General features: G+C 38.0%; 2 protein-coding genes across 5 annotated transcripts; one reads left to right on the top strand and one right to left on the bottom strand.

The window, feature by feature from the left end:
* The first annotated feature begins 2320 nt into the window (after positions 1 to 2320).
* On the top strand, positions 2321 to 60944 carry plppr1 (phospholipid phosphatase related 1). 3 transcript variants are annotated; one of them, XM_005451418.4, is made up of 8 exons: positions 2321 to 2533; positions 22529 to 22639; positions 34154 to 34342; positions 46222 to 46354; positions 48400 to 48650; positions 49850 to 50026; positions 54946 to 55077; positions 55436 to 55649. In XM_005451418.4, the coding sequence occupies exons 2-8, from the start codon at positions 22580 to 22582 to the stop codon at positions 55439 to 55441; spliced, it is 948 nt and encodes a 315-aa protein (XP_005451475.1). In that variant the 5' UTR covers positions 2321 to 2533; positions 22529 to 22579; the 3' UTR covers positions 55442 to 55649. The 3 variants fall into 3 exon arrangements, with proteins under 3 accessions (XP_005451475.1, XP_005451473.1, XP_005451474.1); XM_005451416.4 differs by lacking the exon at positions 55436 to 55649 and adding an exon at positions 55656 to 60944 and having other exon boundaries at positions 2324 to 2533; XM_005451417.4 differs by lacking the exons at positions 2321 to 2533; positions 55436 to 55649 and adding exons at positions 2996 to 3145; positions 55656 to 60944.
* On the bottom strand, positions 60190 to 112752 carry grin3a (glutamate receptor, ionotropic, N-methyl-D-aspartate 3A). 2 transcript variants are annotated; one of them, XM_005451419.4, is made up of 11 exons: positions 110157 to 112752; positions 101944 to 102196; positions 101481 to 101868; positions 81867 to 82536; positions 80708 to 81091; positions 79993 to 80138; positions 75893 to 76008; positions 75014 to 75165; positions 70353 to 70514; positions 70005 to 70075; positions 60190 to 61699 (listed from the first exon to the last, which is right to left on the bottom strand). In XM_005451419.4, the coding sequence occupies exons 1-11, from the start codon at positions 110910 to 110912 to the stop codon at positions 61135 to 61137; spliced, it is 3663 nt and encodes a 1220-aa protein (XP_005451476.1). In that variant the 5' UTR covers positions 110913 to 112752; the 3' UTR covers positions 60190 to 61134. The 2 variants fall into 2 exon arrangements, with proteins under 2 accessions (XP_005451476.1, XP_013126240.1); XM_013270786.3 differs by having other exon boundaries at positions 101481 to 102196.
* Positions 112753 to 239993: the final 127241 nt, after the last annotated feature.

Consider the following 239993-nt stretch of genomic DNA (forward strand, 5'->3'; position numbering starts at 1 on the left):
GCTTAAATGCATCCGTCCCAGTTATGGTAGCAGTGCTTTCACAGTGCTAATGCTACAAGTTACTGGGTTGGAGAGGTGGGAATTTAGTCTCTCCTTTGAGACAAGATAAATTATTCAATAAGCTACACTTTGGGGAAAAAACATGGATAAGAAGTAGAAATGGTCTTCCCTCGGGAAGGGAAACCAGAAAATTCTGTTAGAAATAAATACCCAACCAAATCAATGTAAAATGCAACCTAAAATTAAGCACAAGATTCAACCATGAGGTAATGGAGCTATCAAAATGAACTGTGGTTCTATCCATGAATATGTTTTATTCTAATTAGTCGTAGAAGTAAAATCTTAGCCCAAACCCTCCCTAGCATAACCATGCCCCTGTACTGAGGAAGTGATCATGTATGTATGAGTATGCCTAATACAAAAAGGGACAACGTTTTAACAATTGCTCTTGGCAATTAATTAAGCATAAAATACCCTTCAGAATGCTTCTTATTATCAGAATATTTCTTTGGTTTATCATTGGGTTTATTATACTTCAGAAGGAATTTTGCCTCTGGAAATTGAGGCATGTCCTAAAATTGAACTCTTCGATATAAATTTCACAGCTATTTTAAAAACTGGTGATTGGTGACTAGACAGCTGAGAAAATGAGCCTTATTAATCAATGGAAAAATAGCTGTGAAATTTACTGTGCTTTCAGAAATTACAGATTTATCTAGTGGCAACTGTTGGATAAATACAACCATAACCATAAAAATAACAGCTACATGCTTTCACAGCAAGAAAGTGCTTCAGTAAAATCAGCTCAAAATTAAAACGCAACTATATGCAAATACCCCCCACCCCATACTATATTACCTGTATTTAAGGAAATAGACCAAAAATGCAAGAAGATGGGGACCCCAGCATGGACTGTTGAACTGGATTTGTTCAACCGTGTTAAAATACAAGGTAGAAAAGATCTCTGGGCATGAGACGTTTGAAAAAGTGGATCTGTACCTTCGTCCTACTAACAGATTCACCATCGAGAGGGTGCAATATGTCACTGAGGATCTCTCAAACCTCAAACTCACAAAGTTGTGTTCTACTGTCCTGTTGCTCATCTGCACTCATACTGCCCATATGTGCAATTTTATTGAATTCGTATTAAACAGACACTTAAAAACATTGGCCATACTACAAAAAGTAGAAAAAATCCTTCACAAATAAGCAATCAAAAACTACCAGTGTGCTTCTATACACATCAAACTGTCTCCCAATTATTTGTACTCATTCAAAACCTCAACACAGCCACTGCTAACAGTGACCTGTAGGTATGTCTAAAACTAGCATAACACCAGGTAACAAATCTATTCAGATAGGCACATTATATCATTAAGAAAATTACTATTAAAAACATTAGCTAAGATGGTACAGAAAAGGAATGGGGCCACCCATATGCTTTGAATTAACTCTTTTCAGAAATTGTAACCTGTAATTTGACTTTAATCCCAGAATTGTCACTTTTTTCAGAATTCTGTAATATTTATAATTTTCCCCTTAGAATCCTGAATATAAAAAAAGTCTCAAAACTTCTGGAAAAAAGTCAGAATTAGGCGTTAGCCCTACATTGTTTAGAGTAAGAGCACTCCCCTATGAATGCGGCTGAAAAATCCAGAAGCATAGCGTACTTCAAGGACTGAGGCTATTGGATAAACTCGGTTTCTGTGGAGGCGGGTCTAACAACAACGAGGAAGTAAAGTGTGCCCATACTACTTCTGGAGGAGCTCCACATCTAGATGAAGCGTACAGGCAACGTGGAGGGGTGTGTGATTTGCATAGAAAACTTTTTGAAAGTGCCCTTTTAAAGGAGCTGTTAGTAATTTCAGGCATATGTAAGTGATCACACATTTGGAATTAATGTGTGTACATTTCATCATCAAATCCACCTGTGTCGAGATTTCTGTGATATAAGCAAAAATGAATCTGAATTACTTACAGTATCGCAAAAATCTTCTTTTTTTTTTTTTTTTTACTAAACACGAGCGCCGGCATGAATCTTCAGAATTCAATCAGCAGCACCCACATCTCAGAAAACCATTCACCTGTGAACGTGTGGAGCTCCATGAATATATCAGGCAGACCTGAACAGACATCGTGCTGTCTTTCTGGGATAAGGTGAATAAATCCAGGATTTTTTTTCCCCTAACCTGGAGGTCTGCAGGGCAGGGTGGCTGGATAAAAGTGGGCTACACAGCCTACTTGATTGTAACACAAGGTCCCTACACAGAATTAAATACGCTCCATTGGAGATGAGTACGCGTCTTGTCCCCGCCCCCCGAAAAGGCACAGCATCCATCCTCATGGGCTCACACGCTGCGTGATCCACATCACAAACCGAGAGCGGACGCTTTGCCCAGCCGATGGAGTAGTAGTAGCGATAGTAGCGTGGGTGCAGTTCACGGCTTCCCCCCCTTTCCCCCCCACCCACATTCTCCACCTTCTTCTTTAATGGAGTCACATTTTATGTGGAATATTTCTCCATCTCATCGCGGTAAGTGTTTGCGTTGCTCGCAGATGCTGTGGGGAAGAAATGAGAGGAAACGGGACTGTGGCAGCTATTGTCTGTTGCTGGGGCAAGTTCGGACCTTAATCAAGTCAAAGCGCTGGAGTCCTCTTCAATGAAAAGTCTTTCTGTGTGGGTTCAATGAGAATGCGTGGAAAATAATGGCTTTAAAGCTCGCACAGAATCGATATCGGTATTTAGACACCTGTCTCTACCAGCAGCAACAGTGACCTCCCTGTGGCGCTTTACGCTCACACAAATATGATTTTTATTTATTTTTTGACGATTATTGAAGACCATGTACGATCATTTTCATCTGCTTCTGTATCGCGTATCTGTTAACAACAAGAGGAGGTTTGTGCAAACGTGTCGCCTCTGTTGCTGAGCAAAATTGTGTTTTCGGTCCAGCTAAAAAAAAAAATAAAAAATTGGTCCATCTCCCCGCCCCCCAAAATCAGAGACTGCCTAGTCCACAGCCCTCCCAGACACGCACGGCGCAGTAGATGCCTTTCTGATGAATGACTGAAATCCCGTGGTTGGTAGAAGATGTGTGATGGTGTATAGGGGGTAACCTCGAAATCAGCGTGTGTGTGTCCGCAGGTATCGTTTCTCTTTATATTCTGAAATGGATGTTTAGCCTCGGCCTCAGATTCAGAAAGAATTGTGTACAACAATACTTAGATTAACCTATTTTTCTAAAGTGATGACATAGTAAGAATGCAAACGTTTATGGTGGTAAGGCGTCTTTAACCCTTATAAATTTGTTAGCGTTTATCTACTGTCCTTTTTATGAAGCTTTTTTTTAGTTTCATTGGGTCTAAATGCTCGAGGATTGTTTTTTAATATGAGGCACAGTTTGTGTGTAAAGTATTGTGATCAGTTAATACAAAGTATTAAAAAAATCTGGCGTCATTAACTATAAAATGATACATTTCCCAGCCCAGGAGCACAGTCGGTAAATAGTGCCCAGGTGCTCAGAAGTCATTTCTTTCCTCATATGCTGTTGAAGAAGTGCTGTTTGTGTTGAGTCGTGCACATTAATTGCATTTGCTGTCTGCTTCCATTTCTAGTAATGGGCAAATATTGCCTTTACAGAAGTTGTATGCATGTTGCCATGTGTGTTAAATCCTCCACAACACTTGGATGGGATAACGTGACGCGCCCAGAGAGGCAGATTTCTAGTTATTATTTGTAGCTGGAACCTGTGAATTTCCTCTGCCTTCCTCTTTGTGTGTGCGTATCTCTGTGTGTGTATTTTACAGGTGTGTTCATGCTCGTCCTTGTTGCATAGTGAGGATTTATATCATGCAGCAGACAGATGGCATGTGGCTGGGCATCAGGGGAGCATTTCTTTGGCTTTCAGCAGAATACAAGACTCCTCTTGGCACATGCAATTCCTTATTGGCACAAGTATTCATTTACATGAGTGTGTCGGTATATCACACTACATAGTACATGTAAACATCGCCTGCACTCAGGAATGCTTGTGTAGGAGGTCCCACTCTACATAGCAAAGGCCATATTTTTGGGTTTGTGCGTGTCTGCGTGTGTGTTTTGCCTTTCCATGAAATGTAATATTATGACAGGCTGAGGTCACAATGACGTCATATGCCTGGCAATGACATACTGTAACTATACTTCATGACTACTGGGTCGTGAAGTTGAAACCTCATTAGGGTGTGTGCTTGTTGTCACAAAAATGTGCAGTTAAGGTCACAGTTCTTTAATGATATGATCATTTTAGTTTTAACAGCACAGTGACACATTCTGTGGGCCTCTGCAGTTAACATATTCAGCATATACTAGCTCTATTTGCTTTACAGTAAATGATTTGTCCCATTTTCTTGAACATTGTTCTTAGATTTAAAGAAAAGACAGCAATGAGTATTACACCGAGCTATTTATAGACTTTGTGCCTTTTATATGGTTTACTCTTGGCTATATCTGTGACATTATACATTGCAGGAAGCACTGCAGCCCTCCTTAAACCTTATAATAAAAATGCACTCGTCAAGACTTTGCAGTCATTTGCCACTTCATTAGGTACAGCTTTCCAGTACTTGCCTTAAGAGCTGCCTTAGTTCTTTTTGGACAGATTCAGTGAGATGGTGGAAACATTCCTTTGAGAGTTTGGTCTGTACTGATGTGATAGCGTCACAGAGTTGCTGCGGATTTGTTTGCTGCACATCCATAATGTGAATCTCCTGTTCCACCACATCTCAAAGGTGCTCTGTTGGATTGAGATCTTTCTTTTTCCTAGCTGTGAGGACAGCCACACAGTGTGGTCTTCTGCTCCCTATCTGCTGTGCATTCAGAGATGCTCTTCTGCATCTGATAGGAAGGCAACTTCCCATTGTTGTGAGGGAAAATCCCTGTTCTGAGATTCTTAGACCAGCCGGTCTGGCAGGACCAGCCATGCTGTGTTTAAAGTCACTTAAATTGTCTTTCTTCCCGATTGCGATGCTGATTTTCAGCAGGTCACCTTGCACATGTGTACATGACCAAATGCACTGAGTTGTTGCCATGCTATTGGCTGATATATTAGAGATGTTTGCTTTAACATGCAGTTGAACAGGTGCACCTAACAAAGTAGTCGTTGAGATATACTAGCAGGGAAGCACTGCAGCCCTGCTTCTGCATGACCCAAGATTCTATAGCTAAAATGTGCTTGTCTTATCATCCTTAATCTCCAGATGAAATACTCAGAGATCTGCCTGGAGCAGAGTAAAGCATCCCGTGAGATTTATGAAAATTAAATTATGCTCTAGTGCATCATTTCGTCCTCACATAAGTAAGTGATAAATCAAAATAAAAATGTGAAATTCAATATGCATCCTTACCCGTGAGCTGTCTCAGCAACACTGGATATCTAAGTTAACACTTTTGCCTCTTTTATTCCTTTTTATGAAGTCATGTAAATTCAGGCTGAACTTGAATAAAATTGTATTTTTACTGCTCTTTGTGGAAACAAATACCCTAAGCTGTAATAAGGCACTTAATAAATATAGTGTCAGCGTGACAGGCTTGGTCCTGATGTGTTACAAATAGAAATAATTGCAAGGAAACTCCAGCAAATGTCTTGTTTAAAAAAGAAATGCAGTAATAAAAATCACCAGACGGGCGTATTGCAGTGAAGCTGCTGAAACCAGTGACCTCTGAACTCATGTCTGATATCCAGCACCACTTTTACTCCCACACTAGAGACTCATTATTGATCACATGCAGTCACACACACACACATGTATACATGCAGGCTGCCTCACACACATACTCATCCTGAGCTTTGCTGTCTGCTCTTTGATTACCACTACATGTGGGGGCTGGTGTTATTAGTGCAGTGAGGGTATTTTCATTGGGCAGTATATCTGTCACTGTGATGTCTCTGGGGAATGAGTTGCCCCAAGGGTGAGATAAGGTCTGCTGCTGGAGCTCAGAGTGCTTTCCCATATCTAAGAAGACTGATGTATGCAGCTGATAAGGTTTTGAGCTGGACAAGGTGTGCATTTGTGAGAATTTCCACATCTAGCACAGCCAGATCAAAAATTAGCTTGTCTTTAAACTTCTAGCTCCTTAGCACAGCGTTAGCGTGATTATCAAACTACACCGATGTGCAGCTTATTTTTCTGTTGCATTCACAGCTAGCAAAAAGGCGTCACGTGTTGTCTCCCGGGCATCTCTCACCTCAGTCGCGTGGATTATGTCCTGCTGTGTGCTGTGTGTAAGGAAGGAAAGCAGTGAAAAATATCTCGACCCGATTCTCCTTAAACTGTCGTTCATGCATGAAAGCAGCTTCAGTGAGGGATAGTTAGCAATAACACTGGCAACACTACATGAATATTTCCCCTTGTTTTGCCACAAGCTAGACAGTTGTGCGCCAGATAATGTGGTTAAATATATATTTGCAAGAGAAATTATTAAAAATTACCCAAAAAGTGAGAAGGTGAATATGAGCTAATAGAAAAATGCTTGATGATGCAGCATGGTACTTCACAATATTAGGAAGAAATCTGTTACAAAAGGGCTCACTTAGATGAAACTACATCTGTAGCTAAGATGCATGTGTGTTAGTTCAAATGATTTAAACTTGAATGAAAAATGCATTTTAAATGGGCCTACATGAGTCAGCAATACCTCATAAGTACAGATAATAGAAATTCGGAGGGAACAACTGCGTAATACCAGTGTTGCAAATAAACTGTAAGATTATAATTATACTAATGTTATTCCAGAATTGGAAGCATTATAATTTATGTAAGTAAATATTTAGAGAAAAAATAGTTTAATAACATTATGACACGTTAATTAGGTGTTAAATGGAACAGGCAAAATGTTTAGTTAAACATTGGAGGGTCATTGTTTAGTCATTATATTTTGGATATAAAGGTATTTGAGTTTGTTGGGAGCCACAGTGTAGAAGTAGTTACAACAATTTCAGAGACAGTTATTTGTTTGGAAAAGTCAATGTCAAACTCTCTAAATAGAGAGATGCTACTAGAAATATTAGAGGAGAAAGAGAATGATGTGATCCTTTAAATGGACCTCCAGAGTTCATTAATGAATCAATAGCAGAGCTAGTTTGTTCGGCATTTTTGTAACCAGAACTGTCAATATGAGGATGGTGACCTACTCAGTTAATCGATTTTAAGATATTATTTATTACTTTTAAAGCACTTCATGGCCTGGTTTCAAAATTATACTCAAATTGCTGTTTCTGCGCTAATCACAGTGCAGCCTGAGATCCTCAGCCAGGAACCTGGTGACCCACCTCATGCTTAAAGACAAATCATTTGAGCGTTTGCTGTGTGGAATGATGGTGTGGAATGACCTGCGTTAGGAATTCTGACTCACCTCATCAGTGTTTTGTTTTTTTTTTCCAAATTAGTTTAGTTACATTTCCAGTATCGATTTGCTCATTTTAGTTTAGATTTTGTGTTTGAAATTTTTTCATTGTAGTATCACAGTAAGTATGACAAAACAAGATTTTCTTTTTTAAGGTAGTTGGCAGTCGTGCAGACATCCTACGTATCAATAAACATTTCCATCAGAGCCTTAGGTGTATTTATTTCCAAAAGTAGTTTTAGTTAACTTGACACATACTGTAACAGGGCACATACACATACAGGTGATTCTGTCTGTTTTTTCTGTCTATCTGCAGACAGATGTTGTATCATCACAAATACAAAAGATTTAGATATGAAATTAAAGGCTGACTTTGAAAACGGGTGTTGTCTGACCCATGCATACCAAATAAAGAGTGCCTAAAATAACCCCAGAGGTCCCAAATATACTTTTTGATGTATTTTGTCTGCCATATAAATGTATAACTGTATTTTTTTTGTACATGCATGAAACGGACTGGCTCATAATCGGACATGTACAAGCCTGACTAGTCTCAGCCAAGAATGCTGAAAATGCTGGCTGACTCAGTTCTCTAGACGGTCAATCCGCACATCTCTCTGTGCATCTTATTTTGGTGTTTTTATTGAATTCAAAATTATCGGTAGGAAGATTTTCACTAACACAGCCATATTTTAGGCCACTGGTGTACTTGAGCCCAACCAAAATGGACAAATATTACCTGATGAATTGAAAGATCACTTTTAAAGTTTCAAACAGGAAAGAGTTTTTCCTCTTGATCAAAAACAGTGACTCAAAATGCTGCAGTTTGTGGACTTTTGAACTGTTTTATCTTTTAGTGTTGATTGGAGGTTTGGAAAGTCCTCAGCAAAGGTCTGAATTATAAATGGTTAAACTGGATATATATTACTGAATATTTACCACCTACTCTAAAACCAGCTCTACCTATTCACATGCTCTATTTGATGTATGACCAAAGTTAATTGCAGACAATCCAATGCTGTTTTAGCACTCATAATCTTTTCAGAATGTAGTTTTCGAACAAAATGATGCAAGGATAATGAGAAGCCACTGTAGCATGATCGTGTTGAAATATTAAGAAATCTCAGAGGGGAAAGACTCCCTTATCTCCAGCTGGGTCAAGGGGACATTGCTGTGATGATTCTGGTGGCTGTTATGGAAAAATAGCTCAACACTCAGGGATCAAGAGCTTGTTTGATCTAAATATAGATGTAAATCTGGAGATGTTACAAGGAAGTGCGAGAAACACTTGCACAATGCCACTGAGCACATGGCTTTAGAAAACATGGAAACCTGGGGGGAAATGCATTCCCCAAGTTAAATATGCAAATTACATTGAAGCATTTGCATTTGTTTACTAACGAAATTAGCCGATATTTACTCCATACAGTTCTGGAAATTTTAAATATACAAGAAAATCTGGTTTAGCCTCAAGTTAGTCAAATGTGATTATATTAAGAGGGAATCTCAAACTTAAAACTCAATATATTATCTTGGCATTTATTTAGATTGTTCTCATAATAAATTAGTAGGAGATAATTAAACCTTTAATTATAATTTTCATTTTTTTTTCCAGTGCAGAAATGAGAATTCAGACATGTGACATTGTCACATAATAGCTGCAGCAATAAACTAAAATGAGCTACAGAAACAAGTGCCACTTTGCTTAATGAGAAAAAAGACGTGGGGGTGACGCTCAGGTCAGCAGTTGAATAAATGTACAGAAATGTTTTTAAAGACTTTTTAAAAACTGTTTCTTGAGTGTGTTGCCAGTTAGTGACATCTGAGGGAAACGACCTTAGTATTTTCCCTGCTGCTTGTTCATGCCTAGCTTCGCTTCCTCGCTTTCTTTAAAGTCTCTCTCTAGGGGAATATTTTGAGTATTACATTACCAAGAAATGTTCCTGATCTTTTTTTTTTCTTCTTGTCTAATCTTCTGGCATGCAGTTCTTTTTACATTTATGAATTAAAATGTGAGCTTGGTTATCTAATAGGAAGAGCTGCACATTTGACAAATTATTTTGTAATAGTTTTCAGATTTTTTCATCTAATTAGACAAGTAAAAAGTTTAGTTTCATTAGAAAATTAATGAGGTTTAATAATTACAGTCAATTTTAATCAAGAGAATTTTATTACAATAATATCACAAACAATATGTATCTTTAACACTTGTGCATATGCTGTGCTATGCTATATTGAACACTAAAAATAACTTTCCATATGTGCAAGTGGTAGGCGTGATATCGGAGGCCTGGGGAACTGTGGCTGATAGCAAGAGGAGGAAGCATTTAAAAAGACAAGCTAACACCCAGAAGAGGTAGCAAAAGTTCTCTCTTCCCAAATGACCCACCTACAACATGCTTATCTTCTTTTTGGTCCTCTGTGTGCCCTTTCTCATGTCTCATGTGTCTCTTTCTATTTATCAGTCTCCTGTCCTGTTCACGCTATCTGCTCTGAGTCAGTGCCCTGTTTGACGTTTTGGTCTGGGGGGAGACGGGAGAGGGAAGGTGATGACGTTATTTTAGTTTAACACTCTTACATGTGTATGTGGAAAAAATGTGTAATGACAAGACTCCATTAGTGTGAAGAGGTTGGCTCAATAGAAGATTGAGGATCTTCCATCCAGGAATGATCTTTGGACTTTAAATGACAAATCAATAAATATTTTTCAATCCTCGAGCAGCAGAGTATTAAATAATGTACCCTACTATCTGAAAAAAGGGATAGATTTCCCAGGAAGCACTTTTAAAGAAGCTACAAGGGAAGATTGAAAACTGACTATTTATAGCCACAAAGATGCTCTGTTGGCAGGAGTGTTAGCCATGGGACATCTCTGTTTCTTTGGCCGCACACTGTTTTGGAGTCAGAAGAAGAGGCAAAAGAAGAAAAAGCAAAATGAGCTCTGCATCAACCATGAACACTTTCTGTGGTGATCATTTCGGGAAAACATTTTGTTGAAAAAAGCTATCCGTAGTTTGTGCTGTGAATAATAACCGTGAGCCTCATTGGGCCATTATTCTGAAGTCCTGTTATTAAGTCACAACGGTGTAGGGTGGAGACGGACTAAATGCTCAGTTGGCTTGTTACCATCCAAAACATATTTTCCAGTTTTATGCAAAACTGCTAAATATGAAAACATTTAGACGATTTGAACGGGGGCGCTCGTAGTCATGAGCCTAAAGAGAACTGTCACCCATATCTGCAGCTTCCTGTTTCCCAAGCTCTGTGCCAAGTTTAGCTGGCTGGCCTGCAGCATTACTAAAACGTTTCACTCTCAATACTCTGTGTGTTGCATAAGAATGTGAAGTCACTGTAAAGGATAGACTTCCCCTCATTGGTTCATGGATTCTTGATTTTAAGGCTGAAGTTGAGCATTTTGGCTGTTAATTATTTTGCTTTTTTAAAACCAGATGTAGGAGGGGGAGGAGGGGGACTAAAACCTCAATGCATGGAGCTGATTGCTGCCACTTAAAGAAATGCTTGCGATTCCACTAGAGGTGCCAGAGTGCATCCCAGAAGCAGCGTTCCGCTCTGCATCCCTAAAAACAACACGTCTGTTTTTTTTTTGTTGTTTTTTTTTTTTTATGGAAATCACATCAAACAATGAGTAAATGTAGAGGGCAAGAAGACAGATACAAGGTTGGCATAGAAAATCCAGTCAGTTTTAAAAATAAAATTCCCCATGCACACAAAACGCTCCAATACTGGAATGCTACTACTGGTGATTTTAAACAGTGTGAGAAACAATGTGTGAACGACACTCACCCAGTGTATTCCCAGGGTAAAGCCCTGTTAACTAATGATTTAGATCATGAGCTTATCAGTAAAGTTTTTATTGAGGTCTTAAATAATTTGAGACGTGGATGAATATTTTTAAACTTCTACACGCAAATACACAGTTGGACTTGCAACCAATGGAAGTCCCCGGGTCCAGTGAGCATCAGTTCTCTGGGTCAAAATTGCTTGTTGATGCAAGAGGTCAAAGGAAAATGGCCAGACTGGTGGAGCTGGTAAAGGAAAACAACACCAACTGAAATAACCACCTGATAGCCAACCAAGGTATGCAGAAGAGCGACTCTGAAAGCAGAAGCAGCATACCAGGTGCATACAGGGTGCCACTCCTGTCAGCTAAGAACCGGAAACTGAAGCTGTAATTCACCAAAATTGGACAATTTCGGTGATTTTGGCTGTAAGGTCAGAATTTGGCATAAACTTCATGAAAGCATGGATCCATCCTGCCTCGTATCAAAGGTTCAGGCTGGTGGTGATGGTGTAATGCTGTGGGGGATTTTTTTCTTGGCACACTTTGGGTAGCAAGTGAACATTTTTCAAACATCACAGTCTATATGAGCATTGTTCCTGACCTCACCATAACACAAATGAAACATAAACTCTGGGGCAGACTCCAAGCCTTCTTATATTGGTTGCTGCTGCACTAGGTGAGCTATAGTGGCAGTTCTGAAGGTAAAAGGGGATCTGACTCACTAATGAAGTAGCTGGTGTTTTTAGCAATTTAGACTGGATGAATGGACCACTAGTATTCTGTTGCCCTGTTATTATATTTCTTTGGTAGTATATTTCTGAACATCGTGTACTGAAGCAGCCAGGGTGCTTTAAAAATTCTGCCATTTTCTTTTCTTTTCTTTTTTTTGTTGTGGATTCAGTAACAGATGTAGCTCTGTTCAAGTAGAGTAGAAAGAGGACACATCAAGGCTACAGCAACAACAGGCCAGAAGTGATAACGGGAGGTAATATTTCATTTTTCCATGCCCAGCCACTCGCTCTATCACAAACTCTGTCATTGTGACATTCAGACAGTCATCACACTCCAGCAGAACAACTCAGCTGGAGACCAGGAGATGGTCAATCAGGTACAATATTTCTGTGCTCAATATTTCACAGTCAGCTCTTGCTGTCTCTGAGAGAAAAGCAGTCACATCCAGACAAAGTCATCACAGCTGAGTAGCTGAGAGGAGCAGATGCTGATGAATCGTGACGAGGCCTGTAGGCTGCTCGTTTGATGATCTACCCTCTGGTGAGATGATCTGATCACCTTTCATCTGACTCACTGTAATTAAGTGTCTCTTGGTATTGGAAGAAAAGTGTTCCTTTGTTGAAATTCTCTTCAGACTCTGGGTTTTTAGGCACCAGAAAAAGAGAAATCATGTTGACTTTACCACGACTAGGTGCAGTTTGGGCTGTCGTAGTGTCTGAGCAACAAATGAATGTGGTGTCAATTCTTTGGATGCTGAGTGCAGCCCCCTTCAATTTTCTGATTTGAATCGTCTGTCAAAGAGCCCCCTAGTAAAATCATTGAGTTTGCGGTTCAACTGCTGCTTTTTTTTTTCCCATCCATGTCTGCAGTATTATCCATGGAGTAAGTAAAAGTGTAGGCAGAACAGTTTCAAGCCTTTCACTAATAGATATTCAACAGATTTAGTTTTGGAAACACTCAAGGGGACAATTTTCCTACTTTACAGAGGGTCACTAGTTTAAAGCTTTTTGGAGTAAATTACTGTTATGGTCCCTAAATTTAAGGTTCAAAGGAACCCAACATTTGAGATACCACAACACTGCTGCCATTCAACAGAAATTGCAGTTGGAAACAAAAGGAAATGGGAGTTCCAGCTAAAACAAGCAAAAGATGGAGAAAACCCTGAACCAACCACACAATGGATGATCAGATTCAGGCTTCTCCCCTAAACTAGTTTTGGAAAACTAATAGAAACCCAAACTAAAAACAGTAGAGCTGGTAACTCCCACTCAGCCTATACTTGAACCAGATTTATGATGAAATGAACTGCCAGGGTGCTTGGATGGGAAACACAAACCCAAAACATCTCCTTCATATTTTGTTATTGGTCTGACAAAAATCGAATCACTTCCTGTGTACATGTAAAAGGATCCTACTGTTGACTAGATTGTCTGGAGGTTGACGCTGTACTTGCTGCGTCTTCCGTTTGACTTTGATTCCCTGTCTGCTACAGAATGAGGCCATATTAGGGCTGGGCGATATGGCCTAAAATCCATATCGCTGTATAATTTGAAGCATGTGCGGTAACGATATATATCGCAATATATTTTTTCCTTATTTTCGCACTATAAAGGCGCACTTATAATCCTTTAATTTTCTCAAAAATCGACAGTGTGTCTTATAATTCGGTGCGCCTTATGTATGAATTCTGGTTGTGCTTACTGACCTCGAACCGATTTTATGTGGTACACCAGCGGTCCCCAACCTTTTTTGCGCCACGGACCGGTTTACGCCCGACAATATTTTCACGGACCGGCCTTTAAGGTGTCGCGGATAAATACAACAAAATAAAACTAGTGCCGGTACCAAAAAAAAAGAAGATTTATTCATAACACACGTGAAAAGACCCAGGAAAACCGAGTTAACGATAAAAACGATAACAAAATAACGCTAAAAATCGATAAAAACCCTGAAAACCATACATTTCACACCTGAGCCTCAACTCTCGCGGCCCGGTACCAAACGACTCATGGACCGGTCCGGTCCGAGGTCCGGGGGTTGGGGACCGCTGTGGTACACGGTGCTCAAAAATCTGTCAAAAATGTTTTAGAACGACTTTGGTAAGCTACGAAGCCGCACCGCTTGATGGATTGTCGGAGCATTACTGCTACCGTAGTCAGGAGCCTTGTGGAGTAATCTGGGTCCAAAACTCCGTCCACTTCAGGTCCCAAAGTCAAACGAACACTGAACGTTAAAAACTGTCTAAATTCTTTCATCTTTAATAAAATGGTCAGCGTCGCTGCTTTACGAGGTGTAACAATTAAGTTTAACATCCAGGCATCCATGAAAACTGAGCAGAATTAGAAGTTAGCAGGAAGTTAGCTCACTAGTTTCCGCCTAAACATAGCATGTTCTGACAGAGAGGTTTTTGGAAAAAAAATAAAACGTACAGCTCTGCTATCACTTCCAACATAAATGAAAACAGAAAACCAAACAGCAGAGACTTTTGTACGGTTACTGAAGTTGGGCTACCTGGTATATAATGATGTGTTACGTGATTGCTAGCGACACAGCTATGTTAGGATAACATAAACAGTGAAGCTGGAGGATGAATGCTAACTTTTTTCCACTCAATAAAAGTTAATGTGAGCGTCTGATGGTTAGGGACAAATGCAATCGCATGGCAGGACGCTGTAAACGGACCAAACTTCAGTCAGGAGACTAAGGAGCTTCCTCATATTCCAAAACGTGCTTCGTGTCTTTGCTATTACTGTCGCCGAATTTGCAGATGATATTGCTTGGAGCTGCTGCGATGCTTTCGACCAAAACAGGCGCAGCTTGATGACACCATCAACATGCACTATTGCGGTAGAGCGGTATAGTCAAAATCTCTACCGTTGGCAAAATTCATTTCGTTTCTACTGTATACCATTTATACCGCTTACCCCTAGGCCACATTACTGATTTCTTCATAGTGTTTTACACAAATACACATATTTTGCCCAAACATCATCATTGGCTGGGTTCTACTGACTGTTTTTGTTGACAATCATCAGCCGTGCTTTGACTTAAATCCCAAAGGTAACAAATTTTTAATGCACCAGTCTAGAAAAACAAATGTACCCTGTTGTTCATACATACTAAATACACTGGGAGTTATTTAGTAGTACATAAAAACTCAAACGAGTATCTCTGATCAGATTTACCGCAGAGATGATAAACACAAAACAACAACAAAAAAAACCATAGCAGGATACATGAAGTCTTTCCATTTGACTGCCTTGATAAAATCATGGTTGAATGCAGTAAGATGTAGAAATTATAAATAATTGCTCTTGAGTTTTTTTTTTTTTAAACATATCATACCTTGGAGCCTGTTAATGTGATTAGTATGGTCACTGACTTTGGGAGGCTTTTTTATGACTATGACTATTCAATTTCTTCTCTGCTGTTGATGCCATAATCTGAAAAGTTACTGAGTCACCGGAGGCTGATGATACTGTTAATGTGTACAGAGATGGATTGCAAGGATGACTAGCATAGGGTTCCATTAATAGATTTTTTTCATGACATTCAAGGCTTTTGATGTGGGTGCTGGCAATTTTAGTGAACTGAGAGTCGATCCTTAAACCGGAACACCTCAGTTCACCCTCAGCAGACAGCTATCCACTCTGCTCATGTGACCTTGAGCAGCAGAGCAAGTCTCTTCCACGTCTGTAGTGATGCTGTGTTACAGCAACACGTGCACTGATCTTTCTTCAAGGGTAGACGAAGATAGACTGGGACATTTTCTTTTATGGGTATATAAGATGTAGCAGCTTGATATCCTGCAGCCACAGTCTCACAGGTGTAAAAATGTGCTCATGTGTTGTTGGTGTTTCAGATACAGGCACCAGCAGCAATTTGTTTTTCTGAACCTCAGGTGAAGTGCTGTAAGTGCTATAAAACTGATGGGTGGATTGTTGCTATCTAATACTGACTTGAGTAGCCTGGATTGAGTGTTAAATGAGATGGGACGGGCACTTAGGGACTGATTAGACATGCCAACATTGCTGTCTGTCTTTGTCTAATGACTCAGTGAAACTGAAGTGTTTGGTTTCAAATCAGGGTGAGTGTTGGGATCAGTAAATCTTTGTGTGAGGCTTTAACTTAGCAGAGAGACCGTCTTATTGTGTATTTCCAGTATAGACTGCCTTAATTCTTTGTGGTAAAGACTCAGTGAGGTGCTGGAAACATTCCTGAGATAATTTTTTCCATATTGACTCAATGTCATCACACAATTGTTGCAGATTTGTCGGCTGCACATCCATGATGTGAATCTACCCGTTCCCATCTCCCATCCTGATCTGACTGAAATCTGTGGAGGCCATTTATGTACAGTGAGGCGGTGTTCAAGAACACAAGGAACTAAGGGGAACTAACAGTGTGTCAAATATGTACCAGATATACCTAATAAAGTGTCTAGTGATTGTAGATCTTAATTAACTTTTTGTGACATGGGTAAATATGTATTTGAATTTCAAATTTAATATTAGTAGGTTCACATTGAATCACTCTCAATTTAGTTGAAGTAAGTGCAGCATCACTATTAAATCTTGTGTTGTTGGAGTCCGTCCCTTGTAATCTAATACCACACAGGGACAAATGCAGTTACAAAACAGTTAGGAGTATGGTGGGTATGTTGACATCTTGGGCAAAGTCTGGTAGTGTGTTCCAGTAAAGGCATTAAACAAAACATTTACTGTATCCTTTCAGCATATAGACAACTTGAGGCAATGTAATAAAATGAGAAAAAAAGTCTTTGAGCTAACTGCTGAACTGCTATGTCCCTTTAACAAGCTAGTAGTTATTTTAATAATTTGTAGTTAATATATTTATCTAATAAATTGTTAATGGATAGTAATTATCTATACATTAACAACTATAAATATCATAAATCAAATCAAATATCAATTCATTGTGTACAATTTACTTACTTTATTCATTACCTTTAAGGTAAAAGCTTGAAATTCTGGGTGTTTCATCTGTTTGTTTCCCTGCGTTTAAAAATTGATGCACCTTCCTGTTTGTTCTTTTAATATAAAGCTACTGCTGGGAGGCACTTCTTTTAGTACAGAAAGTGGGAGGAAGAAATGCAGAGACCTTTTTATTTTTGTGTACTTGTTTTGGCATCATTTGGGAAAAAATCCCCCCAAAAAGCATTTTGGCGTATATTGTACTTACGATGTTCTCCCGCACTTCCTCTGGGCTCTGTTTTCAGAAAATCTAGTCCTTGATGGGAGATTTTAGGATATAGCTTTTCAGGACCAGATCTGACGAAGTCTTTCATCTGGAAAAGGAAAGTTCATGAAGCACTTGCATATATGTGCATCTCTGGGCTTTGAAGAGGGAGGGGAGAGAGAACTGCTGCAGGAGGATGTGTATAGATTCCTGCCTACTGTAGCTTTAAACACATATAGGATGCATGGTCATGTGATCATTATCCGCAGTGGCTGCTAGCCGGTTGGGAGCACTGGGACATTTCCCAGTGGCCTGATGGTTGTTTTAGCCTGCTGTGAAACATCTAGTTTCACTAGTGATACTATAGCAAACTGGAATGAGTTAACAGAGCACCCAGTATCCTTGCATTAGCTGTGACTCTTGTCACCAGCCTGTACGATTTCCCTGCAGTCTCTGGATGCGCAGAGATACATGCAAGCTGCCTCTATCTACCCTTCTCTGCTTTTCTAGAAGTAACATTTACTCACCTGGTGAACTGGTCAGAAAAATGAAAGGCTGAGGAGAGAGAAAGAGTGAGAGGTCCTCAAATGCATATAAATACTTAATAAGTGCTATTTTACATAGGTGTAGCTAATGCTCAGTGAGGGTTTTTTTTTTTTTTTTGCTTGATTATCAGATTATCATCTGAAAAATTGCATCTCATTCTGAATTGCATACTTAAAGAAATTATGATTTTCTTAATGGATGCAAGTTAATGGCTTTGTGTTTTTGGCCTTATGCGTTGGTATGTTCTCTAAAGTTTACATTAATGCACCCGCCGCCATGCATTTGTAATTTGAGTAACACTTCTCTCAGAGGAACCTAGTGAAACAGTTTTAGCCTTTAGCCAGTATTGATGTTGGCTATAATGTTCAAAAATGAAATTTTTAAACATTATATCAATAGCACACATATTTGTTTGGTTGTGTTAGTGTCTAATTGTTTTTTAATTGAGCAGCTTTTTTGCAGTTATGTTTCCAGACCCTTACCTTGTTACGCTAAGTCTCATATAAATTGCTTTTGAATTAATGATGAATTTGATGAATTCTTTTAGTTCAGGTTTTGTGTAGTGAAAAACACGCATAGTGACAGCCTGAAACAACTTGTAGGTTGCTATGTTTGTTGGAAGTGATGTCACATGGTCTCTCTTTTTTTTTTTCTTGTCTCACCTGTTCTCATCTGTGCTTTGGTAGAGAAATGTGACTGATTTAGTGTGAATCGAAACTTGGTCATTTGGTCAGTACCTTTAAAAGAACCCATTTTGATAAACAACCCTACAACAAAATGTGAAAGTAGTAATTTATACTAATTCTTTACTTGTAGCAGCTTTTTAGGAATATTATTATAAAAATAGCTGAAACAGGAAAGCACACAGCCTCAAATATTAAATTGTTGAGGAGCTCATAAGATATGTATATGTATGAATATATATGAGGTATAAAGCAGAAGTAGTATAATTCTACCATCTAATCTTTCTGTAGCAGGTGTTCATTTATGATGAATAGTTCAGATAGAAGAGAGGAAGAGGAAGAAACTAAGAAAGCACAAATCAAATAACTGCTATTTTTCTCTCCAACTTTGCTCTGTAACAGACCCCCTTGTTCACGCTCCTCCAGCCTTTCATGATTCAGAATTGTGCTGTAGATAGAGAGAAGCTCAAATTAGTGAGGTTACCCTTTAATGAGGAATTAGGAGCGATTACAAGCCAATAAGACGCATTAAATATCTGCGTGAGGTCAGAGCTTTGTTGATTAACACGAATAAATCAACAATTACTCCAGCAGATACTGACATTTCTGGATTTCCTTAACCACTTTTTAATCCTGCCTAATCTACACCCACTGAAACTGCAAGGCACCTCTTGCGCTGCCAGTGCTCAGCAATTGGAAACTGAAAGCCATATCAGACTGGTTTGGATGCAGAAAATCAAATGACACTGCTGTTTTTGTTTTTCCAGTATTCTGTTGTTCACTACATATTTGTTTCTCACGCTCACTAGTGAGCTTGCTGTTCTCTGTGGGGAATAGCTATGTTATTGTTTTTCGACAATTAGAAGCCATAATGAAATGCAGTTAAAGAACACGACAGATTGACAGAAGGAGAACGGAAGCAGCGGCAGTTCGAGTGCAGAAGATTGGCTCCATCAGCGCGGCTTCAGAAGTTAAATTGAATTTTATTAATAAGGTTAATACTGCTGTGTTGTTTCATTAAGAATTTGCTTTTGTTCTCAACTGAACAAAGCTGACAGGATTAGTAAATGCTTTCTGAAGATGTATTTTGTATTGGGCTTTGTGCTGTTAAAAATACAGTTAAAGAGCTTTACCCAGACTGAGAAATTAGCTAAAAACCAGCTAAGAAAATGAACAAAAACTGAAGACTGTGCAAAAGTCTTGAGTCAACACTGATTTTGCTTCAAAGGAACCAGACGTGTTCATGAGCAGTAGTTCTTCAAGCTTTTTGACGGTTTTTCAAACTTTTGCTTTGGACATTGGCTGCTTTTTCGCCCTTTTTTAGTCTAAAAAGAGTATTTCTTTTTTCTCGGTTAAGTTAGGTCAAGTTAAGTGGCTTAGCTTGAATCGTTTAAGGCAACTAACTTGAGGGATTGACCTGTTTAGTCTACACAGAACAGAGAACTTAGCAAAGAAGCTATTTTAAACGGTATCTTTAGGCACTTTTGTTGCTAACAGCCTATCACACAAACAAATAATTTGTTGGTGGCATAAACAATATTTAAATAATAACAAAAAATAACAATTTGTTGTGGAGGGCAAAAGTGACAGACATAAAAAAAAAATCTACAGCACATGAGCAGTATCTTAAAGTCATGGCTTTAAAAGTAGGAAGAAATCCAGCAATGACCTGACACAGGACCGGAGATATGCATTTAGCCCTTCAGACGATCTGTTGGTATTCACCAAGGCTTCATCAGAAATGTCAGTGGAACGGTGGCTGTCGAGAAGCCATTCATCAGGAAGAGAAACTGAGAGAAAAGGCCACATTAGATGAGAGCTGAAGTGAAAATCAGTGGCAGCAGGTTTTATGGAGTGATGAATACAAATTTGAAACATTTGTTTTAAATCATTATCAATATGTATGGAGAAGGTCAGGGGAGATATACAACAACGAGTATCTACAGCCATGTGTAAAATATGGTGGAGGAGAATACCCTTAAAGAAGCCTGGAGAACTTTTCCTGAAAGCAGGGGACTTCTTATGAAAATGACCACAACTTTGCGGTGACTCGATTGGGGTGAATATAAAGTGATGGCAACCAATGTTCCCTCTAATTTTTCATGTGTCTGAGCAAACACACAAACTCCCTGAGCGTCCCTTGGACCACTGTGAGCGACAGCAGACATGTGCACTGTGGTCACGCCAGCATCTAATCCATCCAAGTTGGTTTATTAAAATAATCAAATTACAGCATTTACATTTATGTTAGACTACTTTTACTCAACTGCTTTAGCCCACTTCCAATGAAAATTTTAAAAAATCTTGTTCATGACCTGTGTAGTATGTTAACACTATTGGAAGTAAAAATAACTTGAACTCCAATTTTGAAAACACAACTTTCTTTTTTTCTTTTTTATATAAAGCTCTGACTTGTATTATGAGTATGAGTCTGTGGTCTGGGAGAGAGTCCTGTAACTCTCTGTCTGCAAAATACAGTATATAATGACCAATGTTGGGCAATTAATTATATAGTTACCTCTTCAAAAAAGTAACCGAGTTGTGCAAACAAAGTTTTTTGCAGCCGTTTACCTAAAAATGCAGCCAAGGCGTTTTTTAAATAAACATTTCAAACTATTTACAGAACAATCAGCTGTTCTGCATCAAATCTGATGCCACACAAATTATTTGTGCCACTCCAAAAAATAATTTCTGTCCACTATGAGATAAAGGAGAACAACAGCCTGATACCTGCAGGTGTGACAACAGAAGATGTATCACTGCTGTAACACCTGTAACATTCAGCAGCCGCCTCATTGTTCTGACACACACAACAAAACTACTAACTACACAAGATTTGCGCTAAACGTCGCAAATCTCTCACATCTCAAAACACCGCCGTCACTCCTAAAACTTACCCCCAATGCCACGTTGCCATATCATTTTTTGATTGGTCGACACGGTACTTTTTTCGACCAATAGGAAAGGGTGGGGGTTTTTTGGTTTTGTTTTTGCTCACAGGCGGAGAGTGCTGTCGAACGTTTTCCTTATAAAACGCAGTTTTTACCGTTTCTTCCCGCAGTAAATATAAACAACGACAGTATTCAGGAAGAAAACCAAACATTGCAGATATTTTTATCATAACTCTGGTTTTACGTGGCCTATCAACACAATTTAAAAACTGCTATAAAGTCCACACTTTTTCCGTCAGTCGTTCCGTCTGTCCTGCTCACATCTCCAATGGTTGTACACGTTGTCATTAACGTGGCTTCACTCTACATCAGCCACGCCGCTTTGCTAGCTAAAAACCGGTGTTGGCACATAAGGACGCTGTCATAGCCTGTCAACGAAGTTGATTGGCTGCGTATATACGAATGTGAATCGCGTGATTGGCTGGACTATAGGATAAGGTGGCATCGTTCTAATCTCATATGGGAGCAGCCAGTCACTTACTGACTAACAGTGCAAAACAGAATTGTTAAAGTATTAATTTTAATTTCAATTCAGGTTAGATTTTTTTTTTTTTGTGCGCAATGCAGATTTTCGGTGCGCAGAGACCGTGCCAGCAGTGCGCAATTGCGCACTCGCGCAGCTTAGAGGGAACATGATGGCAACTCTTCTTTTCTCACTCAGAAACATTTGAAACACAAGACCGGATGCTTAAATGACCTCTAGTGACATACAGCTACATAGTAGAGGGGATCAGTTTTTCCCCATGGTGTTTGAGGCCTTAGGAGATTATTAGATATGGAAAACTGCACCTGCCTACAAGCCAATTCTTACCGTTTCTCTTGCAGTCATTAAGGCCAAACAGCTTTCTTAGGTGCCTTATGTTGATTGACAAAAATAGACAAGAAGCACAGCTGGCTGGGAAAAGACCCAAGGGCTGACCTTGGCAACAACACAGGGATAGAATTTCCTAAGAGATCTGGGAATTGTGGGGATCCCTCGGAAGGAGCTGGCAAACCACAATCTTTGTGTGCAGTGCTTTTTTTTTTGACAAGTAAAACTCTAATTTTGTTTCTGCAATGTAACAAAGCAATCTCTTATCTGCTTTTTAAATTATTTATTATTTTTTTGTTATGAGGCGACTAACGAGGCATTAGAAAGCCTCATAAATGTAAAATAGCCAATCTCACTGAGCACTTCTTTCTATCATTATCAGATGATGGCAGCTGACACTTGATGTTTCTGTCTTTGCAGAGTGACCCTGCTGTGAATCCTGAGAACGTTAGTCTCCCGACAGGAGGCAAGATGGCGTCTAACAACACCCTGCGCAGCTACTCCATCATCCCATGTTTCATCTTTGTAGAGGTGAGGGAGTGTGCGTGCATGCATTGTTTTTGTGTGATAATCTGGGCTTCTGCATAAAGTGGTAGATTCATGCATATGACCCTGGTTTGGCAAATGAACATGATGGAAATGTGGTTTTGAGTGTTAATTTACCATAAGTGAACGACCAATCTTCTGATAAACTGTACACAGCTAACCAGAGCGTAAAGTGTTGACATGAGTGTGGAGCTGCATGCATGCGTGTTTGTAATGCATACAAGTCTGTGTGTGTGTAAGAGTTGTGCAGCTCCTGAATTTTTAATTACTGTGTCAGCTCAAAGTCCTTAATCAGAGAGATGTCTCAGGACACTTTGTGTTATTCTCCTCCATCTCTCTTTGTGTTTTAGTCATTCTCCCTCTCACACAGAGACACGCATCTCAGAGGAAATATCCTGCATCACAGTCTCAGATGGGTTTACACTCATGTTCTTTCTGCCTTTATCTCATGCTTTCTTCTTGCCCGACCTTTTTGTCTCACTCATTTTTCCTGACACTCATCCATAATGGGACTGTTACCTTCTGTTAATTAGTGTTACTGCCTGCTAGTGTGATCCTGGGCGTGTCCTCCAAGATAAGTGAAATGTGACCGTCGCATGCATGTGTAGTGAGTTTAAGACTACGCTGATAAGATGTGCAATAGGAAATGTCACTGAACACTTTATTTCCACCCACAGCCAGAGTGAAAACCATTCTGGGGATCAGAACTGCTGCACATGCTCTCAGCATCTGCAATGGTGATGAAACAGACATCACGTGGGTTCTCTGTGAACACGTGCCTCCTCAAGAAAAGTGCAGTAAATGACAAAAAAACAAACAAAACAAAAACCGATGAATTCAACATACTCTCTTTTACATCTGAAAGAGAGAAATGGAGCCTTTCCTCAGATTGGCGGCCTGTCCAGGGTGTACCCTGCCTCTCATCTCTCATCCAAAATAGGTCTATGCTTCAGTCCAAGTACATTGTTTGCAATATAGCATTCCACTAGCACTTCCTCTAGATGATAATTTCCTTTATAATATTATGTGGTTTCATAACCGTCACTTATGAGATTGTGTTGTCTAATTTTGCTCCAATATTATCTATACCAGCCTAGAGCTAAAAATACTAGATGGAAAACGAATAAAAGAAAACAAAAACAGGAGACAGTGGCCACGGATGTGCAGCAATTGTATGTTTTTACCTCATAGATCACATGTAGTCAGTTACTATGTCACTTTCAGTCCCACTGAGCCAAACTACTTATTTTATGCGAGAAGATTGCCGTAAACAGAAAGTATAAACAACAAAACATCATCAAAAATACTGCAGCTGTCAAACATAATCTCAGTATACATTATTTTTAGATGTGAGACGTGACTCATCATTAAAAAAGCTCTTTTAGACAGTTCCTTCTCTTTGACTATGTGTTAGGATTGTACAGTTATTTGCTCATTTAGAGTTTTGAAGTGTCAGTGCTGGAACTCTGTGTGAAATGCTGAGATGGCCTCTTAAAAAAACAAAAAACAAAAAACATTAGGACATATAACGAGGGGCGGGTTTAATGTAACCACTGATTAAGCTGGTGACACATTAAACATCCAGGTGGTAAGTACTGATAACTCAGTGTTTTAAATGTAAGTACAACAATAGGTTGGAAATATTTTCCATCAGACTGGATTTTATATTCAATGAGTCTAACAGTGGGTTTGATACATTACCTTAGCATTATGGGTAATATACAATAGGCCTAGCAACCATCTGGCAACCACCAGGGAATACACGTTTTTCCCTATCTGGTTTCGAGTGGATGCTAGATGCCGGCAGCTGCTGTGAAATAAATTGCTAAAGCCCCAGTCATGTAGGACTAAAGTTAGCTGGTGTCCCCTTGGTAATTACCGGTGGCTAGGCAAAAATATACTGAGTGATTACTGGAGGTTGCTGGAAGTCCCCAGTTTGACATTGGTTGTAAAAAGCTGTGCGGTACTGCACTGCTTTGTTCGCTAGCATGTTGCTGTGACCAAGCAGCAGATTGTTGCATATAGTTTGCACCGAAGATTCTGCCTTTTTGTTTGTTTTCCAAAGTTTCACCTATCGAAATATGTCGACTGCAGCACTGAAGAAAAACCTTTATTTTGAAGGCAATTGTTTCTGGTTTGCGTCACACGTTTTCCAAGTATCACTACAGCTACAGCAAGTGTTCGCTGACAAGATGACAACTTCCATGTAAACTACAGCACTCTGTGAGCAACCAAAGGACTCACAAGGAGGTTTTCGGTGCAGCGCCCTCTTTGCAACTGATTTCACCTGCCAATAGCAACTTCCAGCAACCATTAGCCAATCAGAGGGGAGTGTAGATTTTCCGTAGTGACCGTAGGATGCTTCAGGGTTACCCACCGGCCTCTAGGCCAGTTCTTATTGATGGACATGTGTCATTCACCAATGCCAGTGGCAAATGAACATCAACTTTTCACTGCTCAATGCTAGTGTGATGATGAACAAAGTGACTTTTAAAAAACTTCATCTGTAAGTAATGATGGCGTCTTTGTGTGAGTGTTCTTTGCACAATATTGGCCAAATTGTGTTGTAATTTATTGTTCCGGAATATCAAAATGAATTTTCCCTGGATCGAAGTATTAATAAATGCTATCATGCGACCTATTTTGAACTTGTTTATTTGCTCAGTGGTCAGATTTTGCTTCCGAATGCATTTGCTCCCCATTTCTCATACAAATACGACACCGCCAACTTTAGCTTGGTCCCAACAGTTCTTATTACATATTGGGGTGGCTCTATCAGCGTTCAGCTATCTGACATATTTATTCCGAAGAGAATCTCAACTTGGCCTCTCACGCTTCGATATTGACCTTTTTTTTTATTATACGTCTCTCTCAAAGCAGCCGGTTTTATAGAACTGCAAGGCTAAAGTGATGAGGTGCAGCTATATATTGAGTCTTTAAATGGTATTATAAATGTAGTTGTAAACAGCGAGAACATTCAAGGTGTAATGTGTGGTATTTCTCATCAGTTAGAACCCTATAAGGGCATATTTAGCATTTTTCAAAGTGGGCTTTACTACGTTCTTATTCATCATCTTGTCTCTATGTATCAGTGCCCAATAAATGGGAAGGGTTTGCTTTCAGATTCATCATTTGGTTTATTGGCTTTTGCATCACAATCTCAGCTTAAAAATTCATTGGCAGAGTGCTCCTAAGAGAGACGCTGTAATACCCTGATGAGTAGCAAGCTTCTTCTCTAATTTTCATTACCCTGTTTTCACTTACTCCCCCTTTTTTCTTCAGCGACACTTGTCAAAGGCATCCTATCCATCTCCCTGTTTCATTCTGCTCATCCTCGATTTCTCTTTCTCCCCCTCTTTGATGTCTCCGTCACGTCCTCGCAGCCTCATTTCTCTCCTGCCCCTCCTTCCTCGGCTGAACTTGCTTCCTCCCTCAATCTCTTCTCTCTTCTCTTCCTATTTCACGTGGTGCCACAGGAGCTCTTTCTCCCCTTCACCCAGTTTCCCATCCTCTAAATCACTACGTCTTGGTTCATCTCGCTCCTTTTTCCTGCTCCTTTTGTTTCTTTTCTCCCTCCTTTCCTTCTCTTACTCACCCTGCCTGTCACGAACACAGCAAGGCAGAGGAACACTGCCGTCATGTGATCAAGACGGAGGGGCCTGATTGGAGCAGCTGGGCCATGTAGTTCAGTGCCAGAAGCAGTCTGACAGGGAGGATGTTTATTTGTGGTGATTTGTTTATTTATTCGTGTAACTTGTTGCCTTTATTTCATCTGTTACTCGATGTCAGGATGTTCATTTGTTGCTGCCATTTGTCCCTCTGAGTGTGCAGAGGAAAATTGGGAGATGAAAGGGGTTGCAAAAAAAAGAAGATGGGGCACGAGGGAGGAGGAATACAGATAGGATGAAACAAGCAAAAAAGGGGGAAGGAAGTAGAAGGAAAAAGTGAAAAGTTATGAGAAATTAATTAAAGGCTGAGCTGCGGAGACAAGCTGGGAAGAGCGAAGAGAGGACCGATATATCCTGTACCTATCCTGCATGGGATTATGTAATGTATAGAGCTGCGGGCTCTCATTAATCTAGCTACAGCTATCTAGCTTTTTCAGGTTTTGCATCGTTGAAGAAAGAGCTGGATGCACTCAGTGTTAGCAGCCTGCTAAAGCAGCACAGGTTGCCAGACTATTTGGAAGTACACCAATCTCTTGAGAAAATGTCTTTCTTTTATCTTCTTTGTTTTCCTTATCTCCTAGAAGCTTTAATTAAAGCTTCTAGTTAGGTATACACAATTTAGACAGTAAACTTTCCAACGTGCAGTCATTACTGCAGGGAGCGGCTTTGTTATTTAGCTCAGAAGAAGTCAGATTTTGTGTGAACTAAATTCCAGTGCTTGACGTAATTTGTACTGGAAAATGAAGCTAATATGAATATGTGTGTGCTGTTATGTCTCACAAGCAGTCAAGGCAAACAGCTGTCTGTCTGAAATATCCATTAAAATAAGTGGCTCTAATGGTTTTAGGTTTAGAGTATGAATATTATTAGTTGTTTCTAAAAACTGCTAAACTAACAAAACAAGTAAAAATGGGAAGGCCCAGGTGTATACAATGTGCCTGAGGTGATATTTTTTGTACAAAAACAGCTGAAATGCACTTCATACTCTAAACCCAGTTCAGCTGTAGAGGTGCTATAAAATGAAGAGTGGATTCTAATGAGTTTGAAAGGCATTATGTGGTATGACCGCCTTTATTCTCCAACACAGCTTGAACCCTCTTAGGCTAGCTTTCTTTACTCATTTCTTTAAGCAGTCTCCAGGAATAGTTCTCCAGGCTTCTTGAAGGACATTCAAAGCTGTTCTTTGGATGTTTGCTACCTTTTTGTTCTGTTCTCTGTCAAGATCATCACACAATGCTTCAATTTTTAGGTTTAACATTCTTAATTCCATCAATTTTGAAAAATTCCTGAGCACCACTGACTGAAATGAGACCTAAACATCGCTCTATATGACCCGTTGCCTTTGAATTAAAGTCCAGTTCTTATATATTTTGTCATACCTCAGTCTTCTTCTCCTCTTTTGCTTTTTTAAGAATAGCTTCTTGACAGCAACCCTTCCACTGAGACCATTTCTGGTGAGGCTTTAGTAAACAGTAGATGGATCAACTGAAGAACCAGATCATTTCTCAGTTCTTGGATTTTTTCCCCTTATGGATATGACTTTCAAACACTGTTAATCTGTTGTATATCATTTTTTTTTGGCCTGTCGCTTCTTCTTTTGTCCTCTGCTTGTCCAATTTCCTCAGATTCTTTGAAGACACACTGCATATCATGCTTAAATATGCCAAGTTTTCAGCTAATAGCACTTTGGGAATCCCCTTGTTGGTGCAAAAATACAATTTCATGCCTGTCAAACTGTGTTGTCTTTGGCATTTTTCACAGAGTCAACTAAAGAAAGAAATTGTGTGTTTTTGCGACAGACTGCTAGTGCCTAAAGATACAATTTGAAATTCCTTCTTTGCTAAGTTCTCACTGTAGTGCAGATACAACACTGGTTCATCCCTTGAGTCAGGTGGCTTGGAATGATTCATAAAATTCACAAAATTAATAGGTTACTATTAAGTGGGTTAACAGACACAAAAACACTTCTGTGAAAATGGTTGTGTATGAGGTCTGGGGTGAAAAAGTCTGACTCCTTTGAAGCAAAATACAAAGCAGTGAGAGTTGGATCAAGACTTTAGCACAGTACTGTTTGCTGAAATTGAGCAGGAGCAATTGTTACAGCCTGTACAAAGATTTAATCATCTTTCTTGAAACTCCATGTGGCAAAGGACACTCTGCCTAACACATGAATGGACCTGAATCAAAATTTGACTCTGTTATGACTCTCATCTTTTTTTAATTTCTAAAGTTATATAAAGCAGCAGCTTGGCAGAGCGTTTCTCAGCCAATGAGGTTAATTAGTAACATGATGAGGTATAAAACGAGTGCCCCAGAGAGGCTAAGGCTTTCAGAAGTTAAGATGGGGATGAAATTTGATAAATAGATCAAACACTTATGGAATGTTGGGAAATAAGTTAATGAAACACAATCGTAAACATGCTGCTGACTCAGCTTTTTTGAAAGGTATTGCTGACCAAAGTACAGTAGATGAACCTGCATTTTCCCCAAAAATCTCTGATATGTCTTTGCACTATTAAGAATTAAATAAATGCATAAAACCTTTTGAAAATAACTGCATGCCCATTTTCATTTATACTTTAAGTAGCCAACTTGGAAGCCTGTTTGTAGAAAAAACAAAACAACCAGAAAACAGTAGCTGTCTTCTATGTCACTTACAGACAAGTCTGACAACAGAAGTGTAATATCACGGTCTAAAGCCTGGCAAGTCGGGCTTAGATGCCCATTTCTGTCAGTCTTTTTTTTTTCCAGTCTACTAACACAACATGACAGTGAAATGAAAATCTAGGACTTTGTGTTGGATTTATATAACATTTTCCTGGTTGTTTTCATGATGTGAGGGAGGAGATGCGCAGTGGTACTGACAGTAAAAAGATTTTGGAGTGAAGGGAGAGCAGATAAAAAAAATCCTTCGGGAGGGGTGGATAAAGATTTAATTAATTTTGGATGGCTATTATGATCAAACTGACTTTGTAGGATGTAATTAAAAATACATAAAAAAGACAGACTGAATCAAAACGGTGAAGTGAAGGTGATGATTCTCTTTGTGTGTGTCACAACGCCCTGTCCCTTTCACATTAGATATAGATACTGGATTCATATGAAAATATCGATTAAAGAGGTTATGATGTTGATAAAGCAGATTTACATATTTTATGGGCAAGTTATTTCTACTGAGAGCCAAAAGCTTTGAGAAACACTACATTAAGAATAGAGCTTCACCAAAAAACATAAATAAAAAGCCTTCCTTGACACCTCAGTGGTAAATCAGGTGAATTTTACACTCCAGTGGAGAAGGATAATAGAATACTGCAGTAACTTTGTATAACCATTTTATTACAGCCAGACTTCTGTCAGTCTCCCCTCCACATAGCTAATGCAGCATGACGCTGGCTCTGGAGTGAATATAATGCAGCCACAAGTTAATGCTTTATGCAGAGAGAAGGACTTTTGTCCAGGTCGGAAGGTGTCACAGAAAAGCCAGCTTATGAAAGTCACAAAAGTGGAGAGCGGCCTCCAGGAACTAGACTGCACCACAATTTTCTTTTCAGGTGAGTGAGATTTGGTACACTTAAACATCAAAAGGTAATTATAGGTGTGACTCACAACCGTGCAGGTTCTACTATAGATTGCTGAGAGAGCGGAGTCATGCTAAAGAAGCTGAAATTACACGTTTCTTTTGGACGGTTTTGAAAATTTGAAACAACGTGATGACTCTTGTCGTTTGTAATGGCTTATTGATTGTTTATGACCCTCCATGATTTATAGTTTGGAGCGATAGAAGAATAATGTGGGGTAAAGAGGAAATATGTGTGCTTTGTAAAGATGTAAAATGCTGCTTAATTATTTGTTCCAACAACTGTAAGTCTTTTTTTTTTTTTTTTTGGGCGAGCAAATACAAATGTGGTTGTGACTAAGCTTCAGGCAAGCTTAAGCCTGTTTTAAATAAATGCAAATAAGTAGAAGGTCACACTGAATGAAATCATGGTAATAGTAATAAATAAATAGCATCCCTCCGTCCAAGCCCGTTTATATGCAGTTTCCCGTATACCTGACATTCTTCAGTACGTGATCCCACAGGGTATTACATGGCATTTCTGCGAGCTCAGGAATTTACATATTTTCAGAAGAGACCTGAATAATGTTTTAGCCGATTACCCTGCTGGAGCTTGTTTGCTGAACATCATAAAATCATGAAATGGATCCAGTATCTGTGTCTGTAATTTGGATGCTCTCGAGCAGCTTTAAGATGGAGGATTTCTGCTGATGTGAGCGGCTCTGTTTTGCTTGTTATTGTTAGTTATGAGGTATGAACTGTGACAAGGCTACATACGGTGCGCATCAGAGTGTTATGGTTCACCGTAGCAGTAGATGAGATTGCGTGTGAGCTGCACAAAAATGTTCTCCACGGCAGGGTATCCTGGTAACAACAGCAGAGGGCAAAAAATAATATAAACTAGCTTGGTGTTATTCAGAGAGTAGGCTTAAAACAGACAAAGCGCACATAAACACACAGGTGCGCTCACCTGGACGTCTTCACAGAGCCATCTGTCACATGACTGCCCGTGCCAACATTTCTCTGTCGACACAGCGGCTTTCTTGCCTTCGCTGTCTGGACCCTGCAGGCAAGATTGTCCAGTCTGGTTCACCCACTTATGTATTATAGTTCATATAATGCATATATATGTCATGTGCTTTCTATTGGAAAAATGATCACTTTTGATCAAATAATTTGATTGAAAAGGACATACTATTGAATTTCTGTAAAGCACCAGTTGTGTATATAGTTTTTTTTTTTTTTTTTTTTAACTCAGGACACAGAAAAGGTGTGCAAACATTGCAATCTCTCACTTTACTCCAGTACTGGGTACCCACCATTCTTCATGGAATAGATTCCATAAGGTGGTGGACACATTCCTCACAGGTTTCGGTCCTCATTGACATGATAACATCACACAGTTGCTGCAGATTTGAGGGCTGCACGTTTGTGAGTCTCCCGCTCCACAACATCCGAAAGGTGCTCTATCGGATTGGGATCTGAAGACTATGGAGGTCATTTGAGTACACTGCTATGTTCACGAAACTAACCTCGTCCAGTCTTTTGTTGTCCATTTTTCCAGAGCCTGTGTCACTTGTAGCCTGGGTCTCCTGTTTTTAGCTTAAATGAGTGGCAACCGTGTAAGTCTGCTGGCGCTGTAGCATTCAGACATAGAATAGAATAGAATAGAATAGAATAGAATAGAATGCCTTTATTGTCACTATACAGTTGTAGAATGAGATACAGAGCATCTCTCATTCAGTGCAAACATGCGGGGGGGTGGGTGCACAGCTCTGCAGCACAGTATACATATGAACAGTATTAACAGAGGAAAAAATATAATGTACAAATGTACAAACCAGTGTAAAAAAAGTAAATATGTAATAAATAGTGTTATGTATATACAGTTGGGTTATTGCACATAGAATATGGTATTCCACAGTGGTGGTTCATATAGGGAAATGGGAAGATGAGGGGGTTGGGGGGGCTGTGTTATCGGTGCATGTGTGAGTTATAGGTGGTTATGGCCTTTGGGAAGAAACTGTTTTTGAGTCTGTGATGCTCTTCTGCTCTTCTGCATATGTTCTAACAAGTGTATATTTAAGTTACTGTTGCCTTCTTATCACTTCAAAGCAGTCTGGCCAATCTCCTCTGACCTCTGACCTCTGGCTTCTGGCGTCAACAATTTTCAAAATATTTAAACCAGCCCACTTAACACAATGCCATGTTCAAAGTCACTTAAGTCACCTTTCTTCGCCATTGTGGTGCTCAGTTTGAGCTTCAGCAGATCATCTTGAATGTTACATTAAATTTCTCCTATTTGATTGGCTGAGTAAAGACTTGTTAACCAGCAGTTAAACAGGTGATTGGCTGTTTAACTGCTTAACAGGTATTTATGGGAAATGTTGCCTTTAGCACAACCAAAAGGATGACTCTATAATGAGGCAGCCAGCTTTCATAGAAACTTTTCTCTTTCTTAAGTTGTCAGTGTCAGTGATGCCGTGTTGTCTCATCAATGAGATAATAAACCCTAACACCAAGCTGAACATTGTTGTAACATTTTGGAGTGAGCCAAAGGAGATGATTAATAATTAAAGGGACAGTTCAACCCCAAATCAAATATGAATGTTTTTGTCTTGGCCTATTTTGAAGATATCTGCTATAGAAATGTCGGTCTTCCCTTGAATGTAGTGAAACGACATGCTGTTCACCTGGTACTCAAATTGCATATGAAAAACTGTTTCACAGAAGTCCGGACTTATTTCACAAACCAAGCAGCGTGAGCAGTAAAGGAATGCTTCTACTGGTGACGCGAGAGGCCTGTGCTCATGACAGCATGACAGGATGTAAACATTAATGTGTTGTTATGAAACTGCTCATAACAAGAATTGCGAAGTAATGGAAGGAGACATGCTGACTTTGTCAAATGTATTTCTTTAGCGCTCGGAGCAACAAAAAAGGCAAACACCACTTAGTTCCATTATCTGTAAGAGAAGGCAGACATTTCTACCAGAGGCACCTACAAAACCAGGAATCCAAAAGAATCCAGAGTAAAAAATAGATGTTTAACTTTGGGTCAGACTGACCTTTTTAATGATAACTATGCCTTCTAAAATGTCCTTTAGACACACAGACTGTGATTACTGTGACGCTGTAGTATCTAATTGCAGAACTGTGTGAAGGATTACTGACTCTGTGGTCACTTAGTGACACCCAGTGTTGGATGGCAGAATTACAAGCATTTGATTGTTTTATATGAACCACTCATAATACCAACACTTAAAATAAAAAAACTATCTCCGCATAACTTTAAACATTTGACAGGTTTTGAGCCAAGAAGAAGTTTGCTAAAGCGTATGAGTGCTTATACAACGAGTCTTTGCCAGTCTGTGTAATGTTCTGTTACTTTATCAATTCTTCCTCTGATCAATAAAACATCTTCTGTTGCTTACTGGTAGTCATAGGTGAGCCGCAGACTGGTGCGACTGATTTACCCATTTACTAAACAACTCTTTTCATTTAATCTAGTATTTTGGTAGTATTTGACTGATTTTGATGAACTATTCCTTCCACTTCCTGTGACGTTTTTGTTCTTTTTTGACACGTCAAAGAATAAAAAATGTGTCATCACTTTCCTTTGATATTTAACCCCAGCCGATTTGCTAAATTGACACTGTTATTGGGACATTGGTGGGTGAGTGACACAAATGCAGCTGCTTTTTCGTAAACAGTATTAAAAGCCTTGCGGTGCAGCGTGGTGCAATTTCTATTTCTGTGTTGGTTCATTATCATTGACGAAAGATTCTATATTTATATATATTTATACGTATGAAAAAAAATTGCCTGCAGAGAAAGACAGCGAAAGGAGGCCAGAGACAAAAGATGATAGTGGGATAAAAGGATGAGGGGGTGAGGGAGGAAGGGAGGTGGTAAGTGATGGTGGTGCCAGTAGTGGTGGTGGTGGTGGAGGGGGCTGTATGTGCACGACCAGAGTTAGCACGAGACAGAGGAAAAACAGAGGGAGAGAGAGAGAAGGAAAGAGATGGGATTTTAGAGGATTTAGGTGGTGGTTTTGTATTAAAACCTGTTAGACACATCATAGTCAAGTACAGCGATGTTCAGGAATCAACTCAGATACAACTCATTGGATGAAATCTACTTTTTTTTAACACCTGGGAACTGAATCAGGACAGCCTTCGGTGAACTGGATACACAACTAACATCTCCCTTCTTTCCCTCCTCTTTTTTTCTCTTCTTCCTTTCCAACTCCCTCCGAACATGTTCTTCTTCCAGCTTGTCATCATGTCCGGCACGGTCTTGTTGGCCTACTACATGGAGTGCACGGACCTGTTCAGCGTCCACGTGCAGGGTTTCTTCTGTAATGATGCTGACCTGATGAAGCCGTATCCTGGCACGGAGGAGTCCAGCTTCGTCCCTCCTCTCATCCTGTACTGCGTGGTGGCCGCTGCTCCGACGGCTATAGTAAGTAAACAGCAGTGTTTAAAACCGGGTCTTCTCTGTGGATTGCTCAAATTGTTTTACGATTTTCTCGTAAACAGCCGTCATTAAATGCAGCTTGGGTTTGTTTATTCAGGGTCTCCTCATCTTTGACTTTGCTTCGAATGCTTCACATCCATTTATTTTGAGAAGTGAATAATTTAAAAATGCAATTATCAATACTCTGCTGGGTGTCCTAGTATATGCAGGCTAATTTAAAGTTATAATTTAGCGTGACATGACCCAGTTTTGTGGCAGCATTTTTAAGTAAAACTGACTTGCAAATAATATACCTATCATTAGATATCATCCATTCAGCCTTCTGTCTGTACGCTACAGCAGCTGCATACCTATCTCTGGTAAAATATGGAAAAATATGCAAGAAAGATTTCACGGCAAGCAGTTTATGCCTGCAGGCCATACTCTTTCAATATCTTTTTATGGGTCAGCTAATAATATGTATGTCCCTGATTTCCTGTCTGTAGAATCTCTTTGACTTGTTTATCATACTCTACAAAACATCCTGCTAAAGGAGTGGAAGGTATGAAATGTGAGGCTGTGCTATACAGGGAGCAGTGCATGCTGGTTACATCTCAGGAATAAATGGTTTTTGTGGATTATAGTTGGATTTTGGTGGCAGTAGGAAGGTTTCTGGTTTGAACCTCATGGTCCGCTGGTGGCCTTTCTGTGTGGAGTCTGCATATTCTCCATGAGCCTGCATGGGTTTTCTCAAGGTGTGCCACACCGAGACATGAATCTCAGGTTAATTGTTCATTTTAAATTGGCTATAGTGGTTTCTTGTTATACTGGCAATATGCTGTAACAAATGATATGAATTTGAAGTACACAGGTTTTCTCGTGAAAGGTGTCTTGTGAACTACATTCACTGACATGACTTTTATTTGTTTGCAGACATTTTAACAAGGGCATGTTATGCAAAATCCATTGGCTAGTAATGGCATTATTAGCATATTAGGTTAATTTGTCACAGGATGTAAAGCACACGCGTGTAATCAATACCATGAGTCATATTTAGCCATATCTGTTGAGGGTGGCACGGTCCTGATGCACCAAAGCCATAAATGTCACACTTGCGTTACTACTCTGGTGTTTAAAAAATTCCAGCTGCAATGATAATAAATCATTCTCTGAAAACAGTCATTTCCAAGCTGACTTGTATGCTCATACTGTGCAAGCGCTGCTGATTTAAATGCCTCAAACAGGAGCGACTTTCAGCCACCAGGTGTCAGTTTTGCTCCATGCTTATTAATTTCAGCCCGTTCACAACAGGCACCATCTGTCTCTGAGCCCTTGGGTCAGCTCATTATTAAACCCATGTCAAATATTTTCTGAACACCTCCTGAAGCGTGTTTGCATTTGCTTGTTTGATATTAAAATGTATTTTTTTCTCCATTCGGCCATATGTGAAGGAAAAAAACAAGTTAGTCTGAGAATACAGGGAACGTTTGGTTTTTGAGTAGCTGCTGTCTGAAGGTCAAATGGCCACGTACATATATATGTATTTGAAGATGTATTATAGATACACTGATAGCAGCTATTTTACCAGCATTTATTTGTTATCAAATTCAAAATATCTCACCAGCGCTGGAGATTGTATAGAACTGAGATCTGGATCAGTGGGTTTGGCCGGTTGATGTGCTGCTGTGATTCTGCAGTGTAGTGTAATCACTTATTTTTTCTGTAGGACAATTAATTTTCATTCATCAAATGTTTTTTTTTGTGCCCTGGTTTTCTTGTTCAAAAAGAGAGACTTGTTGTAAAGACCATAAACAAGATCGTGGATCATCAGCTTTAATGTCCAATCAGCATCAACTTCCCAGCTTTTTTGCACTTACTTGGTATTATTTTATCTACTGTGCTAATGGAGTTACTGAGTGGTTGAAAAGCCTGCACACATGCTACATGTTCCATTGATTGTAATCTAAATTTTGCTCCCTAAATGAATATAGAAAACCCTTTTCAGTTGTGTCACATGTCCAATTCCCTCATAACCTTGTTTTTATTGCAATTTTAAAAGGCATCTAATCATGGATGTGATCGTTACACCAGTCGGTTAACACATAAAGTACCACCCATTTATTTATGATCATTCAGCTGCCTCCTTTGGTCCCTTGTTTTTATGCGCTTCTACTTTAGTTGTTTGCATAGAGGCTTTGAACACCGACTGTTGTCACCAGCATGTTTCCTGAAGTAAATTCTGAATTATTGTCACTTTTATTGAGGAAATAAAAGACATCCCATAGCTTGCATTTACCCCCACGCAGGTGTTTGGTCTCTTGATGTGTCAGCAGAACGGAGAGAAACACACCTCTCTGCATTCACACACATATGTGCACATGCAGATTTGACATGCGTGATACAATAACACAAGCTGGTTTAAAATCTGGAAGGGTGCTCTGATTGGCCAGGAAATGTGACAGACGTTATTATTTACACTTCATGGGGTGAGAGTGCATCTGTGTGCAATTTTGACTCACCTTTCTGCAGTGATTACTTCAGTAAGTGGGTGTGCTCACTGACCACTTCATTAGGTACACCTTACTACTACTGGGTTGGACCTCCTTTTGCCTTTAGGGCTCCCTTAGTTCTTCATGGGATCAATTCAATAGAGTGCTCGAAACACTCATCTGGGATTTTGGTCCATATTGACATGATAGCAGCAGCTGGTTGAAGACTCAAGAATCTCAAGTTCCATCACATCCAAAAGGTGCTCTAGTGGATTGAGATCTTGTGATAATGGAGCCTGAGTTTGAGTATAATGAACTCATTGTCATGTTTAAGAAACCAGTTTGGGATGATCTGGGCTTTGTCAAATGACACATTAACTTGCTGGAAGCAGCCATCAGAAGACGGGTACAGTGTGGTCGTAAAGGGTTAGACATGGTCAGAAACAATATTGAGGTAGACTATATCATTTAAAGAATGCTCAAAGTGTGCCTAGAAAATATCCCCCAAACCATTATAAGGCCACCAGCAGCCTGAACATTTGGTACAAGGCAGGATAGATCCTTGTGTTCATGTTGTTTATGCTACATTCTGACCCAACCATGTGAATGTTGCAGCAGAAAGCGAGACTCGTCAAACCATGCGAGATTTTTCTAACCTTTTATTGTACTGTAGCTTCAGCTCTCTATTCTTACCCGACAGAAATGACACTTATGCGGGTCTTATGCTGCTGTGGCACAACTGCTTCAAGGTTCTATGTTTTGTCTGTTTGGAGATGCTCTTTTGCATACATGAATTGTAAAAAGTGCATACTTAAGTTAAAATAGCAGTCAATAGCAGTGTGCTCATTCCCCTTTGGCTTCTGACATCACTGAGGCTGGATATTTTCTGTTGTTTGGACCATTCTCTGTAGACCCTAGAGATGGCTTGGTGGGGAAATCCCAGTAGATAGGCTGGTCCAAGTATTTCAGAAACTGCTCATCTTCCACCAACAACCATTTTCAAAGTCACTTAAATGACCTTTCTTCCCCATTCTGATGCATGTCATCTCGACTATGTCTGCATGCCTAAATGCTTTGACTGCTGTCATGTGATTGGTTAATTAGAATCTTCAATACGGAGCCACTGATGAGGTGTACCTTATGAAAAGGTCAGTGAGTGCATGTGTGTATACTTGGTCATGGTATGTAGTCAGTAGATAAGTATAATTATTTATTTTGTTGCTATCTTTTGTTTATAAACACCACTCTGTCACCGGAACATTTGTTAGTGGATGATTTTTGCATTATACCTGTAGATGAAATCTTTCTTCCTTTCTCCAAGTGTCACTTATTCATTCAACCTTTATCTTGACTTGTAAATTGCACTGAACCCACTTGCAAGCTTTATTTACTACAGTAGCTGACTAAAAGGCCAGATGTTCTTTAACGCATTGTTTGTGTAATTTAATACTCCGTCTTAGTCCCATCCCCTCCTCAGAGAGTGCTGTGTCAGCTGTTAAAGCTTTTTTGTAATCCTGCCACTTCTTTCCACTGTTTTTTTTTTATTCTGCCCCCTTTTTTTGTGACTTTCTCTTTGGAATATGCTCTATATGGCCTTTCTTTTACAAATTGCCTTTAGCCATTGGTACGCCATCCCATACCTTATAATTGTGCCCTTTGAGAGTGCTGTGTCAGGTGCTTGACACTGTGTGTCATTCCATCTCCACGTGTCATAAAACAGAGGGGCATTCAGTCAGAATTAATGATGGCAGGGCTGGGACGTGGGCCAATTAGTACAGAGTCAGTAAATTATGCAGTTTTCCACATGGCCGAACCAATGGGATGCTGTGAAGGTTAGATGGGTTGTGTTCATGCAACAGTCTATAAACCCGTTCAACCATGGCATAAGGCAAAATAGAGCCTGTTTTATCATTTTCAGTGCCAAGATGATGAAATATTGCTTTTGCCAGGTGTACATCCCACAGAAACAAAAGATAATGTTTCCCAAAATGGGCAACATCTGTGCATTTTATCACACACCATTTTAGCTCCTTGTAGCTTATTCCACTTCCTCAATTGTGTGTCTTGGTAGCAATACTGAAAATTATGGGCTCATTAAGAAGAGATCTAAAGCTTAAAGCAGCATTGATTGTTTTTTGTTGTTGTTTTTTTTCTGTTTTTCCCTTTTTCCCCCTCTTGGCAGAGTAGCAAGCCTTAAGCTCGACATCTTTACATATTATCACCCTCTGAAATGAATATGCAAACCGTATCCTATTCGCACATCCACAGAGACACAAAGCAGTATCAGCATTCATTTGGTGTAACGTTTCAGGAGTCATATTCTGTTTTAGTTTTGTTTATTTTCTGCATTGAATCATGAGAGAAGTATTTGTTTCATTAGCTGCTAATTGGTCTAACAGCTCCTCAAAGCTCCTGTAAACAACGCTGATGAGCTTAAAGACGTGAATATCCTCTAAAGAGTTGAAGGGAAGTGCACAGTTGGGAAAAGTTATGTCACTGTATCGTTATACAGTTAAGTCAAAACAAGCTCTATTTTGACTTAACGAAGTGTTTATTTTACACTTTGTTCCATTATTACACAAAAACTGTGTATGTGTGTCTGTTTTTTTTCTTTCTTTTTCTGCAACCAAACCTGGCACACAGACGCATCTCAGGCCCCTAGAGGTTCTGATCAGTATTCGATATTATGGCGTTGCCATATTGCCAAGCAACCACCTAGCATTGGTTTAAAATGATGCATTTTGATTCAGTTGCATTAATATGTAAGATCTTTAGATTCACAAAAATTAAATTGTATTTTATGATGCTGCCATGTTCCTCCTACCGACAGGCTAAAATGACCCATTTTTAGCATTTAAATACCAATCATCACCCTGATATTTGTATTTTTTTTTTTAATTTTCTCAATGTTATTTAGTATATCAGTTTGCCAACAATATCAGCAGGCCAAATAATACTTCATACTGTTTCTTCTCATATAAAATATGAGGAGAAACAGTAACAGGCTTGATTGTTCCATTAGTTGCTAATGAAGAATCTCATTAGTTATCAGCTGTTGCCCCGTTTTCATTTTCTGTCCTTATTAACTAAAGGAACATGTTTTTCATGTTTCTACCATCGACTCATTGGTTTCAATTGTAATACAATTGCTCTTTAATGCATAGCCCAAAGACATTTCTATTTCTCAGTAAATACTACACTTTTTTTTTCTCCTTATGAAAAATGTTGTAATTTAAGTTCAGAGAAAGGCTAGTACTCACATTATAATGTGGAAGCTGGAAAAGGTAAAACTAAGATGTAGATGCATAAAGGAGGATGGTCCTAACACTAAACTTTTAGGAGTATCATTTCTTATGTGTCCCTTTTTTTTAAACATTTGAGCAGCTTGATATCAGTTTTATGTCACAGATATTTCAGAGACTTCAGATTTTACATGTTTTGATGTCTCAAAGCTATTGGGATACACAAACTGGAAGTCTGTTCTTTTCTCTCATGTCAGGTCACTTACTGAAAAAAAGCCCTCTCAGAAAGGTTTGCATGTTCTTTTTAATGTCTCTTGTTTAACCTTTTCATTTTCTGCTCCAACATCATTGTGTCAGTTGAATGCCAAGTTGTTTCTCAGTTTTCTGGCATATACATAGAGATGGCTATTTTCAGTCAGTTTTTACTGACATTTGTATAAAGGAAAGTGGGGGGTTGCATGAGTTGAAATAACACAATCAGTCAGTAGTACCTAACCTTTTCAGCGGTGAAATAGACTCTAGTGAGACAAATGCTTCTAGGCAAGTGCTAGCTGCTAGAAAATGTAAATGCCATCATTTAGAAAAAAAAAAACAGAAACAAAACAAAATTAACTGATTTTAATCATTTAAAAAAACTGCTTGGAAACACACTGATCCTATACTAGTTAAAAGAGTTATTTTAACCAGTGTTCACCTGTATGGTAATAGTTAAAGTCACTGTAATAAGTGTAAGTTAATAGGTAATGAGATCCTTATAAATCCTTATAAAATACACATAAATGATCTGTTAATAAAACTTTTGAATTGTCAGTAATATTTAAAGCACTTATTAGTTATGCGTAAACAATTTATAGAATGTCTAATACAATTCACTGATAGTAGGACCAAGAGTCTGTAACACAGAACTGTTTTGATTATTTAGATTAGGAGATGTAATGCACCACATCTGATTAGGTGGTGTGTACTAACTTCACAAAAAAACAAACAGAGGTGATGACACCCCATGTCACACTTACATTCTACAGACATCATCAGACAATTTTTAATATTAGAAAAACCCAAGTAAATACAAAACGCAGTTTTTAAGTGATTATGTTTTTCATTAAGGAAAAAAATAAAGGTGTCCAAACCTGCCTGGCCCTATATGAAAAAATAATTGCCCACCTGAACGTAATAAGTGGTTGCCAACCTTGGCAGAAAGAACTGCAATCAAGCGTTTGTGATAACTGGCAATAAGTCTTTCAGGAGGATTGGAGGATTTTTTTTTGCAGAATTGTTTTCATTAAGCCTCATTGGAAGGTTTTTGAACATAAAACACGATGGGAACACCACACTGCACGTAAAACTGTGTTATTGGAAAATTGTACATAAACTCATAAATCTCACCAGTGTTATATGGTTCAGCTCATTATAAATACTTTATGTTCTATTTAATCTCCAGCAATGCGTCATGTACCTCATCTTAGATATGTGGACTTCACAGCATCATATATCTCTAAAACAACAGCAGACAAATGCAGCCTGACATCTTGATTTTAAAAAGTTACTTACAGTAATAACATTTTCAGCTGAATTAAACAAAACTATGCGACTCGTTAACATTCAGTATCTACAAAGGGGTTGAAACATTAATGAGAAATTAAAGTGGTCTAGTCTAAAAACAGCTGTTGGCCAAGGTTTATAAGAGGAAATGTATCTGTTATGATGATAAGAGAAGTGTGCTTCTTTGCTAATGCTAGCTCTGTTTCCACACAAAGCACATGCTAACAAATCTCACAGCAGTGAAAGCAGAGCCATCAGTCACAAGACTGATGTGTTCTGTCAAATCAGAGCGTTACCTACAACCTGAAAAAAAGCTACTGACCTATACTCTCAAGTCTTTGTTAATGGGACACTAATGCCTTCAAAATACTTGCTCCTTACAGATTGCATGCTCCGTAGACAAGCAGAGTTAAGGCTGTTTACGAAGACCCAACTACAGCCACACAATTCATTTAAAGGATGGGTGCAAGCAGACAGGAACTTGATGGGACACCAGTGCCTCTAACATTAACATCAACATATACACAGAGACACTCAGGTGTACAGGAAACTCGATGCTCAGGATGAACATCTAACTAGAACCTAACTAGAAACAGTGAACGAACAACAATGCTGCACCACCCTAAAATGGTGTATTTGCCTTTGAAAACAAGGAGAATTCAAAAGATCCCGATATGACCTATGTTGCGCTATGAGGGCAGCCAAGCGGAATTAGAGAGACAAGGTACAGACACGGCTCAGCAGTAACAACTCTCAGAGCATGTGGAAGGAGCACTTTACACTTTGTAGGTAAGCCCAGGTGCACAGTCAATGTCACCGTCTTGCTCCACGATGAGGTACATAAGTTTTCTGCCCATTTTGAGAGTCAGAACGCCACTCTCCCTGAGGGGCCTTCCAAAAACGTCAAGGCTGGCACTCTGATCATTAAAGAGGATGACGCACAAAGTTTTTTCCAGCATGTCAACACCTGTAAAGCAGCCAGACCCAGCAGTATCCCCATCAGAGGATGCAGCTCACAGGAGTCTTTTAAACTTCTTTCTCTCCCTGCCTGTTGTCCCCTCCTGTTTTAAATCATCAGTCATTGTGTGTGTTCCAAGAAGGAGTAAGGTAATATGCTTAAATGACTGCCACCCTGTTCTCCATCTATCATAGGAAAATCCATTTGAGATGCAGATGAAGTATTTTATTCCTGACATTTTGTCACCCAATCTGGACCTGATACATTTGCCAAGAGGTATAGCTCCACTGATGATGCTTCAGGCACAACACTTCACAACACTCTCAGTGATGTGCCAATAAATCGTATATTTGAACTGAGCATGCATTACCATAATTCCCTAAAGAATCAACACTTAAATGCCTGGGACTTAACCTCTGCAGGAGGATTGTGAACTTGTTCTCAAGCCAACACAAAGTGGTGAGGATTGCCCCTGTGACTATGTCCTGATCTTCCTCCTATCCTCCCAGAATTCACATTATCACACAGATCCAGATTAGAAGTTATGATTGCCGATGGCACATCAGTGATTGGCTTTATTATCAGCAGCTTCTCAAGCTAAAAGTCAAAACAAAGAACTTTAAGAGGAAAGGGAACAATCACATGTGTCTTAGTAAGTATGTCCTTTGAAGCTTATATACCCATTGACATCACATGGGACCTATTTTCCTAAAGGAAAAATACACATAAAACATAAAATCCTGTAATGTGATTGTAATATAATTGCTATTGTTATCTGCGTTTGTTCAGACTGTAATTTCTTTTTGACTGGGGACAAACACATTGACTTTACCTTTAAAAACTGCTTTTTTTTCTTTTTGAGTCTCAGACAGGTCAAAGAAATTGGTCTGCACCTTTTTATGTTATAAGTCTTCTGTCTGGGTCTGCAGAAGGTGGTGTTAGTAGCCCAGCAGATTAGTCACTTTAAGCTTTTGCTGCTACATAATGACATGAGGCATTTCACCTTGTTGGCTGATGGATCGTTTCTTTCACTTGGCCATTACAGTTTAAGTATGTGAATTTTGACTCTCTCATATGCGCGCACACACACACACACACGCACATGCATACTGCTCAAAAAATTAAAGGAACACTTGGGTCAGTGTCACTACTGGTAGCATGAGGTAGAGGTTGTCTAAAGACAGTACAGAGGTTGCATGCTCGCCTGACCTAAATCCAGTAGGACACCTCTGGGACGTTATGTTTCAGAACATCCCAGTGCTGCCAGGTTGCACCTTAGACTCTCCAGGAGCTCAGTGATGCCCAGTCCAGATCTGGGAGGAGATCCACAAGGACATCATCCATTGTCTCATTGGGAGCATGCCCCGACGTTGTCAGGCATTTTAATCTATTCATTATTTTCACATAAATTGTAGCCACAAGGAGATTCTATAAACATACCCTTAAAGCAGATTTTTGGAAAAAAAAATCAGTTAGCATTGCATTAAAGAGTGCATTAAAATATGTTTAGAAATTGTTTTTAAAACATTGCAATAACAAAGTATAAAATAGTATAAAAACATGTAGGCCTAATTGAATTTAATTTATTAATAATGCATTGCATCCTTATGATAAGAACCTTATTAAAAAGCATTGCTGCTATTACTGCTACTTTCCAATTGTAGCATAGGTTTTGGCTGTATTTTTGTTGACTGTATATACAAACTTCAGTCATAAATTTTAAACATTGGTTGACTTTTAATTTGTATTATTGGTACTTTAGAAAAGGAGGCTCCTTAAAAATAAATCCATGTGGTCAAATTAAGCCAGTTAGGCTTAATAATTCATTATGCCAGCTACTTTTTATTTAATGCAAAATGTATTTTGGTTCACTGCAACTGCTGCTAGTCTGACTGTTGCAAGTGGTCTTCCTTTTACAGTTTTTAAAGCTTGCAAAAGCTTGTTTTGGTCACTCTGCAAAGATAGACATTTTTGGATCATTAGCCATCAGAAGATTGATTTTTCTGCCGTGATGCATTTGATCCTTGTTTCGCTATGTGCAATGCCTCATCCTGTGACACAAATGTTTATTTGAAAATATTAATCCACCTTTAGTCATGCTGACAGTTGCAGACAGGACTGAATCAAATGCATAGATTTAGAAGGTTCACACTGATTTTTATGGGAATGCTTTCAGTGCTCATTTATTCCTTTTAAAAAAAATTTTTTACTTTGCATTTCCTGACATCAAAACACGAGCTGCTCTCGCTGCTCACTGCCACACAGAAAGAGACGGACTGGAGGTGCATTCACAAGAACATGTTGATGAGAAAGCATTCATGAGGGATGGAGGAAAATTCACCTGTCCTAAGGCCCCAAACAAACACACATCAAAGGCCAAAGCCACATGGGTGCACACATATGCACTAAGTGTATGCACACACTGTCTCTGATAAACACACACATATATTTGAAGCAGTCTTTATCACCCAAGGCGACTGGCAACGAGATCCATTTTGTGTGTCCAGCAGCAGTTTTTCCATTAGACCTGATGTAATGTCCAAACTATAATGGACCTGAAGAAAGGCTGCATTAAGGCACAGTGGTTTATGTACACAGGCCAGACTGGATAAAAATGTTTCTCTGCTCCATAACAGGATGCCAAAAGTTAATGTTTCCCCTTTTCCTTCTGTGTGTTCGCTGGGTGTAAGTTTTGTTAAAACGTTAAGTGCGGGTTCTGGAGGGTCCTCTTTTTTTGATAGTCAGACATTTAATTTCCTGCATTTTAATGCGTCAATTTAATGCATTTATTTATAGAGTAAAGGTATTTATTTATGGGTTAAAACACAACTTTTAAGCCCCAGTATAATAGAATATTATGCAGTACAACTTTCAGACAATCTGTATTGCTTTCAAATATTTATTCTTGTGTAAACAAACCTTTCTCATTTAATATTATCCCTGCTGAGCCAATACAACACATACAGGCATGGTGCACTGCTCTGCTGTATTTCGTGTCTTTTGTTTTGGAAAATGATTCATGTTTGCACATGGCATCAGATCACATCCCTGTGATGTGTGTTCTATTAAAAAAAGTTGCACTGGGTTTTTAATAACTCATATTCATATACTTTTTTTTTTTTTTTTTAAGTTTTTTAAAAAGTAACCATAATCTAGGCTTCCTTGGTTCTCAAATCTTTTCGCGAGGGAAAAATTCCTCTTGCCTTCTGGCTTCTCCATGATTATTAATCTGGCAGCATGTGCACAGCACCAGAGGTGAGGAGTAGATGCTGCATGTTTCTGACTGAGATCACAACACTGTGTTTCTGTGCGTCTGTCTGTGGCTTAATTGTGTTTGCCACAGCATTTTTATTTTTTATTTATTTTTCTAAAATATTAATATTTTTGGAGTGAAAATAGACTGTGCAGAGAAGAAAAACATCCAACCCTGTCGGGCAGATATTTGATGTAACATAGTAGCAGGTTTTTCAGAATAAAAGTTAATTTATTTAGGTTGACAAATACAAGTTTAAATATTTAAGGAGGAGACATCACATCTGCCCTCTTTGAAATTTCTGCCTTTGTTCTGTGCGTTCCTTTTGCTTCTTCTGTGTGCATATTCACCTATTCATATTCTCTTTTATTTTTTGTGCCTGTGTGTGTTTGTGTATGTAGATTTTCATCGGAGAGGTGTCCATGTACATGATGAAATCAACGAGGGAAGCTCTGTTGGCCCAGGAGAAAACAATAGTGACAGGAGACTGTTGTTACCTCAACCCCCTCATCCGCCGCATCATACGCTTCATAGGTAAGAACCTTGTATCGCAATGTACTCTAAACTGCCCTAAGGCCGCTTGTGCTAATGGTACCAGACAGTGACTGAAAACTCTGAAATACACATGAAAAGTACTTTGGGCTTCAGCATGTGTAAGGTCCCACCAGTATTTGCCTGGCGCATCACCTCAGTGCAGCTGCGATGAACTGAAAGACCGGAAAATTATGGATCACTGATCTGATTGAAATAATTTCATTCAGTTCTCAACAAAGACTGTGTGTAGAATAAGGGATCAGATTAGTATTCAAAAGCGCATTAGCATGCAATTCTGTGATCCGTCACCATCACATTAAGACACTGCTTGTGACTTCAGCCTTGTTTTGTTTAATTTAATACAAAACTATATAAGCATTGTTTATTAGTGTAATAGCTTGCATCTGCAACATCAGCCAAGCCTTAACCACGCCACAGCATGCTGTATATATCACAACTAAACTCAGTGTTGGTGCTGTCAGTCACCTGTGAGGGGAGCTCCAATGCAGACAGCCATGGATTTAGCGACCCTGGTGATTTACACCTTGAAAAAACAAACTTTTAACAGTTCTGATTTATCCTGTACTTCAGTAAAGGGCTCTCAACAAACATGGCCATCAAGTAGCAAAACAACTGTGACATGTGTGTCTGGTACTGACTTTGTTGTTGTAATGTTGTTGAGTCACAGCGATGTAGTGTGTTGAACAGCTGTAGATTAAATGGAAAAACTTGAAAAAAATGACATGGTAGTTGAATGATGAATTTTCTGTTTTTGCAGTGAAGTGAATGTTTTTGGCTCAAGTATCAAGTAAATATAATTTGAACCAATGCGTTTAAATTATGTTGACTGCTTAAGCATCAGATGTCACATTTTAATTAAATTTAAATATGCTGCTAAACTCAGTGAGGCTCAACTGTTGTGGGCAAAGATATGTGATATTAGCTTTTTTCACCAGAGTGCTGCCCAGTGCAGACCAGTGACCAAAGGCCAGACAAACACTGGGATAGAGAAACCTCTCATATAAAATAATGTTTGTGGAGAAGCCTTTGCTTTTACTGGTGTATTCCAAATATTGCTTACATGTTTTTGTATGGTAAGCTAACAGCTAAACAGCTGTTATCATGGAAAAGAAAGGAAATGAAATATATTTTAAAGACAAGGACAAGTCCGTGTGTCAATTTTCTATAAAAGCTCTATAAAACCTTTAAATTTTGATTATTTTATAACAACGCTTTACCAGAATTGGGCAGACAGACAGACTCTGTTCCAGTAGAGAGAGTCTGCTGGACTTTCCTGTCATAGTTGAAGAAAAAAAACTTTACAAAACACATTAGAAATTCAATCAGCAATTCACCTGATTTATATTTTGAGACCCGTTAAATTTGTGAAATTGTCAAGGCATTTCCTGCTCACTTGTTCCCTCCCCTCTGCTCTTCTCTCACTCTAACCCCCTCCTCCCCCCAGTTCCCTCATTGCCCTTCACACAATCATGTCCCCGTGCCCCTCAAAACCTCCCTCTGCGACTCCCTCACCCCACCCGCCTGGATGACAACACAAAGCACAGTAATTTCATGGCTAAGCAAGCTAGATAATCAGCAGTCATATTTCACAGCAAAAGGAATGCAGACGTAGACACTGGTCAGTGTTGGTGGGCTAAAAGTGTCAGCACCATCATTTATATTAAACGCTATCTTATTTTTATGGTCTGTATTTGGCTTGCTGTTGTCCATTTTTCCTCACCTTCCATTTCAACATTAGTTAACTTGCACTTTGTTTTCATTCAGACTGGGTGGTCTGCATCACTCAGACAGACCACCCATTCTGTCTGAGTGATGCAGACCACACTTTGACATCTTGTCTGCACACACACACGATAGTCACGATTTAATGTGGTGGAACTGGGAGCTAGATAAACACCCACACTGGAAGGTGATAACTTACATAAACCCTTCTGTGTTTATTTGTGATCGTTTCATTGCTCTGTGTTTGTGGCTTTTCACGTGCTCTTCTCTCCTCTCCCGTCTGTGTGTCTGTGGTGCCGCAGGTGTGTTTGCATTCGGTCTGTTTGCTACAGACATCTTCGTCAATGCAGGCCAGGTGGTGACTGGAGGTCTCTCGCCCTACTTCCTGTCTGTTTGCAAACCCAACTACACTGGCACCGAGTGTCGCTTTAATCACCAGTTTATCGTCAACGGCAACATCTGCACCGGGAACCACGTGGTTGTGGAGAAGGCTCGGCGGTCGTTCCCATCTAAGGACGCTTCGCTGAGCGTTTACTCTGCTGTTTACCTGACGGTGAGAGGACCGCACCTTATCCTTTATTTCAGAGACAAAAAAAGGCTTGAAAAAAACATTTTATAAAACATATATCTATTGTAATGACACAGCATATGTTTAATTAAATAGCATGAGATATATTTTAAGGCATGAATGTGTGTAACGATATTTGCATTTAGGTGTATATTTAATTTCCTTTCAGTCTCCCTTTGTAGCACATGTGAACACTCACGTTTGTGTTTGCTTATCCCATTTTAAATGAGAAACCACCCAATAATGTGTAGACAAAAGAAAATTCTCCAGAGATTCAACCTGAGCACAGTTAATTAAAAGCAATGTCAAGTTCTAGTTTAGAATAGAAGGTAATTGGTTTACTCGTCTGTGGGAAAAAAAAACAGACAGAAAATATATAATTTGAGCCAGTCTGCATAAAGTTGTACTGCACATACCTGTACCGTATGTGGAGTTTAAAACTACTGAATAAGAAGGAGTATTTGTTATAAACACAGCGCCTTCGGTTCTTTGATGGAGAAATTGGCAAGGAGGGACTTCATGCTATTTGAAATTGTGGTGAGGAATATTTCACACTAGCACAGCGACGGTTTAGGCATTTTTAGAAAATTGGCTGGAGGTCGCATGGAAAATTACTTTTTGAAGCAATAATTGAAGAGCAGCTGTTTGACATCTGAGTGACAGAGTGAGGGCCTCATCTTTGGAAAAAAGAGAGTGGAAGTGCAGATTTTATCAACAGGAGCAGGAGGAATACAAGAACAGATTGTTGTTGATGAAAATGAATTCGATACCTTCGCTACTTGATTGGAATAGAGGTAGGTGAAAGTTCAAGAGGTGAAAATATATGCAGGTAGACCTTTTTGTTTTTAAATGCTGACAGTCCTCTTACTTATTAATGGGTTCTCTTGTTAGGTTCAATTTTTTATTCTCTGTGGGGAAATGAGATCTCTCTGTTTTGCAGAAATCTTGCACTCCTATGATGTAACTTTTTCACAGCCTTCCCTGACTGATTTGCTATGCCATGGGGGCTTTGCACTATTTTGAAATGGTAAAATATTTGACTTTATTTTTGTGGGAAAACCTCCAGTTGCTCTGCGTGGGACCTCTGTTCCTAATCCACCTAAACAGAAGAGCAGGAGCCTGTGGTTTTTTTTAAGACATTTGGGACAAAGAACCGTCTAATCTTTCCACCTTTCTCCTTCTAGATGTACATCACCAGTACAATCAAGACCAAGTCCAGCCGCTTGGCCAAACCAGTGCTCTGTTTGGGCACACTCTGCTCCGCCTTCCTCACCGGCCTCAACAGAGTTTCAGAGTATCGAAACCACTGTTCAGATGTAGTGGCTGGATTTATACTGGGATCAGCTATTGCATTGTTTCTGGTGAGGACTACTAGAACTTGCATTAGGTTTGGGAAGGTGGTGGAGAAGGGGTAGGAGAAGAAGAGAGAAAAGAGAAGGTGGATTCTGGTCATGAGCTACTATCAAATTATAATATTCATTTTGAGCTTCATTTTGGAACAAACCCAAACTGGTAATTGGATGATTAATTCAAGCTGCAGCTTCCCAAAGCCTTGAACGTGGGTTTGTTTTCATTTCAAAGTCAACCATGTGAAAATTTATGCCTTAAAATTCTTATATACAGCAAATATTTTTATATATATCTATGATGAAATTTATTTTAGTGACAGTACAAGTGTTGGAGAGGGCACCAAGTATATAAAAAGGTGAAAAAAGAATGAGGTGTGATTTATGTTATGCTCAATAAAGGTTTAGATAAAGGTAATTTAAGCTACGTTGATCAAGTTAAGAATACTTGGGGTATTGGAGAAGATGAAGAGAAGAAGGAAGTGAACAACCCTAGATTCAACCTGAAATCTGTAAGCACTAGGACAAAAAAGAGAAGAAAAATGAGGTAAACACTACTTTTAATTAATTTTTAGATCTTGGAGGTAACCAGTGATGTGATTAATTCAAATTCCGTACTCCAGAGGTTAGGCATCCTGTTATTTACCTTCGTAAAATAACTGCCGTAGCAGAGGATAAGATGTGCAAAGTGGGCTTGTCTTTCCAAGCAAGACAGCAGTTTCGCTGGGCTGCTGTCCATAATGTAAAATCAACATCAGTGTCCTGCGAGATTTAGTCAAACTGCTTGGCTTCTGCTGTAAGTTAATGTGTTTTTTTCCCCCAGACTATTCATCATATTTTATGCTGTGATTAAATGCAGGGTAATAATTGCAACTTAAACTGATCACGTTGTTTTGTGCTGAATGGGAAAGCTCACTCAGGAGAAAGGAAGGTGAAGGGGACCCCCCACCCCCTGCCCCCACCATCCAAAAAGATTTATTTAATAACCTCAGAGGCTTCATTACTTCTAATTGCCGCTGAGTCCTGAGTGCCAATGCAGGAGACACATGGAGGAGAGACTCAGATAAGAAGAAGAAGCTAGAGGTTTGTTATTTGCATATTGGTTGCTATGAGGGGAAAATCAGAAGTCCTTTTACAGCTGTCGTCTGTCTATGGTGATGGTATTAAAGTGCTAATGTTTAATATATGTCATGTTTCAGTAGAGTGTATGCTAAATGTGTATGCTAAACTAATTAGAACTAAATACCAAGGGCAGCAGAGATTAGTGAAAATGCCAGAACCTTGATTTGGTCATGACTCAAAAAGTGAAAAAAAAAAGGTCACAAATTTAGAGTCTGACTCAACATTGCACCAAAGAAAGTGAGCAGCATTGGAATAGTGTGATTTACAGAATTGGTATGGAGGGTTCCAGTTGATGTGCAGGTGAAGCTTGGTCTTGGTTATTCTGTAAATAATTCCTGCTGTTGTGCAAAACAGTGAGGTTCAGTGTGGTCACATCTTTTTCATGCTGCATGAGGAGGTGGACCCACTGCACCTGTTTCTTTGATACTAGATGGGATTGTCTGTGCAGGTTCTCACCCATCCAGGTCATGGTAGTGTTAAGGGCCTTGAAGTTTAAGTCTAGTTGCCTTCAACTCAAGTGCTTAAAGAAAAGGGAATCTGTCATTACTTCATTGAACATTATTTCCAGTTTATTATCAGCATACCATGAGTGAAGGTTGACCATATTCCCCTGTATTTGCCTTATATTTACAACGAAGCTTATCAAACTCGTTTCACGTGAGAACTGAGCCAAGTTGATGGACTGCTATCTTGCAGGAAATTAATTGATAAAGAGAGAGCTGAAAGCAGGTATAGTTTAAATCCTGCTGCTATCAGTGCTCACAGAGAGGAGATCTGAATGGACTCACCAAACAGCAAATGCCTTTGGTCTTTCAAGAGATTTGTCCGCTGCCAGCAGATTGAGGGATCATTGTTAAGCACTTGGTTTTAGAATTGGCTCCGGGATGATGTTGGTAACATAAGATATAAAGCTGTCCACTTGATTCAAGGGAAGGCACATGCTGACTTGCTGAGTCTAATAGAAGCTAAATCCCCTGAAATTTGAAAGTGGTTCCAAACTAATTCACAGCATGTAGAAATGACACATAAAAGGCATGCATGACTCATATAGGTTGCAACCACTGTAAGAGGTAATATTACAATTAATCTGCTATCAAAGATGAGTTGATAACATAGGGTCTTCAGTTTTCTGCATAATGGGCAATGTGAAGATAGAAAATAACTTTGTAAGGGTGGAGATACAAACCATATCACTTTGCTGCTTAGAAGTACAAGAGTGTGACTGGATTGGGATGGAGATTTATGCTGATATATGAAATTATTTAAAGCACAAGATCATATGGTTACATTCAGTTCAATTCAATTCAGTTTTATTTATCTAGAGCCAAATCCCAAGAGCAGTCACCTGGAGGCGCTTTATATTGTAAGGTAAAGACCTGACAATAATACAGAGAAACCTAAAACAATCAAACAACCCCCTTTGACTGAGCACTTGGCAACAGTGGGAAGGAAAAACTTCCTTTTAACAGGAAGAAACGTCCTGCCACAACCGGTTGACGGTGAGGGGAGGGGACAAAAAACACAATTAAATAACAGTTACTGAACTGTGCATCTCAGGTGATGGTGCAGAGTAATCCAAAGTAATTTCATAACCACCTCAACAAACTACTTTCCACTGAGGGAAAATAAAATAAATAATACATTGCATTGAGTACTGAACCGCCAACACAGTTTCAAGTTTCTTTTAATCACAAGTCTGGCAAAAAGCACCATTTTTGTGTTGCAAAAATCTGAGACCAGGAAAGTTTCTAAATGATTTTTCAATTTAGCGTTTCAATGGCAATCTGCAGGTTCACTTTGTCTTCATCTGAAACAATAGGCGGCAGTTCACACACGTCTGTTTTTGCATGAATGACAGGGCACGAAATGGGGAATGAAAAAGCAGGAGGTGCTTCAGTTTAGTAGAAATGTGTTTACAACAGCCACATCAACATGCAATTTAGACTTGTTGTGATAAAAATGTAAAGAATTGTCAAACAGGATAGTTATTTGTAAATTCTGCCCCAGGAGCTATAATTCACTCATTTACTTGGTCTGGGAGCACTAGAAATTCACTGCCCATGAACAGCCACAAACAAGAAAACCTTGAGCTTCCCCCTGCTTTATTTTCTCCTTTGCTGCTGCCTGAGGGCACGGTTGGTGTCTGGTGGGGTGGGATCTCCCTCGGGCTGCCTTCTTTGATTAACTAGTCTGCGGAGGAGTGTCTCTACCATTAAAAATTCTGACTAGTGGACAAAATGGAAAAAATACAATTACCTGTAATTTATAAACGTACAAATGAAGAAACACAGCATCTGTTTTCTGCACCTGTTAGCCCACAAAGATGAGCACCCTGAAGCATTTCTGCTGGCTAGATGAAATGATATTCAGCTTTAAGGGACTCATGCAATGTTTGATTGCTCTTTTATACCCATATAAACTTTATATCACGGCAATAAAAGGTCTAATGTGGAAAATGTAGCCACGTCACACCAAAAAAATAAAAATAAAATAAGAGCCCACCAGAGAATTTTTTAAGGTAGCAAAAAAAACCCTATAACATTTGTCCCAAAAAGCAATTGAGAAAGGAAACAGCTGCCTCTTGCTGCGCCGTTTAAAGCTGAAAGGGAACAGGATGTTAGTTTTCTGCAACGTTTGTAGGTACATGACACTGTACGGGGGAGGGCACTGTAAGATCAAACCAGCAATCCTGAAAATGAAAATAACAACCAAAAGGGAGACAGCCTGCTCCAGAATGCCCTTTGATCAGCAGACTCACACTGGGCTTCAGACCTCCATTAGCTGTTTTATTTAAAAAAATCCACCAGATGTGGCCCTGGATTTCTTTTAAAATTTAAAAAAACAAATACTAATTGTCAGATCAGTGGCTAGAGGAACCTGTACCTTAACAACATCACAACTCATGCCTCCAAACAAAATGACCAAGGTCATTCAAGCTCCTTGCGACTGGTCTCTATGAAGCAAGACTGTAACATGAAGATGCATCAAAATTGACTGCATAATATCCCCTTGAACAAAACAAATTTTTGGGCGCTCATCCAGTAGTTCAGTCCAGCCCTTAAGGATTAAAATGACATTCATAAACAGAGGGACGTGTTTTCCTTTCCCTGAAATTCAGATGCATTTTTGGGAACAAATGTTATTTGGGAGAGGGGATCTCTCTCTTTTTCTCTCTCTCTCTAACAAATGCATGCACGCACGCGCGCGCGCGCACACACACACACACACACACACACACACACACACGCTGCGTAGAGTTTAATGTGGGGGGAACAGTTAATGAGGACTGAAGGACTTTCAGAAACCTTATACAGACTGTCATTCTCCTATCCTCACCTGTACCTTTCCAAATGAGCCATATCAATTCATACAATGACCAAAATCAGCTGAGCTGCCCTTTCCTTGAAATTTGTATAACTTGAGTGAAATCTCAACAGCTGTTGTTGTGGATTATCATACTATTTATAACATATATTCATAACCCTTTGGATGAATTGTAGACACTTGATCTTCAAATCAACATTTCAGTTTGCCCATTTATTTGCAAAACGTATCAGTGATCAACCTCGACTATACCTCCTTAAATCGAGCATACTGATGATAGCATTAACCTCAAAGCACCACTGTGCAGCCTCACCAAGATGTGAGCATGGCTGTAACATCAAGCTACACTACAAAGTCTCTTCACTTGTTTTATACAGTTTAAACAACTTTTTATGACTTTTTGTGTTTGAGTTTCTTATGTTCGTGTGATTTGGTGTGTCTTTCTGCCTGTCTCACTATTAATGGTAAACTGTCATCATACCTTACAGGGTATATGTGTGGTGAATAACTTCAAAGGTGTCCACAGTGCAGCGGCAAAACAGAAGACTGAGGACTACCGCGGTCTGCCTCTGATGACTTTCCCCCGTGTGGAGAGCCCACTGGAGACCCTGAGCGCACAGGTAGCTAAAAACACTTAACCTGGAATCCCATAAACTTTAATCTCTATGATGCACATTATCTTTCTTCATTAATTGGCAGAACTCCCTCAAGGCCTACAGCTAAAAGCAAATTCCTCCCTTCAGATAAGGAATTCTGTGCAATGGAATTTGGCTTGTACTGGAACTTGGTGTCACTGTAATTTATTGCCATGTACTTTTTTTCTACTTTTTCATGCCCTTTTTAGAAGGTCCAAGTGAGGGTGGTGCATAAATCCAAAGATAATTTTCTGTTATCAATAAGTTATTTGGTTAAAAATGTACTCTCTTTCTTTCTCTTTCTTTCTATCTTCTTTCATTCTTTCTTTCTTTATTCACTAAGCAATGACACGTGGCAGGCTTGACGTTTGCACTTCACCCCTTTCCTCCTAACCAAATGCACAGAAACTTAACACAGAGCACTCTTGGCACCAGCTGACACGTGATTTTCTCTACCTTTTCATTTCCACGCTTTCTGTTTCCATCCACTTCATTTCTTTCTTTGTCTTTCTCTACTCCTGTCCCTTTTTTCCCCCCATACTCCCTCCAACATCCATTTTCAGAACCACTCGGCATCGATGACAGAGGTCACATGACTAAGGGGGCAGCACCGGGTCACGTTTGCGTCTCCACAGCACTTCCAGACACAATGACGAGGACGCATGTCACGTGGCTCCGAATGCTTACAAAAACCACTCCTGATATATCTGTTTAAATCACCTGGGGGACAAAATACACCATGTTTGCAGTGGTTTTCATTTAGTTGGGCTATGCTCAGTTCAACCTCCCAAGGCACACAGATCAGGCAACAATATCACAAATCGCAACATAAGCACAGATTGTTTTTCCAGGTTATTTGAGATCATTGAAACATGGGACATTTTTTTCCTCCAAGGTGTGCTGTTTGTAGTTAGAGGACGGTGTTTTGTACATTTTGTATGAGCGAGTGCCGTAGCCTATCCTGACGATGTTAAAACCTGCACACTTCCTGTCAGCTGACTCACTCTGTTTTACATCACATCCTGCCGGGTGAAATGCCTTGTCAATCACCACATGTACCCCACTCGGTAAGAAAAATCTGCTATGGAAAAAAAATATTGATGTTGTTGTTCTGTGGTGTTTGTCATTTGTACAGAAAAAAGACAGAATCCTTCTTTTTATTATCTCTGTACATTAACTGACCATGTCAGGTCATATTTTTTATGGATTTTTGTTAATATGTATGACTATTATGATCCATTTGGACCTGTTTGCCTGCTGTAAACCTGGATATTTTTTGGTATCAGTTGTTTGGGGAACAACTCCTCTCCCCTTAGGAGGAAATGGCAAGGATGAGTCACTGAAATCCTCAGAAAATGTGTTTTTGCACCTGTAGTGACATGTCATCAGGCTAAATATATGAAAATCTGATTGGCTTAAATGCACAGTATCAGTGTACTTCACCCCAATTTGCAGATTTACTTTGGAAGCTCTCTATGGAGAGATCCAGAGGAGCTAGCCCATGCCAGATCAGCGTAAAGATTATATGCTGGTATGGTTTTCCAATTATATTTACTGAAATTCCAATGGAAGACATCCTTAATAAGTACATGGCGAAAAACATAAGAGATTCTTTTTAACTGAAACTGAGTAATTTACTCAAGGCCTGGTTAGCCCTTTCACTGAAAACCAGGCTAATGACTCCTGCTTCACTTTTCCTCCTCGAGGTACCCCTCCCTCTCCCCAACCCACCAGTGGATTGTGATGCAATGTTGTGACTCCATTTCCTATTGGAAGATATGCCCAGCATGAAGAGAGAAGTCAAGATGTTTTATAGATATTACTCATTATCATTGTGATTACAATTGTCTTTTACTTTGAGAACAAAAAAAGGCATTTCAGCTGAAATGCTACATATATTTTCTTTCTTCGTTTGTCCAAAAAAATTAAATAGTCAGTAGCAACAGTGTGTCCTCTTGTGTTTCTTTTTATGTACCCAAATGCTTCAATGAGAATGGTAACTTTTCATTTACTTAGAAAATATGTGACTAACGACAAGGACAATCCATCTTGACAGTCAGTACTTGTAAGTTACCTTGATGCAAGAAGTGTGAAACGTGTCTGTCCTTGTGTTTGTCTGAATATCCAGAGATTTGTTTTCATTATTTGCTATTTTTTTCCCTGATTTGAGCCTTGCAATGTCACTTCAGCTGCATACAAATCCTACCTCCTTTGCTGTGTCATCTGCATACTAAAAATGCAGTCACATTATCCTTCCAGTCAACAAGTTTCTGATTATAGGGCAATGGATAAATGTTGATCTGAGCGATCACAGACTGTTGGACTATCCGCTGTGATGTGACGTAATGTAATGTATGAAACTGGATGGGTACCCATTAGATTAATTAATTCTCCAATACCTAAACACTGTGCATCATCATTTCTATGAGTGTTACATACTCCTGAATGTTAAAAGTTGAGCCAATGTTAACTCTTGATTTCATTTGAATAGTAAATAGATGGATTTTTATTTGCAAGATGGAAGTGTAATGCAGTTGGTCCTTAATCACTGAATGTCACTGGATTATTAGAGGAACAGCCCAAGGACATATTGCATTCCTAGGTTGAAGAAAACCAAAACAGGTTTGTTATTCAAGCACGATGTTTGAGTCACAGGACAATTTCACTCAACAAACGTTCAGTTCAACCAAAATTATTGCAACCATATGCAACAGACTTGCAATCTCATTGCCTTTGAAATGGTTGCTTTCTAGTTAAGCACTAGATCTGCAGCCACTTGCAGACAGTTGCCATCTTCAAGGTGACTTTGGTATGTTAGGATGGCAATAAAACGACAATAAGACAGAGTCAGTCTACTATCGAAGCTGTCTGTGTTAATACAGTTAATAAACTGTGATAAATTGATGTAAATTGCAAATCTTTTGGTTTCTGCATGCACAGAAATTCACATTAACAACTTAAAATCATAGACTTGAAATGTAGAAAATCACACAGGCTGTAACCAAAATATAACCTGTTGGTTATAGCCGAACAGTCTACTGCAGATGAGTTGTGCTCATAGACATAGACAGACTGACTAAGATTGATTGATTGATTGATTGATTGATTGATAGGTTGATAAGCTTCTGATGACAAAAGGCCACATATTTCCAGACAATGTTCACTCAAAGCCTAACATGTTAAACATAAAACCAGTCAATTATTCTAAAACAGAGTTGTAAGATTACTGCTTTTAGGGGATATGCATCCCTGGAAATTGAACTGTGAGCTGTTGCAATGATATTTTTTTTAGACCATCTGTTTTAACAGAGTGCAGCTACACCAATGACTTCATTGGCATGGTGTCAGTCAGCCTAGAGTTGACTGTGAGTGTATGCTCAGTAAATGTAAACATTAATTAATCTGGCAGTCAGTGTTTGAATCGACCAGTCAACCCTGAGACCATGGCCCTAAATTTTGTGTTTAATAAAGAACGTTTGCAGAGGCAGAGTACACCTTAAGGGTTGTTTTTGAACGAAAAGTTAAGTAAAACGAATGCAGATGACTGAAATTTGAGCCTGATCCTTCATATTGTTGCTTTGGGGGTGAAGTCGGAAGAAAAACGGGATGTTTAAGTGAACCTGTGTTTACACAGGCACTCAAAAAAACACCATAATTATGGCTTTATTCTTCTCTCATGTCATAACTTGTGACAGGCAGCCCTTCTTTTCCCTCACACCACACCCCTGTCCAGCTGCTACCTGTGCTACCTAGAAAAGTGATTAAAATGAGCATAGTTGTGCTAAAACCGCGTTATTTAGCTTCTCTAGTGATTCATCCTGTTACAGCCGCGTCGACTTCACTGATGTTTATGTCATAGCTAAGCAAGGCGTACACGCACAGAGACACAAAGAAAGCTGACGGCTCAGTCTGTGCACTTGCTCTTTTGCTCTGTCAGGTATTCATTTCAGCTGTGACAGCCTGCGCTTACCCTGCAGACACACTGGCTAAATAGATAGGAACTGTTTGTGTTTGTGTGTGCGGCGGTATTTTACCATGCCGTCTTCATAAAATGTCATCGTTAGCTGTTCTGAGTATGCCTTCCTGTCCAAATTGCTGTCCCCTAGCAATATGAGTGAAGAATAGCGACAACCAAATGTAGTTTTCAAGGTAGGGAACAAACCTCTGAGTGGTTTGACTTTTTTTTAATATATAGCTGTTGTACATTTTTATAAAAGAATCTATTAAAATGAGCTAAAATAAGTGACTACAGATGAATCTAAATGGTGAAGCTTTTATAAATACAAAAAAAGGTCTGGTTTGCGGTGGCTGTCAGCCATTGTTCTCAAGTGTCGATTCACACTTGTCTCTCTTACCGAAGCTGGGGACTCGTAAGTGCAAGGAAATACCTTAAATCCTCTTAAAATCATTGAGCTTTTGGTCTTCCTTTGAGTCACTTGGCAGTAAATCCACTTTGCTGCCAGATATAAATGAGATTAAGGATTCTAAAAAAAACAGTTTGAAGTATGTTGTTTTGCAACTAGCAGCATCAAGGTTTTGGAGGCATAATAACTTAAAACCAAGGTTGAGCTATGAGCAAGCCTCAGAGTCTTAGCATGCCACACTCTGCTTTCTAATTTGTACAGGAAATAATTTACAGACCTGTAAAATTGAACATTTTAAGACACTGGGGGAAAAAAGAAATGCTGCAAGTAAGATAAGTGCAAAGAAGATATTTAATAACAGAACATGTCCAAACCCAAAGAGAAACGATGCAAGGAAACAGAGCCCCAGAGAGGGAGCTGTTTTGTTGTGTTCATTTTTGAATGCAAATCACATTTAATAACGTGTCAGAGTTAAACTAGTGGTCTGTGTTCATACAGTTACTATTTAACAGCTGGCTTATATGAGGAACTGAAAAGTGTGTATTGTTGTGTCACAATGTTACAAGAGCACCAGTATGACCTCAAGAGCCTGGACAGAAAGGTTTTGTTTTGGGTCCCTGACCGAGGAAAAAGCTGGAGACTGTTCAATTTAATCCTGTTTTAGGTTTTATGTTGCCAGCTTGCCATTGTTGTGATCTCACTGTGAAATACTTCTAGACCCTAACTCAAACTCTGACAAGTTAAGGTGACTTTGTTTATTCAGTGTGCATCAGTGAAGTGCAGGACATTGTACAGTGAACCATAAATAAGATTGTGTGTACGCTTATAATCCACCATAAGATGTCAACCTGGTGTTCATTACGGATGTAAATGTGTCTTGCGAAAGCTTTATCTTTTTAAAAAATGATTACATCTAACCACCCCACCGACCCTTTCAAAGGCTTATTAGAGAAATAAATACCCCTAACCAACACAAACACGCTACCAAAGGCAAGAAACATCAGTGGTAATAGCTGAAAGATACAAGGTTTCAGCAAGACACACAAACATAAAGACTTAGATGACTGGGTTCAACCTCAGGTCATTTGACACTCTCAGCGAGTCTTAAAAGACTCAGGTGAATTAGTCTATTAAGCTTAAATACCAAAGAGTCCTCATATCTGTGATCAGGCTTAACGTCATAGCAAGCAAATCTGTACCCTTGGAAAAATCAGGTTTTAGGGGGGAAGGCATGGCAGGGACAAAAGGAAGAAATAAACAGGAAAAAAGGTAAAAGAACCAGATAGGCATGAAAAGGAGTTAAAGAAAATGGTAATATAAGGGAAGTTGAGAGGGGAAAGGAATTGCAAAGCTCTTTAGTGATACAACAGAACAGATTTGGTTCAAGATCCCTGGTTCACCCTTATCCAGCACCTCTCATCTAATTCAATCTCATGTTCCAGGAGTGAGAAAATGTCCTACTTGGAATTGCAGAGCAGGATCTGATCACTGCCGAACATGTCAGTGCAGTGTTCAGGGGAGCTCCAGAGCCATAAGGAGGATCCTGCCATTGGAAATCGGTGAGGGTTCTAACTTCAGAACTCAGGCAAGGATTTATTTCCGGGACCCAGCTGAGGTTTTGAAAACTAGTCCAGTGTGTTAACCAGGTTTTTCTTTCCTGGAGAAATTGGGACTGGCTTCAGAACTCCGGACATGTGTTTTTGTGTTGGTTAGTCTGCTGGTGGGTCTGGGTATACTGAACAAACTGGTTAGATTGGTGTGAAGTGGGCTGACTGGGTGCAGTCTGGTTTGCTTGCTGGTTTTCTGATTGGTACTGTTCAAGCTCTCTCTTCCTCCTCATGGCTGACTGCAGCTGCTGCTTGATTACAAGGATTTGACTCTCCAGTTCTGACAGTTCTTGAACCAGTGGGTTCCGTCCCACACCCAGACCTGGACCGCAGTCGCCCACTCCCAAAGCACGGCACTGCCCAGAACCGCCCTGCCCTGGCCCCAGTCCTTGGTCCAAACCCCTCCCTAACAGGTCAGAGCGACCATTAGAGGTAGTTACTATAGGCAGGGGTTTCTCCAGCAGAGGGAGAGAGTGAGGATGAGGGAGGGGAGAAGGGGGCGGTGGAGGAGGGAGATCCTGGGATGATGGGCGTTCCAGGTCATTCTGCATCTCTTGTGGAAGGATCCTTCGCCTGTTGCAGTGGGACGACTCTGCAGGATTCCAAGGCGCAGACTGGTTGTTTCCCTCATTGCACCTGGAAATAGGAGAACCCTTCATCAGTTCATCTGACTGCATGTTTCCAGTCTGAATCCAATATAAAATCAAGGCGTCAGCTATGGCTAAACCATGAGTTGCCACAGCACACACAATTCTGAACATGTTATATGACAAACAGCAATTTACACAGAGCTGGACTGAAAGAGATGAACAATTTCTAGAAGATTGCTTACGGGGGTAAAGACTGGAAATGATTGCTATGGGAGTTACATTGACAGTCTTGGAAGAATAGCAGTGCGACTGCTTACCAAGAAATAGTTTTTCGCTTTTCCTTAAATATGTCATCACATGAAAAGGGTGTTCTTTGGGTATTGTCCTGTTTATTGTTTATTTTGTCTACACAAGCACCACGTTCTTAGGGATGACTTATGGCTCTGCTGGCTGATCAGTACACAACATTTAAATGTCATTTTTGAATTATCATGAAAATTTGGACATTTGTTTAACATAGCTGAATCCTACTGACTGTGGAATTCCTCTAACTTTTGAGTAAGAGACATTGCTTTTATTCTCGAGATAGCACCTTTCTGCTCTAGAAGCGTTTTACACAACTTGTCTCATCCATTCATAGCACTTTTTTTCCTATGAATTTTTCTACGTAAGTGCTTTTTACCTAGCATTCAAACACATCTTTCCTCTGATGAATGCATCGGAGAGCAACTTGGGGTTAGTATCTTGCTCAAGGATCCTTGGCATGCAGTACTACAAGAGTGTGAGTATGGTAATATGCTGATCTTTTTTCTAACAGGCAGACAAAATCTTCTCATTTGGTGTATAAAAGATAATAGATTTTTATAGTGATTCTGTTGTATTTCAGGTCATTCCAGGTAATGAGGACCAAACCCTCCTCATTTAATTGCTTTTTGCCTCCCTAAGGAAATGCCGCTATATCTTTCCTGTTAAGCCCATGTAAATTTCTTGGTAAAATGAAACAAAACGAAACATTTTTTTTTTTTTTTTAAAGAAAAGCTGTGGGTGGATATTAGCTTGACTTACAGCCTTGCCAGTATATAAAGACACCTTGACTAACTAGCATCCAGATGGTGCTGATCAAATGCACTTGGTTATCTGACCAATAGCAAGTGTGACCACCACTAGTTTGATTCAGTGGAGCATTCAGGTGTGTTGCCACAGTCTTCCTAGGACTGGACGCCACAGCAAATTCACCCCAAGTCATACCTTCAAATGTTCATGTTCATGTACATCTTAATGTCAGTACGACAGTACAATAAGAATAAAAAACAAGTAAGTAAGAGGCTGATTGAAAGTGTTGCTGGGAAGAAACCTCTTCTCGCCGTGTGTAAACAAGAACCTGCAAACCTCAATGAACTGAAGAGACTCTGTCAAGAAGAGTGGGCCAAAAGTCCCCTATGTGATAGACTGATAAAGTCATACAGAAAATGAAAGCTTCAAGTTACTGCTGCTAAAGGTGGCTCTACGAGGTCATGCGGTGGACTTTTTCCACATAACTGTACTAACAAAGATCCTCTAGCAGGTAATCCACCAAACGGATGATCTGAGTAATAAGTACTGGACCATTTCCCAGTTATATTTATGTTCTGCTTGTAGTCCAAGTTCTATGGACCATTTAAGAAGCTGTTGAATGCAAGTAAAACATCCATGTGGAGAGCATAAAAAGGGAATGCATTTGCCAAACTGCAATCTCAAAAGCATTGGTTATCTCCCCACAATGACAGTTTGTTATTAGCTTTTTTTAAAAGCCCTACATCTATACATTCATTGTTGTCCCCAAAGGCTAGGCCATCAAAAAACAGCCGGTGGGTCTCCAGACTGCTTTGTTTTTGGAATTTTCCTAAAGTACATCTCATTATCTGACTGACTGGCTGAATGGTCATATTGCCAATTCAGTTTTGTTAGAACTTGGAACCTGGGATTAAGGTTTGAAAAACCACAGGAGTAGCAGCAACTCACCAAATAATATTCGGCAGATGCTTGGATTCAGTCTTATGCACACATGTTTTTAATGAATAGGCTGTCGCCACATGTAGGTACTGAACACAAAAAAGAAGACATTGCCAGAGCTCAATGTAGAAATCAAATTCATGTCCAATTAATTTCCTCTGCCACCAGCCCTCATCCCCAAAACCTTTCCTATCCAACCCCAGGTCCACTGTGATCTTTGCGCTAACAAGCACTAGCAGCAGTAATGTGGACTGAAGGTCCACAGAGACATTACTGTGACACAACACCACTGATTTCATGTTCATTTGCACCTTTAACATGTATTACCTTACAAATCCTCTCTTTTTCTCCCTCTCCCTTTTGCTGTCCTCCATTCTTAGTAGCACTATGATCCTTAATCATTGTCCAATGTACATCATTCCTCTTGCCTTTTTTCAACTTAAAAAAATAATTTAATATCACGTAACATGCAACGTAGAAGGATAACAAACAAGAAAATATCAATTCAAAGAGGTTTGACTAGCACTTTAAAGCTACACAACCTCTGAAAAACATGCAGCTGTAGTTCACCTTGGTGATATGTCAATTTCTTTGATTGTACTGACTATGAAAATAAACCAGGGTTAAAAAAGATTAAAAAGGCATGTAAAAAAACACAGCAAGAACTTAATAGGAAGAAGACAGAAATAAAGGCATTTACACTACATAAATGAGAAGTTAGATGAGTGTTCTGTTATCACTGGAGAAAATACCACTGTGTCCTTGCTTTTATGCTTCACCAACCATGGAAATGTTTGCTAGAGGCTGATGTTGCCCTTATCATTTAAACTGATTTTGTATATTTAGCTATTATTCCATTGTTTAGTTCGGTTAGTATATAATAAGCTTCATTTATTTCTTCATTGTCTACAATTGATTTATTTAAGATTATGAGCTGTTCGGTTAAGTTAGAGAATTAAAAGCCAAGGGAAATATTCAGTGTTACAATTTAAAGAAACACACAATTTTTGTAAAATATGCATCCTTGTGTTGTCCTCGGGATTCCCATACACTTGTTTGCCATACACCTACGGGTCACTTTTGATCCGAGGACAACACAAGGGTTAACAAAATTATATTTATGATGCAAAGTATGAAAAGTCAAGTTAAGAAAACATATTTTATGTATACAAACTGTAGACCATAATAAAAATACCTCAGATTGCCTTAACTGTCTGCTCTTTATTACTGAAGATGAAAATACAACTTTAAAGTATATAAAGTACCAATATACCATAAAACATATTCCCTCTCAACTCCAATGTTTGCTGTAGGCCTTATTGAACTTGAAGTCTAACAAAGGAGCAAATTTCTTTTCTTTTCCTTTCCAAAAAGAAACTTTTTAAAATCTACTGGACCACCTCTGCAAGCTGAAAAAAATAACCATGATTTTATTAAAGCAGTGAAGATGAGATACTCTCATCACACAAAGTGAAGCCTAACAGATGAGCTCTTTGAATCAAAGGTATTTTCACTTGGCGATAAAAAAGTAACAAGGAGAATTTAATGAGATACTCCAGACATCAAAAGAGACTTTAAGCTAAAGCTGACACACAACATGAAAAGAGTTGTTTTTAATTTTATTAAATTCATATGTGCATCTTTTTGACAGGAGGACACCTGCACTTGTGTCTGCAGTAAAAGAGGGAACATTTTGAAGTCTTGAGATAATAATGGAAATTTCAGCATTTATAAATGTAACCAGTAGGTGTAGGAAGTTCTTCAACTATTCTATAACTATTACATTCTATACTGGTCAAATTTCACTAATTTTGACATTTGAAATAAGTAAAAATAAAATAAATTTCATCCTTTAAACCAGTCTTTTTCCAAAGTGACCCAAAATACACAAAAAATTAAATATTTTAATTTTTTATACTGTTTTACAGATGTTAAAAATTTGTGTACACTGCTCAAAAAAAGAACACCTTGACAACAATGAAAATTATGCTGCATATTCTGATATTGACTAATGCATTAATGTTATATTAATCTTGATTTGATATTTAAAATTAGCTTTTTTTTAATCTTATAGCATTAAGCACAGTGTTTAACAGTTGTAATGGTTATACATGGGTATATGATAAACCCCATAAAAAGTAGATAAAATATATTTGAATCGTCACGGCTGTTATCTTTTTATCTTTTAGGTAAAACAGGAAATTATGTTATGTGAAAATAGATGTATGCATAGCAATTGATATATATTTCAAAATTCGGTTTAAACACTTATTATGAAGGAATTCTTGGCCCAGATCAAAATGGAACTGGACCATGTGAAGGTAGGTAATATGACCAGTATGTAAGGCTGAATGAAGTGAGATATTCACAGGTAGGTCCCCGGTGTGTTTGAGAACATTTAGATTTAAAGAAATAGAGGTATGAGGTCTTTGCACTGTCAGCACTAAAGCATTTGTGGAAAATTAAGGCTTTTAAATCACAGCCAAAGGAGAAAAAGAAAGGAATCAGTTTATAGACTTGTATACTTTAAAGTTAACTGACATATATTATCCTTCTTTTCAACCATTTTCTGCTTTTATTATTTAGTATTTATTGTTTTTTTTTTAAAGCAATTCCGCTGCTCTGAAAAGTGTGAGATAAATAAAGATGATTCTTTTTCATTAGTATTCTACAGCATTTCCTCTTTTCACATTAACTAAAAAGCTGGATTCCTTCATTGTTTATCCATCCATCTAAGCAATTTTCTTGATTTGGTATTCAGGGTGTTAACTCCGAGAGCAGCTCCTTCATCTTTTATGAATTGGTACAATGATTGAAACAGTGTTCACACCATTTCAATGGAAAATATATGAACACAGACTTTACTTTTTTTGCCCTTGTAGAAATTACCACCGTGCAGTGACCCACAAAATATAATGCTTATCAAGGTCAGAAAGAAAAATGTGCAACATAATGTTTGCAACTTTGTCACATTCAAGTCATGCCAAAATTCGAATGATTATTTTTCTGCAACATTAGAACGTGTAGCACACATTTTTATTTATTTTCTCCAGCCTGAGACAACTGTTCCTCTATAATAAATGTACTGGATCTATGTTTTAAATTCAAGATATATGTATAGAAAGACTGTTGTTTCCATGTGTAGTTATTTAAGTTTTTGGAAAGTTGCTCACCTTTGGTTTTGGAGTGTTATGTTCTGGTTCAAGTCATTTCCTGTTATATTTTGTAATCATTAGTCTTTGTGTATTCTAATCAGTTTTACTTCCTCCCTTTAGTAGTTTTCCCATCCTTGATAATTATAATCTATGACCTGATTAATCCAACCTATGTTGTTTTCTACATCCATTCCCAAACTACCAATTACTCTTCTGTGTCCAATTACTTAATCACTCACCCATTTGTTCTCCCATATTGTCTTGTTACTACTAGTCCAGTTTTCTAGTGATTTTTTTTCCTGTACCTTTTTTCTGGAGTTCCTAGTGTTTTTATTTGTTTCGGCCCACGTTTTTAGTCTCTGGTTTCCTTGTGTACAATATTTTGTCATGTTTTTGAATTTTGCATTTTGCCTGCCCTATGTCTGCATTGCTTGTGCTTCAATGCTGCCTTTCTGTGTATTACCAGTGGTTGGATTAAAGGTTAGATTTTTGGTCCTCCTACAGTGAAATTCTTACAACCCTTCCAACATATATGGAAAGCCAAAAGCAGAAATATTCAAAGAATCATCAATGATAACCTACATTAAGTGACACATTACATAAAAAAGAAGCTGGGGTAGAGGTTGGTTGCAAAGCAGCTTGAAGTGTGAAGTTAAAATTACCTAAACAGCACGCCCTGCAAGAGATTTGCCAAATGCATATGACTGAAACATTGGCTTGATTGTGTTTCCTGCCTGAACTAAAGATGGACTCGATTTGAATTATATTCTTTATATGAGAGGTCAAAACAAAACTTGGACACACCAAACAGCATCAGATAGTATTGTAAATCACAACTTCCAGTACTTGCAGTTATTTTTCTATCTTATGTCAATCAGTGAAGTTTTCTCTCCCTACTTACACTTACCTGCAGCAGTTCTTTAAGCTAAAAAGATTTTTTTTTTTAAATTGCATTTTATTTTATTTTATTCACCAGTAACTTATTTTCCCAGCCCGTATATCAGTACAGATGTTGCTATTGGCAGTCAAAACAAGACACACAACTTGCTATGCCGAGGACAGAGGGTGTCTTTTATTAAGCAAAATGTAGAATCACTGCATTGGACTATAGCGTAGAACACCAGTCTCAAGTAAATTACTTTAAAACTAGCTTACAATGTTTTTGTCTTTTATTTTGACCTGTGTCAGCAGGTTTTTAAAAACATGCAACAAATTCCATCTAAGCACATGTCAGCCATGGCATGAATAATATCTACATTTTACTTTTCCTAAATGAGACAGTGGGATTGGAATTAGAAAATGAAAACCCTACTCAGATAAAAACAAAACAAAATAAAATAATGCATATTAAATGGAAGGCCACAAAAAAAGAAAACTGTAAATAAAATAATATGAAATACAATGTTAAATAAGTGTACTGCTTATTAAAAAACAAAAACTAATTTATGTAATCTTAGTATTAGGTATTACGTATTTAGTACTTAGTATTAGCTATTAAAGAGACCATTCAGGCAATTTCTCCACTACTGAAACAGAGTATTGTAGCTGAATTGAAACTGATATCATTGGTGTATTCAAAGCGACAGATAATCCTGTTTTAGCCTGGCTGTCAGTCACTGCCAGAGCTTCATGACCTTAACACCGTGCTTGATACCAAAGCATGCAATCTTAACTGGCCATCCGAGAATATTTCACGGTATTACAGACACTGCTGCTAATTATCTCACACAGACAGTGTTCTCTGCTGTCTGTGGGTTTTCCTACATCCCAGTTAACACACTTAGGAAATGAAATGTGCTATAGCTTCATCCTAAGTAGTAGTGATTGCCAATTTAATTTCCATCCATGTGTTCCATTTGGTCATCCTGTATAGTGGGTTTCAGTACCACACAGTACAGACTAGGACTGATAATGATGCATTTTGGCATCGTTCCGCACAGTTTAATTCAAGCTGAAACTGTCTGCAGTATAAAATCCTGCATGGGAAGATCTGATTTCAGTGCTCTGATTGCACAAAAGACACTTTTGACACACAAGTTTTTCGGCAGAGCACTGACAATGAGACGGTAATAATTTCTGACTCTTAGACAGCATGCAGAATAACTTGATTGAATGAGTATAATTATGCAAGAGTAGGCAATCCATCCTCATTACCACAGGCATCCCTCACATGCCCTCGGCTCCATAATTATTAAGTGTATTTAATCCTTACTTTAAGTGCTCCACCTGAGTGTGCTCTCAGTGTGGCGTGAGTAGTAGATGTGAATGTGCAGGACAATCTTTCAAGTTGAATGTAATACTATAAAATGGAACTTTATTTTGCTTCTAAGGGGAGACCAAGTAAATCCAAATCAAGACAAAGGGTGGTGGTATGATTAGATGCTTGATGGTTAAATGTGAAGAGGGCAGGGCTACGCTATGGCACAGAGTATCAAAGTGTATGCAACTAATATGTACTTATATGTGCAATTAAATGGCCCCATGCAAAGGACACCGCAAGTGCCTACATAAAGACGCTTTCATGATTTACTGATTCTCCCTTTCTCACCCACTGTTTCCAACAATACCACGTGACGTCAGCGTGAGATTATTTTCTCAATTTCCCTCACTGATAATTGGCTTCCAACAGATTGACCTTTCTATTTAGTTTTTGATTAAAAATGGGTCCCTTAACTTCCATTTGGATGTTAATTGATGTCACTTACTGTTCAGCGTATAATTTGGCCAATGCACCATTTAACTTTCAAATATTGGCTTCTTACAGGAACACCTTGTTTGCATTTTTAGTCTCAGTCAGTGTGATCTATTTAAGCATGCATCACATTTAGGAGCATTTTTCATCTTCGTTTGTAATATGTAACTATGTTATTGTGTTTAAAAATCCAAAGTGATGGAAAATAAGCAGCATTTAATAAACAATTCTTACATCACACCTGCGAAGAACAGCAAAAACAACAAAAACTGTTGTAAAGTGTTCGTTAGAGTGGTTTAAAATGGATCTGTTGCACCATATACTGAATTTTTGTAATGTGCCAATGAAGGTAACAAAAAAATGTTCCAAACAATTCATAAATAATTGCAACACATATGTGCTCAGATCAGATTCAGTTCAGTCACTTAGGGATGGATGTTTCATCAAGTATAGATGATGAAAGACCAAACTGAAATGATACAATGCCCACACTTTAAAGACAATAACAGTACCTCTTTTCAGGCTTTGTAATAGTCGGTAGTTTGTCATCTGTGAAGACTGAGTTGAGGGCCCGGTGTAATCTCTGGAAAACAAGCAACAAGTTAGCTGTTATGTGCTTACTGTAAATGATCTGTCTGATTCTTAAGTGTCTGAAAGACTTTAGCATAAGCAGCAACAACAAAGCAAGAACAAAAAACAAATGCACAAAATTTGCAAAACCAGAAACTGTAGATAAAAACAATTCATTTTATAAATCTTAGTAGATTTTTCATAATTGCTTGCACAAACTATTTTTAAATTATAGTGTGACCACAGTCACGGTCACCACATGTGTGTTTGAGTGTGAGTCTGGTCCGTACCTGGCTTGTGTGTAGCCAGTATTTGAAGCGTGGCTCCTTGACCCTTGGGATCACCAGCTTGTACACAATGTGTTCTGCTATGGTGGTCAGCAAAGATAAAGCCACACCCACACACAACATCACAAACAGACCAGAAAAATGCTTTATACCCATCTGCAGCGTCTGGAGAGAAAGAAAATGAGACAATCAGTATATGATAGAGAAGATTGAGAAAGTGAAAAGGTGGGAAGGATAAAGGAGGTTATACAGGGAGTGTGTATACAGATATGCATATGGAGAAGCAGATGTTTAAAAACAATCCATGAACAGTCAAGTGAAACAGATTGTTTTCGCAGGATGCTATGCAACTGACTATAAAAATAAAGGCTTTGGCAATTTACTGGTCTGGAGCATTCAGTTGTTTGTTAACACAATGCCACAATCTTCCCATGAGTGGATGCCCCAGCAGAATTACCCAGAGGTCAGACCTTGCAAGCTCAGAGAAACTGCAAAAAACCCAGGAGCAATACCTCAAATGTTACAGCCTCCAGTTAGCACATTAAATATTAAAGTTCATGACAGTATGATTTTTTTTAAAAATGAACAAGTGTGGCTTTTTTCGAAGTGCTGCAAGCCTCTTCTCTCTAAAAAGAACATGGTAGCACTGTTTATGTTTGCAAAGTTGAATCTGAAGAAAACACAAGATGTCTGGATCAATGTCCTTTGAACAGATGAGACCAAAACAAAGATGTTTGGCAAAAAACAAACAAATCATATCAGCACAAACACCTCATACTATCTGTCAAGCACAACACTTTAGTGATGATGATTTGGTGGTTGGTGGTGGGTTTTGCAGCCACAGGACCCCTGCACCAAACTATTCTAGAGCCAAATGGTAGGCCAACTGATGAGCTGCTGAAGCTTCACTTTGGTCATGCAACAGGGCATTGATCTCAGGACAATGAAGCATAGAACATTTACAACAGAACGGCTGAAAAGGAAAAGAATCAAGGTGTTGCAATGACCCAGTATAAGTCACACAACAGTGTGAGGGCATTACAAAGTCATATAGAAAATAAGTACTTTAAGTTATTCCTGCTAAAGATGGTTTTATAAGTAACTGAATCTGTAATTTAGGGTGTACTTAGATTTTCACAGGACTGCATAGACTCCTCTTATTTACATGACAGTAAATGACTTTAAGCTTTATACTTATTTCTTGAAATTCTCATTGTCTGATTATTTGAGACACACAATGCAATAAATAATATATTAAATGTATTGCTTACATGTGATTTATATGGATTATTAGCTTATTTTGTTCATAAAAAGAAACTGAGGGCAAAATTAAGGGCGATAGCCTCTAAATATCATTATGAAGTCAGTCACAAGTAAAAATTGCTTGTTTCATTTAAATAAAAACAGAATAATTTTTCAGAGGATTGGAAATCTGAAGTAAGACCACCTTGCATTTACAAACTCAGGGCAAACACGTTATGAAATTAATTTCAAATCTCTTGGAACAAGTTTTCTCATTCTTCTGAAATATAAGAGAATCCCTCTGGGATATCACACTTACGATCGAGATTGTGATTGCCTCCTTCACATCTTAATTTACACTCGTTCTGTTCTAAATGTGTCCATATTATTGTGCGAGTCTGTACATGTAGCCATCTACAGGGTGGGCCATTTATATGGATACACCGTAATAAAATGGGAATGGTTGGTGATATTAAAGTCCTGTTTGTGGCACATTAGTATATGTGAGGGGGCAAACTCCTCAGGATGATTGGTGACCATGGTGGCCATGGTGGCCAAGCACACCATTGTTTTTCTTGTGACATTACCAATAAGTGTGATGTGTCACATGGCCCTCTTCCTATTGAAAAAACAAAAGTTGTATCCAAGATGGCTGACTTCTAAATGGCCACCATGGTCACCACCCATCTTGAGGAGTTTGCCCCCTCACATATACTAATGTGCCACAAACAGGACTTTAATATCACCAACCATTCCCATTTTATTACGGTGTATCCATATAAATAGCCCACCCTGTACAAATGTGATATCACACTTTGCTTAACTGACCACTTGTTGCAGTTACTGCAGTTACGTATATTCTCATAAGACTGTTTTTAGTGCTGAGTGTGCAATAGCTTTTTGATACCGGGGCAGCTGCAGTGATTACATTATAAAGTCATGTTGGTGAAGAATACATGATGGATTAAATTTGTCAATGCATTTTTGTGACTTGGCACGCTAGCCGTAATGAAATTTTGGAGGGTGGACGATCATGATTCCTGAGAAGTTGTCGAATAAAGAGAATAGTAACCTTTGGCTGTGCTGGAATACATTTTAAACTCCATAGAAATCCATTGGGATAGGGGAAAAAACTACTGTGGTATCCTTCAAAGTCAAGATGAGCTTACTGTATATATGTGACATTAATCTGATCTAAGGCTACGTTCACACTGCAGGTCTTAATGCTCTATTCCGATTTTTTGATCAAATCCGATTTTTTTGTCTGGTTGTTCACACTACAAATAAAATGTGACAGGAAACGGGCTCTAGTGTGAACGGTTCACGGCCCTTGTGTTCTGTTGTGTGTCGGCAAACAGAACACACAACGCGTTCTGGTTGCGGAAGTAAAAATGGCGGCTACAGAGCTAGTAGGTGTTGTTGCAGCAGTCTATCAATTTCTGCACAGTCGTAACCGAAAGAATTTTGACAAATTAATTAGAGAAAGAAGGACACTGAGAAAAAAGAAAGCCCGTGCTTTAACAATGGCCGCCATGCTTTCTCGTTTGTTTTCTCCGGCGCTGATAATTGGTGTTTGTCTTGTGTCAGTGACGTAAAAGACGGATTTAATGCGACATGACCATCGCTTTCTAAAACATCAGATATGTATCGGATTCAGTACCACATACGAAAGTGACCTAGGTCGGATTTGAAAATATCGGATTTGTGCTGTTCAAACTGTCGTACCATGATCGGATATGGGTCGCAAAGTCGGATTTGATGTACTTTCACCTGCAGTGTGAACGTAGCCTAACACTCCAGCTTCAGTGAATAAAGAACACATTTGAATCTGTGTCCAATAGTACACTCCAACATTCCTCATTAGAAGGCTCATCACATGAAAACACATACTATATGCTACAGGTTTTGGTAACACACGCTTCTAGTCTCATACCACTATATACAACAATCATTTCTAATGGTCCTGTTATATTTCACCATTTGACTGCATAAATTAGCAGAAAAAAAATCGATAAAAAAGCACATCACTTTCATCATCTTCACTTCTTTTATCACCATTTATTTCTCGGTAATGCTAAGTTTGGCCCTCCTAATGTTAGGTAATTGAATAATATGCAATTTATTGGTATTGATTTTTATTACTTCAAATGGGATCAGATTCTTTGGGGTGACAGAGAACTGGGTGAATGCCAGAGAGCTTGGCTACTGTACCTCAGTGAAGCCAATCCATCAGATTTTTTCATCTTTTCAGAATCCTTAGGCTTACTGCTGGTGGTAGTCACTCATCGGTATAAATGATTGCTAAAAAAAAGTGCTGAGCAGAGCTAAACTGGGCCAACCTTGTCAGTAACTCATATCGCTTATATGACATGAGGTCCCTGCTGATGCTGCCCGATGTATGCAAGTGAACAACAAAGTTTAGAAATCAGTTTAGATCATTTTAAGTTAATGATACATACTTGATATTTAAAATCATTACCAATAATATGAGAACCCTAAGTGTGCACATGATCACCGTACTGCGGTTTCTGTGAGGCAAAAATTGAAATACACACCCTGATGAAGCTAAATATCAGTTGAGCAGCTTTCTCCTCCATAACGTTAGGCAGACTGAGGTATGATGGTGCAAAATGAATTGTACCCGGAGCAATTTAAATGTCTGCAGCTCTAGATAGCATCTATAACACGTCTAGCTGCTACACACCGGGAAATGATTCACTTAGGTGACATTGAATCTGTGGCAATGCAACGTACCACATTGCCACAACCACAACTACTGCTTCTGAGCTCATAAAATGGCAATTTGCATTTAAGTATTTAGTAGACGCTGCCATTCAAAGGTACAAATCACGAGTGCTTATTTAGGCGACATCCTTGTGATCGACAGACATTATGTTACCATCCACACAGCAGCTAAGAAAATAAATAAAAAGAACAAAGTACAAAAGGATCCAGCGCAGTATGCTGTGTGCTGTCTGCACTGAGCTATAGGAGCCTCTTTTATAGTGTTTGAAGTCACAGTCGGGGAGAAATATGGCCAGAAACAACAAGTATTGTATTTCTAATAAAACATATATTTCTCATACTATGAGTTATTCGAGAAAATGGCCTCTTTTGCATTGACATCTTGTAGCATAATTACTGAAGTAGACTTTATGTGTAGTGACCAAAATATGAAAGATTACTTTTATGAGTAAGTCACTGTGTGAGGTACATAAGACTTTTCAGAGCTTTCAAATAGAGTTTCCACATAAATATTTGACAGCAAAGAAACTTGAGTAAGATTTGAGTAAGAGATAAAAATGAGACAAATGCGTTATATTATATTGTTCTGATTTTGAAATTGTAGAAATGATCATTTATGATATAATGAAATGATAAATACGCTCTATTTTCCCTACACTGCCTCGCTTTAATCTTACCTCAGTCACAGCGAAACTGCGCTTCCCGCAGGGAACGACCTTGTACCATTTGTCATGCAGCATGTCCATGAAGCCATCTGACTTGTACTGACTAATAAGCTCTGAGATGTTGGACGTGAGTGGAGAGTTCTGAGGGAGGCCAATGCCATAGCCTGCCATTGGACACACACAAACACACACAGAGACTCTTTAGCGATTATTCTTCTGTCATAACGGCAAAAACACCTTTTTTCATGTCACCTTCATGCTGCTGTTGTATTCTTTCCCTGGTTTACAGCTATGGGAAAAACAAGCTGAGCTGATACACTTGGAGGTCTGGAGAATTTAGCTTTTTTACTTTAAAAAGTCATAATTTTTCCAAAGCAAAGCTTGACGATATCATTATATCTCTGAACGTCTTAGCAGGCCAGGAAGGTGTGACAAATTCAGCAACAGCCAATTACAAAAGTACCTTTCCTTGGTAGGAAGCATGCTGATTGATGTGTATTGTATCCTGAAGGCTTAAGGGTGCATTAAGTAATTAACAACACCGCTGGAATCTGGGACTACGATGACTTGTAATGGAAGCAACTGCCACGGGAACATTTTCACAGCGGGAGGAAGAGGCTTTCTAAATGGACCACAGATTAACAGTAGACACCGGAGAGTGTAAGCTTTTGAAAGCCAAAAGATTAACCACTGTGTAAACGTTGAGTGATTGATATTGTTAAATTTAGGCTTGTTCTAAAATTGCTCATGGTCAGTTAGTCTGCAGTGATGCAGAAAGACCTCTTAAAATCAGGTGATGATTAAAAACCAGAGCTGGTGAATGCTATTCACATGTCAGAGTAATGATAGATTTAATCTAAAATGTTCATAATTAATATGCTTGCACATTACCTTCAATTGCAAAAGGTTTTCCTACTGTTAGTGTTTTACAGTCTGCATCTATGGAGACCTCATAGTCCAACAGTGCTTTGTCCATGATGAATGCATCCAGTTTCTGAGGGTCGGCCCTGTAAGCAAAACAAAATACTGTAAGTACGCTGCAGCTTAAACATTTGTGTTCACTCAAATTTTGCCATCATTCCTCAAGCTAAACAGTAAGAGATTATGCATATATTGTGTTGCATAATTTTGCAAACATAATATGAATTCAAATATAATTGTAATAAATGTAATTTATATTGTGTGGGTCATTTTTAGGCAGTTGAACTTTGTAATACTATCAAATAATCAAATAAACAAACAAACTGGCATTTGCAGTGTGATAGATGATAATTTGCAAGACTCATTGAGTGATTCTCCCAATATCAGGTGACCAACAGCAAATCTTTTACACTATTTTAAGTCGCCCTCTGAATTTGACATGAAAAATTCATCTTCACCACCTCACGAGACAGTAACTTAAATGAACCTTAGCTCATTGTCTGACTCTTCGTCTGCGACTCTGAGGCTTATTTTCCCTGCATCTGTCCTCGTGTCACTTCTCTGACTTCACAGGAGGGTGAGTAGAAAGAATGAAGTTCACCTTCAGTCATTCTGTTTTAACAGGTCCTGCAAATTTTTTTTTATGCCCTACCTAAATTCATGTGTAGGGCAGAGCTGAATATATAGACCCTATGAAAACTGTTTGCATTTTTCTTCTCTGGAAATCAAAACAAGCAAAGTTTAATTAACGGTAAAGCACGAGGACTAACTGCAGACATGATGCTACTTAATGCACAATACAAACTGAAAATGAAACTGAAAGCAGCGAATAAAGCATAAAAGCATGCAAGAGTGAATTGTTTTTCTTGTGGGCGTTTTACAAAGCCTTTTAAATGGCAGCACACCCTGAAATTATCACTGAAAATGAAATGTAAGTGATTCAACAAATATTTTTGCCTTGTTTGAACTTCATAATTGTGACGCCAGCCTTGCCTTTATTTTTCCCCAATCCTTTCATTGGCTACCTTCCAGGAAAATTACTGCCTGCCTACAGGTTTTTGCCAATTTATTTGTATTCCTCACAAGTCTGTTATATAGAGGTGAGATATTAAGTCACAACACTCTGAGAGGCTTTTACAAATCAACTTTAAAACGTCTTTACTGACAGCTAGAGTCTACCGGGATACAAACGCTACAAAGACTTTTTCAAGATATACTGTGTTTTGCTTGTTATCAAGGACAGCGTTTGAAATCTTGCACTATCTTCTTCCTGCGAGCTGCCTTTTCATTATTACCGGCTGAATTATGCTGCAGCTTGCATCCTTGGTCTTTTACCACAGCATGTCATTTATGGCCAAAGCACTATCTTGACATCAGCCATCTAACAAACCAATATGATTAAATCATGATGCATCCCTTTTTACATCATCTATCTATAAATCACATATTTGCATGAATGGAAAACACCACTACTGACATCAAAATGTCTGTGGTATACTTTTACTTAAAGCCAGAGTTTCCATTACTGTGGGGTTATAGGGATAAGTCTTTGCATTATGAAGTACACTCGCAGGTTGAAATTGCTCTCTAATAAATTGTCTTCTCTGTCGTATTAGAGTAGCATTCCCTATATATCCATTAATAGGCCAGCCGTAATGGTACATGACAGCTGTCTGATGGCTTGTAATGCTTCAGCCAGTGAACTTTTTCCAAATGCTCTAATTATAAAGAAGACAGGCTGCAGTCAGTGGTGTTGTTAGTTTGTTTCAGCCGCACTGGTGAGACATGGTCATTAAAGTTGAAACATTATTGAAAAAACAAAACAAAAAAATTGCCCTGATAAGAATCAGTGCTTGCTGTAATCGGTGCCTAGTGTGCAGGGATGACAACTCCAAGTAGTCATCTAAATTACTGTATTTTCTCAAGCATTTCACAATGTGTGCTACATATACAGCAACATTTTGTTTAGCTGTCTTGTGTTTTTTTGTTAATTATCCATTTGATAAATAAGAGTGTGCCCCAATGGCCTGTGTGGCACACTCTTATTTACCATTCCCATGATCACTGTCAGCGTCATCAGCATGTTCTTATAAGATCCCTTAAAACCTGGTTTTGATTGTTAATGTTTACCTCCTTGTGAAAATACACTCAATATTCAGCTGAACTGCTTGCTCTTTGTTTGGTACACCTCTAGTACTGGGTTGGGCTCCCTTTTGCCTTTAAAATTGCCTTAATTTTTCATGGCATATATTCAACAAGGTGCTGGAAACATTGCTTAGAGATTCTCCTGGAAGCAGCCATCAGAATATAGGAGCACTATGGTCAAACAAGCTCACAATATTCATGTAGGCTGGGGCTTTTTATTTGTGCCAAGAGAAAAACAAAACAACCTCCCCCCCAAAAGAACAACCATTACATTACACCACCAGCCCGAACCACTGATACAAGGCAGAATGGATCTATGCTATTCTTTATGGCAAATTCAGACCCTACCTGATGTTGCAGTAGTAATAGCAACTCATTTGAAAAAGGCAATGTTTTTCCAATCATCTATCATCCGATTTTGGTGAGTCTTAGTGAACTGAAGCCTCAGTGTCCTGTTCTTAGCTGACAGGAGTGCTCCCTCCATGCTCTTCTGCATACCATAATTGCAGTAAGTGGTTAATTGAGTTATTGTTGCCTTCCATCAGCTCAGTCTTGCCATAGTCTCATCATATTCCTCTGACATCAGCATAGCATTTTCACTGGATATTTTCTCTTCTTTAGAGGGTTTCCCTGAGATGATTCTGTGGGAAACTTCCAGTAGATCATCAGAAATACTTATACCAGCCCGTCTGGCAACAACAACCATGCAACATTCAAAGTCACTTAAGATACATTTCTTCCCCATTCTGATGCTTAGTTTGAATCTCATCAGGCTGACCTGACTATGTCAAAGTGCATTAAATTGCTTACAGAGTGGTCAGCATGGAGTTTAGTCTGTTTGTCAACACTAGCAAGGCATTGGAGGGGGAGGACATTACAACTATAAATACTCCCCCCCCCCCCAAACAGCAGTCTGGCATTAAAAAAATAGATAAAAATTATTTCTACATAGCACTGTGTACTTTGGAAAGTTGGTCTGTTCTTATTAGGAAGAAAAAAAGAAAAGAAAACATTGCTCACTAGAGCCGACCTCACTCTAATTACCCCTCAAATAAACATTGAAGCTGAAAAGACTACATTCCTCCACTCCACAGGCAGTACATTGAATTAATTATCAAAATATGACAAAAGATATGATCCAAAGTAAAATCCAAGAAAAGCAAGTATACTTACACTTCTATGAAAAAGTTTAGTGCAATTAGTGCAGTATGTATTAGAGATATACTATCAATCTGTTAGTACACAAGTGTCTTGCATATGCATATACATAATGCTTAGTCCCTAGTGAAGTAAATCCCAATGCAGAGGATTGTACATTTGTATACTGTCTTGTTGCCAAGTTGTAATTTTCTAAAGATGACATTTTTGCTTTCCCTCTAATCAGCATTTTACAAGCTCAGTAAAAAAGAAATCTTGTTTCATCCTTTCAAATTGTGTTCCATGCAGACCTGCTGTCTTTTAAAAAAAAACCCAAAACTATATTCTGTTATGCACCGTGGGGATGCTAGTTGAATGTTGAAAGGGCTGAGGATGACAGCAGTGGCAGGAAAAAGAGGAGGGTAAGATCTGAATGAGAACAGGCAGGCTTGTGGTGGGGAATGACAGCAGCAGGGATGCAATTTTCTTCTCATTTTTTTTTTCAAATCTGGCTTTCATTCGGCATGCGCACTCTCTTATTTTTTTTATTTTTTTATCAACGATGATACAGTTTCTTTTTTTTTAACTTGTGTAACCAAACAGAAGTTGATTTTCAGGGGCAATGACTAGAGAAGTTACCTAACTGAGCGGATATTAGGAAAGCTGACAGCAGTACCTGGATCAGTAAAGACTGAGCATAAATCAATAAAGATTTGCTTATGGTCCTCCAAAGAAATGTATGTCTGCCTGTATGCTATATGTGGCCTGTATGCATCTTATAGTCCTACTTGAGATGATGTATGCCATCTGGCGTTGCCGGGACATTGTATCTTCTCATGTACTCGTGCATCTCGGGGAAACTCTTCTTGACGTAGTCCTCTGCACTGCTTTCTCTCACTGTAGCAAATCTGAATCCCTGAGAGGGATGGTGCAACTGCAAGAAAGAAGAATTAAAACAAGATACCTTTAGAACTCAAATCAAAAAAGTTTGTTGCTTTACATTTTCTTTGTTTCTTTACACTAATTTGTTTCTTTTTTTTTTTCTTGAACATGCCGACTCTAAACATTCCTGCATTCTTGTAATTCAGTGACTTAATGAGCTGCCAAAAATCAATTATTCACCTTAATTCCCACGCGCCCCTACAAGGGTGTTTAATTAAAGAATACATTTGCTGAGTTACAATTTTAAGACAATGAAACATCAGTGTAAATACAAAAGCAAACAAATAACCTCTAGACATTTTAAATATTTGTTTAAATGAAATTCATTTAGAAAAAAAACATCTCAGAACCAAAATGTTATCATTATAATTTGTTATTATAATTTAATAATATCAATATAAAGACAGGAAGAAGACGTACTCATATCACACTGAATATTTCTCCTTATATATTCCACTGTAGTTGATGTTTCAACAATGTGTATATTTTCCCTTTGGCTCACAAATATAAAGATATGAGTGGTGACTAAAGACTTTTCTCCTATACTATACTGTTTTTTACCTTTGGATCATGGATTCCCGACAACTGCTCATAAGTTTTCTCCCCAACCATTACAGCAGCCAGGTTAGCAGTATAGGTGGACAGACAGAATAGACAGAAGATGGCCCAAAGGTTCATCAGCAGACGCCCAGTCCAGCATTTTGGTGGCTTGATGGCCACTGTTCTTCCAAAGAGAATGGCATAGCACACATTAAGTGCTGAGGAGAAGGAGAACACTCGGTTGCGGTTGCGTCCACGTGGCGTCATACCAAATGGACTGTGCCACTCATACAGAGTGAGGAAGATGGCGGTGACATGGAGGGAAACAAAGATGCCGAGCCACATGGACCAGTGTAGAGGCCACATAAAGGCACCGATGGGTGCAGCTGTATCACGAGTACGCACCTGGGCAGGTGGGGATACAGGGTTGAAGAAAAAAAAGCACTGCATAAGGAATATTGCAAAACTGAAAAGATGTTGTAATTATCAAAAGTTAGTGTTCTGAATGTTTCATAAATCAGAGGAAATGTGGAGTTTTTGGAAGACATTAATTAGGACTATTATGGAAAGATCCTATCAGCCCCCCTCCCCATCCTCCCTCTCCCTTCACTACAAATAAACTCTATAATAATAAAAACAGATCACAGTGGGATGGTGCAAATTCATTATAGTACCATTGCCTCAATTGGCAAAAATTGGTTTCACAGTCCAGTGATTGTGAAGCAAATGCTGTTTCTGACGCTGCTGTTTGTAAGAGAGATACTTATAGTGGAATGGGAAAAAGAAAAAATACAGATAATAGAAAATACATCCACTGTAAATAAAGCAGAACGTCTACATCTGTAGCAGCATACTAGGAAAAAGAAACAATAGTGATTACCACCATCCCTATGCCTGTCAGCTGTTGAGACTAGCTTCAGTAATTGTAATAATAAGTTCTTTCTGCAAAGCTGTATAACCCCCAGTACAGCCCTGCATTGCACTGGAATCCAATAATGTATGGCTGGCAGTGGTAAAACATATTGATACTGACCGCCTGCATACCAAGAGGAGAGAGTTGAGGTGAGGTCAATGACACACATCAAAGAGAGATGGGCTAAAGAGTAACAGAAATTAGGAGAAGAAGTGGAGAGGAAAAGAAGAGGAAAAAAGAAGCCAGAGAGTGAAGAGCAACACTGACCAGAATTCCTAGGCTCGTGGAGAAGAAAGGTGAGGTGAAGTCAATCACCTGGCTCCTAGCTGAATTAATGCTAAAAGATGTCACTGCCAGGTGGGCAGCACCACTCAGAAGATCACCCACCAATCCTGTCCAACGACCATTCTTAAACCCTCCGTATTTCCCATCACCAACAATATAGAGATCGAAAGTAAAGCCCATGTCCTCCCCCAGCTTCTCCAATAGATCAATGCAGTAGCCATAGCAGCATTTCTTTAGATCTGTGGGAACAGATCCATTGGTTCCTCTGAGATTCTGGAAAAGTCCTTCCAAAACTGAAGATTCATTGGTAAGCGGGTCTAGGCACAGCTGCCCGGCAGGACATAACCCATCCGAATCCACTTCACGGGTAAATACAAATGGGTGCTCCACCAGTGTCACTACTCGCATGTGCAACCGTGGAGGTCGGCGCCAATCGCCACCTCCTCCAGAACCTGGATGGTTTGGCCAGGCTGCTGGGTCCATCAGAATTCTCCCCCTGCGCCAGCGTCCCAGGCGGGTCCAGGTTGGCTGGCCTAAGGGATCCAGCTGGAGGGACCAGATGTAGTGATGGGCTTCTGAGATGACATTCTGGCTCTGACTGTTGCTGGATATGAAACCACTCTGGCCCTCAAATGATGTGTTGGCTACAAATCTGAGGAGAATGAAGAGAAAGAGAAAACAAGAAGTGTCAGGGGGAAAAAAGGAGCGAGGAACATTGTGAAGAAGCTTGGAAGAGAAAAAGGGCGAGCAGAAGGGTACACACAGTTTGACTGGACACATGCTTAATTTCACACATCATTAAAAGTTTGGGAAATCTTTTTAACAATATACTTATTATGTTTGCAAAGAGCGATACCCAGTCAAAAGTCAATCAAAAATCAAACTCTGGGCTCAGTGTATACAGATGTTCAGTATAATAGCACATTTTATCCCCTGTAGACAATATTCTTACAGGAAGTCTCAAGAGAAAAGGTTTGTAATCTAATTTAATTTGATTTGTTTGCCTAAACTGAACACAATCAAGTCTATCTCTGATGCCCACTAGTACTAATGCAGGTAAATGCTAGATCTTAAAGGTTTTATGCTTCTCTGAGAAATCAACCCTCTTAATTGACTTAGAATTATACTAAAAAGTCAATATTTTCTGTGCATTTAATTCCATTTCTTGTTTTTTGTGATCAAAGACATTTGAAGTATCAAAAAGAGAGATATAGGTTAATTTTTTATATACATTTTTTGGAGCACTGTTTGCAGGTTGGCACTATCTCCTCATGGGAAGCATGTCCTGGTTTTAAGTCCACTGGCTGGATGGGGTCTTTCTGTATGGAATTTGCATATTCACAGCATGGTTGTGTGGGTTCTCTGAAAGTTAGGTTAACACAGTGGTTCCCAAACTTTTTTTGCCAGGCCCCCCTTTTTTTACAAGAAAAATGTTCGCGCCCCCCCCCCAGCACAAACACATCCTCCAAACACACACACCCATATTTTGTTTACAAACTCCATTGCGGTTTATTTCACACCTCAAACATTTAGTAAACAGTTAAGCAAATACAAGTAAACGGCAATAAATTACAGGTAGTAATAAAATATACTACTAACTCTTTTACGCTACGTCCACACCTACACGGGTATTTTTGAAAACTCAGCTGTTTCTATGCGTTTGGGCTTTTTGTCAACACGTAAACGGAGTTGCGATTCACCGAAAACGGAGATTATTTAAAACTCCTTTTTTGCGTTTACGTGTGGACGAGGATTACAGAGTTCGTCACGCAACGTCAAAGGTATGTGCCTGTTTTCACGTCATGCTGTGCGCCATGTTATTGTTTACATGAGATGAATTGCAGAATAGCAGATAGAGACAAAATACTGTTACTGTTAATCTGACTATCTTCAGGTTTTACACGCTTACATATACACACGCAGTTACTGTCCCTCCATTTAGAAAGGCAGAGGCGTCACGATGTAATTATTTTACGTGTAGTTGTTTTTTTTCCTGTGTAATAATATTCAACATTGCTATCAATACATTTTTCAAAAAATGTCTGTCTGTGCAAAATGGGTTTAAACACATAAACAGCTGTGGGATACTGTTTGTCCGTGATTTGAACAAGGGGAACAAATTACGGTAGGATCAGCCTGATATTATTTGTATCCCACTGTAACTTTACTGCATAAAGAGCTAACATGTCCAAAATGTCAGGAGTAGTTAGTCATTACAAGAAGTGTTTGTGAACTAAAAATCAAGAATGTGGGATACCGTTTGTCCGTGATTTGGAGAGCCCAGCGCGTGCTCCCGACGCAGGGAAACTAATTTTGCAGGGGAGACCTACCTTGGCACTTGTGCAGGTGAAGCCAAAGGGAAGATATGCTTCACCATATTTTCTAGTCTTTGGCTTGGAAGGAAGTTGGTTTGGAAACATATTCAGCTATGCTTCATCTCCTGCTTTGCGTTTGTGTGGGAGCCCCGTCAAAAACCTGTCCACAGTGTCCAAGCGCTCTTTTTTTTTTTTTTTCTTTTCATACCGCGCCCCCCCTGCAATGGTTCTGCGCCCCCCTAGGGGCGGGCCCCACACTTTGGGAACCTCTGGGTTAACAGGTATGAATGGTTGTCTGTCTCTGTGTATTAGCTCTACAACAGACTGGTTAACTGTCCAGGGTGTACACCCCCTATGGGAGCTGGGAAAGGCTCCATCCCCACCACAACCCTGAACTGTTTGAGTGGAAGAAAATGGTTGGATGGATGAGTTTGAGGATTTTTCCAAACTGTTTGGGATTATAACTAATGAAAAGATCCACTCAACCGTATGTAATTACACACTACTCCTGTGTGTGAATATGTGTGAATCATATGTCATTCACTCAACTCTTTTCACTCACTATTTGTTTATAAACCATTTTGCATTTAATCATTAGTTATTAATAATCTCTGGCTCTCTCCCACCGTGTGTCTTCTGTCCTGTCTCTCTCCTTCTTGTCATTTGATTACTAGGGTTTCCTCTCTGTTATTATAGGATCTTCACAATATAAAACAGCTTGAGAGAACTGTTGTGACTATTTCATGCTAAATATATAGGATATAGAAGGTTCAAGAAAACTTAGGTCTTGTTAGACTGAATACTTCAGTACAATCAAAACACAAGGAACACCAAATCCCAGTAACATAAATTACAACTGTATGTTCTCAAGATGCTCAGTAAGTATCATTTAGGGCGTCCTTCCAATGTTACATTTTAAAGTTCCATTCACTTCTCTTCACTTTAGTGGGTATTCGCTAAGGACAGTAAAATGATGCTAACTGAAAATGATGAAAGATTGTTTGGATTAAAAATGAAATTAGTAAAAAAAAAAAAAATCTTCTCCTATCCTATGAGATTGTTCACTTGGTGAAAGCGGCTGAAATATTGTGGTAATCTTAAAAAACATAAACGCAACAAAATCCCAAAAGACAAGAAATAATCATCAGTCTGTCTTGTCAACACTACATGCTTTGTTTACTCACTGATCCAATCCAGCCTGATCCTGGAGAACACAACAACACTGTGCTGACTACTTCTGACTTTGACACACATTAATAGCTGTTGTTTGAACAAATGACCAGTGCTGCATTTTTTTTATGATGAGCTCAGCCTGGAGAGGAATCATTTCAGATCAAATTTATGATGCTACCCTGGCAGTATGTTTGATAAATATGAATATGCATGGCATATGTATATGTCATCTTTATGACTCAGAAAGCTGAAACCCATTTTCTTTTACATCTTAAATACAACAGAGAGACTGAGAGTGCACTGACCACAGTTCATATTGTACAATAAAGTAAATTGCAGGATGCACAGCTGTAAAAAAAAGTTTTCTGCTGCCTTGCTTTTTTATTCTTTATCACCTCTATCCAGACATGTTTGGACCTCTGTTCTTGGGATTTATGGGCTTAAATGTACAATTATGTTTTACTCTTGGTTAGTTCATAAATAATTTCCACTTTATTGGTGTAAAAGCAACACCAGAGAGGTGTATTATCTTGGCGGCCTTAGTGGCTGTCTATCTGTGAGTGTGTGTATGTGTGACAGCATAAGACAAACCACGGTCCAGTGATCACGCCATCTCCCTCACTGAGCCATGCTACTGGCTGTCTGAGAGTGTCAGATACCAGAACAGACACACACACTCACACCCCCACACAAGAAGGACACACACTGGATTGGATATGTTTGAATTTAAGAAAACATGCAGGCATCCAGGTAGATGCACACCTCTTTGATATGCCTTGAGGAGGTAATGATGTACCTGAAGTGACCTTTTTCAAAATATCTCCATCGTGTCACCTTGCTCACTGAAAAATTTCCCGTCCCACCACCTTGTCAACTTTCCTACATCTTTTACAGGTTTTTAGCCAACCTGACAACTCAAGCAAGCTGTCTGAAGGTCAGTGTTTTCACAGTAGCTTGTAGATGTTAAACTACCTGGGGAGTGTGTCTCTCTCCTGATGGCAGCCAGTGTCATGCTCTCGCAGTTTCCTGACATTGCAGAAAGTGTTCCATGCTAAATGTGAAATGTCACTTTTTTACTAAAAGGTCACGTATTATAGAAGGTAATGTGTTTAGGCAAGACATCTGTATTATTTGAGTATGTTTCAAGTTCAAGTCTGAATTTACTGTCAGATTAATATCGGCGAAGTGTGTCAGAAGAGTAGCTGTGAAAAGGGAAGCACAGTTTTGTAGCAAAAATTGATATAAATGTCCAAGTTAAACCAGTATCCATGTGTTTCATCCACATAAGGACTCAGTTAAAAAAAAGGGTCAGACCGCTGCAACACCAATCACGTAATCAGAACTCCAAGGATAGTTATTACAACTGGGATTGATACTAAGTGGCTCCACTCATTATGAACTATTGAACTCTTCTAATCAGACAAGCTCAGGATAGTTAAACTGGCACACCCACAGGACTGCTCTGTCTCTGCTGACTTTGGATGTCTTTGAACAGAGAATCGAGTTCAGAGACACACAAAAGCACTGGGCCACCTACACATTACTCCTAGTGGAGCTGCTCAGCCATGGAAAACCATGCCATGAAGCTCTTAGGACATAATATTTGTGCTGATGTTAATACTAAAGGAGGGTTAGAATCTGCGGTTATCAAATCAGCAGAGCTTTGGCAGATTTCACTACATGCCTCAGCACTTTGCAACCCTGCTTTTTATCTGGTCTGCCACTTTGTGGCTAAATTGCTGTGGTTCCTAACCGCTTCCACTTTTGCAATTTGCAAACTTACTTGTTGCACTGGGGACAACCTATAACAGTACTGTGCTCGAATTCAGTGAATTATTTTGAAAAACCTATTCTCTCACAAATGTTTGTAAAAGCAGACTGTATGACTCAAATGCAGAGTCAAAGGCAAGCATCGATTACATTTTTTTTTTTTAAAGGCAAACCAAAGTCCATGAGAGAAAGCAGGGAAACAGAACCACGGGGAACTAGAGAACAGTACACACAGGCAACAGTATTACAACAAGGCACTTAGGGAGATGCTAAACAGCAGGGAACATAGCTCCAAGTCATCAGAAAAATTAGACAAGGAAGTTAAAAGTAAATACAAAATGCACGAGGCTAAATTTATCAAAATAAAACTGGAAAAAACATTTTGACTGATTACACGAGGGGTAGGAAAGACATTAAATAATGTAATCCCTAAGAAAACCAAGAATCACATTGATTATTTAAATAAAGAACACTTGAAATTCCAGAAAACATTTAGAGATGTCGTTAATGCTCTCAACAACTAATTACCATTTCAACACTATTTTAAGCAAACTAACCTAATTAAAATACCACCATTGCCTGTTTGTCTGCCAGTTCACACTACATAATTTTAAGTTTGTTTTCAGTTTGTCCTGCCTGTTCCTGCGAAAAAAGCACATCTCCAAGCATAAATGTAGCTAAAATATTTAAACCAAGCCCCAATATACTTATCTTAAGCTCCATATTTGTCACCACTCAACTTATCATACCAAACAATTATTTGACCTTCAAAACTGCTTGCTGACTTGCTGTAGTTCACTACATGCAGAGCTGCTACATTACCTCCTATGCTCGAAATAAAAACTATGGTTGAACTTTTTATTCAACGTGACGTGATTCACTTCCACCTCATGAAAAGGTAAAATGATGGTATTTGAAGCCAAAGAATGACGTCTGGGTGAATCATATATTTTACAGACCAAGACTAACTCAGTGTCAAGGCTGCCTTGTGTTCTCGCCTCATGCATCACCCCCAAAAAATAAAAAAATAAAAAAGATTTTTAACTTAACATAACCACAAGGCTGCTGTAGTGTGTACATCACTGACCAAGCAAGTTAAATGAAAAGGAATGGGAGTGCACTTAAATCCATCTTATTCATTAGTCTCACAACATTAATCAGCAACAATGAATGTTTTTTTAAGCAAGAAAACATTTTGCTCTTAAAAATAAAATATAGAAAAAAGGAAATGCTGCTGCCTTTGTAGCAGCATAGAAATCTCTGCCAAGAGTATTCCTCCTTGTTAAACCAATCCTCGCCTGAAGCAAACAGAAAGTGTTTCACTGACATTGGTTCAGGGAATACAAGCCTCAGAGGGGACATTTATCATATACCATTTTCTATCTTTATGGTTCATCTAGCTGGCACATGTGGGTACTAACCTTTACTTTGACGGGCATGGATCAGTTTAAAATGATTTCTATCAAGACGGATTGTCTATGGTGGGGAAAAAATAAATAAGATAACCTGTGGAAATTTGTCTCGGAACAATATCTGGTTATAAAGGACTTTTGCTCACTGAACTCTCAGAAGGGTGTATAGCGTATCTCTGTGAAAATACACATATTCTGTCTTAGGTTTAGGTCTTTATCTTTATTTTTTCCCCACCTTTATCTTCTTAGGCTTTGCTACCCCGTCATATGTGATTTTTTCACTTTTGCACACTGGCTTTAAACCCCCTGGAAAACCCTCAATCCCAACTAGATGTGATTCGACATAGGATAAAAGTGAAAAAACAAGTTTTTCTTTTTTCAGTGACCCCTACCTCACATCCAAATTATTTGAATGGCCAAATAAATATATAAAGAGCCACTATATCAGATTGTTTACTCAGTCAACCATCTATGCCAGGGATGCCAAACTCAGTTCACACATTCAGCCACATATTGACTACTGTAATCTCAAGTGAAACTACATGATAAACATGTACAATTACAGAAAAAGTTCTGGTAGTGCATTGCCCTGTACTGTAATGACAAAATATCGTTTTTGTTCATTCAAAGAAAATTTCTTTTTTTCTTGTTTTTCTGTGAATCGACCGTAAAATCATAAATGTATAAAGTAGTGAAAAAACAGGAACTTTCTGTTATTTAATTGTTTATCTATTACCAGTAATAGTAATAGTGTAGTATGAATGACGGTCATTCTTTATTGACAGGAAAAACTGTAAAACTTATGAAAATGCAGTTAAAAGTTCAAAATCTGCAACTCCTTCACAGTGTTTGCTGGGGAGATTCTGTCCCCTGGACCTTATGTTTGACATCCCTGGTCCCCTGAATCAGATTTAAATATTATCTTTGATGACTGATTGTTAAAAAGTTTTGAAAAAACCCAAATATGTTTACAATATTTTTGCACAGTTCCCACACATGCTAGTATTTTGTTTTAAACTAATCCTATCAACTGGATTAAAGAACAAAAGTATTACAATCAGGATTTCTCCAATTGTTTAATGTCTATATGTTGCAATATGTAACAAGTGAAACAAGATTGAAAATCATAATAACTTAAAAAAAAATAGAAGTGAAATAACATTGATTTATGTGCGAGTGTAACAAGCATGTATGCATGTCCTGCAGCTACTTTACTATGCATCTTACTTTTGACTTGCCCCAGTCAAGCTTTCTACTATACCAGAGAGTGTGGTAATCTTGTTTTATATTTATGGAAATTTGCACTCCTGCAAACCACAGCTAGATTTATTATGCAAGACAGAATTACATTTGTGAAACACAGAGGTTGGTCATCATCATTTATTCTCTTGCAATTAACATTAAAATTGACAGACTATTACAGTACATATTACTGATAAGCTAAAGAGCAAGTGTTACTTCTTTCTTGCTTATAATATGCACCTCATGTGAGCATTACTCATCCTTGTTTTCTAAACTATACATAAGTTGGGGACAATGCCAACTTTTTTCCCCAGGACATGCATTTTTTTTTATTAAAGTATAATCTGTAGAACCATCACATATTAAATGGCTTTGGTTTCTAAATGATTTGCAGTTGGAGTAAAGCAGGGGTGTCCAACTCCAGGCCTTGAGGGTCGGTGTGCTGCAGGTTTTAGATGTGTCCTTGATCCAACACAGCTGATTTAAATGGCTGGTAATGAACTAATCATTTGATTCAGGTGTGTTGACCCAGGGTGATATCTAAGACCTGTGGGACACCGGCCCTTGAGGCCTGAAGTTGGACACCCCTGCAGTAAAGGGTTCAATGAAATAATAAGCAAGCAAGGTACCATCCCTACACACTGCTCCTCGGGCGCTGCATTGGTGGCTGCCCACTGCTTCACTGGGTGAATGGGTTAAATGCAGAGGAGTAATTTCCCTACGGGGACTAACACATACACATTATTATTATATTATAAAAGTGTTTCATCAGGCTCTAGCAGATACAAAATGTAACATATTATGTGCAATAGAAAACATTTGATTTTTACAATTCCTTACATGTAACAAATTTGAGCATTTTTCTAGAAAACTACTTTTTTGCCAGCTGATTGCAGTACAGTTTGCAGAACACTGACTTCCCGCACAAGCACTCCATCGCTTTGTGATGCTATGCAGTATACTCTCTTTTAGGCTATTCATTTCTCATAATACAAAGTGGTCTGCCTTGAAAGAATTTTCCCACAGGACCAAATGAATGAATCACAAAAAGTCCAGCTTTTAGAGTGCTCGGCGAATGGAACGCAGTGATAAATAGAAAAAAAGAAAAGAAAAAAGATCTCGGATGTAAATGTCAGAATGAAGGGTTTATGCACAGCCTGATCCTTTACTGATCTTTCTTGGTTCAAAGCCCGATGGAGAGAGAGATGGAAATTAAAGCTAAACTGAATATATGAACCGCAGAGTCAAGCAGAATATTCAGCAGTAACTGTAAATCATATTTAAGATGAAGATGAATTAATTATATAAACTCTCATAATGTAATATTAATCTTTATGTATTTAAAAGTATGTCAGTCTATTTAGTCTGCATATTACATTGAATATTTTTGAATTTCATACAACTAAATTTGAATTTGAGACAATTAAATTTTACCCGGTAGAAATAAACTGCAAGATTTCCTGAGAACCATTTTCACTTGAAAATGGACTAAACCCAACTTCCATACAATCAGGCTATTTTACCCACCAGCCACGCATTACAGCATGACTGGCTTATTAGTTCTCTATCCCTGGAGCAATTTCAGTGAACAGCTGCCTGTCTACAGTTGTGTGAAAAAAAATAAGTAAAGCCCATGAAAAATGTTGTCTTTTTCAATACATTTAAACAAGCAAGCACTCGATCCTCTTTGAAACAGCGCCTGCAGATAAATGTGATATACTCAAATCAGTGATACATAAAATTCTAATTTTCCACTCCATCCAGCTTCTGAACTGCATATCCAGATCAGGGTCAAGGTGGGGCTTGAGCCTAAAACCCAGCTGACATGGGGCGAGGCGATGGGGTGGAGGGTAACCTGATAACCTAAACAGTTGGTTATCCATTCACACCTATGGACAATTAATGTTGGGATGTATTACACATTACAATTCTTTTAAGTAATGTGTTATTTTACTCAAATACTCCACATAGAGTCCAGTCCTGCACACTGACACAAGTTAGTATTCTAATGTGTCATGAACTGCGGAGTATGCAGATTATATATTGTGGAGTTGTAGGACCCAGATGGAGGCTAACTGGAGTAAACGAAAGCGAGCCATTTATTTATATTGGTGGTCATGGTACGCAATCTCTAAGAGTTTTTGTTTTAATTTTCAACATGTCAAAAGCAGACTTCAAACTATTTCCCAGTTTTTAATCCTAACAGTGCAGTTATGTGGATTTTATTGATAGATTTGTCCAATCCATAAAATTAGGATTAGGAATTCTAACTTAAGTGCCAACGATTAGTATCTTATTAGGAAGTGACATAGGGAACATGTCTTATTTCAAATGTGTGACACCTGGGGTCTGCTGTTCTCTTTGTAGCTAATTAAGCCATCATAGCAGGACCTGAACAGCTGTTTTGGGTTTTAAAAAATGAAACTACAACTTCCATAATCAGCATAAACTGATTGTGGAAGTTTTTAGCTATCAGACAACAAGATAGCAGGATGATACTGATTAATGAGTACCATGTACACAGCTACCTCCTATTACTTTCACTTTATATTCCTCAAATTCCTTCCATTTTATGCAGTATTTACAGCCCCTGTGTAAGTCTCACATCCACTTTGCTAGTTTTATTACAGAACCTAGAAGGAAACATCTTGGTAAATATTTTAAAAAGTTATTCGTGTTTTGGTCTTGTGACCTGTGAAAGTGTGGCTATGATGCTAACTAATCTGTTTCATTGTTTCACAGATTAGCTAGACCTTGCATTTCTGACTCCCTTTTTAAATGATTTATGTGGCTCTTTAAAGTGTAGCATCACAAAAATCATTTTTATACGAAACATAGTCATTCCCAGTTTGCACAAATCTGCATTTCATATGTTATTCTGATGTTTTTGTCATTACTCTTTTATACAGTAGGCATATTACCGACATTCAGCTAGAATAAGGTAAAACTGCTTCTGGCAGCCCTTATTTGCTATGAATTCTAGGTTTTTCCCATCATGCTAAAAATATCTATGCACCACATATGCACTGGGTTAGCATAAAGCTGGTGATTTCTATAGTGTCCCAGCCGCAAGTTCGATGACACTGCAGCTGTCTGGTGACAAACACCTCTATATGTCAGCTGCTTTCTCCCATTGAGTGAGGTTGATGGCATTCCCAGCAACACTGCTGCAACCAGGTCCATAATAATCATGAAACAGATGCCCCGAAGGGTTCAGTGTTCAACTGAGAACAGCTACAATCTTTCCGTTGCTCATCTGTCACATGGTCTTTGGCTTCAACACTGCTGTGGTGACAACTGCTCCCGCCAGGTCAACTCATCCACCAAGCACCTGTTATTCAGACTCAACAAAATTCTCACTGAATCTGAAATGTATGAAATGAGTGAAAATGACCACAATCTTCACTCTAAAAAGCCGCTGGGTGTGAATGGTGTAAACCATGGGGGAAATATGTTCCCACAGATTTGTAATAGACATTTGGAGAATAACTAGAGAGTAAAAGTAAATACACTTTAATTATTTTGAAAACGGAGAGATACTTGTTTGACTAGCTGCTTGCTGTAAGAAAAGGGTCAAAAAGAGACATTATTGTATATTTAGGAGGCTGAATGTAAAATGATGGAGCACTTGTGTATTGTTCTTGTAGATTAGATACTATTAGATACTACACTGCTATCAGCTCAGTTTTAGTAATGTCATGCAGTTAAAGAACTACAAAACAGATTCTTTCTTTTTGTTTTGTTTGTTCGTTTTGTGGATTCCGGTATCTACTTAACTTCGTGATTAGCTGCAATTATGTCATTTTACTGACATAGTTGAAGTCATAGCTTAATGGATTGATTCCCAGTCAGTGTTGGGAAGGTTACTTTTAAAATGTATTCCACTACAGATTACAGAATACATGCCCCAAAATGTATTTTGTAACATATTCCGTTACGTTACTCAATGAAAGTAACGTATTCTGAATACTTTGGATTACTTAATATTATCATGCTTTTTACAACTACATGAATGTACTATTGCTGTGTGATTTATTACTATTACTGAAGGATACTTGCATACCAATACCAACTGGATTTTAAAATCTTAATATAAAATAGTAACAGAAGGGTGGACATTAGGTAAGGCTGCACTTTTTGCAGCGATCTCGTATAGAAAACTATTCCGCGCGTATATGAAACAGGTCCGCGACTCCGAACTGTAGTAAAGGGACCTCTGGCTAATACGTCGGGTTCCGTGTCAGGCTCGTAGCCGAAAACTAGCTTTACTTTGTTGTCTGGGTCAACTTTGCTAGTGAGAAACAGAGAGAGGCGTTGAAAGGCTGCTCCAACGGAACTTATTGTTTCGGAGGAAAACACAAACACAGAGTACAGTCGAGTCTTAATTTACTTACAACTGGACTACACTGCCCATGAGGCTACATTCTCTGGGGCTATGCCTGTAACACTCTGCCTATTGCCTTCATATTGAATAATTTTTTTGAACAATAATTTTTAAAAATATTTCTCCACGTCATTATGCGGGCCGCAAGTAGAGGTGACATGGGCCGCGAGATTGAGACACAGGCATTAGAGCCTCTTAATGCGTGTTTTGTTTGGGTTTCTACCGGCGTGGAATTACCACAAATAGAGAGGGCATAGCCTAACATATGAAACAGGAAAAGACCACCATGTAATCCATTTATTTCAACAAAGTAACTATATTCTGAATACCACCCTTTTAAATGGTAACTGTAACGGAATACAGTACTCATATTTTGTATTTTAAATACGTAATGCCGGTACATGTATTCCATTATTCCCCAACACTGTTCCCAGTTGGGTATCGATGCTCCTGTGGGAGTATATGGAGATTTGCAAAGTACCTCTATCTTTCAGAAGAGAAAAAATGAGATTAAGATGTATTAGATGATGCGGCAACTGCATCAATTTAAATTATGTCCCGTACACATAAGGAATTGTCAGCACTCACAGCTCGCCATAAAGTGACGTGAGGATGCTAAGAGAACTGTCAGAATGGACAGCTAAAAGTGATGAATAGCTGGTATAAATAATATGCTTCTGCAGTTTCAGCTCACAGTAATCTTAATGTTAACCTTAAACCAATTTAACAATGAAAAAAAGATATAGTTGAAACCCAGGTCAAGAAAGTTCCAACAGTAAGAGATGAAAAGTGAAGATGTATGCTTTCTAACATTTACTCATACTCCAGTCGATGCATCGAGGCCAACTCAGCATACGGATGCCAAGGATACCTTGGCATGCGGACCGGAGGAGTCAGGGATCGACGCACTGACCTTCTGACTGATAGACGACCCACACAACCACCTGTGCCACGGCTGCCCTGTGCTAACCTTCTGCTAGCATTTACACAGCATCTGTACAAACTCAGCAGTAACCTGAGACCCTTATTTCAGTAACAGTGAGACCAATGTCACAAAACTGGTCAATTGTAACTAGCAACAGCTGATCAAGACTGCAGGAAAAACTGATGGATTTGTCCTAAATATAAGACATTCAGGAAAAACAACTCAACTCGAGTGTGATGGTAAGAAAGAAAATCTTTATACAATCAATAAACATTTAAGCTTTTTATATACCTACTCATGTGTAATGATTTTCTTAGCATCTAACCAAATCAAAACTAAACAGAAGGAGTAGACTTCATGTGGGAAACAGCCTGATTACAGTTGTGGCCACTAACGCCTCCAGAAGTGTCAAAACTCTGAAAAGGCAGGTGGACTCAGGTGTCTCATTAGAAGCACAAGGAGCTTGTTAATGAGTCCTTTTGTCATTCTGTGTATGCAGATTCATTTTGCTTTGGCGACGATTGTATTACCGGAATAAAACTCATTAATTTTATTATTATTGCTTTTTTCTCTCTTTTAAAGTTTTCATCATATATGCTGAACACGTTATTGAAGGTTTACTTGAGCCCATCTGATATTTTCTTAGGGTATAAAAAAGAAGCAGCAACTAAGTAAGCTGCAAAGAGCACAAAAACTACAAGACTCTTTCTGACATCTGATGAGCTGGCCAGCCTATAGCCCAGCCTTAAAGCTTAAAGATGTCCCCTGCACCCTCCTAGCATGATCAGAGGTACAAACACTGCAGAGATCTAAGAGTGCTGGAAAATATGAAGACCACAAGCAGGCTAAGGTACACTCATAAACTTGTAAAACATATGATCTGCTCTATCTTCCGTCCATGATCATGTGCTGTTATCTGACATAAACCTTCTGTGCAATTAAAATCTACCTGTTGTAAAGGCTTCTTTACCACTAAGCTAGGTAGTGATATGGCCTCTCTATTTCAGTTAAGCTAATATTATAGACATGTTCTGCTGTGGTTTTGTTCAGAAAAAATGAAAGATACTTCTGTTAAATGTGTCTGAGATTTTCTCTCATTTGCATTTTCTGACTGGCTGCAGGGTCCAGGGAGAGAAGTCTGCCACTGTCTGTATTAACGGCCCCCTTAGAGGTGTGGCTGAGGTCATGCTGAATTGATTTGTAGAATTTTTGTGTATTTTTATGGTTGGGCCTTACTGAATGACCAGTCTAACAACAGGAAACTAAGCCCCTTATCTAAAGAGAACGTTTGCTTTTCCTCTGGTGAGAGGAAGCTAGAGCATGAGACATTTGGTGAAGACATTACATTTATGCTTTACCTACTAACTAAGCATCTTGTTTTAGTACTGTAAGAGCACTGATCCTATTCATGTTTATTTATAGTCTGTTTGGAGCATGGCCTTGCTATAAGTATTTTGATAGACACAAACAAAACTGGACAGGTTTTGTTTTTAAGGTTTGGAGAGAGTTTGCCTCTGTGTGTATATCAATTGTGCCCTGAAAACTCTTATCGAAAATAAATATATTTCGATTAGTTTAGTACCTGATGTTCTTCAGCTTGCGAAAATACAGCTACTACATATAGTCTAATATAGATCTGTGTTCTCAATATTAGTTTAGTATGTTTTTTTCTTATGCTGATTTCTGTAAGTGGTCATACAAGGGGCAGAAGGTAGAGTGGGTCATCTACTAACAGGAAGGTCAATGGTTCAAGCCTCAGCTACTCCAGCAGGCACTACCTTGGGTTAGTGTCTGTTGTTTAAATGTGCTATAAGCTAAAAAAAAAAAAAAAGCATAACAAAAAATGTACATAATTAAACATAGCGCATTTCATTTCGTTTCAGATATATTCTTTTCACTTTCAAGAAAAAATTATGTTTAACTCAATTCAGTGGGCTACATACAGAGTTAACTCTGATTGGTCAATTAGATTATAAAATAGTATACAAGTACTAGTCTGTTTACCATATACAAAGATGTAATGACATTTGCACACATCTGCACAGGGACTCAGGGGACCAACACCCTTAAGATTGCTGATTGGCTGCTCTAACCTCTTTGTGCCTTCTAGGTTTCTCGTCTATTATTTCCAGCTACCACAGCCAGTATTGTTTTTTAAAAAACAAAAAAAAAGATTAGATGGGTCAGTTTATCTGACCACTAAAGCACTCTGCCTCCACAATAAGATTACAAATGATTTCAAAAAGAAAAGAAAAGTGAAACTAATGTAATTGTTAGACTCCACACAGTAATATGTTTCATAGTGTGGAAAAAAAATGTAATGGTAACAGATGATGATGACCCTGACTCAATTTAAGTCCACTCTCTGTATCTTTTAATCCCTTTAGCATGAATGTGATCAGACAGCCCAAACAGTCTCAGAGCTTTAGAAATACTGAAACGAATGATTTTGGGAGAAAAACTCTTTTTTTTTCATCTTTGGTTGCTTACAAACATTCATCTTTGCTTTTTTTCTTTTTTCTCTAGCCTCTCCATATAAGTCTTTCCAATACTTTCAGATTTCCCCGAGGCAGGTGTGCAACTGACTTTTCCAAATCACCCATGTGTGAAACAGCTTGAATTAGAACCACTATCACACACAAAGGAAACTAAACCTCATCAAGTTTCTCCCTGTTTTCACGGGGTCAAAGACTGCACGAGGACTCTCACTGGACAAAAGATCCTGTTTGGCAAGTGTTTCTGCAATATGTAAAACACTTACAAATGAATCAACACCCTTTTTTAAATAAAGTAAAGCAATGGAAGGACCTTCAGGACCTCCAAGCTCACCATGTTTAATAATTACCTTCACTGGATATTCATTCTGCTGATTCGAGTGTTTTGAGGAGAATCTTAGCAGGAAAGGTCAAACAGTACTTGTAATGCAGCGGTGGGTGATCACACATCCACTGTCACTTACATCTCTAGAGTGGAGCAGCTACAGATTACAGTGCTGTTAAATGCAATTCATTATACATTATCATTTTACCACAGTGCTGCAGTTATTGACTGTACTACAGTGTGCATCCCAATAAACTACATGCTTTGCAAATGCAAGGCGGTGTAGGTGTGTATGAATTATTTGTTACTGCTTGAGTAAACATTTGAAAGATATGAAAGAAGTAGAATGATGTATACACTGTACATTTGGATATTATTGATTAATTGTTGGGTGGAGAGAACCCAGATTTGGTACTGTGTAAGTCTTACTGTTTAAAATGTATATTTAATTTAATGAAGCCTAAGCTCCACTAAATTGGTGCATTAAATAATAACAGAAAGAAGAGCCCTGAAACACTAACACATATTTACTGTAATACAAAGAATGCAAAATATTCTGCTGAATATATAATATAACCTATTTTGCACAATATGGTCTAAAATATGTATAACCACTCCTTTATATGTAACTCTATTGCTATGTAGTAAGAGGAAGGACACATTGTTTACATATTTGAAAAAAGTGCAAATAGTACTACTTTTATTTACTAGTACCATGAATTGCCTACCTATTTAACAGAATAAGTGAGTCAGCAGAGTTGTACCTGCATGATTAAGATGTAAGGCATGTAAACTGTATCTTGTAGTTTAATCCATTGATGACTGCTGTTAATATATGAGACAAAGATAAGAAAAACACACCCCTACCTTGCAACAGATGAGCAAAATAGCATCAGACTTTATTGATGCGACTTCAGTGGACTTTCTTCTGTCCATCCTAGAATAGATGCTAGGATGATGGGAAAGCTGGCTGGAGGAGGGGATGTGAGTGTTGAAAGTGTTGAACAAAGACTAGACTACGACTAGTAGTGATATTACACTGTGAAAAGGAAACAAAACTAACTGAAAATGTCTAGAACTGTGGGCCATATGGATAGATGGTCATCTTTTGTTTAAAAAGTTGGGCACTAAAACTTCCAACTTGCCCTGCTAGCAAACTGGCTTACAAAACTTTTGATGAGATCTCAGACATAGTAAAGAGGCTTTTAAATCTAACACCTCTGGCGATAGCTGAATGGTTCAGGTTTTACAAAAGGAATAAGTCAAATATTGAATTCATATTGGAGTATATGGCAGAGCTTCATAGATTAGGAGAGCATTGCCGTGTTGGGGAGTACGCACTAAGGAACAGGCTTGTGTGTGGACTGAGCAATGAGGCCATTCTGAAATGGCTTTTGACAGAATATAGACTAACATTGACTTGCAATTTGGAAATTTCCATATTTATGGAAAACACAGGACACATAAAGTAGCACACAAAACATAGCCTTGGTTAAGAAGTGTTAAAATGTTGCACCATCCTGCAGATTACTGGTTTAAGGATAAAAGTTGCAGGATGGGCAATAAAAGAGGGTACATAGAGAAAATATGTAAATTAAAGACAGACAAAGAAAACAAGAATCAAGGACAAGAAGGTACACAAGTAACATGAGAGACTCAAATGAGGATGATTTGTCAGTGACAGAAGTTATATGGCTGACGTCTAATGTTTACAGAGTGCCATGAAAGATGAAACTAGGCACTGGGTCAGTGCTGTCTCTCACATCCAGGAAAATGTTCCTAAACTCAACCTGAAATATACAAATGTGAGATTGATAACTTACACAGGAGCGAGAATCACAATACTGCAAAAGCTGAAGTTAAAGGTGAAACATGGGCACATATATGTCTCTTTGGCATGAGATAAAGGCCATGCACCAAACAGAATTGAAGGTGTGTCAGAAACACTGTATAGAGATTCAGTGTTGATTGACTGAGCTTGAAGAGAGTGCAAGACCAAGGTTTCACAGGCAAGTCATGTTGTATACGGCTTAAAATCTAAGCAGTTCTTCAGTATTCAGTACACCAAGGAATATTAGCTGTAAAGAACTGATGTGAGTGGGCAATGCTAACAGTATCTTTTAGAAGAAAAGACAACAGGCAAAGAATTTATTTGTCATTGAATCCCATAATACGTATAGACCAATATCCAATCCCACGCAAAGATGACACTTGTGATTCTTTAGCACAGTGAGAGTTTTTTAGAGATTACCTTGCTTGGGCCCTATCTATATCTATAAAGGAAAATATGACAACCATCATACTCACAAGAGTCTATATGAATACAGTAAGTTGATCTTTGGCATCGCCACTGCTCCAGTAATTTGGCAAACTGCCCTGGGCCAGCAGCTGCAAGCTATATCAGTCGCTCAGTCATACTGAGAGAGCATAATCATTACTGGTCCAGATGATACCGTGCATTTTGCAAGCATAGTTGCTGTTCTGACGAGATTAGTGGAGCACTAGCTGTCAATCATGGACTCCATAAGAACTCAGCCATCCTGAATGACTGAGTTTAGTTAACTGGATTATCACAAAGGTTCTAGCAACCCCTCAAGCGTGTTATATTCACTGAATGTGGTGCTGCAGTGGTAACCCAAATGGAAGCAGATCAGTGTATGTGCATATTTTGTCTTCTGTGTCACATTTAATATGTCTGGCTGGTACTGGGTAACTTTTAATTTTTGCCAGTGAATTCATTTTTTGCATGCTCGAAAAAGGCAAGAGACAATATTTTTTGTTTACTAGTACTATGGTCAGAATACCTTTGTATGTTGGTAAGATAGTAAAGTGGTACCTGCGTGATTTTACTTGAACATTGAACTGACACACATCATTTTTTTCTGTTATTGCAAGGGAAGAAACAGAGACAAAAAAGCCATCTATACCAAAATCTGTCACGTAAGTTAAGCTGCTGAAATAATCATTTTGTGGGGCATAATTATCACAACATTTCTAGGTTTGTCTGGTTTGCAAACTGCATGTATACAGTAAGCCTTACACTGACCCACTATGCTGGTGGCAATCTCTTTCCCACTATCCTCTAACCATTTTCAAAATTTCCTTTATTACAGAACACAACATGTGTCCTCACAGCCTACACACTGAAAGTGGCAAGTTCTGATCCAGATTTGGATGCAGTACGGCAGGCCTGCTAGGTTCTTTCAAATGGCTATAAGACCTACAAAGACCTGATCTTACACAGCCAGACATTTCTCCACAGAGCTGTCATTATGATGAATGCTTGCTTCTCCATGTGCAAATCTTCCAACAAAACGTGCTCTCACCCACTTTTTAGAAGACTCACCCTCACCATCATTTTATAAACGTTGCACAACCAAAAATGCTTGTGATTGGCCTAAGCAAATATAAAAAAACAAAACAAAACGGAGTGTTCTTCCCCCCTATACAGTAGCAGAATAATAATTGCACCCTATGGAAGTGAGTCGTGCTTATAGAATGCATTATTAGAGTTTGAGGACATTGCATGAAACTTTGTATCTGTATATTCCCTACCTTGCCAAGTATTCCCCCGAGCTTCCATTGCTCTGTTGTTTATCCATACAATTGGTAGTCCCTGGTATGAGTGCCAAGGCAGGATTATCCTGGGCAGCACTGCCCACGGCACGTGCCACGAGTTCTAATGAGTCATGGACGTAGTGATCCAGAGAAGGGGATCCCATGACCCCATGGGCCAGTAACCCCATGGGTAACCCTTCTGTTCTCAGCTCAGCCACATTCTGGCTGTCCCCCAAGACCCAGTGAAACTCTGGACGCGTCATCCGCGTGACCAGCGTCCACAAACGTCGCACCTCGCGAATGTCGCACCCAAATGTCACCAATCCTGTTGTGGATGAGTGTTCTCTAAGGGCCTCCAGCTGTCGCAGGAGAGTTTGCTGCTGGTCTGATTTAGAAGAAGTGGATGAAGAAGAAGAAGAAGAAGAGGCAGCAGAGGAAAAATAGGGTAAGGTTGCAATACCTGATGCCACCGCTGAGGTTGATAGTGCAGATGAAGATACTGAAGAGGTTAAGGCAATAGTTGTCAGGTTGACAAGAGTGCCCAGGTGAAAGCGGGTGTTGTTCTTGATGAGGAAAAGGAAGTCACTAATATTCCATTCCTGGCAGAGCAGAATGCTGATGTCCCACCAGCCATTCATCATCAGCAGGGTGTAGAGCAGCTGGGATTGTGGAGCCTCCACAGTTCGCATCGCCATTTGGAAATGTAGAGGATTCTGTGAAAAGTTGGTAAAAGGAGGACAGGTGTAATGGGAGTTGAATTGGCAAATGGAGTGGAAGATAAAAAAAAAAAAGTTGTAAGGGTAAAAGTTGAAGTAACACAAAAAAAACAGGAAAAATGTGATTTTGAAAAGTGGAGGAGTGCATTTAAAAAGGAACGAGGGGAATAGGTGTGACAGGAGGAGAAGATTTAAGGGATTAAAATAAATGGATGAGAAAATGGCAAAGGCAGTGGAATTAAATAATATGAGATAGAGAGGAGGGACAGTTAAACATAAACGGAAGGAAATAAAAGAGGGAATAAAAATGTTGTGATCGGAGGACAAAGTGTCGATGGGAATCAGTTGGATTTTATACGTGTCAGATAGATAGCAAGAGAGATACAGCATCAGATGATTGGTTTTGGAATTGATGATATTGTGAGAAAAAGGAACATGAGGATAGTGGAGAAATGATGTTGGTGAAAAAGAAAGGAATAGGATGGGCATAAGGAAGTGAAATAAAACAGAAGAGCAGAAGAAGAAACAGGAGAAAGAGAAAGGTTCATAAATCCAAATGTAGTTACTTTTCGTCTTCAGTTAACATAGTTTGCTGGGTATAATGGAGGTCAACCTCCACTTACCTGTTTCCGCAAATATAACTAATCACATTTTCTTAATGTGTAGTCACTTGTGTATCAAGAACTAAAACTTTAAGAACTGCAGTTCATTTCAAAAGAGCCTTTCACCTACTCAGCACCACAACATTTAATTTAATTTACACCTCTGTTGAATTAATGTGATTCATAATTTCAGCAGTTGATTAATGACCTAGACAGATCAATGAGTAAATGGTGGCTGATTACCACTAGGACCTCATCTGATACAATAAAATTTTGCAGTCTCATAGTGTTGTTGCTGTGAGCAAAACCTTTCACCAATTTTAGCATCTTTCTAGAAAGACAGTAAAATGAGAAGCATGAAATAGATTTATTCCAAAATGTACGGCCTAACTGGCTTGAAGTTTTAAATCTGCTGTACCACCTGCAGAGGTAAAAACAATATAGCACTTTATGCAAGTAATGCAGCATTGCATGTATTACACCATTGGTGACACATTTTGCATTACTCTTCTTCTAATCGACATTTTTCATTCTAAATAGTACATTTAAGATTCATTTTGCTGCCTTTTAGGTCAGAGCTGGTTTAACTGTCTTCATACACTTGACATGTTTGAATTTGGTTCCTTTGTTCTGTTATTCTGTAATCAGCTAACAAATCCTTGCGCGCTACAAACAAAACTGATTTCAAAGCTGATTTTTTGGAACTTTGCCCCTAATAAACAGCCCCCTGTTATTTACATCGACTTGCCACTTTATTATGTACCCCTGTTCAACTGCTCATTAAACACAGATATCTAATCAGCCAGTCATGTGGCAGCAACTCAATGCATTTAGGCCTGTAGACATGGTAAAGTCAACGTGCTGAAGTTCAAAACAAGCATCAGAATAAGGAAAAAATGTGATTTAAGTGACTTTGACTGTGGGATAGTTTTTGGTGCCAGACAGCCTGGTCTGATCGTTTTAGAATCTACTGAAATTTCCCCTCTCAATCATCACTAGGGTTTACAGAGAATGACCCAAAAAAGAGAAACTATTCAATAAGTGGAAGTTCTTAAAATAAAAATGCCATATTTCTGATGAGAATGGCCATGCTCCTTAGAGCTGCAAAAGGAAAGAAACTGTAACTCCAATAACTATGCATTACAACCATGGTATGCTGAATATCATCTCTCCATGCAAACATTTTGCACCTTGAAGATGACAGGCTATATCAGCAGAATACCACACCTGGTACACCTGCTGTCAGCTAAGAACAGGAAGCTGAGGCTAAGATTAACACAGGCTCGCTGGTCTGATGAGTTTCAAAAACTGGTGTAAACAACAGGAAAAACATGGATCCATCCTGCCTTCTACCAACACTTAGTGGTAGTTATGGTGTAATGGAGTGGAGAATATTTTCTTGGCACAACAATGATCCAGTTTGAGCAAAGCACCTTTGGGATGTGGTGGAACAGGAGATTCACATCATAGATTTGATGCCCACAAATGTGCAGCACCTGTGTGATACCATCATACCAATTTTGACCAAAACCTGAGAGGAATTTTTTAGATATGAAAAATTAAGGTACTTCCAAAGACAGAAAGGCTTGGACTTAGCACTAGCATGGTGTATCCAATGAAGTGTCCAGTGAGTTTCAGTTGCCACTATTCCAGTACATTAAAACCATGGTTGCTCTTTAAAAAATTTCAAACTTTATGAGTTCACGTTAGTTTGTGACCACCTATGAAACAGCAATGTCGGTCTTTATATTGAATCCAGTCTTCACTGCCCATCTCTTTGATTTGAGATATCATGCCAAATCAAGTGAAATGCCTACAACTCTTGAACTTTAAGTTTTATCAGTAGTCTGGTTAGTCTTTACACCCGTGCCAAATTTAAGCTTTGCCAAAGTACAATAACAAATATTGCTTGATGCAAATTTCTGCTACTCGAATTCACTAAAGGCTAAAGAACACAGTCCCATTCTTAACAGTTAACTCTTTAATGCTGTAATACATGCACTTTCCAATCCAATCCAACCCACTTTTAACACAGCACCACCTTGAGGTCGCTTACAGGACTACTATTATGTAAAACTTCCGTCTGTGCTTTTAGCTGACTCCTGAAAGCAAGTCGCAGCTTACAGCAGTAACACGGCAATTTCACCAGAAACTGCAAATTTCCAGTTTATATTTCTCATTCTAGTTTCAGTTTTATTTAATTTTATGTTCATGAAAGGACATAAAAGTCTTTTTTATTCTTACGCTGATGTATTCAAATTATGAATGAAAGATCATGTTGGTTTTAATAGCAGTTGAAATATTTTCTTCAAGAGTCTCAGAATAGATTGGAGTTAAAATAGAAACACGATAAAAGGAGAGTCAATATTGAACTCAGCAGGTGTCCAAAGACATTACTGCCAGAGAATAAATAATCAAATTCACTATTAAGGTGAATAATTTATGTTGGGTTTCAAGTTGTTCTACACTGGTTGGTTCCAAAAGACATACCTTGTTAACAAAACACTCAGCTCCATAGTGTTGAGCTATAGTCTGAAACTTTTTCATCGGCATAGTTATTTCCTGTTTGGTGGTAATGAATTTGCTAATTTGTTTGCAATAATCAGTTAAATGCAGACTACACATATAATGCACTCCACCCACAGGATTATAGTGAGGCGCAAGATCAGAGCAGATACATTTGAAAGGTGACACTCTCATCCCTGCAATACTGGAAAAAACAATAAATAGGTCAGAGGGCTGCATGAGCTGCCAGATCTGCGTCAGTATACCTCGCCATACTGTACCCAGTATACAATATGCCACTTAATCAGTCGCACACTTGTTTGCTTGCCTGAATCCACAACTCCAAACACAGAATTAAACATATTTAAGGGGCCTGAACGACTCACTTTAATTGACTTTACAACTTTTACACAAGCTTTGCACAAAAAAGTTCATTAGATTAATCTGTTGTTTAATTTGATTTATCCCGTTAATCACTCTGTCTAATAGACATGCAAATAAGATATTTATTAATCAGCTTATTGCATATACATGGATAGATTATTGCTGGAACAAAAGCACCTACAAAAGCAATTGCAAATGTTTTATTTCAGATTTAAAAGTCCTCTATCAGGGAGGAAAATGGTAGTCCACAGGGCATCAGAGTCTCACCTGCTCTCATTCTCCAGGAGGATTGGATGGATTATTTTCAACTGCGGCACTTCTGCACTGTGATCTCCATAAATCCGTAACCCTCTCTTTGTTCTCCATGTAAATAAACAGGAAAAAAATTTGTACAGCGTGTGGCTCCTTGCTCTCCTACATAAATACAGAGATCTGCTGCTTTCAGTGTGCTATGAAATCCCGGCTCTGTTGTCACTGTGCTCTCTTTTTTTAATCCCTCCTTGCTTCAAAAAATGATTTTCCCCTGTGATTTCCACATCTAAAACACATTAGCTGCGACTTGTTGTGCTAAGAAACTTGCAGAGGTTGCTGTATGGTAAAAAAGTGCATGGACTGACAGACTCATGAGCCAGTGGACAAATCCAGTAAAATGGTAATGACTTAGTTATTGTTCTTAATACAATTAATCATCTAATCAAAGAAAAATCAATAACCATCTACCATTTGTTATTGTAATACAGTTGTTAGTTAACCAATTTAGTTAAACTAATGCATTGCAGAACAACTGAATTGTTATGGAAGACCTATTACGCTCAGTACCAGTTTCATATTTGTTATTTTTGTACTCCACTAGAAAAGCTGTGGAGGATCCACAGTTCAAAATAATCCTTATCTATCTGCACCCTCAGTTCATCCTCTGTCTCCTTTCAAGGCCAGCCTCCCCTTGAAGCCAAGTCTCTTCTGATTGGATGACCCTCGCAAACAGGTTTGAACACTACGTGGGAGATACTGCACTGATCACAGCTAGAGCTGTGTGGCTGAGATGATCGCATTAATGATATCCACTCTCTTGACATCATAATGGAAACTAAGGATTAAGAGCAGTCTAAAACTCAAACCTTTGGCTCCAAAGGCATTCTCCCACATATATTAAACTTAGTATTTAACATGGGCCTATTATACTTTTTTATACCACATATACTATTACAATGCTGGATGTTTTAAAGATTGCAAATCGACTGCTCAAACTGAATGACCAGTTGTATGACACTATGTGGAAAGGCTGCTCAGTACAGACAGAATTTATTGCATGTTTTCTGTAGGTCTGATTACATTGGAGCAGTATACCTAATAAAGCATTTATATGGTATATATTGCACATACATCATGATAATGGTGCATACCCTATGATAGCAAAGTTGATTTTTCGCATACAGTTAGTGCTGACACATAACTGGAATAAGTAGCAATGGATATTTGCATATATCCTATAAGTTGTCAGTGACGATGCTCTGTCTTTCTGTATATATGTGTGTATGTAGCTATCTTTCCACAGTCTCTGGGTCAGGATGGGATATATTTCCACTTTAAAACTAAGTCCCCCTATCAGAGATGACTGGTCTTTCCCAGAGAGCTTCCTTTTGCCAAGAGTTCCTCAGTTCTTTGGCTTTTATATGCTAAATTCCGTTCCCTTTCCTGCTATCAAAACCACTCACCACAACTCCCAGCCCAGTTCCTTTACTCTGAGGTCACTTTATCCTTTGCTCCATAATCTCCATATTCTCATGCAGCTTCATCATTCTGACACTTACATAACATACTGTGGGCAGATCACGTTATCAAAAGGGTTTTTCTTTTTTGATGATTCATTGTATTACACAAATGTTCAGCTGTGAACCTTGTCTTTAAACTTTGACTTTAAACTTTGCCAGGATAAAAAAAAACTCAAGGTCAAACAAAGTGAGGAAATAAACACTAATGAGATCATCTCAAGACATCCAAAAAGTTTTCGCACTTTTCACACACAAAAAAAATGTTTTGGAGAAATTGCTGTCAGCCTGCAGTTGGGATTTGCCAGTGAAACTAGATTGAGTCAGAAGGGAGTTAAGCCATTTCTCTAAAAGTCTCACACAAGCACTGCACACACTATTTCCTAGTCAGGTTTTTTTTTTGCACATGTTCATCCTTCCATTCAACAGTCTTCCCATCTACTCCTCCATCAATCAATCATCCTTAACTTTTGGTTTGTCAGCTGTATCCATTACTGTTATTTCACTTCTAGGAATCAGTTTTGACTTTAAACACCTGCTGACTCCTTACAGAGAAACCCTTCCTTGTGCACAGAGCAGGAAATTAGATATTATCCTAGAAACACACACACATTCTTACTCACACACATACACCAACACATAAACAGACACAAACTGACAAAGCCACACACACACAAGTTACTATACCCTAGTAGGTGGCAAGTATCCCAGAACCCTTCAGTCCAGCTAATGGGTTTGGATGTGTGCATGAAAAAAACACATTCTTTGGCCCTCCTTTGGATGTTTGTGTGTAGAATATTAAGAATACAGAAACACACGCAGATTGTTGGCTTTCACTCACCGATGTGCAATATCTCTTCTTTGTAGCATCACCCAATTAAAGAGGTTTACAGTGTATTACACCAAATCATTTTTGGGAATGTGCGTGTGCCTATTCCTTCTTGTGCTCGATAGCACAAATAAATATGGGGGCAAACTCACAACAGGTGTTTTCTCCACAGAATTATTACTGATGCCCCTCCACGCTAATGAATATAGTGTTTACATTACTAACTAGTTTCCCCTTTGCTCTCATATTAGCTGCAAACTCCACCAGCAAGCTTCGCACTGGTGTGTTGTGCAAGAGATGATTTTTCAACCATCTCTAAATTAAGAACTGCTGCTGCTTTTGCCTTAACTGTTAAAAATTGACATAAATCAGAAAAAAACCCCATATCATTTTATACTGGTTTCAGGGTATTGTTTTATTTTCCAAAAGCCCTGACAAGAATCTATATCGTGTTTATATATATATATATATATATGTAAGTCTGAGTAAATAAAGAGATACAATTACAAAATAATCTATGTTTGTGCCAAAAGAAATGTTTACTTGTACTGAAGGATTAAAGTGCCTTGTTATTTATAATAATAATAAGGAGTGTATATTGGTATATGGAAAAAAAATCAGAACATCACTGCAAACTTTAGTATATATAGTGATGTAATGGTTTCCTGCCAAGTCTGGACTCCATATGGTATACACAAGGAACTGCACTCAAGGTATTTCCAGTGGTATCATGTTAAAAAAAAAAAAAGTGAAGGAAAGTTTTAGCCTCATTGTAAAACCACCAAAATACACTCAAAATCTCCTCCATGGTTTATTATGTGGATTCACCTCTTGAACTGGTCCAATGAGAGAAGTGTTATGCAGCTTAAAACGGTTCTGCATGAATGAGTTTTTCTTGTATGCTACAGTTTTCTGACACTAATTTCATTATTAGATATGGGCCTGCTAAATATTAGTAGTTGGGTGGCTAAAGGGCCAACCTTTTACTTCTTTGTTAAAAGGAAAGGTGTTAGGTCATAAAAGTACATGCCAACACAGTGATTTAACTAAAGAGTGTTGTCTGCCTTCATCTCCGTTGTCCAGCAAATGAGATGTCAAAATATAGCACCACACTGACTTATGACTAAGAGTTTTGACTGCACTATACTGCCGTAACCTCCTTCACCACAGTGCTGAACGTCTGTTTATGTAGATTCAGAATATCAACAAAGTATTTGTTTATGTATCTATACCGCAGGGCATGTGCTGCTAGGTGCACACTGTTGTTGACTGCACACTGTCAATCAAAACACTTTTAAACATTTTATTCTGCAAAAGAGAAGCACTGTTCTGTTTTCTGCTGAAACACCCTCTAAATTCAGTAGATTTCAGCACCATGGACAGAGGGGCTTTTCCCCATGCACCTTTTGTCTCTGACTGTTTAATGTAACTTTTTTTCAGAGTTTCAGAGTTATGAAAGCCAGCTTGTGCCATTTCTTCACCTTAAATTGTGCCATTTAAGGTTGATTGACTGGGTAAACGCTGAACAAGAACAGGAAGATCTGTGCTCTTATTGAAAGGACATCAACAATCAGCCACTGAAGGAGGCGTTTCTAGCTCCTGTCCCTAGCTTAAATGATGGCCACTGATGGCTCGCGGTGCACTGTAGTCTGTATCCACACGTATTTAAATTAGTTAAATAAATTACATGCATTCGGTGCATGGTGTACACGCACTTTAAAGAGGTTGTCAGACTGCGATGTAAAGTTTCTTGCGTTGTATTACTATAACACGTCACACCAGTGCAGACACAGCCCATTGCAGTTGTATGCCGAAGTGAAGCAATCAACAGTTAACAGTTCAAATTTAGCAAGGAAATAACTTTTTACCTTACTGTGGCGCGAGAACTCCCTCTGCACAACGCTGACTACAGGTACCTGAAGCGCGAGTGAGACGAATTCCAACTTGACGAACTCGTCCCTGTTCCGTGGAAAGGCGATCATGGCAGAAACCCCCTGCACAACCACAGTGTGACATACACTCTCCACGAAGGACAGCGGGTCCTCGTTTTCGGGGTTGCCCGTAGAGGAAAAGGAGAACGCGGGCAGTTCTCCGAGTGTGGATCCAACAGCCATGACGATCTCCAAGGATAAATTGTAGGGTAGCAACCCAGCCCGGTTCAGAGCCTCGACGGCGAGCAGAACCGAGTCTCGGGGTGCGAACACGCGATTTTCCGTCGAGGTGTTCTCCTCCCGTTGGCGTGCCTGGCTTTTACTCCTGTTTGCGCCCCGCTGACTGTTAACGGACGCTCTAGTCCTAAGGCTTCCATACCCAGGCGCACTGGCACTTGTTTTAAACGGTCTTTCCAACTCCAACTGCTGCTCTTCTGTCAACTCTCTTTCGTTGCCCCAGTCCTCAGAGCCGCTGACAGCCCTAGCAGAGAGCAAGCGAGGCTGAACGTGCAGAGCCCCTATCCGAACCGTGTGGCCGATTCGTTTGAGCACTTGGCACGGTTGCGGGTGCGAGTGAGCGCAAATAGGGAGAAAGATGAGAGCGCACAACACTAAACATATTAGTGGCAAGACCCTGGTGCCTGGTCGCGCTGCCGGGCCACTCATCATCACCATCCCCACCGACTTCATCATCCCCGCTCCACAGCTCCACCGGATGCCCGGTCCAACCACACAGCGGCTGAACACCGGGACCGCTCCGTTGGTCTGCGTCTTGGCCCCCTGCCTGTGGCCCTGGTGTGCCGCACAGACCAGCTGTAGCCCCCGCAACAGGACCGGTTCCAGCTCGTGGTAAAGTTGTGCGTTTTCTCTCGGACACAGACAACAGGCTGCTGAGGCGCGAGATTAGGCACGAGCCGCGCACAAGCAAAAAATGATCCCCAAAAGTGCTGTTTTTCATCTCAAAAGATTTTCATCATTCAAGCCTCGGATTACTAAACATGTCGTGGAAACAAACGGCAACATTTCCACATATTCCACAGGCAGAAAAGAAAATGCAGTAGAGTGTGTTGGCAAGCCCTGCCTAGGTCGAAAAAGGTTAATGCGCATCAAACACATTCCAAAGCAGTGAAATCCACCTCTGGAAAAGTCTGATAGCTTAATGGCCTCAAAGGAAAATCATCCCATTATCATCCACAAGGCAGGGGCCAAGGCAGCTGTTTTTTTTTTTTAAACGTTTCCCCCTTCTTAAAAAAACACCCAGAAAAACAAAAAACACCCAAGTAGAAGCTTTCCAGAGCGCACGCGCTGCTTGGCTCGAGTCAGCCTCTGTGCTGGTGAGACCACTGGCACCAGAGCGTGGTCTTTCTGCGCACATTCCAAGGAGATTTAACCCCATGTTTACTTTACAACCCAGCCACCCCTCACTTTTCACAGTGTCAGTGCGAAAGAAATGCGGAAATGGTCATGGGCATGGTACTTGTGTCATTTATTCATAATCCCGACATGTCAAAAAAAAAAAAGAAAGAAAAAAAAGACATAGAGCTCATTGATTATGTGTCACGTGGGAAGATTTGTGAGATTTTACTGGACACAAAACCAGACAGCTACCTGTTTTATGTATGAGGACACCCGATCATACATTGTTTAACGGATGTGTTTCTTTGGTAACTCACATGTCAGAGGTCACCGGGGACCCAATCAGCAGGCCGAGTTTAAACAGGATCCAGATTAACGATTGGTTAATGGTCTGATGGTCTGATCTAGATTAATGATTGGCTAATGATCACTTTTGAAATAGGAGGCACGCCCACTGAGATAGTGGAAGATAGATGACCCTGATCGATCCAATATGGGCTGACCTTACAGGAAAGAACTGAAACAGGGAGAGTCGGGGAAGAGAAATTTTGACAGGAGAGGAGCGGGAGGTGGTGACTAATGGTAGGTAGGAGGAGAGAGAAGCAGAGGTTATGGTGAGGGGGGAAAAAAGCTTAGGAGGGAATCGTGGATAAGAGATGAAAAGTAAGGAGAGGAGAATGGTAAGTGGGGAAGAAGAGCAGAGGAGTGAGAGAGGAGGAGAACAGGTAAATGAAAATAGAATGTGAGGTGATATAAGATGGTGCTTCAGCTGCTGCCTCTTTAAAGAATCAAGGCTATTGAAGAAGATGAAAAAACAGATGGAGGGAAAACAGAAAGAAAATTACATCAAGAGACATATTCAAGGTGAGAATTAAGCCTGTCTTGCACTGTGCTTGCACTGTGTGTTGAAGTGGGATACCAGGCCACCATATGCTGCATAGCTCTTTTCAAAAGGGCTTCACAGTTTTCATTCTTATTCCAGGTCTTGATGAAAAAATAGTTCAATCACATAAATATTGAAGATTACCTCCACATGCCATTTAAATTTGGCTTAGTGGTGGAAATTCCCACTTTTATATAAATACTGAAAATATGTTTTCAGCACTTTCATATTGTAGCCTGGTATCCTCACCTGACTCGAGGAAATCCCTCATTTTTAGAGACAGTATGATCATTCTGTTTGGAAGGAATATTTCCAAAATATTAAACAACTGCCACACATCAAAAGACTATTGTGTGGTCAGGGTTGGCTTGGTCATATGCAAACAACAACACACTTTTCTTTATTAGTCTCCAGAGGCCCACACTTTCACAGTGAACTATTACTTTTAATTCTATTTTTTAAAATCTCATACTTTTATTAATCCAATCTGTTAGAAAGATAATAGGAAATGTGGTCAAGTCACAGACAGGATAGAAATGACAACTTTTATTTAAAATAACCATTTTGTAGCCCAAACTTTGCTTTCATCCAAGAATGGTCCATTTGCGGTATCCACTGCCTTTTATACATTTACACCGTAGCTGTCAATTTGATGAGATAATGTGGATGCATGCTTCCTGAAGACCCTCCCACAGTGTTAATTGTTTTAATGGGCACTTATATACCCTTTAATCAAACTGTTCCCACAACAACTTAAATACCCTGAGGTCTGATTTCTGTGCCACTGTACACAGGAAACCAGATGACAAATTCTTGGCTAAATAAGTCTTGCATAGTTTCGAGCTGTACTTTAGATCATTGTTATAGGAGGAAATTTGCTTCAGTAATGCAACAGCCACAGGGTGTGGATTCACATTTTGAAATGGAATAGTAGCTTTCCTCAAGATCATGCTTTATTATAATGCTTTTCTGTATTATGCTGTTTTTGTGTGATTAAGATATTTTCCTTCAACTGTATTTTTAACATGTTTGTAAAGCACTTTGTAATAGATTACTGTTTTGAAAAGCGCTATATAAGAAAAATTACTTACTTTACTACTGCCTACTGAAGATCAAAAATGAAAGTGTTACATTACAATATATGTTGCACTCAATTAGTCATATTGATCATGACTTTTATTATTATACTATCATTTATATTAAAGTTACCTGACACCAGACCAAAATGTAACCTAAAACACGTGAAAAGGTAAAATTGCTTCCAATACACTGTTTTGACTTCGCTCTTTTGTTCCACTTTGGATTTCTTTATCTTACATCCGATTTCTGTCTTTTTATTTGTACCTGCCAGCCACCTTTCTGTCTTTCTGCTTGCAAACACATCTGATTTCATATGCCTCTCCTCTCGTCTAGTTGGTACACCTTAAAGCCTGCCCTCTCTTTTGTCCCTGTCTGAATATCCGTCTGACCCCCTGCCTGGTTGAATATTCATCCATGTTCCTCTGTCCGCTTTGCTTGTCTGCTTTTGTGACCATTTCCTTCACCTGTCCTGCTGTTCTGCCCACCTGTCTGTCTTCTTTCTCTGTCAGCATCACTGCGCAACCGTCGGCCTGTCTATCGCTCTGCCAACCTGTCCATCTGCCTTCCTATGACAATCAGCCAAAGCAGTGCTGAAAACTTCACTGACCCCTTCACCTGCCAGCCAAATTCACCTATGGTTTATTTCTCTCTCACACACAAACAGACACTGATTACACCTCACATGGGAAGATTTGTGAGATTTTATTGGACACAAAACCTGACAGCAACCTGTTTTTTGTCTAAGGACACACACACAGCTTGCACCAGCCTCGATGCACATAGGCAAAATCCTTTCATTTATACATGTTCATTGATTTACAAGAACAATGACATCTGCATTCTCACTTTTACAAAGTAAAGAAATGACATTTAAAGAACGGAATAGCTTACAATCAAAACCATTTAGGTTTCAATGCATTCTCATCCCAGGGTGCCTATTATTGCCATTTTCAGTAGCTGCTGGCATCACAGCAGTTCCTAAATCACATTATTGTCTGCTTTAGCACCCTGCCTTAATGTCTATCTTATGTTCAGATGTCTTAAAGTTACTGAAGGGAAAAAAATACAAAAAAGTAATTTTTAAGGTGTTAGAATACTCTGTTACAAGGATGTCTGACATAGTTTATTTATTTTTTGGGGGAAAACTGGACTTCGTTACTGATACATCAAAATCTGTGTTCAAGTGAAGTGTTTTCAGCATTGTCTGTAAGGGGGCATAAAATAATAATTTGCCTTTGAGTTTAACACACAAATAGCTGCTTTACCTGGGTACAGAAGCCGGGATTCAGTTGAGACAGGATGAGCAAGTGCCTCTTTTTAATTATTTAATCCCCTCATCAGTCTGCTGTCGCAGCTCAAAACTTGCCATAACCTTTAAACTGACTTCTTGTGTATATCAAATACTCCCATTGTTCATAGGAATTAATTTTTGTCTGTCTTATTGTCTTGTTGCACACACATGCACGTACGAACACAGTCAAACAAAGCATTTGGAGTTACAAAGCTAAACTTCTGGTGTTTGCTAAATTATTCATGATATGTAGACATGCATGTATGGTACATAAACCCAGACTGTAAATATTCAGACTATTTTTCCACAGGTATCCAGTTTTTCGGGGGGGTTGTTCTCAAATATACGCAAACATCAAATTTAGATTCATCTTTCCAAACCACATTTTTTAAATATGTTTCTGTCTGTTTTCTTTTGCTCATCTTTATTGTTTCATTAAGTTTAAAAAATATGTATATGTTATTTTCTTCCTTGGTTAGTCTCAGATATGGCATTTTATCTGAAACATTGTTTAGAAAGCAGGCATCCAAGATTCAGCTCTCCACCGTTGATGTAGGGACTGGTGTTTATTATTTTACTCACTTTCACCATATTTGTAATAAAGTCCCCTGGTCTATATAGGCCAGGGGTACCAAACATAAGTCCTGGGGACTATGATCTCTGCTGCAAAGACTTCAGTTTGGAAATAATATTTGTAATATTAATATAATATTAACAATATTTGGAAGAATATTAGAAGAAGAGCTGAAGAACTGCACATATTTTGAACGTTTAACTGTATTTTCATAAGTTTTACAGCTTTTCTATTCATAAAGACCTCCCCCATTGCCATTCACACTACACCAAAGTAGACTAGTAAAAGAGTAAATGTATCTATTGTAGAATTTTTTTATTTTATTTCTTTACAGTGGGTCCACAGTAAACCAAATGTAAATTAACTGAAAACTTTATGCTTTACTGTATAAATACAGGACAGGTACCTTTTTCTGTAATTTTATACATTTATTATATCGAAAAACTGATACATACTGTTGAAATTGCAATTCTTTTTCTTATATTAAAACATCTTAAGGATTCATTATTTAGTTAAATATCATTCACACTTCAGATCAAACTGGGTTGTATGTGGCCCACAATGTAAAATGAGTTTGACATCCCTGCTTTGATGTTGCCCTGACATTTAACATAAAGAAAAAAAAAGCGTGGGCTTCACACTGTAAGGACACACCTTAGAACAACAATGCTCAGGTCTTTGCAATTTCCCTTTTGATGTTCTTTTAGACCTCAACTGCACAGGCCTTTAGGCCATTCTTTATTGTGGGATCTCTCTGCCTCTGTCCTGCATGGTTGGTGTTCAGACTGTGGGAATGCATGTTGCACTGAGACTAAGGTGACAGATTCTAATCGTCAACAGTGGTTGCCACTTGGGTCATTGTCCTGCTGAATGATAAAATGCCAGTGAGTTTGGAAGCACTTGTGGTATCTGTAGATAGTGTGCCAGTTTTACTGGCAGATGGTACACCTCCAAGCAATAAATGCTTGATTTTCCATCAATCCACAAGATTAGTTTTTTTCTAGCTCTTTTCTGTGTGCCTATTTAAAAATGTAACTGGTTTTTTTGTTGTTTTTGTTAGTCTCTCATACACCTGCGATGGTTTCTGAGAGCTTCACTTCAGTTGTATGAACACTCAGTATTTAGCAGCCAAGTCTGTTCTTTCAGTATTGATGTAAAAATAAATTAAAGTTGAGACTTGGCACTTTAATGTTGTATTCAACATTTCATTTAAAATTCAATATACTGATGGACGGAGCCTAACAACAAAATTTTTGCAATTTTTCAAATACTTATGATCTTGATATTAACTTTTTATTCAGTTTTTGCATCTTTAACCCTTCACTACTGACCACCATGCGCAGAATAAAAAGAACAAATAAATAATCATGTAATTAATCAGTTCTTCACAGCATGTCTTACATTTTGAAGCACTTCCCTGCCAAGGTCAAGCATTCACATATGAAAAATAACTCTACTTAAAGCCATATTATACTTCACTGTTATACATTTTAAAGCAACTCGCGTTAGGTATTCAAACAGCAGCACCTCAAATGAATTGCATTTTTTCCCTTCTTTCACTCACAGGAACTCAAACTCAATGACACAGTTTCCGATGGGTTTTATAAAGTCTTGATACTGCATAATACCAAAGCTTTTTAATGCCACCTCATCATTTTCCACATTTTTTCATTTTTATTTCATTCATATCTTGTTTTTCTAACTTCTTTGCATGTATATATGCAACTATACCTGGTAAATAAACTACTTTTTATTAAAAAAGACTAATTTTGAGGTGAGTATTGTAAAATAATCGGATGATGGAGTGAGTCATCTCTGGACTTTATATTTCTTTGTGTATTGTCACAATACAGAGATAATGTGAAGGAGCAAATAATGTGTCTTCAATGCTGAATCACATCTAGCAGGGGAAAAAGATCAAACATCTTTCCATACTGTTATTTTTGGCCATTGTCATGTTGTCCTGTATTTGACATGTTTAGAATGTTGTTGTCAGTTGTAGCATTTAGAGCGTACCATCGTACTTTCTTTTTATGTCTCATGTTAATATGATACACCAGCAGAGGACTCTGGCGTGGGGTGTTTAGAGGTGTTGAGGAACGTGAATATATCAGTACCTCATTCATGTCATCACCCACACGAGCTGAGTACAGTTTGTCTCTGTGCATGTTTCATTCAAACATTATCTCTTCCAGGTGTCAGAGTCCTATTGATAATGGTTTGTGTTTGTAAATTAATATGTGCACATCCTCACAAGGATTTATAACTGATTATGTTTAAGTGTACCATAAGTGCTTTATATTTGAAATGTGAGTTTAAGGTTGTTTGTTTATATTAAATATAATTTACATCCATTTCGGTATTACAAAATATTTTGTAAACTGTTGTAATTACCTTACATGCTACACTTTTGGTAGTGTGGTTGATTTGAAGACAGCTGTATACTTCTGGGTTCTGCCTGACCCCCTTTGTGCAAAAGTCATGTATAATGCTTACAGAATAATGACAGCCTCATACAATGAACAGAAACACACATAGCAAGATAGACAACAAGAAAATGTATAAGAAACAATATTGAACCACCAACAGTAGAAGAAATGCACTGAAAGCAGAGGTTAGTGAGTGGGCAGCTTTAGTTTTTTGAGAAAACATTTTTGATGCTTTCCAATCAATGTTAAACTGCAACTGGCCTTTGCTTTGAAGCTCCATTTTATCTCAGAGACAGACAGTCTCTGTCAGTTCCCCTTTGGACCATTGCCCCAGATTTCAAAACCGAGATTCGGCAGAGGAGAACAATACTTCTGTTTTCTGTTGGCTACCCCAAGGACCGCATGGTGCCCTATTGACAAAGGGTTGGGGAGGACTGTTGTGTTATTTTCTCTGCCCTGTCTTTGTTTTGATTCTGTCCCTCAAATTTTGTTTTGCCTTTATCTTTTATCTTTTCCCAGTTCTCCTATTTTTAGATCGTTTACGCACACATTTAAATACATACAGTTTAAATGAATTCTGCTCTGATTTACATTTTGCATAAGACTCAACTTTTTCAGAACTAAGGTTGCAGTAGGAAAAAGTTTGAGGGATATTAGATTAGTAGACGGTGGTTTAAAGCTTTTTGATTTGACGATGATAAGGAGCACTTAAAATTTTTCTGACTGGTGCAGAGGCAAATTGGTGAACTGGGGTGAGAAGAAAAAAGAGCCTGGTGACTGATTTTCATTGCTTCCATCTGCACTGCAGGGATGTTGAAGCCGAGTCAAAAGGTTTTCTCTTAAAGTAGAATCATCTCAAGGCAGGGCATTTTACTGTGCCCCATTCCATTTCCTGCGCTTGCTTCAGGGGGAAGCTGGGGACAAACAGCACCCTGAGAGTCAGCTGTTAATTTAGTGCAACAAATTCAAAGTATATGTGCAAAACAACCAAAACCACAGCCTATCAATTTGTATTGTTTGTGCTGAGATTGTAAATTAATTGTAAAATGATTAAACTTGTGTTTGTGTTTGCAGAAAAGAAAATTGGGTGTCAGATTCACCATTACACCACAATATGTGATGCAACATATTTGTTATGCATTTTTTTCTTGTATTACAACAGATATTTTGAATTATGTGGTTCAACATGTTCATGTGAATGATATTTTGTGCTCCAGTTTACTTCACATTCATACAATAAAATTCAGTTGGGCATCTCTGACAGGTGCCGGTTGCTACTCCTGCCTCGGTCAGCATCTTTGTTCCAAACCATAAGTGGCTTGAATTAAATTTATGAGATCTAGAGAAAAATGATAAAATTAATATTGAATTTACTAACATTAAGCAGAAGTGGATGAAAATTTGAGCTCATCCAGCCAAACGATGGCTGAGCTTATTCCATTGAGTATTGATCACATTTTAGTGAAACATGATTAATATCGCATGAATATAACTATTTGCCAGGAAAACAATCACAATAAAGTTTATCACTATAATTTTGTATGTCAAACCTCTGAAATGTGATGGACCTTAAGTTCGATGAGCTACTACGTCAATGAGATTCATTTCTAGCTTTTAAAACAAAAAATGTCACTAAGGAGAAATTTTGAGTTAATGTTAAAAAAGTGTCAGACCTGCAGCAGAATAATATTTAGTATTTAATAATATTTATAATATAATTTATAGTATAACTTTTAGAAAAATCCTCCACAGAACAAAGGGGGGGGGGGGGGGGGGGGGCTCTGCATGATTTATAGCAGTCAACTATTCAGTTTGACTTTCTGGTACATCCACATGCCTTATAAAATTTTAAAAAATGGCCAAAATATTCCTTGTTAGTCTTTCAGTATAAATTCTCCTTTGGGCGAGGTGTGACAGCTCTGAATGGGTAAATGTTGCAGGGTCTCAGATGGAGACAGTCCATCCACCCCTGGTACTTGGCTAGAGGTGAAGGCCTCACTTCAGGACAGCTGAAGGCTTAAAGCTCTTTGCTTTTTCTTACACAGGCCTTTGGACACACGAGACTGAGTGCATCAGGCACTTTAAAGACTTTTCCAAAGAAGGTATAAACAATTTGAATTTCTTCACAGAGAACGGTTTTGCATCCTTTGTTTTATCTAATGTGTAACATGTGATATGAGATGTTTTTTTCCGCTTAAGAATTTTAAAAAGTAAGGCTCATCAGTGCAAGTATATTATATGAGGTGTAATCAAAGCTTTCTGGGAATGGCCAGCTAAAAAAAGAAAAAAATGACACGTACCCTGGTTTGTATTGGCTTATGCTTGATCCTGTTCTTGTGCACCACTGAGTCATTTTCTCTTCTGTAGATGATTCTGGACAAGTCCCATTATGTGCCTTTGTACTTGTGCCTCTGTGATGTGTGCTGAATCTCCTCCAGTGTGTCAAAACAGCAACCGTTCAATCTGATGATTATTTTTGGGGAATAGATGAAGTCATAGGAAGGCAAATCTGGTGAATGAGGCAGGTGGTAAGTTTAGACTGTGTTAGTGTATGTGTTTTTAGTCATGCATGATGGCACTCTGACATGAATCACAGTTCCAGTCATTTAGGACACAGTCAGACACTTTAGGATGTTACAGATGAAGTCCATGTTGACAGTCTCACCCCGGGGGGACTAATTCAAAGTGCACAATTCTGTGAATGTTTAAAAAAAAATTATTAACATGCTTCTGTTCTCACTCCTCACCTGATGGTGGGTTTGGAGACTGGATTCTTTAACTGACAACTGCTGAAAACGACTCTGCTTGACACCCAGAAAAATGGTGATTTTTCCTCTCTGTGCAAAAACAGGATTTCCAGGACGTGATCTAAAAGTAGGAGCTGCATTGAAAGTGGTCTGGAAGTGAACAAGATGATGACCTTAAAGAGGAGGTTGACCACATTTAAATCAGCTTAGTTTTTTCAACATTTCTGACATGTAAATGGCATGAATAGATATAAAATATGCCTTCAGTCATAGCTGTATCCTGGTTGGAGGTAATATGAGCAGCTTAGACAATAAAAACCAAAGGAGAAAATAACTTATGAATAAATATTTCCTACAGCTGATAGTTGTCAGTAGGTAAAATTCTTCTCTTTTTCTCACTGGTCGTGAGAATTTGAGCAATATGCAATTAACCAGTAATTTCTTGTTTCTCCCTTTTGGTTTGTACCACATTTTTAACATCAAGATAGAGCTGCTTTTCTATGCGATTTAAATGTTTTATGGTATCAGCATTAACAGGGATAGAAAAGAAGGGAGGAAAGAGTGTCACTACAGAAAGAAATGACTGTACCATTTTCTGTCCTTTAGGTGTCCTTCCGTCATGGTAAAGCTGCCGTTTTAGATCTGCAGTCTCATCTCAAACGCCACATTGTGATCCATACTGCGTTAGGTAATTGCTTCTGCAAACATCAGCAATACCTAATCAATACCTCTCATTCATCTCAGTGAGATGCTTATTACACTAGCTCATGTGCATGTTTTCATTTTCCTGGTAGAGGACACTGGCAGGCAAAGGAATGCTATTACTGACACAGACTAAAAGTCATCATCCCTGTCACACTAATCTCACACTGATGTTAGCTTCATGCTAACTGCAAAGATGCCACTGTCCATTTAGAAAGAACACTTCATGCTAATAAATAGCCAGGAGTGACATTGGCACTTCTAAGGCAGTAATTATGGTAAGAGAACATTTGGGTTATGCCTGTCTCAGAAATGATGTCAAGCCTATCTCATCTTTGCACAGTGTGTTCTTTTTCTTCTTCTACAGCACTTGCAATTTTATTGTGAGGAACCCTTTAGCTTTGACCATACATCTGAAAGAAACAAACTCTAACAAAACCAGGTTCAGGGAAGGCAGTCCTCTTGCCTTAATCAGCTGAGATCAGGGGAGAGCAGGGTGAAAAGATGAGGACAATAAATGTTCAGCAGCCAGCAAAATGTGCAGCTTTGTAGCCAGAGACACTTGCAGGAAGATACAGGTAGATACACCACAAAGAAACACACACAGACACACACACATGTTTTCATATCTTAGTCAGGACATCAAATTGACATAATGCTTTCCCTAGCCGCTTACCCTAACCCTAACCATCAAAAATAAATGCCAAACCCTAAACCTTCAGTCTAAACCTAACCATAACCTAATTGTAACCCTGAAACTAAAACCGAATTCCAATTTTTGGTCCTTACAAAGATGTGTAAACATACACACACACACTTCAAAGGTCTCTGCCTCTAGCAGTATAACTCAGTATCACCTGATATAAACCTAACTATTATCATAGTAGAAAGTTCCTCAGTCTGATCTTAAAAGTCTCTCTTTCTCCAAAAGACAAGGGGCTGTTTTCACAGCTAAACGCTAAAGACTCTGCTTTTCGTGTCATTTTTGTCAACTCCACAAGCCACCAGTAAGCCTGCCCCATGAGAGTGAAGTGGCCCACTGGGATAATATGGTATTATAAGGTCTTTCAGATATGATGGAGCTTGGTCATTAGGGGTTTATGTTAGCAGTAGGGTTTGAAATTTTGTTCTCAATTTTGCAGGGAACAAATAAAGAAAAGCTAATATATGAGAAATATGACCTCCCCTTCTATTTATTGTATTTTCATTACTCTTTTTGCAGTTTTCTTGGATCTCCTGATATTACGAAATTACAATAATCCAACCTATATGTGCTAAATGCATTGACTTATATAATTCAGAAAATACTGCACAACCAGAAGGCACACCCAGAGATGTATTTTATGTGTGAGTTAAAGGGCATGTTTTAGTCAAATGAACAGTATACAAGTTACTGTGCAAATTAAGTACATAGAGAGGAAAACTGGGATGTTGCCTATCAGCCATGGTGAACCCCTGAGATTATGTTGTCTGTGTAAGTTGATGGATTGCTTGTCTTGACAGAGCGGTGTACCAGTTAGATGGGATATGAGCCACCACAGTAATATGTTCAAGCATTCTGCAGCATTTATTATCAAGTGCTTTTCAAATGAAAATTAAACTATTGATTGGTTGACTGTAGTTGTGATTTTGTGATTATTCACACCTTTGTGTACCAAGAGCAGAACAAGCTGCAGAATAAACAGGTTAGATACTAAAGGGATATGTAGATAATATTTATGAAGAATTATGTGAAAGTAGACAGGAAAGCTGAACATGTTACAAGAAAATGTTTTCCACTGTTCTGTATCCTTAACAGCCGAAATTCCTTTGACAAGTGGGAAGGTCAGGTCAGTAGACAGACAGGTTGAGTCCGTCTGAAAAGAACTGTCAGAAAAAATGCTTGATAGGTTTGGTAGATTATGGCAAGAAGATATACGGGCAGAGGGATGGATCATAGCCTAGAGACATGCAGGTTTCACTCCATCCATAGTGCTCATAGTGCTCATACAGGATCTGTGAAGGGATGACAGGATTTAATTTCTAGAAGGTTTAATCTTGAGTGTGATACTTGCAGCAAGGTTTCTTCATTTTAGCTGTACAAATGCTTGATCATTATTGCTCAAACATGGATGTGGGCTAAGCCACTGGTGCACCTCATGCATATTTGATAAAGATTACAATATCATTATGAAACCATGCTGTTTTAATAATAAAGTTCTTACATATTTAACAAAACAAACCAAATCGCCACATATTTAAAGAAACCCGTCAGCCAGATATTCTCAACGAATAATATGAATTCACAAGAAGAGTGACCTCCTCTACATGGCTTTCGAGTTTTTCAAAGGGTTGAGGTTGGGACTTTGAAAAGGCCATTCCAGAAACTTAATGTTAGCCTGCTTTATCCATTACAAATACATGTTTTGATGTTTGTTTGGGATTACTGTCCTGTTAAAACACCCAACTGTGTTGAAATTTCAACCATTTAGCTGCTAACTGGAGGTGAAGTTTAAGAATTTGGAGGTGCGCCTCCTACTTCATTATTCAAACAACTTTATGCAATTTACTAGTACCACTGGCAGCCAAACAGCCCTAGTGCACGATGCTATCACCAGCATGCTACACAGTATTTTACTTATATCTTGGGACCTCAGTTAAGGTTTTGCAGTATGTCCCTGACCAGCAGTCTCGGTACATTATGTCCAAGTGCACTGTATATGCAAAAGAGCAGTTTCTGCTTTTTAATGACTCCAGCACACAATACGTTTAGCATTTTGTGTTTATAATGACAGAATGTTTATCCATACAGATTGTCTTTGACAGTAAGCAATATCCCATCCGTTAAACTAACACAGCTGTCTGAGCCTGTGAACCCAAACCAGAGAATGAGTGAAATCACACCACTAGCATTAGAGACTTCAGAGAAGGCGTGCAACATAAGCTGTACCAGGGATAATGGTGGTGTTTTGCTGTATTATTTGCATCAGTATGTAAAACCAAATCTCAGAGACTAAAAAAGAACACCAAAGAGATGCAAAACACTCATGCCTATAGGCCTCAGAATATGTGTATTATATGAACTCCCAAATTTTACCATATCTTCCTAATGTGTTTTTTTAAGCAGCCAAAACTTTGCATTGCCAGGATTTATTTTGCATGCTATTCACAGGAGAACAACCGCACCTTTGCCTTTGAATCAAAGGGAAGCAAAGTCAATTTTCTACCCCAATTTCTCATCATTACATAAAATAATTTCCACTAAAAATAGATGCAAATCTAAGTGAGCACAGAATTACACACACACAAAGACGTGCAGTGGCAAACACACATTACAGACTCAATCCCAATCAATAGATTTCAACGATCATAGCATTGTTCTGTCTCACTTCTGCTGTGCTATTGTGCTTTCTCAGCTATCAACTGTCTAAACTATCAACTATCTGTGTGAATGACTCCAAATGTAGCCAGTCAGTCAGACATGGATTTATCTAGAATAAATACTTGTTTTCTTTTCTTTTTTCCCCCCATGCTCAGGAAACAGTCAGATGATGAGGTAAACAACAGAGAGGCACTTTTAGATGATAAGCTGCATATAAGCTGTAAAAGCTTCCTTTGAGGCAACTAAATGACTTAAATTTGAAATTATTTATATTAATAAGGCAAAAGCGAGTGTGGCACATCGTGTGAATATGATGTAAGAAAAACCTGCATACTACTATTGCACTTCAGACACTGCAAGTATTTCATGATGTTTTATATCATATTTATTTATTTAGACCTTTGATGTTCTCTTTTCTGTCGAAGCTGTGTGGTGTTATCATGCCGTGATCATGGCAAGGGATTTAAAAAGTTCTTCAAACAGTAAATAAATCATTCCACAGAAAGGTTAGTCATTTACCAATGGGCTGTTTGTACAGGATTGACTGCCCAAAATTCAAGCTAAAATACAACACAGTTCACAGCAGACTGTTTGATGCAAGACTTCTCCAAAACTCTACAATTTCATCACAGGATTTTGCAACTGTTGATTTTTAAAATGTTTTCTTTGCCAGCCTTGTGTGCAGTTTAATCTCATAAAAAAAAAAGAAAAAAAAAAAAGGTTAGATTGAAACAGCACATAATTAAAACAAAATCTCAAATCATCTAAAAACTGAAGGTTATTTGCAGGGAAGGAGAAGGAAAACATTTCTGCAAAGCACTGTTGGAGACTCATGGACAGTTATTCAAGCAATTTATAGTAGAGATGGACCGATCCGATATTAGGTATCGGTATCGGTCCGATACTGACGTAAATTACTGGATCGGATATCGGAGAGAAATAAAAAATGTAATCCGATCCATTAAATATCAAAAAAGGACCTCACAAAACTTGCGACACGGCGTAACTTGCCCCATAACCGTAGCACGTCGGAGCAGTGCGCTCACGTGATAGAGCGGCTGTGTGTATTTGTAGCCTCGCTAGCAATCCAGCATTTCATCTCCGAGGAAGTTATCCCAGAGAGAAGTAAAGCAAGTGTGTAAGTTCATCTCTGAATGTTTGTAAAGCGTATCTACCTTAAGCTTAACAACCGATATATGGAGCGACTGCCTCTCTCTCCCTCCCTCTCCTGCCGCTACTTCATGAAACTGCTTAATGATCAGCTGATCGGCTTTTCTGTCGCGAGTCCGTCTCTCTTCTTTGTTTTTGGCCCACTTTACACCAGAAAGAGGAAACCAGCGGCTGAACAACAGCAGCACGTTTAACCTTGATAAGCTGTTGTTAGAATGTATTTAATATTACTTTCTACACCAGGATCTTTTTCTAGTAGCTGAGGGCTGGTAACTGTGCAGGGGCGGATCTAGCAAAGTTTAGCCAGGGGGGCCGATAGGGCATGAACAGGGAAAAGGGGGCACAAAGACATACTTTTATTTCTTATTCTCATTTAAAATGTCTAGCTTTTAATAAATAATTATCTGAATCTTACACCCAAAGTTTTAATCTGATGTAAAATGTATAGAAGTCCATTACTGTATATAGTAACTGTTAAGTCTAATATACCCTAGTAAGCTATAGTACTTTTTCCTTTGGGAACATACCATCTGTGCAGTTTGCAATTCTGTAGAAGAAAGATGTTGAATCCATTTAATTATTCTTGAAAAATAATTTATTTCTGTGCATTTTTTTTTTCATACTGCATCAAATTTAAGTTGATTACGTCGATTAAGCATCATGAGGTGGAGGGTGGTTCCCCCTTTTTTTTTTTTGCTGGGAGTTTGCAACCCTATTAGTTAGGTTGCTTAATATTTCTGCTAAGTACTCTTTAAAATACCAGAATAGGGAGGATGGAGCAGGTTTAAGTTTATTAGATTGATCAGTGTTGCTGAACTATGAAATATTTTGGGTGCAGTGTATTTTTTTACATACAGGTATAACAGAATAGCTTTAGTGTTGTTGTTTATTTAAACTTGAGTATGACCTTATACAAAACGTAGCAAGATATTTAAAAAACAGTTTTATTGATTAAAAAACACACTATATCGGATTAATATCGGTATCGGCAGATATCCAAATTTATGATATCGGTATCGGTATCGGACATAAAAAAGTGGTATCGTGCCATCTCTAATTTATAGTCATCATCTGTAATTATCCAGATTAATTCAACATAAATTAACAGATTATGTTATGTTCACAACAGATTAAAAAGGTTGGATCTGATCCCAGCTGTCATAGGTGAGACTTCGGGAGAACTTGTGAACTCCACACTGAAAGGCCCGGACAGGTGGTGGAATCAAACCCAGGACGTTCTAGCTGTGAGGCAATGAGTGCTAACCACCACACCACTGTGCTTCTTTGTTAATTTTTGTGTAGTTAAAAAAGTATTAATTTTAAGATCATTTATAGCCGACATTTGTGCTTGCAGGTGCAGGTGTTCTGTCAGTGTCAAGGCACCCTCCCTCAAGGGACTCTCTGTGTTTTCTCTGTTCTTTATGTGCACCATGTTTGATCCCTTTTATGGTGCTTTCAAACAGAAGGCAGCACACACTCCACTGACAGCTAGGTTGAGATAATTTGTGTTGTGCGTTATCTTTACTGTGCCATTTTTTTGTGTTCCAGCTCCCTGTCGTCCTTCTTTTCTATTGGCCATGTGTAATGCTGTACTCCCACAGCATTACACGTGTGAATACTTTTCCTACATATGAATACTAGGTTGCACTGGATCTAGCAAACACAGGAAAATGAGATTTTTGTTATATGACTTATGTAAGCGCAATGTGGGTTATGATTTTTCTTCATATTTCGAACATGTTCAAGTCATCAAGTGATGACCACAAGGTTAAACTGGGGTATTTGTCAGCCTGATGTAAACAGCTGGAATCAGAATTAGCAACTCCAAATCTGAAGCTATAGTTCTAATCTGGAAAAGGCTCGAGTGCCGACTCTGATGTGGGGACGAATTACTTCTCCAAGTTGCAAAGTTTAAGTATCAGGTGTTCTTGTTAAACAGAGAGTAAATGAATGGAGCAGGAGAATGACAGATTGGTGCAGAACCTGTGCAGGTTCGTTGTGGTAAGGTGAGAACTGAGCGGGAAAGTGAAGTTGCTGATTTACAGGCGAACTTTTGTTCATAGCCTTCCTTTCATAGCTCTGCTTAGCGACCAAAAAATTGAGATAGCTGATAGGCAGCAAGAATGAGCTCTCCCTGAAGGTTGAGGAGGATAAACCTTTGCGAGGGACTCCAAGTATAACCACTGACTACTTATCTAAATGAACCAGTTAAGGGGGTTCTTGGCATCTGACTAGGATGCCTCTAAGTGTTTTGGGCAAACCCAAGTGGAAGGAGGCCAGGGAAAACTCACAACATGCTTGAGAGACTGTCATTCATGTGGCTTGAGAAAGCTTCATTGTCACCCCGATGATGGCTGGGTGAATGGAGGTCCTGGCATCCCTGTGATCTGCAAAAAAATGGATGGACGGATAGTTAACCTCAGATGTCCTCATCATGTTACTCAAGTATGTTAGCTTTACCTGGACACAATTTCAAATCAAGGTGAGTGTTTTGTGTGATTTTATTTTATTTTTTAAATATGTTGAATATGTTATTTTTTCCTAACTCGGGGAGATAAAATACTGGTGGTGTAACATCAATTAATAAAAAAATAAGATAAGAAAAACTCTATTTTTTTTACTAGATATACACTGACAACCTATACACTGTAAAAACAGTGTATAGGTTATCACTACAGATTAAGCAGAAAGAACTTTATACTAAATATAAGAAGTATGGAAATTTTATACTGTGAACATGGTTTATATATGGTATGTATAGATAGATAGATCGATAGATAGATAGATAGATGTATACACACATTTGAAAAAAAATACCAGAAAGATAAGATCTGAATCTGAATTCTAACTCATGTTATGCATACTATAATAGATGGGAATTCCAGGTGAACAGTATGTTCTGTTATGAGGAAAAACCCCCATGCTGTCAGAAGAATTCTCATCCAACACAGTGGAGAATTATTTTATGAGTAATAGCTTTTGGCAGGAATGACTTCCTAGTGTTCTTTATCAGAGAAGAGCAGAAGTCTCTTACGGAAAGTGCTTGGCTGTTTGACCAATAGGTCGTGGAGGAGATGTGCGATGGTCTAATATAATTATACAATAATGAATTATAACAGGGAGACGCAAGTACTTATCATAGCATGCTCATGTTAAGATGACAAGTTAATGATTGAATAAATTAAGGTACAAAATACAGCATGACCTTTCAATTTTTGTTCAGGCTACCAAAATCTAACTAGGTGTGAGGTGCTTGTGGGTGAGACCTTATTTTTTTCTCATTTTATCCAAATTAAATTGATTTCACCAGGAACAGTTACAGAGGTGCTGACATCTGAGTGTAAAACTTAAATTAAAATCACTAACAGCACAGCTTAAATGTTCTGTTCAACTTGAGCAGAAAGCCAAGTGGCATTTGAAGGTGACCGAGCCATTCAAATGTCAGCCAGCAGGTGAGACACAGAGGAGCTTGTTGGGTTGCTTTGCATATATCCTACATTACCTCTTACCCAAATATGCACTTAAGTAAATGAAGCTTTGCAAAGAAAGTACAAAGGAAATACTGAACAGTCAACACACCGTCAGATGAGTCATCCCACAATGTTGTCAGCATACTTAAGGGCCCTTCTGAGAAAAGATATGATGATGTTTAAAGTTGTGACTGAATACACAGTGAATGTAGGTTTTAAACCCATTATTCAAGCCACCTGGTGTTCTGTCTAAGTAAACTGCCATCAACAACATTTTGACTTGACTTGAACAGCGCTCTTGTCATCACATCAAACAATTAATTTTACTGTTGTTGGTTTGTCCTCCAATTTAATTTTTCTTTTGATAATTCACAATTTTAATGTGTGATTGAAATGTCAAAGCAAGGCACCGAGAGGCACCCTTAGATGTGCCAGTGTTTGTTCGTTTGTTTGTTTGTTTTTTAACATGATTGCTGCTGTAATAAAAAAAAGCAGGAATCATCAGATGGATTGCCTTTTTGGTAAGCAATTAAGTTGATTTTTTTTAGTTCAATTCAAGTAATGAATAGTTGGCAACGAAATTCAGCTGTTATATTCATAAGAAACAAACATTCCTTCTGAAAGGCTCAGACAGTTCTTTTAAGATGAATAGTTTAATGAAACCCTTAAGGGTAGGAACAATTTGAACATATGCCAAAAGTCTGGATAATAAATGTGTATACTACAGTATAGTGAAATATTTTATTACGATCAAAAAGGTATTCCTAAGTGTGTGTTAAGGTTATTTTAATAGGTGAAAACATGAAAAGGATCCAAAACTCAGAGGTGTCACTGTCACAGCCATAAGGTATAAGCTAGAATGATCATAAAGTGACTCAAGTGAATATGACATGATTGTTCTTGCCAGAGTATTTTAGAAACTGCTGAATTGTCCCAAAAACATAGAAAATATTCAGTGGACAGTAGTCCTCCGGGCAAAAAATGTTTCGTTTATGCCTGATATGTCCCAGAAAACAGGTCTGGGGAGGTAAAAATCCAGGTGAAAAAAAAATAGTCAAAGCAGTTTTCAAATCATAACATTTTATTAAAAAGCTTTACTCAAAGACACTATGCTACATCAGTTAAAGCCTCAACATGAGCCTTGAAACATTACTGAAGTTCACTACAGCTGGCCCACACTGACAGACATAGCTGTTCACCATTTTTGTACTGCAGGTTGGTTGATTGCTGAGTGGAGTCAGCTGTACACTGGCTCCTTACGAGAAATGGGTGGCAGCCGAATCAGTCAAAGAACAAGGACAAACCCACACAACACAGTGAAGGCCAGCTAGGGCTGTAACAATGACAGAGTGGCCAGACTGCTTCAAGCTGATAGGAAGGAGGAACATCAGACAACAGAAAATATGTGACATTTGTATGGTGGGGTCAGAATTTCGTGTAAACAAAAAATAAACATGTATCCATCCTGCCTTGTATTACTGGTTTATGCCACTGGTGTAGGATCATTTCTTGGTCCGTTAGTACCAGGTGAGCACCACAGCCTACCTGAGGATTGTTGCTGTCCATCATTTTATGATCACACTGTGCCTATTTTCTGGTGGTTGCTTCCAGCAGAATAATCCCTCATGTCAAAAAGCTCAAATGATCTCAAACTTGTTTCTCGTAGATGACAAAGTTCACTGTATTCAAATTACCTCCACAATCACCAGCTCTTAGTTGAACAGAGGATCTGGTGGAACAGGAGGATTTCATCATGTATGTGCAGCTGACAAATCTGCAGCAGCTGCTGTCATGTCAATATGATAACAGCACAAAAATCTAAGCAACATCTCCAAGACTTGTTGAATCTGTGCCATGAAGAATTAAAGCAGTTCTTGAGGTGAAATTAGATCCAACCCTGTACAATCAAGAGGTTTTTTAAGATGACCCTGACAAAACTGTGAACCAGTGCAAAATTGCCCTCCAAGTCAAGTATCACTCTGACACTCCATTAATCTTAATCCATTTGCAGTCTTTATTTGGGGAATTTTCTAATTAATGTAGTGAAAGCTTGAATCAAAAGACTCAAAAAATGATTTTAGTTAGACACTAAATTGCACTTCACGAGATTTCAGGGCTTACATCTTCTGTGGTGACACCTTGCCTGTCTCTTGTTTCAGTGGAACACTCACCCTTCTTCAGTCTAACTCTCCTCCTTTCCCTCAGCCATTGTAGATGTTTCTAGATCATGTCATCGCCCATCTGTCTACCAGTTACCCTTGGTGAGTTTTCTGCCCTTACCAGACATCTGATCCTTCTAGTGGCCCCTCATTACACTACTATTAGTCCAGCAGACTCAATCTGCTTAGTAACTTTTGTCATTAGCCAGACTGTCAATCTGGCTTTATTGCCATTGTTGCCAACTCCTGCAATTAAGAAAGTTTACCAGGGCATGCCCATGCACTCACATTTAAAACTTTCAAAATCATTATTATTTTTGTCTCGTTACTCTAGCCATTATGAATTAGATGATAAAAGCGACAGATAACAGTTATCCATGTTTGAGAAAACACTTTTGAGAAATTTGTTTTGTTGCTTTCTGGAAACTCATATATAGGCTAGAACCAAAGGCCTAAGATAGTTGTATTAAAATCATTCTTCCTTACCTTAAGCAGCTGTCTGTGTCAACCAATTAAGACTTATGCGCATCATAATAGCTGCTATTTACCTATAAAATCCAAAGACAAACAAAATAGAACAGAGTTTGTATTTATTTTGTTGAACACACAACTGCACACCATAGCACTCAGTAAATTGCACATAACTCTGTGGAAGTGTTTAGTTGCTTCAAACTACTGTCTATAAGGCACCCTATTCTTTCAGGCAGTGTCCATCGATGTTTTATTGATTTACATATTTTGTATTTTGCCAGCAGATGTCTTCTGTTCTTGGCAGTCCTTGGCACATAGCAATGAACTTTTATGTGGCATGCCAAAGGGGTGTGACTATTCTAATCTTTTATAATCTTTTATAATTTGCATATTTTTTACAGGGTAAATGACTGACATGGATTCTATAGTTAAAGAGGATAAATCATTATGAAGAGTTTTTTCTTTAACAACAGCATCATATTTGCACCATATTTAACATGGTTTATAAACAAGAAAGAGCTCTATCATGAGTTAGGACTGTTTATAGCGCCCACAATACAACTATACTAATAATAATGATAATACTGGTAGCACACTCTATGACAGCTTGGTAATATTGTAGTTATAGTGGGGTAATACTAGAAGGCAATACTATGGAAATCAAGCAAGTCAATGTCACTTACTTACAAAGTAATATTATGTAAATACCAAGTAGCTCATATCACTAATATTTTTAACAATATTTACACCTGAATAATATTGCACAGAAGATCATGTAATTGGGTAAGAAGGTGCCAGAAACTAGAGGCAATGATGCAGAAACAAGTGCATAACTATGAGGAAAAGTAATTAGGAATACTTTGGTAGCATTACAATAATCTGCTAGCAATACAGTTTTATCTGTATACATTCAAAAAACTACCGAACATGTAAAACAACAGCCCTGATTCCTGGTTATTACATATGAACTCACCCAAACAAATTTGTGGATAATAAGCTGCAATATTAAAATGTGATTAACATTGTTACTTATGAACAAAGAATGCAGTTAAATTTGTAAAACACTTATGGTGTGGAAATAGTTTGCCAATATATTAAAACATTACACAATATTTTCTTTTTATTTTGAGGTAAAGTGGTGGATTGATTTAATTAATATAAAAAAATAAAATGTACAGCTATTACAAATTTTTTGCTATCACCAAAATATTACTGTACTAACTGGATTAGCTTCACTATTACAACTTTATTATCAAGGTGTAAAAGTAAGTGCTACAAATAAATACCAGCAATAATAATAATAATAACAACAGTACCTTTGAACTTCAAGTTGACTAAAAAGTTCACCTTCTGTGTAGTCAGGGTAATATTGATGGTGTCTTCGTCCCAGTTTGACATGCAATAAACATAATCCTGGGTGGATATTAGCTCCCACTGATCGCCAGACCACAGAACATAAGTCAGTCAACTTATCTTAAACTGTAAATCACCAGGTGAGCAGAAGCAGACACTTTATAGATGGTATTTCATGTCTGCTGCAGACATAAAAACAGACAAGAGGCACTTGAACTGTCTAATGTCAGTCCATAATAATGATATACTGCACCTAATGCAGCCAGTTATGCAAATAAGGCAATTGATAAATTAGAACTGATGCTGATACTGTAATGTCAATTTGTCCTCACACAGTCTAAGCAATTAGCAGTAACATTTCAACAAAACTGTTTTCCCCCTTTTCCCCTATTCATATGTAAAGTTATGCAACAGAGAGCTCCGAAATCTAATCAGGTCATCCACTCTATTAGGGGAACCTGTGGTGTCAGAGGGAATACTGCATCATCTCTGCTCTTTCAACATTATGTAAAATGTTAATTTTTCCCTTTTTTTAAATACTGCAAGGATGTAGTTTAACTAACCTAACTTAACCTAGACTTGCATGAATTACAGATTTACTCAAATGCATTTACGCTGATATGTATTTAAGATGCATTCAGTGCTCTTGCATCTCTGAGAAGTGGTTTATGAATGAAAATAGAAATAGTCTGAAAACACAATGCCACTAAGCAGGTCAGAGTGTGGCGACGTTAACTGAAAAAAACCCCTCGGTATCAGCCTGCATCCGAGAGAAATCAGCAAAATAATCCAATAATATTTTGGACCCTCTTTTTTTCAAAAGGCACCAGAGTCAGCATTTAGTTTCATTTCTCCAACTTTTCTGTTTTTCCTGTTTTGTAGAGGCAGAGGATTACTGGCTCTGCAGGGGGCCTCTCTCGCAGAGGTATTACATTACAAGCTGGCCTGAAATGATCTGCTACTCTCTTACTGCTGCTTTTTTGAATCCCCATTCTTGGCTGTCACTCTGGCTGTCTGTCTCTGCTCATCTCTGAAATTTATACTGCTATTTCTCTTTTACTACCCATTACTGTATTCCCTCTTCACACCATAACCTCCCCTTTTTCATATTTGGACCATTTACACCTCCTGACTCATGGTTTTTTTTTTTTGTCTCATGAGTGTCCTTTGAGTTTTAGATTTCCTTCCATACTTCTATCCAACTATCCATCCATCCATTCATACATAAAAAATAATGATAAAGAAGAAGGTTCATTTCCTGTCTCCACTCTGTCACTCTCTGATTGCCTAATGTGTCTGTTTGAGTAAAAGGCTTCTTACAAACTTACAGAAGGCAGAATTCAGGTTGGTGGTTGGTGGTTAATTACAGACTCATCAAGTCTCTGTGTTTGTATCTCTGTAAAAGGCATTTAAACTGCTCATAGTTTTTCATCCATGTCTCTGCAGTTTCTTCTACATGATCACACTGTAGCATGTATGTGTGCAATCCAACAATAAACAGCACAGATATTTGTAGATGTTTACTTGGCACAGCTTTCTCAGATTTTCTGTATGATAGGATTATGTCCTGCTGTGTCAGTGTAGAAGTTCAGAATATATTAACATGTGCACTGTTTCTTTCTTTAAATGTATGTATTTCCCTCTTTTCCTCTTCCAGTTCCTCTGTCACACTCGCTCTTCAAATCTGTTGCTTTGAAAGCCTGTTGATCCATAACATAAAAGACAACCCTCAGAGAGCTCAGGCACTAATGAAAAAAACGTTGATAAGCTCCCAGCTCTTTTTTACTCAGTGGAGCTGTATTCTGCTCTCAGTTCTGAGCTAAATGAACCTTGGTGGATCCTTTATGGTGCATCAGTTGGGTTATAGTTTATATTTTTAAATACAGAGGCTTTGGAATTAGGTCCCTATCTCTCTTTCTAATTCACAGTCAGCTGTAATTTCTTGCTTTGTGTGGTGAACCTTCTTTGAGTTAGGATGAAAACAGTTTCGAGTTATCGCCTTTACGGTAACTTATATTCAATTGGATACTTCAGCATTAAAATATTCAGTGGGGGGGAAAAGAATGTCTCAGTGGAAAGAAAAATGTAAAACTTTTCATCTTATTCCTATTGAGCTATACTGTTGTGTTTTTTATTTAAAGAAATGAATTCCACAACTCGAATTTTAAGATATATGCTGTTAAATGTCTAATTTTATACCATATTTTGCCATTGTTTTTGTTGATCTAAGAGATAGTTTGTAATTTTTTGCATGTAAAAAGCTGTACTTTTACTCACTGTTACTTATGTTGGATGTTTAACTTTTTACAGTGGAATGTTATTTATTTGAAATAGTTGAAAATATTAGCCTCTGCTGAATATGAAACATCTAAAAATGGAAAAGTTTGTGAGATGAAATTTGTACCAGTCTTCAGTGATGGGTTGTGATCAGATCACAGCTACATGGAGGCCAGTAGAGAACTTATGTGATCTGAAACTGCACTGCAAATGCAATTTGAAATGATTTGTGATGACATTGGTGGCGTGTTGCATCCTGTACATTAATGCATGTAATATACTTGGAAGAAAGTTTAGTTCACTTATAAAAATCATATTCTGATCCTTGATCAGGAACACCCTGCGTATCACATTTTAAAGCAAGGGGTACCCCCCTGGCATCTCTTTCTGATGCAGTGTGTCCCTCTTTAGCATTTTCCACTATGCAGGTTTCTGCCAGCATATTTCAAAGTCACACAGTGATCAAGATAAGACTGATACACTCACCTTTTCTATCCATTTTCAATTTTAACACTATTTGTTTTTTTTTTACTAATATCTACATATATTATTTAAGCACACAGACAGATTCCATCGAGTCAGGTATCTCAAATCTTTTATCCCATGCAGCCAAGCACTCTGTGTTATCATTGTTCAAATTATTTAAAGGAAGGTGTTGTATTATGGTCAGCAATTCAATTCAAGGTCAGTTCCTTTAATCGAAACCTTTGTTCTACTTTCTCCCGGGCTTTCCTTTTTTGTACAGTCCTCACCTGCAGAAATTAAATGCAAAACTGAAAGTTTATTGAAAGGAAAGGAAGCTGTGTATGTAACTTGCAAAATCCATAACACAACAGAACTCCATGTGTAAATGTACAGTATAAAACTTTAATTCTGTGTCAAGCAGTCTTTTTTCCCTTCGATAACAAAGAGAAAAAGACAAAAATGAGAGAAAATCAAAGTCAAGAGATAAGACAAAGAAACAGAGACATCTAAGACAGAAAAAAAGCAAGGACAGAAAGGTGAATTATATTATTGTGAGTGTTCAGAGAAACAGAGAGAGAGAGAGAGAGAGAAGTGGGGATTCATTGCTTGCCTTCTGGATGCATGTCCAGCCAGTAGGATTTGGCTGCGGCCTCTCATTCAATGCAAATGGGGTTTCCACCATTCTGCTTGTTAGTGCACTGCTACATTATTTCTGAGTCTGGGGCACCCTGATAACACTCCACTCGTCTTCTGCTTACGCATTGTTTTCATCTTTTCATTCCATGATATGTGTGCTGCTATGTCAGGTCTTTTCCTTCTTTTACTTTTTCTATCATTTGTGTACTACCCATTTATACATTTGTGTGTCAAACTTGCTTCTTCATTCACCAGCTCACCTTAATGAAAGTAGGAATATTACCTATTCCCTGTTCAGATCCTGGCTTCTTTGTGTGGATCGATTTTTAACATGAAATGACCCTGAAGGACTTCAACCCCAACAAGGCAATCATCTGAAAATCTGACTATTGCTAGTTACAGCAAGATAGAAATTGCTAAAGCCTATGAGTGATATGCATCTTTGACATTATGTTTGTCAAATAAATAAATACAGATGGCAACACAAAAAGAGTTGCTTTCTTTTGATTTTTAATAAAAGTGTGAAAGTTTTTGAGTTATAAGGAAAATTACAGCGCTTAGGGCAGTGGTTCCCAAAGTGGGGGGCACAGAGCCATTGACAGGGCTCCCATACAAACGCAAAGCAGAGGATGAAGCATCGGCAAATATTTTTCCAAATCAACTTCCTTCCAAGCCAAAGACTAGAAAATATGATGAAGCATATTTTGCCTTTGGCTTCACCTGCACAACGGTGGTGTCAAGGTAGGTATCCCGACAGAATTTGTTTCCCCTGAGTCGGGAGCACGCACTGGGCTCCCCAAATCATGGACAAACAGTATCCCACATTCTTGACTTTTAGTTCACAAACACTTCTTATAATGAAATTTTGGCCATGTTAGCTCTTTATGCAGTAAAGTTACAGTGGGATACAAATAATATCAGGCTGATCCTGCCACAATTTGTTCCCCCAGTTCAAATCACGGACAAACAGTATCCCACTTTTGTTTATGTTTTTAAACCCATTTTACACAGAGAGACATTTTTTGAAAAATGTATTGATAGCAATGTTGAATATTGTTACACAGGAAAATTACACGATAAAGATGGTTTGTTTAGGGGTTTATTTTATTGCAACCTGTAATTTATTGCATTTTACTTGTATTTGTTTAATTGTTTACAAAAGGTTTGAGGTGTGGAATAAACTGCAATGGAGTTTGAAAACAAAATATGTGTGTGTGGTTGGAGGGGTGAGATTTTCTTGTAAAAGAAAGGGGACCTAGCGAAAAAAGCTTGGAAACCACTGACTTAGGGACAGTTTTGCTTTCTCTCTCAATCTCTTTGACAGGTGGAGGTGTGCAGGCTCTGTTCCCACTCTTCAACAATACTCATTACCTGCCAGTATTTAAGGGATATTCTCTGCCAGATTGTTGTCATGAGCTGTGTTGTCATCAGGTTCTCTCATGCTTGTGAAAACTGCTTGTGTATTCTTTGTGCCAACTTTACTTTTCTCTTCGCCTTGCAGTTACCTGAAGACTTCTTGTTTTTCTTGTGTTCTTCAAGGAAAGGAATTATCGTTAAGATGAGTCTCAATCACCCAATCACACACAATGATACAATGTGTGTGAGTTTTTTTTCTCTACCTCAGTCTAACATTCACAAACTCACACTGATGGATGCATTTGGTTCACTATTTTGCCCAAGGATCCATGCACATGCAGGCTGGATTAGCAACTGACTTTCCAATTGGCAGATGACCCTCCTGATCCACAGTTGGCCTACTTTCCAAGGGGAAGTCTTTCTCACCTTTACTTACCTTCCCAAACTCACCTGTTTGTCCACCCTCCACATTCACTATTGGCCAACCTCCCACCACCGCCTCTGCTTGGAATCGAGAAAGGACTCTAAGATCAATTCAAACATTCACTCACTCCAACTCTCTGGCTCCAAGTCAACGTCTCTAACAGACACTGGCTCCTGAGCTGTGGACCCACTCACTCCTGTGAAGTCCTGCATGACATTACACCTTTTGCTGATTCTCAGATCACTGTGACATTAAAGGTCACCTTTACAAAAGAGCTACTTAATCTCAAGAGTTTCACTTACTGGGTAAATTAAGGCGACCATTAACACAGAATTTTGATGCAATTAGGAAATCAGGTTTTAAATTGGTGGTGTATTGGCAACAGCAAATATCCCTTTACAGCTGATTAAACTATGCATCAGTTACACACGGACAGACACATAAGCACACTTGTTTTTACAAACCCTGCAAAATACAAACAAGCTCCCAGAGTGTTCAATCTGTCTTTTTCAGCTCCAATCTCCCTGACAGAATGAAGTGACGCTGAGTAGTTAAGAGGGTTCTCTATCTTAAGAGTTAGAAAGCAAAGACAAATCTACAGAAGGGTGAGAAATTGCAAGAAACAACCCAGTGTAAAACGCATGCTAAAACTGAATGTGCTACAAAAATGCAGTGGGTCAAAAAATAAAATTTACATTTAAAAACACCTGCAGAAAATGTTTTCTTTAGAAACCAAGATCCATAAGACCCTCCGTTCCACCCTCTACATGCACATATTTAACCATAGTGATCAATGCAAAGCACCTCATCAATGCAGATGCCTAGAAATCAGCCTGGTGATCAATGGTTCTTCCAATCGTGTTGTCTTATGGCAGTACCAGTACATCCATCATGCAGCATTATGCATGATTGTCTCTTCGTTTACAATTACCAGACTCATTGATCCAAAACTTGCCAAAAACTTGGTCTGCATCATGATCAGGGTATTCAGTGTAATGACTGTAAAAGAGCCGTCACTGGCTTTTTTTTTCCAGAATGCAAATGTTCACAGTGCATGTGAGGAGGTGACCAAAAGAAGGCAGCGTGGCTGTTGCAAAAACTGCTGTGTCTTCAACATGCTTTGTGTGCTTGTGTTTTCTGCAGTGATGTGATGTTTCCTGAAGTGCTGTGCACATGTAGAAACAGTGCTAAATTGCACCTTTTGTTTGGTACATTTTGGATTTATCACACAACTTTTTTCCACAGTTCTTTAATATTCTTTCAGGGAATCTTTAATTTAATTAAAATGTAATTTCATAATTCAGACTGGTAGGGTGAGGTGATGAGGTGTAAAGGACTGAACAGGCTATATTTACAAACTAGGCTTTTGTGAATCTTCCCATCTGCCACACCCTGCATTTTAACTGCTGTGGTGTGCTCCAAAACTGACCACAAGTGTCAGCAGCACACAGTGTGACCCTCTCCTCTCTGCTCCAGGGGTGAGTCAGTGCTGATGAAATATTGAGTGGAATTTGAGTTGAGGCTTGACTTGGCTGATATTTTTTTACAGTTGAAAGATTCTAGAAGTTATGCCTCACCAGCACAAATACGACTGTTGGTTTTAGTGTTGATGTGGATTTGGAAGTAATTTGCAAGACAAAGTGAAATTAAATGTGAATGCAATTCATAGACAAAATTCACCACACCACTGTGTTGCCAGTGACCCCGTAGTTACAAAACATTTGTATGAGTTGGTTGCAGTATACGGGAGTGCACATTCTACTGTCAAGTTTGTTTGTATAGATTCCTGATTCACATTTGAATAGTAAGTAGTTTATGTCTCTTTAAAGCCTTGTTTAATGCATATGCAATGGTTGGAACACATGTTTGGTCACCACGTACTGCTAGATCAGCTTCAGTACACCTTGACATTGATTCTGCAGCTCTCTGTAACCTTCATGGGATAAAAGAACACCATTCTGTCACAAGATTGTCACTCATTTGGTGTTTAGAGGTGGTGGAGAGCGCTGTCCAATGCATCAGTCCAAAAGCTCCTGGAGTTTACATGTTCAATATGATGCAATATGATGACTGGCCACAGGATACGGTTCACACGTTCATGTTCATACTCAGTGTACCATTCAGCAGTCTAATCTGAAGCTATCTAATATGAAAGGAAGCATTGTCCTAAAAAGCAAAACAAAACAAAAACACTCCAGATAAAAATATTTCATTATTGCATAAAGATGATTGTACTGACTTGTGGAGGTTAGGGAATGGCAGCATGATCAAGCCTAAAGACATCTTTATAATAAGAAAAGCTTGTTCTGAAGAGAAAAGAAATGGTTGTTCTTAATAAACATGAAAAGACGCGTTAACATTTTGACTTCTTGACCTTTTTTACAAAATTAACTCTCCAGGTTGTAATGAAAATGTGTTTGCAGTGATTTGTATTAAGTTAATTATGTTCATAGATTGAGATGAATTTGTCTTCTGCAATCAAGCTGCAAATTATATATTTTTTCCATCCACAGTGACATTAGATTTAGCATTTGTTCTGTTGTGTGTAATATTTTCTTTTAATTAGGATTTTTTTGTAAAGTTCTTGCTGTGCTTTGACTTTTAATGCTGTCACTAATTATTTATTTATTTATTTATAACCCTGTTTTAATGTGTAATGTGAGTAAGACTGGGTCTTTCCAGTTCACTGATAAAATCCATTCTCCAGATTGAATTGGTCAGTGGTCCTGTAGGACCACCACCCCATATACAAGACACAGGAACTCATTTGCCATGCAAAAAGCAAAAGGGCAGGATAGAAAAGTCTCCTCTCTTTACAAACACCAGGACATCCAATCTCCATTGCCTCATCAGTAGGGTGAGAGACATAAATACTAGTTTACTTTTGAGCATGCACACAGGAGTACACCAGCGTTACAAGTTTCAGCTTGTTTTTCACAAGCACACAGTGATTTTTTGGTGAATGATGTTGAACTTTTTCAGAAATATTTTGCTATCAGCTTTAGTCATCCAGCTGCTTTTTATGTCAACCTACATAGAGTAAATGGAGGCCAAATGGAGTTGTGCTCTAAACAGAAACAACCTAGCATTTGAGAGCTCAGGAATAGCCATGATAATGTACCCAGCTACACAGTTTTTATCTCAGTTCTGTCTCCAAAGTCAAAGTTAGAAGGATGCACTAACTTTGAACAAATTATGATTAACATCACCTGACCAGAGGGTAATTTACCAGCATGTGCGTGTTTTTTTTTGGTGAAACATATTTATTTGTGTGTGTTTAACTGTTCTTCTGTTGCTTCTGACACGTAAGTTGAAAAATGCATGTATGTTATTTAAGCATATTTCAGATCCCTTACCTACACAATTTAATTTTTTTACAAGTCACTTTGTCTCATAAAATACAGTCAAAACAGTCTGATATTTGTAAAAAAAAAAAGAAAAAGAAAAAGAAAAGTAAACTCTCCAGTTTGTATTTATTCATTTACTTTTAGATATTACAATAATCAGGTCAAAAGCTCACTTTAAACTCCATGGCATGAAATCATATATAAAGGTGAAAAATGTGTTGCAAATTAATAGAACTTGTACACCTTCGTATGATCCCAGGTGAGTCTATGCTGTTCTGTATTTAATTGAAGTAATATGCAACACTATTATGTAAAATGTATAGTAACGATAACAGCAAATGCTTAGAATGACCCATTTTCTTCCATATATATGCATACTATATATGGTAAATGGTAAATGGCCTGTATTTATATAGCGCCTTTATGGTCCCTAAGGACCCCAAAGCGCTTTACATACCCAGTCATTCACCCATTCACGCACACATTCACACACATATATTTACTTCTTTTGAATGCATGGTGAGCAACAGATATTTAGTGAAAATTCACATAGGGAGGTTATAGAGTACTTCAAAATAAATACCTAACAGCAGGGAATATGGAAACATTTCAAAATGGATTCTTTTTTTCTTGCTTGTGGCCTGAAAGTCAAGGGTTATATTATCATTTATTGAAACTGTAGGTCAATACCCATAATCACTTAAAACCCATACCAAAAACAGCCATCTCTTTTAAAATGCCAACTGCCCTTATGTTGAACCTTGACAGATTAGATTTGCCATGGACTGAGTACATTCAAGGTGGTAACTTTTTTTTCTCTATCAAGTGCTGTGCTTTTGTTGGGGAGTGTCAGATAGTTTACTGTAGCTCTTCAAGTTGATGGTGCATTTTATTTGACTGCAGTAAAACTGGCCAGAAAAAGTTACAGCACTTCAATGGGGCAATAAGGAAATCGAAGAAGAGGTGCAGAGATGGGGAGAGAACAGAGGATGAATGGGTAAAGGAAATGGCACTTAAGATAGATATTTTTCATTTCCTCTGCTTAGAAGGAGGGCCAGAAGATGAACTGATAAAAGAAAAAACAGAGCAGAAATGGAGGGGTGAAAGCAGATAAGCAGATAATGGAAGAATTATAGAAAGCAGTTGAAAAGAACAGGGAGAAAGTGTAATCTTGTATAAAAGGGAGAAAATCAACTTGACTGTTTCTTAAATTTGCTTAAAACTAACAGCTTGATTTTATGGCATCACTTAGCCAATTTGCCATTGCTGACCCATTTAAGCATGTTTTTTTTATAATAAGCAATTCCAGCCATCTCCCCATCTGTGGACCCGTCCGTTCTCTGTTAACATGGGAGCTCATTCAACTTTCTAGAAGCTGTTTTTTTGCACTTATAGTTATAGTGCATATTTACTTGCTACAATAGTGTCAACCTAGAACGGCTTTAAAGTTTTTGATGAAGGGGTAATGCCAACAATGGGACCATGATGACGCACACATATGCTCAATTACCCCACAGCGTTTGGAGAGGAATCACGGCTAAATTTGAAGCCTGAAGATGCTGTTGCAACAAACACACTGTCTGTGGCATCCACGGTAGCACAGTGTCTCACTGACAAACTCCATTTTTACGAATGGGTGATTAAAAGTATCTTTGCAGTCTACCTTTCACTGTAAAGTTCCACTTGGGGAAACTCCAGCTCCGTGGACTGCTCCCTCACAGTTGTGTGGGTGAATGAATGTCATCTATGTAAATTAAACACACTGCATCAGGCCACAAAAAAGAAATGGAGGAATTACCATGGTCTCTGCCCACCAAGCCATCTGTTCCAAATGCTTTCTTTTGGCATAGTGTGCCAGCATACTAAATTGGGAGACATCTTTTTCCCCTCAAGAATTGTTAACCTGTGGTGCAATAAGCTCACCAGTTCAGCCCATGACAGCTCACGAGCACCAAAAAAAGAGTTTCCTGTTCCCAGTTACTGTAAATATTTTGTGTGATGTACCATTCGAAACATTTCTACAATGTGGCTATATGTAATGCATGAAGTTTACGACACTCTTTAATCTCAGATTTTGGACACTGTGATGCCTCCATCTGTAATCTGCCATGATTATTATTTCTCAAAAAACAAACAAAGAAAGACAAAAATGTCTTGCTGCATTTCGTTTTTGTTTAATTCCTCCAGTCTTGCAACAATATGCCAGTCAGTCAACTGTAAAGACGTTACTTTTATAGCCCTACCCCTTTTGATGCAGCTCAACCATCTGTGCAATATATGCCAGTGTGAAGTGCACAACAATGCCTCAAAACAACAGGAAAAAATGAACAAACGAACAAAAACATGGTAAATGATTTAATAGTGGATTTGTATGATTTCTCCAAAGATCTTAATTATTTTAAGGGGCTAATGTGTTGCTGAACTTAAACAACCTCAGCCATCTCACTTGTACACTGCTTAAGCTTATTTTGTAAATGTTAGGTCTCCCCAAATTTCCCCATTGTGCTAAAAATGTAAGATTAGGATTCAGAAATGAAGAAAGAAGGGAAAGGTGTACCAACCAAAGAACACTGCTCCCACAGTGAAACATGGTGGTGGGAGTATTATGCTGTGGTGATGCTTCAATTTAGAATGGGAAATCTTGTTAAGATGAAAGGAATCATGAAAAAAAAGAATACGTGAACATTTTGAAAGAAAATGTCCTTCAAACAGTCAGCAGCAAAACTGGAGCACACAAAGTCCAGATTTAAATCCCACTGAAAACCTGTGAGGTGAACTGAAGACCAAGATCCAAGAAGGTGTTGCAACCCCCCCCCCCAAAAAACCCAGTAAATCTGGAGGAGCTTTAGTGATTTGCCAAGGAAGAATGACTGTGATTACTCAGGAGACTTGTTAAAAACTAAATGACTGCAGGCTCTTATCCAGCAAAAACGATATGCAATTGACTGTCAACATCAGGGTGCCTAATACTTTTGGTAGTTTTTTTTGTGAAATAATAATAATTCTGTATTCATCTGTAAACATGCTTTTACAGGATTTTTTCATATTCAAGGTTTTGCAGTTTGAATTCTATACACAAACACTGCTTGTGCAAAATGAAATACAACACAAATTCTAAAATCAATACGTGCATCCATCACGTTTTTTTTTAATGCATGTGTGCTCTTTGGTGCATTGATTCTCAGTTCATTATTGCTGCCTTACTCATCTAAACTGAATCGCCATATAAGTTGGATTTTTCAGCCAAAATGTTTGTTTATTACTCAGTAAATTTCAAGTCTCTCCAAATTTCTCTAGTGCAGTAAAAACATAGTGAGTAGCTTCAGAGTAAAAAAAAACTGGAGAGATGAAAATAATTCAGGTTTAAATAAATCAAAGGCAATCCACCTGGATGGACAGTCTTATTCTATAGTCAAACTGAATTGTATGGTATTGTACTGTATTCACATTGCCAGTGAGGCAGTGACCCTTGTTTTCTCCAAATTCTCTATAACACATGCTTCTCTGTTGGTTTGGTTTAAATTGCTAATCTTGAGGACAAGCTGTTAATCAATGTCTCAAAATTTCATCTGAAATCATTTTAGCTATTTACAAAAAGTGAGCAGGATAAATGATTTTGAGTGATAATAAATCTGCATATGGAAAGTGATTAACAAAAAATACTAACGATGATTACATCAGTATCATCACCTTTTTTCCCCATATAAAATATGTAATTTTATTTTGTTCCAGCATCCACGTGCATGTTGTATGAGACAGTCTGAGCTGCTTTAATTTTTCTTATTTTGATGCAAATTTTAAAGTAGTCTTGGTTTTGTTATTTGATCTCAAACTTGGGTCAACACAATGTGTTTGCCATCACTTTAGTTTTTGTACATCTAGTTAATGCAACCTTTTTACTAGATCACCTTTTCTTTTCCATTTCTTAGTGTTTACCTTTTCCTGTATGTCCTTTTTGTTTTCTTACGTGATTGTCTGCGCTGCATCATTGGTTCCGCCTGTTCCTCCTTTTTCACATCCGCTCTTTGTTTGTATTTTGTCAAGTTGCAGGTAACTTACACTAATGCACAAGGTGTCCTTTACCATCCTCGTCATGATGTACTGGAGTTATAGCAATAGTTAGACAGGACTCACTCCCAACTTGTCACATATGGATGATCTTAATGTAGACTTTGTTGCTCTTTGGAGGAAGATTATCTTTGAGTGTCCTCCCTTGGCACAGACACCAAAGGGAGCCTTGTGCATATGTGTCTATAATGTGAGCTGCTTCAGATAGAGTGAGGCTACATTGGCCTTTCTGCTCATCAGTTATCAGTGTGTCCTGTCTCGTGCCTATGTTACCCATTTGTTTTTTTTATGTTGGATTTTCATTTGAATTTCTGGCCTGCTTTGTGCAGTGACTTGTATTTTCACATTTTTGTAAGTTTTATTTTTGTTTTATTTGGATTACCTGCTGACTGCAGCATATTGTAGTCCAAATCTGAATGTTACCTTACTATGAAACCATGAACTTGATTTGGGGTCACGTTGTAGCTAATATGTACAGTAGATGTACGATTTCGTTGTGCATATACAATGTACTCTATTCTATGAACTAAATGTAATCTAAAACATACCGTTTTATATTATATTCTGTTCACCAGCTCTTCTAGCTCTTTCAGAGTCTGTAGTTGCAGACACCCAATGAGCGGGGCAAGAAATCATTTTAGATTTCATACATGATCTCACAGAAAAAGTGGAAAGCAGCTGTTACCCGCCTCTTAGCCATCATGGTATAAATGCCAGCTGCAGATTGCTCTGTTTCTTTTAAACATCTGATGAACTGGTCTCAGATGAGAGCACATCCTTCACACACAGGTATAAACATCCACCGGATCAGGCCACCTGAAATTTCTGGGTAAACAATGTTTTTCACAGCAGATGGTTTGACTAGTGTTCATTGAAAATGCACAAAGAATAACAGATAAAGGTTGAACTTGTTTTTACCAGATTAATAGAATTCCGTGATAAAGGTTTTCAATATTTATCTTACATCTGTGGTTTTGTCTAAAAAGGCATTTGTGAGTCACAGAAAAACAATTCTGGGACTCTAGTTTGAATTACAGATCAATTGCAAAAGTTTTTCCGATGCCAAAACAGAGGACTCTGATTCTGTAAGAGTTATTTTGATTTGCATACACCTACATATGTATGTGCAACATAGCATCCACAATATACCAAATGTAGAGTAGTAAAATTTAGCAGGCTGCAGCCTTACATAATGGTTGTGTAAGGATAGCAGCCCTGCTATTGTTGGAGGGATTTGAACTTAGTGATGTGTTTGTAGTTTAGCCACTTTTTTCTTTTTTAAAAGTCTGTGAGGGCCCTGTCCTCTGAACTTACAGAGTTGATAGTCTGTTACCTTTATTTTTTATATTCAGTGTTTTTTCTTCACATTGTGATTCCAGAGCTGAGAGTACCAAATCACATATTTTCTTTTCTCCACCTGAATGTTACATTCAGATTTCATAAGAAGCACTTTTTTCTGTTTGTTTTCATCACCATGCTGAAAAACGTTATATGCGAATGATTGTCTTGTTTCACGGTCTTAGATGGGAACAAATGTCAGGCTCAAATATGTGTCTACATTTTAATAAAAACTGAGATTTATAAGAGAACCCAAAGAGCTTTAAATCTGAAAAGAGAGCGTGTGTGATAATTTCTGCCTTTGTTCTAGGTTACACAGAGTACAATGCATCTGGCCCCTGCTCTCACTTAGTGGCTCAAAAAGCAGCTTTTTAGTGCCTGACAGGATGTCTCCTTGTTGCTGCTGTCTGCAGCCTAGAAAGATGAAAACAGTCCAATAACTCACCCAAATACAGAGTTTTAGCACTTGCTCTCCAAGCGCTGGAGTTAGTGTTGATTGTTTTGGCTGGGCAGATGGGTCACCAGCATTGTCCTCCTGAATCCCATTCACAATGGCTCAAATCTTTGGAACATGTTCTCTCCTCAGAAATTGAGGTCTCATCAAAGCCATGCCCAGATCCACAAGAAAGAGAGACCTCTTATGAAGCTTCCTCTCATCCATCATCTGGATTTGGTGCCAGAAAGCCAACATGTAACACATTGAACTGTCCCAAATTATGCACAGTATCACAGGCAGCCAGAGTAGGGTTCCTCTTTGCAGCTGTAACTCAGTCACCATCTGTTTTTTTTTTAACCACAGATTTTTCTTGCCTTTTTTAGCCTACAGATATATTGACAATTTTTGCTTCTTTTTTTTTTTTTTAACACAGCCGACCTCGATCATGATTTTATACCTTGTAGCAGTGAACACTCTCCGAGCACACAGCCCTGAATTCCTCAAGGTGCCCACTTGTCCCACATCAGTCTTATTGCATGCTTGTCTCATTGATGACTGAGAAAATGTAAAAGATCAGTAGTAAAGTTGATATTCTGAAATACTGTGGAACACATGGTTACACAGATTTATTGATTTTGGAAGTTAGAAGAAAATGTCTGTTTTAAGAGTGGCATTGTTTGCAGGACTTGCAGGGTGTGTTTTATTGAGGGTTTTCATGGATGTTTAAGCAGAGGTAAAGTGGGATTTGGCAGGTGAAGAAACCCTAGGATCAGGTGTATGGGCACTGCATGGGGAAAAGAATCACTCAGAAAAAAGTCTCATAATAATTTGTTTGTGAGCAAATTATTACACAGCTGACCTGTGCTGCTGCTGCTGAGTGCCCTTCGTGGATTTATCCAACTGAGATAAACAAGATACAAATAGATACACAAGCACTACAGCTGATTTCCATCCTCCACATAATAATAAGTCAGTATGAAAAGTAAAATTCAGTTAGTGAAACATAATTCAACAGCAGTTGTAGTGTAAAAATAATAAAGTACTTGGCAAATTAAACTGAGAAGTTTGCAGTATTGTGATCAAGTTTACAGCGATGCATTGTGTTGGACAGATGCCAAGTAGGCAGTATCATTCATGGTCAATTTTTGGTTATATCAAGCGTAAAAGACGTCACTATATATTTAAGGTGATGCTGTTTGTAGCACCCTTGTGTTAAAACAATCTGGAAATCCCTGACTGGCAAATGTTTATTTCTATACTCTGCGACTGGTCATGTAAGCAGTACTGCCACATTTTTTCTATGCTATTTTTGATACATTTTGTGAGTCTTGACTTTTTTACCAAAGTGTTGTATATGTGCAATCTAAAGCTCAAAAGTGCATGCAACTTAATTTGTGTAGGTCTGCTGCTAAAAAGAGTGCTAGAGCATCATGAGCTCATGAGATCATGATGAAAACCATCTCTGCTGTCCATGAACTTGAACTTCTAACAGTTTAATAAGTTTAATATTTCACTATTTCACTGATTATTTTCAGGATAGGTTCCAAAGTCAGTGTTGTTATCCCTCTGTTCTCTCCAGCCAAAAGCCAAAACTGAAGAGTTGAAAAGAGTTTTGAGTTGTTTTGTGTGAATCCTTTTGGTTGGAGGCTCATCTCTTAGGTCATTTCTCAGTTTACTGAACAAATTTAGAATTAGGTGACTTGGTACACTATTAATTTATCAAAACTCAAAAATCTCTGAATTTCCACTTCCACTACTGAGTGAAACTTCTTTCACACCAAAACCCAGTTTACGTTGGTGCAACATGTAAGTAAATTTGCCTCCCAAATCTATTGAGTCACTACACATCTTTTAGGTGCAATTATGCACCTATTATAATAATCTAAATTTAAATGCGATAACAGTTTGTCTTTAAGTGCGTATTTGTGTCATTACCTAAGAGCAGTGATAACCTCGTATTCTTTCAGTCCAGACAGATCCTAATCCTGCTAGACACGCCACTCCCAGTGTCCTTCCTGTGTCTTTCATTCTGTTATCACTGCAATATTCCTTTCCTTCTCTTCCTCCCTCACCATCATCTTCCTGCCTGCACTGTCCACCATGAGATGGCAATTAGAACTTTGTTGACACACTGACTCCACAGGGGCCTAGCCTGCTTTTTCTGTCGTGCAGCATCTGTCTCTCTGTCCGTCTCTTTCCTCGGTCTCCCTATGCCTGCATGTTTCTGTCTTCCCGCATTTCTGTCTTCATCTCTGACTTTCTTTTCCTGTCTTCCTTACTCAGCACCCTTGGGTGTCTGTCTCGTTTTGTCCTCTCAACGATTGTTTCCCTAGCTCTTCTTGCACTTTGTGCATGCTTCTTTATTTTAACTTCTGTAACTGGATACAACTGTGTCCATTCACACTGGACCGAGCTTCTTGTTTTCTTGCCCTTGTTGGATAAAGACAAAAATGATTTTAAAGTTTTATTTTGATTCCTTAAAAAAAAAAAGTCAATCTCTTTTTCTTGTCATCTTACAAGTTCTTTCTAGAGAAATGGAGGCTTTACATTAAGTTAAAAAACTAATTAGCCATCCCAGAAGCACAGTGCTGTACACTCCTGGCTCTTTGATGTAAAAACAACTTTATATCTGCTCTTTAGCACTGTGGGAGGTTATATAGGGGGAGCCCATAGATCTAAGATTGTGTCAGCTGTGTGTGTGTGTGTGTTTGTGTCTGTGTGTCTCTGTGTGTGTACTTGCTGTGGAAAAGGGCCAAGTTAGTTGGCAAGATTGTGTTCAGTGTCAGCTTTTATTGGAAATCACGTAGTGTGGAGAAAGCAGAGCTTTTAGTAGCTTTTACGAAGTGTGGATATAAAACACTATCTTGAGCAGCTGGTGTGTGTGGTCTTTTGATATCCGTGTAATATGGTTGTAGAAAATGCAGCTCCGGAAGAGTAGGAAAGTGATTATGTCTACTTTTTACTTGTGCTTTTAAGATAAAATGCATTAGAAGGTATGCAAATTATTCTTGTATCTTTTGGAAAAAAATCAACAGTTTGCTGTCTCCAAAAAAACAAACAACCTTTCTCAGATTTAATCATTTTCTTAACAACTGAAAAGCATTTTGTAACTACAGACAAACACTGTGACTATTCTCTTCTCAGTTCATGCATATGGGAAAAAAAAAAGAAAACTTTTGCAAGTATAGCTGTGAAATCAATCAGATTTCCCTAAGCCACATACAATCAGTAACAGGTGCACTCAATTGCTGGTTTCTGTGTCAGAGCCCAATCAGAGTGACATTTAACAGCAAATGAAAATAATTTCAGTGCCCTGTCTGTGATTAGTGGATTTGCTTGTAGAATTGAAGTAAAACCAAATTGATCTTCCACATGAAGTTCAACTGAAATGCAAATTTGTTAATGGAGTCTACTTTTTATTTTTGCACTTTACAAAAACAGCTAGTGTATCCCTGCATTGATGAGGTGATAAATGTGTGGGACATCCAGGTTTTTATCCCAGTAAGCACCAGATGTCCATGGATGTTGTGTTCTGGGTTAAATCTGGATGGCTACCATAGACTTAGAAAAGATGTTTCTTTGTAGTAGATTTCCTGCTGATTAGGTCAAATTGATGTCTAAATTGTATATAGCCATCAAGGCTAAAATAACATTGTTTGAAAAATGTATTTGTGAAAGGTGTGTGATGTCAGACAGCAATGTCCAGCCAGCCCTCAGATCTGTTTTATGGGAGTGCAGATCAAGTGCAGTGACCTTGTGTTTTCAAATGGATAGTTTTTACTGCTTTTCTCACTTTTCATTACATATTTTATCATAGGCTGTGTAAACAGTATGTAGTGAAGTATCAAAAAATGAAAATGGAGAATAAAAGATTGGAAAAATATTGCTTAGTCTGATGAGTCTCGACTTCAGCCGGAATATTCAAATGTTAGGTTTACAATTTGGTGTAAAGCATGATAAAGCATGGATCTTTTCTGCCTTATATTAATGGTTCAGGCTGGTGTTGGTGTAAAGGTGTGGGGGGCCCTTGCTCACTGAGAACGTATTTTTCCCATATGTTGAGGGCCATAGTGCTGCAGTTGTTAGCACTGTCACCTAATGTTCACAGAACATCTGTGGAGTTTGGAGAGGTTTTTTCCATCTGCAATCAAATGAAGGGATGGCTTATAAACCTTTTTCTTTTTAATCAAATCTCAGTTGCTTAGAGCTCTAATTAAAGCTTTTAAAATTTATTTTCGATGTCACCTAATGTAGAGTGGATGAGTCATGTTTCACCATAGCTTTCTATCCTCATTAGGTACATTTAGGCCTGCATAGGTGAAAACAACTGTTATTCAAATTCCTGATAGGTGTTAAGAGTTAGATATTTTAAAATAAGTAATCTCAGATGAAAGTCAAATTCAACAACACATGAGTTTAATATCTACAATTAATTATCAAAAAAAAAAAAGTTTTCTTTTTTGTTGTGTCTTTTTCCCCGGGCGTCTTAATGACATGAAATCATTCCCCGAGTCACAAGAGATAGTCATTATATTTCTGCTTCTATTGACAACTGTCCTGCACTTGTCTGCGTTCGGCATCTGCATCATTCCATTAATACACTCTGTCTGATAATGCCTTCACACCACAGTCTCTACTGGCTACAACAAACTCAGTGTTTGCTTGGCTAAATCGCGGGTAATGTTTGAAAATTTGCAACTCATTTACCAGGTGACACATGCCTTTCATAAGGCAACAGACAACTGTGCTTATGTCATGGTACCTCAGTCCTCCTGAGCTGCTGCTCCAGGCTTTGTTTTCTCTCCGTCTCCTTTCTCTTTGCTTGTCTGTCTGTCTGTGTTCATGGGTGGGACTCATCACGAACACACCTGAAGCAATCAACCACCTGTTCCAGATGATCTCATCAGGAGACCACTACTTAAGGTGGTGGCTGAAATTCATTCTTTGCTGGGTTGTTGAATTATGCTGTTAGGCGAGGAAATCACACTCTTTAGTCTAGTGTGGTTTCCTTGGCTTCTTCCTTCGCAACTAATCTCATTCATATACAGAGCTTCCCTGGGTTTTTACCTCCCAGGAGCACTTGGAGAGGATGCCTGAGCTGAGTGAGTGAGGAGAGTTTGAATTGTTTGGACGCCCCTTTTCCCTGGATCCCTGGAGCCCCTGTTTCTCCCATCACAACCTGTATATATCACCCTGGTGTTTCACTGTTAATAAATGCACTAAACTCGACCTCTCTGAGTCCTCTCCACCCAGTGTTTTTGACAGTTTAAAAATAAAATCTAACTCTAGGTGGTTTCTACAAGAAAAGATGAGTTGTTATGAAATGCAGAATTTTCAACATTTGCGAGCTAATCAGTGATTCTTGCTCTTTGTGGATATTTAATAAATGCATTTTCTATAGTGCTCCCTTTCATTTAGTTATTGGACATGGTTGATTCATTCTGATATGCTAATAACAATAATATCCTTATTGTTATTAGCATATCTCATCATTAGGATGTCAAGAAGATGTTTGAAGGGCTCAATTTATAGGTGTGAATTATCAGCAATCTTTATGGTAACTTAGAAGTGCACTTGCAGCGATGAAAAGGGTTAAGTATAAGTCTTGACCTTGTCTTGTGATTGCTGTCACATTCATGATCTGATCTGAACTCCGATATTACATTTGATTACATCAGAGACAGTCAGCATATGTGTGGATGAAAGTGATAGACCGAGAGCGAGATAGAGGGAGAAACATATGAGATGTTGACTAGATCGTAACGCATTTGTGAGCAGTTCCATTAAATCGCTATTACTCTCTGCATGTGTGTGCATTTTTCCAGAGTATTTGTTTGTCTGTGTGTGTTCAAACAGTTAGGCCGTCGGGGACAAGGAGCCGGGGGGACATGAGGAAGCTGTTTGATGTCATCACCATGTGTCCTTTTTATTTACCCTTGGCTCTAATCTATGCTGAGACGGTGTCTGAGTCCCTCATTAGTTACTGGTAACTCTTTACTGTAATGTCAACCTCTGGAGGCAAGGTTGATTCGTGTACTGAATACCAATGTGAACTGACATGTGGTGAAGGTACATTGTCATTAATATTACAGTCTCATGAATAAGGACGTGATAATATGATGGTGATGTTTCCTTTTCTGTGTGTGTGTATGATCCAGGAGGAAGTCAGGCAGCCCCTTGAAATTAGTGCAGGAGTTAGACGAGGGTCTTGTTGCAGGAATAGAACAGAAAGACTTCTTTTCTTCCTTAATGAAAGCTTTAACCCAGAATGTCAACACAACAGAATATTTTAGAAATCGTGGATGTGATTCTATGTGAAACCCTATTAGGTTTAGCTGCTTTTTGTAGGACAAAAGTGGGGCACTTTTTATGGCAAAGCATTCTAATTGAATGGGCAAGGCAGCAGAGATTAGAAACCTTTACATATTATGAGGTCATGACCCACTGCTTTAAACTGGTGTACATTTTGGACTAGAAGGATGCGTAATCACATTCATGTCAGGTAGAAGCTGACCCCTCAACCATCAGATGCAAGCTTTTCTGTTTTAAAGAATAGAGATACAACCTTATTCTGTTCTGTGCATTACACACAAATACACATCAGGACAGATATAAATTTATCCACTTGTGTCTGTGTCCCATTTCCTGCTTGTTTACCGACTTTATGGCCTTCAGGTCTGTATTTTATGGCAGTGCAGAACATGTGCAATGTCCTTGTGCTAGCAAAGGGGTAATTTCACTGCTTTTCTGGCTTTTCATTGCACTGCCTATGCTAAAATAGGCGAGGAGCACGCAGCGAAGTATCAAAGAAAGTGAAAGGAAAGTTGAATTCAAAAATATCCTGATCAGATGCCCAAAAGACATCAACTGGCTCCTTTCAGTGTGTAGGAGTAGTGTTTCTCTCCACTGAATGGCCAAGCTCGTCACCCTGTCTCAAGGGGAGAGCACAGATACCCTTTGGAGGAAGCTCATTTCTACTACTTGCATCCACAGTCATTCTTTACGTCACTACCCACAGCTTGTGGCCATAGGTGAGGGTAGGAATGTAGCTCGACCTGTAAATTGACAGCTTTGCTTTCATCCACATCTCTCTCTTCACTACAACAGAGCAATACAGCGTCCCAATTACTGCAAATACTGTACCAGTCTGTCTGTCAATCTCCCTCTCCTATCTCCCCTCACTTGTGAACAAAACTCAGAGATGCCTCAAATGCAAGGTGATAATTCTCATCCCAGCTAGTTCACACTAGCTGCAAATTTCCCTGGTGCAAGCTGGAGGTCACAACTTGATGAAGTCAACAGAGCTACATCATCTGCGAAAACCAAAGACAAGATCCTGAGGCCACTGGACCTGACACCCTCTGCTTTTTGGATGCACCGAGAAATTATGTCTATAAATATTATGAACAGAAATCACCAGCTGTGGTGGAGTCCAGCGCCAACCTGTAACAAGTCTGACATATTGCTGGCAATGCAAACCAAATCTCTCACTGCACTGGTATAGTGCCGAGAAACAACAAAAGCTAAATACACACTACAGACAGTTATAACACACAATTTGCCAAAACAGTCGCTACCTTCCTGTCTGTGTTTCAGGAGGAAAGGTGACCTGCTGGTGGAGTACTCATTTCTCAAAGCTCAAATCATCACAAACTGGTATTTTTAACATGACAATGAGTTCATTTTACTCAGATGGCCTCAAAAGCAACCAGATCTCAGTCCAGTTGAAACCTTGATGCTGTGCTATCATGTCAATATGGACCAACATTTCTAAGGAATGTTTGCAGCAGCTTGTGTAATCTGTGCCATTAAGAATTCTGAAGGCAAAAGGTGATCCAACGAGGAAGGAGTACTAATAAAGTGACCAGTGGATGTGTTTATCCACTGTCATTTTATGTGTGCAGAAAGATGATAAAATGGACAGATACACCAGCTAATGCTTTTCCACTAATTCACAGATCAATATTTCATAGTGTTAAAGTGTGGACAAATGTGGCAGCAAAAATAATAATGGGTTTTTTGGTATGCAGAGATACACCCACACACAATACAAGTGAGAAATCAAATGTGACTTTGTTCACAAGAAACCTTCACAGGTTTCTATATCTAAGACAGAATCAGTAACTATTTTGCCTTTTATTTTTGTTTCTTACCATTTTCATTTGTGTGTGTGTTTGTGAACTGCTGCTGTTTCCTTTCCTTTCTGTCTGAATGTGGGTGTGTATGGATGTGGAGGTCAAGTCATGGGGCTTGGGGTTTTTTGTTCAGATGTTTATTTTTTGTTTGTGACATAAGCAGGAACAACAGGTTGCCTTTAAACTGATGTTGGCAGCTGGTCCTCAGTGCTCAGTCTGTGCAGGACTATCCCCTACCTTGCAAGGCTGTTGATCCCTCAGAGCAAGGTGTGCACTGCATTTAAAATGAATCAGAATAGTTGATCTGATTGACCTTGATTGGTGCCAGCTGCTATCACACCCATTGACAATTTAATCCTCCTAATCCAGCCACTTTTATTTTAGTGCTGCAGGTGCTCTGTTGGGGGAACTCTTTCTATCTCTGCATTTTGAGTAATAATAGCAGGGACTGAGTCTGCATCCAGAATATAATGTAGTACCAGATCATGAGAATGCATATTTTGCAATGAAAAGTACTTAATGTTGCAAATCTAACATGCTTTTTCTATAAAAATAAAGCCTAGCATTTTTTTAGACATTAAAATAAATTATACTAATTAGTTATACTAATTTAGAAGCTCTTAAATCACTATACTGCTAAGTACACTTGGAGTATATAGTTACTAATAAACACAGTATATGAACTTAGATTAGTATAAAACACAAAATGAAGCAAGGTGGAGAGCACAGTCCTGTAGCAATCCAGTAGAGGATGAAAGTGCACTGGCTGGGGTCCTGCTGTTAGAAAATCCCCTCGCCAACACACAGTATTACAGTCCATATCAGAGCTGGATATGAGCCTCCAGGAACATGGCGCTATATACAATTACAAGCTGTGGAAAAGTCAATAAAAAACAATCTGGCATGGTTCTTCCTCCAGTCCTGATTCTCTCTCTGTGGTCTCTTAGACTGGTAGAGTGAGTGGTATCATTCAGTCCTAATGAAACATAAAGAGGTCTCTTTTTTTTTCTTTAACTTAGCATGGTTAGTTTCATAATGACAAAACTGGAGAAAGACAGGATGACCTGTAAAATTTACAGGTAGGTTTAATGAATGTGTATTGTCTGTATACCCTGGAGTCCGTATGACTGAAACAGCAAATGATTACTGTAGTGATTCACTTATTTGTAAAATCTACTCCATGGCTAATGCACGGTGAAGACAAAAAGGACTGTGTTGTCATGTATGAAAAATACAAAGATGAAAGAACAGATAAGAAGTAGAAGAATACAGAGAAAATGTAAAATTAGAGAACGAAAGACAGCGAATGAGAAGGTAAAGAGAGCAGAGCCGCTTTTATAAAAAATCTAAAAATTGAGAGGTTAATGGACAAGAGGCATTTTAGCAATTTAGAATGTGAAATGTATTATGCATTTGACATTGATGGAAATAATTAGGATGCATCTAGTGGTCTGTAAATCTAGTAAAACTACAATGTCATGGACAAAATCAAAACATTTGTAATCTTTTTATCAGATTTATATTAAGTGCTGCTAAAATAAAGCAAATTTCCACTTTCTTTTAAGCGTTCTATATCATTTAAAGACCATCTTCAGCGTTTGGCACTCCTACTTCATCGCTGTTCCTCTTACTGCAATTACTGCAATACAGACAATTTTTCTGCACTCAGATAGACCATTGCCTGGAGTGGGGTATTACATGTAAATGAGAAAGTGGTGCTTACAGGATTACACAGCACTTTCAAAGACAAAGCTGATTTAATGCTCACAGCAAAAAACATTACTGCACCATACAATTTCTGCAAATGCAAACTGCCTTTTTTGTACAGAACCATTATGAGTTTGAATAACACCCAAGAGACACATTTCCATCAGTCAGGAATACTTAAACTTGGAATGATAAAATGACATTATTTGTAGACCACCTGTCAGACCAATGGAGATGCACACTGATCTAAACACTGCAGTTATTAACTAAAGCCAACACACAGAATTTACAATATGCAACGAGCTACAAGAGAACCTCACACTATTTTTTATTTTTACATTTTTTATCTAGCAGCCTTTTAGTCTGTATGGTAATTGACAAGAGTATTGTCACCATTGTCTGCTGTTAATAATGTGAAACAACATTTCATCACTCTTACTTTTATAGATAACTATCGCATTACAGTGCTTAATTCAGTAATCGCATTTCACTTATACTCTCATTTTACACACATACCTCTGGTGTGAGGAGAAACATAGTAAAGCAGTCTGATATAAACAGCGCTTTAACTTTTTTAAAATTGCACTTAAGGGCAAGAGCATAATGATAAAGTCCAAACTACACCCAGGATAGAAATGGCTATCCACTACTTTGACACAACATTAGCCAAGACCTCAGTTGGACAAGCGTTGGTCAGTGACCCCTTGGCAACCACTGGTAACCACCTCCAACCACCACTTGCCAGCCGTTCGGGGAATAAACATTTTCCCTAGGGACCAGAGGTTGCTGGGAGATTGTAGACCAGTCTCTATGCCTGTGTAACAATTTGAGTAATTATCTGCAATGGTACCATGGTAACACAAAGCTAGTAGCAAAGAATCTCAAGCTCAGAATGATGTTGATTTCCTTAACAAAGCAAAATCACAAGCATTAATGAACCATGAATCTTGCAGCACTGAAGCCTCCATTTCTACCAGTACTTCTACCTCAACTTTGATACCAAAGGCATGGAAAAGATATAAAATGGCATTACAGTATGCACAGACAGGTAGATGAGTACACACAATTCCAGGTTTCCTCTGACTGATTTGGGTTTCTTCCTTCCCTCTATCTTGCTGTGTCCCCTATAATAATTGCTTATTAAAGCACAGTGATTGAGGCAAAGAGACCTGACTCATTCTTTTCTTCTGTCTCAGCCTCTCTCTCTCTTACTAACATTTACACATACACATGCATGGGGTAGGTCAGTGAAGCATGGAGAAGAGGTCTATTCTCACTGTGGTCAAACGAGGCACCTGGGAATCAGACAACATCAATCCTGCTGTCAAAGACGGACAGCTGAGCCATTCATCTAGCCCACCCGCAAGGGGAGTGTGTCAGTGTGCCTTCATGAATAGAGAGTGCATGTGTGTTAGTCTCCATAGAAAAGAATGGATTTATTTGTTTATGGGTGTAACAAGAGATGGGAATTGATAAGAATTTAGCGATTCTGATTCCATTATCGATATCACTTATCAATTCAATTCCTTAACGATTCTCTTATCAGTTCTCATTGGCTCCGCTTTGAGACTCATCACCATTGCAAAGCAACATATCAAAGACATTAGATCTGTGCAAATTAATTGCATGCTATGTGGTCAAGGTATTTCGCCTCTTGTTGGGATCACTGGGGTCGTTATTCAAACAATACAAAATTATGGCCTGGGTTATAACACTTTTGCATTTCTCTTTCAGTGTCTGGCTGTTGGGTTGGGGCCGGCATCCACTTGGCTTTAACATCACTCTGTGTTCTTGGCTAGCTTACCATTAGCATGGAGTAGTTTACAGTGATCCTTTTGTGTAACAACTATAAAAGTAATGTCCATATGCACGCTGTAGACTGCGCTGCTGTTTTCCTCTTCCCACACACAAACTGAAATCAGCAGATTGTAATCCAAATTGAATTCACCCAGTAAGTGGAATGGATTCCAAGGAACTGAACTACAGTTATGTAAAACAACCAGTTCTTGATTCCCATCCCTAGGTTTACCTGTTGGTGAGATGGGGAGAACAGTAGAATCATATGCCTGTAAGGGCAATAAAGCCTTTTGTTGTTGAGTTCTTAAGACAAAGACAAACTTTTAAAATGAGGGACAGTGTAATCTCTTTTTAAAGCTTCTATTTATTTTACCATCTACATCCAAAAGGAAAAAAAAAAGTCCCTGTTGCATCTGAGTTTGATTGTTACAATCTATTTAGTAATGTCACTAAATCTGTATGCTTCTTGTAGTCTCAAAACAAAGTTAATGCTATTTTAATCTGTAGATATTTCTCAACATCAGGGTTTAAAGTGCGAATCGCCTTTGAGTGTATGACAAATGTACTGTAGCTACAGAGAGGATGATGCATGCATAAAAGGGTTCTCAAGAAATTCTTGGTCCTCAGCTTCAGTAAGGTTTCTTATGATGGATAATCTTTTACGAATTGGACACAAGCACACTGTCATACAAAGTTCAAGTATAAATCTGAAAGCATTTTTACAAATGAGGCCCCTGGTCTGGTTTTTCACTGTGTGATGTGACTTTGTTTTTTGCTTTTGGATTTTTTCTTCACCCAAACAAAGACAGGTTATCAGCAGACCACTCTGCCTTCTCTCGTGTGTCTTGATCTCTGTTAACCCTGTCATCTTTATCTCCATTTCATGGCCCCATTCTGTTCCATGCTCTTCACTCTCTGTCTTCCATCATCCTGGTTCTTTTGCCATGTGTGACTAATCCACTCTGATAACACTGCTGTGCTAACAGAGTGTGTGCTGGTGTGTGTGATGTCACCTTTTAGATCTGGTCTTGCTTGTTTTAAGGCTTGTAAATCAAAACCTTGCCTGTGTTCAATGATAGTTAGCAGGCTAAAAAATGATTTTACATACTGTAGAGTGGTAATGTCGATGTCCACTGCTGAGGTTTCTTCACAGCTATCTATGTAGGTAAACATTATACTTGGTTGGCACTGTAGCATGAGATTTGTATTATGTGATCATGGATCAGTCAGGGTCCTGGGTCTCTGACCCTGAGTTTTGGGTTTATTTGAGACTTTGAATTTTTGTTTATGATTATTCTCTTTGGTTTCCAGTGTGTTTGTTGCTAAATTTGATTATCATGTTCTTATTTTGTATCTTGAGCCTTAACCCTTTAGCAATCAGGATAAATGATTCACTTTTTAGCCAATAAGACCATAAAAGAGCTATAAAAGAGAAAAATATAAACCAAATACAGTGTTGGATGAAAGCTAACAGCTGTGTCAAACAACGTTAAAACCATGATCTGAATGTACAAGAGCAACATTCAAAAGAATAAAACTGAGGGCAGTGCGCAACATTCACCATTGTCTCCAGGCACATTTTATTTACATTTCTGAGTTTAAAACAAAAGTGGTTACATACAGAAGCAACCCCAATGGTCGAGCTCTGAATTCTGATTCAAATAACAACAGTGCCGAAGAATCTCTATAGAGAATAATACAAAGCCATTCTTTACTGAATTCAGGGCTACTTTCTTGTAATTCTTAGCAACCTAACATTGTCATGTGCCTTAATTTCAAAAGCCTCCATAGAAGCCATGACAGACAGGAAGAGGAAGTGTAAGGTAAAGCTCGTAGCACTGGTATTTGTTCCTGCAGCAGCAGGTAAATTCCCAGCTGGCATAACCATCAGTCATTCCTACTGGTTACATAATATTATATCAGGGATGCTAAAGAAAGTTGGACAGAAGTCAGTCATAGTAGAGTGGCATTTTCATCTGCACTAATTGGTTTGTGGAAATCAGTTTACACAATTTGTGCTTTCCATTGAAATGTACTGCATCAGACTTGGTACACCTGCTTTGTGTCAAAGTGATGGATTAACTTCACTAATTAGACAATGAACATTTTTTTTAAGCTTTTGGATCTTATTAAAGGTGGAATAGCATAATTTTCAAGTATTGAATAACCAAAAAAAAAAAAAAAAAAAAAAGCGCTCACACATTTAAAAAATAGTCTTGAGCAAAAAGAGTTCAGAGTTACTCCCTGAATTATTGGCCTAAACGCCACCATGCCACTCAGCTTTTGCAATGTGTATTCAGTGTGAGTAATTTACTGCTTGACACAAGAATGATGGCACAAGAAGGCAATGTCAATAGTTGGTGCTAGCTGAGAAGTGGTTTTTCATTGCTATCTGTCATAACAGAAATGTCTGGTCATGCATCTCTCTGACTCCACACGGTACATCACTCATTGCACTGTAAACACCTGCACTTGAAGCCACACACAAATTCTAGGGCTCAGAGCAAGTAAATATTACTTGAATATCTCGAGCAAAGCTTTTTTTGTTAAGCAAATGCATTATATTCGGTAGCACTCCTGCAGTGAATAATGAGCAGCCCACTAGCCATAGAAGGGCTCTTATACTAGTAGATAAAAATGGGATGAATCTCAGAAATGCCAATAAAATTAGTGGAAAAAAAATAAGACAGAAAAGTCAGAAGAAATGGCTAGACAAAAACTGAAGTAAAAGGGAGAGATGGATAGAAAAAATACATCGCTGAAAGATAGAAACAAATAGATTAAGATGGAAAGATCAAGTGAGTGTTAATTGTTCCCTGGGTAGAATAAAAGTACTGTGGCACTGCCAGTGGAGGCAGCCTGTTTAAAAAGAAACTTCGATCTTTTGTGCTTTAGAAGTGTTTACATCCAATCCACACCATTAGACATTTCCTCAGCCCACCTCTACCTCATTCCTTTTTCTTACATCTGAGCGTCCCAGCTGCTGTTGCTCAATCCTAAAAACCTCTCCAATTGCAAAGGTTTGAACACTTGCATACAAGCAAACAGAGTCATCCAAAAACACTAATCTAATGCTGAATGGAGACATTGTTGTCAGGGTGCTTCCCAGATGTTTGGGTGAAGGACAGATGGGTCAGCAAAACCGCTACTATTGTATATATGATTTACTTGTGCTTTCATGTATGCATTGTTATATTATGATAATATAAAGTTGTATATTTGCCAATTTTTGCTGATAAGATACATTTGTGGTCTAACTGAGAATATGTTCTGCATACAAGCCACAAGAGTAGGCGCAAAATTAATTGTGTAAACAAAGTGTTATAGGCATACTAAATGTAAAAGTTTCATTGATTTGAATTCAAAACTGTCAGCTTCATCTAAAGCCTCAACCTATACTGACCAGATTAATTCTGATGGACAGTAAAGCTTAAATGGCTTCAGTGATCATCACTGACACAACACTGATTGGTCTACATTATACTGGTGAGGAAATGAGAGACTGAAGGACAGAAGATGAATGCATAGGGAAGAACATATTTGTGGCCTAATAAAACTTAAATAAAACAAATAGGACAGAGAAAAAAGCTTTTGACTACAGTCATGGAACGATGGTATGATGAATAACATCAATAAAAGCTTTCCTTTTTTTGATTGATTACTTTTTCAAAGGTTTAAGGGCAGGGCGATAAAAGAAGCAGGTGAGGAGGGTCACTATGCTTAAAAACTGTAACGTATTTCAGAAAAACAATCTTTTTCTTTTCACAAAAAAGCCAGAACATGAAATTCAGGTGGAGGAATTAGTACAGCAATATTTAACTGTAACTGACATGGAAGGGCATAGCATGAGATGTTAGGGAGGTTGAAAACGGTCAGTGATGAAACATTAAACATCCATCAACTGAAACTGACAACAAATGGGTGAAAATCTGGAGAACAGGTGGAAAGGAAAGAGGAATAGTAATGAGGAAGGCATATAACGTTGACATAGGGGAGACAGTGAATTGTTTTTTTTTAATGATTGTATCCAAATAGAAGGAAGCAGAATGAGGACAAGAAATAAAATAAAAAGAGGGTGAATTCTGAAAATATCTGGACTAATTTTGCAAAACTGTTGCATTTAATTCTAAATGAGGCCTCAAAAGCTGCACAGAGGCAGGAAGGTAAGACAAGCCGAGGTGAATTCTAATGAAACAGAAGAATAAAATGTTCTATAGCCTGCAGGTTGAAAACTTCAATGAATATCCAAGATAATTTGATGGCAGAACAACCAACCAAATGAATCTAAAAGGAGAAATCAAAAACAGAGACACCTACAGTAATTGTACTTGTCAACTTTATGTCAGTGGTAGGTAGAGTAAGCCTACATTTGATTTCCTTTTTTTTGTGGGTTTTTTTTATTTGTCTTTTTTCATTTGTAATGTTAATGTATAACAATTGTTTGATATTCTTTGGAAATTATCACAGCTGTGGTTTAAAAAAGCCAACACTGCCTTCATGTATTAGAATGTGCTTGAGTGAAATTTCTTCCTATTAAGTGTTTTAAAAACATTGGATAAAAACAAACTAACTAGCGTGTATGGGATGTATTAATTCCAAACTTTTTATTTGTGTCATGACCTTAAAAAATAATTACTCTAATGATTCATTGCTACATACTAGGAAATGTTTTGGTGCTAATCCACAAATGTTATAGCACAGTAAGCTAGTTAGCTTTGTGGCTAATTTATGTTAGCATTGTGAGAAATGCTGTGACAAATGCTAAGAAATATTTACTGTTGCATGAAATCCTCCTGATGCTAGCATTACTAACTTTTTGGTGTTTTACTGCCTCTGAAAGCTCTTCAGATTTGTCTGCTGAATGTAAACTTTGGTGATAAAAGAGGCAGATTTAAAGGTATTGTATTGTCAAGAAGATGTGCATATAATAAAATCGTAAGAAGAGATAAAACACAAACTTTGTAGAGGGCATAAAGTAGGCTGAAAGAGCTATATGGAAAAGTATTCAGTGTGACAAAGTAAGACACTGGGGAAGGAAAAGAGGAGAAACGGGATATGGGTACATTTTTTAAAAAGTCTTTACTCATCTTCTCAGGTCTATAGACTCATTTGTGTTGGCACTCAAAAGATATTAGTATTGAGTAACAGGGGACAAGTTGGAAGAAAACGATGAGGGAACAGATGAAAAGAGACGGACCAGAGGGTAAAATAAAGAAAGCCTTGTTGGGCTGTGACTGCAGACAAATAGGGGAGTAGGAAGCAATGGAGAAAGAGAGAAACAAGGAAAATTGGTACCATATATGAAAGGTTAAAGTAATCTGTTTAAAGTGATCTCATGGTCTAGGAGGGCAAATGGCTTCTCTGCTTCACTGTACGAGAACTTGAGTTAAGGAGGGGGGGATAGAATAATTTGATGAGAAAAACCTAACAAAGTCTGATTAGATAGAAAAGGAAAAAAATATAAAGAAAAAAAAGATCATCATAGAAATTACAAAGTACTCAGTTTGGACCTCTCTTACTGGCTTATCTATGTTTGTGTTTCTTTTTTTTATGTAACTGTGAACAAAAGAAAAAAATACGTAATATTTGTTCAGACATAGAAACAATAGAAAATCACTTTAGGATTTCTGAAATTACGAGTAGTTTAATTATAGCACGATGGGGCCTTGTTAATAGCACATTCATGCCAAATTATGCCATAATTTGTATGTTCAGGCAGCAAATATAAGAAGGGTCAAGAATAAATGCAACAAAAAGTGACAAAGAAATGAATGACTGAATATAATTAAAAAAAGATGCACTGAAAAAAAAGATTATTTGCACTTGTAAACAGGAAGCTGTAATGTTTTGTAAAACGCAATTGAAATATATCAAATCAAATCATTGCGGAAAATATCTTTGGTATAAACAGAATATGAACCAATCAAATTTAATTCAACCAGATTCAATAAAATTTTAGAATTTTCATTACATCTAAACTTTCGGTGTAATTTTGTTACACAAGTACAATATAAAATGTTAAAGTCTTATCATTTTCGGCGTAACATGTGTACAAATGTTTAACAGGCTACATGGCCTCGCCTGCATGTGATTTACTTGACCCCTCTTACAAATCATAGACTTTTATTGAGGCAGCTGCTAAAATCTCTCCGCAAAGAGGATGCAAAATCAAAAAGAGAGGTTTATGAAACACTTTATGTGCTTGAGACTACATATGAATGTGGGATTGTCATGTATGCATACAGAAAATTTATGTTTTAAATTTTGTTTTTTCTGTCGCTGTGTTGTTTTTGAGTTGAATCACAAATCTCTGAGTTATTACAATACAATACAGTTTTATTTATATAGCACATTTAAAAACCCGAAGGCACACCAAAGTGCTTCACAGTAATATGGAGAGTCAACATAAGTCAATAACAGGGTACAAATCAGGCACTAGCACAGACAGGATAGAGGCACTAACAGACCAGAAGAGTTAGATAAATACAAAATCCGCTAAGAAGACAAAAACAGCAGTAAAATTAATAATAAAATAATAAATTTAATAAAGGATTTAAAAGTTTAAAATTTAAAAAATTTAAAAGGGTATTAACTGGTCGGGAAAGCCAAGTCAAATAGATATGCTTTCAATCTTGATTTAAAGGAGTTATTCTGTGCATGCTCATACTGTTCAAACAAGCTTTCGTCTTTTCACCCAGTGCAACATGGGAATGCAGTTCTTCCAACTGCCCAATGTTTTGACTACCTTTATCAACTTGTGTTGATTACTGGAATATTTATTTGCATAGACTGTTCAAATTGTATTTATGCCCATTTGTGCCATTTCATAATTTGCCTTTTTGTCTTTAACTTTTCATCTGATTGTCTAACCAAATGTAGATAGAGACACTTCACCCTAAGGACATGGTGTCTGCCAAAGGGTGAGGTATATCATTGCAGTAATTCTGACAGTGAAACAAAAGAACTAAAAGACTGACATTCTTACCAGAAAATTTCAGAAACTAATGAGTGTCTACGGGGAATGTAAAGCAAAGGCTGGGTTTTAAAATATGATACTTTCAGAAATCATTGCTTGTACTTATCATTGAATTTCTGCTCATGTGATATCTGTTGCAGATATTATATATTTTTCATAAGTCTAGCCTCTAAGCTAAATTGCCCTCATGTGACAGTGGATCTCTGCACTAAATACATTTTTGTTACTGTTTATATTTCAAATCTTGCCTTAATATTGGTTTTCAGCCTTCTCAAAGTATTGAAATATCGAATACATATAACTGGAGATAACATTCTTCTGTGTAAAACCAGATGTATAGTTGAGATTATTTAAGAGAGATTTGATTTTATTTAGAAAAATTAATGGTGTATAAAGTGCTCTACATAAGGGCTTTTTACAGTGAACTTTTGGAACTGGATGGATGCTTTGATCATTTAAAACAAGATAAATGCATTTGCATTAAGCATTTTGGTTACTTTAAAAGAAACTGCAGTTGGTCAAAGGATTGTGGTACTGTAGGAAAGGGAGGAAAGATGGTTTATAGTACTGTTCTTCACATTAAAGGTTCAAATGTGGGTCACAAAAGTTGAGCTGGAATAGCTATAATTGGTGCTAGTAGGCTAACTGGTGCACAGGGAATTGGACACAAATGCAGACAGCAGAGCCAAAATGAATGCATTTAGTGATTTATTTAGCAAAAAAATAAAAAAAATAAAAAATGTTAAGGCAGGCTTGGGAGAAAAAAAATTGGACAGTCCAAATTAGCAAATTGTGCCAACTGTGCAAATTAAAAGTGTAAACATGAGATCTTAAATTAAAAATGCTACTGAGCATTTATTACACACTCTAATTGCTGTGTGTGATGCTGCATAGTTTAAGAATTATACAGACATACACAACTAATTACACAATATTGCTAAAATAATATGTCTTTGGTGCATTCCTTGGATTTCCTTCTAGTAATCTTTTTGTCAGCTGCTCTTTCCACAATTCCTTGTTTACTGTTGTCAGTGTTTTTATGGTTACAGGCTTCCCTAACTCTGTCTTTAACATCACAACGCTATGAACTATGGGTAATTCCCTCTGGCAAAGTTTGCAGGAAAAACAGACTTGGGGAAAGCGAGCTAAAATGAATGCAATGAAGACCTCATGCACTTGACATTTTGAAGGTGGGACAGCCCTAAGCACTCAGTCTTAGTGGGAGTGTGTGTCTAAGTCCATGAGTATGAATTAAGCTTGGGTCTTATTCTCCTCTCCCTCTCTCCCTCCTTGTCAACCACATCTTGCAGATGCTCTTTCTTCCCATGTCTCTAGATTGTTTACATCATTTGTTGGCATCAACCTACCAACTAGCTCCTGCCAGCTCTGCATTCTGAACTGGCATGTATTGGATTTCCATCATTGGTAACAAGTGTGAGCAATTTTAAATTGTTGTGGCGCATTTGTGTCTAACTTCTGCTATCTGCACTAAAAATGTGTGTTAGTGCATGAGAATAAGATGTGTAAATAGTATCTGTTAACTGGGTTCAGGGCTAAACAGCTGGTTAAGAGAATGGGATGAACTTTTTAGCTTTGCAGAACGGGCTATAACATACTATAACAAAAAACAGTGAATTTTTATCAGACTTTTGGCTGATTAGGGTATGAAAATAGATGTGGATGTGGAGGCAGATTATCTATGTAAATTCACCCTATAAAAACCTGACATAAAACCAACCATTTATAACATTTAACTTTTTTGTTCTGGGAATTATGTGGAAAATTTGCCACCAAACCATGCCAACGTTGATACAGACATGCCACGACCCAGTGTAGTATAATTATGTGAGTATGTGTCACTCATTATGATGGAGCAGATGAAATCACTCTAAAACAATTGTGTGTATGTGTGCGTGTGGGCAGGAGAATGGGCAATACTGGAGGCTAGTAATAATGACGATAAACATTACATCAGCTATGCAGTCACACATGACGGCTTCTATGACTGATGCATTAGAGTATAAGCTGTTACTGACAGCTGATGACAGATTAGTCACTTGAAGTAAATCCTAAACTGGCAAATTTAATAAAACATCTTGAGTGAGCTACATGCATATAAGGTCATAGGGCCATTTTTTTTTTCAATTTTGCTCTGTTTAATATTATAATTACATGATCCATGTATCTCTAACTGGATGTGAAAACCAACATTCATCTACACAAAGTAATTGTACAACATTTGTTTAGAGGCAAAGCTTATGTAACTATGAAACATAACTCATACCAGTCAGATGTGACCCTCATTATCTTTAGGCACTCTGCGTGGCAGATAAGGAAAGCCCAATGCACACCACATGTTTTAAAATTAATGCCATTTATATAGTAACTCCTAAAAGTCACATGTTTACACTCCAAACTACTTAAAAAATACTCTTTGTACTATACAAGATTGATGTCAGCTAAATGTAGGTGGTTCAGCATTAAGAGTAAAAGTTATTTATAGTCAAACCTTAGATAAAAGAGGATCAATGCAGTCAATCCAATCAATCCAGGTCACCACTGACTTACGTTCATGAGATCTGGGTAGTGACCAAAAGAACAAGATCACAGATACAAGCAGCAGAATTGAGCTTTGTCCGAAGGGTGGCTGGTCTCTTCCTTAGAGATCGAATGAGGAGTTCAGTAATCCGAGTGATGCGCAGGTAGACCTGCTACTCCTCCACATCGAAAGGAGCCGGTTGAGGTGGCTGCCTCCTGGGTGAGTTGTTCCGGGCATGTCCCACCAGAAGGAGGCCCCAGAGCAGACCCAGGACATGCTGGAGAGATTATATCTCTCAACTAGCCTGGGAATGCCTTGGTGTTGGAAGCTGGAGGAGATGGCTATGGGCCTCTCTGCTTAGGCTGCTACTCCACGACCCGGCCCAGCATAAATGGAAGAAAATGGATTGAAGGATGATTTACAGTACCTTAACATAATGAACTATGAGCTGAAATAGCTTGTTGTTGTTGCAATATATTTCTATGAAAAATATTTCACAGAAACAGCATGCTGAAACACACTCGGAAAACTCAGAAGTAACTGTAACCACAACAACAGCAACAACAAACTTTATTTATATAGCACATTTAAAAACCAGTGGTGTACCAAAGTGCTTAACATACAAGAGGGTAAGATGAAGTAACAGGGAGGATGAAGGCTATGGCAAAGTACCAACATGCTAGAATGTTAAATGGCATTAAAAACACAGAAGCAAAAGAAATGCATATAAAAGCATAAAAGAGCAATATGTGTAAAGGATAAAACAGTCAAGAAGAATAGGAAGAATATAAGAATAGACCGAAGATAGAAATAAGCATTAAACTAACTAACAAACATCATTCACTGGTAGAAAAGGCGAGGCTAAATAAGTGGGTTTTTAACCGCGATTTGAAGGATTGAATTGAATCAGACTCGCGGCTAGCGATGGGGAGGTTATTCCAAAGATCGGGTGCAGCCAAGGCAAACGCTCTAGTCTTCCTCCGGGATCTCGGCTGTACTAAAAGTGACTGGGAAGATGATCTTAGTGCTCTAGTAGGGGTGTATAATCTAAGTAGCTCAATGAGGTAACTTGGAGCTATATTGTTAATAATTTGGAAGGTGAGCAGCAGGATTTTGAATTGAATGCGCTACTTAACGGGAAGCCAATGCAGGTCGGCAAGGACAGGGGTGATAGAGGCACGCGGCCCACTACCAGTAAGGAGACGAGCGGCCACATTCTGAACAATTTGCAGTCTATGGAGAAGAGTAGAGTTAAGACCAAAGTAAAAGGAGTTGCAATAATCCAACCTAGATGTCACGAAGGCGTGAATAAGCTTTTCCAGGTCTCTATGCGGGACATAATGTCTGGCTTGCTAATAAGACGCAATTGATAGAAGCAAGACTTGACAACAGCAGACACTTGTTTGTCGAATTTAAAAGAGCTATCCCTAAACATACCCAGGTCACTAACAGTGTCAGTGAGGAAACTATCAAAGGAACCGAAGGCATCACGGAGTTAGCCACGGGGGATACTACTGTCAAACACGATGATTTCAGTTTTCCTGTCGTTTAGGATAAGAAAGTTACCTGCGAGCCAATTTTTAACCTCGCGCATGCACTCACGAAAACCGTGCAAAGACATAGCAGGATCATCAGTTAATTCGAAATAGATCTGTATGTTGTCAGCATAACAATGATGTGCAATGTTGTACTTCTCAAAGATTGCGCCTAAGGGGAGCATATACAGTGAGAAGAGCAGGGGGCCAAGGACAGATCCTTGAGGCACGGCGCAGGAGACAGGTGCAGCAGAGGAGAAATAAGGGCCGAAATTGATCGAGAAAGACCTGTTAGAAAGATATGACTTAAACCAATCTAGGGCGGCACCTCTAATGCCAACTGTGTGTTCAAGCCTCGTGAATAGGATGTTATTAGCTATTATTATGCAGTTATGAGGATGACACACAGAAAAAAGTATTTGTCTCTTAATTGTTGTTGTCTAGAAGCACTTTTTCTTTAAGTAAATCTAAGGACTTTCTTGATTCTTCTTCTTTCTTTCTTTTTTTCTTTTGTGTAGAGAAGACTGTCAAGATTCTTCCCCACTGGTCATAAGGGTATTACTCTAATTTGAAGCAAAAAAGGCTTAACTGAAATGCCATTACCTACCCACAGGCTGACTCATTTCATTTTAAATCTCAACAAATGATAGTTCATCTGCTGTAAAAGAAAGCCATTTACCATGATTTTAGAGTGGAATAGGTGCTGGAAATTTAAACTGAAACCTAAGGTTACTGAATATTACTAACATTGTATATTACCTTGTTCGTGATTATGTAGCAGTTGTTATATAAGCCGGCATTTAGTTCAGAAGAATTCTGAACTTGTAATTTCTACTTATAAGCTTTAATGAATCTTGAAGAGCATTACTCATCAGAAGAACTTTCCTTAATGGAATAAAATATCTCAGTGTAATTTACTTCTTGTTGGATGAACTAAAAATCTAATACAAAAAAGAATCCAATACAGTAATAAACATGTGTCATAAAATAATGATAATGTCAAAATGGAGTGTTTAACAGACTTCACTAAAACATGTCTGCCATTGGAAGCTTTTGATTTTAGATGTTAGATATTTTTCATTCTATTGACAATTGATCATTGACATTTTGTTTTTGGAACTGTTGTTTGGAGCTCTTTTTTTCTAATTAGCAATGGCATCAAATTGGCAGTAGTGTCACATCACTACCTGACAGTGAGAAAATCTGAGAAAACCCAGAGTACAGAAACAAAGGGACAAAACTGTTTCTTTTTTCCTTTTTTTAACAATCTTGTCTCTCTTGTTTCATTTTACAACTAATATATTAGCATCTGTCTTAAACATTATGTATGTATATTATATATACCTGTGGAGGTAAAGATGCCATTGTTTTTGGTCATGTCTCCAGATGACACTGACCCCTTTGAAGCGGCACTCTTGTTGTTGAAAAGCAGTGTGAAAAGAGAGGTTTGTAGTGGTAACATTAAAAATAATTTCATGTTTCCAGAGAATGCAAGCTGTTCTCACAAAATGGATATCATTTCAAGCTTTGTGTTTTGAAATAAATGTCAACTTAGAGACATTAAGGGGCATTTAATTCACGCATGGTGTGGGGTTTTTCTCCATGAACTGACTGTATTTGAGTGGATGTTGACAGAAGAATCGGAAACTGGTTGCTCTGAAGGAGGCCAGCCTGACTGCTCTTCTCTTTGAAAACCTGGTAGATTTCTGGATTGATGCACTTAACAGTTTGTGTGTTTTGGGGTTCACATATTTACTCTAGTGTTTTCTGTGTGTAGGTTTTGTGAATATATTGTGGTTAAGTTCCAATGTGGAACTGTGTTTCATCATAAGAAACCATTTCAATTATTCTTTCATTTTTATTTACCTTTTGTTTTTCTGGGTTTGCACCAAAAGCTTGTAGTTTTATGGACCCCCCCCCAAAAAAAGTATTTTTAAAATACTTTAACAAACTTTACTTTTGTCTGAATCCCAAACTACTAAACCCAGGTTTGATTTAGCAGAAAATGACATATGGTGTGAGGCATGATTTAGGCGTTTGATTTTCATGTATGTTAGCTATTTCAGTTCAGTATTTTGGCCCATTTTTATGGAAATTATAGACAATTTTCCAGTCTAAACGGCAAATAATTAAAAAAAAACTTTAAATGTTGGGATTGTTATGTATTTAAACTGTCCTAAAGGACTAGTGCATGTGATATATTTTTTTATGGCATTAAGAAAACTTGTATGAAACTTAAAGAAAACTTAAATAAGGATGACTTTATGCCCTCTAATGTGTTCGATATTTTAATTCCACTCAGGGGTTCTTTAACAGCATAAAAACTCAGTTTGATGCTTATAAAGGAAAATATTTATTAAAACGAGAGAAAATATACAATGAAGTTATTACCCTAGACTTCAGTGCGCATGGTAATATTATTACTACTTAGACTGGCATAAACTAGAGTGGACAGATACTGGTTAATGTATGGTAATTAAACAAAAATAGCCTGATAAGACTGAATTGGTGTTTTGGTCATAAGATATTTATAAATGATTAATGCTTTGATTGGAGACAACAATAGTTATTATAAAAAACTATTCTAAGAACGGAAAAAAAACATCCTTGTACTTTACCTGAATTATTCGATAGTTATTCAAAAAACAGACAAAGCGCTGGCTGAAGGCAGAACCACATTCTCCCTGGACTGTTGTTTGAGCTTCAGGCTGCTGGGAAATGAATAAATGAGGATGATCGGGAAAGCAAAACTGGACTTACCTGAATTCTCTGTCATATATGTGACAGAAGCCAGGCAACCCACTCAGCCATGGACAATGGTAGAGTAAAAAATTGTTCCAGAAACTATGGCATCAGATAAACAGGAATAGCTATATATTTAATATAATTGAACAATGATGGTTTTTTTTTACAATGTTCATCTTTATAACTGACAGTTTTAAAAATGAATTTAAAAAATATTAAAGGATCGGGGCTATGTTACTTACTTGCTCTTTGTCTTTTTACACTCTAGCTGTTGTTGCTGTTTTTGTCATTGGGGTTTTTTTTCTCTCTCTCTCTTGTAGCTTTTGTTGAGGGATTACTGTGAGACACAGACTACAGGGCTCTTGAATAGGCTGGTTCAGTAAGGGGGAATTTGTTTTCAGGATTTTGCTCATCGTTATCTGATACAATTCATGAATATTCTAACATAATAACCCTTGTACCCAGAGTTACTATGTGCAGGGATAAATACAGGAATAATGTGGTTAGGTAGAGTAGACAAACTAAAAGCTAAACAAGTGAAAAGAAAAATAATACTTGAAGTAAATATAATCTGTTGCTATTAAGAATGTCTTTAAAATAAACTTAAAAACACCCGAGCCTACTCACACTATGACCTAGTAATACCGTATTTGGTGCAAAGGTACTTGCCTGTATGTTTCCTGGTGGTGGTTTGTATTTTTGTTAAGGCTTGCTGTCAAAGAGTATGGCTGTGTTGGAACTTCTATGAACGTTTCTGTAAACTCATTTAAACTACAGCGTATAATATTTTTAGCGAAATATGCCAGGCAAAAATTTTGATGATGTACACTCAGATGCTAAGAAAATATACATGGGTCAGACTGCACGAGTGTTTTCACTGTCCAGTGATCTGTGTTCCATCTCACATACCTTAAGTAAAACGAATCGTTAAAAATGACAACATCTGCTCCAAACTGTCTCCCGGGCCTATTTCCCATCTTTTGCAAACAGTAACAACACTTGAAGCAGTGCTGCAGACAGGGCAGTCACTATTTGTCTGTCAGTGTTTTTGCCTCTGTGAGATTATGTAAGCATGGTATTATGTAAGAAAGGACATTTTTATTAACACCTGACCTATTGTGGCAAATCCTGCTCATGGTGCAGGTAAGAAAAGATGACAAAGAGGTAACATGACAGACTGAGAACCATAAAAGGGGGGGGGACAGGACAACAGGAATCAGCAGAAGAAACACAGAGGGAAAATTTGTGTTGACAACATATAGACATATAGGGAATGATATGTGGACATTTTCTATGTTATGTTATTTTATTATGACTTTGCTACATGCATTACAGTAACAAGTTATAATCATTTTAATACATAATAATTGAATACAAATTGAATACATGTACAATATTCCTGAGTAAGTATGCATTTTTGGAAAACAAAATAAACCTGTGCTCAAAGGATTTTCATTTGATATTTATTACTAAATATTTATTAAACAAATGTACTAGACCTTAAAATGAATGCTACACATGTACTGCTCCACTTCACATAAAAAATATTAATAATTCTCCTGCACTACATACGAAGCATGTCTAAAAAGAGCAATGAAAACAAAATTAATATACACAAACTGATACAATATCATTCCCTTAAAAATAAATACAGAGGCAGAGGTTTGTGCTCTTTCAGTGCATTGTGTATTTTAATTTAGTTTATTAATGCTAATGTGAAGCAGTTTTTCACTGTTTATATTCTTTCAACATCTATGTACAAACAGAGATGCAAACCTCAGTGTCCCTTAAACCCCATAAAGAGAATAATAATTCCCCAAAGAGTTCATGAAAACAGGCCTCAGCTCAGTGGCATCTAAAAGAGCAGGGCTACACAATGCCTTCATCATACAATGAATTTCATTTTGATAGCCATCTGTCATCTGACAGTTTTGTAGCCTGATGTTTTTGCAGCTGACATGTTGGACTGGCTGTCATAATCAAAGTAATGACACGATTCCAAGTTGCATAACCAGCTGTGTTGAAGACATTTCCTCCAAACATCTGTCCCCAAGAACACACGACTGAATATCAAAAGTACACATTTGTCCTGGCAGTAAATTAAAGTACACTTCTTGCTGAAATTATGAAGAGTGAGAGAAAGATGTGAGCAGCATGCACTCTCACTCTACTGACTCATAAACTCTTTCATGCACAGCTGAGTTGGCTTTTACAGACAGCGACGGTTGTTCCTACATGCTGTTGTACTGAAGCATGTAAAAGATCAAAAATCTGAATGACACAAACCAGTTACGATGCCTCAAAAGTATAAGTAGGGTGAAAAATTTAAGCCTCACTCTCCCATATGAGAGTTAAAAATGCATTATTGTTTTTCCTTACAAATGTCTTACAAAAATGAAGGTAGGAAGCCAGTCATGTAGATGTATGTCAGAACAATCTTTCTTCTTGTGGGGCAAGTAAAATGCAATCCGTCTCTCACAATTTATACTGCTGTTGTGGGTCAATCACCATGGCATGCATTGCATGGGTATGCGGGTACATGTCTCTGTGGTTTTATGTACATGCGTATGTGTGCGTGTGCTGTCTTCTTAAGCCTGAGGGGCAGCAGGCAGAATGACAGAAAAGAAGATAAGCTGCGGTGACCTCCCTCGTCTTCTCCTCTTCTATACCTATTTAACCTTCCTGTCTGACCCACAGGACATGTGTTTGCTATGCTGTGCACTCTGCAGTGAGAGCGTTCTAACAAATTTAAGCTGCAGATGCTGCAGGTGGAACAGAGACTTATGAAAGAGTTGTGCTTGTTTGTTGCTTGGTGACAGATGTGATGTGTTTCCGAAGAGTGAATTCAAAGAAGTCTTTTCAAGGATGTTGTATGACTTGTCTCCAGGAAAAACAGCACATGTAAAGGTGCTTCTCTTTTTTTTTTTTAAAGGGTGTTACATCAATCAATTCAGGCATATGTAGTTACATAAAAAAGCATTACTTTTACTTAAAAAATATTATTTCTAAAGTGTTTAAAGCATTGACTTGATGTAAATGATATTGCAATTTGGGACAAAAATGCATCCAAGTCTCATGCACGTGTGATGAATGTGAATTATCAGGGAATTAATTAGCAGGTTACCCCCAACACCTTTTTATTAAAAAAAGCATGAACAAACTATTGCTTTGGACAATAAGTGTAAGACCTTTGATAAATGAGGTCCTAACACATGTTTTGTTTTTCAGGGAAAATTGGTCACTTGTAGTTACAATTAGTGAAAAACATGCAAAAAATAAAATAAAAATAAAAACTGTTTTTGTTGAACTGTTATCGTTTGTCCAGTTCTTGACCAATAAGGCGCTGAAGGCAGGCCACATAATGTAGCTAATTATCTAACTGATTTGTCATAAGCTTGGCATGGTGGCAAACCAGCTGCCTGAGTCACTATTTTCATGGATGTCAACAAGATTAAGCAAATTGCATCTGAAATTTTATTTCGAGGGGAAAGCCCTAGAAGTGTTCTGGGAATAACTGAAGGTCACTTTTATTTATTGTTTTATTTTTCATGCTGTTATAATACGATACTGGTTTTATAACATAAACAAGAGGAGACAGGTGGCAGAGTTATCTATGTATTACTGTTACCTCTTGTTTCTACAGTATCGGCATCAGGTGGGATGCACTGGATCATTTGTTACTATTCCTCTATCTTCACCTACTCAATAACAATCGTGCCATCATTGCTGCGAGGAGGAAGCAAAGAGTTTCGTGAGTTGCCTGAAGCTAAATCTCAGTCTCCCTTTTACATTCTTTTCACTTTCTTTCTTTCTTTCTTTGCACCCCTTAACTGCCCTTCGCACTACCTCGTTCTCCACATCGAATTATGTGGTTCCATATTTCATATAGTTTAACACTGAAAATGTTCACAACCATATGATATTAAAACATATAAATCTACATTTAAGCACCAACACACACTTCAGTTTTTCTCGCACACCACGTGTGAGCACAGCCAGGAAATCCTGGTAAATGATGCATCAACTCTTGCACTCTGCACGAGTGTCTTTACATTCAGTGGATTACTTGCTATCATGAATGTGGGCTCCTGCTGGTTTTCTTAACTACATCACATGCTGGGCAACACTTTGTGATTAATATACTTCTGTGGGCATGTGCTTGTTCCTGTCTTTGTACGCCACCCTTTTTCCTAGCATGAATTTCTTTCTCATACATAAGCTTTTAAAGGTGTGTGTGTGTGTGTGTGTGTGTGTGTGTGTGTGTGTGTGTGTGTGTGTGTGTGTAATGGTTTGTGAGACTGTTTTTTGCAACACGTTTGTTGCATTCAGCTTTGGATGTACAAAAATGCTCATGTCTGAGTGTGTCTGGTGTCTTATTGAACTAACCATCAGATAGTGTTGCAGGAAGGTTTGGCACACTTATCGAGGAAAATGAGAGGTACAACATGTCAGACACTTGGGGTTCACAGAAGGAAAGAAGTAATGGAGTTCATTGGCCTGTCCACACACATAACAGCCTGAGTATGTCTGCACTTCCATCTGTCTAGGACAAACACCGACATAATCTATTCCTTAGTATTTTATCCATCAAAACCAAAATGACTTAGCTCGACCCTTATTGTAACCAAATTCTAATTGTAACCTCTGCCGTAAAACCAGATGTTATCTCTCAGACATGGTTTTTAAGACAAAGTGAGGACTGGCCAAAATGTCCTCATTTGTCTCTTTGTGCACATAGTTTGTGTGAAAGATGCCATCTTGTCTGCAAACACTTGCCAAGTAGTAGTGAAAATTGAAAAAGCACAACATAAAAAGGATCAACACCTCAAAAAATGCAGCTTTTACTTTGAGTGCAAATATTCTCTGTGTCCAATTTGTGTTGCACTTTCTTAAGTTTCACCAATGATCAGTGAGCAGTTGTGCATTTGCAGAGAGGTGCCATCAATGCAACCATGGGAATGGGAATGCACATTTTTTCACTGGTTGCCAGGTGTTTGCTGACTGGTCTCTAGGCCTTTGCGACTCGAAACTTAGCCTGCCAAGTATTTTGAGAATGATCTCTCAGGCTATAATAAGTCAACTGTGAATGCATTTTTGATATAAATTAGTCTAATTAAAACTTTCTGAGTTCTTTTTTTTTTAACATAACCCTCAGTAGGCGTCATCGTATATGTATTAGTCATCACTTTCAATATAAATGATCTACATCTTTCCCACATTTTCATGAACTGACGTTGTTGAAATGAGTCATGCATCCCTGACAAATATTCTCTTTTTATGTACTTACATTTATATCTCTTACCTCAAGGGATAAGGAGCTATCAAGTCCAAATTCTAAGTCAGCTATATTTATATAACACTTTGGCTTGCCAAATGGAGCTTTACAAAATTTACCAAAAATTGTGTTCACAAGATACATTGCCAGAGCATATGTGTACGTGACCGTGCATACACTGTAAGTTTGCTAAACCGAGTCTCTTATGTCCTGCTTCAGCAGACCTATAAGTGTGCTGTTTTACAAGTTCCCTTTTAGCTGCATATGTAATTAATTTACATGCTTTCCTATAATTGTAATTGACTGGTAATTCTTTTTTGAGAGTTATTTTGCTTATGTGTGCAGGTTACTTAAGAGTGAAAATAATGGGGCTATATTAGTGACTTTAAAAGACAATGACTTGATATTAGCTGATATACTAAATCTTAAAATACACATTTGGTAACATTCTGTAACTTTTGTTAAAACTTCATTCAAGTGGAAGCTTTGAATTAACATGCTATGTGACTAATTGAGGTCTCACAGGAGTATCAGTCAGAGAAGCTGGCTCACTTCCATCTAAAGGACCTGGCTCACCAAACAAACTCTTTTCCCTCAGCTTTTCACACAGAAGCTATTTAACCTAATTTTCCATATATTTATATTTAGCAACAAGTGAGTGCATTCAGTTGCCGCAGTTATAAAACCTGAATAGAATTTTATTCTTTAAACCTTCTTTAGGAAAAATCTTAACATTACATGGTGTGTGGCACGCAGCCATTTTAGAACATTTTAGAACATTTTTCAACTTAAGAAAATCTAAATTTTCCTAACAGAATACAGAAGGAAAAAAAAGAAGTGTTAAAGAATTTGGGCATTCTTTTCCTCCTGCAAATGCACCACTAGGTGTTCTGTGTTTATGGTAAAATTCTAATTATAAATATGAATTTACAGATGGTAACAGAATAACCATTTTTCCAGTTTTACAATTGCAAGTGTAGGATTAAACTAACTTTCCAGAAGTTCCTCTGTTTGGAAATACATTTTCATGTCAACACTGAGAACTATGTGCTGGCTCATTGTTGGAAGTGCCTGAGATGGAGAGAGTGAAAGGTGGATGTCAGATGGAGTTTACAAAGGTTGCTGTCATCCACTGTTCCAACTCAGTGGAAGCAGTCTCTTTGAATTGACCAACACCTGGCCCAACTTGTTCATAACCAAACATAAGCTCTGAAGATAGCAGTGAGAAGTGCCACATCAAACAAATATCATAACAATCATACAATTTTTACCTATAATGTGACTTGTATGTGGCTCTTTTTTAATTTTAGAGATGATGTGTGGCTTTGATGGCAGTTTTGGTCAATGGCATATACTTACATCCACATCCAATCCATGCAGAATTTATTGAATTATTTTCTAGATTTAAAACAGCCAGAATTTATATGAGCATGCTTTTTCTTAAAATCTAATGGGTATGTGAGAAAAGTAAAAAACAAAAAAATAAAACAAAACAAAAAACCCTAAACATCTCCATACAGTAATGGCAATGTTAGATCATTTCATGTTGGTTCTTCTTTTCTAGAGCTATGACATGTGGTCCTTTGTTTCACATTAAAAGAGCTCAACAACTTGTAACATATTACTAAATTTTTGTTGTCCCAAGAGGATTAAACCTGGAATTCCCTCTACCAGCTCAAGTATTTCAAAGTTTCTGTGTAACAAACAAAAATACCTCAACGTCTCATCAAATAAAAGAGGACAGATAATGTTTTACTGTGATGTTGTAATTGCTCAGAGAATTTGTTACATGCATCAAGGTGACAACACATCAGTCCAACATAATACAAGGAAAGCGCAAATTATTGGGCATTGTGAGTGCAGGAGCTGGTAGAATTGAAATAGTAATTAGCTTGAGGATGCAACAAATATCGACAGGGCGTTTATGTATTTGTTCATTCTTTCGCTCATTCTTAAAGTAGTGGGGCACAGATGCACAGGTATATTCTCTGTCTCTTTGATCAGATGAACCCACTCACTTGGTTTAAATATATATTATTCAGAGTTTCTATGAAAACTGCTAATTCGGACTAACTTTTCTACACAACATATCAGTGAACATATGATTAAGCTCTCATGTGGGCGATTAATGATTCAGAAATTTAGCGATGTGTTCCACTTTACTCCATCTGTTTTCTGTATAAACAAGTCCAATTCGTTACCCACTGAGCTGCCTTATGTTCCTTTTGTATGCCCATCCTTGCTCTGACATCTTACTCATTGTTTTTACTTTTCCCTGATTCCCTCTTCCACCCCTATCTTCCCATCCTTAATTTGATTTCATTTGCTCTTCTGATCAACCCCTCCCACACCCCATCTCACTCTATTTTAGTTAATCATTTTGATTGACTCGATCAATATGAGGAAGTGGGGTTGCACAACAAAGCATTTCTTCTGCGAGCTCACTGCCTCAGCACAAATTTAACAAACTCTAAATGGCTAAGGAATCATATTTTATAACAGTGTGCAGATACAGAACTGAAGAAGGAAAGGCATGTTACATGTAACTGACTTTTGATGTTTTGTAACATATGGACCAAAAATACCATTATTTTTTGGGCTGTTGCAATTGTGCACTGTTTGTAGAAAATGTGATTTAAAGAAATAGCTGAAACTTGCAGCTTTAATAGACATGCTATTAGAATGGGCACACGTATAATTCCATATATAGAATTTTATTTGTAGAGACTACAGATACTGTCCTTTTAGTGTAGTAAGTTATATGACTTATGTGATGTGTCACTAGCTTAAGTACCGTCTTTACAGAGGAACATGAATAATATTTCACAATTTACATGATAAAGAAAATTAACCAAATAAAATGACCTAACCTACCTTGGACAAACCAATTTCTTAATGTCTGCATGAAGAGCAGACGTGTGTATTTCAAATGCACTAATCGTTCCATTGTAAGCTGGTGTAGAAGTAGTAGTTAGTGTATAAAGGACATGCCAAGTAATCCTTTTGTGCATTTCAGCCATATCTATTTTTGTAGTAATGTTGGTAATACCTCTTCTAAAAGTGGAGTCTTTGAATTTCATGGATTCTAAACTGTTTGACATGCTTAATTTAAGAAGAACCAAGTGTGACAAATTTTCTTATTATTGTAGCTTTAATTGGATGTCCACATGAATTCTTCAAAGCACTTGTACTCAACTGTTTTCTTTTCAGCTATAACATCAGTTATACAATTACTGAATGTTGAAAATCAATAATAGCAACAACAATAATCCAACAAGGAAACAAGCAGTAACATGTTTGGACAAATTTTTAGACACTACTTTGCTTACATTTGATTATACCTCAGAAAGAAGTATCACCTCACTTGGTGTTATTCATATTGTGAACCTCATATAAAAAGAGACAGACGCAGTTAGGTCAAGAATGAAAATAGACATCTGGACAGAAAAATTAAAATCTTTTTTTTCACCCTGTCAGAGCATTGGATTAGGGGAATGCACAGACAGAGTCAGACCGAGACCCCAAAGACCAATGCTGCAGAGGTGTTTGAAGGATGCTGTTATCAAACAATCCAACTAGCACTACTTGCAAAGCATACTGGCCTTTAATCTATGGGTGACTCCATGAGCAATGATCTAAATATTTCATTTTTCAAAGTATTAACTTTGTATGTGTGTGTGTGTGTTTTAGTATATACTTTATAAATAACAGTAATAATTGTATCCCTATTGTAATTTGTTGCTATTTATTTATCTGTATTATTTGTAGAACAGAAATGTTTCACAGCGTTTCATCTTGTTTCTGTGTACTTTCTGAATTCTCCATCTGATGTTTGCTTGTGCAGCATCTGGCTGGATGGCAGCTGCATCTTTATAATTCATATGTAATTTAGCTGTGTTTTCAAAGCCTTGTTCCTGATGGAATTTCCCAGTGTTTGTTGTCAAGTATCAACCTCTTATAATGGAAATGTCCCCTTAGGTATGTTGACACTGTGTGACCAAGGGAGAATAAGAAAACATGAAGCACTTTTCTTCTTCCCTCGTTTACGCTCTCATTATATCCCGGCAAAATACCCTTCAAAAGGTAAGAAGGGGGTTAAAAGGGGAGAGACGAAAACCAGGAAGAAAGAGAATATAAATGAGAAGGAAAGAAATTAAGCCACAGGAGGTAGAGAGAGGTGTCCACAAGGGGAAGGAGAAGTAAAAAAGGATGAAGCACTAACTGCAGTGGCGAGCAGGTTGTTGGCTGAGCTCCAATGAGCTCATTGAAGAAGACCCTGCTGTCAGCTTGTATCACTGTGACAGACAGAAGACCTGCCACTTGGGGGCCTGCTAAGACACATGCATATACACATGCACACACACATGCAGCTGAACACCAAAGGGCAACCTCCAGAGCGGAAAAATGAAGCCAACAAGGACAACAAAAACCGCAGTTCCTCAAGGTTCCACTTGAGGCTGTCTCCAAAAGGAACTGAATCCCAGACTTCCATATTAAAATGCCCGCATGAAATTGCAGCATCAAAAAGCATGTTTACAGCCTGATACTAAAAACAGTTTTGGCCTCTGAGGATAGTTTCCCCTTCATAACAACTCTGAGTGGGGTGAACTTCTGTTTGCAATTTATCCCCCTGTTATCTGAAGTTAGGGATATGGTAATGTTGATTGACAGGTGTCCTGACACAGGTATGCAGAGCAGCTCACCACCTACTAGTCCTCATCCATTCCTTTGAGTCATGAAACTGGACCTCTTCACTCTGTACCTGTGCTGCTGGTGTGTTTTGCACCAAGTCTATGCTAAATTCAAAATAAACATAGAGAGACATGGTACGATATGGACATACTGTTCGTGCAATTTGAGAAACAAACATAAAAAGAGTATAGATGAGCAAATACATCCATAATAGTGACAGTCAAGCATGCATATGTATCCTGGGGTCAGAAATTATGTGTAGATGCATATATACTGTATAATATAGGCGTACAGTGCATACAAACACACAAATTATGACAGCATACACACTGTTACACATTCAAAAATTCAAGCACTATTATTGTGCACACATACTACACTGAATTACACTTGAGCAATACCTACTCTCTTATCCTTATATTACGCTTACACGCGCAATATTTTTTAACCTTAACTCTAAAGGAAAGGAAAAGTCAAATTTTAAAAAAGGTGTAACAAGTGTAAGTAAAGAGTAAAAGAAAATGAGCACAAGCTTAGATCTACATGTATATAAAAACACTAACGAACAAAACACATGCAGAAAAACACTAATTTGCTCAATCATTCAAGGATGTCTGTCTTGCAGCTTGATAAGACACACTGCTTCTGCTTTCCCCTGTGTGAAATATGATCCCACGACAGCCATTTGTCTCTGTGAATGTGTGTGAGTAAATGACATATGTTGCTTTCTTCCTCTCCTCTTTGTTTCTTATAATTTGGACACCTCCGACCTGCCATGTTCCAGTCTGCCCCCTAGGACGATGTAACCAATCCGAGGTGGACTTTCTCTGTGAGGGAAATCCTGTTAGAAACCTTGTCAAGCAATTAGAAAGCCCGATGGGAACTCTGGTAGAGTAAGATGGGTAAGATGATCAGCTCCTCAGAACATCTAAGAGAGACAGAAATAGCTTGCCTCTCCCGCTGATGGTGTGTGTGTGTGTACGCGTGTGAATGTGTAAGAGGATCTGAGTGTGCATTTCTGTTGTGTGTGTGTGTGTGTGTGTGTGTGTGTGTGTCTATCATGAGACAGGCAGGTTAAATAGAGGCAGCAAAGCCATTACCGTACAGCATGCCCGATCGATAACCGCACAGTTTTCCAGACCTCCTCCTTGCCCGACTAATTATCTGTCATCTACCTCTCTGTTACTGATTTCCTGTTGTCTGAAATGCTGTCAGCATGTGGCCAGATTTTGGATGTTCACCTCAGGGTGTTTTATTAAAAGCTAACACTGAATTACTTGAATTTCTTTGTGTTCTCACAATCTAAAAAATAAGCATAGCTCTAGATTATTGCCAAAGAAAATGGATGTTGGGAAGATAATATTATGATGATATATGAATTTAGGTTATTTTAACAAAAGATATTTGTCAATATAAAGTTTACAGAGGTGGGAACCTTGCATGATAAGGACATGTAATTAGTAGAGAAAGTGCATGAGACATAGAAAGGAAACCAGGGGAGAAAGGTAAGTGACAGGCAGTGAAAAACTGGAAAGGGGGATTTGGAGTGTGAGAGGATTTAGAGACGTTCACTTTAACCATATATTGTTGTTGCTCCAGAGGCCACAGCGCTAATGACTAAACAGTCTCTTGCTGCCTGTTGTTTTCTAGAAAGAACATCTGCTCCAACTGTAATTGGATTGTTTTACCAATTGTTGCATTCCCTTGTGTGCTAATTGGAATTCCAGCCTGTCAGGAAAATCAGCTTTGGTACACTGAACAACAACAGGTGTGTATATCCTTTGATAAATCCCTACTTTTACTTATTTCTTATTCTTTCCTGCACTTTTTCCTTTTCCTTTGTATTCAGTTCCTTACTACACCATGAAGGCACATGACCACACATGCATCTGTGCACACACACACACACACACACACACACACACACACACACACACACAACCATGCACTGGGCATCTTCTATCTTTAGGTTTAGCTGGGCCGTGTTTACCATCAAAATAGCTTTCTTTAAAAGGGCTACAATAATAGCTGTTAGGCAAAAGGAGATGCTATCTTATCTTGTCTGTTCTCATGCTGATTAGTACAACGGACCTCTGCTGAGCTCCTCAGCGATCCCTGTGGAAAACTTCAAAATTTCCCCCTTCTTTCTGGCAGTTCTTAAAATGGGGACATAAATGGCCTGTGTCACATTGTGTGAATCGAAATAATAGAAAAATATATATTCTTTGTGGATGTAAAAGCAAAAAACGTTAGGGAAGACAGTCACAATTGATTCTAACTAAAGAGCAAATTTAGAAACCTTTTTTTTTCAAGTTGATGCAGATAAGCTACTGCATTACTGAGTTTTTCAAAGGAAAAAACAAATAAACAAACTAAAGTATCCTTTAAATATTAAATTACAGAATGTGTAACATTGTCAGTTTTGTAGATGCCTCGGTATTCAGGAGAGTGATCTAAGATTATAAAGGATATATTATTAAAAAATATACATTTATTAACTAATTGCTCAAATGGGAAAAACAGTCTTTGCAATTACTGTAAATTATGTTCAGTTGAGCCTTAGCAAACACAACTGGCAAAAATAAAATGCTGCTCATCGTGCAGTTTATCCAGACATGTAAACGATAATTGTAGTCCATTACTGAGGTCTGAACGTTACTTTTTGAAAAGTTCTATATTTTAGACAAAATCACCGTTGATTAATGCAAACAGGAAATAAACATTGTTTGACACTTTTGTTGTGCCAGCATGTCCTTCCCAAATATTCATTTTGCATCTTTGTTTGCTTTCAAGTTGATATAAGCTAAAAGCCTAAATCACCTCAAGAGCTCAAAAGCTTTTGACTGATGAGCCTGTGTCACCCCTCATCAGCAAAGCCACGTGCCACTTCTTGTTTTGCAAGCTTTTGCACAACAATCTCCTCCTCCATGTGAGCCCACTTGTGATATATTTTGCACACAGCATGTCAACTCAACTTCACACTTAACATCTGCACTGTGTGCTTCCCCACCCCCCCTCCTCTGCCCCATCCTGTTCTCCTGCTCAGCTGGCATCAAAGACTCGGAGAGAGGGAGAGATAGAGCTGCCCTAAGTGCCAAGGCAGTTGGATAGTGATGAGTGATCGACAACGTGTTTAGCATACTAAACACAAAAAGGGGGATTTTAATTCTACATCTGGCCCTTGTTCAGAAGATGAGTTTTTTTTCTTCCCTATTTGTCCTATTTTTTTTCCCTACACTTTTACTTCTAGTCTTTCAATTTCTCATGTTTTCTTTTTTTTTTTTTTTAACTTATTCTTATATTTGGTCTATCTGTACAGTGTCCTACTTTTTTTTCTCCTCCAGATGCATATATTGCATGAGATGGCAAAGGATGGCAGATTCAATACACAAATACACTACAAACCCTGAGCATGCATCTTGTAAAACAATCAATATGGCAGTGGGCCACATACTTACACAAGCACATAATCTGCCTAAGCATTTCTTTGCACTGACATGTTGACTTGTATGTTCATCTCTTATTGTCTTCTTTTTTGTTTTGGTTTGATTTTACAGCCAATATGATGCATATGAAGATCAAAAGTAAAGTCAATGAATAGATGTGTACTTGCATAATGTCCTGGAATAAATCTATGTATAAATACATAAAATGCTAAAAAATAAAAAGAAGCCTAATACAATACAAATGTGAAAACGAAGTGGCTGAAAAAATTTCTGAAAATACTGGTACACAAGAAGATTAATAAGGAAGGTGTAGCACCGGAAGATTTCAGACTCTGGAACAAACTAAAGGCCTCTGGGAGGTACAGGAAACAAGCAAACTACAAGAAAAAAACAACAACAACAGTGAACAATGATTCATAGCCAGGATGCTGAGACAAACCAACAAAGGATCGAGTAAGCTTCATTAAATTCTGGACAGCATAAAGACGAAAGTCTATAAAAACAAACACAAACTCGGAGGATGCAGACTATTAACTTATTAAAATCGATATTAATAAAATACTTTTCTGGCTTTTAATCTATTGGTGGTATTTTTTAAATCTTTCTCTGCCAATAATGAAATACTCCAGCAATTGCTGTTTTCATGTTATGTGATAGTGTAAAACTTTTCTGCTCTGAATATTTAGTATAGTAATATATAGTGTAGTATATAGTAAAAAGAAAAAAGGGGATTTTTTTTTCAGTGATTAGTGAATGAAAAGTTCAAAACACTCTGGTGGGTCAAGTGTTGAATTAATTTGGTGACTAGTTAATATTTCTTATTCATCAGCCTTGATTGCTGCAGTTCCCTTGTGGAGATTTGTGCATACCAGTGTTTGGCTTGAATTTTCGTACTTTTGGTGAGCTGCCTTGAATTTTATTAACCTTCTGATGTCTTTCAGCATTTGTCTCATCTGGACTATGTCTTAATGTTCCCAGCCTTGAGGTAATTGTCACCCTAAAATGTGTTTCTTAATTGATTTTAATACTACCTTGAAGAGGCTTTAATTTTTGTCTAACACGTAATTTGAAATATTTCTCAGTCAGAAGCCACTTCCATCAGAATTCCATCAGACAAGAAAAGTAAGGTGTAGGTTATTTGTTTGGGTTACCGAACAGTTTTCTCCTGTTCTAATACCAATGAAAAAGAAACAGAAGTCAATAACTGCTAAAGGTTGCTGAATGTACAGATATATAGATTGATAAATGAAAATTCTTTCATTTTACTAAAGGGCAATTTATTTACTAAAATCAATGAACCTAACCTAAAGTAAACCTAATACAAAATCTAAGACACAATTTACTCTTGCGTGTGTATATGTATCTGCCAATATTATGGATAAAACAAATGTGACTGTGACCATCTGAAATGTCATTTAATGCATTTAATTAATATGTTCATATTGTATGGTCAAATGTTTATGTTTGTCTGGCTTTGGGTGCATCTTATAAGCTCTTGTTGTGTGATACAGTGGTGACGCATGTGAGACTATGGCTGGCCAATTAATAAGGGAGAAAGCAGCTTTATGATGTGCTAATTTGCAATCAAAATATAAGCTCTAACACAGCTGATTAAGGCAGAGATGGAAAAAGAAAAGCTCTGTTTTTGAGGAGTGTAGTACTTCCAATGTAAAATCTAATTCTCCTGTGTTAGTCAGCTCTCATCAGTTGAGGATCCTGCCTCAGTCCACTAAGAAGCCTATTTAGCTAACAGTCTTTGACAGATGTTTAGAGAAAGTGCTCCTCTGGTTAGGGAAAAAAAACAACAAAGAAAAAAAAAAAACAAAAGCAAGGTTGTAAGCACATTTAGGATTTCACAACAGTTTGCTTTAAAATAAAGAGAAAAAAATAAACATTAAGATGTTTTCCCATGATCTCATAATTTTACCCATCAAAGGATTGATTAATAATGTTACAGACAGCTTAACAAAAGGGAGTAATAAGCATTCCAGGAGCAGTGTAAGTTGTTGCTCGTGGTGGACACACCCAAAGGTTTTTCCTGACATGGAGGAATGATTGGCACTGAATGATTTATCTAAGGCCTGGACAACAGTCATCTGTATTTTGAAAAAAAAAAAAAATTTAAACACGTTTGCTAATTTGAGTTTGACTAAATCAAGCATGAGCAATATATGTTGTTTACCAAATATTTCTATCAAATTTGGTAACACACACTCATTACCTTTGCTATATGTGGGGCTAATTGTCCTTAAATGTGTTTTAATCCATCCACAAAAAATAACATGGGTCAGTAAGAGTTTTACAACAACACGAGCATGTAACTGAGTCTTTTGATGTCACTGGATCAGGAAAACCTTTCACAAAACCTCAGCGCTTCAACCCACCTCTACCATGAAAAAGTGCCTCGTCACAACAGAGCTAAAGGTAAGTTAATATATGTAGCTTGTAGGTAAATATGCTCAGTAAAATGTATTAAGTACCTTAGCATTGTGACATGGAAAGAAACTAACATAGGTAGCTATCTCACAGAAACAACCACATTATTTTTAGCCTTTCATTTCTCTTCATAAGTAGGTCAATCCCTGCTAGGTTTAAAAAAAAGACTTACTAGAAAACAGTCACATGGACTTTGAAATATCTGCTTTGCAGATGGGCACCAGGTCTGCTACCGTTTGCAGTCAACTGCCTTTTAAAAGCAACGTTAGTAAATCGAGACACCAATAAACTAGAGTACAACTGGCTACCAACCAGTTAAGTCAAATCAATGCATTGCTCATGAGTTCTACTTACTGGTGCAAGCTGGTGCATGGAGACTGGTTGCCTCCCTTGTGATAAAAAGTGGTCACCCAGTTGTTGGGTTGTTCTCAACCTCTGGATGACCAGCTGGTTCCCACAACTAATTGCCATCAATCTCTGGCAGCAAGATTGCACTGCAGTCCTCAGGCGACCACTGATTTTTCACTAGTTGCAAGGAGGTTACAATCTTATTTTTAATCTTTTGTGACTAAGTGATGAAGACTGGGAGCTTGTAGCTTGGGAATTTTAACTGCAAGCCACATGACAAGTGATCAGGAATCAAACTATTGTCAGTAGCATTAGTTTGATCACTGTTTGTTACTTAGTTACTTGAAAATGAACAATATTTTAGTCCTGAGATATTTTAGGGATGTAGACAGTGCAGAGAGAGCAACAGTGGTAGGTTAGAGAGAGAGAAGACTGTGTTAAGCGCTTAATGGTTTTAAAGACGAGGTTTTAAATAAATGTTTTTAAACAGGGAAAACTAACAGGCATAATAACTGTAGTATTCAGATTCTGAATTCTGTAACTTGTAAATGCGCCATTTCAGCTTGATTGTGGAAAAAAAGATGTATAATGAAATTATTTGGGTAGTTTAAAAGTAACAATTTTGATGATACAGTGAGAAATTATTTTATAAACAGTTTCTTTGTTGCTGTTATTATCATTATTTCACAGACGTTTGTCACAGTAAAGACATTTCTTTTTAAGAAAAAATATGATGAACAAATATTACATCAATAAATTCATCAGACATAACAAGAAGCAACACATTCAACCATGCTTTGACTTTGGTTTTAACAAACGCACATTCACATATACATAAATGTACATACATAAAACATGTTTTATATAAACAATGTAAACAAACCTTTAAGCTTGGGACTTGATTTCATATGTTGTGTTTTGTTTTTTTTTTGTTTGGTTGGTTTTTTCATTTCATTCTGATTTCACGTTTTATTAAGACACTGACCCATGAGCCTTCTACAGTAAAATACTATTTCATGTTTTAAATCATTGCTTTTATATTTTCTCTGTTTGCTGTCAAAAGTTTCTACCTCCTGTTGTCTATTTACATCCAACTTTATGTCATACCAAAGTTTCTTATTTTATACAGGACTGCAATAAAACTAAGATTGCTGAAATCCCATCAGCCTATTCAATATTAGGCAGTTTTAATGTCACACTGTGAAGTGTTTGTGTGGAAAAAAACACCGGAAAAACAAAAAAAACTGAGTTTGTTTAATAAAATGCCCACTATCGTGGAGTATTGTTACATCCCTGTTTCCAGGAGCAAGTTCTCTGATACAGCAAACATTTTTATCCTTCCTATGTACTCATCAAACTGACATCTCACTTGGTTCAAGAGAGCTGAGCAGCTCTCAAGAGGGGATCAAAAAGTCAGGTTTGCCATTTCAGATTTTAGCATTCCTGTTGATGAGCACACTGGGTAACATCAGCTGAGCCATGTTTTCCCAAAGCTCCTCCTGTCTGACACATTTTTCAGACCTTTTGGTTTTTCCCTACCTCATGACAGGGATCGCCTATAACTTGAACCAACTATGCTTAAAGCAGGCTGTGATTAGGCATTTATTCAGTTGTCCTCAATTATACATCTGTTCATTATGTTTGAAGCGCAGTCACATTCTAACACGAGATAAGCAAACAGAAAACATACTGAATAGAATAAACACATCACAGTCCCCTGAAAGGAACACATCACAATCAAATAATAATAATTTCAGTGCACACATTGCAGCTGTCCACAATTATTCACCCCCAGCCACCCTCAAATCCCTGCTTCATTTCCCACCTCCTCCCATGGAACTGAAATAACAATGAAGGCCTCTGGATGATCTGGATAACAAAGAGCCTGTGCAACTGTTTGCCTTAAAGAACCAGTTCACTCATTCAACTGATGGTTTTAAATTATAGAAGCAAATAAGTGTAAATTCAGCAGTGTGCGCTCTTATGCATACAATGTTTACTTTTTTCATCCTCACCTTTTTCTGATCTCTGCTTGCTTTATGAATTATGAGTCTTGACAAGAATGTGGGTGGAAGTAGGGTGACATTAGCACTAGAATAATTCTCAGGGAGCTTGCTGGGTGAATGAATAGTTAAATACAGCATGCAATTTTGACATGGATGAATGAGATTAATTTACATTTTCACACAAACAAGTAGGAGTTCATTCAAAAACTATACTTAATCATAACTATGTGCCCTGTGTTTCATTTAGCAATGATCAGTTTGTGTTGTATACTTGAGTACCTTTTAATTCTCTCTATAACTTTCACCAAGATATATGGGCCACATGTCTTAATCTTTGAATTCAGGTGTTTTCGGTCCCATTGCTGCAGGTGTATAAAATCAAACACATAGCCATGCAGTCTGCTTTTACAAACATTTAGAAAATAATGGGTTGTACTTAAGAGCTCACTAAATTTGAGCATAGTTCTGTAATAGGATGCTAGTGTTGCAATAAATCAGTTTGTGAAATGTTTTCCCTCCTGGTTATTTTACGACTATAACATTTAGTTATTGTTTGAGATTAATAATAAATATCATTAATCTCTGGCTCTCTTTATCTAGTCTTCTTTCCCTCACTCCCAACCTGGAGTGTCAGATGGCTGCTTCTCCCTGAGCCTGCTTCTGCCGGAGTTTCTTCCTGTTAAAGAGAGGTGCTGAGCTGTATAGTCACCAATGCTCTGCTAACAGAGTACCTGCAGTGTTCCAAACCTCCACTGACAGTAACATCAACACAACAAACTGTGCACCGTTTGCTTAATGACATGGGTTTCCATGGCCTAGCAAAGAGGGCAACTCCAGGACTGGAGGGCCAGTGTCCTGCAGGTTTTAGATATCACTTGGGTGAACACACCTGAATCAAATGATTAGTTCATTACCAGGCCTCTGGAGAACTTCAAGACATGCTGAGGAGGTCATTTAGGCATTTAAATCAGCTGTGTTGGATCAAGGACACATATAAAACCTGTAGGACACTGGCCCTCCAGGCCTGGAGTTGCCCATCCCTGGTATAGCAGCTCCTGTAGATGTTATGTGTAGGTGCCCCAGTACTTTTGTCTATATAGTGTATATTATCTACTTACTTACCTGTACGTGCATATCAGATATTCATCTTACATTGCTCCTGGGTCTAAGAGTCACTCTCATCTGCATTGTCAACATAAATTAGAGTGATACCTCTTTTTAAAACCTGTGAAAGAACAGTTAAAAGTATTGCATTGTGCTACACAATTAATTAAAACACAGACTGAAGCACTCTGCTCTCTCCCTCTGTCACAAGCAAACATGCAGCTTTCTTTCCCTCTGATTAACTTACCCGCAACTTTTTTATTCTGTCTAGTTCAGGTTCCTTCTTCCTGCTGATGATTAGTTCAGACAGTGAGAAGACATATGTGAAATATATCTACATATCATTTCAATGAAAAAACTGTCTGGGTTTTCTTTTTTCTGTTGTGGATGGTGGGTACATAATTAAACCTCTAATATTGACAGTTAACAGCTTTAAGATAAAAGCATTTTTGATGTGTAAGTATGAGTACGTGTCATTAATGTGTATCTTCCAGTGATGTTAATGACCAGCTGATCTGCTTCTGTTTCTTAAACAACAAGCACGAATAGATTACATTCAAGGCTGACCTTTGAATAGATAGATCTGCTCATCGGTCACGAAACCCCACAAAAAACCCCAAATCAATTCTGACTTAAACATGGCAATGAAAAAGGAGAGAAGTGCTCAGAGCTGTTTCCAAACAGTGCTTTGAAAAAAAAAAAAAAAACCCTGTGCAAACAAAGGCAACCATAAAATCCTCAGTGCACACAAAAAGTAACCATGTCTGAACGAGCACAGATCAACCATGCCTATCACAGTCTGCATGAGACCCACATGAAACATCCTGAATTAAAAGCGTATGTTGTTTGGCTTAAAGCTATAGTGACCCTTTAATCATTTCCTTAAGTTTAACAGGAATAAAAGATTTGAGAAGTGATGTGGCTAAGATGACAGCAGGGATTGTACCATTTATACACATAATCAAATACAAACCAGTACAGCTGTTACTTACACAATATCACAATATTCAGATCATATGTGATTAAGAAAATCAAGATAAAAAAACAGGTAAAATTTTAAACAAAATACAGATTTAAGAGAAATCACCCTGACCACTGTTCTATTTTTTTGATTCTCTGTAAATGACGGAAATTCTACTAGACTAAGTTTGCAGGTCTTTCTGTAGATCTGTCCAGGAAAACAAATATTTGAAATTTTAGGAATATTTAAAATATTTCCAAAAGTGAACTTAGGTGAGATTTTTTATATATAAAAGTCAGCAAATGGAAAAACCTGTGAACATACAGAGATGCTCACTTAGTAACAACACAGAGAAAGTTGTGATATTAACAATTCTTATACCCAGTAATAAAAATAAATTAAAAAAAGAACAGTATGGGTGTTAGTCAGGTGTAGATGATGGTGTCTCATCTTAGGAAGATTAAATGATGACTCTTTGCCATTTTAAAACACTATAAAGTTGGATGTATCTGTATTTATAAGTAAACTTTACTGGGACCGCAACGTATAAGACAGACTGTAGGAAACCAAGCGTCTGTTCTATTGACAGGTATGAGCAGTAGAGAACTGTATCATCTGGGTAAAGACAGAGAGCAGAAATTTATGTATTATCATCAAAACATCATTTTTATGTATGGGAAGAGCTTTGGTGCTACCAAGGGATATAGTTGGATAGAGGGTGTAATGAGAAGGAAGGCCCATCAAAGAATGGAATAATATGGAGGCATCCTTTTTGGACACAGGAAGGAAGGCCCAGCAAAATGTGTGTTGTTGTGTTCTAGTAGGCAAGTGATTTGAAAGCCAAGCTATAGCTTTGCTTGAATCTATAATACAATATCCTCCAAGGTGACATGATCAGTTGTGTCAAAAGCCTTCAACAAATCCAGAAAGAAAACCAGCACAGTATTTTTTTCTTCATTGGTTAGTTTGAGAATTTCAATTTTCAATCAGTTTAATCAGTCTTTATATGGCAAAAGACAACTAGATAGTTCTTCCGCAGAGAGGGACTTCTTATTAAGACTACTCAAGCTGAGCAAGTACACATATAAACACACTGCAATCTGCCTTCCATCAAAAACATCAGTTGAACGTAATGGCTGAGGGTGCACTTTTCATCAAGAATACCTGCCATGTGGCAAACACACACACGTGCACACACGCACACACACTCTCACAACGTAATCGTAGTCACCGTAGTCACCCTATTCTCCTCAAAACTATATATTAGACAGACACCTTGCTGATGGCTGTCATTATCTGTTTTGGCAGACTTTTGCAATACTTAGTCCACAACAAGGCCTTTGCCCTCTGGCATTAAAAGTCCTACAGACAGCAGTTTGCATCCCCAGCCGAGCCCATCATATTAGGGCTTAACACAGGTTCATAAGGTGTCCATAGGGGAGGGAGAAATACTCAGCAAAACTGCTGAGACGAGAGATTCATGACATGACCAGACCTGTCATATTTTCCGCTGCTTCTTAGTGTTTTATGTAATATAACTGCCAAGACTAATGAAATTCATCCAGTTCTAAGCACAAATGCTTACTACCAACCAATTAATTTTCCTCCCAGTTTGAACCTCCACTGGCCTGTGGACTGCAGCTCTGGTTGAATAGCTCCCGCTGTTATTCTGTGGAGATTTTGGACAGATGCATTTCTCATCTGATAAACACTGAGTTGACAGCTTCTTCTTTTCACCTGACAGAATGAAACTTTCCTGGGAGGATGTGACGCACTTAGAAGCTCATGCAACCCCCCCAGATCCTGTCACTTTTCCCACAGGCGCTCTGGTCAAGCAGTTAGAGCCACCAGTGTAGTGACAAGAACACAATCCCTGACAAGTTTCCCATCCATCAACAGTGCCAGTAACATTTAATGTGGAGGTGACTTGATGGACCGAGGTATTTTCTTTTAAACACTTTGTTTTTCTTTAAACAGAGCCCATTGCTTGTCATTTTGTGTGAGTTTTTGTAATAACTTGCAATCATTGATTAATATTGAAATAATTGGTCGGCAACAATTCTCTAACCTAAGCCTTGAAAATTTTATTCATGGTGTTCACAGTGATCACCAAAGCCTTTTACTGTAATGACATGCTGCCGCTAAGACCTCATTGCTGTAATGTTTTCAAAATACCCCTGCCAGAGATCTTTTCACAGACCTCATAATCAGGAGTGTGGTACGATGCAGAAATGAAATAGGAATGCTGAGCAATTTGAAAGTATACTCCAGGTGCTTATAATATCAGTAATGAGTCCTTTGTTCCGTTTTGATATCGTAAAGGCCTATATCATTAAATCAACATGCTAATTTGAAGTGCATGCTTTCTGTCAGTTCCTAAAAGGTCCTAAGGTGTAAAATCCAATGATCTGTATTTTATGACTCCAGATGTCTTAAAATGTTTTAATTACAACATTGACAAGTCTTAAAAACTGATCTGGACTGGAAACCTAGTGTTACTTCTGTACAGTTGCATATCCTTTAGTCTTACTTTGGAATGAGATTTGGGAAAAATACGAGCATGCTGTAAAACTACAAAACAGAACCAACATGGAATCACAATTGGAAAATGTGCAGCTCTTTCAGAACTTATTGATGTACTCTCAGATATTGTGTATGTGATGTTTGAGCTAGCATTTCTTTTCATCCAAAATAAAAAAAATATATATAGAAAAACAAAAACCAAAATACAAAGATCAACTTTCATAGTCTTCTTTCTATTTTGACAAAAGAACGTATTAAGCTGTATTTGTAATGGTTGTAAAGTTAACTTTAAGTTAAGTTGTTGAAACTTAAAGAAATTCTGCACGTCTCTAAGTAGCTTACCTAGACTATTATTACAGCAATAATGCCCTATTATTACGACACAGCTACTTGAGGGAATGGGGTGAAAAATGGACAGAAAAAATAAATCAGTCTGGATTGATTAAAATAGGAGCTTTTTAAATGCATTCCATCTGACGTATATAACTGTGACAACTAAAATATACTGCTGAAACACTTTCCATGCAGGTATGCTTTTAGAAGTCATCAAAAGAGACAGCAAATGTTTTATGAGTCACCGCGTAAACATAACATCAAAGTGTGCAAAAAAGCTTGACATTTGACAGTTTCCAGGAGCTCACTAAATATAGATGCAAAGTTGCCAAGTCAGATGAACCCAGTTGGCAACAACAGTGATGCTAGTTTAAAAGGTGAAGCCATGTCAATTCAGTTAAGGACCACGTACAAGTGTCTTTGTGATCACAAAGATCAACAAATAAATGTTGCTGTGTTTTGGTGGGGTATATGTGTGATATTGCTTTATCTGTCAGATCAGTGAACTTGCTGCACATCCATTGATTTACCCTCCTACTTTTCTGTCCATCTTGTTATCTTTCACTGTGTTTACCTGCCTGTAAAGCTGTCTATAACTGTCAGACAATCGCAGCTGACATGTTCTTGTCAAAAAAATCTGAACCTTGCAATGACAATTTAGTGGACTGTCGGACTGACTTTATAGAGCCCACAGCCGGATGGAAGTAGATGGATGGGTGTGTATGTGTCTGTTTGTGTAGGTGTGAGTGTGTATTTGTGACTGTTATAGTCTGCAGGGAGTAGAAGGTTGAAAGGGTCACCTTTGGTGATAACTGTAATCATAAATAGTTTTTGATAGGTGAAATCTCATTAGTGCTAATACCTGATAACATGAATCTTGTTACACACATTCTTCATGGTGTCGTTCAGCAGTGTTGGGGTCATTACTCAAAAAAAACAAGCATTACTCTTTACTTTAACAACTAATTAACAAATAAAAAGTAACTTCATGCAGAAAAACTATTCATTTTATTACTCCCTTTCATTTCCTTGGCAATTAACAGATAACTTTCCAGCACTAAGCGTTGCCTACATATAAGCACAAATCCCTACCCTATGTCCAACATACCTCCTGATTTTGTGGTCTGTTTATTCTGCAGAAAAAATGTTTAACCTCTCCACCAAACCACCATCCACATTTAGGATCCTGGGGGTGTTTCTATGTGTATTGTTTTTGCAGTAAGTGATGAGCTCACTAGAGTCTAGATGCCAAACTCTTAATATATTCTGCTGCTGTCATAAATCAATTTTCAAATGTGAGTCTGATGGAAATGTGTTGACAGTGGTTCTGCTGTGCAGGCACAGTTAGAAATTGTACAGTCATAAAAGCCTGCCCTTTCTTCCTTTTCGCACCTTATAAAATAAGTGTTGTCTGCTCAGTTGGGGTAGAATAACCTCCACCTTAACATCTCTCTGGGTCTGTGGTCTCTCACTTCTACCTTGTGTTAGTATCAAAACAACATTTATGAATAAAGTAGTAAAACTCAACTAGTTTAAGACGAGTTCAAGTTAGATATCTGCACATGCATTGCAGACATTGATTCCAGCAATGATACATTATTTTGTCAACATGTTCCCGTTGTTTTAGTGCTAGATGTTGAGCCGACATCATCTTTTCCCCATGTGTTTAATTAATAGACTGAACATTTGCCTGGGATTTGGGAGTTTCAGGTCACCCCACATCAAATAAAAGGAAATGATTTACAATAATAATAATTATTATGAATAATTCAAAAGTAGTTCTGTCTCAAAGTTGTATGTTGTTGCTGACCTGCCTTGACTTTAACCCTACTGTTTCTGACCTGGATGTACTGTCATGGTCCTGGGGCTGTTACGCAGTGTTTTGTGTTTTTTGTGTTTTTTTGATCTTTCAAGTTCTCTTTATTATCAAACATCTTTGGTTTGTTTTTCATGTATTATTCCAGATCTTTTGTTTCTTAATTTTGTTTCTTATTTCTATAATTCTGCATTTTGATTGCTGCACTATTTTACATGATAGGCTCAAGGTTCTGGCTTGCATCTCTGGCTCAGCACTAGACTGGTTTTCCTCCTATTTATCTAGAAGGACATTCTCTGTTAGGGCAAGCAAGTTCTTCTCTTACACTACTTGTCTAACCTGTGGGGTTCCACAAGGTTTAATACTGGATCCACTGTTATTCTCCTTCTGACCTTCTCGCTGCCCTCATACGTGTCCTGCACCAGCCTCACATACTTCTCTGCCACTCCTCATGCAGTACCACAGATCCTCTCTTAGCACCCCATCATATGCTTTCTCTACATGCACAAAGAAACAGTGCAACTCCTTCTAACTTTCACCATATTTCTCTGTATCTAAGTTTCTCCATCAACACTCTCAAAGCAAACAATGCATCTGTAGTTGTCATGGTCCTGGGCCACGTTGGCCCAGTATTCTTAGTTTTCATGTATTTTGTTCCTTATTTAGGCCATGCTTCCTGAGTTGCTCTGTTACGTTGTTTCCTTATGTGTTTTTCCCCTTGTGACTCTTACCCCCTGTGTGCCCCTCTGTGTATCTGTGAGCCCTCGTCTCTCCTTGTGTTTTATTCCATGTTTTACCCAGCCCGTTATGTCTGTGCTCTCCCCGTGCTCTCTCTCCTCCTGTCTGAACCTCTGTGCACTTCCTGTTTTACTTTGACAGTCTCCCGTCAGTGTTGCGTTCACTCCTGTTGTGTCTTGTTATGATTATCAGTGTCACCTGTGTTCCCCGTGTGCTCCCACTTCCCTCGTTAACCCTCTGTGTATTTATGTCTGCCTCTCCCTCAGTTCTGTGTCGCGTTCTCCCTCATAGCTGTGTGATTCTCCCTGTGGCTCCTTGTGCTTTAGTTTTCCCAGTTTAGTTTTGTATTGTTTATCGTGTCCCCCTATACCAGCAATAAAGCTGTGTTTTTGAGTTTACCTTTGTCTCTGCGAGTTTGCGTTTGGGTCCTTCTCTTGCCTACACACAGCCGCACTGTGACAGTAGTACTCTCTCAGCATGAAGCCATACTGCTGCTCACTGATTGTCATCTCTCTTCTAGCTCTTCTAATCTAGCTTCACTGCTTACTACAGCACATTGCCCCTTCTGGTAGACCAACAACTACAGTTTTCTACAAGTACAAGTACTGGCTGTTATTGGAGCTAGTTATCACCAATGATGACTTAGATCTCAGGTGGTGAAAATTATTTGTGACTTCAACAAACAGAGCAGATATTTATGAGCGGTAAAATAAGCATTTCTGACACCCTTGCTGGATTTTAGACGCCAGTCTGCAGCTGCTGTGTATTAAATTAGCTGTAACATTTTGATTCTGTTCGACTTATAAAAGGTAAAACTACCTAATTTATCATTAGGTCCTGACCAATCTTGTCTCTGTATCAGCTAATTGGTATTATATTTCTTTCTGTTGTGCCATATCCTTAAATCCTCATTTTAGGGATACAAATTTGGACTCTGCAGCTAACTCTGAGACATTGCAGGCATTAATTAATCTTGGAGGAAAGACTTCTTCAGTCAGTTTTGAGCAACTAAAACAATTCTGGTCAAATCTGTAGTATGGTCGCTCTCATTTATGTTATCATCTTACGTGTCTATGTATGCCTCGAGTAATTGTAAACTGTGCCTTTTGTGCCCTGAAATGTCAACGAACCACTGTTTGTGCTGTTACATGTAAAAAGGCTAAAATTAAGACTGAAGGTGTTTCTCATTGTTGGTGATAGTAAAACTGCACATGCAGTAGTGGTCAGAAGTTTACATACACTCATCTTGGGCATGACTGTCATGGTAATTTTGGTCTTTTAATGATTTCTTTGAGCTGGTTGAATGGTTGTACAGCATACATCTTTTTTTTTAAAGCAAGAATTGGGTGCACAAATTTAAATTTATTTGGATTTTGCCTAATCCACACAAGGTCAGAAGTATAGATACAGGCTCAAGGATATACACACATTTTCTTAAATCTTTTAATTAGTGGTGCTGAAGGCTCTACAGTGTCTTTTAACTTTACAAGGCCAAAGCCTAATAATTTCTCATTAATGATCATGATAAAAGAAGAAAAAAGGCAAAGTGGGCTTTTTAACAAAATATTTCAGTTGTTACTATTTAATTTAACAGTGTTACTGTTTACAAAATTAATTTGGTAAGGCACTGCAGCGATCAGCCAGCTAATGCTCCCACTGGTTGTTCTTGGCTTTTGGGCAAATTCCCAGTGGATCAATTGACAACTCCCCCCACCGCCTTTCTCCAACTGCGTCATGGCATCGGAATAAAGAAAGAGAAAAACAAGTCTGAACTCTAGACAGTCCCATAACTGCTTCAAACATGGCAAATATCTTCTGTCTTTTCCTCGTCTTCTTTTATTACTTCTGCTTTTTTTTAATCTTTCCGTCTCTCTGAAATATAAATCCGTGAAACAGCAGGTGACACCACAGCACAGCAGGATTTTGTATTTTTAATATCTTGTCTATTGAAGTGAATAATTTTAAGGAAAGTTCAACTCTGGTGCATCCAAGACAGTCCTGAAATCCTGAATGCCATGGTTTGCTGTAAGACAAACAGAAAATTATATGCCCTGGGGCAGTGATTGAGTTTAAATGTGTTATTGTGAAAATATCAGCATGATATCAGGGTTTGCATGGAGCTCAGAGAGCTAACGACAAACAGCAGCAAACACACACACACACACACAAAGATATCATAAAAATATACAACCCAGTATCACAGAAAAATGTGTAGTAGGCACACCAGTCCACTGTGTCCATGTCACGTTTTGGAGAGGCAAAGCGTTGCATTACTGCATGCAGAAATTGCATTACCAGCATGGGAGATAATATAGTTAAAGCCACGAAGTCGATAGTAAGCAAAAAAACATTTAAGTGTGTTCCAGGGTCCTTAATCTGCAGAGCTAGGTGATTAAGCTAGTACATAAATGTAAATGTGTTAATAATGCCTGTTTAAACACTTTCCTGTGATTATTTTCATGTTGGCTTGAACTAAAATACCTCCCTTTGCTGTTATTGCAATTTAATGCAATTTACTGCAACTTCTGCATGCGTATACGTTTCACGTTTTGGAGAGGCAAAGTGTGAAATGAACACGGTGGACAGGCGTGTCTGTTACACGCTTTGCTGTGATATCAGGTTGAAATGTAGTGCAGTTGTATGGACCATCTCGATTCCTTTAGTTCAGTTTGTATTTACATGCCTTTTTACTGTGTGTCAAAATTGCTGCACTAAATCTTGTAATACGATGCACAATGTAAGACAAAATGTGGGTGAAATGAAAGATTACCGCTGATGTTTTTTCTCAAAAACAAATGAACAAAGCAGTTAATGTTTGGAAATACTACTAGGCTATACATTTACATGCATTACACCCTTTAGAAACCTTTAATATTCATTCACTTAATTCCATATTTATCACAATATACAATGTATAATATGGTTTCTTATTTAAACATATGTTAAATTTTACTGGAAGGTAAACTGTCTTACATTTTTGTTTTCTGATTCCTTTCTCATACTGCAACTGACATGGAGTATTCCCATACAACTGAAGCCACACTAAGCCAGAGATGATCAACATGTGACCAAAATCTAATATATTACATGGCATCATAATTATAAAAAAGTGACATACATAACAGTATATATGTTAAGTAATTTACCTTTCGACCTTTCTTCAGGTGGTATGTGTGAATATGCTTTAATCTTCTATAACAGTGAGTACTCCATTTGCTTTTCTAATTGGTTTTCAGCCTGAATTACTTTTATATCTGCAATTCTGACAGCCTCACTACCTTTAAAAGCCCATCATCTTGGCTTTTTTTTTTTTTTCCTGAATGTCTGTGCGCCTTTAGGCTATCTTGTCTGCTCTTCTGCCTGCTTTCCTTCTGGTGCCTGGTTGTCTTTTTTTTCTGCTACTTTAGCTGACTCGATGCCCATGCATAGTGGTGTTTAAGTATATCCCAGCTGAGTGCTGGAGGAAACTGATATATGAGAGGCAGTTAGTGCTGCACTTTGCCTTCTGGGGCTGTTAATCAAAGATTTTGACTCTTTTAACTTCTCACTTTACAGTGTAAGGCTTCAAAGCGCACCTTGTTTTAACAGTTTCAAAATATAATCAGTGATGCATTGAATAAGTGAGAGGGGAACAAAGAGGTATTTTGACAATTTGTTTGCTGTACCCATATATTTTTTACATTCTGCTTGTAAACCTAACATAATAGCAATCTGATAAGAAACAATGCATGGAATAGTAGCTGGAAATTCTTTGGCCCTAGTTTGTTTGTGGTAAATAAGGAGCATGATTAACAACAGACATTCAAATAGAGGTATGGCAGGAGGGTATGTTTTTATAATAAACTATTATGAAACTGTGTCTTTGAATGATTCTAGGTGCACCTTTGATGATGAAATTGTTGGGCTATCCTGTGTTTTTTTGGGGGGGGGTTAGTCAATTCTCCTCATTTATTGGTGATTTTGATGTTAGCTGTTGATGTTAAAACATCTTGCAGTTCCTGGTAGAGTTGGTATTGGATCAATACCTGCATAATCGAACTGATTCTTCAGTTTCAGTTTATCTCTTCTGCTTTCAGTGCATTACTCCAGTTTCATCAAAAAGTAGACATGTCTGCAAACACCACTCCTCTCACATCTCACATGCACATTTCGCTCCTCTCCCTCCCTTATTCTGTTGCCGTGCCGTCATATGACTCAGTGCTGCTGAAATGACACGTGTAGGCTGCAGTGAGCGACAGCGTGATGGCAGACAGAAAGATGAGCATCATGTGGAGATATCTTACGACAGTAAATGAAAATATTGCAAACTCTGATGTGTGCAGGAAGACTATTCACCACTGTGGCAACATCAGATGAAAACCAGTGAAAAAGAGAACTCCAAAAGAAACAAAAGGAGGAGGAGGAGGGAAATCCCTCAGACAGACTCAGAGCCCCGGGCAAAGAGACAGAGGTCACTGGCAAAGTCCTTTAACAGAGGCAAAAAATATCCAGGTAGCTTGCACAGTGGGGAAAATGATGTTTCAGTCATGACTCTTGTCGGCTCTTCAGTATGTTAATTTTCAAAGTGATATTGGTCATCATGCTTGTTACTTTTGCAGACTGATTACCAAGAGACTCTATTCAGACATTCAAATAATATATTCATCTCACAGAAAGAAATGGGTTGAATTATTTGAGTGGAATTGAAAAACTCAAACATGAAATATGAAAATGTCTGAACATAATAAGCCTTTTTTGTCATTTCCAGTCATTTTCAGCCAAGCACATTTACATTCCAGGTCTGAAAAATACTCAGTTTTACAACTGTGAAAGGTGTATTTTGTGGGTGAAAGGCATGTAAATGTATTATGTCAATAGCTACAGTGACCTATAAGGAGCTGTATCAACTGTGCATCATTTTTATTTATGGTTATAATCAAACAACACAAAAATGAATGGTAACAGGCCAAACATGATGGCACATGATAATTAGTGAAACACAGACCAGTGACAGCACGTTTTGAAAATAAAGGCGCTGCACAGAACGCTGGGTGATGTGAGTTAGCCATGAAGCATAATAGTTTTTTAACAGCGTGTCTGTATTGAAGAACAGTAAGGATAGATGGAGGATGACGAAAAGTGAGCAAGAGATGCACTTAAATAATTTGTGACCAAGAGATGAGCTGAGTGTGCTGTTTTAAAGTTCTGCCAGGGCTGCTTCGGTGCTGGACTTTCACTGTGCTCGGGACTCAGGCAGCTTTTCTACACACAGGGATAGGGAATCAAACATGTCTCTCTCAAGGCTAACAGGTATTTTTCCTGTCAACGGAATAATTTGTGCCCCAAGGTTTGTAAGTATTCATCTAAATGGAGTGTCTTCTGAACCAGGGCTTCACATCTGTGCCGTAGAAGCATTGATGCAAACCAAGTGTATTTTTACTTTACGTGACAGTTTTTACTGTCACGTAAAGTGACAGTTTTTACTGACTGACCAAGAACTAACTCTATACTACTTATGCAAAACATTTAAGAAATCAAGTGTAGTTTTCTTAAAATCATGTAATAAATTATTACAGTAACGTAGAAGTAATATCCATTTTTAAACTGAAGCTATTTTCTTTCCAGGAGTTTTCTGATTTGACAGCTATGCGTGAGGTTGTTGATGGGAGAGATGTAAAGGAAGACTGACACTCAGAGAGAGGAAGTGTGTCTGGCAGTGCAGATGTGTGTGCATGTGTTCCTGACAAGTGAGCATAAATCTGGGTAATATATCTGTGCTGACACAACAGTACAGCTCCTGCTCACCCACAAGCATATGATCAAACATACAGATGCCCACATGTGGTTCCACTCCCAACACACACTCTCAGGGAAGCACATATACACTACTGATCCATCCTATTCAGCCAGTCTACCACTAGACCCCTTTTAAGCTAATTGGGTCTACAGCAGTGATGCTAGCAAAGCTCATTACAGGTTGTCTGACACGATCACTTTTGGAACTATACTTCCTTGTTTCCGATCTCTGCTCTAGGAAAAAAAAAAAAAAGTAAAATTGCGTAACAATAAAAATCTAATAATATTATTGTTTTTATTAAATCTTCTCCCAAATTCACATTTGGGGAAAAGATGATAATTAATGTATTTGAGAAGTTCTGTCTTTTAAATGATATGTGTTAAATTATATGTGTATAAACAGTAAAGCGGTGGACCAAATTCTACACTACAAATGACTGTACTTTTACTGTACTTTTTTACTAGAAATTACAATACTTTGATGAAAGGTTATGGATACATCACCACAGTTTAATTTAATCTGTAGCTACATGGTAGCTTTTGAGCAAAGCTTTACGGTCTGATTCTAACCAAATTAGCCTGCATTTCCACCTGTTTGTTTGACCAAAAGTTTTCACTCGCCTCAAAAAGAGATCATTTTGTAACATTTCATACTACAGGACATCAGGATCATTTACTTTTGTTTTTAAATTGGAGGCTTGCCTGATAATACCCTATCTACGACTGGTGCCTTGAGCAAACATCAAGTCTTTTACTATGATTGATTTTCATTGATTTTCTGATCATTGCCTTCATTGCTTTGTGGAGGACTAGGGTTGCTGGTCAAGTCAAGTCCTTCCATATAAATTGTACAGATAATTCAAGTCTCAAGATGAATCCGGATCACTACTCCTGTTTTAAGATACTTCATCTGCTTCTCTTTTGTCCTTCTGTTTTCTCTCTGTTCTCTTTTTTGCTCATTTTCCCTTGAAGTTTTCCCTGCATATATTTTCTTTGCACCACACTTCCTATTATTCACCTGTCTGTCATCATCTTTACTTTTGTTCTCCTCGGCTCATACCTCCCACTCCTGCTTGTCAGCAAGCCAAGCCCTGGTCATGATTTTTGTTTTTACTATTTGTGTGGGAGACACTTTCAGATGCAGAAGGTACCCAGACGTATGTTTGTCAGTCAACCATTACATGTTTTTAGTCTTCTAAAAAATGATGGAAACAATTTATAAATCTAATCTTGTCCTATGGATGTGCACCTGCAAGCCTTTTTTACTCCGTCTTCTGCTTTTTATGTAATTTATCACAAAATAGCCATTATACAATTTGCATAAAGTAGTAAACATTGTGAGTTTTTTAATAACAGTGACATTTAGATATTTACCACTCCAATTCCAGAAACGTTGTGCTGCTGTGTAAAATGTAAATTGAAATCAGAATGCAATGATTTAAAACTCTCATATACCCTCATTTTATTCACAACAGAGCACATGAAATGTATCAAATGTTTAAACTGAGGAAACCAGTTTTAAGAAAAAATAAGCTCATTTTGAGATTGGTATCCTAAAATTTGGGACAGGGCCATGTGTCGCATCAATAATTTTTTTCGGATCTTTTAATTTCATGTTGGGTCGTATATTTACAGTTGATGAAAGGCCTGGACTGCAGGCAGGGATGTTCAGCACCTGGACTCTTCTACTATGAAGCCATGCTTGTTGTAATAGATTTATATGTGATTTATTGACATCTTGCTGAAATAAGGCCTTCCCTGAAAAATACTCCATCTGGATGGGAGCATATGCAGCTCTAAAACCTGTATATAGCTTTCAGCCTTATCGGTACCTTTCCGATAAAGTGTGTCCATTTCTATTAGTGCACCCATCAGAGATGCAGGATTTTGAATTGAATGCTGAAACCAAGCCAGATGGTCCCTCTCCTCTTTAGTCCAAAGGATCATATGAGTTTAATTTTTTGGTAATATGAATTTCAATTCTTCTGACCAAGACCACTGATCCTTTTTCCATTGCCTCAGTCCATTTTAACTAAGTGTTGGCCCGGAAGAGATGGGAGCATTTCTGGGCAATGTTCACATATGGCTTCTTTAACCTGCATTTATAGATGGGACCACGAACTGCGTTCACAGTCATTGATTTCTACAAATGTTCCTGAGCCCATAAAATGATTTTTCATGACAGATTTATAGCTGTTTTTGAGGCAGTGCCTGTCTGCAGACCTGAAAATCATTGGCATCCAATCACTGGCAAACAGAGATTTCTCTAGATTCTCTTTGTTTTATACAAATGATTCAATTTTTTTCCAATTTACATTGAGTAAGATTATTCTGAAATAAATCCACATTTTGTAGATATCATTTTTTTTAAAATTGGTAAACTGCTATCTGTCTTTACTTTTTAAAAAACTCTGCCACTCATACTGACCTGTTGCCAATTAACCTAATTAATAGAAAAAAAAATGTTTCACCAACAGTTTCTGTTTCTTTTTAGTACCACTTGCTTTTTCAGCCTTTTGCTGCCCCATCTGAAACTTTTAGAGATCTCATCATGTTGCCAATTAACAAAATGAGTTAATATTTCCTAATTAAAGAGTCTCATATTAAATATTTGATCAGTTTCATCTGTTCTTTTATGAATAAAATATTGGTTTATGAGATTTGCAAATCATTTCACTCTGTTTTTATTTAGATTTTACACAGCACCCCAACATTTTCAGAATTGGGTTCATATTTCAGCTTCTGCTTTGAAAGTCAATTTCTAAATTGCTATTTGCAAAGCTTCAGGATATTAAATCTGCACGTCTTCGGTGCCATTATTAAATATGTGCATTAAAAAATTATACTGCTGTGCACAAAATTTTATGGCCATTTGTGTTATACTTTTATTAAAATCAACAGATTATTATAGTGGATGAGACATGATATATAAAGTATATGCAGAGGAGTAGAAATCTCTCTGTCCTTTGTTTCTCGTGTATTTGCCTTTTTCTCGCAGTTCCTGTTTCTATACACATGTTGTTTGTGGCATACTTTTACTTCTCATCCAGTTTCTCTCCTCCTGTTTCCATTTTTGCTGCTCTGCTCTCTTTCCATTCCTCCTTTCTCTTTTTCCCTTTCCCTGCCCTCTTTTGCTTGCTTTGTCATGTACCTACCACAGTGTCAAAACATTTCCTATCTCCTCCCGTCTCCATCATTTTCTCCCATCACCCCTTGTTTCTTGTCTTTCGATTGACATTTAAGTGCAGAGGTTTTATAACTGACATTCTTGTCAAGATTAGACCTTGCTTAGCGTCACTCTTACTGCCCACACCTCCGGCAGAGGAAGGAAGTAAAAGCTGACAGCCTGTCAGTGGCTGTGTGTATACAGTGGTACATTAACAGTCCAGACAACTTCTTGCAAACTTAGACTAACACAAACACACTCAAACATTTATTTTTTTAGAAAATCATCCAGCAAGGATCACATTTATACTTTATTTGCTAATGCAATATTGAAGTCTTAGCTGTTATCCGTGATAGTGGCTTACCTTACACTATATGGCCATGCCGTTTTGCTTGCTCTAGTGACATCAAGTCAGTTCACTTCAATTCTACTCATATAGAGCCAAATCCCAACAGCAGGGACCTCGAGGCACTTTATGCTGTGAGATAAAGAGCCTATAACAATATGTAATCAATTGACTTCTCATTAGTAATTAATATTTAAAATGTATTTTTGACTAATACACAAGTTGGATTAAAAAAAAAGCCAAAGTAAGACAGTGAGTAAACCTAAACACAATGAGCTCCTGAGCCTTTTACATTATAGTCATCAAATATTACTCTTTTTTGTATTTACATCCAGTGTGTAGGAGAAAACCCCAAAATTTTATGTGATTGGTGAGTCAGACTCTTTCAGTTCAGTGTGGAGCACTAAAGAATGTGGGTGTTCGTGGATATGTGCATAATGCCTTGGTCTGCCTCTTATGTAAATCAATATTTACTTAAATGAGCGTTGTCAACACAGCAGCATAAAACAAAACAGCTCCCACCTACACTAATTCTGTTAAGGTCTTTGTTCTAATAACTCTTAGCTGCTTTATTGTAATAGTGTCACTGCCCTCTCTGTTCGGGAGCAGGCTAATATTGTTATAGCCTTTGTATCTAATTAGCATAGCTGTGGCTGTGAAAGCGCTGTGTTGACAGAAAGCTGAAAGAAAACCAGATGAATAGAGTGTCATTAAACTGTGCACATGCACTGGCTTAAATATGCAATCCAGTGCATTTGGGTGTTTCCTTGCAATATATGTCTGTCGTGGCAATGGGGGCATCTCAGTCCCAGCCTTATTACATTATTCTCTAAAAAGGCTGGCAGAGAGTCAAAGCTTGATGCTTAATTACTGGAAGCAAAGGACATTAACAAAGTATAGGTTCCCCATCTTGATTACAAATGAATTGTTATTCTGTGATCAATCCCTTCAGAGTCAGGCTGCTATTTTCTTTAGTTTATATAATTTAAGAATTATACATATATAATTTAGGGTTATGTAACTAAACTGTAAAATACAGAAAACAAGTGAATGTCCTGCACAAAAATCTGAGATGATTTACACCCACATAATACCACCGTTTTTACTTTTCTCTTGCTAAAGATGGAATTAATTGTGACTTTTAAAACTGAGTTGTCTTTTAACATAAGTCATGACAACCCAAATGGTCTAATTTATGTGAAATACCTGTAACAGAGTGGCTATTGGCACACCCTCACCAGTATAGAGTTACCATGCTGGTGCGGTAACATTAGTGATTCATGGAAGTCCATTACATTTGTATTTATTTGCTTTTATTAACATTGATGAGTTACCAAAAAAGAAAAATAAACATGAACGCACATTAAAATATCAAAATTTTGAATGGAAATTTATTCTTAGAGGACTTCTGTAGCTTATGTCTGTTGTGTTGTGTTGGTCCTTAATTAACCCCAACACTAAGTCTTGATGTGAAAACAGGACAACAATAGAGATAAGAATACATTATCACTAACCGATGGGGCAGAAAATTATCATTAGCAAACTAATTATCAGTAGATGTTCTGAATTATAGAGCACACCCAACTATCTTCATTAATAACAGAAGCAGTGTTAAGAATTATTAAGAAACAGTGGATGCATTTAACCAAGCAAACAGAGCAATTGTTTAGTGCGACACTTTGTAACTAAGCAACAAAACACTGGCTAATATTTTTTTATTGCAGTCCCAATAAATGTTTTATTGCAATCAGAGATGATTAAAACAGTTTTCATTTTTCAGACTCAGATTTCTGCTATTGTGGTTCTGAACTTTAATTTTAGTTGCTTTAAAAGATTTTTGTATATAATATATCTTATATAGGTGTCCAGTCACTGTATTTGTTAGTTATTTCTTGTTTTACATCCTAGTCACTTGACATGTCTCTGTCTTCCATTTAGTTTTACTTCTCCTGTGTCATTATCTTTATTGGTTTCACCTGTGTCTCATTACATTCCTTGATTACCCTTTTGGATTATGTGAATTGTTTGTTTTCTCTTTCCAACTTGCTGTTTCACTTTGCCCTTGAATTTCATTTCTGCTTTATAGATTTCTGCAACAGCTTAATTAATTGCCTTGACTTTTGTTTGACCCTGGCTACTTTCTGTCTCTCCATTTGGGGTCCTCAACTTTTACACTTCACATTGCAGAATTTGAAGATTGTGACACATTCAAACTGTAAGTGCAATTGTGAATATGTTATATAACTTAAATTATGAGTTAAAATATCTGTATTGAATACTCAATGTTTAGCCCCAATTTGGACAATTTTAAAAGAATCCTGACTGATACAAAATTTAAGAACCACAGGTGATTACCAACTAGGCTACTTGGTTGTAGAGCCTTTTTTTTAAACAAATTATGAATTAAACAAAAAGGACACCAAGAACCAGGCATGCTAGTTTTGAAACTAAAAAGTTACTGATTCTGGAGTGGGTCTTAAAAAAGCAGAGACACAGGCATCATTGTGGTTTAATGGTTGGCAATATAGACTTTTGGGAATTTGTGCACACCAGTGTGGATGTGCAGATAGAATATGATTTATTTACATGTGCTAATGTATTTTTTGGACATCTCAGGAGAACTGAACTGACATTAAACTTTCTGAGTTGCTCTGTGGCACCGAGGCAAATGTCACGTAGTGAAAACTTTGCAACATCTGTCTTAAATCATCCCCTCTCTGTCAGTCTTGGTCTGTTGTGCACTAACCAGGGCAAAAAGTGTTATGTTTCTTTTTTACTAAAATGTCCAGGGACAATAGAACTTAATCTAGTCTGAGGTCAGATTCACAAATTTGACACAACTGATGCTGTCACCCTGATGGTGACGATGCACATCTTGTTGTTCAGTGTTATATTTCTATGCAACTTAAAAGTCAAAATTAAACTGCAATTTGCATGTGTTACTATTCACAGTGACACCTTGTACAATTGTAAGGTTATTATAATGCATAAAGTATATTCTGTACAGCAACACTCTCTGTATAATGCACACAGTTACAGCAGCCATTTATTAACAGAAATTCTCTGATCAGTGCAAGGCTAATTATACACCACCACAATCTTTATTAAGCACCTTGCTACTACTAGGTTGGAGCACCTTTTGCCTTCAGAGCTGCCTAATTGTTCATGCATAGATTCAACAAGGCGCTGGGGATATTTTTCCAAGATTTGAGTCCACATTAACATTATAGCATTACACAGTTGCTGTAGATTTGTCAGCTTCATATCCACAATGTGACTCTTCTGTTCCATCACATCCCAAAAGTGCTCTATTGGATTGGGATCTGGTGACTGTTGAGTACATTTGACTACAGGAACTCAAGGAGCCAACTAATTAACCTGGGTTTTGTGACACAGCCCATTATTCTTCTGGAAGACGGGTACACTATGGTCATAGAACGATGGACATGGTCAGCAACAATACTTGGGTAGGTAGTATTTACATGATGCTCGTTTGGTACTAAGGGGCCTGAAGTTTGCTAATGCCAAATTTTGACTCTACCACCCGAATGTCGCAGCAGAAATTGAGACTGATGAGTCCTTTTCCAGACTTCTATTGCCCAATTTTGGTGACATCATGTGAATTGTAGCATTACAACAGTTGTACCTAACAAAATGGCCAGTGAGTGAATGTTCCAGTTTGACACTGACTGGATCATTTGACTAGAAATGTGATTTAAGATGATGTAACTATGTCTAATGAAGAGCAGCAATGCTGGAAATTATTTTTTTATTGAGTAAAACTGGAGCTCCACAGTGCAGAGGCTGCTGATTTTAACAGGTTTTTTTTTTCTTTTGGGGTTCATAATAGTAGCTGTTTATTTAGCATGCATGCCCACATATTTCTATGTGATTATGTGACACAGGTCAACACTAGAGATCCCTGATTCATAGTCTGTCTTGTCCAAGGACAGTCTATTAACACAGAATCAGTGCTCTCAAACTGGTCATTACTATTTCATCAGCAGAAGGATTATAATCAATAAATCTGCTTTCTGCATGCACTAATGGGTCCTCACAAATACAGTTTATTTAGTTATTGAATCCTGTCTTTTCCTAGCCTTGTGACCTTGTCTATTATCTAACCTTTCTAATTCCCTCTGTGTGCTTAATGGAATTATTGTCACATTGTTACTGTATTTCCTGTGACACAAATTGGCATTTATTGTCATTCATGTTAGAATATCTCCCAGCAATGAAGAGACTAAGGTTGACACAAACAGCTTGACTGTTAAAGGTAATGTGTGGCTGGGGCCTTTGACACTAAAGCTCAGGGGCCCATTAAGCCTTAATCCTTCCTGTCCTTGCTTACACAAGGGGAGGAACAGCTAATTAATGGAACAAACAGATATGTAATATAATATATCTGATGAAATATGAGGAGTTTACACTAAATGTGCAGAAATGTTGTATTTGAAAGGAGGAAGGCGAGTAGTCACTATGTTAAGCATGCTGAATGTTCTATAAGACATACAAGTTCAAATTCAAATCCATTAGTGAAATGTGTCCTAACATGATAGGACACATCTGGATCCTCTAATAAGTGCTAATAACATATATTCTTGTGTCCCTACGAAAATGTTGTTTTACTTTTAAGAATTACATTATCATGTCCTGGCTCAACCCATACAGAGGCTGTTAGATCCTCAGTGGTGCCTCACACACATATTCATCACATCACTAAACTACTTCACGTACTGCCCTGTGCACAATGTATTAAATATGTAGATAATCTGAATCATAAAGCAAAAAAAGAAAAAAGAAAGAACAGAAATTCATTTGTAAAGGTGCTGCTAAACTTTTACCCTCACATCCTTTTGTTCTGTACAGATCAAGCACTTCACAGTGCAGTGCAGAAATGCAGTGTGTTACTGATCCGCACAAACTGTGAACTCAAAAGAAGACTCTGGAGGGATGGAGCAGTATTAGTTAAATCCACAATTTTCCCTCCAGGACAAGTCAAAATGTCTTCTGTGTAAAGGTTTACATTGAAGACAGGCATAAGGAGTTTAACCGCAGAATCTAATTACAGACGAGGACCATCCATGTAAAAGATGCAGTTTTGGTCTTTTAGACTACCGAAAGAATAGACTGACTCGTGTAGGCCAGCTATGTGCTCTTATCTGCTTGTCAGATCCAACATTTTCAAGTTAACTACTTAAAAGGTGTCTATAAGAAGGCTCAGGATTGCCATATACTGAGGTCTTCTCAGGACATGCTGTTTATGTTCTCCAAATGAGACGGCATAAGACTACATATTTGAAACAAGACAAGTATTTGTCCTCCATTATGATGTATTCCATATACAGTGTGAAATATCCAGCTGGTGAATTGGGACACAGTAAGAGGAAAAATTAGATGACCCAGAGGCAGAAGAGATGGAGTACCTGTCGCCATGATGCATTGTTCACATGGGTTGCCTCATTTGGACTTGAAGTTCTAACCCTGCAATAACATAATGAATCAGTACCTGTTGACAAATTCTACTAATTATTTTAATAATCTGAGTGGTTTTGGCATACTGCTTTGTGTATTTGAAGGAAAGAAATGATGAATAAGATGTAAAATGGGGTTTCAGTGCCAAGCCCTCGTTCATGTATTACATTGTTATTGTAACCTAACCTCAGGTGAATTGAAAGTTAATGGTGCTGCTTATAAAAAGGTTGTTCTACTGTGATGTTTTGTGTTGGGTTGTACAATATTGTGCATGGCATTTCAATCTACTTGTGTGTGTAGTTGCTGTGCGAACATGAATTTTGCTTTGTACAGCTGTGTATAAGCATGCATATGTGTGTGTGTTTAGCTTGGAAGAGCTGCGTACAGTGATTGACAGATGACAAGTCATCGACAATCCTGAGACTAGAGAAGAGAGTGGAGACAGTTTTGAGAGGTGAGGAAAGACCAGAATATAGAGACGGATAAAGAGAGCATGGCTGGATTTCTGTATGGATTTTAGAGAAGCTGGAGAGAGCTAAGAAAAATACCGTAATCTATTAAGGAAAATGAGAGTAATCTGGCAGGTGCAGGGGAACAAGCAGATGTTTGTGTTATGCCAGGGTGTATCATGTCTGAAGTCTCACCTCTTTCCTGATCTGAAATCCACATTCCTCCTGGCCAACTCATGTTTATTTCACACTAAATGTAGGAAAAACTAGATAAAGAGAAAGAGATGGAGTGGCAAAAGGAAAGGAAGAGTGAAAAAGCTAATTCAGAGAGCAAGTCTGATGCATTGGATGTGGGTGAAGAGGCAAGAGGAAAGGTTATGGTGTTGAGGGAGGAAAGAAAAAAGGTGGTGAGGCTACAAAAATTAGAACTGGAAAAAAACAGAATGTTCGATTCAGGAAAGGATGTAGGAAAATAGGCAAGGGGGAAGAGGTTGCAGCAAAAAGGGGGAAACAAATGTCAGGTGAAAAGAAAGAGGTGGGGGACAGATCCCAAAGGAAATAAAGGAAAATCTGTATCTCTAACCGATTTAATACTGAAGCTTTTTCTCTCTTACAATCACATTCACACACATCCACATACACACATCCACAGTCAGATAATAAACACATGAACCAGACTGTAGATGACTGCCTCATGGGAGAAAGACAACTTCAGCCCAGAGTGAGAATGGAAAATACCCCAACAATCAGATGAGCAAGCGCTTTAGTGACAGTGGGAAGGAAAAACTCCCTTGAAACAGGAAAACACCTTTGGCAGAACCAGGCTCAGAGTGGGGAAGCCATCTTCCTTAAAGGGCTGGGATTGAGGGGCAGAAGATAGTACAAAGATATGCCGTGAAAGAGAACCAGAGATTAATAATAACTAATGATTAAAGGCAGAGTGGTGCATCATGGAAAGCTGCCAACAGCGTAGGGCTATTGCAGCATAACTAAGGGAGGCTCTTCAGGGACACCTGATCCAGAACTAACTACATGTTATTATCAAAAAACAAAAGCTTTAAGGCTAATTTTAAAAGTAGAGAGGGTGTCTGTCTCCTGCATCCAAAGGATGGTCTTGAAAGTTAAAGGCTCTGCCTCCCATTCTACTTTTAGATACCCTAGGAATCACAAGTTCCACCAGTCTGACAACAAAGTGCTATATTGGGTTAATACAGTAACATGAGAAACTTGAGAAAGGGTTGAAAGAAGAGCTAGAGAAGATGTGGAAGGTGATGCCAACAGCGGTCTTCATGGTATTCAGACACTCGGGGCGGCAACCCCAAAACTGTGACCAGGAATGACACCCTGTACAGAATTTCTGTAAGATGCTGAAGTTGTCACGCATTCACACAAGATCACAGGGGCCATACAAGCTACTAAGTATTATTTTGAGTTGCTGCAATTACATAGACTAGCCCGCCTCATCGTTTTTTCACTTTGATTTTTAAGGTGTCTTTGAATTCAGTTCACTGTTGTCTGATAATTTTTATTTCCAATAGTATGAATATCTAGCATGATTTATTTTTTCCACTGACACTGACTATGTTTTCTAAGTGTTCCTTTAATTTTTTTAAGCACTGTACACTGAACTTAAGTGTGCCTTATGAGAGATAGATAGATGGACTAGATGAGGTTTTGGCATACTTAGATAATAAGTTGAAATGATTAGCTACACACACAAACAAATAAACACAGATAAATGAACATCGGCAGGCAAGCAGGCAACCTTTTTATGCCAGCATAAACAGATGTACACACAAGGCTCTGCTAACATAAACACACACAAGCAGCGAAAGGCAGACACTGGTTTTCAGCCGTTTGAATCTCAGCATTGACAATCAGTATGTTATTGTGGGGAAACATGGCGCATCAAAGTCTCATTTAAAAGGCAATATGAGCTTTAATTACATGCAGAGGGTTGTTTAACTTGCAGTGCAGAACTTTTGTCTCCCCCTTCTGACAAAGGCAGTAGTTACACCAACATTGGTGATGCACTTTACTTCACAGTTAGAAAAATACAGATATGTTTTCTACTTTCAACTGTAGTGCAGTAAAGCACAAGCTATATAATAGCAGTAAGCCATTGATCTGTTTGTCCTCAGTGCCACCATTTTAAGACATTTCATAAAAAACGGGAAGCATAGGAAATAGGTACAGCAAACACTGAGCATGATCAGCCCTGTGTCCTAGAACAGATTTATTTCTATAGTTGTAAAAGTATAGTAAACATAATTTTAACTTAATAGTGCACAAGTTATATGATCCAATATTTCACTTTCCCAGTCACATATATGACATTATTGGATCATAGTTATTAATTAATTGTGTAGCACATTTAGGTGCTACACAATTAATTGATATAAGAGCTCCTTGATACAACTGTGCAACATCCACCCATCCATTTTCAGGGTCAGGAGGTGCTGAGGGTACACAGGTCCAAAGGCACTCGGGGGCTATCACCTATCTTGTGGGGCCTTTGGCACCCCAAACTGTCCTTCTGTACATGCTCTTGTTAGCTCCACATTTAATCTAATTCCTCTTCTAAGGTCTTCTTGTCTAACCCTTGTTAATAAATTGCACTTTTCCTTCTTCTATGTCTAACCACTAGCAAAAGAAACTGAATATGTACTGTTTCACACTGTGTGTGAGTGTGTATGTGTGTGTGTGTGTGTGAAGGGGTATGGGCAATTTAGTTTAGACCAAGAAAAAAATAAAAACACTGGCTTTTACTTCTATTTTGCCTCCTCGCTGGCTTTTTACAACTGAACCAAGAGCTGTAAACATAAATTTATACTGACTGACAACTTAGTCATTTATTGGAAAGTTTTAGTGTCATCCTGCATCATAAGTGCTATATGGCCCATGTGGGAATATAAAATCTAGCACTTGACACAAAGTCATGCAGCACTTTACTGAACCTTTCTAGTGTCACACTACTCATCTAGAATGTACAAGAAGCTTAGAGGCGAGACCCTGCTTTTCTGTATTGATTGTTTAGGGCAGTCGGACTTGTCAGTCAACCCCTGACCTCAGAATGGTCTAGTTGTATGTAAACAGCAAGTGAATGAAATTCTGAACATATCATCACTAACTGAATACTGTCTTGGCATCGCTAGGTCTGACTGTAATAGAGTAAAGCTAAATCAAACACATAAAATCTTGTTAAAATATTCTACTGTATGTTTTAAATGTTTCTTAAAGGTAATGCTGTGTGTTTATTTCACCGATGGAAGAAACATATACAAACCCTTTTGCAGACAACGGTTCTGCATGGTTAATGCAAAGCACATTATTATAGCCACCACTTACAACCATTTCAGTGTGAAAAACTTTCCAGTAGTTTTCAGTAGTTGATTTAAATTATGTTCTCATTTCAAATAAAACCCTTTCATGTTGGTTTTTTTCTTTGATAGTTTGATGCCACTGCAGTAAAAATAGTATTATTCTCTGATGGCCAAAGCTGATGAGACGATGGAAACTTTGCATTGATAATTTGAATACATCTTGAATTTTATCTATTGAGAGTTTGATTATGTTAGCGCATTAGACTAAGACTGACATCACTATATAATAAAGAACGGAAAAAACAAAAATATGGTGCTACTGGGGTGCAGTGAATGGGTGGAATATGCCTCATCACGTAGAACTTCAAAAAGTCACAGAGTGAGAGGCTCACAAAGAATGAGGAAAATCATCAGAGACAGAATGATACTGACAGAGACACAAACAGAAACAGGGAATGAAAGAGTAAAACAAAGCAAGAGAGAGATGCATAGGCACCCAGAGACAAGAGTTTATAAAAAATGGACGGGGAAAAAAAACATAAAATGACAGAAAAATGTAAAAACAAACAAAGAAACAAACAAAAACAACCCCACATATGTGGGAAGACCAGAATAAACTTGAGTTGTTTGGGGATTTGGTTTCGTAATTTACCTAATCTTCCTGTTTGAAAATAAACTCGGGCAATATTCATAGCTGTGGTCTTCTGTAATTTAAATGTAATGTGGTTAACTGTAATTAATATGCAAAACGCTTCTTTGCAGCAACTGCCATTTTAATAGTGTAACAAAGAAAGGCAGATTAATGTGAGACACTACTGGCTAACAGTGGCGCATTTACATTTTTATTAATGTTGAATTATTTGCACTATTCCTCAAGATGAATAGAAAGAGAAAACAGCAACTAATAAAAAGAAAATGTGATGACTTAATTTTTTTTGTTTTTCATAATCTAAATAAACGATTCAAGTGCAGGTGAAAATAATATCGAGAGGAAAAAGCACAAAGGTTGATGCAAAACGCTGATATGCTGAAAATACACATGTCAAAATCTCCCGTTACCCACTAGAATATGTGACCTGAAACATTTCTTCAGTCACTCTGTCCTGATTTTTTTTTTTTTTTAAACATCACTTTCACATGCATTGCGTTGACTACCACATGCTAGGAGAAGTGCAGCTGTCACTGCAAAAACATGATCTTGTAGTCTGAAGACAGCTGGAAACAAACCTGATCTGCTGGTAACAGGATACAAGTTTTAGGTAGAAACATGTCTCCAGTAAAAATAAACAACTGACCAGCAGGCAGTAGAAAGATAAACAACTGGAAAAGATGTATGCATGTTCAAACATTCAGACCCTGACACCGTAATTTCAAACTCTATACACATTTATCTTTTACTCTGCTTACACTGAATTGTAACAGAACATATGTGAATACACAGACACACACAAATGAATGTGTGTTCACTACACACAGGAGTTCTACACTAAATACACATCATGTACTTTCATAACACTGGCAGAAACAAGCGTTACAACTCCACTAAGCAAACAAGGTATCTGCAGTTATCTTGACAGAAATGAAAAAAAAAAAAAAATCATATGCAGGCATATATTCAAGGACAGGTACAGGTACTCTTGTGGTGTAACTCACTTATTCTCCGCAGCACTCTGACTCGCACACATATATACTTTTCTATATCTCTATCATATTCCATAGGGGCTGGAGTTAATCCTCACCACAGGAGGTGTCATCACCTCACTGAGACTGTTGGATCCTGCTGACACACCTCAAGCGTAAGTCGAGATGAATTAATGTCATTTAGCTCCCTTCACAGTCAAACACTGGCATGCACTGTAATACTTTAAACTCACATATGCCTCAAACACGAAGTCAAATATTTGAACGGAATTGAATTCACTGTTTTTGTCAGCGCTGAGATGTGCTGTGCTGTCATCTCCAATATTGCAGCCGTTAGCTCACATTATATTTTTTCACATTCAGACTGTTTACATATTAATACGTCTGAAGAAGTATGATTAGTGGGAGTCCCTGAAACCTATTTGTGTTTGAGGAGTGTGGGAGGAAGAGTGCATATTAGTAACAGGAACCTTTTAAGCTCTTTCTGTCTACCTCTCTCTGCATGTTTCCCCTCAGTTATTCTCTCTCTGTAAATATTCATTAGAGCTCTTTGTAACACTTAGTTCAGCTTTCTTTCCCCGACGCATGCCCCTAAACACTGCTGCATGTGATACATGCTGATGAAGGTGACATCATTTCAAAAAAGTTTTGACATGCATTTGGGAAACAGTTGAGATTTTTCTTTAATCTGCAGAAATGGCAAAGTAGGGTAGGATCATTTGCTTTTTTTTCTGTATTATTTTAAGTGCAGACATATGATTTCCACTGGTGTGTGATATTCTAAAGGTTCTTCTGAGTCACTGATCAAACTCAAATTTAGGTTGTTCACTTCAGGGTTTGATGGTTGTCATATCTCAGTTTTTTGTTGTCCTCTGACAGAGTCTGAAAGGCGTTTCTCTGTCTGTATTGAATTATGTTGCTTTTTAAAAATCACTGGGATAAAAAAAGAATATGAAAATTTTATGAACAGCACAGGTTTTATATTTGGATATTTAAGAGACATAGTTAGTCTTAACCAAAAGTGAATAGATGCTTATTAAGAAATACAGCTTTGGCTTAGTAATTTCCCTCATTTATACCTTGTCCTCCTAGGTGGCATGCTGGTAACATAGTGTTCAGCATACATGTAAAATTGTTCTCTATTGTTGTGCAAGGAGTTTATTATGTACCAAAGGCAGGTTTCACACTATTTTCAGTTCCCTGTGGAGATTGTTGTAATTATAATTAGGCAAAAGAAAAAAGATGGTCATGGGAAGTTGCTGACTCTTCAAACTACAACTTTATTAATAAAATCAATATGACTCAAACCATATTTTAGCACAAATCCAAACCTGTACTATATTACTGTGACATTAAAAACATTTAATATGGCAGCTTGAGTCAAGGGATTAACTGTCAGTTGCAGCATTTAGTGCTTCATTGTGAAAGAGTTTGAAAACGTCAACGTAAAGAACTAACCTACACAGTGCTTTGTGCAACAGGACTAATGTTTTGTGTAAGCACCTTCCACCTCAGGCTAATTGTTACAATAAGCCTTATTATCCCTATCATAGAGGAAAAAAACACACATACATATGTAGGCACTTTTTTGATCATCAATAATAAACTATATAGTAATGAAACATGTATGAAGTTATTTCTTGCCTTTGAAGTGATTCATGGATTTGCATCATTTCTTTGATATAACTTTGTGCATTTTTGCTCAGCTGCCATTGTGATAAGATGACATCTTTCACTTGAAACTACCACACACATTTTCTGGGTGTGTAGAAAAATGTATGTTTGAAAAACTGGTTTCAATGTGTTTGCTCTTAAAAAAAAACAACTTACTGATCATCTAGTGAAAATTGTTTAAAGGTAGAAATGAGTCAGAAAACACCACATAATTATGGTGCAAAGGTTTGAGTGTAAAGTGTAAGGTGTTACAGGAGTGATACATCTCCTGTTGTCAGGCCTGCAGGTATCAGGCTGTTGTTCTCCTTTATCTCATAGTGGACAGAAATTATTTTTTGGAGTGGCACAAATAATTTGTGTGGCATCAGATTTGATGCAGAACAGCTGATTGTTCTGTAAATAATTTGAAATGTTTATTTAAAAACGCCTTGGCTGCATTAAAAAAAATAAATAGCTACAAAAAACTTTGTTGTTTGCCAAACTGAGTTACTTTTTTGAAGTAGTAACTATATAATTAATTGCCCAGCATTGGTCATTATATACTGTATTTTGCAGACAGAGAGTTTCAGGACTCTCTCCCAGACCACAGACTGAGACTCATAATACAAGTCAGAGCTTTATGGAAAAAAAAAAAAAAAAAAAGAAAGAATGAAAGTTGTGTTTTCAAAATTGGAGTTCAAGTTATTTTTACTTCCAATAGTGTTAACATACTACACAGGTCATGAACAAGATTTTTTTAAATTTTCATTGTAAGTGGGCTAAAGCAGTTAATTAAAAGTAGTCTAACATAAATGTAAATGCTGTAATTTGATTATTTTAATAAACCATGTAACTTGGATGGATTAGATGCTGGCGTGACCACAGTGCACACGTCTGATGTCGCTCACAGTGGTCCAAGGGATCGCTCGGGGAGTTTGTGTGTTCGCTCAGACACATGAAAAATTAGAGGGAACATTGGTAATGACATATGCTGATTAGTGTTTTAATGTCATTTTTGATTGATTAGATGCAGAGCACATGCCTCAGGAATAAATCATTTCAATGAAAAGATGAATAATGTCATCAAGTATTCTGTTTCAGAGGACATAATCTCCTTGACCTGTAAGACCCAAGACTGGCAGAAAATGAAATGAGTGGAAAAATGATCAAGACAGCGTGGAATTAAAGAAGAAACAGATTCTATTTTAAATTAGAGATTAATCATTTACAGAAAATGTCAATCTCTCCAAAAAGTGTCATGGCCCTGCATATTGGACCCACGGTTCTGAGTTTCTTAGACTTTTAAATTCTTGTTTATTATAAAATAAAAGCTGTGGCACATTTTTAAATTCAGATTCAGCCATGTCTCATTACCCTTCCCTAGTTACCTTGTGCATTTAGGGCTGGTCTCCCTGCATCCTCAGCTGCATCATATTGTGTTGCTGATTTGTAGTTCCTAGTGTGTTTTGTTTGAGTTTTCTTTGGATTTGGACCACAATAAAGGCTCAACTTTTGTTCTGACAAGTTAGACTCAAAAGTCTTCATTTGGGTCCCACCTCCATACCTCCATACCTCCACCTCAAGGTAAAAAAGACAGTTGATGATTTCAAATGAATGTTAGTATAGCTGAAACAAACTGTCACATTTTAAAAATGGATTCATACAATTAAATTACAGAAATAAATTGGACTGTGTTTAAAAAAGCACATATGCTGCTTCCTGCTGTCTGTGTAAACAGTTGTTATGCTGACTTAGTGGTTAGGAGTTTGGCTTCTGCAGCTAATACCAGCTGGTAATTTATGAAACTATGGTTAATTAGAAAAGACAGAGTTCTAGTTGCATGTGTATGCTTGTGAACTTGTAACTCTGGCTTTCAGTTTCACTTGCAACACTGGGTCAGTCAGGTATATTGTAGGGGAATACATACAAAAGTGGTGCACAATAGGTTTACAGATTTTCTGTTGGGTTTAATGGAGCAGCCAAAACAAGGCTCTTTCCATGTGTGGCTACTATTTTTCAAACTGGGGAGAGTTTCAATTTATACAGCAGATAACATTGTAACAACACCCCTTTCAATAATACATCTATTAGTAAATGCCATCACTTGTTCTTTGATGTTTCATTTTCAGAATACCTTGGGAAAAATTTTTTTCTCCTCCTCTTTTCTTGTTTCTCCTCCTGCAACCTCAAGTCTCAAAGTATTACTAAAATACATTTTAATTCATTACATCACCCTTCTCACTATCGTTTTTCTCTCCTTCCTTTGTGGTTGTGCTGGTGATGATATTTATCATTTATTTTCCCCCACAAGTCCCCATGTGCTTCACATGTAAGGGATTATCATCATCCCTTACATGTGAAACTCTCAAGATTTAATCCTATCAGGACTTCCCTTCTGCACTGCATGCAAATTCACCACTTCCCTTTGCACATGTTGTGTAGTCAAAAGTAAATTGTGTTTTTGTGCCAGGCAAGCACAGTTACTCTGAGAAATTAACATAAATAAATTTCAAATAGGATGGAAGCAGTGAATTGATTTCTTGGAAGGGAAGTGGGTATCATGAATAATGACTTAGCAGGGGCTAGTCCTTGAAGTCCCTGATGGAAACCAGGCCAATGTTTTGCCTTGTACACTAAATACACTGGCTCTTTCTGACATCTAGTGGTGACATTATCAGTTGCACTGATGGTATTCAGTATTCCTATTTGTAGGCTGAATGAATGACAATGGATAGATGGATAAATTAATCTTGGATGGTTGATAGTGGATGCAAAGCTCCAATATTAGAAAGGAAAACACATTTTCATCTCTTCTCAAAATGGAAAACTTGTGGCTAATATAATCAAGCAAATTACAAGAGATACCCTTCTCTGAAATTTAGTTATGACGTACCATTATTAAAATTCAATTTGTATTACTTGTGCTGTAGCTTATGATATGCCCGGTTAAACCATTGACTAAGGAGCAGGGATATCTTGGAATAATAAAAGTATACACAGTATAACCTTGATAACAGTAAATTCCACTCTTGATGAGCAGTAGATGATTCATCCAGTTCACAGACTTGGACAAAGAACCTTAAACCATACTTGACTGAAGAAATTTTAGAAAGAAATATTTTCTCTGGTAAATAAAGGTAAATGTTTTTTATTGTCCCATATTAGATCTTTGTAAATCTTTGGTGGGGAACGATCTTCAGTGAGCTGGTAAATTAATTTGTTACATCTTCCCTCCATACTCCCCTTAGATCCTGATATCTAAAACATGGGGAAAAAAATGCAGTGTGTAAAAGAATTTGTGGTGAGAGAAAAGCAGGGTAAGAAATCTTAAATCTCCAGTGATACATTATTGGATGAAAATGAACTGGTGTCATAATACTTTGATATGGACTAAATTTATTTAGCATATCGTTTCAAGCTTGGCAGCAGGGCTACTTAAATTACATCAGTGTAACTCACTAGAGAAGACAGCAGTGTAATTAAAGACTGGTGCTCACTGCTTCAAGGGACATTTCAGCAAAAAATTACTGAATGTGCTCTTTGTAGGACGGTGGCCTGAAACAAGAATAAAACAGTCCACGCACGCACACACAAGCACCATTTTATTCTTGAAGTGTGCCTTGTCTGGGTTCATTTGTGGAATTTCTTGCCTTGCTGGGATCATCAGTTGTGTTGTGCAGAAGTCAAGTTGGCACGCAGCTGACAGCCTTATTTGACAACTGTTAGAATTCATATTATAACTAGAACCAGTCACTTGAGAAAAGAGAAATGACAGTCCATCATTACTTTAAGAACTGAAGGTCAGTCAGTCTGGAAAAGTGCTAAAACTTTGAATATGTCCCCAAGTGCAGTCGCAAAAACCATCAAGTGCTATATGACGAAACTGGCTCATATGAGGACCGCCCCAGGAAAGGAAGACCAAGAGTCACCTCTGCTGCTAAGGATAAATTCATCCGAGTCATCAGCCTCAGACATCGCAAGTTAACAGCTCCTCAGATTAGAGCCCAGATAAATGCCACACAGAGGTCCAGTAGCAGACATCTCTACATCAACTGTTCAGAGGAGACTGCGAGAATCAGGCCTTTATGGTCAAGTAGCTGCTAAGAAACCACTACAAAAGAAAAGCAACAAGCAGATGACATTTGTTTGGGCCAAGAAACACAAGGAATGGACACTAGACCAGTGGAAATCTTTGCTTTGGTCTGATGAGTCCAAATCTGAGATCTTTGGTTCCACCCAGCGTGGCCCCAAACACACCTCCAGGCTGTGTAGGAGCCATTTGACCAAGAAAGAGAGTGATGGAGTGCTCTGCTAGATGGCCTGGCCTCCATAGTCACCTGACCTAAACCCAATCAAGATGGTTTGGGATGAGATGGACTGCAGAGTAAGGGCAAAAGGGCCAACAAGGGCTCAGCATCTCTGGGAACGCCTTCAAGACTGTTGGAAAACAATTTCATGAAGCATATCGAGAGAATGTATGCAAAACAGTAACTAAAGCAAAGGGTGGCTATTTTGAAGAATCTAAAATATAAAACATGCTTTGAGTTATTTCACAGGTTTTTGCTTACTACATAATTGCATATGTGTTCAATCATAGTTTTGATGCCTTCAGTGAGACTCTACAATGTAAATAGTCATGAAAATAAAGAAAAAACATTAAATGAGAAGGTGTGTCCAAACCTTTGACTGGTCGTGTTTGTGTGTGCATGTGTGTGTGTGTGTTTATATATTTTAATTTAATTAAAACAATTTTGCTTTTTAGTCTTTAGTCAAAAACAAAACTGATGTTACTGTTTAGGTATGATAATCATTACCTGCCAAGACACATGTTTTCATTTGATATATGTTAATTATAAGGCAGCTTTGACAAACTTTACATTGGGATTTGCATGATAAAAACTATTATGATAAATAGTCAATGCTTCACTGAACAGAGCATCAAATAACATTAAAACTGCACCTTCTTATAGGCCAAATACCACAGAATCATTATTTTGCCAGAAGGGGGTGCTGGTAGTTCTTCAGTGACCCAAGAAACTCCCTGATCAGGCGCATTCATCTGCTACTTCAAGAAGTGGCATATTAGTGACACAAAAGAGATTTCTTTTTAATACAGATGTTTCAAAAGTCTTTCTCACTTGGTAATTTTCATTTGGACCTCAATTTATAATAGGAGACAAGATTTAATAATGTGATTGTCTTCTAATGGAAATTTAGTATCCTAACATCCTGACAATAGATCAAATTAGTAGGCCTATGCGATTTTTTATTTATTTATTTATTAGAATGAAAATTTTTTTTATAATCCATTCCCACTGTAAACGTAATCACTCAAACGCATTCATATTGCCCTTCTATCCAGTGGGACTATCATTCAGTTGAAATTCAGTGGTGTTCGCAACAACATTTCTGTGTGTGAATTCAAAGAATGTAATACTACCATATCCAGTGATTGTTTTATTGCATCTTTTAATCAGTTTGACTTTTCTATTCTGACTTATAGTAATTAGGAAAAAAATGCTAGTCAAATGCACATTTCACTGAAATGAGAAATGTGTGACACATGTATCCAACACTGGAGACACACCATTTCATTGCAATGAATCTCACTGGACTGAGCTAATTAATGAATGTAATTAGTATTTTATGGTCAGGTCAGTGGCTGATCTTCTAAAGGACTTGAATGGACCATTATCAGCGTGTTTATGTTCTTAGGAGGATGCTTCAATGTTGTCTCAAAGTGGTAATAAAGGATTTTTATATTAAAAAACATTAAGAACTCTCTATGGAATGAAGTTATGGTCAAAGCCCACAAAATTGTCCATGAAATCTAATCTAACAGCTCCTGAACAGCCTAAGATTTTTAATATTGTTCTATTTTTTTTCACAATAATTACTGGTCTTTGGCACCTTTTCTTTTCAGGCATATTCTGCCAGAACAAATAAAACATAAACTGCTGTATTCATCTTTTGGCTGATTAGATCACCTTTCAAGACTGTGTGGTTGACGTCTTCTGTACTCAAACGAAAGAACTGACAAGCCTAGGACATGTTTCTCAGTTTTACTGGTTTACACCAACACATCAATAAAATTATCTGATGTTATACTACTGATTGAAACACTGTACTTTTCCTATTCCTTATATTAGCAATGTTTACGTATGTGAATAGGCGAGCATACATGTTTTTATTACTAACTTTAGAAATTAGCTAATGCCATTCCAGCACTTGCGTATAACTAAGGAATTTTGTAAATCAAAAAAGAAAGAAATATAAGACATTTGAATGTAAATTTTATTCTTATAGATTTTTTTGTTAATTGAGTGTCTGTGTGTCTGTGTGTGTGTTTGTATTTACGTGAGTGTGTGTGTATGTGAAAGTCTGCCCATGTGTTTGTGGTTTCAAGTGACAGTTAAAAGGCAGAGTGAAGAGGCCCATCTGGAGAAGTGAAACATGAGCCATTATTTCACTCTCATTGTTAATGTGTGTGAGTGTGTGTGTCAGCATGTGCATGAGCGACTGTCTGTTACTGACATTTCGGGTCAGTTATTGGCCAGTTAACATGTTGTCTTACACACTCAAGCAAAAATTGTATGAATACGTGCACAGCCTTACAAACATTTGCTTTGCTGCTCTACACCATAGACAAAGTTACCGTCCAAGTCTGAAGATGAAGAACAGAAAACAGGCCATTCATCAGGAGCCTGGAGACATGGGATATGGGACTGAGACATTGGTGAGCTCTGGAGACAGAGATGCATGATAAATGAAGAAAACCTGTTATATTATCTAACTATTAATATGCCTTTGATAGGATATGTTCCTACCTGTTCATCCACCCTACTATCCTGAGGGGTTGGAAGATAATTATGTCTTACTGATGGACAATGTGATTGGAAGTGGAGGATCACATGAAAGAATATGGGGAGAGCACAGAAAAAGAAATTCAACCCTTTTGGGTATCGGGACATTAATGACTACTGTGGTCACTCAGAGCCAGATACCACTCTAATATAATGTAATCTACCTGGACACTAATCAGACTACGGTCTCATCATCAGTTGATGAGCCTGTCAGCATGAACTCTTAATGGAGTTGACCCAGAAAGGAAGAAATCTTTGTAGAACATCATTAACGGTGGATGAACAAAGTTTTGTAGTCTGGAGTTAAGTTTGGTTTCACACTTGTACATGTCCATTTCTTCACTGGTCATGACACATTGTTAGTGGCCTTTTTAACAGGCAAAATTTTAACATCGCCTTGTGTGTGCACTGTCCAGTATCTGCAGCGGAATTACATTTCATTTTTACATGATAACAATATACTGCAGTCTTCCAGTGTTACAAAATTTAATACAATAAAACGGCTCAGTTCACCATTTCGGTCCGACTGCTGTTTCATTGCCAGGCGATTTATGGTCTCCATCCAAATGATCCAGGTGATCTCTAAAATACTGGTAAAATAAAATAACAAAAACTAAGCCAATATCAAAGTTCTTTTAAGTGCAACATGACTGAAGGTCAGGTAGCTTAAGAGCAGAATTACTAAGTTAGAAAAAAATGTTGAATGGCACTGGCTTCATACCAGTAGATATGGCTTCATCTCTTTGCAATCTCCTCCAAGACCATCAGGAACTGACCGACCAAATATGCACACAAGTACACTTATAAGGTTTTGGGGCTCTAGTGACATGTAGTGCAGGTTAGTTAGTTATATATTCCCAAGGCCAGTATTTACAATCAGCACATATCTGATATAAGCATGTGTGTTGAACAGACAACAGCATAATGCAACATCATCATTTATCACTATCCAGGTGTTTTCTGTCGTCTGGGAAATGCCTGTCAGCTCTCTGGAGTATGATCACATTGTGCACAGACACAAAAGACCCAAAACCTCAATTATGAATCTTCTTAATTAGATGTGACCAAAAATAAGCTAATAAAATGTCTGTTGTCTGTTTTGCTGTTTATTTATATAGTTAGAATTGAATTAGGTGGTAAAGAAAGTCTTTTAATGCCTGAATTTGCAATATGATTCAACAACAGCCCACAGTGAATTATAAGTTGATTGGAGGCAAGCACCATCAACCCTGATTTGTGTGTGTGTGTGTAACACATTGTAAAGTGTTTTGAAGAACCACTGAGTTTAAAAAGGAGCTACATTATGACAACATTAATTTGAACATTGATAAGCAGAAAAAATATATTGTTAATGTTCTGATGTAGAAGACAATTGAGAATATAAATGATGATGTTTTATATGCACATTATGCAGTGTAATGTGTCTTACATGGCATTTTCTATATATCAAACTTCGTCACCTTTTTTAATATATAATTGGTGAACAACACACTATTTTGTTATTTTGGCAAGACAGTGGCATGTAGCAGTAATGATGTGTCTTTTAAATAAAGAGCATTTTTGAAAAAGAAAATACACAATAGAGAAGCAATTACATGCGGGTCCACTTCAGCTTTCCAGATAGCAAAAACACAAAGAAAAAGGCATTATTTCACTGTGACTGAGCATCTGTTATGGTGAATACAGGCCTATTTAATGAACACTGATCAGTGTCCAGAAGCAATTAACATGTTCCCAAAGAGAGATGGAGAGTCTTACACAGGATGGGGAAATTGAGAGCTCATAGGCAATTGCCAAGCCTGCAGAAGGAGACAGCACTCACCTGAGACACAGCACAACGTTATGTGGTGCAAATTCACAGTTTTCTTCACAGAAGCAGATAGAGAGGCAGGGACGGGGACAAAAAAGGATGAAACAAAGGGAGGAGAAATCATCCCCAGATGGCAGGGCATACGGTGAGATGTGTAGAAGACAAAGCTGGCATGCTGATGTGACTTGGAGAAGAATAAAGGGACAAGGGATTTGTGTGTGTATATCTGTGTGTGAGTGTGTGCTGGTGATTTAATCACTCCTCAGAGAATCATTACTCGCTGTTGCACAATAAATGATGATCTCCACGGGGGGAAAAAAAAATCATACAGAGTTTACACTTACGAATAATGCATCTAAAATGTATAATATATAATATTTGTTCAATTTATTGATGACATAAACAGTGTAGAAGTTATAAATGTTCTTTTAAAGTGTTTATAGCAGCCTGTAGAGGGCAATCATAGTCTATTCTTCATACATTTGTTCAAACTGACAAATTCTTACACATATACATAAACTGAGAGGCATGTGTTAAGGTTAAAGACTCAAACGTTTGTCTTGGCAGTTCTCTAAATCAGCAATGTTTTCAGAGAAAAAACAGTGGAGACAAGTCATGCCAACTGGAGATGTTATTATTCTTACTTTTCACCTTATAGTTTCCCTTTGTTGACCCAATTATTCTTCAGCCAGCAACCCTGTTTATTACCCACTCGTGCAGGATGTATTTATCAGTTGATGATGCCCTGCTGTTCTGTAAACAGAATATTTATAGACTGAACATTGATTTAACAACTGGGTAATTAATAACAGTGGTTGACTCATCTGCCGTGCTCTTAGGTGTTCTGGTTTGATAATTAGAAACAGATCTTGAGACCTGAAGAGAGAGGAATATTTATCATCACCAGACCCCCTATTTAGCTTAGTAAGACCTTTATCTAAATATAGGTCAGGTGTGTGTGAGGAGAGGCCACTATTATCTGCCAGTTGAAAATACCTGTGATTTGAAAGGATACACAGTTCAATTTTCATGGTTCATACAAAATGTCTAGTGGTGTCAAAGAGGCCAGAAGACAATTAAAGTCAATTACTGATTAGCACAGTGAAGTGGTAGAAATGTAGACACCCCAGACTGTAGAAAAAGATAAGAGAGAACAGCTGTTTTGCTGTTTGTTTCTTGTATTGTTGACTTTAGTAGCAATGTTGCTCAAACATTCAATACAGTGACAGTAATGTTTGATATGATTTGATGCTCTTAATAAGTACACTGTAAAATATAACTTGTTGTTTCAACTTAAAAATATGAGGTAAAGGGCTGCCTTAAAATTTTAAGTTAAGTCAAGAAATAGAGTTTGTTCTTATAACACAACCAATTGTTATCTTAATGAAAAATTACATGTTGTCTAAACTTTCGTCTTAGTTTAGTTGACTGAGATTTGTTAGTCAGTTCAACTCCTTTAATTGTCATCTTTACTTGGGAAAACCCTTTCAGCTAAATTAAAATAATCTATTGTTTAAACTCTTGTCCTAGTTCAGTTGACTTGGGTTTTTTAGTTAATTCAAATACTTTAGTAGTTCTTTTAACTTAGGAATCTATTTTAGCTTAACTAACATAATTTGTTAGCTAAGTTGATTTAAGTGTATTAATTAACTGAGCTCCTTAAGGTAGCTGAGTGAACTTGTAAATCAGTTTCATTTTAATTATCAGAGTTGATTGACTGGATGTAAAGAAAAATGTGTATTAAACATCTTAAGTTTTGTTTTGTTTTTTTAGCTTTCTAACATCCATTTCAGCAAAACTACCTGTTAGGTTTATCTTAGATCTCAGGTTTAAATATCTACATTCCTTTAAATAAATTTTCTGTTGTTTACAGAAAAAAAAATAAAAACCCACAGATTCCATTAAAGTCTATCTGATCATTTCATACAAGCATAGTACATAAGTTTGTTTTAAGAACATGACAAGACAATTACTCATGAGCGCCCAACATTCACCATTTATTGTGCCATCTTAGTCATCTGAGAAACAGAAAAATCAGTGACGTAGCTCATCTTTCTCACAATCCATCAAAACTCAAAGGCTGCTCCCTGTGAAACAATAAATTTGAACTTGGTCTTGAGCCCAGTTTGGGTGAAGATTAAATTCTGACCAATACTCTCGGAGCAGTAGTGATTCTTGTGAAGTAACAACATAAAGTCTGCATTAATGTAATGTATCAACAGGACACTTGCTATTTTAGAAAAGTTATTCTTTACATTTGCAAAATTTTTAAACTTCATTGTGCTCAGTCACACCTGTTAGCATAAAACTTGAAATATTAAAATAGTACAAAACCTTTGATAAGTGACAGTAAAGATCAGTTTATAACAAGTAAGACATCAAACTCTTGTATTTGTCTTCGTTTACAATTGCAACAAATTCCACAGAACCAATATCTCTGAAAATGAGTGCATGCTTCTGAAACATTTGATAATATGGATATTTCAGAAACATCAGTTTGAGTCTGCTCAATTGCAAAACAAAGGAAAAACTACTGACTTGCATGAGATAAGCATCTGCAGAGTCCACCATTATATTGTTGTTCACATAAGTTTCTTAAACCATGAACAAATGAGTAATTGTCTAATCTGGAATGTAAAGTGTAGTCATTTAGTGACATACAAAAGTGAGAATGAGAACTTGCAAGAATAAAAAAACAAACAGTAAAATAAAAACTGTCCTTAACACTAAGGATCATACAATTACAGTTCTGCATGGCTTTCTGCAAGAGTCTGTTTCTTAGACCATGCACTAGTGAGATGCACTGCCTTCCACCAATGTTCATTAGGATGTTCTGAATGACTTCAAAGATGTCCTTAAGTTCCTTTGGATAGTCTATGTTGAGGGCAAAAAGAAGGCCCATCAGCATGGAAATGGCACTTGAGACATCCCTCAGATTAGACAGGATTACTGCCGCCTCAAGGACAACCAACACATCGATGATGTCTTCTTCTTTCACCATCGCAATGCCAACTTTCATCCTCTTAGAAAACGTGTCTTCAATACCTGTCGGCTATAAAAGGGTTCAAAGACAAAAAAAAAAAAAAAAAAATTACACAATTACAATTACACAATATCCCTTGTGCTTAACAATTCATGTCTTTCCAAAGAAGAGCCATACTGATGCTTTGGATGATGGTGATTGGCTTTGGGTAACACTTATTAGTTGTTAAAGTTTTTTCAGAATGAGATATGCACCCCCATGTTACAAATCCATTTCTTGCTTTAAACAAAGACCATGTTCATAAATAACTGAGCATGTCTTCAATTGCAGAATTCAAACAAAATTTTCAATTTAAATGGTAAATGGCCTGTATTTGTATAGCGCTTTACTAGTCCCCCAAGGACTCCAAAGTGCTTTACACATTCAGTCATTCACACACATGGGTGGATGACTGAATCGTGACTCAAGAGTTGACAGTTCGTCTTATAATCGGAATGTTGCCGGTTCGAGCCCCGGCTCCGACAGTTTCAGTCGTTGTGTCCTTGGGCAAGACACTTCACCTGTTGCCTACTGGTGGTGGTCAGAGGGCCCGGTAGTGCCAGTGTCCGGCAGCCTCGCCTCTGTCAGTGCGCCCCAGGGCGGCTGTGGCTACAATGTAGCTTGCCATCACCAGTGTGTGAATTTAAATCTACTTATGCTAAATATTGGCTGTGCTCTAAACCAAATCTGGCTGAGAATACATGAAATGTGCAAACTGCAGCTACACTACAGGATCAGATTGTGGCTCCATAGACAATGCTTCTTTAATCAGTTTATTGATTAAAGTTTATTTTTTCCCCCTATATTAACAGCATGAAAAAAGAGCATATAGACATGGCTGAACAGGTTGCATAATTGGCACTGAATATCAACATCCACCTTTACCCAGCTGCCCAATGACTCTCGGCCAGTAACCTTTAATTGCTTACCCAGTCTACACAGTCTCTTTTCCAGGGTCCAAGACATTTCACCAAAGTATTGCCCCCCACAGCTGTAGCAGCCACTGCAGCCCCTTAAATATCCTAATATCTCTGCCATTACAATATACAATGTGAGAAATCAAACGTAAAGCTGAAGTGAACAGTACAGCAGCGAAATGTCAAAGACCCTGGTGAAGACATGAATAAACACAAGACACTAATAATCTCAATGCTAGCTTGCCAGTTAGTTACTCTGAAACCCAGACCAAATCCAGTGTCAAAGATCTTGTAATAATACATTTGGTGAGGAAAAAGTACACATGTTATCATGTGGCATCTATTGTTTCATAGATGCCATATGTTTCATTTAAAATCCACTGTGGTGCTGTCATTATTAAATTTACTAAAAGAAACAATGCTAACCTTCACAGTCTTGAAAGTGTGTGAGGGATCTTCCTTTAGAAAATGAGGTCCTCTGTCCTCTTCCTTTGTGTAGGGCTCTGGTCAAAGAAGTCAAAAAGAAAACAAAAACACTTTTTAAACAGTGTTTATGAAGCATGTAGACAGCTCCAAATTCACAGCTTTTTGATACATAATTCCATCAATATATGATTATCATTGGAGATTTTGAATCAGGCTTATCAGGACATTCAAGTAGAATATGATATCCAACCTACCACCAATATACACAGATTCTGTAAAAGTTACCACACTAAATGTCCGGTTGTGAAATATGATCACAGACTTTACTTATCAGCTTTCTTTCAATGAGTTCATCAGTTGAACTGGATAACCTAAAACTTAAACAAAGGATTAGATTTCGCAGTTGAACACTTACATCATCACCGAAGCATCTTATGAGCCTAGTTAGCCCTCCTATGCCGCTCTTGATTTTGTACAGCTCCACGAACCTCTCCATAATGGTCAAGCACAGCAAAAAGGAACCCTTTCAGGTCAACAGATGTAAGACGGGCAAATTCTGCTTCAACCTGAGCAATAGAAGAAGAGGGGTGGAGAGTACAGGCAGAATAAAAAAAAGATTCTTTGAGACCCAAATTTAAGCAAACAGTCATCTGAGGCCCATTAGAGAAAACACAAACACACAAAAGCAAACAAACAAAAAGATGCACTTTACCTGCCGTTCAGCAAACAAGGAAGTTCAGAGAACAATAAGCTCTGTCTCGAAATCTTTTAAAGTAGAATGATTGTGAAAATGACTTATGTGATGTAAAACTTTAGTAAACGTGCGATTAAAAGAACACTGAGTAAAAGGACAAGTAACAGTTTCCTTATTCCTCAGATGTTTACCTTGTGAGCAATACTGTTTTAGTCCAACTGTCTCATTAAAGTTACACAACAGGCTTTTTACATTAAAGCCAGCAAGTCCATTACATACTCCCTTTTTAGATCTGAAATACTGTGCACATTCTGTGTATATGTAGTGGACAGCAATTTACCCCCAAAAAGTGCAAAGTTTGCAAGTCCACCTCATTTAAATGACAAAGTCAGACGTGATCATCTAGACCTGTGAAAATAAATTAATGACAAACTTGCAGTTATGGATGTTATTACAGCCACAAGAACCTAAACAGTCTGCTCCATTGCTTTTGTTAATGAATCATTTGTTGGTAGCACGTCTGAATATTTAGTTTATGCCACCTGCATGTGATCATCAATAGTGCCATATTACTTCTTAAGAAGTACCCTGACACTACAATCTTTATATCATTTGTTCTACAGAGCTATTAAGTTACAATATAATCTGTGGTGTTTCCAGTATGACAAAATGCACAAATTGCAACTTACCATTTGACTCCACTGACAAAAATAAATCCCCAGCATCAAGTTTGGCTTCACAGACCTAAAATAAGTAAAATAAAAATATATGTTATAATTATATTGTTTTCGCCATTTATTAATGTTTGCTAATTTTCTGACATATAAACAATATTAGTTTTGTTACAATACAGGGAATGCAGTTTAATTAAAAGGTAAATTATGCAAAAAAACAAAAAAACAAAAACTTCTGCAGTATACCATGCCAAAAATCAGTGTCTCTGATGCCAATTATTTTATCACTACAGCTCTTTTAGTATGGAAACTCACACAATCTAGTCATACTAGTCACAAGAGTTCAAAAATAAGTTAAAATAGTGAGCTGTTGTTAAGCATCAAGCATTTCAGGGTAACAAATAACTGCACAATAGAATTAAAGCAAAAAATAAACACACTGGAGGACTATCTGATAAAAACTAATATAATGCTGGTTTGTAGACCATATTTTGTCTCAGTCCTCAGTGCACTCTTGCAGCTTAGCATGCAGCAGTTAATAACAACTTAAGTGATTACATAGGGGTAAACAGATGACAACAAGCATCCGAGTCCTGCCAAAAAGTTCTTTTTGAACCCAGTCAGTTATTGGAAATATTGCCAAAATGAACTTCCACCAAAATACAACAGCCTGTGAACTTGAAAGAAATTTACAAGTACAAAGACAATATGAAATAACCTTTATTAATTAGCTGAGTTAGCTTGCTAATATCGCAACAGTGGTTGAGTGCACAACCTTAAAGCTAGCGGCACAATACTTGTGATTTGGTCAGTGCCACATTAAACCCATAAAAAAGGCCATGTGTCAGTTTATTAGGTCAAGTTTGGTCATGACACACAAGCTGGACCTTGTCGGCTAAAGCTACATTAGCTAAAGCAAACATTTCGGTAAAAGAGAAAACCCACGTCATGCCATAAATTCAAAACATGTTCCAACTTTTGTAGCTCTCTTTCCTTATAGTTATAACCAATGTTACTCACCTTGAAAGCAGATTCCAAAGAAGACGATTAGAAAACGTCCAAGTAAAGTGAGCATGTCGTTAACCGCCAATTCCCCATGATGCACCTCGGTAGGAGTCACGTGAGGCAGTTTTGAATCCTGCTGTGCTCAACTTACCCACATTGTCAAGTTCACATAAGTTTCTGATTTAGCTGGACATGAGTTTTCAAGTTAGCTTTTTTTGGTGTAATTGGGACGTTTTTAACTTGTAATTCTATGTTATAACAACAACTTCAGTCATCTATCGTCAAACTGATATAGAATAATATGTTGAAATAACAAACATCTAGAATTACATTTTACAGTGTAGAACTAACAACAAGTCTTGGTAACGACCCTCCAATTTGAGGGCTGTTTGTTTAACGAAATTGTACACCAGATGGAAGAACATGCAAATCACAGTGCAGGTCTCGCACACATATATTGCTGGTGCACATCAGCATGATAGTCTAACATCAGTCTATACTGGAAATGAGCAGAGAAAATTCCTAAATTTCCCACTTGAAAATTTCAACCTATCGCATATTTCAGTTTGTGACTAATATGAACAGCGCTGAGATTCTGAACAGCTGTGCTTGCAGGCTGATGTAAAGCTAATATTTTTTGACAAACCCAGATGGTTTCACACCTGTTTCTGCAACCATGACAGATTTTATTTTCGTGCCGTATTTGAGTGGACAACACATTGTAATTCTAATCTCAATATTAAACAAGCCCCAGTCAAGGTTTCGTTTTTACAATGGGAAAGCAAAAGACGAGAAGACGAAATTTGATTGTTGATGTAGGCCACTGTACGTATGACATTAAAGTGTGGCTAGATGTGAAGATGTTTCCATAGGCAGAAAATCAACATGTATTCTGCCAAACTGAGCAGCTGTGAACATCATGCAAACTATTCAAAGAGATTTACAAATCATGAAGACCAGTATGTGAACAAAAATGGTGGGCAGGGGGTTTGTGGCTGTACAGTATTTGTGTGTTTCTGTTCAATTCATGAGACATCTGGCATCCCTAAACCCCCTACCCTCTAGTGCAACATACCACACACACACACACATGCACACCAAGACCTGAATAATGAGGTGTCATGTCTCCCTCACACCGTGGGACCTCCATTCATGCCTCATCCATTCACGTCATCTTCCGAATCCGTCTCTTGTGCACCAACTCTTCCGTGTTATACACTCATTCTCTTCTTTTAACGCACATGCACACACACACAACAAGCACACACACATACTCACGGTGTCATGATGGAGGTCAGGTCATGGTGATGAGAGATGAGGCTTCTATTGAGAATAATTACAGTTGAGGGTTGGATGCTCCCTGGCCTCTTCAGTATGAACAGCTTCTATTGGTCAGTCTGGCCCATGTCTAGCCTACCAGCTGCCCTGTTTGTTTCGGGTGGTGGGAATGATTATTATGAATGATGAAGATATTATTTATCATAGCAGTTAATTTGACAGCAGGGCTGGCTCTGGCTGCTTTGCTACAATGGCTGACATTGTTGAGGTGGTCATTATTCATTTTGTTCATCTGTCTTTCAGTCTAGTATGAAAACACTGATGTGAAATACAAAATGCAGACATGACAGCAGTCATTTTGTCTTCTTGCTGCTCAAAAGTGATTTTTTAGGCTTATTTTTACTTTGCACAGTTCAATAACAAAACATTTGTTAAGCAGACCAAGACAATAATTAGAAATATCTTATTTCTCTATTGAATTAGAAGCTATTCCAAATATATATATATATAGCCTTTATTGACTGAATAACAAGCTGATGTGAATAAATTAGATATACTATTAAATTGTGATAGAGAGGAGTAAATGTATATATCAATGAAATCTCGTGTTCTGGTGTTTTATGATATATAATAAAATACTTTTAGAAAATGTTTGTGAGCACAAATGTGTGAAAAATGTTGCAATAAACTTTTAGAATGGCATTGAAAGTTTAACTGTTTATCATAAACACAGAATAGCTACATCATTAAAGGAATAAAGTGTCATCAAAAACCACAAAACCTGCTTTGACGCACGTCTCATTGCTACCTTCAGTGATTAAATATTCAGTTTTTTCAACATCAAAAATTCACAAAGAAAGCACAAATAATATATCAAAACTATGTCAACAGTGAGTAAGAAGCCATTAGATCTCAGCATTTTCTCCATCAGAAAGGTTTTTTTTACCCATTTTCTTTTTAAGTATCAAAACTGTTTACGTTTAAGAGTTAAGACTTTGGCTTACTGACTAAGAAAGCCGAAGTGTGTGTGTGTGTGTGTCATAGGTGACATGGTGTCACTAGTTAGGTCATCATGTTTAGGCTCATTCACTCCAAAATTATTTAGGCCAAATCTTTCAAATGGTGTCACTGCATACACATTTTCAATTCATTTCAATCACACAAATGCAGAAATAATTATTTGCAGTATTCTGATTTATCTGATTTATTATGAGAATGTCATGCCTTTGGTGCTTAACTTAAATGTACCACAAAGATTTATCCCGTTTTGCCTTCACAAGTCATAGTATGTTTTGTCTATCCACATTCACTCCGATCCACATACTGAACACATAAAAGTGGTGAGCATACTGCATGCCTCCACTGTACATTTAATTCAGTTAGCTGTAAGGCTCAGATGAGCACAGACCTTTTAGATATTACATTCCTATTTCTTGAATAATATATTCGGCTACAGTTTCCACCTGGTGCATCTCTATTTTCTATAGTTATACAATATGACAACCTGCCAAAGTATCTTTGTCATTAGTTTGCTTGGAGTTATTTTTATTCATTAAATCAAGCAAAAAAGGTTGTTTTCTTTACCCTCTTTGTTATACCCTTTAGATAAATAGAGATTTTTTTTTTTTATTAAATACATATTCTTCAAATAATGTTCCCTTTTATAAAAGTAGGATAATTTTTTTTAAAAACCCAACATGTATTATAGCAATATTATTTAGCAATATTTCCAGTTGTCTGTTATTGCAATAACAACATAACATTAGGGATCCATCCATTCGCTTCCGCTTATCCTTTTCAGGGTTGCGGGGGGCGCTGGAGCCTATCCCAGCTGTCATAGGGCGAGAGGCGGGGTACACCCTGGACAGGTCGCCAGTCTGTCGCAGGGCCAACACACAAGAACAGACAACCATTCACACTCACATTCACACCTAGTGACAATTTGGATTATCCAATTAACCTATCCCCACAAGCTGCATGTCTTTGGACGGTGGGAGGAAGCCGGAGTACCCGGAGGGAACCCACGCGAACACGGGCAGAACATGCAAACTCCACACAGAAAGACCCCGGCCTGATGGTGGAATTGGAATTGAACTCAGGACCTTTTTGCTGTGTGGCAACAGTGCTAACCACCGTGCCACCCACTAACATCCCCACATTAGGGATGTTAGTGGGAATTTCTTAGTCGACTAAACGGGGTGGGGGGGTAGACTGACCAACTGGTCTAAAACTGGTCAAATATTAAGTTAAATTTGAAAACGGTTAAAAAAAAATATCCCCATTTCAAAAATGTCATATGACAATCTCATTGGCTTATGCAGTGTTGATGTCATAACGACACCTTTAAATCCTTTTAAGTTTTTGCATAAAGAGGAGTGAGAAGCAGCAATTTTTAGTTCGTTTCTTCGCAGCAGTTCAAACGTTCACCAGGGAAACATTTGGAAACCTTTTCAGAGTCATCGTATACAAACTCCAACATGTATACAAGAAAACACCAACAAAGACAAAAAGATTACGCCGCCTCTTCTTCCTGGCATGGCTGGCCAATTTCCCCAAAATGGCGTTTTATCCCTCCAAAGGGCATTACAGGACAGTAGGAAGGGAAACTACCATCTCCAGAACAAAATTAAACAAATTGAGGACAAGAAACTTCAACTGGAGGAGAAGTGCAGACAAATGGGAAACCAAAATAAACACCTGGAAGAAAGACAGCAACACCAGCCTGACATTAAAATTATTAATGAGGGCTGGG

Source organism: Oreochromis niloticus, linkage group LG7 (genome assembly GCF_001858045.2).
Source record: "Oreochromis niloticus isolate F11D_XX linkage group LG7, O_niloticus_UMD_NMBU, whole genome shotgun sequence".
NCBI classification, from domain to species: Eukaryota; Metazoa; Chordata; class Actinopteri; order Cichliformes; family Cichlidae; genus Oreochromis; species Oreochromis niloticus.

Bases quoted from the DNA above. Each gene is read 5' to 3' on its own strand.
- grin3a (XM_013270786.3), bottom strand. From the start codon at position 110,912: ATGATGAAGTCGGTGGGGATGGTGATGATGAGTGGCCCGGCAGCGCGA. The intron at 81,092-81,866 runs GTCAGTGTTGCT...CCACCTGCCCAG, and splicing joins CCACGAGCCTAGGAATTCTG to GTGCGTACTCGTGATACAGC. The intron at 61,700-70,004 runs GTACTGTTATTG...TCCTATTTCCAG, and splicing joins ATTACAAAGCCTGAAAAGAG to GTGCAATGAGGGAAACAACC.
- plppr1 (XM_005451416.4), top strand. From the start codon at position 22,580: ATGGCGTCTAACAACACCCTGCGCAGCTACTCCATCATCCCATGTTTC. The intron at 34,343-46,221 runs GTAAGTAAACAG...TTGTGTATGTAG, and splicing joins CCGCTGCTCCGACGGCTATA to ATTTTCATCGGAGAGGTGTC. The intron at 48,651-49,849 runs GTGAGAGGACCG...TTCTCCTTCTAG, and splicing joins ACTCTGCTGTTTACCTGACG to ATGTACATCACCAGTACAAT.